We start from the raw sequence: 288,358 nt of genomic DNA, 5'->3' as shown, positions 1-288,358 counted from the left end.
CTCCATATGGACGACTTGAGTATAATTCTTCAGGGCTGAGAAGAAATAAATTTCAATTAATATACATTGCTAAAGCAAAGTCAAAAGTGGCACTTTTCAAAATTAAGTGATAGCATTAACAAACAGCAGTATTCACTGAATACAGTGGCTTGTACAAAATAAATGCAAAATTGAATAAGCATTCACTTTGACTTCACTTTTGATTCTTAGAATCCCAATTTTCCTTCAAAACTTTGCTCAAGTGTGATTTACTACGTGAGGCCTTTTCTGATGCCTCCAGCTATATATAAATGCCTTTTCTTTCATAAATTTACCTTGTATTTATTTTTTTTAAATTAATTCTTACAATAACAAAAATTAGCATTTCCATGTACAAAGTGGAATCTAAAAAGAGGATTGCAAATGAGAATATAAATCACCATTCCATGCCATTGGCTTTTTTAGAAGTATATAATAAATGCAACATATTTCATTTTTAAATAATACTTTATTTTTTCCAATTACATGTAAAACAATTTAAAACATTTTTTTAAAAACTGAGTTCCACATTCTCTTCTTTTTTCTTTTTTCCCCTCCCTGAGACAAAAAGCAATATAAGTTATACATGTGCAATTATGCAAAACATTTCCATATTAGTCATATTGTGAAAGAAAACACAGGACCCCTTCCTGCCCCCCCCCCAAAAAAAAACTATGAAAAAAATGAAGTGAAAACTGCTGTGCTTTGATTTGCTTTCAGACTCTTATTAGTTCTTGCCCTGGAGGTGGATAGCATTTTCCATCATAAGTCCTTCAGAATTGTCTTGGATCATTGGATCCATCATAAGGATTTTGTGCAAATAGGTTCTTTTCCCTTTTTTTTTTTAATCTCTTTGGGATACAGACCTAGTTGTAGTATTGTGTCCTTTGGGCACAGTTCCAAATTGCTCTCTAGAATGGTTGGCTTAGTTCACAATTCCACCAACAGCACATTAATGTCTTAATTTTCCCATATTCCCTCCAACACCTGCCATTTTCCTTTTCTGTAATGTTAGCCAATCAGGTGTTACCTGAGAGTTGTTTTAATTTGCATTTTTCTAACCGATAGTGATTTAGAACATTTTTTTCATATGACTACAGGTAGCTTTGATTTTTTTGCTGCAACATGCTTTGTTCAAAGCTATTCTGCTTCTCTCTACTTTCTTCTGTTCTCTTCTGGGAATAAAAAAAAATGCTCCAATGGCCTTTATTTCAGCTTTCTTGTTTGGCATTTACGTAATAACAACATTGTTAAGAAAAACAACTTTGAAGAACTTAAGCAGAGTTTAATGACCAATCATGTGGAGCTCTCCACAATACTTCTGTTATGAAGCATATTACTCACTTTCTTAAAGACAGGTGATAGGGTCATGGTGCAGAAAGAAAAGTACATTTTTACACATTGACACTGTGTGGATTTGTTGTATTCTCAAGGCTTATTTGTTATAAGAATTTCCTCCCCTGCCCCCATTTTTAATTGGGGTGGCACAGTATTTGTTGGGGAATGATGCCAAAAAAGAAAGCCAAAAAAAGACCATTGGAGTTCCACTTCACTGTGCATCATCGGTTCATAAGTCTTCTTCCCAAGAAAGTCCAAAATTGTCTTTTTCAGAACTTATGGTACAATAATACTCCATTACATTCACATACCACAGTCTGACTTAAGCCATTTACCAAGTGATGGGCATTCAGTTTCTACTTTTTTTCCTTTCAATTCTTCCTTGAGGATCAGTAAGTTTATTTAGCTTGAAACTCTTCTCGGGTATTAATCTCCCTTTTAACCACAAACCGCTCTTTTTTCTATATTAGTGTTTTCCTTTTATCTTCCTTTCTCTTTCTCCTCTTTAAAACCCTCTGAAAAGGTTTAGTCCACTTCCAGAATGTATTTTTCTTCTTTAACTTCCTAAGGCTCTGAAGGGATATTGTTTCTTTTTCCCCATTACAATGTCAGCATTTTATTATTATATAGCCCTTTCCAATTGCTCAAATAAACTTACCTTTCTAGGTTTTGCTTGACTGCTGTGTTTTCATTTCAGAGTTCCTATTCAATTCTGGTATTTTCACAAGTAATTTTTGAAGGTCCTCTGTTCCATTAAAAATGAACTTTTTCACTCTAGGATTACACTCAGGTTTGCAGGATAAATTCTTCTTGATTGTAAAACCTATAGCTTTTGCCTTCTGGAACATTATATTTCAAGATCTCCTGTCATTGTAGAAATGGCAAGGTCTTATATGATTTTGAATGTGGTATTTGAAACCTTTCTTTCTGACTGCTTGGAGTATTTTTTTCTTTGGCCTGGATAGAAGCTCTGAATTATGACTATGATATTCCTAGAAATTCTTCCTTTTGATATTCCCTTCAGCAGATGATTGGTGATTTTTTTTCTATTTTTACTTTGCCCTATGGCTTTAACAGAAACAGGCAGTTTTTCATTTATCATTTCTTGAAACATGGTATTCAAATTTTTGAAAAAAAATTATGGTTTTGAAGGAGTCCAATAATTCCTAAATTATTTTTCCTTGATCTATTTTCCAGGTAGGCTGTTTCTGGTAGCAGATACTTTACATTTCTTTTTCTTTTTTCAATATTTTGATTTTGTTCCAATATTTCTTGTTGCCTCATGACTCAATGATTTGGTTGGTCTACGCCAGTTTTCTGGGAATTCATTTTAATTTGTTGCTATCACTTTCTCTTCTGAACTGTTTATTCTCTTTCCAATTCTTTTCTCCAGGGCTCTTATTTCACTTTTTGTCTTTTGCTTCATTTTTTTTTTAGGTATTCATGTAGTTCAAGTAGAAAATCCTTTTTCCCCCTTTGAGTCTATGCATAAAATTGTGGAACTGGTCTTTTCTTCTAGGTTGGATTTTTGGGTATCTCTGGATTCACTCTAATTTTTCTGCAGTAGTCTGTGTTTTCTTCTTATATCTTCAGTCTCCGTTATGGAATCGAGGCTTTGTATTTGGGCCAGGCTCCATCTCACGCTTTATTTTTTCAGATGGAGTGGGGCAATCAGTCTGGCTGGGTCTTCATCTGGGTCAGCTGACCTCCATTTCTCAAGTTAAGTGCCAGCATATTTTAGGGTCCCCTAGATCTCTGAACTTCAGAGTACTATATATACAGCTATACATACAATATATCTATCTCTATATCTATATATATCTATATCTATATATCTCTCTCTATATATCTATATCTATATATCTATCTATATCTATCTATCTATCTATATATACATATCTTGAGCATCAGGATAAAGAGCTAGACACTTCAGAACCTCTGGCCCTGCAGGTCACAGTCAAGAACACTGCCATGCCTGGGCTGACTGCTGCAGCTCATAGTCACTTCCAAAGCTGATGCAGTAGATTCACAATCAGGGGGTCAATGTTTAATGACTGGCTCTCAAAAAAAATGTATGCATTAAACACTTTTTAGTTTAATCTGCACTATTAACACTGTCTCCAATACTTACATCTAGACAATCATCAACAACAAAAAATCACTTAAGCCCTAATTTGTAGTATGTGTTGCCTTCCAAGGTATAAACGCTCACATTGAAAATTTAACAATGAGCTCTTGGTATGAATCAGTTCTAGTACACCACTATTTGCAACCATCGTTGGGGCCTTTTTTGTGGGAGCTCCCTACTCCTATGTAGCAGCTAAGCCTCAGGTCATACTGTAATACAAGGAAAATTAGGAACCCCTGAGAAACCCCTAGCTACTGACAAGCACCCCCAGAAAGAATGGTCTCAGATATCTTTGGCATTTAGCAAACCCCCTGGGACTCCATGACTCCACCAAGGAATGTCAGTAGATAGGACCATCCCACTGAGAGATAACTTGACAGACCCTTCCTGGGAGATATCCCTGGGACTCCATGACTCCACCAAAGAATTGTAAATGAGATTATCCCACTAGTACAATAACCTGACTGAATCTTTTGATTAGCCAGGACCTTTGTTCCTGTTTTTCCCCCCACTCTGTACCCCCATATCCTATATAAGCCAAGCCATCACCCCAACACATTGGCCATTGATTTGTGGTGCCGTACCCCGATGGCCGCCGGCTAATAAATTCTCCACTTAAAACTTATACTCTGTGGTGTGTCTCGCTTGCTTCTGGTACAACAATATCAGCAAACTTCTATCTTGCCTGCCTTATACTGACACTGCCTTTTCTAGTGTGTACCCTTTACTACTGCTTATGGGCTTCTGGCTGGCTTTTTTTTCCTTTTTCTTAAATTCTGGGGTAGATGATGTCACAATATAGTTTCTCACAAGATTACTTAATACTTAGTCTAGTGCTATTTTCAGATTTTTATTGCAGGTATGTGAAAGCTGGGCTGTTTTCCTCCACTGAAGTAGATAACTTAGCAAGAAGTACTTATATTTATTTATTATATTTATATTAGAAAGTTAAGTGGCAGAGTGAATAGACTGCTAAGCCTGGAATCAGAAGACCTGAATTCAGATCTGGCCTCAGACACTTAGCTGTGTGACTCTAGGCATTTAATCTTATCAGTAAAATCTGGATAATAATACTGCCTACCTCCCACAGTGGTTGTGAGAACCAAATTTAATCAAATCATATTAAAGCATTTAGCACAGTACTTGGCACATAATAAGCATGATATAAATGTTAGCTATTATTATTTATTTTATATATATACATGTGTGTGTGTGTGTGTATGTATATATATATATATATATGTGATATAAGTACTTATGTAACTATATCCCCCAATGGAATGAGTGCAAAGACTTTGTCATTGTTTCAGCAGTGGCCGACATAGTTCTTGGTTCATAGTGGACACTTAATAAATGCTCACTGACTACTTCATTAAGTACTTGGAATTAGTAAAACATTCATACTAACATTATCAGATATTTTCAAATTGTAAACATGTACTTTCTCATCTACAGGGCAGCCTCAAATACAAATTTACAATATGAGATTTATTTCTTCACAAGCTGACCTTATTATTTAGTAAATCTGTTTGAACTGAACACTAAAATCTCTCAGTAAGGATAAGATCTGGAATTTCATTGGTTTAGGTAACTTCTAGATAAGGAAACTCCCTCTACTAATGAAGATCAGCACCTTCACCATAACTTATTACTACAGTCTTTGGGGAGCTGCCCTAAGCACAGACTGGTTAAGTGATTTGACTAGTGTCACAAAGCCAATATGTGTCAGAGGTGGGACTTGAACCTAGTTCTTACTGGCTTTGAGACCAGTCTTCTGGTAACTAAGCAGTGCTGCCTTTGTAATAAACAGTATTTTTTTTTTTGAGTGGAGGATGGCTAGAGAGAGAAGAATGAATTTTACATTAACTTTCTTTTGGTAGTGTACAGCAAGCAGTTTGGTCTTAGACAACTGTGTCATTTTCATGAGGACATAATAACATTCATGAAAAATACAAAAAATTTAAATTACTCCTTAAATTTCCTGAGGTAATAAAAAATATTAGTAAGTGTGACCAATATATCATTTGTGATTCTTTAATTTTAAAACAATTAGTGATTTTAAAAATCCTCTTCCTAATTTTTCTACCATAAAAGAGTAATAAAAATCTCCTTCCCTCATTTCTTTGTTAATGCATCAGTCTATTTCTAAAATAATTTTTCTAAAAAGTAACCTTGAAAGCAGGACCTTTTGTATTCTGTATATGCAATCAAGATGATGTCGGTTCTAAATGCTGATAAAAACATCAGTAAGAAAAAACCCTGAGAGTTGGCAAAGGTTTAAAAATAGCTACTTCTTCAAAATTTTCATACCAGCATATCTGTAACTGCAAAAAAAAAAAAAAACTACTAGAAGCAATTTAAATATCCAGCAACAGGGAAATATTCAAATATGTTGTGGTATATACAATTAAGATTGACAAGAATGAGAAATATAAAGTAATTTGGAAAGTTCACTCTGAAATACTGCGAAGCAGGGGAAAAAAATGGAACCAGAAAAATAGTACACATTAACCAGACACATGTATGTGAGAAAATGAAGGAGAGTAAGGGGATAAAGAAAGAATCCTGATGGAGACTTAGAGGCACGTGCTGAAGTTATGCCAGTGTATGTGTTGAATTTAGTTATTTAAATGTAAATACCATAAAATATTTAATTAGCTGCATTACTTTAAGCATATAATCTTTTAAACAAATAACCAAGAATTTACTTACTAGGTTTTTGAACACAAGCCCACAGAGCTTAAAATTGCCAATATGCATGAAAAGAGGAAAAGCCCTTTTTACTTTAAAACTTTACATTTGAAAAAGTTCATGTTCCTTTAAGCTGAGACTGGGACTACACAAATCAATAATGACTAACAGCAGTCCAATCAGTCAGCTGGTGATCCAATTGCATCAACAGTGACAACTGTTGGACACTCTAAAGATGGCAGGTGATAGTGACACAGTTGTGAAGCTGGCATCTGACACCCCAGGGAAGAAATATGATAGGCCCTTATCACTGAATGTTAAAAATGAATGGGGAGGGGGTGTGGAGTGGGAGGGAACAAAAATATAGGTATATTTGTAAGATGTTTGATATTTCAGAAAAAAAAGCAACTTATTACTTGTTCAAAAATAAAGCAAACCAAATACAACTTCATAATATTTACAACTTGGATAAACAAATCCTTAACTTTTAAGTCTAAATGGAAAATGTATTCATGTTTTCGTATGAAAGTGAAACTGCACGACAGAATACATAAAAATAACATGAACATTTTGTCAAATAGGTACGTAACCCAAAGGAATAAATACGGATTCTATTTTACTTATGCTCTACTGTTCTTGCTTAATAATTTGCTCAAGAAGCCATCCTTTGGGTGATTTTGAATTTAATTATTTTGAGATTGTGGAGTTCCAGAATTTGCCTAGTGGTGATTTAGAAACACAAGGAAAATACTGGGATTGTTTAAAGAGCTGTACCATTTCTTAAAAACAATCCATTCAATCTTCTTTCTTCTATTCAGTTTTGGTAAATTTATTATGTCTGTCCAAAATATATATATCCCCACGGACTAATTCCAGAAACCATCAAGCCAAATATATATCATAGTCATTCATTTGGCTTTATTTTGTAGATTGTTAGGTAGATACCTTTTCCAATGGCTGCAGATCTAATTAAAAAGACCGTAATATATTGAGGGATTTGACACAACCAATACAATGTCATTCACAAATAAAAGCTGCTACAGAATTTCACACTCTACAGGAAATCCTTTTCTTTATTTGAGCATTCTCCATGACAGTGAAAACAGCTTTGGCAGGAATCAGCCACTATATTTTATGCATCATTTAACACTGATTGTTGAGCAAAGTTACCCCTGCAACATTAAGAAAGCTTGGATGGTGGAAAGCAGTGACTTGCATGAGGTCCCCACCAGGTCCCTCCAAAAACCTATAAAAAATGGCTCTGAACAAATACTAGAACTGCAGAACCCACAAAATAGCAGAAGGAAGCAGGGCTCCAGTCCAGGACAGCCTGCATGGTCTCTGGGTAAGGTCTATTGCGCACGGAGCTGGGAGCGGAGCAGAGCAGAGCCCAGCGTGGGCAATGGCAGGACTAACCAGACCGGGAGCTGGGTGGAGTGGGCCCTAGCACCCTGAATCAGCGAGCTGTGGCAGTTACCAAACTTCTCAACCCACAAACGCCAAAGACAACAGAGAAGGTTAGTGGGAAAAGCTGCTGGGGACAGAGTGATAGGAGTTCGTGGTTTGGCCACCACCTTGAGAGGCAGCGGGGGAGATGCAGCTACAGAACTACAGCTGCAGTTGCTTCTGGCCCCAGGCCCACCTGGTGATAGGAATTAAGTGGTGGATCAGAGCAGGAGTGCAGAGCCAGCTTAAGATCTGGGTCAGGTCCTGGTTGGCGGTTCTTGGGGAAGGAGGAGTGCTGGTGTGGCGAAACTTGCTGTGTAGAAATAGCTCTCAAAACAACAGCACAGCCCCTCAAGCTTGGAACAAAGTACTCTTTACTCTACAAGCAGTCATACCCTGCTGAAAAACTCAAGCCAAGTAAGTTGGCTGGGAACATGGCCAGGCAGCAAAAACGCATTCAGATTCAGTCTCAGACTTTGGAATCTTTCTTTGGTGACAAAGATGACCAAAACATACAACCAGAAGAAGTCAACAAATTCAAAGAGCCTACATCAAAAGCCTCCAAGAAAAGCACGAACTGGTCTCGGGCCATGGAAGAGCTCAAAAAGGATTTGGAAAAGCAAGTTAGAGAAGTAGAGGAAAAACTGGGAAGAGAAATGAGAATGATGCAAGAAAACTGTGAAAAACAACTCAATGACTTGCTAAAGGAGACCCAAAAAATACTGAAAAAAATAATGAAGAAAACAACTTAAAAAACAGACTAACTCAAATGGCAAAAGAGCTCCAAAAAGCCAATGAGGAGAAGAATGCCTTGAAAGGCAGAATTAGCCAAATGGAAAAGGAGGTCCAAAAGACCACTGAAGAAAATACTACCTTAAAAATGAGACTGGAGCAAGTGGAAGCTAGTGACTTTATGAGAAATCAAGATATTATAAAACAGAACCAAAGGAATGAAAACATGGAAGACAATGTCAAATATCTCACTGGGAAAAACCACTGACCTGGAAAATATATCCAGGAGAGATAACTTAAAAATTATTGGACTACCTGAAAGCCATGATCAAAAAAAGAGCCTAGATATCATCTTTCAAGAAATCATCAAGGAGAACTGCCCTGATATTCTAGAGCCAGAGGGTAAAATAGAAATTGAAAGAATCCACCAATCACCTCCTCAAAAAGATCCCAAAAAGAAAACTCCTAGGAACATTGTAGCCAAAATCCAGAGCTCCCAGATCAAGGAGGAGATACTGCAAGCAGCCAGAAAGAAACAAATTGAGCATTGTAGAAACATAATCAGGATAACACAAGATCTGGCAGCTTCTACATTAACGGACTGAAGGGCTTGGAATACAATATTCCAGAGGTCAATGGAGCTAGGATTAAAACCAAGAATCACCTACCCAGCAAAACTGAGTATCATGCTCCAAGGCAAAATATGGACTTTCAATAAAATACAGGGCTTTCAAGCTTTCCCAGTGAAAAGACCAGAGCTGAACAGAAAATTTGACTTTCAAACACATGAATCAAGAGAAGCATGAAAAGGTAAATAAGAAAGAGAAATTATAAGGGACTTACTGAAGTGGAACTGTTTTGCTTACATTCCTACATGGAAAGATGATGTGCATAATTTATGAGACCTCAGTATTAGGGTAGCAGAAGGGAATATGTATATATGTATATATATATATGTATATATATATATGTATATATGTATGTGTGTGTGTGTATACAGATAGATAGATAGATAGATAGAGGGCACAGGGTGAGTTGAATATGAAGGGATGATATCTAAAAAAATAAAATCAAATTAAGGGATGAGAGAGGAATATACTGAGAGAGGGAGAAAGGGAGAGACAGAATGGGGTAAATTATATTGCATAAAAGTGGCAAGAAAAAGCAGTTCTGTAGGAATAGAAGAGGGGGCAGGTGATAGGGAATGAGTGAATCTTGCTCTCATAGGATTTGACCTGAGGAGGGAATACCATACACACTCAATTGGGTAACTTACCCCACAGGAAAGAAGGAGGAAGAAGATTAAAAAGGGGGGACAATGGAAGGGAGGACAGATAGGAGGAGGAGGTAATCGAAAACAAACACTTTTGAAAAGGGACAGGCTCAAGGGAGAAAATTGGATAAAGTGGGATAGGTTAGGAAGGAGCAAAATACAGTCTTTCACAACATGAGTATTGTGGAAGGGTTTTACATAATGATATGCATATGGCCTATGTTGAATTGCTTGCCTTCTTAGGGAGGGTGGGTGGGGAGGGAAGAGGGGAGAGAATTTGGAACTCAAAGTTTTAAAAACAGTTGTTCAAAAACAAAAAATAAAAGGTTTTGCATGCAAAAAAAAAAAAGAACAAAAGAAGAAAGCTTGGATGAATTGGAGGGGAACGGGTAGAGAGAAGTTAAACTTAGTTTGCAACTATGATCAGGACCTGATACGATGAACAAAAATAAGGAAGCCATGAAGAGGAACAAGTTTTAGAGAAAAGATGATGAATCTGTTTAAAGACTATTGAACTTGAAGTGACAATAGGTCATTCAAATTTGTATGTAAATAGGGCAAACACATTAATGTTACATAGCTTCAACTGGGCCTCACTGCTCCTAGGCAGTCCTACTAAACCGCACTTTCCTACTCTCCACAGTGACTCTTCCAAACCTTTTCATCCCTCCTCAAATCTCCCATGGCTCCCTCTCCCTCCCTCCCTCAACTGAGAACCCTACTTCATATTTTACATACAAAATTGAGGCCATTCCCTGTGAGTTCCCTCCTCCTCATGTCCTATCACTCAGATGCCTTCTGCAATTCTCTTCCTTTACCTCTGTATCACATGATGAGGTGGCCTTATTAAAGCTAACTCTTCCACCTGATCAAGCAATCCCATTCAATCTCATCTTCTCTTACTGACTGTCCCTCTCTATCATCTCTACTCTAATACTTAATTTTTTTTAATCACTTATTTTCAATCTCTGTCTACTGGTTCTCTCTCTATTGTCCATGCCTATGTTTATGTCTTCCTCATCCTGAAAAAAAAAAACCCTTACTGGATTCTTCCAGTACTTACTATCATCCTGTATCTCTTCTGTTCTTAATAGCTAAACTCCTAGAAAAAGCCATCTACAATAGGTGCCTCCGTTTTTTTCTCCTCTCACTCTTCTTAACCTCTTACAATCTGGCATCAAACCTCATCATTCCACCCAAAATGCCCTCTCCAAAGTTACCTACAATTTCTTAGCTGCCAAATTCAATAGTCTTTTCTCAATCCTCATTCTCCTTGACCTCTCTGCAGTCTTTGACACTGCTGATCACCCTCTCCTCTTAGGTCTTCAGGACACCATTCTCTCCTAGTTCTCCTACCTATATGACCATTCCATGTCTCCTTTGCTGGATCCTCATCCATATCACACCCTCTACAACAGGTATCCCTCAGGGTTCTATCCTGGGCCCTCTTTTTTTCCCCCTCCATATTACCCCTTGGTGATCTCATCAGCTCCCAAAGATCTCTATACTGATCCTACCTCTATACCGATGATTCTCAAATCTATTTATGCTGCCCCAATCTCTCTAATGATTTCCAATCTTGCATCTCCAAATGCATTGCAGACACCTTGAAATGATGTCCAGCAAACACCCCAAACTCAACATGTCCAAAATCATTAGCTTCTTCCCCCTTCCTACCTTCTCTATTATCATAAAGGGCAACACAATCCTCCCAGTCTCTCAAGATCACAACCTAGGAGTCATCCTTGACTTCTTACTGTCTCTCATCCTCTCAAATCCAATCTGTTGCCAAGGCTGAACAATTTCACCACTGCAATATCTCTTGAATATGCCCCCTTCTCTCTGACACTGCCACCACTCTCCTAAAGGTCACTCCTGGACTACTGGCAAAAGCTTATTTGTGGGCCTGCTGGCCTCAAGTCTCTCTCCACTCTAATTTATCTTCCATTCAGTCACAAAAGTGATTTTCCTAAAGCATACATCTGATCATGTCACTCCCCTATTCAATAATCTTCATTGGCTCCTTATTTTCTCTAGAATCAAATACAAATGCTCTCTTTGCTATTGAAAGACTTTTATACCTTATGCCTTTCTATCTTCCCAGTCTTATTCCTTATTCCCTGACATGAACTCTTTGTTACAATGACCATGGCCTGCTGGCTCTTCCAAGAATAAGACACTCCATCTCTTAGCTCTGGGAATTTTCTCTGGCTGTCCCTCATGCCTGGAATGCCCCCTTTCCTCAACTCCACCTGGCTTCCTTAACCCAACTAAAATTCCACCTTCTACAGGAAGTTTCTCCCAACTCCTCTTAATTTTAGTGTCCTGCCTCTGTTAATTATTTCTTATTTATCCTGAATATGGCTTGTTTGTATCCATATTTGTTGGCATACTGTCTCCCCCTTTAGAATGCAAGCTCCTTGAGGGTATGGACTGTCTTATGTTTCTTTTTGCATCTCCAGTACTTAGCACAGTGCCTGACACTTAAGAGGTGCTTAATAAATATTTCTTGGTTGACTGATTCAAGTGGAGGTGTCCAGCTGGAAACTTCAGATTCTAATCTGAAACTTGGAAGACAGGTCAGGTTGGAGAAAAGATCTGGTAAGCGTAAACAGGTCATACATAATTGAGGATGAGGGTACAAATGAGACAATCATGGGAGAGACTATATAAAGAAGACAGGGGAGGACAGAGAATGCCTATAGTAAGAGGATGGAAGGAATAAAAGATGCAGTAAAAACAGGAAAAGAATTTAACAGTAAGAACTACTAGTCAGGTGGCAAATCTTGTTGATTCTACTTCACAACATCTCCTGCATCCATTCCCTTCTCTCCACTCAAACCAAACCTCAACAAGCTTTTGCCTGTCCTACTGCAAAAGCTTCCTCATGTCTCCATTTTCCTCCATTTATCTTCCACATTGTAGCTAAACTGGAATTTCTAAAGTACGATACTTAGTATGTCACTTCACCGTTCACCACTGCTTCAAGATACAATAAAAAAATTTTTAAAAATAAATATTACAAGTTCTTTAAAGCATGTCATAATTTGGTTCCTACCTATCTTTCTTAACTGATCACAATACTACTCCCCTACCAAATGCACTCTACATCCCAGTAAATACAATGACTTTGTTTTTACTGGCTTACTTCTTGTTCCACACACACATCATTCTGCTTCTCACCTTTGTGCCTTTGCACAGCATGTCTCCCATGCCCGGAATGCTCCCCTTGACTGCTCCCCAAAATACATCACTTCCTTCAAAGCTCAAGTGCCACTTCCTAAAGAAGGCACCTTCTGGTCCCACCAGTTGTGAGTTTTCTTCTCCTCTCCCTGAAATTACTTTAAATTTACTCTACACATTTTGCATGCATGTATGTGTGTAAAAGCTATTTTTCTCTCAGTAGGACATAAGGAAGTTGAGGGCAAAAACTTGCATCTCTAGCCAGCACCTAAACAATGCCTATCTGATATCTGGGGCAGCTAGGTGGTGCAATGTATAGAGTGCTGGGCCTGGAGTCAGGAAGACTCCTCTTCCTGAGTTCAAATCCGGCCTCAGACACTTCCCAGCAGTGTGACCCTGGGCAAGTCACTTAACCCTGTTTCCCTCAGTTCCTCATCTGTAAAATGAACTGGAGAAGGAAATGGCAAACCACTGCAGTACCTTTGCCAATAAAACCCCAAATGGGGTCATGAAGACTCAAAAAGTAGGACATGACTGAAATGACTCGACAACAACATTTATACAGCATTTGAAGGTTTGCAAAGTGCTTCATATATGTTATCTCCGAGCTTAAACATCCCAAAAGGGTATTTCCATGCATACAACAGAATATTACAACAAAAGCAAAAAAAGATTGTATAACTCTACATGAAACAATGAATTTCAATCCCACCCTGCTCATTTTTTTTCAGTACAGAATAAATTCAGTATGTTCCTTTCAAAACTGTCCTGATCACATGTTTCCTTCTGAACTTCCTTTTGTTCTGTCCAATTAAAAAAAATGTTTTAGCAGCCCTCTTTTTTCACATCAACATTACTAACTTTCCTTCTTTTCTTCCCAATCTCTTTCCCCCAGTCAAAAACAGGGTAAAAAACCACCTTGCAACAAATAAGCAAAGCCAAGTAAAAAAAATACACAAAGTAGCCATGTCTGAACTGTAGGTCTCCACTGATACTTTAGGTCTATCACCTATCTCTGTCAGAAGGTGGGGAGGATGCTCTGGAGAAATGGTTGTTCATTGCTTTGATCACAGTCCTTAAGTTTTACCAAGTTGTTTCTCTTTGAAAGGTGTTATTCACCTATATACTGTTTGTCTGGTTCTGGTCATTTCACATTCTGTGTTCATATCGCTCAGCATTTTCTGAAGTCATAGTTTTCATGATTTTTTTTTGTGTTGTAAAAAATATTTCATTATATTCACATACCACAATTTGTTCAGCCGCTTTCCAATTGATGGGCACCTCCTATAATTTACAGCTCTTTGTAGTTTTTTTTTTCCTTTTAATTTCTGCTTCAGGATCAGAAAGCTTGTTTTGCATTATTTGCCTCTTGAATGCCTCCACTAGTGTGTGCCAAGTGCATGCTCAACCATCCTTTGTTCCATTTAGAGTGAGGTTCACCTGGTGTCAGTTGAGCGCTGGGCTTGGAGGATCTGAGTTCAACTCTAGCATTAAACACTTACTAATTGTGTGACTCTGGACAAGTCACTTAACCTCTGCCTCAGTTTCCCCATCTACAAAACAGGGATAATAATAGCAACTACCTGCTAGGTCGGTTGTGAGGATCAAATGAGATAATATTAGCATGGTATCTGCACATAGTAGGTGCTATGTAAAAGACAGCTACCATAATTATTATTTCTCTATGAATGTATAATGCTCTTCTCAGACATCCTAATTATGAGAAGTAACAAGTTTCACCTCCTGTTTCCTCCTTTAGATACTAGTATATTCCTTTTATTTCGCATACCCCCTTTTTCGTTCCCCCTCTTAAAACTCTCAGAAAAGAAGAAAACCACCTGTAGGTCCTCTCATTCTTATTTAACTCCCTTTGTTTGCATTTCAAAGTTCCCATTCAGCTCGTCTATTCATCAGAAATTCTTGGAAGCCCTATATTACATTTAGAGTCTATTGTTTTCCCTGGTAGAAAAGTTTTGAGGCTTTCTTGGAAGAGTCCTCCAAACTTGCAGAACTCAAGAACAGAGCCTTGCAGGCTACAAGTATTTCTGGTTGGACCCTGGTTATACTGAGAAGTTTCTGGCTTGATTTTCTGTGCCAGCTTTGTCGTCAGTCCTCTTTATTATAATGCCCATGGGCTTCTGGCTGACATTTTTGGTAAAGTTTTGGAATAGGCCACTTGACTGTGGCTCTTTGCACTTGAATTCTTTTGTTCTGGTGCCTGCTCACAGCAGTTTTTCTTTGACCTGGTAACTCGGGATATTCGCTACGATGTTCCTGAGAATTTTCATTTGGGGGTTTCTTTCAGGAAACGACCAGTTGGTTCTTTCCCTATCTACTTTGCCCTCAGGTTCTAAGAGGTCTGGGCAATTTTCTTCTAAGATTTCTTGAAAAAGGATGTCTAGACTCTTTTTGAGAGAGAGGGTTATAGTTCAGACAGTCCAATGATTCCTACATTTTTCCTCCTTCCAGTCTCAGACCCTGTCAAGTCACTTAACCCTGATTGCCTCCAAAATTTTTTTTCCCTTCTGTGATTTGTTTTCCTTGTCAGTTGTTTTACTATGAGATACCTTACATTTTCTTCTATTTTTTTCAGCCTCTGCACTTTGCAATCATTGGCTGCGATTTGGTCTACTCTAATTTTCAGATAGTTTGTAGCCTGGGCAATGTTTTATATCTCTTGTGTCAAGCTGCTAATTCCCTTTCCAATTTGTTCTTCCATAGCTCTCATTAATTTTCCAATTTTTTTCTTAAGTGCTCTCACTCCATTTATGAAAACATTTTTAAACTTTAAAAAAAATTCTTGCTTCACCTCTTCTAAGAATTCTTGTTGAATTTTTACTCAATCTGAGTTTTTCTCTCATACCCTTTTGGGACGTTTAAGTTCAGAACTCAAAAATGAAGAGATAACATATACGAAGCACTTTGCAAACCTTTAAATGCTGTATCTTGTAGATATTTTGAAGTCATTCTCTTCTGCATTTGTGTCTTTAGTGTCCCTGTCACTGTAACAATTCATTACTGGGGGAGGAGCAGGTGTTCTTTTTTGTTTGTCCATTCTTCTCAATTACTTCTTGACTTTGGCCTTGATGTTAAGGCTAGGTTCTGCAGCACTTTTGGAGTGAAGGTCTGGGCTGGTGCTACTGCTGCTTTCTTGAAGTACTGAGTATGGTGCTATTCAAGGATTTCAGGGATAGACTGAGGACCGGCAAACTTTCAGTGGTTCCAAGTGGTCTGATCAAGGGCAAAATTTTATTGCCATCCCCTGGGTCTGACCTCTGCAAATTCCTGACACGACTTTGGTTCTGAATAAGAGAAAATAGCTGTTGTACTCCAACTCTATCAATCAAGTAGAAAGCTCTGTCAGCTCAGAGGGGCAGAATCGTGGCTCCCTTTGGGTTTGGGATTCCCACTTTGGTTATTCCTTTGCAGACTAAGTTAGACATTGGAAGTGAGACCCTGATTTTCACCTAAAGTATGAGCCCCACTGCTGCTACTGATAGCTTCTAACCTTCCAGTTTTCTCTGTACCCTGACCAGGGATTCTACACAGGATGCTACTGTAGTGTGCACGTCCCCTTTTCACTTAGACCTGGATCTGTGACCCGAGACTGGGTAGTGTGTTAAAAAGGTGCCCATTGGCAAATGTCCACAGTGCAGTGCCTCAGTGTGGGTCTGGGTGTGCCCTGGAATGTGTCAGAGACCTCTTGTTGTTCTTGAGCACAGCCTCCACCTGGGCACTGGAATGCGCCATACAGAGCGTTTCTGGTCCTACCCATCTCCAAAGACTGCAGACTTCTGTCTCCCTATGTTAAGCTAGGCTGGACAAAGGACTCACTGTGACTTTTTCTGCATTTCCCTATCAGGATTTGGACTGGTAGTTTTTCTAGATTTATTAGAAGAAGTTCATGAAGAGGAGCTTGCTACATTGCTGCCTATCACTCTGCCATCTTGGTTCTGCCTCTCCCAATGTTTTGGTTTTATTCTGTTTGTTCCTGTTCTGTTTGTTTCATTCTAATGACAAGGAATTAAATTATATGTGTAAACTTCATAATTTTCTCTTCTAAGGTATTTATTCTCCTTCCAAATCTTTTCTCCAGAGCTTTTAGTTTATTTTTCTTGCTTTATTTCTTCTACGTATTGATGAAGTCTTCTGAAATCTTCATGGAGAATCCATTTTTTCCTTTGAATTTCTGTTTGTAGTTCTTTTGAAGTTATTAGGTTATTCTCCTCTTTTAAGATAGATACTCAAGTATCTCTACATCTATAGTAATTCTTCAAAATGGAGAGTCTTTTTTTGGTTTACTTACCTTTCCAGCTTTACTTTCTGAATTGGGACTTCATGCATTGGCCAAGTCCCTTTCCCCACCTTTTGCTGGGCTTCTGGGCAGGATTTGCTGGCCTGGCTTGTTCCTGACCTAGGTCACCAATGTAATGCCTCACTAGATCTTTGAGGTTCAGCACTTTGGCTCTTTAGAGCCTTCTATGAAATCTTTCTGATGGAGATTTTAGGGCCTTGGGTGTGGGAGTCCCAGTCTGAGTGCTGCCACTCCTAGATGTGACACTGCTACTTGTCACTTCCAGAGTCCAAACTGGGTTTCAGATCACCATGAGGCTTTTTCACAAGAGCTTTCCACTTTGGCTTACTTGTCTGCACGGGCTTTGCTGGTGCATTTTGCCTTTGCCAATGTTTATGGCCTTCTGACTAATTTTAAAAGTAAGTTCTGGGGTAGAAAAAGTCACTACCTCTAGTTTCTCACTGAGTTTCATGATTACCATCTGTCTGGATGCAGTTTTCAGGATTCTGATCTAGTAGGTATGAGGGGGCCTGGTGGCATCTCGGCAGCCGTCTTTGCTGGACGTCTCTACTTACGTTATCTCACAACAATCCTTAAAGGAGGTGCTATTATTATGCCCATTTCACAGCTGAGGACACTGAGACAGAGAGGTTGACTGACTTGCCAAGGGGCACGCAACTAGTTCATATCTGGGGTGGGATTTTAACTTCAGTCATCTTGATTCTACCCACTTTGCTCAGCTGTCTTGTTTGACTAGCAGAATGTGAAATCTTCAGATGGCACCAACGGATCCATTTTTGTCATTGTATCTCCATGTGTACCTTTCACATAGTGGGTGCTTAATAAATGATGTTTGAACTGAATTTCAAGCACCAAATTATACAGAAGTTAAGTGAAGATACAATATCAAGAAAGAAGAAGGAAGCTGAAGACTAAAGAGAAGATTTCCTTGTTGTTAACTATATGTCTGCGTATGTTTTATAAGTTCACAAATAAATTCCTGTCCTTAAAAAAAAAAAAGTATAGAGGTGAAAAAGGGGGAAAGATACGGCCAAAGGAGTAATAGGGTCAAAGAAGATAAGTATATTTTTCTTTTTTCAAGAGGCTATGATCTAGGAGAAATCTGAGCATATATGTAACAAAGAAGAGAAGCAGTAAAATGGTAGAGAATTAAGATGAAAAGAGAAAAGGATAAGACTTTATATCTGATAAGTCATAGTTTTTTTTGTCTTCTCCATAGTGGTCAGCTGCCACTTTTTGGTTTTGTCAGTGTAGCTTCCTCTAATAATTTCTTTTTTAAAAAAGTTTGATGCTACTGGTATACTTACATTGTCAGAACTGTATTTAAACACAGTATAAAAGCAAGCAGGCTCTAAGTAAAGGAATAAGGATCCCTCTTGCAAATTTAGTACAAGTGTCTTCTCAAGAGTTATTTTGGCTTCCTCACTAGTTTACTGAATTATTCCAGATATCTGGGGCTGTTGGATCAGTGACCTCCTGATAAATGACCAGTTCTCTTTGTACTACTTTGTAGCTGTCTTTGTTCAGTTCCCAGAACAGTCTGCATCCAACTGAACTTAAATGCTTTCTGATAAGGAGAGAGTTGAGGCAGGTTATCACCTGCAGTTACCAAGCTATTCAGTCTGTCTTTGTTTTAATTTTATTGCTACTAGATTTTTATCCAAGTTAGACAATCTAGGGAGTTGTGTTTAGTTTAGACACTTTAAAGAGGCAAAGGCAAAGTGTTTCAAGCCATATACAGTCTGATCTAATTTTTATTACTCTATAGTGAGAAGTGGTAGATCACAGGAAATAAAAGAAAAAACACTTACCAGGAGCCAAACCCTATAGGCCTCCTATCATAATCTGGCAGGTCTGGAGCAATCTTGCATGCTTGTATGTTCAGGTATTTAAATATGTGGATTTTGCCTTTTATACATATCTAGAGAAAGAGAAAGAACAACATGGTCATGTACCTATCCAAAGTACTGCTTTATTATAGTCATGCCTTATTTAAAACAAGTTGTGAAAAAAAAGTGGCATTTCTATATACTTAAGCTAGAAGAAAAACTATTTAAAAATTAATACAAGTGCTAAAACTATGAGACTATATTTGATTGGTGGTATGTTTTTTAATGGAAAACTGGTGTACATACATATATACATATATGTATGGGTATATATATGTATGTGTGTGTATATGTATGTGTATATATGTACTATATTCTCACATTGCGTGTTACTGTAATATCCAGTGCGTCTCAACAAGTAAGCAATTCTATCACCTTTGATTTATAAATGTAGAAAATGAGACAGTCATTAAAATACCTATCATTAGTGGCATTAGATTCTCTAGTTTCAAACTGGTATTCAGCTAATTGAACAATGTCTAATTTTTTAAGGTAGGTATTTTTTTTTGCCTTGGTAAGTCCATGGTGCTATACAGACTTACGTGGCCCAGACATTTTCACAAAGTAAATGATTTTTAAGTGTCTGTTCTTGCACTTACTTGTTTTCTATAGTCAGTGTATTAAACATTTCTTCCTAGGTTAGGCTTGCAGTTTTTTTTTTTTTTTACTCCAAAGGCACAGGTGGCAAGGTGGATAGAATGTCAAGAAGATCTGAGTTTAAATCTAGCCTCACACACAAGCTGTGGGCCAACAGATAAATCACAATCTTTGTCTCACTTTCCCCAAATCTAAACAGGGAAAATAATAACACCTATCTCCCATGGTTGTTCTGAGGATCAAGATATTTGTAAAGTGCTTAGCTCAGTATCTACCATGTAGTAGGCACTTAATAAATGCTTGATATCTTCTCTCCTCCCTTCCCACTCTCCATCCCCAAAGCTATTTTCAATTTCTCTCATATTAAGAGAGTTCCATGCCATCTTCAATCTTAATAATAAGAAGAAAATTAATTAGAGGACACAAAATAGTGTACACCATACTAACATCAAGAGCCACATGCTTCCAGAAGTGAAAATTTAAATTCTTTGGGGCTATTACACACATCTATATATTTCACAGAGGTTTATAGCTGCCAACCAACTAACAAATAACCAGAATTGTGTAAGAGCAGAGAGTAAATAGCAGATACAATTTCAATTCTGGAATTCTATTAACTATATTATAGCAAATACGATGACAGCTGATGGAACTCTATTAATAAATGCAAGATTATATCATAATTGTATTTTATTTGTAAATTATTGAATTATATTCAGTAACTATTGTTGAGCAAACAGCCAATGTTTTGCTCTGCTAAATGCTAAGTTGATGCTTTTAGAAACATAGTTACAAACATAATAGGCTAGATAGAATAAATGGACATTTTAATACAGAAAACTGAAGAGCATAATATTCTCTTCCTTCACAATATGTTTTATTATATCTCCAAGGAAGGAATTCTGATTGTAAAAAAGGAAAGAAAAAAAGAGAAGGAAAGAAGGAAGAAAGAAAGGAAGTTGGGAAAAGGGGAAGAGGAAAAGAGAGGGGAAGGGAAGAGGAAAGAAGAGTAAAATCAAGAGATCTTCTTCATCTTCCACCTCAGCTACTCAAAGCTTCTAAATAACACAACTTTTCTTAAAGACTTCATTTAAAAAAGAAACTTAAATGGAAAAAATCTAAATTTCAAATTGTATCCTCTACTCAAACAGTTTACAATGGTTCACCTGTGCAGGAGGAGACTGTAGGGGGTTGTTATCTAGGGTGATCATCTGTAGGTGCCTGAGGTTCCGATAACAAACAGGGATTGATGTAATTTTATTGCAGGAGAAGTCTAACCGAATTAAAGGCAAGTCGGCGAGCTCTGCGTGTATGGGGGGAAAATGGAAATGTTTAGTCAATTCAATCTAAAATCTCAAAAGAACTAAAAATCATATGACCACGAATAATACATTCTTATAACACTATACACATTTTTTACCCAAACTAGAACTGGCACTTTGAAAAGGCTTTAAGTCAATCAATATGTAGGATCAAAATTGCTTTATACAATAAGCTACTACTCTTTGAAGACTAAGCACTGCAGGAGAAGACTGCAAGGAAGGGATCACAGTTTCTGTTGAGCAAGGAACAAAGGACCACTAGGTCAGTACTACTGAGGGCTTTCAATATCTCTTGCTCCTAAGGTAATGGGTTAGTTAGTCCAAAGTCCCAGAGGAAGCAGGATGAAGAGAGAGGTTGGTGGGCAGGGAGAGAGAAAATAGAAAAGATACATAAATTTTGGATAGTCTAGTTAGGTTGTGTGTATTGGACATGTTGGGAGTTTTCTAGAATTTTGAATTAGGAAGCCCAAATGTCCATTTATATTCTGAACTACAGAAATTCTTCAATAGGTAAAATCATCAATAAAAGAACTAAGTTTTATACAGTATAAGGGTACAGATCAATCTATGACATCAGCCTCTAAGGATTAGAGATGTACCTCAATCATCCCTGGTTTCTTTCATGGGTCTATTTCAATTTTCATTTTATCTGTATTTAAATTTTTTTTTATAAACTTCAGTTAATACCCAATTAGCTTTTGTACTGTCCAAAACAAAAAAATTTATTTTCGAAATTCTAGTTTCTTTTCATCTATCATGACAAAGAGGGACCCCACCCCCATCACTTTTGCAAGTTATATACTTCTCTTCACTCCACCAGCTTAGGGCTAGGCACATCCATTCAAATAAATACACAGTGAAATGGAATTTGTAGCTCCTGAAAGAATTTTAGCACATTACTCTGTCAACTTTCTTTACCAAAAATAGTATTTGTTTCCTCCAAGTGTTTATATAACTTCAATGCTCAGGGATCATGCCCTTATTAAGTTCCACCAACTTTTGACCAGAGGTGAGTTTTACTAGTCTCTAACTCCTAGAATCTTCTCAGTAGTTCTTCTGGAAAATGAAGGAGGAGCATCACTTTGGCAAACCAAAACAAAGATGATGCAGTAGAAGAAACTATCAAATAACAAACTAACCAAAACAGGCTAAAGAGAGACCACGATTTTCAGATATAATGTATTTATATAATGTGTTACATGCTATAAATGTTTCCAAAAAATTCAAAACGATTAAACTTTTTTCTTCTCACCTTCAGGTAAACGCACTAAGTGATTTCTTCTGATGTTAAGGTCCCGCAAAGACTCCAGATTGCCAACTTGGGGAGGTAGTGTCTGAATTTCATTACAGCTTACGTCCTATGCCGAAAGGATAAAAAGTAAAGAAATGTTCTAGTATTAGCAATTTATTTATAACAAACTATATGAAAAATGAATTAGCATAAATGACCTCTAAAATCCTTAATATCCCTAAAAATTCTTGTTGCCATGATTGAAACTAATTTCCATAGGTTGCTCTGGTATTTACTTTTGATAATACCAACCATTACCATTACATTTAGTAATACTGGGGCAGCTAGGTGGCGCAATGAATAGAGCACCGGCCCTGGAGTCAGGAAGACCTGAGTTCAAATCTGACCTCAGATGATTGACACACTTACTAGCTCTTTGACCTTGGGCAAGTCACTTAACCCCAACTGCCCTGCCAAAAAACAAACAAAAAACAAAACAAAACAAACATTTAGTAATACTTTCAATTTTCATGACTGGTTTGGAAAAATCTGAAGATATATGCTTTAAATTTTATAGTTATGAACAAAATATTCACAGGATATAATTGCGAAGGAACTTCCAGAGGTTATCTAATATAAACCAACTAAGATGAAGTAAATGAGGCCCAGAGAGATTAAGTAACTCTCCCAAGGTTACAATGGTGGTTAAGAGGCAGAGCTGGGAACTTGTCCCAGGTCCTATGACTCCAAATGAATCTAGAGCTTTTTTCAATGAAGAGGTTTAAATATGGACAAAAAGCCAAAAAAAGCCGATCCTAGGAAGATAAAATGCTAACAGAAATGCATTCAAGATAAAGTTACAAAAAAGAATCTTACATAGAATTCTATATTAATGAGTTTGTTCTAATGATGAATAAAGAAAAACAGGTTAAAGGCCAAAGCAATAATGATAGTTTTTAAAGAAAAAAAGCCCATTTACTGATACAAATGTTCAACAAGTCAAACTGAAAAGTACATTGGAAAATAAAATGATGATTCATATGCAGAAAATACAACTGAAATTAAAAACAGGTTCTTGACAGATTAGTTAACAAAATATCAGAAACTTGCCACCAACATGAAGCTAGGGTACAGATTCATCACTTCTACAATAATCTGGGCAAATGGCATGGTTCCCAAGGTGCTAAAAATATCTTCATATGCAGATTCCAAGACTGATAAAGAATATCCATATTACTATCATTTTGAAAGTAGAACCACTGTCAGATCTATAATCGTATATACTATGTACAGCATGGGCAAGTTACTTGGGTGAATAAAACTTCAAACTGTCACAAAGAAATTCCAGAGAATATAAAAGTGAAATGATAACATGTAGATACTATTATATATACTATTTTTAAAATGCCTACTGTCAAGAAGTTCATTTACTTTAACTGAAATTAACTAATTAAAATTGGTTTTGTTTTAAAATGTCTAATACTATTCAGATCGGAGCTATTATCCTGACTTTTATGTAGAGATAATGGAGAAAAAAGAAGTCAAACGTGATCATACAACTAATAGAGATGGTCTAAATGGAACTTGGGCATTTTGATTTCTGCTTTAATACTTTAACCATCAAATTTAGTTTTTAAAAAGATACAGAATTCAAGTTGCTAGCAGTGTTCTACATAGGGCAGGCACTTCAGTGTTTACTGAAATTAACAAGACTTAACATCTTCATTTCAAGTAAGATATAACATCAAGAAATGATTTTTAACTGCAACATAAGGCAGTTAGCTATAAAGAATAATTTCATGTCAGTAAGGAAATGGTATAAAAATATAATGGACTACTAATGGGAGGTTTTGGAGGCTCTTTCCTTGAAGGTCTTTTAAAATAAGATTTGCCTAGAACAGTTTAGTTTTGTAAAATTCTGATGAAGTCAAAGATTTGGGCCACCTGAGCTCTAACGGTATTTTCATGCCCATCATTCATTGTATATGTCAACTTGGTGTCTTTAATATTTAGTGAACTTAAGTCTGTAAGTATATTTTTAAAGGGTAAGGTTTCATATTCTATGAGACAACTCATAAAAAATTATAGGAGTATATCATGCCTGACAGTCCTCTGAAACTAGTAAGATAAATTCAATATTTTCATTAACCTCATGGTAAGGCACAAAGCGGCTAATGGGTAATTAAAGTATACATAAATTGAAAAAAGTTGGGTAAGATATTTTAGTTTATCTGCAGAACATGTGAACAAAGTATAAATGTGGAACAAAAGACAGACACAGTTAACATGACCCAATCTTCTGCCAAGCTTGTATTTGTTTCAAGTATTTTCAGAAGTCAAGTAAATGGCAGAAACTACACAGAAAGTAAAAATACCAGAAATGTATATGATGCTGTAGTACAATGTACACTTTTAATGCCAGCATACACTGTCAAGCCAACTTCTGAAAAGATGTTTGCTAACTCTGTAACAAATTCTCTCATATAGAATCAGCCCTAAAAACACTGGGCTGAATTTCACATGGGTTACATTTTCTTTCCAATTTTACAAATGTGTTCACATTTTCTGAACCTAACTGAAAAATGTGAGCCAACTGTGATGTAACTATTATGTTGCTCATTATATTCAACATTTCTTTAAGTACAAGTGGACTCAATTTCATTCCAGCTTATGACTATAATGTCAGTTCAGGAATGTGTATAGATACTTTAAAAGGAACAGAGGTGGCAGAAAAAATGAGTGAAGACTCTTAAAAAAGCCAGCCGCAGTTCAACTGGGAAAAGCTCCAACTAGTGAAGGAAAAAAAAGCTCATATTTACAAAATGCTTCTTGCTGTTGTTGTTCAGTTGTTTCAGTCATGTCTGATTCTTCATTACTCCATTGGGAATTTTCTTGGCCAAGATACTGGAGTGGTTTGCTATTTCCTTCTGCAGCTCATTTTACCAATGAGGAAACTGAGGCAAACATGTTCAAGTGACTTGCTGAGGATCACACAGCTAGTAAATGTCTGAGGCTGGATTTGAACTCAAGTCCTCCTGACTCCAGGACTGGCGCTCTATCTAATGGGCCACCTCGATGCCTTTGTTTTTCGATGAGAAACATGTTTTTTGGTTTTTTCTACAACTATTGTGAAAGGGTTAACAGCTGTTATTTCTGTTGAGCTTGAAGGTTTGCAAAGCACTTTACATACATGACCTCATTTGATTCTCTTGACAGTCCTGTGAGGTAGATACAAATATTGTTATACCTGCTTTACAGATGATAAAACTGAGTCTCAGAATGGTTAAGTTACTTGCTTACAGTAAACTGCAGGGCTTATAAGCTACAGAGCTTGGTCAGAAACTAAAGTCTCCTGACCTTGGGCAGACAATAATTGTCCATTCTCTCATAACAGTGAGCCAAAATTCCTTATCTAAATTAGGGATTCTTAACCTAGGGTTTGATAACTGTATTTCAACATAATTGGTTTCCTTTGTATTCCTATGTTTTATGTGTTCAAAAACATTATTCTGAAGAGTCCACAGGCTTTACTAGCATACCATAGGCTAAAATGAGGACCCTTGAACTAAGTGATATTAATAGAACATATATGAAAAGAATTTTACATATTAGTGACAAGCTCAGTGTTTAAAAATGAAAACCTCTATTAAATTCACAAAACTCACAAAAATTCAAACCACTGGGTTAGAGCACAGATCTAATGAAGGAAAGACCCAAGAGTGGTGGATTTAGTTTCACATCCTGTCTCTGTTAGGTACTATCTGGCATGGCCTTGGAAACTTTTCCCAACCTCAGTTTCCTCCACTGTAAAATGAGCAGAATGGAAAAGATGACTTTTAAGATTCCCTTCCAGGTCTAAATCTATAAGTCTATGATCCTACCAATGAGCCAGTTAGCTTTTTGCTCTTTTGATGTCCTCATTCTAAGCCTATGATCTCAAAAAAAATCTATTTATTGGTCACAAGAAGAAAGAATAAAGAGGATAATGGTTAGATAGGTACAAATCTATCACCAATACTAAAAATGAAACTCAAAGGTACATGTTTTCCTGATGAATAATTTTCATATGTAAAGAACAGCATATGTAGATTGCACAATCAAAATGAGGTATTAACTTACAAGCTCTGTCAAGTTTCTGAGATGTCCAATTTCTTCAGGAAGAGAGACCAATTTATTGTTACTGGCAATTAAGACTTTCAGTGGGAGATTACACATATGTACTGGCAATGTTGAAAGCTGGTTCCGACTAAATGGGAAAGAAAAAGAGGAAGCGGTGAGAGAAGACCACTGAGGGAAAAAATATTTCGCATTCAGAATTCAATAATACATACTAAATATAAGATGTATAGTTCCCACATGGGCACTAATACTTAAAAAGTAAGTGCTTTATCAGTAAATATACATGCATTATCAGCTAAATGGCTTAAAGAGTTTTAATTTCTTTTCATATTCTCATCTTCAACATCTTTACTACTTCTACCCTGCTGCCTGCAAACATGGCCAGATTTTGAATTAAATCAATCAAATTTAAAATTAAATTGAACTTAATTTTTTAAATTTAAAATTAATCAATTTCTTTAAAAAAATCTATTAAGTATTTATTAAATATCAATTAAGTTTTTATTACATGACAAAACACTGTGTTAGGCTCTGAGGATACAAGTACAAAGAATGAAACAAGCCTCTATAACCCTCTCAGGCTATTGTTCTATAATCTCTCCTGCTTTTCAAAGCCAAGCCTCAAGTAAAAGCTATTAACTCCCACTCACTTCTAAAACCCTTGCAGTTTGGCTTCTTAGGAAACAAATTGCTCATTACCTGGATACTGGTGATCTCCTATCTTTTTATTCTTATGGTCTTTTTTTCAATATTCATAATACATGACTCCTCTTCAGTTTTTAACACTATTAACCACTCCCTTCCACCCAAACATTCTTTCTTCCTTGGGCTCTGGTGACACTGCTCTCTTCTGATTTTGCTTTCAAAGAGAGGACATTTCTTGCCCATCAAATGTGGATGTTCCTACATGCTCTGTTTTGGACTTTGTTATTTTCTCCCTATATGTAATCTCTTAGTGATCTCACCAATTCCTAATGGTTCAACTGCCTTCTATATGCGGAAAACTCACAAATCCATACATCTACTGCTTTTAAGCTTCAGCCCTCCATTGCCTAATACCTGCTGGACATCTCTTGGATGTTCCGTAAGCATCTCAGACTCAAGAAAACTCATTATTCTACCACTAAGAGAGGGAGGGAGGAAGGGAGGGAGGGGGAGAGAGAGAGAGAGAGAGAAAGAAACTGCTCATTCTCCTCCATTTCTATTGAGAGAAATAATGCCCTTTTAATGATACAGATTCACAACCTTAGAGTCATCCTCAACATTTTTATAATCTAAACTCCATGTCTTTTTCATCTACCCCCCTTTCTCTCTATTCCCATGGCTAGCAATCTAGTGGAGGTTCTCATTATAATAAATCCTTATTGAATGAATTCATTCAGCTCTTGCCCAGACCACTGTAATGGCATCCGAACTGGTCTCCACATAGCTGCCAAAATAATCATCCTTAAGGCAAAGGTCTGATGTCATTCCTCTGTTCAAGAATCTTCAATGGCTTTCTATTGCTTTCAAAATAAAATATAAACTCCTCAGTTTAAAATACTCTCAGCAAAAAGCCTGGCTCTAATGTACCTTTCTGGCCTTATTTACACTATATCCTCGTAAGGCACTCAACGTTCTAGTTAAACCAGCCTCTTAGCAGTTCTCCGAATTCATTATCCACCTTCCATTTCCATGCTTTCGCACAGGTTCCTCCCCTTTTCCATCACCCCCATGCCTGGTACACATTTGCTCTTCACATCTACCTCTTTGAATTCTTACCTTCCTTCAGGACTTAGTTCACATGTCATCTATCATGGAAAGCCTACCCTAATCCTCCTGGTTGTTGGTACATTGTCCCTCTTCAAAATATCTTGCATTTACTTATCTATATTCATGTCATATATTATCTCCCCTCACTAAAATAAGCACCCTGAGAGAAATGAGTATTAATAAAGATTTGGGGAGATCCAGAATTTCCCTCTTTTTCTACAGGGTGTTCCTAAAGTCTGGACACATAGGCAAAAATGCATAGTTTCAAGAAATGAAATTATTTAAATTTTCAACAACATTTTATTTAATTGGAATATTAATAAATAACATCTTTAACTTCAAATAACATCATATGATTTCATATTCATACTCCAAGAGTGAATGTGCTAAAATTGACAGCAATGCGGAGTTATTGAGTCATTGCATCGAGTTCACGTGAATCTTGCAAAGCTCATCAACCTTTGCATCACAAATGATGGAAATCATATTGAAGATGTTATTTGTTAGTATTCCAATTAAATAAAATGTTGTTGAAAATTTCCATCATTTCACTTCTTGAAAATATGCATTTTTGCCTATGTGTCCAGACTTTAGGAACACCATATATAGTCCTAATATTAAAAAGTTCAGTTTCTTGAAGGATGCAGTTGATAATGAGATTGGACTAACTTTCTTGGTAGAGTAGCCATTGTGTTCTGATTCAGGCTTAGGTGGTTTGAGTAGATTGCCCAAGGCTAGGGGTGTTCTGAGTATAGAGAGAGTCTCTCTTTCCAAGAGTGACATGATGTCACTCTCAGCTACTAATTATGATATGTGTTCTTTTATTAATCAAGGTTAAGTCCCACCCTGGGGAATACCTACTGTTTGAAGGGTATATAAACTGTGACCCCACTGCCATGATTGTCTTTGGTCTAAGAGAGAAGGCCAAATGAGTATCCTTTTATTAATAAATGTGCTGCCCTTATTAATAAAATGATTAAATTACCCACAATTTGTTTCTTTAACCTTTTTAATCAGCACACCCTAAAGGTAGGAATGCTCATTTTTTTGTCTTTATATTTCCAGAGCCTCAGTTCCATGCATAAGGGCACTTAAAAGATGCTTGATGAACTTACTGTATTGAATATCAATTTAATCTTTAAAAATTTTCCTTGGTTACTATGGTACCTTAAGGTTGTTCTCCGTGTTGCCTGCAAAAAACTTACTTGTATGGATAAAACTTACTAGCTATTTTCTTAACCTCTTCTGCTTTTACCCATACACCAAGAACAGCTGCCTAGCTAGCTCTATCTCCAAAAGCAAATTGACTATTTTTGAGCTTCTACCATTCTTTCATTCACTCATTCTAGTCATTCATTCCCTCAGATGTGGAAGAAATTGTTGAGTGCTATATGGAGTAAAGCTTTGTTGAGACAGTGACCCTGGCCTCCATCTCCCTGTTGACCAGGCATTTTCTTTTCTTTTTTTTTTTTGTAAAATTCTTTTTTTTAAATTTATTTATTTATTTTTAGTTTACCACACACGGTTCTACATAATTTTAAGTTCCAGATTTTCTCCCCTCCCTCCCCAAGACGGCCTGGAATCTCATATAACTACCATGTATAACTTCGCATTGAATTAATTTATACACTAGTCAAGTTGTGGAGAAGAATTATGACCAATGGAATGAATCATGAGAAAGAAGAGACAGAACCACAAAAAAAAAAAAAAAACAAACCCAAAAACAAAAACAAAAGAGAAGCAAAAAAGGGGAGCATGTAGTACGCCTCAATCTGTATTCAAACTTTACAGTTCTTTCTCTGGATGAAGATAGCATTCTCCATCGTGAGTCCCCTGGAGTTGTCCTTGCCCCTTACATTGCTGAGAAGAGCGAAGTATGTCAGGGTTGGTCCTCACAGAATCCATCCATATATCTGTGGTTGTGTACAATGTTCTCCTTGACCAGGCACTTTCACTGGCTCTTTCCCATGCCTAGACCTATCTCTCTCCTCATCTCCACCTCTCACTTTTCACCTCTTAGCTTCCCTGCCTTCCTTCAGTTCCATCTTCTGTAAGAAGCCTTTCCTAGGTCTCTTTAATCCCTAATGCCTTCCCTCTGAAATCATTCCCAAATTATCCTGTATAAACCTTCTTTGCATCTTGTCTTCCTCATTAGATTATCAGTTCATTGAGAGCAGGGACTGTTTTTTGCCTTTCCAGTTTGTATCCCTGGTGCTGAGCCAGTGCCTGGCACACACCAGGTAATTAATAAGTGTTTGTGAGCTTAGTTTGACAGATCTCTTCGGCTCTGGATTTCTGAGCTGCAGTAGGGGTGAAGCTGATTAAATGTCTACACTAAATGTGGCAATAATATGCTCAGCCTTCAGGAAAGAAGAGCCACCAGGCTGCCTAAGGAGGGGAAAACTAACCCAGGTTTGAAAAAAAGAGCAGATTAAAGCTTCTTTCTGTGTCAATGGAATCAGGCCCATGAGTGATACCTAGTGAGACAGGAAGACCCTTTTGTCTTAAAAAAATTTTTTTTAAAGAGAAGAGTCTCAGTCATAAAGCAGTATGGACACTGAGTGCACAGGAGTTCTAAGGTAGATTAGTAAACAAAGGCTTTAAAGTGGAGATGGATCTGGAGAGGGAGAGCATGGGGAAATAGACTGAGCTAAGCACAGGGATGGGAAAGCATAAAGTATGTTCTAGACACAGTGACCACATTAGTCTGGATGTACCATGGGATTTATATAGAACAGTTGTGGGAGATAGGGCTGTAAAGGTAGGAGAGGTTCTGAATGACAGCGGATGTTCGGCTAAGGAATATGAATTTTATCCTATAAATAGTAGGAAGCCATTAAGATTTCTGAACAAAGAGGTGGGACAAAGAAAGTAATGTTTTATGAAAGTTAATTTGGCACTGGTATGCTGGATAGACTAGAAAAGGCAAAAATATAGAGGTAGAAAGACTCCCCTCACTCCCTCTACAATTACTCCCAGACCTCTCCTTTTCTCCTCCTTCTCTCCATTCCCCCCTCCCCCACCCCCACTCTAAGCTAAAAGACCAGTTATGAGGAGATAAAGAGGGACTGGAAAAGGAAGGAATGGGTGTCACAGTAAGAGGTCACCTAGTCCAACACCTTCATTTTACAGATGAGGAAAATGACGCCCAAGAAGATTATACATAACATCCTCAAGGTCACAGAAAAGTACTAAGTAGTAAAATCAGGTATAGTCATTCCTACATCATTTACAGTAATTAACAAAATAATCTACATCCTGATACCTTTATCAGGTTTGAGAACACCTCTACTGGATCAAATAATCAATGAAAAGTATTAAAGTGGAGAAACCCTTAATTAATTTAGAAAGAGTGAAAGGCCACTAGATGAAATATACTATACACAATTAGGTTTAGCTGAAAAGCTGCAGTCATTCCCTGAAGGTCTTGAATGAAAGAGCAAGCCAGTTTGGAACCTGGATTGAGATTGGCAGGCCAGCCTAGTAGTGGAAGCAGTTCCAGCAAAGACCAAGGACTCTGTCAACGAGAATTTTCTTTCCTGGGTTTTTGATAGCTGCACCTATAGCAGCAGCTGCCAGGCTGTATCTTCACAGGAACTGCCTCGCACATTTACAAATATTATCTCACTTGATCCTCACAATACCTTACAAATGAATCCCCATTTTACAGTTAAGGAAAGTGAGGCAGACAAAAGTTAAGTGACTTGCCCTATGGTCACAGTATGTATCTTATGGACAGATTTGAATACAGGGCTTCCTGACTTCAGGCTCAGCACTCTATCTACTCTGCCACCTAGCTGCCTCTCAGGTTCCTGGTTTGTCTCCATGAGGGTCTGCGGGAAGATGGTGGTCAAGGTGCTAGTTGTGGTCTTTCCCTCAGGGTGCCTTAATGCTTTAGCTAGGCTGGGCTGTGTGCCCTATGAATGGTAGTTGGCAAGCATGACTAGCCCCTTCTTTTGCAACAGCTGCTTTCCCAGATGATGGCTGGGGGAGTTGAACTAGAAGTACCATCAGTGTTCTGGCAGATATTGCAACTTCCAGGGTTCTTGCACTCATCTGCCTGGGGATGGCATTTGGCTGGCATTTACTGCAAGTGATGATGAGAAAGGTGGGCCCTCTTCTCCCCAATGATTTCTCCTCTCAAAGAGGGCTATGGGGCCTGGGCTGGAAGCAGGTCTGGTGGTTTGGGAGACACTACTATTCCCAAGGCTGTTGGGTTTGAGGTCCTGACTGTCTTCATCAGGATTGGAGAGGAGATGGTGGTCAAGGCAGTGGTGGTAGGAGTCTGATTCTCTTGGCATATGCTGCCTCTTATCTCTTCCTCAGTGTGCCTTTGTTGCTTCAACTAGGTTGGCTTGTGGGCCGTATGAGAGGCAATTGGTATTTTTTCTGCATCTTAGTCTGACAATGAGAGGTTAGGTGACTCCAGCATGTATTAGAGGCAGGACTTGAACCCAAGGCTTCCTAAGTCTGTGATGAGCTCTCTATCCACTACACTATGTGGGCCAAGATATAGTACATCTTAATTAAGATGGATAAATTAGGAATATAAAGAAATTTGCAAGGACCTGTATGAAATAATGTAAAGTAAAAAAAAAGCAGCTCAGAAAAATTATATTTTATGCAATGAAATTCCTTTGTGCAAACAAATAATTGTCAAGCAAATTTAATTGGCCATATTGATATGTAGTGCTGCATACAGAGACAGGGCCTCAACTTATGATTTCATTGGGATAGGGAACCCCCAGCTAAGGAAATTCCTTTAGCCAATCCAGGCAAGCATTTTTCTGCAACTTATGGTCTTAGAGATTTGCCTAGAGCACTGAGAGGTTGACTTGCCTAAGGTCACACAGCTAGTACAAGTTAGAGGCAAGACATGAACCCAAATTTTCTTGGTTTTGAGGATGATTCTCTATCCATTGTTCCATGCTGTCTCTCTTATTATTTAAAAGAACAAAAAAAGAAATCTTCCACATTAAATATCTGTAATACTAACCCAAGTTAAAACTTCTAAGTTCAGAAGTTGAAAACTGGTTAATTTTAACTCCTTTCTATGTGCCTATCTTTCTTATTTTTATTTTTTTTGAGGGGGGAAGGCAGGGCAATTGGGGTTAAGTGAGTTGCCTAAGGTCACACAGCTAGTAAGTATGTCAAGTGTCTGAGGCCATATTTGAACTCAGGTCCTCCTGACTCCAGGGCCGGTGCTCTACTCACTGCGCCACCTAGTTGCCCCCCATATGCCTATCAATCATACAACAGGCACCATCTTAATTACTTTTATGTCCTTATTATCTAGCAAAATTTCTTGTATACATTAATCTTCACATAGGAAGGTAAATAAGAATCAAGCTACACATCTAGACAAGAGAGCTACAATCTAGGACATCTTTCTAGTTGATGAAATATATTTAAAAAAAAATTTGAGACCTAAGGCTATGATGACCATTTAAGAGTATTAAACCATTTGATTTCAATTGTGAGAAGAGAAAAATATCAAAATCTATGGCTTTTAAGCTGCCTGGACAAAAAGGGAAAACAGGAAAGATCAGGAAATACTGTTGGTACAGACGAGATGATGTACATACAGGTGATGTAAACCCAACATTCAATGTACTGTAAGTAGTGTTAAGTAAAGATACATTTATAAGATGAAAATATACAACAAAGGTATTAAGTGATACAACTGATAAAAAGTCTATTACTCTTACCTGATATTTAAAAATGTTAATGCTTGTAGATTCAGAATTGCCTCTGGGATATACCGAATACAGTTTTGATACAAATTGAGACTCTCAAGAGAAACAAAGTGGCATGCTTCTGCAGGAATTTCTGAGAGGCGATTCCTTGATAGATCTGAAAGTAAAATACATTTATCAATACTTAAAACCAATCTCTCAAGTCCTCATTTTGCTGAAATATTAATTACAAAATCAGGTCTTATATTAAAAAAAATCATTCACAGTACTTTAAACAGTGAAGGCACTCAATAAATATTTGTTAATTGATAGAATTTGCCAAAGCTTACAAAGTCTATACTAACTATAAAAAGAGCTTTAATCACTTTGACATAAATAACCCCACATGTTGCATTTTTTTTTTGCAACTACTAGTAAATTCACCAACAACCAACTTAACCATTACACATGTTTGAAAATGTACTAGGCTTGGTGGTACAGTCGATACAGAATGATGGACTTAGGAATGGGGGATTCAAATCCTGGCTCAGATACTTGTTAGGCTATGTTGTCCGAAGTTAAGTAAGACATTTGACTTCAGCTTCAGTTTCCCCATCTCTAAAATGGGGAAAACATAACAGTTGTGAGGAACAAATGAGATTTACAGACATAAATGCTCTTTTCATATCTTTAAACACTACATAAATGCTAGTTATTAGTGGCTGTTATCCTACTACTATAGTTCACCACCTCTCTCCCAAGAAGTGGTGGTTCCACTGAAGTTGAGATTAATCTCTGCCAAAGTTATCATTCAATTTTAGCGAGCTCTTGGAAAACAGTTTTCCCTGGTGTAAGGTTAAGCAGGGTGGGACTTTGTTTACCATTTTCCTTTTTGGAGCACTTGATGAGTCCGGCCTTTGTTTCTTTGATTAAATCCAGGAGTCTTTGATGACCTGCTTATTTCAAGGGAAAGCCTAGTTCACACAGTTTTGAGTCGCATGGTTGTGATGCCCTTTGACCCTGAACAGGGTATATAAACTCAGAGCAGTTTGCTTGGGGCTCTCACTCACTAGAAGAGTGTTGATATGGAGACTCAGGGCAGCTGCGCGAGCCCCTTGGCTTTGAAGAAAATCCAGATGTTGGTGCTTCTCTGTCTGGTAACTATGTATGTAATGTCTTGATCAGACAAAGCCTGTCTATTTAAATTATGTTACTTGATCTGTTGATATTTGCTGTTTGTAATTTCTATTTGTATTTGCTCTGAAGTTCAGGGTGCTGGTTTCCCCCCTGAACTAAGTAAATGATATATGTATGTTTAAATTGAGATTGTTAACACCTTAATGTTGCTTTCCTTAGAAAAGCAGATCAAAGAACTTGTGCTGGCAGCATTCCTGTGTGCTGGTGTTGTTGGTCTTACACAGCCACAGTAGGGGCAAGCCACATCATTGTTACACCTAGCCCACACACAAAAAAATGTGCTTTTCCAAAGTCTCCCAACCATTCAAAAAAATATTTAGACAAATGCCCTCTTCCCCACCAAATTTCTCCAGATATTTTGACAGACTTATGTTCTATCAAGAATAGTAATTATCTTGGAATTCATACCTACTCAATTTTTAAAAATGGTTTAATCATAAAAAAACACAAATATTCACACATACAAGAAGAAAAAAGAATGAAATTGTGAACTTCTGTTATATACAGTTTTACACCCGATTAGACTGACTTAGGCCAGTACCCTGGTAGTTTAGGTTCAATATTGGGATGAAATGGTATACTTGTAAGTCATTCAACAGTTTAAAAAAAGGAGATTTACTTAGCTATAGCAAGGGAAAGATATTCAATGAGAGGATACTCTGATTTGACTTAGCTAAGTGAAGCCCTTCTGTCTCTTAAGATGCTCGTTGTGGTCAGCAAGCCAGGTCTCCAAGTCAGGCAAGCATTCCTCATGATTGTTTTATACTAGTGCAACCAGGAAGTGATGTCAAAAGCCACAGCTGTTAGTCCCTTGAGACAAGCAAAAGAAAAACTAACTTAACTTACATGTAACAGGGCAGCAAAGTGAGCTGGAGAAGGAAACGGAAAACCACTCCAGTATCTTTGCTAAGAAAATCCCAAAATGGGGTCACAAAGAATCGGACACAACTGAAAACTGAACAACAACAAAACTTGCACGGGGGTAGGGGGAATTACGATATTGCTCCCACTATGCCCTAATTACAAGTTCTTCTAGAGCAATGTTGTCAAAATCAAACTGAAACACATCAGATCTTAGATCCCTGCACACAGCATGATTTAGAAAACCACAAATTAATGTCACTTATGTCTTACTGGTTTTTTAAAATTTATTTTGCTAAATATTTCTCAGTTATATTTGTACTTAGTTTGGGTTTCACTCAAGAGTATTGGGGACCATGAGTTTGACACCTTTGTTTTGGGAAGACCTACTATCACCTAAATGACTTTACAGTTATTACTAGTCAACCCTGAACTCACAGATTCAAAAAGTCTGATATAAGTAGCACTAAAGAAGGAAAAGAAAAACTCAGAAAAAAAGCTAAAGCAAAGCACAACAAAACAATTTAATAACCCCCTGAAGGGGTGACTGAATACAGGAGAAAGGACACCAAAAAACCAAGGCTTTGCCAGACCTTGGAAAAGTACTGAGTCTTAAATCTAAATGATCTGGTCTATGTGGTGGGTGATGCCAAACCTTTGTGTTCATAGTGGCTCTCTTAATGTAAAGATGTGAACTTGAGCCAGAAAGGTATCAAGAATAGCAGGGCTACATTATAGATGATCCTTCTTGTAAAGTCACTGATAGATTAGGAGAACTGCCCTTTACCCATTTAGTGTTGGCTCCCCTCTTGAAAGCCCACTGGGGATAAAAGGGGGGAAAGGAATAACAAGTCTTTTTCCCCTTTGAGGCTTTTAAGGGACCATCACCCTATTTTTGTGGAAACTGAGTAGACATTTGTTACCTTTTCCTTTTTGCCAGAGAGTAAGCCACCTCCCAAGAATGCCACCCTTTGGTCCTCTAACTGCTCTCTGGGGAGGAGCTGTCCAGTGACCGCTGGATGTCCTACAGGAAGCCATGTAGAAGGACTAAATAGTTCTAGATTACAGTAAACAGAGGGTTAGACTAAGTCTGCTATTGCCACTGCCCACACCAGTGTCTACTCTGCTGCGGTCCATAATTCTGCCCACTTTATTGCTGCTAAGGCCTGACTTATGAAATATTTCCATTAAAGCAAAACATACTAAAGTTTTCTGCTTCTGAAATTACTTTAAAAATAAATTATCTCTTCTTTTAAAAAAAGTTTACCACAGGAAGCAGCCATAGCTAAACATTTAACAAAAGATCAGATGGATATTAGATTGAAAGGTTAGAATTTTTTAAAATTAGAATGAGATGCTAAAGTAGAATATGATAGGATATAGCCTGAGAATTCTAAATCTTTTATTCTTTATATTAGAAAAAGTACTTATGCAACTCAAGCAATTCAAAACAAGCAAAAATTTTATTTTAATGTCCTCATATTAACTATATTAACATGAAATATGGCAAAAAGAATTATATTGCCAGTTGACAAAAAAATGACATCAATATAAAAAAAGGAAAGAAAGAAATCAATTTTAAAATGTAGTAAAACAGAGCAAACGTAGCTAAAAGATTAAAATAATCAGGGTACATTTTAAAATGACAAGGCACATTATCTACTCTGTTTCAAATATTGATATATCATACCAGTACAATTAAATCAGCTTTAAAGCACAGATAAATATGATTTATATCTTGAGGAAAAAAATTGATAATAAAATAATATGCTTAAAGACTCTTCTCTATACTTATTATTTTTCTTTTCCATATAACATTTTTGGAAATGAATTTCAAAATAACTAGTTATTTTAACAAGTGATCTAATCTTAAAAATAGGGTTTCTATTAGAAGGTTGGGATTTGTTTTTCAGATTAAGCTGTATTTTGACAGTAGTCAATTTTTCTTCTATTAATTATGTGAGCTTCAAGAACAGCATGAATTCATAAATCAACTGAATTCATTCATTAGATATCTGGATCACAAGTCATAGAGAAAATACTGAGGGAGATTGTGGGGCTTTTTCTCCATGCTTCTTGAAGGAGAAACTCGCTGGACACATCAAGAAAATTTTGATCAAATAGCATAATGAAAAATCTTCTGTGATTTAAAAGAGAAACCCAGAAAACACTCTAAATTTAACCCGAAAGCTAAATTTTTTTTAAAAAGTTTCACATCAATGAATGACTTCCTTGTTTTAAAGGAATTTTTTAGAAAGCCAAGTGAATAATTACACAAAAATTTTAAATAAAATAATAGCAACAAAGAGACTATAAAAACAAGAGAAAAAATTATACACTATAACCAGGGTGGATTTATACCAGGAATGGAAAGTTAGTTCAACATTAAAAATGATGAATATAACAGATTAGAATAATGAGAACAACAACAAAAAAAAAAACCTATAGGACTATCAATAAATTTAGAAATTTTTTTGACAAAATACAGCATCTATTTCTGCTAAAAATACTAAAAAATACAGGATAATAGACTTTTCAGTAATATGACGAGCAGTATCTAACTAAAATACAAATTCAGCATTATGCGGAATAGGGATAATCTAGTCCTTTCCAATAAGATCAGGGTAAAGCAAAGATGTTTACTATTTGACATACTTTTAGAAATGCTAGCTACGTAAATAAGACAAGAAAAAGAAATGGGGGAAATAATCATAGGTAAAGAACAAAGTTATAACTTTTGAAATGATATAATGGTTTATAGAGAGAACTCCTGAGTCCATTAAAACATTAACTGAAAAAAAAATTTCAGCCAAGTTGCAAGAAATAAAATAGAACCCACAGAATCCGTAGTTCTGATATTATCAACAAAACCTAGGAGGAAAAAAAATATAAAGAACAACTCCAAAGAAAACATCCACGGAATGCCTTGCTGACTATCACCTCTCTGTTAGGAGGAAAAGAGCAAGCTTCATCATCAGTCATCTGGAATCATGGCTGATCACTTTACTGATCAGAATTGGAAAGGGAAGTAAACAAGTACTCATTTAGTGTCTACTATTTAGCACCTATAACACGCGTAAAGTCGTTAGCACAGTGCATGACATTTAATAGCCATTTGATAAATGTTTATTGAATGACAATTATAAAACTACAATGGCTACAAACTACAAACTACAAAATAGAGGACCTAATCAAACTGGTTAATCATTTGACAAAGCTTGCTGTTTCTTTTTTTTAAATTTTTTTTTAATATATTTAGTTTTCAGCATTGATTTTCACAAGAGTTTGAATTACAAATTTTCTCCCCATTTCTACCCTCCCCCCCACTCTGAGATGGCGTATATTCTGGTCATCCTGTTCCCCAGCCAGCGCTCCCTTCTGTCACCCCACTCCCCTCCCATCCCCTTTTCCCTTCCTTTCTTGTAGGGCAAGATAAATTTCTATGCCCCATTGCCTGTGTATCTTATTTTCTAGTTGCATGTAAAAACTTTTTTTTGTTATTTTTGAACATCTGTTTTTAAAACTTTGAGTTCCAAATTCTCTCCCCTCTTCCCTTCCCACCCACCCGCTCTAAGAAGTCAAGCAATTCAACATAGGCCGCATGGGTATCATTATGTATAACCCTTCCACAATACTCATGTTGTGAAAGACTAACTATATTTTGCTCCTTCTCAACCTATCTCCTTGAATTTTCTCCCTTGACCCTGTCCCTTTTCGAAAGTGTTTGTTTTTGATGTCCTCCACCCCCATCTGCCCTCCCTTCTATCACCTCCCCTTTTTTTTAATCTTCTTCCTCCTTCTTTCCTGTGGGGTAAGATACCCAATTGAATATGTATGGCATTCCCTCCTCAGGTCAAATCTGATGAGAGCAAGATTCATCCATTCCCCCTCACCTGACTTCTCTTCTCTTCCTACAGAACTGCTTTTTCTTGCCACTTTTATGCGAGATAATTTAACCCATTCTATCTCTCCCTATCTCCCTCTCTCAATATATTCCTCTCTCATCCCTTAATTTGATTTTATTTCTTTTAGATATCTTCCCTTCATCTTCAACTCACCCTGTGCCCACACTCGCTCTCTCTCTCTCTCTCTCTCTCTCTATATATATATATATATATATATATATATATATATACACACACACATACATATATACATACATACACACTCACATATATATACATAAATGTATATATACATATATATGCATACTCCCTTCAGCTACCCTAATACTGAGGTCTCATGAATCATACACATCATCTTTCCATGTAGGAATGTAAACAAAATAGTTCAACTTTAGTAAGTCCCTTGCAATTTCTTTTTCTTGTTCTTTTTCTTGATTACTTTTTCATGCTTCTCTTGATTCTTGTGTTTGAAAGTCACATTTTCTATTCAGCTCTGGTCTTTTCACTGAGAAAGCTTGAAAGTCCTCTATTTTATTAAAAAAAAATCCATATTTTGCCTTGGAGTATGATACTCAGTTCCGCTGGGTAGGTGATTCTTGGTTTTAATCATAGCTCCATTGACCTCCAGAATATCGTATTCCAAGCCCTTCAATCTCTTAATGTAGAAGCTGCTAGATCTTAGGTTATTTTAATTGTGTTTCCACAATACTCAAATTGTTTCTTTCTGGCTGCTTGCAGTATTTTCTCCTTGATCTGGGAGCTCTGGAATTTGGCAACAATATTCCTAGGAGATTTCTTTTTGGGATCTATTTGAGGAGGCGATTGGTGGATTCTTTCAAATTCTATTTTACCCTCTGGCTCTAGAATATCAGGGCAGTTCTCCTTGATAATTTCTTGAAAGATGATATCTAGGCTCTTTTTTTGATCATGGCTTTCAGGTAGTCCAATAATTTTTAAATTATCTCTCCTGGATCTATTTTCTAGGTCAGTGGTTTTTCCAATGAGATATTTCACATTGTCTTCCATTTTTTCATGCCTTTGGTTCTGTTTTATAATATCTTGATTTCTCATAAAGTCACTAGCTTCCACTTGCTCCAATCTCATTTTTAAGGTAGTATTTTCTTCAGTGGTCTTTTGGACCTCCTTTTCCACTTGGCTAATTCTGCCTTTTAAGGCATTCTTCTCCTCATTGGCTTTTTGCAGCTCTTTTGCCATTTGAGTTAAATTTTTTAAGGTGTTGTTTTCTTCAGTATATTTTTCAGTATTTTTTTGGGTCTCCTTTAGAAAGTCATTGACTTGTTTTTCATGGTTTTCTCGCATCCTTCTCATTTCTCTTCCTAATTTTTCCTCTACTTCTCTAACTTGCTTTTCCAAATCCTTTTTGAGCTCTTCCATGGCCTGAGCCCAGTTCATGTTTTTCTTGGAGGCTTTTGTTGTAGGCTCTTTGACTTTGTTGACTTCTTCTGATTGTATGTTTTGGTCTTCTTTGTCACCAAAGAAAGATTCCAAAGTCTGAGACTGAATCTGGGTGCGTTTTTGCTGCCTGACCATGTTCCCAGACAACTAACTTGACCCTTGAGTTTTTCAGCAGGGTATGACTGCTTGTAGAGTAAAGAGTACTATGTTCTAAGCTTGGGGGGATGTGCCAACTCTGCCACACCAGCATTCCTCCTCCCCGAAGAACCCCCAACCCGGACTGGACTTAGATCTTCAGCAGGCTGTGCACTCCTGCTCTGATCCGCCACTTAATTCCTCCCACCAGGTGGGGCCTGGGGCCAGAAGCAACTGCAGCTGTAGTTCTGTAGCTGCCCCACCTCCACTGCCCCCGGGGCGGTGGCCGAACTGTGAACTCCTTGTTTCACTCTGTCCCAACAGCTTTTCCCACTAACCTTCTCTGTTGTCTTTGGTGTTTGTGGGTTGAGAAGTCTGGTAACTGCTGCAGCTCACTGATTCAGGGCGCTAGGGCACGCTCCGCCCAGCTCCTGATCTGGTTGGTCCACGCTGCCCACTCTGGGCTCTGCTCCGCTCCCAGCTCCGTGCGGGATAGACCTTACCCAGAGACCATCCAGGCTGCCCTGGGCTAGAGCCCTGCTTCCCTCTGCTATTTTGTGGGTTCTGCAGTTCTAGAATTGGTTCAGAGCCATTTTTTATAGGTTTTTGGAGGGACTTGGTGGGGAGCTCATGCTAGTCCCTGCTTTCCAGCTGCCATCTTGGCTCCACCCCCCACCAAAGCTTGCTGTTTTTACCCCTGTACACAGAACTACTACTACGCAGAATGGCTTTCAAAAGTAGTGTAAAAGCAAGGTTCTGACTACTGCTCTTCTTTCCGGTACAAGATAAAGAAGAAAGTATGCTGGTTCTTATGGGGATGGAACAATGTCTGGAAGGGACTTGTAAAAGTAGGGAATAGGATGTGGGAGTGTCAACTAGCCTCTCCATCATCTTTAGCATGCATCCATAGGTTATCATCAGCCCCCTGCAAGGGTTTGATGTCACTTTACAAATTAAATGTAGTCCTAAAAAGTCTCTTCATCAAACACAACATAATAAAAGTTGTAGCAAGCATAATGTAAGTACTCTTGAACTTGAATGACTCACTGGCACTTCTACATATTTACAATAAATGAAAATTAATGTTAATAATGATGACTTCTACACATTGCAATATCATCCAGTGCCTTTTCATTTAAAAAATAAATTATGTACAGTATTGTTTTAGGGTCAAGTATACATTATCATTCTCAGAAAAATGTACAGATTTTGTACAAATGATATATTTCACTGACCTTAATACTCATTCCTTGACGAGCAAGATGAATCTTAACTATATGATTTACTTTTTCCCAATTCCTATTTTAATTTCAACAACAACAAAATAATGTTTTTAAATGCATAAGATAAAATACACAGGATTACAAAAGAAAATATTTATATTAAAATACAGTTATCAGATTTTTTTTTTAAATTTCAAGACCCTAGGTTAAAAACCCCTGGATTAATTCATCGATTGATAAATGATCAAAGGATAAGAACAGGCAAGTTGCAGAGGAAGAAATCCAAGCTATCAATAACCATATTTTAAAAAATGGTCCAAATCAACAATAATTAGAGAAAGGAAATTAAAGCAACTCTAAGGTTTCACACCTCAAGTCTACCAGATTGGTAAAGTTGACAAAGAAGAAAATCACAAATGCTGGAGGGGTCTCAGGAAAACAGTCCCACTGATGCACTGTTGGTGGAACTATAATTTAACTGGTAGAACAATTTTGGAAATCAATTTGAAACTATGCTCCAAAAGTAACTAAGTTGTGTATACCCTTTGATGCAGTAATACCACTACTAGGTCTACACCTTAAAGTTCTATTTGTATAAAAATATTTAGAGTAGCTATCTTTCATAGTGGCAAGGAACTGGAAACTAAGGGGGTGTCTGTCAGTTGAGGAATGGCTGAGCAAATTATGGTTTATGAATGTAATGGAATATTATTGTACTGTAAGAAATGAAGAAATACATAATTTTAGAGAAATTGGGAAAGCCTTATGTAAACTGATGTAGTTAAGTGAGCAGAACCAGAAGAATAATTTATATTTTAACATCCACATTATAAAGATGAACAGTTTCAAAAGAGTTAAGAACTCTAATAGACTAAAGGGTCAATCATGATTCCAGTGGGCTTAAAATGAAGTATCCTACCTATTTCTGGAAAGCAATGTGAATAGGCTGAAAATGTAGAATGAGACACCTTTTTTAGACAGTCAATAAGGCAATATGTTTTTAGGGGACTTCAACATACACAGTGACTGTCTCAAACACCCTAACCACTCAGTTCCTCAACCTACTTGTTTCCTATGACCAATTTTCCACTTTACCTCAGCCACACACCAAGATGGTCATGCCCTTGATCTTGCTATCAGCCATAAATGCACCACCTCCACATTCAACAACAATTCTAAAATCCTCTTATCTAAACAATCTATTGGCTTTTTACCTTTCTGTTTACTTTCCCTTGCAAAATCCTACTATTTGTACATATTCAGACCTCCAATCCCTTGACCCCTCAATTCTCTCTCAAGTCATCTCCCATACACTGGCTACTCCTTCCTCTGCCTCTCTCCCATCTTGATCCCTTGGTGAAACAATTCAGCTCTACACTAGCCTCCCTTCTAGAATTTCTAGCTCCTGATCATATAGCTGAATACAACCCTGCCATGCCTAGGTATTGGATCACTCCCTCCATTTATCACTTTCACTCCTGAAGGAAGGTTGAGAAAAATCAAGCCACCCTTCTGAGTGAGTCCACTACAAATTTATGTTACACAACCTCAACTGGGCACTCACAGCTGCTAGAAAATCATTCTATATATTTGAGGGATTTTGCAATCATGCAAAAGCAACAGATTGGATATTGGGGGTGGGTAGAGAAGGGTGTGTGTGTGTGTGTGTGAGTGAGAGTGAGTGAGAGAAAGAGAGAGAGAGAGAGAAAGTCAAAAACTTATAAGTTGCAAACCTGAGAGACTGGGAGAACAGGGTTGTCCTCTACAGTAACAGAGAAGATGGGAGGGGGAAAGTTTTAAAGGGGAAGATAATGAGTTCGATTTTGAGCATGTTGAGTTTAAGGTATATATTGGACATCCAGTTTGAGATGTCTGAAAGGCAGCTGGAGATATGAGACTCGAGGTCAGCAGAGAGACTGGGTTGAGATAGGCTGGACTGATTACTTTGTTTGACTTTTATTTCTTACAAGAGTTTTGTTTTGTCCTTTTTTTGTGGGTGAGGGCACAAAGGAAGGGAAAATGAGACACTTTTAAAAAGATTTCTGGATGTTAGTAAGACAAAGGTGGCACAACTTCCAAGAGCAGGTGGTTAATGAGTAGTTAATACAATTTCCAAACCTTGTGTCTGGTCCACACATGCCTTGTCTCAGCTCTATTAACAGCCTAAATCCTTTTCCCTCTTCTCCTTTTAAGATCTTCAACTCTTTTTTCCTTTCCCGTTTCTGTGGTTTAGATACTTAAAATACTCTGTGTTAAGCACAACTCCCAGAAGATTAAGGTTTTCCTGTAACCTTTTTTTTTTCTCTTGAAAGGTCTAACTGCCCAAAGCTTTTTTGTAATACCAGAAGGAGTTATAGGGCACACTTTTAAACTCAGCTCTTTTCTTCTCCTTTTCCTTGCCTGAGGGAGAATCTGCTTTCTATTTTATATGGCTTGAAAAGTGCCACGAGAAAGAGCTTACAATCACCCACTGTGTGTGTATAGGTAGATTGTCATCAAAAGATGTCACAGTAGCTTTAATAACATTCTTGAGTTTCTTACTCCAGTCTTTGCTATTTACCTTGCATCTGGTGGAGTTTTTTTCACTTTGTTAAATCTTCTAGCAGGTTCTTAGATCATTTCCAAATCAGATTCTGGTTTATCAAGTTTTTACATAACACTTTTTAACCAGAATTTGTTTAAAAATATCCTACCTTTTTTTTTTTTAACAGAAGTATAACAGTGTTCTCTCCCGAGATAATAACTGGGTGGGCAGAGGCATCACATATAGAAATCAGACCACTGCTCTGGATCATAGCAAGATAAAGTTCATTTGTAAACATTATCATTTCAACTTTGAAGGAAATGAAGGAAAAGAAATGAAATTTGGCTATATGTAAACTGAATTTACAACTAGAACACATTATTATTTCCTATACATACACTTTTAATTCATTAACACTCAAATGATGATACAAGATGATACTATGATGATACAAGAAGAGTCTAAGTGGTTAACTCTCACTATAACTTAAATTTCCATTAACTATATAGACTTTAAACTCAGACCACTGTCTCCAAATTATTAAATTAAATATGATGTGAAGAAAACTTTTGGACAAAAGCTTTCAAGAAAAGGAACACTATCTACTAAACTACTATTTTAATGTTCAAAAAAAAAAAAGAGAGAGACCCCTCAGAATTTGCTGAAACACTGTGAAGGAACTCTTCTTGTAATCCTTTTTTTCTACAGTTGAATGGCAAATTCCTATCTTAATAAAGTTTCAAAAGGGAGGAAATCAGACTTTTTTCCCCTCATAATTCATTGTCTAGTGCTAGGAGGTCAAAATAGAATCTGCACAATACATCAGAATGTTTTCCTTTACACCCAAAGAGTGGGCTTGTCTCATTTCACATCATTAAAATTCGTGCCTGGAGGATTTCCTGATGTATGAAGGTTTGTTGAGGGATGGGGGTGGGGAGAAGCCAAGGAGGGGAGGTTAGGATTGTAGATTTTTGTTTTTTTCAACTATCCAGATTTATTCCCCATTCCTCTAACGTGGCATAGGTTGAGTCATTCTCTAAATTAATTTTCTTTACCAGGTATTAGCGGGTGCTTCCCAGTCCAGTTATAATTTTAGTTGAAATGGAAATTCACATTATTACATTTCTATGTTAATAAATGATTTTGCTATAACTGGATCAGGAAACTAAAAATTCTCCCTGAATTCTCATTAACCTTCTATTGTCCTATTCCACTCCTTTTAGTCACTTTCTCCACTAGTTTATAATACACTTCACATAATTTGCAAGTGTGGAATATAAAAACACATCACTGAATGACTAAGAATTATAAGGTAATAGAATGTAAATTCTGGAAGGGACGTTAGAGGTCTACCATCCTCATTTTACACATGTGGAAACTGAGGCTTACTTGTTCAGGTTACACAGTTAAATATGACAGAGCTGGATTAAAGTCCTGATTCTTGAGTTCCAAATGGATCAACAATTTAAATATTTTAAAAAGCCCTAGATTACAAAGGATTCTTTTTTAACAAGCTGTGTGATTTAAGGGAAATAAATGCCTGCATCCACCCTCCTCACAAAACTCTGATGTCCAAAATTAATAAGGAAATGACTCAAATTTATCAGAGTAAGAGGCATTCTTTAATTGATAAGTGGAAAAAGGTTGTGAACAGGCAATTCTCAAAAAAAGAAACAAAAGTTATCTGTTACCACATGAAGAAATGTCCATGATCTCTAATGATCAGAGAAATGAAGTTTAAACAACTCAGATTCCGTTTGACACTCATCAAACTGGCAAAATAAAAGATGACAAAATTTAATGCTGGAATGGATATAGTAAAACAAGTATATTTACTGGGTGGTTGGATTATGAGTTGATCCAACATTTTTGCAAAGCAAAATGGAAATATACAATAACAGATTGGAATAATAGTAAGAGCAACGTAAATATTCTTTGACGAGGGGCCTGAAACCTCTCTAAAGAGGTTAAGGGAAAGAAAAAAAGGCCCTATCTATACAAAAATATGACAGGCCACAGTATACAGGATAGCAAAGCCAGGCTCCCTCAATTATTATCCTAAATCTCTCTCATCCCTTTCACTGCCAAATCCTAGAAAAAGCAGTCTACTTTCACTGTCTCCACTTTTTCTCCTCTCATTCACTTCTTTAAATCTTGCAATTTTGTTTCCAACCTCATCACTCAAGTGAAACTACTTTCCCCCAAATTACCAAGGCTCTTTTCTCAGTCCTCTTGCTGCTTGACTTCTCTGCAGCTTCTGACACTAACCCCCCGTCCTAAATACTCTCCTCTGTGTCTTCTTGACAATTTTCTCTTGCTACCTATCTGATCACTCTTTTGTCACATCATCACCCAAATTCCACTCCATAATTGCAGGGGCACTCCAAAGTTCTGTCCTCAGCCTCTCTCTTTTCTCTCTCTACATTATTTCATCAGTTCCCACAAGTTTAATTATCTTCTCTACAAAGATGACTTAGGGATCTATCTTATCTATATCCAGCCCTAAACTTTTTTCTGAGTTCTGTCCTATATTATCTGTATTGGATTACTGGACATTTCAAATTGCGTATCTCTCAGGCATCTCAAACTTGACATCTACTTCTACAAAATTCCTCACATCCACCTCCCCACCCCTCTTTCTCCACTAACCACTAACAATTCAAGGCCTCAATTATTCTTTGCTCAAACTATTTTAATAGCCCCCTACTTGGTCTCTCCCCTTTCAAATCCATCTTTCATACAGCTGCCCAAGTGATAGTCCTAAAACAGAAGCCCATGTCATTCTCCTGCTCAGTAAATTCCAATGGCTCCCAAATATCTCTAGGATTTTTTTTTGGAAGGCAGGGCAACTGAGGTTAAGTGACTTGCCCAAGGTCACACAGCTAGTAAGTGTGTCAAGTGTCTGAGGCTGGATTTGAACTCAGGTCCTCCTGACTCCAGGGCCGGTGCTCTACTTACCGTGCCACCTAGCTGCCTCATACCTCCGGGATTAAACACAAACTAAGCTCTTCATAACTTAGCTCCAATCAGCTGCAACGTAAATACATCACTCTACCCTTTATGCACTGGATGTTCCAACCAAATGGACTTTTAGACTGTAATTTCACTAATATAAGGAACTCAAGGGAGAAAACTCCTACCAATGCAGATCAGCATCAGGTCTGTACCTTATTAACTAAGAGAATGGTCTGGGACCTTGAGAGGTTCAATGACTTTCCCAGGATCACAAAGCCAGTCAGTGTGAAAGGACTACTGGGATTAGAACCCAGGTTTTCCTGAATGAGGCTGATGGTCTATCCATTATCCCTATCTAAACTGGTCTTTTACTATTTTTTGTATCTTATATTCTCCCTCCCATCTCTGATTTTTAAAAATCAGACTAGCTAAAAAAAACAAACTATGGTATTAGGTTTTTTTAAAAATCAGTTTAGTTAACTTATTAATTCAATTTTTTCTTTCCATTTTGTTAAGCTCTACTTTCATTTTTAGTATTTCTATTTAGGTGCTTTTGAATTATGGAAGTTTTTGCTTTGTTGCTTTTCTAGTTTTATTTAAAAGTTGTACAACCCATTTGTTAATTTATTTTCTTTTGTTGAAGAGACATAAAAATTTCCCTAAGGACTACTTAATAAATTTTGGTATGTTGTTTCATTGTTGTCATTTTCTTTGATAACACTTTCTATTGTTTCTATGATTTGGTCTTTAAGACTGTTACTTAGTTTCAATTAATTTTTAACTTTTTCTTCAAAGGCCCTTTACTGAATATAATTTTATTGTACTGCAGTCAGTAAAGGCTGTGTTTAGTATTTATGCTTTTATAAGGTTTTTTAATGCTTCGATACATAAGTCAGTTTTTGTAAAAATGCCATGCAGAGCTGAGAATGTATAAACTTTTTTGTTTCCATTCAGTAGTCACCAGACATCTATCATCTCTCAATTTTTCTCAAGTTCTATTCAGATCTTTAACTTCTTTCTCTGTGCTAAGTTTAGAAAAAGCAATACATCGTAATTCTTGCCTAGAAACTTTGAATGCAAGGAGTCCTGGGTTTCAAGATACGGTTTTGTTACTTACTAGCTATGTTTCCTTAGGAGAGCCAGTTGACCTCCCAGGGCCTCAGATTTCTCATCTAAAAAATGAGGGGGTTGAATTAGATAATTTCCAAGATCTTTTCTAGCTCCAAATTTAATAAAAATATTAAAATTCCACAAAAAAATGGCAAGAATGTTATTGGACAGCATTCTACAGAATGAAACATTCCAACTGGATGAGTTTGATGACACGATCACCTGTACTTTCTTACTAATCTTTAGTCTTTCCCTATCTACTGATTCCTTCCTACAAATACATCTATGTTCCCTATCCTTAAAAACCCTCCATTAGATCCAACCATCCCACGCTTTTATCCTGTATCTCTCCTCCCTTTCTCCACCCAAATCCCTGAAAACTGTCTACATTTGCTACCTAACTCTTGTAAGCCCTCTTAATGACTTATGACACCAGTCATGGAAATCGCCCTTTTGAAAGTCACAAATAATCTCTTAATTGCCAAATCTGAAGGCCTTTCTCAATCCCTCTACTTGGACTCTTTGTGGTATTTCATACTACTAACTACAGAGTATTTCAAGCTGGGCATCTTAAAGTTCAAAACTGAATTCATTATCGAATTCCATCCATAATGATCTCTCTCCGAACTCTCTAATTTCTGTCAAGGTTGATAAACCATTCTTCCAGTCACCCAGGTTGACAACCCTGGTGGAATCTTCAACCTTTCACTTATCTCAAATATTCGCTAAATATTTTTACCCCCACAACCTCTCTTACCTTTCCTCTCTACTCAAACAGTCACCACCCTAATTCAGGCCTTCATCACCTCTTGCCTGGACTATCACCATAGATAACCTCATAGCTAGTCTTCCTGCTTCAAGTCTCTTCTTAATCCAATCAATGCTTCACACTGCTGCCATTGATTTTCTTAAAGCACAAATGTGACCATGTCAATCCCCTACCCAATAAACTCTAGTGTCTTTCCCATACCTGGAAGATAAAATGTAAACACTTTGCTTGGCATTTAAAGCCCTTAACTTGACCCCAGGTTACCTTTTTATACTTAACACATATTATTCCCCTCCATGCACAGTATTGTCAAACCAAACTGATCTTGCTATTCCTAAAAAACATGGTATTTAATTTCCTGCCTTCATGCATCAGCACTGGCTATTGTTCTCCATGCCTGTGCACAGTTGTCCTTCAGGTCCACAATTCATTCCTCTCCTTACCTGTGTATCTACCCGAAGCTTTTCCTGATGCCCACAGCTGCTAGAGCCACCCTTTAAAAAAAATCACCCATATCTATTTTGTGTTTGCCTATGTATGTATATTGTCTCCCCAGGCTAGATATAAGCTCCTCAAGGGCAGGGATTGTTTTCCATTCTATCTCTGTACCCCCAGCACCTAGCCCAACGCCTAGCACATAGTAGGTAATGAGTAAAAGGTTACTGACTGAATGATGTAAAGGAGATTCTATTGTAATATCGTTAGGAATGGGTTCAGAAATTCCCCAAAGTCCCTTTCAATTCAGATTTTATGATTCTATGAGATTTAGGCAGAGGTATAAATTGAGCTTTAGTGAGATCTTTTGGGGACAAACATGTTATTAGCTCCTAAAATGAGGGATTATTTAATTTTTGTGTTTTTACCCCCATCACTTAGCACACTATTGGTGCACAGAAGACACTTAACAAATTGCTTTTAGATTGATAAGGTTTTGTGTGATGCTCCGTGCGCTGGTCAACCTGTCATGTAGGCTCATATGTGTCCAAAATAACCATGATTTATTCCTGGAGAATTGTGCAAAGTCAGAAAAGTCTTAAGTTGGCTCCAACCACTCACACGATCTGTTTGTATTACAGGCTTCTTATTGTTACGGGGATTGTTTTACAACTAGGCCTTGTTTGATACGAAAAAAGTTTTTTTTCTTCTTTTTAACTTTCTTAGATGAAGAATCCTATTACTTAATAGGAGAACAAAAGCCTCTTCCTAAATCTTAAGTGAGTATAACTTCAATCATACCTCCTTTCAGGATAAGAGAATGGATTGGAGGAATAATGGATAAAAAAGGAAACTTTTTAAAGCTGTATCTTTACAGGAAATAGATCAACTTATTCCAAGTCTATTTTGACCTAAGCCAGTATAAATAAATTCCTAGAATCTTAAGTAATGTACCCCAGATGTGCCTCACCTCTAAAAACCTTAAAGAGAATAGGACTTCCTATCTTCATCTACATGTTCTGTCTCTCTCCAGCTCAAATTTTTCTTACATTTAATACTCTCCTAGTGGGCTATAACCCTGGTTCCTCTACACAATTAGTTGATTCTGGATATTCTTTCCAGAATCATTTCTTTACAGGGCCTCTTATCTCTTTATATGTAACTCCACTGCCAACCATCCTGCCTCACACTTTTACTAAGTTATCCTTTACCTACCAATAGCTTGAATTGCTCGCTCTATCATCTTTAAATGGATGACTTTAAAATCTTTACCTTTAGCTTCTAACCCAAGCAACATGAAGTAGTGGATAGTGAATAGAATGATAGACTTGCAGAAGGAAGACTTGGATTCAAATTCTGCCTCAGGTGCTTAAGTGGGCATACCTCTTAACTTCTATCAGCAGTTTGATTATCTGTAGAATGGGATAATGAGAGCACTTACCTCACAGTGTTGTGGTAAACAAGATACTGTACAAACAAGTATTTTGCAAAGCTTAAAACACTATATAAATGTGAGCTATTATATTTCCAAATGCTTCCCGGATACTTCCAGTTAGATGTACTATTCTTGACTCAAACCTAACAAAACCCAAACTGAAGTTATTATTTTTCTCATGAAAAATGGGTTCCCCCTTCCTGAACTGCTTATTTTTGCAGTGGTGCCATTACTTCAGTCACCTAGGCTCAAAATCTCAGTCATTTTTAATTTGTCCTCTCTCACCAAGGTCTGTCGGTCCTTCTTTTACAATAATTTTCATGCATCCATCCCTTTCCATTCATGCCGTTATCACCTCATGCCTAGGGCAGTGCAACATCTTCCTAAGTAAGTAGTCTATCCTTTTTCAGTCTCTTCTCCCTCTACTCCATCCTGCACTTTATTTACACTGACACAATGTCCCAAAACATTCTTTTCACAAGGTCAGTCTCTGGTCTGAAATTTCTCATTGGCTATCCCTTGCCTATAGATAAAATACAGAATGTTTTCCCTGGCATTCAAAAGTCTTTAGAATCAGGTCCTAACTTACCCTGCCACCTTAACTTCCCACTTCTCACCCCCAGGAATGAATATTCTACTTCAGGGGTTCTTAACTTTTTATGCGTGTCATGTGACCCTTTGGCAGTCTGATTAAGCCATAGACCCTTTCTCAGAATTAATTTTTAAATGCAAAATAATAATGATGATGATAATAAAATGCATACAAAAGAAATCCATTATAATGAAATATTATAAAAATATTTTTGAAAACAAGTTCATGCACACAAAGTTAAGAATGATTACTCCACAGCAACAAAATTGTTGCTCACTATCCCCAAAATATGCCTTATATTTTACTGCCTCTATGCTATTCTCCTCACCTAGAAAATGATCCTTCTTCCACCTATACAAATCCTACTCATCATTTAAGGCCCAGTTTGAATTTCTCCTGTTGCATGAGGCTCTACACTTGATATTCATTTGTCCTTCTTCTGCTCTTACATTGACTGTACAATTACCTTAGCACTTATTTTTACCTTGAATTTTTAATAATATTTTCATATATATAGATACTTTATTTGCCCAACTAGTAAGTTAAATGTTAAGATTCTTGAGGGAAGAGATTGTTTTATATTTCTTTGCATTCCTTATGATAACCTAACACATTGCACATAAAAACAGCTCAATAAATATTTAATAAACTTACTGATTTGAAAGACATTCATTATTATTAGACAGCTAGCCAGAGCTGGTGTGTAAGCCTTCTAATTTCATCACCACAGCACTCTTCCTTAATTCCTATGTATTTTTTCTTCTTCTCTTTTGTCTTTCTTTATTCCTTTCCTAAATACTTCTTCAGTGCTACCCTCCTTTCTTCTAGTAAGAAGAAATAGGGTTAAGAAGAATAAAATACAGCAGAGTGGGCACAGCAACATGACCCTATAATTTATTTTTCCAACCACATTTGATGTGGTTGGAGAATTCAGATATGCAGTTGTAGATGCATTCAGATATGCAAATATAGTCTCATGTCTCCTGGAAGAAAAACACAAACCCCTCAAGCCTACTTTTAAAGATGTTCAAGTGATGCAGACTCCCCAACCTTCTCCTGGTTCCCTAATTGACTGGACACCACTCTGAAATCTGAAAGTTTGTTTGGGAACTTGCCATCTATTAATGATGTGATCTGCATTAGAGATCACAAAGCAGACTAAAAAAAAATCAAGCATCTACACCAGGACAACAAAAGAACAATCCACTTTTCTAAAGGTTAGTTTGAAAGCAAAGAAAGTATGCATAATATTAAACTTTTTTTATACTCGAAGTGATTTAGAGTCTAAGCAAAATGTAGGAAAGAGGTATACTATCACAGTGTTCCCTGCTGATATTAAACCTCAATCATTTCTTAATCTCAAAATGGCTCTCTGTACCCACTCCTCTCTTTTTCTTCTGAGTTCCATGGCTTGCCATTTACTCTTGGCATCACTGTCAACACCCTTTATTCTACCTAGAATTCTCTCAGGTTGTCCTAAGGAAAAGCACTTAAATTTTGGGTTTGTTTTTCTTTCTTTTGGGGGTGTTTGGGGAGCAGAAGTTTGTTTCCCATGCCTAGATTGTTCTCCTTTTCACTTCTTGGAACTCCTAGATCTCTTTAAGGTTCAGGTCAAGTACCATGTTTAAAGAGACCTTTCCTGATTCTCCCTGTTATTAGTGTTGCTCCCCCTGCAATATTTATTTTGTATATAACACTTATCTTAAAACATACAATAGCTCCCTAATAGAAGATAAATTGCTCACGGGCAGCCAACTATCTCATTTTTATATCTGTAATCTCATTATCTACTAGAGTGCCTAACACAAAGTTTAATAAACCCTAGTTGATTTAAAGATAAGCTAAAAGGGTCAAGAACTTTTTTTGGATGGGAAGACCCGAGTATATTTACAGGCAGATGGGAAGGAACCAGTATAAAAGGAGAGACTGAAGATATATGACTGAGAAATGGTGACTACTGGAACAAGTTGTACAAGAGGGAATGAAATCAAAGGCACAAGTAGAGGAGTTAATTTTAATTAGTAATAGGCATTCCTCTTCTTCTATGACCAAGTAGTGAGACGCCAACAGATTTGAAGAATGAAGAAGGAAGGTCTGAGGGGTGTGTAGCTTCAATCTTCTTAGTGAAGTGAGGTGTGTGTATGTGTGTGCGCGCGCATGCGTGTGTGCATGCAATGGGGGGACATTGGGAGATATACATATTGATGAGGGGAGAGAAAAAAATACTTTGAACAGTCACAGTGGGGAATGAGATATGAAATGACATTTCAGTAGAAGGATTGCTGAGCAGGGAGTACCCAACTGCAGTTGTACACCATAAAGTTTTAGTAGGTGAAATCAGCTTTCACGATTTTCTTAGTAGTGATGCTTAGCAGCACAGAAGAGTTACATTCTGAGTCTAATCTTTCTCTGATTTTTCAGCATTCAAGCGTCTCCCAAGGTTTTCCAGTACATTGTTATTTCAATTTAATAGTAAAAAAAAAAAAAGAATCATTAACAATAATTTCCACCAATAATAAGTAAACAATGAGCTATTATGAAATAGAAGGAAAGAAAGATTACAAAATCTTGTATCCAATTAGTTATTTCTTCCTTTATATGAGCAAAAAATTTTTTTTTAGTTTTACTGATAAAGCAAAATAAGAGTTAGTTTGGTACAGTGGAATAAGCCTTGGCTCTAGCGCAGGACTTGGGTTCAAATCCAATCTTTGAAGCTTACTCCCTGGGTTATCCTGGACAAGTTACTCAAACTCCCTAGGCCTCAAATTCCTCATCTGTAAAATAAAAAGCTTGGACTAGATGGCCTTTGAAGTTCCTTCCAGTTCTAGGTCTCTGATTCTACGTTTGAATAATAATTGCCAGTTTTTATATAGTGCCTTAGGGTTTGAAAAGCAATTTACAAATATTATTTCATTTGATCCTCAAACAGCTCTGGAAGGTAGGTGCTATTTTCCTATTTTTACAAATGAGGAAACAGAGGATAACTGCTTTACAATATCACAGCTACTAAGAGTCTAAAGCTGGATTTGAATTCAGGTCTTCTGGACACCAAGTCCAGTACTCTATCTATTGTTCCAGGTCCACTTTCTCATTATGAGACACATAAAATATTGCTTTCTTGTTGTCTCTAATATATTAACTATAAAACTTAAAAAGTCTTACACTTCCTTCAGAAACTAAAATCAGAAAGCATCTTCCCTCCACTTTTGCTTTTCATCCTTAGGCCTCTTACAGCAACGTCAGAAGGATTCTGCTGTCTCCAATCTTTTGTTGTGCGACTGCTGCACAGAACAAGGCGAACCCGGCAGCCAGCTACTACAGAAGCGTCTTTTCTCCCCATGCTACTTTCCTTCTCGGGCTACTCAGCAACTAGAAAAGCAATTCAGCAGCAGACAACCACAACAACCCCTAGGCTGTCATTTTAGTTCTGGTCCCTCAGGAGGTAGGCAGAGTAATGAATGAGGCTCACAGAAGGCATAATGAGGATGCTAAGAAGGTAAAGGAAAGATTCCCCAAATCTCCCAAAAAAAAGACTCCCCCAAAAGTGTTTATTACAAAGATAAGTTCCCTTTTGAGACCTCCTGAAATCACAAAATAATTGATTTGTTTCCCGAAAGGTTGAATACCTATGAGAGTTCTGATAAAAGTTATATATAGACACAGATTTTATGTGGAAAACAACAGTCATAATGAAAAGTAAACTACTGCAAAAAGACAGTGGATAGACAAGTATTTGGTCTTTTGGACAAAATTTCTAAATCCTAGTTGTTACAGACTTACCAAACCATCTTTTAAAACTGACTCAAATGACTGTGTCTCTCTCTCTGAATGCAAATGAGTCTTCTAAAATCATGAGTGCAAATCCTGCTTTTCTGGATTCAACTAAAGCATATAAGATTTTATTCCAGCCCTTCTCTTTGATTAGTTCTTAGTTTGTAATAGCCAACAAATGACAATCAAATTTCTTTTATTTAATGAAATATGACCATTACAAGTCAAGGTTATAATTGTTAAGTTTGGTTTTCTCGCCATTACATCTTATTTTATTTTTTCCTTTTTTTAAAAAAAAATCACTAAGTAACATAGCTCTGTTTTTAAAGGCTGAATTTTTACTCCCTGCATTGACTATAATACAGCTCCACAAAGAGATAAAGCCTATCTTACTTTGTAACAACCCAATCTCAATCAACAATCTTCTGTCCTTCAAAGTCAACATCAAAGACAGAATTCCTAATTAATCCACTGCAGTGGCTCCATTTTGTACAATGGATAAAATATAAACTCTTTGGGGAATCTTTCCTCTCCGTTCTTAGCATCCTCATTATGCCTTCTGTGAGCCTCATTCATTACTCTGCCTACCTTCTGAGGGACCACAACTAAAATGACAGCTTAGGAGTTGTGGTTGTCTGCTGCTAAATTGCTTTTACAGCCTTCCATAACTTGGACCCAACCCATTTTTCCAGCCTCTCTGAGCATTACTCCCCCTCGGCATTCCATCACTCAACCAAACTCACCTTCTCTTTGTTGCTCACACAGGACACTCTTCCCCTTTTTATATCTCATCTTGTTGCTTTGGCACTGGCTCTCTCCCATGCCTGAAGTGAACTCCCTCCTTGCCTCTGCCTCGCTGAATAACTCTGTTTCTTTGGGGGTAGCTCAAGCACCACCTATTAAACCTTTCCTGATCTCCCCACCTCCTAGTGCCCTCCCTCTGAAACTACCTTGTATTTAACTATTTTGCATGTGTGTGTATGTATGTATAATTGTGTGTGTATATATACATATATGGTGTTTATATATCTTATTATTTTTATTCTGTAGGTACATACAAATATACATGCATATGCATATATATGCACACATATGTATAGTCCTTAATAGGAATTATTTCATTCATTGTAATTGTATCCCTAGTATCTAGTGTCTGGCCCACAGTAGGCATTTAGTAAATGTTCATTGATTGACTGATCCCAGAATTCTCTTTGTATTGATATAGTCTTTATCATTATTATTATTATTATTATTATTCTGAAAAGTAGCCAGGAAAGAACGTAGTTTAGGAATTGCTGCCTTACCCCTCTCCCAACCTCCACCTTCCATTCTGATTTACCTTCATTTGTGGAATCTTGATTCCAAGAAACATTTCACTTTTTTCCCTCCCGAGCCCTGTGCAACTTCATTTCTCCAGATAATGGATCTGTTCCCTTTCCTTTTCCTATATTTTAAAGATTTTCTTTTTTATTATGAACTTAAACATCATATGTGAAGTTGTGAATTTCTATCATATTCAGTTTTTTAAAGTATATATGGATTTTAACATGATAGTACCAAAACTATCCTATTTGTCACTTTTTTGTCCTATTTGTTCCTCCTGGGTATTTTAATACTTCCTAGATATTTATTTCTTCTTTAATATCACTACTACTACTTGCCCACTTCCCATCCCAAACTCTTTTCAACTTCCATCCCCCTGCCAAAATCCTTTTATGTAACAAATTAGCACAGTTCTTGTCACCTAGAAGGTGCTTAGTAAATGCTAGTAGACTAAGTAAGTATAGCCAAGAAAAATATATTCATACATTGTCTGTGTCTGAAAAATCTCATTCTGAACCTCTAGCCCATCACTACTAACAAGCAGGAAGCTTGGATTTTCATCAGTCTTCTGAAGAATTGGACATTGTATTACTGTGAGTTCCAAAGTCTTTCAAAATTCTTTTCCTTTTCATTATTGTAATTATTGTGTAAATTATTTATCTGGTTCTACTAATTTGACTGACCATCAATTTGTGATAAAATCAAGTCTTACTAGGTTTCTCTGAATCCATCCTGTCATTTGCTATGGTAGAATCATATTCCATAAAGTTCATTTCTCATAATTTATTTTGTTATTCCCCAACTGATGGCTACTTATTTTGTTTCCAAGTCTTTACTAAAACAAAAAAGTGCTACTTTTCTAAACAGGGGTCTTTTCCTTCGGTCTTTGGTACCTTTGGAGGGGAAGGGTATACATCATTTAATAGATTTTTATCTTCCTGCTTGATTTTGTTGGTAATATAGAAAAATACTGATAATTAACGTGGATTTATTTTATATCCTGCAACTTTGCTGAACTTAATCCTTTTAAGTTCTTTTAGTTGTTAGATTTCTCAAAGCACACCATCCTATCATTAGCAAAAAGCAATAATTTTGTTTCCTTTGCCTAAGCTTAGTCTCTCAATTTCTTTTTCTTATTATTATCCCTAGTGTTTCTTGGTTGGTTGTTGGCCTTTGTGCTTTGAAGAGGACCAAAATGACATATGCAAGGTACAGTGTGTTCAACTGTGGCTGATAAGACCAATATGAATTCAGAAGGTTGTACCACAGACTGGGTACAAATAGTACATATGAACATTTGGAAGGAGATGTCTCAATTTGTGCATCTCACATTTCTCTTGAGCTACTGCTATTCTGCTTTGCTCAGAGCACAGAGCCTTCTTTGATGTGGGCATGCCATGCTGGGCAGTCACTTTGCCAGCGTCTCCTATGTCATACAATTGATTCTAAAGTTCTTCAGAGAGACCTTGAGAGTGTCCTTCTTCTGACCATCATGTGAGCACTTGCCTTATTTGAGTTCTCTGTAAAATAGTCTTTTAGGTAAATGTACTTTTGGCATTCAAACAAGGTGGCCAGCCCATCAGTTGTACTCTCTGCAACAGAGTTTGAATGCCTGGGAGTTTAGTTTGAGAAAGGATCTCAGTTTCCAGTACCTTATCTTGCCAGGTGATCTTCAGAATCTTCCTAAAACAATTCAAATAGAAGCTATTCAGTTTCCTGGCATGGCACTGGTAGACTGTCTAGGTTTCACAGGCATACAACAATGAGGTTGGCACAACAGCTCTGTAGACTTTCAGTTTGTTAAGAAGTGTAATGCCTCTTCTCTCCCACACTTTCCCTTAGAGCCTCCCAAACACCTACCTAGCTCTGGCAATGCATATGTCAACCTCATCATCTATGTGTACATCTCTATAAAATATTACTACCAAGGTAAATGAACTTATCCACCATATTCAAAATTTATCCATCTGCTGTAATTGATGGCTCCATGAATGAATGGTGTGGTGTTGGCTGGTGGAGAACCTGTGTTTTCTTGGTGTTGTTAGGCCAAAATTAGCACAAGCAGCAGAGAATTGGTCCAGACTTTGTTGCATCTCATCTTCAGAGGCTACCATTGAGTACTCAATCATCTGCGAACAAAAATCATGCACAAGCCCTCTCGCCACTTTAATCTTGGCTTATAGCCTTTTCAAGTTAAACAGTTTACCATCAATGTGGTAGCTGTCCTTGACGTCATTTTTGTCCTCTCAGTAGTACCCTCTAAACATCGGAAGAACTTAAAGAAAGCCTTGTATGCTGGGTGAACTTCCTATGACAAAATTATAGGGAAACACAGCCAGGGCAGGTATGGGTGGGTTGTGATCTGAATCACTGGAAGGAATGTCTACATTGATGAGGTCACAAATTCAGGGTATTATTATTGTTATCAAAGTAGGACTGGGAGACAAGGAACTTTAAATCTCATCCTCAGTCTGTCACTAACCAGCTGTGTGACCTTGATCAAGTTACTTCTAGGTCTTTAGGGCTCATGTTCTTCAGCTGTAAATGACATGGTTGATGGAGAGTCAGAGCACCTTAGAGTTTGAATACTGGCTTTACTATTTACTACTAATAGTAAAGCCTTAGGAAAATTACCTAGTTCTGCTGTGCCTCTGTTCCTTCATCTATAAAATTAAAGGTTCCAGGCTTCAGGTGAGCTCTAGGGTCTAGTTCAAAAGCCCATGACTCCATGATAACTATGTCATAGCTCACAATGTAACGTACAGGTATCCTATAAGTGATTGAAGTTTATACATGGCAACCTCTTTCATGGAATATAAAATTCATTTGGAAAAAAAAAAACATCCTCCAATTCTCTTTATGATGGGAAACATGGTAGGTGAAGGGAGTTGCCAGGGTTGGTGTTCCCCAGACATTTTTTAAACCAATCAGTAAAGGCCATCAAAAACTGGCATTGTCTAAATCAACGGGAATGTACCCTTCCTCCCTGAGACAGTAAGCAATCAGATTATACATGTGCAATTACATAAAACATTTCCATATTAGTCATTTTTTACAAGAAAATTTGAAAGAAAATAAAAAATAGCATTCTTCAGTCTGTATTCAAACAATATCAGTTGTTTCTTTGGAGGGGGATAGCATGCTTCATCATTAGTCCTTTGGAATTGTCTTGCATCATTGTATTGCTGAGAAAAGCTAAATCATTCACAGTACTTCATCAAACAATACTGCTGTTACTGTGTACAACATTTTCCTGGTTCTGTTCACTTCGTTATGCATCAGTTGATGTAAGTCTTTCCAAGTTTTTCCTGAAATCATCCTGCTTGTCATTTCTTATAGCACAATAATATTCCATTACAATCATATCCCACAGCTTGTTTAGGCATTCTTCAATTATAGGCATCCCCTTAGTTTCCAATTCTTTGCCACCACAAAATAACTGCTATAAATATTTTTTGGACAAATAGGTCCTCCCCCCTACCTTTTTTTTGGATGTCTTTAGGATATAGACCTAGCAGTGGTATTGCTGGAATAAAGGGTATGCACAGTTTTATAGCCCTTTGGGCATAGTTCCAAATTGCTCTCCGGAATGGTTGGTTCAGTTCACAACTCCACCAACAGGGCATTAATGTCCCAGTTTCGCCACATCCCCTCCAATATCCAACATTTTCCTTTTTTGTCATATTAGCTAATCTGACAAGTATAAGGTGGTACCTCAGAGTTCTTTTAATTTGCATATCTGTAACCAATAGTGATTTACAGCAATTTTATATGACTATAGATAGCTTTGATTTCTTTGTTTGAAAACTGCTTGTTCATATCCTTTGACCATTTATCAATTGGGAAATGACTGTATTTTTATAAATCTGATTCAGTTCTTTATATATATATGAGAAATGAGGCTTTGTTGAGACGCTTGCTACAAAATCCTCCCCCCCAATTTTCTGCTTTCCTTATTATTTTGGTTGCATTAGTTTTGTTAGCGCAAAACCTTTTAAATTTCATATAATCGAAATAATGTTTTACATTTTGTAATGCTCTCTATATCTTCTTTGGTCCTAAATTCTTCCCTTATCCATAAATATGGCAGATAAATGATTCCATGCTCTCTTAATTTGCTTATGGTATCACCCTTTATGTGTAAATAATACACACATTTTAACCTTATCTTGATATATGGTGTGAAATATTGGTCTATACCTAGTTTCTGCCATATCATTTTCCAGTTTGTCAAATACTGAGTTTTTGTTCCAAAAGCTTAGATCTTTCGGTTTATCATATACTTGATTACTATGGTAATTTGCTATAATGTAATTTGTACCTAATCTGTTTAACTGATCCACCATCTATTTCTTTGTCAGTATCAAACTATTTCAATAATTACCATTTTATAATACAGTTTGAGACCTGGCTATGGCCTCTTGCGCATTTTTTTCATTGATTCCCTTGATATCGTTGAGCTTTTTTTCTTCTAGATGAATTTTATAATTTTCTCTAGCTCTATAAAATAATGTTTTGATAGTTTGATTGGTATGGCACTGTATAAATAGATTAATTTAGGTAGAATTGTCATTGTTATTATACTGGCTTAGCCTACGCATGAGCAATTAATATTTTTCCAATAGTTTAGATCTGACTTTATTTGTGTGAAAAGTTTTACAGTTGTGGTCATAAAGATGCTGAGTTTGTCTTGGCAGGTAGATACCCAAGTATTTTATATTGTCTATAGTTATTTTAAATCGAATTTCTTGCTGCTGGATTTTGCTGGCAATATATAGAAATGCGGGGTCATGTGGGTTTATTTTGTATCCTACAACTCAGCTAAAGTTGATAATAATTTCAAGTAGTTTTTTAGTTGATTCTCTAGGATTTTCTAAGTATAACATATCATCTGCATAGAGTGATAGGTTTGTTTCTTTAATTTATTTTTCTTCTCTCATTGCTGTAGCTAACATTTCTAATACAATCAAGGCTGTCATCCTTCATTCTCAAAGACGACCAATGACATCACTATGCTAGCAATGTGTCCAACTGTGGCTGATCAGATCAATATGAGCTCAGAATGCTCTACCACAGGTCAGGCACAAACAGTCTGTATGAACATTTGGAGTGGATACTCTTAAGTTTGTGCATCCTGCATTTCCTTTGAGTGGTTTCAATTCTGCTTTGCTTGTAGAGCACGACACCTTCTCTGATGTGGGCATGCCAAGCTGAGTGGTCCCTGTGCCAGTGTCTCCCATGTCACACAATTCCAAAGTTCTTAAGAGAGATCTTGAGAGTGTCTTTATACTGCTTCTTCTGACCACATATGAATGCTTGCCCCGTGAGAGTTCTCCATAAAATAGTCTCTTTGGCAAGTTTAAGTTTTGCATTTGAACAACAGTATTAAACAAAAGAGATGATAAGTGGGCATTCTTGCTTCACCACTGATTGTACTGGGAAGACTTCTAGCTTATCCCCATTACATATAATGCTTGCTGATGGTTTGAGATAAATATCACTTATTTTAAGGAATGCTCCCTTTATTCCTATGCTCTCTCACTGTTTAATAGGAATGAGTGTTGTATTTTGTCAGAGGCTTTTTCTGCATCTATTGACATAATTATATGATTTCTGTTGGATTTGTTATTGATATGGTCAATTATGCTGATAGTTTTCCTAATATTGAACCAGCAGTGCATTCCTGGTATAAATCTCCTCTGGTCATAGTGTATGATTCTTGTGATATATTGCTGTAATCTGTTTGCTAGTATTTTATTGAAATTTTTGCATCAATATTCACTGGGGAAATTGGTCTGTAATTTCCTTTCTATGTTTCAGCTCTTCCTGATTTAGGCATCGGCACGATATCTGCGTCATAAAATGAATTTGGTAAGACTGCTTCTTCACCTATTTTTCCAAATATTTTATTGGGATTAATTGTTCTTTAAATGTATGGTAGAATTTTTTTGTGGCTCCATCTGGTTCTGGGGCCTTTTTCTAAGGAAATTCACTGATGACTTGTTCAATTTCTTTTTCTAAGATTGGGTTAAGTATTTTATTTCTTCTTCTGTTAAACTGGGTAATTTATGTTTTTGTAGATATTCACATATTTCATTTAGAATGTCAGATTTATAGGCATATAATTGGGCAACATAGTTCCTAACAATTATTTTAACTTCCTCTTCATTGGCGGTAAATTCACCCCTTTCATTTTTGATACTAGTAATTTGGTTTTCTTCTTTCCTTTTAAAAATCAAATTAACTAATAGTTTATCTATTAGTTAAGAGTTCTTCTTAATTTCCATTTTATTAATCTCTCCTTTGACTTTCAGGATTTCCAATTTGATACTTAATTGAGAATGTTAAAATTTGTTCTTTTTCAATTTTTTTTTAGTTGTATGACCAATTCACTTATCTGCTTTTTCTCTAGTTTACTGATGTAAGCAATTAGAGATATAAATTTTCCCCTTAATGCCACTTTTGCTACATCTCATGAATTTTGGAAAGTTGTCTCATTGTTATGATTTTCTTTAATGGAATTATCAATTGTTTCTATGATTTGTTCTTTGACCCACTTATTTTTAAGATTAGATTATTTAATTTCCAATCAATTTTTAATATCTCTTTTCATTGTCCATTATTGTTTGTAATTTTTATTGCATTATGATTTGAAAAGGATGCATTTACTATTTCTGTTTTTCCTGTATTTGGTTGTGAGGTTTTTATGTCCTAATACATGGTCAATTTCTGTGTAGGTGTCATGTACTGCTGACAAAAAGATATATTCCTTTCTATTTCCATTCAATTTTCTGCAGAGATCTATCACATCTAACTCTTCCAGAATTTAATTCACTTCCTTAACTTCTTCTTGCTTATTTTGTGTTTATATTCATTTAATTCTGAGAGGGGAAAAGTTGAGGTCCCCCACTAGTATGGTTTTATTATCTATTTCCTTCTTCAAAAATTTAGATGCTATTCTATTTGGTGCATATATGTTTAGTATTGCTATGACTTCATTTTCTATGGAACCTTTCAGCAATATATAGTTTCCTTCTTTATTTCTTTTAATTAGATCTATTTTTGCTTTTGCTTTGTTTGGGATTGTGATTCCTACCCCTGCTTTCTTTGCTTCAGCAGAAGCATAATAATTCTGCTCCAGCCCTTTCCCTTTACCCTGTGGGTATCTCTGTTTCAAATGTGTTTCTTGCAAACAACATATTGTAGGATTCTGGTTTTTAATCCATCCTGCTATCTGCTTCTATTTTATGAGTGAGTTCATCCCACTCACATTTATGGTGATGATAACTATTTCCCTCCATGCTATTTTTCCCTTGTTCATCCCCCCCTCTCATACTCCTCTAGTATTTCCTGCTTCAAAGTGTTTTGCTTCTGATCACTGCCTTCCCCAATCCACCCTCCCTTTTATCAGTCCCTCCCACCTTTATTATCCCCATCCCTTTTTACTTCCTTATAGGGCAAAATAAATTTCTGTATCAAATGAGTATTTGTTATTCCCCTTTTTGAGCCAAATTTGATGAGAGTGAGGTTTAAGCTTTGCCTACCAATTACCCTATCCCCCCCCATCTTCTCCTCCAATATAATAGCTCTTTCATGCCTCTTTTATATGGGATAGTTTATCCCACTCAATCTCCCCCTCCTCCAGTGCACTTTTCTTTCTCACCCCTTTATTTTTTTGGGGGGGTATCATTCCACCAAAGTCACCTTATATCCATACCCTCTGTCTATATATACTGCTTCTAATTGCTCTTATAGTAATAAAGTTTTTAAGAGTTACAAGTACTATCTTGCCATATAGAAAACAGCTTAACCTTATTGAATTTCTTATGTATTCTCTTTCTTTTTTTTAAATCTTTTTATGTTTCTCTTGAGTCTTGTATTTGGAGGTCAAACTGTTTTAATTCAGCTCTGGTCTTTTAATTAGGAATACCTGAAAATCCTCTATTTCTTTGAATATCCATTTTTCTCCATGAAAGATTATAGTCAATTTTGCTGGGTGGGTGATTTTTGCACATCTTTTTCCATGCTATTGACTCTTTTTTTTTTTCATAATTCTCTTTCATTTCTTTTCTCAAGTTTTCTTCTACCTCTCTAATTTGCTTTTAAAAATCCTTTTTAAGCTCTTCTGGGAATTCGTTTTGGGCCTGAGACCAAATTACATTTTTCTTTGAGGTGTCACTTGTAGCTATTTTGACACTATTGTCCTCTTTTAAGTTTGTGCCTCAATCCTCTCTGTCACCACAGTCACTTTCTACAGTCAAGTTTTTTTTTTTTTGGCCCACTTTTTCTCCCTTTTTTGTGACTTGTGACTCACATTTTTATGTGAGATTTGGGCTCTGGACCTACAGAGTCCCAAATTTTTTGTGATAGGGCTCAGAGTCTTACTGCTGGCCTTCACTGGGTTTCAGGGCTTAGCCACTTGCTTTCACTGTGGGGGTGGGGGTGTTGGGAGGGCGGGGGAGGCTTCCCTTCCGGCTTGTAAATGGCTGGTGGGGTCTCCTTGTTGTTCTCCCCTGGCTGTGAAGGTTGCTCCCATGGTGGAGGCCTTGGTACTGGGTTGCTACGGTAACAGAGTCTTTTTGGTGGCTGGCCCTGGAGGAGGGCTCTTGTTGCTCATTGGCCCCAGGGGTGGGGCCCTGCTGCTGGGTTGGTATGGAAAAAGGGTCTTTCTATTAGCAGGCCCTAGAGCAGTAATCCTCTTGCTGGTCTGCCCCAGAGAAACAGGGTCTTTGCTGGCAGGCACAAGGGGTGACGTCTTGCTGTTGACCAGCCCTAGGCTGGGTCAGCAATGGGGTCAAGGCACCCTGGTGGCTTGGGGGCAGGGTTATGCTGCCCTGAAAGAGGGCTGGGCCTCACTGTTGGATTGCCCCAGGCTTGGAGCCTTGCTGCAGGTCCCCTGTTGTGAGGCTGGTTGCTGCTGCTCTTAGACATTGCTCCCTTCCCACCCCAGCGAGATGGACCTTTCCTGCTGCGCTGGCAAGCTGCTTCTCTGCTCCTAGATCAGTTCTGAGATTTTCAAGTTCTTTGGAGGGGAATTTGGGGGGGGAGGGGAAGTAATCCAAAAGTTTTAAAAGTTTTAAAACTTATTTTGAATTAAACAAATGGCACATAATTAGAAGAGGTAAGCAAATATAGATTTAAATTATAAATCATATCCACTGTAAGAAAGAAATTAAAGGCATAAAGACAGGTCAAAAGGAGATAAGACTATCCCTAGGGAACTGGTAGGTTCAGTAAAGTTACAGACTACAAAATAACCCTCAAAAATTGACAGCACTTTTATATAATAAGGATAAAATCAAAGGGAAAATAACAAAGAAATCTCACTTTAAATAACTACAAGGTAACTAAAATATCTGGGAATCAATCTACCAAAGCACACAAAGTCCTCGTATAGATTCAATTACAAAGTGTTCCTTAAAGAAATAAAGAACAACTTAAATAGCCAGGGGAACATTCAGTGCTCATGGTAGGGCTGTGCTACTATAATAAAAATGACATAGGAGCATAAAAAGATTTAGATGAAGCAATGCAATGTGAGGAAAGCAGAGCCAAGAAATATCTATGGCTACAACAATATAAAGGAAAAGAACCCTCCCCCCTCAAAAATCAAAACTCAGTGTTTCAAAATAATAAAGAATAAGCATGGCTCTAGTAAGACATAAAAAGATACCCTTATCCCATACCTGTGCAAAGGTGGGAGTTCCACAAGTGCTGCATACTGCCCATATTTTCATACTTTTTCAACATATCGATCATGTATGGTGATTTTATTGCTCTTTTTCTTTGTCTTGAAAAAAACAATTATTATATGAGATAGTCCTCTGGAAGGTGGAGGGGCAAGGATAGTGGAGGAAATTATGGACATCAATAACCACTTAATTTTTAAAAAGAAGAATGGTAAAAGTATACATCCCAGGAGACAGAGTATTACAAAAGCCAAGAAAGAATAGAATATTCAGGAAGAGAGGTTGGACAACTACATCAAATGCTGCAGAGAAGTGAAAGAGAATGAAGAATGAAAAAAGCAATTTTTAATACCTTTTATTGATTTTATAGTTAAGAAATCATTGATAACTTTGAAGAGAGTAGTGTTGGTTGAATGGTGTGATCTGAAACCAGAGGTCAAGGGCTTGAGAAGTGAATGGGAGGTGGAAAAGTAGAGGCAACAAGTTCAGAAGACTTTTTCTAAGGAAAGATAGAGGATAATGGGCATGTTTGTAGGAGGCAAAGGAGCTAGGCATAAGGTATGATTAAATTAAGAGAAGGAATTATCAAAGGAGCAAGTACCAGGAAATGGAGGAGGCTGGGATTAGGGGTACAAGTAGAAGAGCTAGCCTTGTCAAGAAAGAGGGTCATCTCTTCTTCAGAGAATGGAGCAGAGGAAAAAGTTGAAGATAGTATAGGATTTCAAGGTTTGAAATAGAGAAAAATATGTCAACATATGACTTTGATTACTTCGAACCAGGAATCAAGGTGCTTTGCTGAGCAGGGAAAAAGGAATGAGAAGTTGTTCTTAACTTTTTTGTGTGTCTTGGGACCCCTTTGGTAGTCTGGGGAAGGCTAAGGATCCCCTTCTTGGAAAAATGTTTTTAAATGCACAAAATATGTAAGATTACAAAAGGAAATAAATGATAATAAAGTATCATTATCAAAATATTTTAAAGCAAGGTTTTTGGTTTAGTGAGCTTGATGAGAGAAGTCTTTATTAGCTGATATGAGTGATATGAAAGAAAGTCAAATGGGGAAGAAGTAGAGTTATGCATCAGGAAGTTCCAAGTAGAGATTAGGTAACATATTTGTCATGGACAAAGTACAGTTAGATGCCTTTCTTCAGCATTCAGTAGCACAACAGTAGGAAAAAAGGCAGATTATGAGAGTAACCCAGAGTTATGATTTGGCCAGGTATAAGCAGCTATAGGGCAAGGGCAAAGGGAAAGAAATTAGAGGGTAGAAGACAGTATGTGGTGTAATGGTAATGTGAGTTTGAAGATCTTTCCCATCCATTAATAGGCCTATGTGACCTGCTTATGTCATAGGAAACCTAAGTCACATGTGGTGGGAGGAGCTTGCTGAACTAGTGGAACTGGAAGAGTGGAGCAGGAAACGCTCAGAGCAAGTTAAGACTGGTGGGAGGAGAAGGACATAAGCAAGGAGTGAGCTAGGATTTGTGAGTGTTTATGGGAAGGCCCCAGCAGCGGGGAAGGCTAATGGGATGGTGAGGCTCCATGCTGTAACATTATGTCTTAAGTACTTTGCCATTATGATGAAGTGGGCTTACTGGTTTTGGGATCTGGTTGCTGCTATGATGGACTGAACATACTGGTCTTGAGATTTGGTCCTCTGGTGTCTGAATAAATGTTTTACTTCTTCTACCTTCTATATGTAGAGTCTCTTATATTTTGCCATACAGAACGACACAGGTATATTCACAATTATTGTCGATGTTGTGATTATTGCCTTGCTGATATATTTGGCAATGAATAGGATGGGATCACAAGGTATAAAATCTCTATTTAGAGGCAGAAGGTCTTTAGAGGAAGAAATTAATATCCCAGGATGGGATGATGCACCTTATTCCTCCCTAGTAAGGGAATGGGCTAGAGGCACTGGACTCTGAAAGTTGGGAACAGGCTACAGAGGGGAGAACCTAGAGATCTGGAAAGATGTTTGCAAGAAATTAAAGTTAAGCCAGGGAGAGAACTGGCAGCAGTGTCTAGGAGGGGCTGGGTTTTGCTAACAGCTTATCGTATTATATATGAAAGCAGGGACAGACTGTTAAAAGAGAGAACTCAGATGGTTAGAGAATCAGCTAGCTCAAATACAAATATTGCTATGCCACAGCAAGATGGGGAATCTCAGGTGGCAGAAGAACAAATTTTTGTTCAAGAATCTACTGATTTGAATGGGAATTTTGCTGTTAATTTAGCTAAGAAAAAGCGAAAAGCAAAGAGGTCAAAAGTTCATATAAGTTCAGGACAGGTTGAGTCTAGTCCTAGTCTTGTTGCCATAGCGATGGGGAAAGAGAGTCAGAAGAAAATGATACTATGTTGCATGATGCTCCTGAGGTGCAATATAAGACAATGTCAGATTCTCAGACGGAAGCACATCCCATACTGCGAAGAAAACAAGAGACCCAAGGAGATTTTAATACAGTGTTCAGAGAGGTGCTTGAAGATTTTACACAGCAAGAAGCCACAGATATCTTGAGTTTTACCCAGAGAATAGGAGAATTGTTAATATCTTGGATGGTGAGAATCAGTGATGGAGGGGCCACAAGAGTATCAGTAAGTGTGGACTGTATGAAATTCGTAAGTATTAGTCAGAATCCTTTTGTACAGGGTAGAAGATAGTATGTGGCTACACTTGTCAACAATAGGGTTAAGATTATGAAAGGAAGAAAGTAAAGCTAACACAAGAACTACCATCTGACAGAACAAGAAGGTTTAAAGACCCTAAAGATTATGGTGAAAATGAAGAATAGATTTAAAAGGAGTAAGGAAGGAGCCGAGATGAAAGGATAGATGGTTATGATTAAAGAGAGGAATTTCAGCATTCCAGATTATGGGACTATCAGGGCAATAATGAAGAATTCTAGAGCATGACCATGATGATAGTTGGCTGGGGTAAAATGAAAATAACATGCAAAAGGAATTGAGAAGGTTGATGAATTGGGAAACCATGGACTTTCAGGAGACTGTGATACATATATATGGGACTAAAGTAGAGAAAAAAACTATGAGTCAAATGCTGAACATCTTAAGACTGAGAAGAAAATGACCCTAAGGCCAATAGATGATTGCAATGAGGATCTGAACATAATTATATGGAATAAATCTCAAAGGAAAGGCTGCAAGGAGAAAAAGGATTTTTCTGAAAGTGGCAGCGAGAAGACAAGTATTCCTATTCTTACTGCTGGCCCAGTGTTCTAGCATCAAGAGAGAAGTAACGCCTAGTGAGAGTGGCCAAGATATAACCTCCTGGAAGGAGCCAAGTTTCTATCTGTACTAGAAGATGGAAACAATGTAAAATGAAGAAATCTACAATAAAACACAGAGGACAAGAATTCCAAAACATACAATGGAACAGAAGGGCAAAAGATGGTGTGTACTGTAGAAGTACATCACAGAACGCTGGTGTCAAACTCAGATCTCTGCCAGAAGCATACTGACTTAGAAGATCACATATTAAGCAGCTCATTGGGCTCACGAGTTTTATACCTCTGCTGTAGAAAAAGAGGGTTGCGGTAGATATGGATGAAAATATGGCAGAGAAAAAATAGTTTTCACCTCAACTGTGGTCAACTCTGAATCAGAAGGATAAGTGAGCAGGAGCTAGGAGTTCGCCTTATAACACGAAGGAAGGACCAGTTAAGCAGTTTCTCCTTCCCCCCAACCCTCTTTCAAGGCCTTTTGCTAACTAAGTACACTGGGGAGGGAGAGTGCACAGTTTCTAAGGGTATCTACTCCAAACACAAGAGAGTTCAGTGTAGGTGGGAGAAAGCAGCAGAAAGTTCTGTCCAGGTGTCTGGGTCAACAGAATTCTTGTTGCTTAGACCAGACTGAATTCTCACTTGACATCAGCCTCATCTCAACATGCAGGAGATAAGTCATACCCAGAACACACCCTGCAGGCAGAGCAAGCACTCAGTTGTCAGAAATGATAGCTAATATTTATATAGTACTTTTAAGGTTTACAAAGCCCATATAGTACTCTTATTTGATCATCACAACCACACATGAAGTAGGGTGTTTTATCTTCATTTTACAGATGAGAAAACAGAAGCTGAGAGAAAAGTGCCTTGCCCAGGGTCACCTGGGTAGTAAGTATCTGAGGCAAGCTTTGATATCAAACATTCAACCACCCTAGTACCCCAAAATGCCATACTTTCCTTTTAATCTGCAGCTCCTACCCGACTATGCCATTTGTCACAACAATTCATCTAGCAGCTGCTGTGGAGGTGAAAGACCAACATAAGCCCAACAACAAGAATGCTGCCAGCACAGGTTCTTTTGATCTGCTTTAGTAAGGAAAGTAATGTTAGGGGGTTAACCATCTTATTTCAATCCAACATACAAATATATCATTCACTTAGTTCAGGGGGAAAAGCCAGCACCCTGAACTTCTGAGCAAATACAAACAAATTACAAACATATATTATAAGCAGACCAAATACAATTCATAGTTACCAAGAAGGCATCAACATCTGGGTTCACAAGCTAGAGGGCTCTTAACTACAGCTGCCCAGAGTCTCCACATCAGTACTCCTCCAAGAGTGATAGCCCCCTGCAAATAGCTCTGTTCTCTCTTTTTATACAGTCTTTAGCCATCATCAAACTTCATCTGAGCACCAGAACTTAGGCTCCCACTATTGGCTCTGGTTTTAACAACTCCCCTTGGGACTCTGAGGGCTTCACGCCCACATAGTAGTAGATAGAGGTTTGGGCCTGGGGCTTTGCACCTAGTAAGGCTCAATCAAAGACAATTAATTTATCATTCTAAAACAGTAAAAAAGGACCCAACTTAATTGATATTACACTCCACCCCTTCCAGAGCCCATGGCTTAACAAAAATCTAAATTAAATGGCCATGGATCCTGGAACAAATAGAAGCATTATACATTGTGATCCAATCAAACAGGAAACTAAAACATACCATTCACAACAAAACAAAACATATCATTCAGTGTCATTCCCAAATATTGTTTACAATACAAACATGATCTACCCCTAGGTCCCAGCAAGTTAATCTCTTCAATCAATCATTTCCAAAATACTTGTTTACAATTCAAATGTCCACCCCTAGGTCAAAGCTAATTAATCTCTTTAGTTAATACAGAGTGTCCAAACAAAGTACTTCTTGAGGGTGGGTCCTTCTCCTCACACTGCCATTGCAGGTTTTCTCTTGGCACCCAAAGTCCCAACTCAAAGAAAAAGTGCAAGCGAAATTCTGTTAGGGGTCTGTCCTATCCATTCTGTTCCAATCCCCACTTCCAAGTCCTGAGGAGCGGCTTTCCAAACTTCTCATGCAGACAGTTTTCCCTGTCATCGTCTTCTGCTTCTTCTTTCTCCTCACCAGCCAACGGTCTTGCTGATTTCACATGTGGTACACTCTCCACTGCTCCACCTAGGTGCCAACATCTGAGTGCTGAGAAACATGCCTTTGATGCTCTTAGGTTTGGAACATCTTATGGTTATGAGCCTCCTTTGGATCATTCTCTGATTTATCAGACTCTGGCTCCCTAATGATACGTGTGATCGTTTTTGTTCAGTTGTTTTCAATTGTGTTCAACTGTTCATTACCTCATTTGGGGTTTTTTTGGCAAAGATGCTGGAGTAGTTTGGCATTTCCTTCTCTAGCTCATTTTACAGATAAGGAATCCAAGGCAAAAAGAGTTAAATGACTTGCCCAGGGTCACAGAGTTAGGAAGTGTCTGAGGCTGGATTGAACTAGGACTTCCTGGCTACAGGCCCAGCACTCTATCCACTGTGCCACCTAGCTGTACTTACATTTTAAAAAAAGATAACTGATATTTATAGTAATAAAACCCTTATTAAATATCTATAACCAAGTAAAAAAGGAGGAAAAGATGGGAGGAAAACACAGTACAAAACACATAACTATTCTAGCCTTTTCTAGCTCATCCTATTCTCAGCTGTTTATTCAAACAAAGTACAAGCATTTAAATAAACTGTTAATATTACTATTCTATTTATTAAGTTACTAGGTACCACAATGTTTTTTAATTCATCTAGTCTGATTCTTAGTTCATAGAACACTTTCAGCTCTGTCCTTTACTTCTAAAGCATGACAGCTGGAAGGAACCAAAGAAATCATTAAATCTAATCCTTTCCTCACATCACTCCATAATCCTTACCTTGCAAATGAGGTAAGTCAAATCCAAAGAAACAGAACAAAACCTAATTTCTTTAAGAGCTCCTCCTATTTGCTCTTAGTGAAGCAAGCCTCTCTTTCCTTCACCTTCACCTTGTATTACTTTATAATAGAATGATACCTTTATGTTAATTTTTACTACATTTAATTAAAATATCTCTCCTATATGGCCTCCCCTTTGACCCCTCAAAAAAAGGGTACTTCCCAAACGAAGGATTCAACAACCTAATTAATTTAAAGGAGACAGACTACTGTGAGCAATATACGTAAAATATAGCTAAGCCAGCTAACAAAAAAAATATGACAAGTTTAAACATGCACTAAGTTCTTCAAACCCACAAGAAGTTAAGTTTGACTTCACCCTAAGCCATGTGAGGCTCTTCAAAGCTTCAAGAATGTTTATGAATGTGTTTCAGTGTCTCAGGAGCAACAAAAACAACCAAGAAATAATACCACTTCTCAGATACCACAACAATGAATAAATGCCCCAGATATTCTTCAGAGTTGCTCATTCTTATTTCATTGCAAAGCTCCAATTTCAGCAACATGAATTAAATTCAAATAGGATCTAAATGATTAATAATAAAAGAATTGCAAATTAAAACAACAAATTGGCCAAGGTGACAAAGAAAAAAGGAAATGGTCAATGCTGGAAGGGAAGGCATACTATGTGGAAAGGCAGGCATACTAACACCTTGTTGGAATTGTTAATTTATTCAACCATTTTGGAAAGTAATTTGCAAGTGTGTTAAGAAAGTTACTAAAATGTTCACATAATTTAACTCAGACAATCTACTATTAGGTATATGCCCCAATGAGATCAAAGATAGAAAGAAAGGTCTCATATGCACCAAAATATTTATAGCAGCATTTTTTTTGTGGTAGCAAAGAACTGGAAACTAAGCTGATATGCGTTGACTACACAATGGCTAAACAAACTGTAGTATATGAAGTTAATGAAATGTTACTGTACTGTAGAAATAATGAATATAAAGTATTCTGAGAGGCACAAAAAGACACATGAAGTAAGGTAAAGGGAAGTTAGCAGAATTAGGAAAAGAATATCCACAATGACAACAATGTAACTAGAAAGAACAAGAAAGAAAAAATACAACATAATTATAACAAAGCAAGCTTGTTTGTAAAGAAATCATTTATAAAATGCACCCCTCCCCTTCCTACTTGAGCCTATTAGTATGGAACTTTGTATATATATACTGTTAAAAGCAGCTATTGTGCTGATTAGTTTTTCTGATCTGTTTTCTTTTTTTCCATCTTCTTTCTTATTTTTTATTATAAGGCATAGAGTGGGAAGAAGGATACACGTGGAAATAGTGATATAAAAACAAAAGATATTCAAATAAAAGTGAGAATCACTTAGCATTAGGGGAAATATCTTTTTCTCTTTTGCTTGTGCCACATTTATTTAAAAATTATCTTAGAAATTTCTAAAAGGTCCTATATCCCAGAACTAAATAGATCACATCTGAAAGGCTTAAATATGCAAATTATAGAAACAAGAATGTAAAATTTCAAAAACTAGTCTCTCAGTATACACTAGAGTACGCTTATAAATTCCTTTCTTCTACTTATACCAATTGCTCTAACTGGGAGAAAAAAATTAGTTTTTAATTCTATTTTTCTATATGATTATGACAGCAAGACCTACTGCTAGCCACAAAGACTTTGTTTCATACCAGGGCAAACACAAAAGTGAATGTCATCAACAGTACAGTATTTATTAAGAAATGCTAGTACTCAAAAGTCTTATGTTCTTCTAAAGATTCCTTGAGGCCATCCTACACAATGACATCATCTTTATCAAATAAAGTCCATTATGTATTACTCATGGATACAGTACTTTCTATATGGGCAGTTATTTCTAGAATACTTTTTTTAAAAGTCTAGAATTTGTCAAGCCAGTACAGGAAACTTGAAAACAGAGGAATGGCAAAATTATGACTAAAAGAGTATTTATGGATAATATGCTCTATCACATGCAGATATTATTCAAAATAAATTATTAATTTCTAAAATATTCATTCCCAACAGGTAGCACATTTAAAAATTAGTAGTGCTCTATAAACCCATCAAATTATTATATATCTGTTTACATGCTTCATCCCTCAGTAGAACGTAAACTTAAAGATGGGTTCTGGGCCATTACTTCCCCAGTGCCTTGCATACAGGAGGCACTTAAATGAGCTGGAGAAGGAAATGGCAAACCACTCAAGTTTCTCTGCCAAGAAAACCCCAAATGGGGTCACAAAGAGTCAAAAACAACTGAAAAATGACTGAACAACAAAATATGTATTGAAATGAATGAAAAGCTAAAAATTTGAATAGCCAAGCTAATGCAGAAATAAAAATGTTGTTTTAAAATGTAATATTGGGATAACTTGTGATCCATAACAACCTGGGAGTCATGATTCAAGGCATGCAGAAAAGAATAGAGGCAGCAGGAATGGTTTATCAAATACAAGTACTGAAGAAATCCAAAGACAACTAAAATGAAAGGAAATGGTGCTAATCAATAGATTACGATGCATTCACTTTACATGAACCTTGTAAATAAATACTCTAAACCTCCACATTCGTGTTTATAAGCTTTTCCTTCACCTTGAAGATTATGTCATTAGGAAAAAAATTAATAACTTCTACTTATAATCTTAAGGTTTACAAAGCACTTTACACATATTATGTTATTTGACTTTGAAAACACTATGAAGGAAGTAGTATTATTTTTCCACTTTACAAATGGAGAAAATACAGTTCAGAGAAGTTAAATGATTTGTCATGGTCACTTGTAGCTACTAAGGGCAGAATTTGAATACGAATCTAGGTTCTTCTTTCTCCTCTACACACACACACACACACACACACACAGAGGCTCATTTTTGCCACAACTATTAGGAAATAATTTAAAGTTCCTTCATGTGCAAAAAGTACCCCTCACAGAAGTGCTCCAAACTTCTCTCGAGGGGGGTTCTGACTTAGATTTGAATTAGGCAAATGACTTTATTTCACCTCTTCCCCACCCCAAGTATCTATATTGTCACCTCATGTTGTGATTTTTCTGAGACTCAAGGACAAACACACTTAATCCATTTTATTGGTCCTTTTGAGTCCCTTCATGCCCTGTCATTCAAATAGTCTTGATGCTCTGATAAGGCTCAGAGAGGTGCCAAAATGCTGAGGGGAAGAGAAAGGAGGAGCACAAAGAGCTGTTAGCATTCCCGTTGTCACGGTGAAGTCCTTGTCCCCACTTAAAAGGTATATGGCTTCCTGAAAAGTAACTATTCATATAATTATAACATTACTTACTTGGAAAGTACACTTTTTAAAAATTTTAGTTTCTTATTCTCTGCATACCCTTAGGAGAGTAGGATGCTAAAAAATTAATATGGGCTGGGAGCTTTTTGGTATGCATCTCTAAAACTACCCTATATTTATAAGAAAGATTACAGAAATGGAGAATTAAATTAAATTCATAGCTGTAATCTGATTCAGAACTTCAAAAGTAATTTAGCTAAAGGAGAGAGTCCTACAGTAGCAATCAGGAGACTTGTATTCTAGGCTTGGCGCTGCCAGCAACTTATGCTGGAAACTGGAGCAAATTACATATGTTCCACGTACCTTCGATTCTAGTTGTAAATAACTACTTACCCTGAGACCCATCTTTACCCCTGCCCTGGAAAGTCTCTGAATGGAAAAATGCTAAGAGATTTTTGGAAGAAAGGTGATATATTTCATGGCAACAGATTGCAGTGGAAAGAATTTTGGGTTTAGAACTCGGAGACTTGGATCTGTATCCCAACTCTCCTTACAACCTGTATGACATTTGGCAATCTCTATGGTTGCCTCATCTAGAAAATGATGGGGTTGGATCAGATGGCCTTTAAAGTTTCTTCCAATTCAATATCTAAAATCCCATGATACAAATAGAAGATACTATTAAGAGAGACTGAGCAGAATTTTGTTCAAAGTAAAAACTTGGATCAATGTTAAATGAGAGTTGACTGTTAGGCTATTGCCCAAATGCTACCTTATAAAAAGACTTGTGTCACTACAACTCAAAATTCTTAATGAACCCTGAATTTTTTCTGGTAGTTCTCATTTTGATTAATGGTAACAAGTCAAAACCTAGTTCCTTTAAAAGCTGTAAAGCAAAAACTACAAAAATCATGATATAGGGTTAAAAATGTTCAAAATGAAACCCTGAATTATTAATGCAGATGGGAAGTGAATCAGGAATTATAAAATGACTTCAGAAAATAATTAATAGTAATATTTAAAACATACTAACTTTAACAGCAGTCATCACATACTCAGATCCTCCATCTTCTCCTTCAAGAGAAAAAAATGTTAACTCGAAATTATTGAAGAGCAAGATCTAACTGGCAAATGTAGTTCTACATATGTATCATTTCACAGTGAAATTTAAAATGAATAGCAGTTCAAAGTATTTTAAACAAGAAGTTATCTAGAACCAATCCAGTTTAATTCTAACTAACAAAAAGAACAAAAGTAATGTTAGTGGATGACACATAATGTACTCTGTTTTTCCTTCAAAATTTATGTTATTACTAAGAAATGCTGGAAAACAGGTATAGAATTAACCATTAGTTTAGTTATCTCAGTGTAATTAAAAGATTCTGGGACAAGCATGAATTAAATTTGTATGCTAATCATTATTTATTTATTTCTTCAAAGCAATAATATCATATAATCTCAGTTTGCACATTGATAGGAAAAAATTATTACTCATATGCTATGCCAAATTCCTAAATTATAGCAGGAACACAAACATCTGCTATGGCAATTTATTGGCAGGAATCTATTCTAAGACTCTGAGATGTAAAAGCCTAAGGGGAAAAAAAGAAAAATAATTAAAAAAAATATATTGTACTCCCCCCCCCCCGTTTTTCTCTTTTAGGAAAATTTTTCCTAAAAAAAATAAAAAAGGAAAAATACTGGGTTAATTTTTTTAAAGAATACAAAATAAAAGGCTTAAAATAATTATTAACTATTGCTATTCAGTTTTCCTTTCTACCAAATTATTTCTAAACATTCCAAAGTAGGGAGAGTTTTTATACTACTATCTATATCATCTGCTCATTATACTTTGTGCATATGGAAGTAGTGGTGGATTGCATTAATAGCAGACTGCATTAAATGACCATAGGCAAGTCACAGAATGAGAATTGCAAAATTGGAGAATCTAATTCAACTCATACTTGCATCAGGAATCAACTCTATAATCGCTCTAAGTGGTTAAACAGCCTTTGCTCAAAGACTTCCACAGATAGGAAACTTCTTAATCCTGAGGCAGCCGATTCCACCTTCAACTCTAATTTTCCTTATATAAAGTTGTAATCTGGCTCCCTGCAGAATACATCCACTATAGTCTTAGTTCTGTCCTCTAAGATCAACTGAAACAAGTCTAATTTCTCTTTCATATACTAATTCCTCTTCCTTAAGTATTTGAAGAAAACTATATCCCTATATATATGTATATATGCATGTGTGTGTATATACGTGTGCGCACACACACACACACACACACAGAGACAGATAATCTTCCTATATCTTCTCCAGAAGAAATATCCCTATTTCTTTCCACTGAAGTTCCCATGGCATGGCTTCTAGCTCCTTCAAAATCCTCCTCACTATCCTCTCTTCAATGTGTAACATAATACTTCAGAGTGGTATGGCAGTACTTAAACTTCCCTTATTATACACACAAAACTTCTTTTAGTGAGATTCAAAACTACTTGGGTTTTTTTTTGAGCTGCCATATCACAGTGTTTATTCATACTCAGGCTACTAAAACCTTGGGGTCCTTTTCATATTAACTGCTGCCTAGCCATATCTCCCATAAATCCATACCTGTGCAGTTTATTTTAAGCTCGGGTATAGAGTTTGCCATTTATCCTTTTTAAATTTCATCTTATTTGATTTGGCCCATTACTTCCAAGATTGTGTATTTCTGTGAAAATGGCAAGATTTTAAAAAGTGAAATTTATGAAAGTTATTTTATTTTAAAATGCTTATTTTATTTTTCAGAATAAAATAAAAAATAAGAAGGAAACAAAAAGTGAAATTTAGATTTACTCTAAATCTTACAAGTTAGGCATTTAGAATCATAACAATCATAATCTCCAAATTAAATGGAACTAAAAGCTTTCAAAGTAGATAAACATCAAGAAGAGCAAAATCACGGGGAAGAGAATGATACTCATTTGTTCCTGCTCCTGGAGTTGTACCAAGGATGCTTTCAGTGAGTCTACTCAGGATAAATTTACATGTTAATATTTTTATGCAACTATATAAAGCAGTGAATTTATCTATATGTACAATAGGACATACAACAATGAATATAAAATAATATTAGCAAGATGCCAGTTGAATCCCACTGAAAAAAATGGGAAAATAAGAATACAAATAATATCATTTATATGACAATAAAGTTTGTGAAGGACAAACAGTCAGTTAGCCAGGTAGCATGACTATTATTCTCCCCATTTTACAGATAAGACTAACGTTCTAAGAAGTTATGTGACTTGCCAATGTAGAGATTTCAAGTCCAGTGCTCTTTCCCCTAGATCTCCCAGGGAGATCTTCTATCAATCATTTAGAGAGAATAAGGACACAAAAGTGAAGGGTCTGGAGGAGATGGGAAGGGAGAGAATCAAGAGCAAATGTTAGCTTTGACATAGAAGAGACAAAAGCTAAAGTAGGGGGGCTTGAAGAAGATAGGTTTTGAGGTAAGAAGAAGGGGAAAAGAAGCAGTTCAGGTCAGAAAATAACAGGTGAGGACATCTGCTGAGAATTAAAGGGGATAGAATGGGTGCTTAAGGAGAAGAGTAATAGAAAGGGAAGGACAAATCTGAAAGATAGTTCAAAGGAAGAAAATACAAGATTTGGTGGTATAGCTCATAAGTAATAAATAGAACTGAACAAAGATGATTCCAAAATCTTTACCCTAGTAGACTAGAAGAATGGTAGTACCAACGTCTACAAATCAATTAAGAAACCTGGCAAGATTATAATGTAAAATCACAAAGCAGAAAATAGGTACTTTGAGAGAAAAAAAAAATCAGAGTGTTGCTCTAAGGGCAAAAACAAGTTAGATTCTAAAAACTGAATAATTTCATTACATATGATATAATTTTAACACAAAATAAATGACACCCTTTGAAATAAAGGCAAACTTGTGATTTCATTCAATTATCTGTCATGACTAAAAATTAAAGTGTTCAAGTTTGTAATTAGGTATTTTAGAGCTAAATACATCAGGACACCTCAACCAGCACCACCGACTATTAGAGCTCTCAACATATCACGAAGAGTATTCAATGACAAAAACAGGAAAGACAATAGTGAAGTTTTATATGAGAATGTGGTTAGTATAAAGAGGACAACGATTGAATTTAAAAATAAAGACATCTGAATGAATGCAAAGTAAAAATCCAGCTCATTTTAAAGAGAAGGAAAGTTCTGTTACCCTCTACAAGTAAGAAAATGGGCCTCTGATTTGGAGTGATCAGAAATATATATATATATATATATATATATGTATATATATATATATATATATGCCTTTAATAAAATCATTTAATCTCCTTTGGCTTAAGGTATTTCTTAGATGTTTTTTTACAGAAAAAAAATTACATTTTAGAAAAATTACTTGTGTTATTAGTAAGATTATTTTACTTTATGCAAGTAATTTCACCTTTCTCTTAAGTTGTCCTTAAGTTTCCTTATCTCACCAAATAAGGCGTTGGATGAAATCATACATTTAGACCTGGAAAGGAACTCAAAGGTCATATGACTAACGCAACTCAATTCCTTCATTTTACAGAAGAAACAGCTAAGATTTAAGGAGGATGATTTATCCAAGTTAATACAGGTAGTGGTAGAGCTGGAATTTAAATCCAGATCCTCCACTCCAAATCCATACTAGACTTTCTGCTTTCAGGCTATCGTTCTCCTCCTCCCCGCCCCCCTCACCCCCCCACTCACTGGAATCTAGGACTCCAACCCCAAGTCCCCCAGCTCTGATAGGAGACTTTCACCTTAACTTGCAGGGGGCCGGGTCTCTACACCAGTGGTGTCAAACTCAAATGGAAATGGGGTCAATAAATCATGTATACACAAGGATTCCTGCCTGCAGCATACTGACCTGGAAAACCGCAAATTAATATTAGCTATGTTCAATTGTATTTTTTATTTATTTTGTTAAATATTTCCCAATTACATTTTGATCTGTTTCAGCAGTACTCAGGAGTGTTGTCAGCCTGTCCTGTATTTGACACCTCTGCTCTCCAACATGTCTTTGACTCTCAGGCTACCATTCTCAACAGAAAATTGGTCTTGGAGCCAGGAAGACCTGTGTTGAAGTCCTGCTCTAAGATACTGGTTATGTGACCTGGGCAAATCACTTAACTCGTTGGTGCTCTATAAACAACTCTTTAGGCCTGTAAGTTTCAGAGACTTGCATTAACAGAGGGAGTTTTCCTCATCAGGGAAGGTGCCTCGGGAGAATGAGATCAGAGGTCCAGTCCTCTCTCTATCCATATATACTGTTGTTACGCCACATCATAAACTTTGATACACAAAAAGATCTGAGGATATATTTAACCCTCATTCCTCTCCAGGCTGCTTTCCAGATTTTCCCTAGCTCTTCACCCTAAAGCCTCACTCCAGCTCTGGAATTCACACATTGAAAGTACTCTCTGAACCTGCAGCTTCTTCCTCAGATTAGATGGCTCCTCCTAGAACCTCCTTTTAAGGAGGGCATCCAGGACAGCCAAGTCCATCCTCTCCAGGATACAATTCAGACGTTCTTTATCATGTCCCGGTGCTGGGTGGCTATTCCCTCCACGGGTCTTTCGGCTTCCTTTTATGTGACGTCTTTCTCAATAAGAATATAAGGTCCTTGAGGGCTCAGAGAAAGTACTTAATACATTTTAGCAGCTGCCTGTCTCATTTATTCAATGAGCACAATTTCTTGTACTAGAGAAACAAAGACAAAATGAAAAATAGTCTCATTTTACAGGGAGATGTAAACGGGATTTATTTAAACAAGTGCAGTATATACCAGAAAACTTGAGCAGGATGAGAACATTAATAACTAAGGTCAATCATAAAAAGTTTCCTTTAGGAGGTGGCCTGTGACTGCAGCCTCAAAGGAAGCTAAGAATTCTAAGAGGCAGGGGGGAGGAGGGAGTACATTCCAGGCATGTAAGACAGCCCATGCAAAGACAAAGAACTGGGAAACGGGGAATAACATATTGGCTAGAATGTAGTATGCATAAAAGAAATGTGAAATAACCTTGGAAGACCAGGCTGGAGACAGATTGTGAAAGGCTATAAATGCAAAGCCAAGAAATCTGCATTGCCTACAGGCAATAAGGAGCCAGGAATGATTTTTAACCATTTTTCTAAAGTCTCACTTATGTTTAATGAACTACGACAATCCAACAAAAAACAAAAAGTTCGATTTCAACACACACTCATGTATGGGAATCCTATGGAATAAAATTGTGGCCAAAATACTCAATACTCCATTAACATTCATTAAGCATCTACCACGTACTACAGACTGTGGTAGTAGCGACTGTGGATTTTTCTCCAGTTATTATTCCTATGCTTAAGTATGAAGGAAATTCAACAAGCTGACAACGTGTTAACAATAGATTAAATTTTAAAAAAGAAAGCACAACTTAACAAAGCGCAACTATAATTCAAATAGCCAACACTATAAAATGTGGTAAAGGTATATGGTCACAAAATTATAGATTTGTAGTGGCAAAGTCTCAACTTCTCAAGGTGCCAAACTTCACTAGTGGAAAAAGTTCCTTAAAAAAGCATTCTATACTAATGAAATCACAGCTACCACAAAGAGTAAAATTAAGAAGAAACTGATAATTTACTACTTCAGTTTAGAATGTGAATAAACATAGAACTATTAAATGACTATTTAAAGCCTCTTTATTTTTTAGATGAGGAAATTAAGGCCAAAAGAAAGTCACTTGCCCAAGGTCACATGATCTGTTGGCTGAGTCAGGTCTAGAACCCAGATTCTATTTCTAACATATAATGCTCCCTCTTAGATTCTCTAATTCCAGGTCTATGGAAGAAGTAAATAACAAACTGTTCTCTTTCAACTGTGCTGAGAGCATTACCCACAGGTATAGGGAAGTTTGGAGGGAGTAGCTGATTTTTAGGTGAAGATACTGAGTCTCGTTTGGCAGGTATTAAATTTGAGGTGAAAATGAGACATCTAAGTAAAAACATACAGTAGAGAGAGATAGGATCAGAAGAAAGGGCATAACAAATTTAAATCTAGAGATTTAAATGCACAAATCATTCACAAGAAATAAATGAACCTATGAGAATAGGTGAATGCTTCAAGGAAATGTAGAAACAGAACAGACTAAGGATGATTATGTCTTTAGGAATACTAATGGGACAGGATGAAGAGGAATGAATAAAAGAAATGAGAGAAGGATTTGTCAAAGACAAAAGGAGTAGAAGAACACAGAAGCACAGAAACCAAGAGAGAAGTTTTTCAAGGAAGTAACAGCTTCATAAATGTTTAGAAGGGGGCATACAGATGCTATGAAGGTAGAAACTAGAAGACTTGGCAAATGATTGGATTTGGGAGATTATTAGAATGGAGAGTTGAAGACAACATTCAAGTCTCAAACCTGGGTGACTGGGAAGATGATGCAATGGAGAAGAGAGGAAGACGAGAGGATCTGGTGAGAAAGATGATGAATTCAATTTTGGACACGATGAATTAAAGATGTCTATAAGACATACAGTTTGAGATGTCCAATAGGTAGAATCAGCCTTCAAAGTCCAGCAGAACTACTTCCTCTCTTAAAGCCTTTTTCTAAATAAAATAACTCTAGCTTAGTCAGATCTCTGTATTTTAAACTACTTACATGTCTCAACTACACAATTAAACAATAAAATTTCATTATGTACTGCTATAGCATTATATTTTTTCTAATTATCTTATGTAATTTTAAGATTATCCTAGGATCCACACCAAATCTTGTGGAGGAGTTTTTTCTACATCTCCCATGGCATGTTCCACAGTGCTGAAAGTTATCCTAAACACCTCCTCAATAACTATGTATTGGCTGACTGATTAAAAAGGAAAATTAAAATGTAGGATTTTTATCAATCCCAGCCAAACTTCTTTGTTAAGTGAAAGAAGAAAAAAAACCCAGTGAATTCTTGACCATACATGTGAATAGAAGACAGGTAAAAGAAGTCTTTTATAAGACCTTAATTGACTAATTTGAGTTTCTACTTCTATTTGCTGAGCCTTTCATAATCTGGTAAAAATAAGAAGTTACTAAGATAGGTAACAGAGAAAATGAAGAAACACATACCAAATCAGGAAAAGAGATACACAAAATCCAGGAAATAAGATCTAGGATAGCTAGATGGCACAGTGGACAGAGCACTGAGCCTGGAGTCAGGAACACCTAAATTCAAAGCCTCAAACTTACCAGTTGTATGGCCCTGGTCAAGTAACTTAATTTCTGTCTGCCTGAGTATTCTCAACTGTAAAATGGAGATAACGACACCACCTATCTCACAGGGTTATTATGAGGATCAAAAGAAATAAGGTGCTTAACACAGTACCTAGTAGAGGGTAAATGCTTAGTAGATGATTCTTTCTCTTTCTTTCTTCCTTCCTTCCTTTCTTCCTTTCTTTCTATCTATGAAGTATAAGTTTGTTTAGCAGACTAGCAAGAGAGAATCAGTCTTTGTACATGTCACTACACAATCCCTCACTGGATAACAGACTGGAAAGATTTTCATTATCAAACATTTGGTGAAGGAGCTATCATTTTCATGGCACTGTATAAGGAATTACCTTTAGAAAACTTGCTTTCTTAAGCCAGATTCTAAAATACGCAAGTTTGGCTAAAATAAAATTTGGCAGCTAACTTTTTAAAATTTTTACAAAGGTAAACAACTTAATGTTTATGTCAGATTTAAAAGCTCCCTTCATTGTAAGGACTATTTTATAAAATCAATAAATTTAAGTCAGAAATAGTCTGACTTGGATAGAGAATTTGTGAAACACTTCATCTAAAAATATAGGGTAGACAAAGTGTCTGTGTATTAGTTGTAATAATAATCACTGACCCAAGCCACCAAACTATATGAAACACCTGATCAGCCAGAAAGTGACCATGGCTTGAACCTAGATGAACAGCACAACTCCCTGCTCTGTAATAGCTTCCAGGAGAACTATCTATTTGACAATCTAGGTTTCACACCTTGGGGTGGTCTGAATAAAAGAGCCTATCCTAATCAGACTCTTGGAAGCCTCCATTCAATGCGCTGGAAGGCTCCTCTAAAGAGGGCCATTTTGCCCACCCTGCTGCAGGAAATAGAAGCTTATCCCTTTTTTTGTGAGAGCTGGGCAGCGGAAGAATAAAAATGGTTAAGGGGTATAGGGACCCCTAGGAGGTCATACCCAGACCACTAGAACCACAGGAAATATTATAGCTGGGAGAGAATTAAAGGGATCTCTGTAGCAGTCCTCTTAGAGTACCCTGGCCACAGAGTACAGCTACTTTCCTGTATTCACTGGGCTTTGTTCTGAGTATCCCCAAAAGGGCTGGAGCTCTTTTTGATCCTATGTTATCCTGATAGTTCCACAATTGTAACCCAAATGCTCCAAAGACTATACCCGGCATAGTCAGTAGGATTTTGAAGTTCCCAGGCATGAACTAGATTTGTTAGCAAAAAGAGGAAAGGAACAAAAGAGAACTCTATAAACTAAATATGAGGGAGGTGATATCAAAAGACATTTAACAATAGTGGCTGTCTGTGGGTAAAGACCTTTTGCATCACTGGGTGACTGATACATATCCTTGCGGTTGAAACGACCCCTGCTGTATGGCCCAAACTGCAGGAGTTAGGGCTGGAAACCAAGGCTGGGCAGAGGTGAAGATGAAAGAAGATCTGGGATGGGTCTTGCTTATTGTTCTCTATCACCTGAATGCTTATCCCAGACAACTTAAGTTGGAACTGGAAGGCAAAGGTCAGAGTGAGCAGAGAGAGATATGGCACCCATCCTGCTTGCTGTGCTGTGCCACCAGAATGAGTGTTCTGCCCTAAGTAGAAGTAAACTGTACATAGTAACAACCCACTATAGCCTAACCCTAAACTATATTCAAATGAAGCTGGATGACAGAAATGAAACCAAGCCGAAAGCAAAAGGGGAGCTGGGATGGATCCTGTTTACTGGACTCTTTCATGTGAATGAATGTCTGCCCTAGGCAGAGGCTGGGGCAGAGTTGTTCAAAGATATTAAGTTTGAAGGGACAAATATATGGAGAAGCAGTAGAGAACGCTGCAGGGAGAGCTGGGCAGCAGGAGGATAAAAATGGTTAAGGGGTGTAGGGGCCCCTACGAGGTCATACCCAGACCACTAGAAACACAGGAAATATTATAGCTGGGAGAGAATTAAAGGGATCTTTGTAGCAGTCCTCTTAGAGTGCCCTGGCCACAGAGTACAGCTGCTTTCCTGTATTTACTGGGCTTTGTTCTGAGTATCCCCAGAAGGGCTGGAGCTGGGACAGGGAAATGATGTTGTACTAATTTGAGAAGACCTTCCTATTTATTTCCCTCTCACTCAGGTTATCCCTCTAAGCCTCAGGTGGTTGCTATGATGGCAGACAGATGTTGGCTATGGCTGAAGTGACACTCTACAGAGCCATAATCAGAGGCCAGTAAAATCAACAGCAATGTCTGAAGCTCAGCTGGTTCCTACCTTACCAAAAAGGCTGCTCAGGTGCAAATGTCTACCCCATAGCATCTTTTTAAAAAAAAAAAAAGTATTTTATTTGTTTTAATCAGTCAAGATCTGCATTCTCACCCTCCCTACACCCCCTACCCACATGAGAAAACACATACACCACACAGTCATACATACACACACCCCCTTACAAACATATATAGTCGATCAATTTCCACATTGGCCACGCCCAAAACAAAATCTGTCTTATTCTGCATCCTGAGTCCTTCACTTCTCTATCAGAAGGTGGGCAGCATGTTTCTTCATTAGTCCTCTGGAATCCTGGCTTGTCATTATTCTGATAAAGAGTTCAATACTATAATCTATCACATTTATATACAATAACTTATTCATCCATTCCCCAATTTATGGGCACCCCCTTAGATTCTCATACCTTCTCATCTCAAAAGGAGTTACAAATATTTTTATACTTCCTTAGAGTTTGTTTTGTTTAGAATTAATCCATCCCTAAATCTATCTTCTAATTCTCCCTCCCTTCTCTTTCCTTCTTATTTCTCTGTTGAGTGAAATGTATTTCTGTACCCAACTGTGTCATTTCCCCATTTACCTCAGTTTCCTCATCTGTAAAATGAGTTGGAGAAGGAAATGGAAAACCACTCCATTATCTTGACCAAATGAGGTTACAAAGAGTCAGCCATGACTGAAACAATTGAACAACAACCCAATTGTGTGTGTATTCTTCCTTTTTATTCAGTTAAGAGTGAAGTTCAAGTGCCAGCTGTTCCTCTCCAACACCTCATTTGTACAGATGTCTACTTGTGCACCCCGATTATGAAATAACTTTCCCAAAAGGAAGGAAAGAGAATAAGCATTTATTAAGCACCTTCTAAGTGCCAGAAGCTTTACAATTATTATCTCATTTGATCCTCTCAACAACTTTGCAAGGTAGGTGCTATTATTATCGCCATTTTACAGATGAGGAAACTGAGGCAAAGAGAGGTTAAATGACTTAGCCAGGGTCACACAGCTAGTAAGTGTCTAAGGCCTAATTTAAAATTAGCTCTTCCTGACTCCAGGCCTGACACTCTATCCACTGTACCACCAGCTGGCAGGATTCAGAGGGAACACGTGTATCATCTTCCCATATTTGAATGTAAGCAGTTTATTCTTATTTATCATTGTTCTTTTATGCTTACCTTTTTATGTTTTGATTCACTCCTATGTTTGAGCTTCAAAGTTTCTCCCAAGCTCTGGCCTTTTCATTAGGAATGGTTGGAAGTCCTCTATTTCATTAAAGATCCATTTATTACTCTGTAGCATGCTGCTCAATTTTGCTAAGTTATTCTTAGCATAAGCCTCATATCCTTTGACCTCTGGAATATCATACTGGCAGCTAAACTGTGGGTAATTCTACGACTCCTTAGTACTTGAATGTTTTCTTTCTGACTTCTTGTAATATATATAGAAGATTTTATTATTTTACACACACACATACACACACACACACACACACACACACACACACACGACAAGGACATTCAGGATTTTGGCTATGATGTTCCTGGAAATTTTCATTTTGGGGTTTCTTTAAGGAAGTGACTGATAGATTTTTTCTATTTCTGCTTTGTTCTAAGAGATTTGGGTAATTTCCTTTTAAGATTTTTTTTGAAATAGGATGTCTAGGCTCTTATTTTTTTTTTTGGTTATGGTATCCAGATACCTTAAATTTTCTTTCATTTTTTCAGACTTTTGACTGTTTTAATATTTCTTGTTGCTTCATTGGCTTTTATTTGGTCCTTTCTAATATTCAGGGAGTTTGTCGCTTGGGCAAGGTTTTTTTTTTTTTTTACCTCTTGTGTCAAGCTGTTGCTTTCCAATTCATTCTTCTATAGCTCTTCATTTCTTTTCTAATTTTTATCTCAAACACTTATATTTAATTTATAAAAATATTTTTTAAACATTTAACTCTTGTTACACTTCTTCCAGGAACTCTATTTGAGGTTGTGCCCAAGCTGTATTTTTTTCTGAGGCACTGTTTGTAGATGTTTTGGGTCTTTCTCTTCTTCTATATTTATGTCTTGAGTATCCCTTGAACCATAATAGCTTATTATGATTGGGTTCATTTTTTTGTTTGCCCATTCTTCTAGCTTACTTCTTGACTTCAGACGATATTAGGGTTGGGCTTTGTTTACATTTCTGGAGGAAAGGTTTGAGCTGGTCCTGTTGTTACTTTCATTGGGTATTGAGTGTTGTCTTATTCCAAGAATTCAGTGCTCCCAAAGTGGTCTGATCCAGGGCAAAGTCTATTTGCTAGTCTGCCCCTAGTCTGAGCCCTGCAAGTTCCTGACCTTGGTTTGGGTCTGGTTCAAGAGTAGACTGTGGCTGGACTCCAATCCTACGTGGTCAGCTGGACAGCTCTGTTGGTTCAGTGACAGGATTGTAGGCTCCCCTTTGGTCTGGGACTCCTGCCTTGGTTACTCTTCTGCAGACTGGGCTAGATGCTGGCAGTGAGATCCTGCTTTGAGTCTAGGGTCTGAGTCAAACTGTTGCTGCTGCTTTCTGAACTTCCTCCTTTCTCAGTACACTGCCCAGGGCCTCCCTAACCAGTGGCCCTGGATCTGTGACCTAGAACTGGGTAGTGGGAGACAAAGCTAATAATCTGTACCTGACCCTGTGTTAGTGCCCCAGTATGCTCCTAGCCTCCCCAGTGTCTACAGATCTCTCTTTTCCCATATGCCGACCTGAGCTGGACAAAAGACTCACTGTAACTTTTTCGGGTTTTCCCCACCAGGATTCAGTCTGGTGCATCTTCTTGATCTGTTTAGAGGAATTTGTGGACAGGAATTCATCATGCTACTTCCTACCACTCGGGCATCTTAGTTTCATTCTCCCCTTTACCCCTCCAGACCTTTCCAGAAAATGGAAAACTATTAAAAAAAAAACTCTAAAGACTTCATCTGAAAGACAGGATGAACAAAAGGTTACTCTTAAGTCTTGGCTGAAATATTAACCAATATTTTAATCCAATCAGCAGAAATATACATAACACCAGCTAAGGGCCCCAGCTCAAACTAAATGGCAGGCCAGCAGGACCCTCTGATCTGCAATAACTTTCTGGAGACCTTATGATTCTTTAGGTTGCGTACCTTGGAGGTGATGTGAATAAAAGGGATCACCCTTACTAGAATCATGGAAGCCTCTCCCCCTTCTGGAGGAAGTAAATGTGAGCTTAACCCCTTCAATAAAAGTTATTTTTGTTATCATGTTATGGTTCTTGTTGGAATCACAATTGGAAACCAGGTACTTTATGGGCTATACTGACATACTGGAAAAAGTGCTGAACTTAGAATCATAAGACCTGGTTTCAAATTCTACCTCAGGCTCTTACTAGCTATGTGACCGTGGACAATCCTGTCTGCACCCCAGTTTCCTCATCTATAAAACAGGATGATAATTCTTCTATTTCAGATCTGTTATGGGGAATGCAGTATGTAAATCTTATAAAGTGTCAAGTGCTATTTAAATGTGAGTTATTATTACTAAGTGTAAAAGCCTCAATTTCTAAGAACAGTTTGAACAAACCAACTTTTGTGTATGCTTATGAAATTTGCTAGGCACTGTTAGGGTGTAACGAAAAAAGGGAGAGATTTGGGAGAGGTGAATAGGTTCCCAGCCCAGTTCTACCACTTATAGGAGGAAGACTAATACTTGTGCTAATACTTATTTCATAGAGCAATATCAAGATCAAATGAGATAAAGCACTTGAAAGTAAGCTACTATAAATGTCATTTTAGAATTTACCAGTGTCCATTTATATAGGTTTTAGAGTTTAAAACAAATCACTTCACTCCTTTCTTCCACATGATTTTCATACAACATAGGCAGGGAAGATCTTCTAAATCAGGGGTTGTTAACCTGGTCTCTATCAACTTAAAAAAATACTTTGATAACTCGATTTCAATGTAATTGGCGTCCTTTAAATCGCATCATTTCACTTTTATCATTTAATAGCAAAGGGATCCCAAGTTAAGTAACTTGTTACACGGGTAGTTAGTGGCAGAGATGTTGAGTTGAGGGAAAAGCAAGTGGGTCAGTTTGGATAGAATGTATAGTTTATGAAAGGCCATAATATACAAAAAACCAGGAAAAATAAGATGGATTCGGTTTGTGAGGAGCATTAAATACCAAGCTGGGGAGTTTATATTATCTTAAGGGTAATGATAAGGATCCACTGCTGGTTCCTGAGGGTGGAAATTAACATGGTCAGATTTGTGATTTAGAAGACTTCTGAAGCTCTGAAAAGTATATATTAGAGAAGAGAGAAACTCTAAGTAAGGAGTAAAATTAAAATGCTGCCGTAGACTTGGTTAGAAGTAATCAGGAGAGGAGAGGACAACTAGCGTGAGGGTCATGTAAGGAAGAGAAATGAGATGAGTTGTAGAAGTAGATTCAATAAGACTCATCAACTGACCGCAACTTGAGGATGAGAAAGAATGAGGAGTCAAGGACAACTCCAAGGTTTTGAATCTGGTTGACTGAAATGGTGATGGTGTTCTCAACAGAAACAGGAAGCTTTTAAGGAAGGGTAGGGAGATAAGAATTACATTTGGGATATGCTGAGCTTGATGCTTTATTAGGTGAAAGTGTTTAGAAATCCAAATATGAAGCTTGGGGAAAATGCTGGAGCTAGATCTATAGCTTTGGGAGTCACTGGTAAAGAGATGATGGTTGAAGTCATGGGAATGAAAAAGATTAGCAAAGGAAAAGAGAAAAAGAACACCAAGGAAAGATTTTTGGATCATGCCTATAATGAGGGGAAGGAGAAAGAAAAGTGAATAAAAAAGAAAAAGCAATCAGGAAGCTAAGAGAAGTTATTTTCACAGAAGTCAAAGAAGAGAGACGCTGTAAAGGTGAAGGTGAGTCAATGCCAAAAGCTATAGAGAACTCAAGGGAGATGAGGGTTAAATAGACTTTGACAATAGGATCTGACAATTCTGGGAGAATTTCAATAGAGGATGAGAAGATGGAATTGAGAAAATTAAATTAATTCTGTGTCATTTTTTATTGATCCTATTTACAATGAATTGATTTTGTCCAGTAACTGCCTAAGTCACGGTTCTTTGTCTCTGAACACAGTTCAGGAATTCAGCTGGCCTGTAATAAGTTAGGTTAAGAAATCCAATTCTCCTGCTAATCACTCTTCTATTCTTGGCTCAAGGAAATGTGCCATCCTTGAGGGATGTGGGTGGGCAATAGTGAGTCTGGTCCAGCATCTATACACCACTAAGCTATCCTTCAAGGATGTCTGATTTGCTATCCAAATAAATCTAGTCCATTTTCTCTGACCTTGCAGGTGGACTCAAATAATGAACATTTCTTAGTCACGGGAGGGAAGGAGAGAGTTGTTGCTAGCCCCTCATCCCCAATTTCCAACCAATTACATTGTCCTCCACACCTCAACTCTATAACCAATTGTACTGATTTCCATTCGTGCTATCAAGCTCTTGTAGCCAATCATAACTTGTTTCTGGCCTATGAAGTCCTGTTCTTTGTTCTGTACTCCATAAAAACTAAAAAAGGGAGCTGTCCTTCTGCTTGGGATCTTTTGGCTAATTGAGGCAGTCATTAGATCCACTTTATTATCAGGCTCACTCCCTGCTAATAAACTGTTATCTTGCCCCCAAAATATGTGCTTTGGTGTATCTTTGCTGAATTTCACTCCTGATAAAATGAAGATGGGTTAGGGTGCAAACTACTTACTTAGGGAAATGGAAGAAGAATATGCGATAGTAACTAGAATGGGCAGCAAGATCAGGGTACCTTTTTTTTTTGGATGAGAGGTATAGTTGGGAGAAAAGGAACTAAAAGAGAGTGAAACTAAAGATAAAAAGAGAGACAGGATAATTGATGGAATAAGATCAAGAGAAGCTAGGAGAGGGTAGAATCAAAGATACAGGTTAAAATATGTGTTAGTCTGGATCAGAAAGAAAGCCTTTCTCTGAGATAGGATGAATTTCCAGGTATTGAGTTCAATTTGTCAAATGTTTCTTAAGTATATACTATACACAAAGTCTTATATATTATGTGCAAGAGTAAAAAAGATGGAAAAACCTACAATTTTTACAATTCAGTAGAGAGATAAGACATGTATGCAAATAATTATAAACAAAAGATATAAGATAAACATGTAGGAGGGGTCAGACACATGTTGTATTAGGAAAAGGAAAAATCAGAATTATGAAGAAAGTGCTTTGTAAATTTTAAAACTTTACATAAATGTGAGTTATTACTAAAATCACCTCTAGCTAGAGGGATAAGGATAGGCTTCTGAGTTGGTTCTCTTTCACTAGATTGTAAACTTCTCTTTTACTTCTTTGTATGCCCTACACCTAGCACATAGGAGGGGGTACTTAATAAATGCCTGCTGATTGAGCCACATCAAAGTGGAGAATTTTAACAAATGTAGATGAAAAAAATCATTTTAGAATTGGGGAATTTGAACAAATACACAGAGACAAGAAGAGAAGTGGGGGATATCAGCAAATAGCCAAAAGAGGCTGGAAAGGGAGGCTGAAATCAGATTACAAAAATTCTTGAATGACGACATAATCTATATTCGATTCTATAGGCAATAGGAAGTCTGTAAAGGGGTTTGAGCATGGCAATGAAGTGATCAGTCTCATGCATTTGGAAGGTTACTATGAGAGCAGTATGAAGAATGGCTCTGGAATTGAGGACCTAAGTTTAAATCCCACCTCTGACAGTTAACCACCTGAGCAACTTGAACAAATCATTTAACTTCCCTAGGACTCGGTTTCCTCTTCTGCAAATAAAAAAAAAATTTTAAAAAATGAGGGAACTGGATTAGATGGCCTATAAGGTCCCTCCTACATCTGGAGATGTATAATTCTATAAAAGTAAGGAATTGGGAGGAAGAAGACTAGTGAAATAGGGTGGTAGAAGTAGGAGTACAAAGTGGTAACTGTGAACATAAGATTTAGCAAATGATGGCAAATGTACGGATAAAACAACCTATCAATTAAACTGAGGCTACTTGGAAAAGGGAAACGCTATCAACAGAAACAAAGAAGATGAGAGGAAGGTGGAGGGAGAGAGGAGAGAGCTGGTAGAGACTAAGAATCCAAAATCTCAGAATTCCTATACTTGAACAGGAATCTCCCACAAATGATCTTCCACTAAGAAACCTGTAATAAGGGAGAACTCATCTCCAGAAGTAGTCCATTAAACTTTTGAATGTTCCAAAAAGCACTTCCTGGGAACACCTCAAAATCTTCCTCTGTAACTCCCAACTAGTACTGCTCTTTGAGGTCAATAAAAACAATTCTACTCTGTCTTCCATATGATAGCTCTTCAAATACTTGAAAACTATCATGTATCCTACAGGGTGTTCCTAAAGTCTGGGTACATAGGCAAAAATGCATATTTTCAAGAAATGAAATGACTGAAATTTTCGACAACATTTTATTTAATTGGAATATTAACAAATAACATCTTCAACTTCAAATAACATCATATGATTTCATATTTATATTCCAAGAGTGAACGCGCTAAAATTGATGGCAATGTGGAGTTATTGAGTTATTGCATAAAGTTCACATGAATCTTTCAAGGTGCATCAACCTTTGCATCAAAAATGATGGAAATCATATTGAAGATGTTATTTGAAAATTTCAATCATTTCATTTCTTGAAAATATGCATTTCTGTCTATGTGTCCAGACTTCTGGAACACCCTGTATATATCCCCAAGCTCTCTCCAAGCTAAATATCCCCAGTTCCTTCAACCAATCCTTTTATGGTATGATTTCAGTTCTCACACTGACACAAAAGCCCATTTCTTTCCTCATGTATTTGCTGAAAAGCCTACCCTCCTCTTCATATAGTCCAATTTGTCGATGTCATTTCAAAAATGTAGGGCTCAGACTGAATGCATTATTCTGTTATGGGATGACAGAGGACAACAAGGCTTACTTCTCTCTGTTATTACTTCTTACACATTACTCTACATTCTGGACAATGAGCTTCTATTGATGTAACCGGCTACTACACTGGCTTTTCTTGGCTGTCATGTTATACTGTCTATTTGTATTAAGTTTGCAGTCCACTAAAATCCTCTGGATCTGTTGTAGAGTCACACCTGCCCCATCCTTTGTTTGTGCAGTTGAAATGTCAAACCCAACTACAGTGTAGAACTACACTTATCTCTATTAAATTTCAACCTGGCCCATCACCCTCGGGTGTCAGGAGCCTGATGTCTGAGGTATTAGCTGATTCTTCCAGCTTTGTGTCATTTGCAAACTTAAGAACCACACCATTTAAGCACTAGAGTTATTAAAATGTTTGACTCAACAGGCCATCTACCCACAGACCTTTGCAGTAATGTCAGTCTCTCTAGAAGCACAATGAAATAGGACTAAGATCCTGATTTTATATACATGTACATGCACATATATGGACATAATCATTTAACCAGTCAATACACATTTATCAAGCCCTTACTATATACACCAGACATTGTACTTAATGCTGGGTTCAGAACACAAACATAAAAACAATGCTCCCTCTTTAAGGAGTTTGCATTCCCGTGGGGATGACAAGTACATCAACTGGAACACATGAGATACATAAAGTGGATGGAAGGAAGCCTTAGAGAGAAAGGCAGTATAGTAGCAGCTGAGGCAACTGGGAAAAGCCACTAGCAGAAATTGAGTCCTAAAGGAAGCCAGGGAAACTAAGAGGCCAAAATGAGTCAAGAGAGCATTTCTAGTGTGGAGGATAGCCAGTAAATGGCATGGAGATGGGAGACAGAAGTCAGCAATGTAAGGAACAACAAGGAAGCTAATATGACTAAACAGTAAAGTGTGTAGAGGAGAGTAATGTGTAAGAAGACTGAAAGGAATAGAAGGGCCCAGGTTGTGAAAATGTTTAAATGCTCAAAAGAGAAAGTAATATTTAGAAGTGACTGGGGAACCACTGGAAACTGTTGAGAAGGGAGTGACCTGACCAGACCTATGTTTTTAGAAAATCATTTTGGCAGCTGTGGGGAGGACAGATTGCAGGGGGGAAAGACTAGAGACAGGGAGGCCAATTAGAAGGCCATTATAATAGTCTAGGCCAGAGATAACGAAGGCCTGAAATAAGATTATGGCTGTGTGTGAATGGAAATGAAATAGATGTAAGAGATGTTGTGGAGAAAGAAATTTTTAGATGCGGCAACTCATTGGAAATGTATGATGAGTGAGAGTAAGGAATTGAAGATGACACTAATTTTGCAAATCTGGGTGACTGAAAAGATGATAGTGTCCTTAATAGTAATTAGGAAATTCAAAATAGGGATGAGTTTAGAGATAAAGTAGTGATTTTGAAATCAGATAACCTAGGTTTAGATCTTGCCTCTGTCACATTTACTACATATAGTTGGCTCATGAGTAAAATGAGGGGGCTGCACTACAATTTCTAGTTTCTTTCAAGACTGATCTTAGGTTCAACCTCCTAAATAAGGATTATCCTGATCCTCCGCACCCCCCAGAAGCTAGTGGTCTCTCCACCAAAAAAACTTACTTTGTACTTTTTTGTATATATTTTGCATTTACCCATCTGTGTGCATGTCATTGCCCAATAAATGTGTAAACCATTTCCACCCAATAGAGTGTAAACTCCTTTAAGGCAGCTGTTCCCTTTTTATTTTTGCCTTGCACACAATAGGGGGCTTCATAAATGCTTGCTTGCTGAATGAAGATGGCCAGAATCACTACTCAGTCAATTCAACAAATTCAACAAATATTTATTAAGAACTTATTGTAAGGCACTAGACACAAGATGAAGAACTACAGCAAGCAGTCCTTACTCTTACAATGTAATTGATACAATCAACATATTCAATTAAGAAGAGTATCTGAAAGGGCACCTAGGTGGCACAATGCATAGAGCACGGGACCAGAGTCACAAGGACCTGAGTTCAAATCCAGCCTCAGACACTTGCCACGTACTAACTGTGTGACCCTGGGCAAGTCACTTAACCCTGAGTGCCTTAAAAAACAAACAAACAGAATAGTATCTGAAGTAGGCTGCAAAAGTATACTTGTTTGATTTCAGCATGGACCTGTACTAGAACCCAATTCTAATGTTAAATTGGAAGTAGTGGGTTGGGGAGTTGGGAAGGCACTCTAATACTACATCATTTTGTTTAATATCAACAGGCTCCAATGTTTCTCTGAAATCCTTTTAGTCATAGCCTGTTGAGTGCCAAATTCTCAGTGGTTTACAGCATCATCTGTAAAACCCATTTCCTTCAAAATTTGGATTATCAAAAACCTTAAGCCTTCTGGATACCAGACTTTTTGACGTATCCCTTTAATTAAGAGGAAGGTCTATGTCTCCTCATATAATCTCAGAACTGGAAAGGCCTGTGGAATATGTCTAGTCCAATGTACTTATTTTACAGATGAAGAAATGAAGACTCAGAGAGATTAAATGATTTTGGTCATGGTCACACAACTTATTAGTGTAACAGCAATAACTCTTCCCACTATGTCATGCTGTCTTCTATGTAATCCCAAATGACCTAAATTGACCTAAGATTAATAAACCTGGTTGCTGATTTTTTCAAAATCTGAAGCAATCTTCTCTGTTCATTGTTGTGATCATGTCACTTATCTCTCAAGTTGAGTGTTTCCCCATTATGTCTTACATATTAGAATTGGAAATATAACTTCCACACTTTGTTTTTACCCCTCTGATTGTTTTAAATGTTCCCAGTAGATAATCATGCTCTATGTATCCACGGATCAAAGTTTCTAGAATGTGAAACTCCTACATTATGTATTCTGTACAATGTAATAGACTGTGAAGCTAGGATTCACGTAACACTTCCAAATTTTGTATAGTTTAAGCAAAAACTAGGATAATTTTGGTATGGCTTATGGCAAACATGGCTCTAGAATATACGATTTTTGTACCGAAAGAGGCAGAACAACCAGATGTACTCTGAAATGATAAAATGTTTCTTTTAAAAAACCAATTTGAGTAAAAATAAAAACATTAACCCTTAGAAGGTTGGGTTTTTTTTTGTATATGTTAGATTAAAAGTGTCAACAACAGGGCCCACACATAGAAAAACATTTTTGTGAATTTAAAACGTAATAAACTAAATTTGATTATGAATGTGCTTCTATAAGAGAAAACTTTTACTGAAGCAGTGTCCTATCAACAGAGGACTTGAAGTCGACTTTCACCGAGTGAATACATTTCCTAAAACTTCCAGGAGGATCTCCAAAAACTGCTTCAAAGTAGTAAAGACAATGAATTAGGTATATTTTTTTTAAGGAACATGTTCCTTAGGTTCAGGATCAATGAAGTAATACTGAAATGATAAGATCATGTTCACTACTACCTCAGGAAGTTACTTTTGTAACAAAATGCAGAAATTGTAGCTACCAGTTACAGATTTAGATGCTGTCTTTCAATAAGCAGGCATAACGCCAGTGACTGCTCAGGTTTAGCAGGGCAAGCAACTTTCATTTTTAAGACTGATCATTTACAAAATGCAAATTACATACAAAATGCTGATTAGAGAAGTGTACAGTTCCTACCAAAATAGTGGTACAGGGTGAAGCAGAAATAAGAGTTACATATATTACGTGAGATATTCAAATTATAAAATAAAAAGGAAAAGCAAATGCACAACATAATTCTTTATCACTGACACAGCCACCACCAAGATTCAGAATTACACATGAGTATCATATAACAAACTGAGTCTGTGTTTAAAACTTTCCTCTAATTTCCATGGACACAAACTAAGTTATATCAGTCTTGTTTTGCTCACTTTTCTAATATTGGTGTTAGAACACTGGTAGTTCATATTTGTGAACCTTCAATGAGTTGGTACCAAATATAGAATTTGCACAAAACCTAACAACGTGTAAGTTATTCAGATATAAGTGAATATAAATAAGCAGACCATCAGGCTCTTCATTAATAAATGATGCATACTATTGTTTCCATTTTGAATTAAGAAGCCAAGCGTTATTTCTTTTGTGGCCAAAAACACCTTACAAAAAATAAAGCGTATTTAATTTCCTCAAACACAGCTGTGCAGGGAATTCATAAGAAGTCCAAATTAGAGACCAAGTTTTCTGTTTGTTTAAACTCATGAATGGATACGGTTTTTTTTTTAATCTACTCTAGGAGGGTGCTGTATCTTAAACAAGGTGTTTAACTTGCCATCACCAGACACATTTGGCTTCTAAGAAACTGCGCAAGACATCTACAAAAGAAAAATAATGCATAATTTCTAACAGAGAAAATACAGGATCCAGATCCTAAATGGAACTACGCCTCAAGCTCCACCACCTCACTGTAATTACAGTAACGATACAGTAACAAACTGTATTACAAGAGTTCCTAACAACAGTCTACCACGGGTTCTTAACCTGGGGTCCTTGAAGTTTTGTTTTCGAACTGTAGTTCAATATAATTGGTTTCTTTTATGCCTTAAAAAACATTACACTGAGAAGGGATCCATAGAATTCAGCAGACTGCCAGGAATTGAAACATGTTAAGAACTCCTGATCTAAAGCAATTTACTTAATGGTGGGGTGTGTGTGTGTGTGTGTGTGTGTGTGTGTGTGTGTGTGAGTGTGTGTGTTTAAACAATGCAGGTACCCCATCCCCACAGTCGGGCCATTACCAACAAAAAGCCGGCGCCCCAGGTGTTAATCAAAACTTCCCCCAAAGCGGACTGTCTCAGCAGCCACCCAACGGCGTGGGACCCCCCTCAAAACAGACCTCGGGGAGTGGCAGTAAGGAAGCAACTTTCTAAGAGAAGATAGGAAACCACTAATCCCCGCCCCGTCCCGTCCTACATTTACACACCCAGTCATCCTTCTGTCACCCAGAAGGATGCTGTCCGGTCCCTAGTTCCCTCGGGGCTGGGAGGACGGGCTTGCGGCCGCCGCCCCTTTAGGGCAGGAAGGGAGCCGGGAGTTGGGCCGGGGATCCGTTATCCAAGCCCCCATCCCGGGAACCCTGGGGTCTCCCCTCCCCTCCCTTCCTCCCGGCGGGCGCTCGCCCCCCTCCTCTCCGGTCCTCTCCGGCCCCGCCCGCACCGTCCCGTCCCATCCCGTCACCCCCCGCGCGGTGGCGATGCGCCCCCCACCCCCTTCCCCGACCCCCCTGCCCCAGCTCACCGGCCCGGGTGGTGTCCGTCAGGTCGTGGTTGGCCGCTCCCCGGGGAAACTCCCTCAGTTTCCGGCCGCTCAGGCTCAGCGTTCCCGTTACTGCCGCCTCTTCTAAGGCCCGGTCGAGGGAACGGCTCCACGAGGCCGGACCCGGGCCCGTCCCGGGACTTGGGCCGCAGTTTACCCCGCAGAAACTGTTGCTCGACGCCGCTAGCCCCGAGTTCTCGGCAGCGGCAGTAACTGCCACTATGCCCGCGGCCGCCATTTCCCAGCCGACTCCTCTCCGGCTGCGGAGAGGGCGCATGCGTCGAGAGGCTCAAGGGTGGGAGGGAGAAGAGGTAGAAGGCTTGGGCCCCCGCACCGCTAGGCCGGCGCCTGCGCCTGCGCGCGAGGCCGGGAAGCGGAGAGCTGGGGGAGGTTGGCGATTTCGAGTTCCCCACTCCAGCCTGCGACTGTGCAGCGCAGGTTTGTTTGTTTTTCTGAGCGAAGCGCTTGGGTCTGCAGGCCCTCTGGGCTAGACCGAACAGCCGAGGTCAAGACGTGACTAAGCGAATATTTCACTGAAATGATTATTAAGGGGCAGAAGGGGAAAGGTTAAACCGCGCCCTAAACCCACGAATAAATACAAACAGCAACCCCGAAGTTGGCTCCAGCTCTTACAAGGCATGCACCTTGTATTGCAGTGAACGCCGTGGATGCCGCTTAGGTTCCTACCGGGGCAGACCAGGGACGCCTGCCTAATCAAGTCTTAAATCTAATCTAAATCTAATCTAATCTAAACAACTAATCGCTGCTGCCCTTCGTTCCTTCTCTGGATCTGCAGCGATTGCCAGAGGGACGCGAGGGCTTCGGGCAGCCGCAAAGCTTGTATTGGTGGGCCTTACCCTAGGCAAGGCTTGACAATCGAGTCCCCGTGTTAGTCCATCTGAGGTTTTGAACCATGACGTGGGGCCACAAAATAAATGCCGATGTGACGTAGACAACGGAATTTTCTGTAATTAAAAATAGGTAGTTTAAAAAAAAAGTACTATCAAAAAGTTGCTGTTCATCTGCTCGCCCCGTTGTTTATTTATGACTACTGTCCTGCTTTTAGATAGCTGTATTCTCTCTATTCAGCCTTGAAGCTACTTTCAGCCCCACCCCACTTCGATCAAAAATTTAAGAACCCACACCTCCACTCCTCCCACCTCAAGACTTCAGGGAATCAAAAGCACCTTTTCCTTGCAAAAATAACTGGGGACCCTTTTTCTTGACAAATATGTTTCTTGGCGGTCCTCACTCAAGTCTGTCAGAGGAATGAAGCTTAGAAAGTTACTTCTTTGGAATCAAGTTCCGAGAAGGCAGGCGGGGCACCTCAGCAATGACCGTTGCTTAGTGAAGGAGAAGGCGCTGAGGGATGGTAGATCAAAGAGGCTTTGCGTATTTATTATCTGTTGCTTGAGGCATATCAGAAGCGAGAAGTTGGCTTCTACACGCACTTTTCAGTGGGAGGTGCCGGAGGTTTCAGATTTAAAAAAAAAAACAGAAACAAAACTGCTCTCCCGCCCTCTGTTGGAAAATAGTCATTCTGGCACTTGTTCCTCAGGCACACTTTTTACCCATCGGATCGCTCTAAATATTACTGATTTCTCTAGTCTTACCATAAACGCATCCTCATTTGTCCTCTAAGTGGGATTTTTTGGTTTTACTAAATGGGACAGCACTGTGACATCTAGCCTCCCTCTCCACATTCCCTAATCTCTACCTTGGATGGTACGCTTGTCTGCGTTCGTCCTTCCCCACTACTGCTACACCAGCCTTGTTCCTCACACGTAGGGACTAGGTGTGATTTATACTTGTTGAGTTTATTGGTTATTCAAATCCAAATAAGTCTAGATTTTGGATCTGGAGCTCTTTAAAATTGAGCATGGGAGAAACTACAGGGCAAGCTGGGCCAAAAATGAAATCATTCAAGAGAAATGACCAGTTGTGTTTCTTCCAAATAACCCTCACCGCTATTTTATAATATGCTTTGTCAATTTAGCGCCACCTGCTGCTATACGGAGTAAATTGATTTTAAGGAAAACCAGTATGGGCAGTCCATGAGACACCGGTGTGGCGGACCCCAGGCCCTATACACATGAAGTGTTAAGAGCTGGGGCTGGAAGTTTATTTTTGGGGGGAGGGAGAGGGAGCATGTAGTTAGAAATTACTGTTAAATATGGGGGTAATTAAACCTCCCAAGAGGCTGACCTGAATGGCGCGTGGTGTTCTAAAATAAATTTAAGCTCATCTTGACTCTTCCAGGAGACTGAGGGAAAAATAAATGAAGAGGTGATGTAAAACTTTTGCTATATGAGTGAAGAGCAAGGTCAATTCTGTTTTTGCCTTTATATTGCCACTGCCTAACAGAGTCATTGGAAAATACTAGATCCTTAATAAATGCTGAGTTGACTTGCAAATGGCGTCAATGACTTCCATAAAAGAGATGGTGGTCATCTTCTGGGAATGGGTCGGGTAGGATCAGTAGGCGGGGAGTGAGTGAAAGAATAAAAGGTCTGCTTCCCCTTTCATTATGTGCACTAAAGAGTTAATGAAAGACAATGAAAAGGTTTATGAATAGCTCCATGAATCAAGTTGAAAATAGTCATAATTTGTAATGGTTCAGTTCTACAATTGTCTACATCTTTCCCAAATGATGTTCTGTTGCCCGGAAGCAGGAACAGGAAAAAAAAAAAAAGGACAATTTAGGGTTGGAATTGGTGCCATGGACTTTTCAATTTGTTCTTAGCCATCCAACTTCAGTAAGCAGTAAGAGGAACACAACAACTAACCATTGTTCTCATCCCTGCACTAGAATAGGAACCACTATGGCCACCTTTGTGATTTAACCAAAAGCTAAGAAATTAAGATCACAATCCAAATTGATCCCACTCTCTTTATTAGAATTCCTAATAATCAATCCTCATATTTACTTTATAGGAGAGCATGATATTTGAAAGTTATTTTCTTCTCAGATTATTATACCACATTCTGGTCAAATACTCTTAATGCATCATTACCTCAGCATTGGGACTTTCCCTCCCTAAGAGGTATTACAGCTGCCAAGGGGTGAATTCAACCAAGCCTATTTTTGCTGTAGCAACACTTTTATTCAGCTTTAGATTCAAAATAATTTAACAGAATGCTTACGAACATAGGTATTGCAGATTTGGGTATCTTATGGTATTTCAAATTCTGAGGTCTATTGTTAAAGTTTAAATCTCCATGAACTGTATTACAGACTTGAGCAGGAGAGGAAATAAGGGAAAAGGGGATTTCCAGAGTGACCTAAATGGGAACTTCCCTTGGGAGGTGGAGGGGGGGGAGAGAGAGATTAAACCAGACTTGACTTTTTATAACAGAAAAGAGCAGAACGTGTTACTTAATGGATAGCTATACAAATTTGGAGCAAGACAAAAAGGAGTATCCCATTCTAGAATTATGAAATTGACGTAGAACCTTTCTGGCCTTAGACATCTTAATTTCCTCAAAATTTTATTTTTCCTCAGAAAATTGCTAGTAAAAACTAGATAATGTATTGGACTTCAACAAAAATCAGACCTGCTGGGAAAAATATCACTTGAATATTCATGTAATTTCCAGAACTAGTTTTCTCTGATGCTCTGCTTTACTCAAATGAAGTCTAAGCTATCAGTATAAAATGGTCTTTTTGAGGTTCTTTCCAGTTCTAAAATGATTCCAGGATAGATTCTAGGGGAGGTGGGGAAGACTAGAGGCAGGAAGTTCAATTAGGTTTTGTAATTTTTGTAATAGGCCAGACACGCTGTAATAAAAACCTGGAATAAGAGTGGCCCTAGGAATGGAAAAAGAATGGAGAGACAAGATGCATTCACGTGGGGAACCTTAAGCCAAGGCCACATGTGGCCCTCTAGGTCCTCAAGTGCAGCCCTTTGACTAAATCCAAATTTCATAGAACAAATCCCTAAAAAAATTCACAGGTTCCCTACCCCTGGTAGGGATTGAGGTAGAGGAAAGAGATCAAGATGATTCTGGAAGCTTTAAGCCATAGTGGTTTGGAGGATGCATGATATTGATATAAATAACAAAATTAGTAGGGGGAGCTGATGTTGGATGAAAAAATAGGTCTTATGGGGCAGCTAGGGGGCGCAGGGAGTAAAGCACCAGCTCTGGAGTCAGGAGGACCTGACTTCAAATGCAGCCTCAGACACTCGACACATTTACTGGCTGTGTGACCTTGGGCAAGTCACTTAACCCCAATTGCCCTGCCTTCCCCCCTCCAAAAAAAGTTTTATTTTGAACCATTCTGAGGCTAAGGTGTTAAGAGGCATACGTGTATCAAAACCTAACGGTACAGAGTTGAAAATATAGATCAAAAACTGAAGACTGGGGCTGGAGATTAAATATTTGGGAGTAATCCAAATAAAATGGGTCAGTCTATGAGATCTTGAAGGCTTACACGGGGAGGGCTTAGGGAAAAAAGAGCAGAAAGATCGAAACAGAGCTTTAGATGCATATTCATAAGTAGATAATTTGAGAAAGAGGAGCAGACAAAATAAGATGTGAAAAAGAGAAGTTAAGAAAAAAATCGTGATTGCATATCAATGGCTTCAAATGGAGCTAAAAAGTCAAAGATAAGAATTAAATTAACAAAATAGGGATAAGCAGCACTAAAAAGGATGTTTAATTTGATAAGGTCACTGGTAACTTTCCTGAGGTAGTTTCATAAGAAAGGTGGGAACAAAAGAAAGACTTCTAGGATTAGGGACTTATTGAATAGTTTCTGACTGTGACAAAGAAACTGGAATGGTTTGCTATTTCCTTCTCCAGTGGATTAAGGCAAACAGAGGTTAAATCACTTGTTCAGGGTCATACAGGTAGTAAGTGTCTGAGGCTGGATTTGAACTCAAAAGTCTTCTGACTCCAGCCCCAGCACTCTATCCACTAAGCCACCTAGCTAGCTGCCTCCTAAGATTAGGGACAGAATGGATTAATGCAATCAAGGAAACAAATGTACACTTTCAGGAATTTAGCAGTGAGTGGAAGGATAAATAGGATGAAACCATGAAGATCAAAATGAATCTAATGTAAAAATAAAAGTTATCCATTAAAATGTATTTTCTAAAAGGTGCAGAGATTATGAAACTTACCTACCTCCCTTCTTCCAATTGGGGCAACTCGAATTAAAAAGTTTAAATAATTCAATTAATATTTTATATTAATTTTATATAAATTATATTTTATAATTTTTAATTATGTATACATAAATTTATATATAATTAAAATTATATTTAGTTTAATAATTTAACTAAATTAAAAATAAAAAATTAAAACAAAATGTTTTATATATTATCAAATATTTTGTGTTCTTGCATTAGTTTTTTCTATGATTCAAGGAAGGGTTCAATTTAGAGGGGAGGAGGGAGAAATATTTCTAGAAATGATAGGTGTAAAAAATATTTTAACTTAAAAAACATCAAAGTTTTTCAGGGCAGGGGGGAATCTGTTTTTCTTTAAAGTTAGTGTGAGGATCAGAGAAATATACAGAAGGGAAAATTGAGGAAGGAAGATCCTGAAAAAGGTAAAGGATGATGGGGATGGTAGGAGAGTTAATGTGGTATATCAGAAAGAGTGCTACATTTGTGGCTTAGAGGATCTGGTTTTGAATCCTGACTGCTACATTTGTCACAAGTCACAAGTTCTTTGAGTTTCAAGTTCCATTTCTGTAAAATCACTTGGACTAAAGGATCTTTAAAGGTTCTTTCCAGTCCTAAATCTAAAGTTTTTTCAATAATGATGAACAGTTAATAGTATCTTTTGGATGTTTGCCATGCTATACCATCGAGATGTAATTTGAAGATCAAAAGAGAAGGTTCCCTGATTGCTTTGCTGCAGTAAGACATTTCATTCTATCAATGAAGATTCCAACTCATACATCCCTTGGTAGTCTTCATGAGTTGCTATTGGGCAAAGAAGGAGTGTTTCCAGTTTAGGTAGGCTGATCCTCAGATGCCAGGCACCAGGTCAAACTTTCCTGTTGGCAGAACCTGATAGTGCTTGTGTTATGGTAAAACAACCTCCAGGGTCACCTTCATACCTCAGTGAGGCACTAGAATAGTATTTTACACATTTTGTTTTATGCGTCGTTTGAAATTTATATAATTTTTCAGTTACAGTAACTTTTATGCCTATTATCTTATTTGATTCAAACAAGAATCTGTTAAGGCAGATTTTGTTTAAATAAAGCCTGGGACTGCTTCATTTTTTGTCATTGAACTCTCAGAACTCAGTACAGGGTGGGATGCCTAATACTTTTGATGGATTTTTAAAGGATAGTGTGAGATTCAGAGACATTAAGTGACTTTCATAAAGTCACATAACTGGTGAATCAGGACTCCTAATTCAGGTATTTTTATCTTGTCTCATGTAGCCTAAAAGTACAGACATCATGTAATCCTCTCCCTAGACTATTCATTCTATTAATCATATATTACTTTGCATGACTTGTTTCTTGCTTACCACCTAAAATGTAAGCTCTTTAAAGACTGCCATGTTACCTGTACCTCACATATTCTTTATATTCCTCTGGGCGCCTAATACAGTTGTACAAACATAGGTGTTTAATGACTGTTAGGTAATGAACTCTCTATAGTTCTCACTCTGCTCTCCCTCCTCCACCACCACCATGTTCAGCTGTTTTACAAAATATCTACGTAGAGGGGGTATGGAGAGGGAGATCTGGGTCTAGTCCTGTGACTTCCTTGGTGTGCAGCACCTTTCGCTGAGGAAACTGCCATTATCAAGGCAGAGCAACAAGGATTCTGAAACTTGTTTTCTAAATATGGCCTGGGAGCTCTGAGATTAAGTGATTTGCTTAGCATTACAAAGTGTGAAAGCTAGACCCAGAGGGTTACTCACTATTCAATAAACTACGCTGGGTTTAAATTCTTAAATAGGTTTAAAAATCACCTTAGAAATGGTATACCAGTCCTAAATAGGAACGTGGCTTCTTTCGAAGTGAAGAAATGTTGGGGCAGCTAGGTGGCGCAGCGCGTAAAGCACTGGTCCTGGAGTCAGGAGGACCTGAGTTCAAATGTGGCCTCAGACACCTGACACATGTACTAGCTGTGTGACCTTGGGCAAGTCACTTAACCCCAATTGCCCTGCCTTCCCTCCTCCAAAAAAGAGGAAAAAAAAAAAAAAAGAAAGGAAGTGGAGAAATATTACCATTAACAGATGCTACTATGTCACTATGAAAATTTACTTCAAGGTGTCCAGCTCACGTGTGGACCTCTGTCTGGGTGCACAGGTTGATTTAGTGTAATATCAAAATTTTATTTTTAAGTACTCCTAAGTAAATATTTAAAGCAACCTTGATACTCCACCCATTTAAAAAAATAGTCACCCTTTTCCTTTTCATGAAAACCCTATTTAAACCCACAAAATCTTTTACCTTAGGTTACCATTTCAGGCTTTATAACTAGGAATAGACCATATGAAACCTGCAACATTTTATTTTTAAAAAAAATTAACAGCTTCAGAATAGTTCCAAATGTAGTAACTTTTCCAAAAAATACCAAAAAGTACAGTGTAAAGCACCTTCTCATTAAATACAAACTTTCTTTTCATGATGCATTGCATCAATGTTTTGCATCGATCTTGATGCAAAAAGATTTTTATATTGCATCCTGGAACATAGAAATTGTATACACTGGAACAGGATGACTAACACCAATTAGCTGCTTAAACTCCAATAGAGGGACTTTATTCCCCTTAACAAAACTGACCATTTTTTATGTTTGTTAAAAGTCAATACTCAGGAATTCCAACTTGGTTATAGCAAATGCAAATTTGTATTTTTAAAAGGAAAACTTTAGGTTGAATAATGTTATGGAAGCATTAAGACAAGAAGCTTGAGAAACCAAAACCAGTCCTGTTGCTTGATGTACTTAATGTAAACATTCAATAAGGGATTTCAAAATAAAACATCACTTACATTACTTTTGTAGAATCATTTCCAAGACTAATGCAATAGGAAAACAAAAATAATTTTTACTCCCCTTTCAATCTTTTTCCACAAAAGATTATGGTAGCAAACTTGTATTCAGATTTTGGTTATTTCTTTTTTAAAATAATCAATTGAGCTGGATCACCCTCAGTTTAAATCCCATTATTCTTGGATTGACTATAAGCTTTGTATCTATGAAAATGATTTGAAATGGGTCCCTGGTCTCTATTAGAAACAGAAATGCCCTAAGAGCAATTTTAATTTACTTTTGGATTCCGTGGCTAACTCCTTATAATTCTTTATCAGTATAGACCAGGAAGTTACTCTCATATAGACTTGACTTCTTTGGTATATGCACATAAATGGCATTGACAGCTTTCTATCACTAGCTTCTTAAGAGACCAAGATAAAACCCAGAAGGGGCAAGAGATGGGGGGAGGACAAACTGAGGAGATGGGATGGAGGAATTTTTCTTTTTATAGGAAAATAAAATCAGAAGTCAATGTGATCTAAAATTCCTATCACCCATTTAAAAAAAATGATGTGGCACATCAAAAAAAGTCAGGTTTAGAAATGACAAGACCTGGAGATGAAATGTTCCCTCTGTATTTTGGCATCATACTACTCATGGTACACAACTATCTAAGGATTCCTCAAGCACATTCTTGGCACAACAGACCCCTTAAAACCTGAATAAAATTACCATTTCTGAGTCTCAACATCACTCCATTAACATGAAGTTGGTCACAAGTATAAAGCAAGGTGACAGCTCACCATCTGCTTACTATCTCTTCTTTTTTTTTTCTATTTGACAAATTAAAGTTTACAAAATGGTTTTTTTTAAGGGGTCACTTACAACATTTTTTCCAGTGTGTTTAATGAATGTAAAATTTAACATCCCAGATGGGGGAGCTCAGTACTTTAGGATGCTAACCTAACAAGGCAGATTCAATTTATGCCAACTATTTTAAAATGATTTGAACACCTGGTCATGGGTACATGTCCCAGGCCTATGGCTAGTCTAGACAATACTTATATGACCTAGATGTGATGCTTCAAGTCCCATCATTCACTTCTTTGACTAGCCATTCCATGAATTATTTCCCTTTTCATTTCCTTCATTTGATAAAAACTTAAAAGTCAGATTTTTATAGTAGATATTCTCCCCCAAGGTCACTATAGGTTAATTATGCAAACATGCATTTACAACCCTTAAACACACTGAGACTAATGCCTGGAGTCAAATCTCTTGCTAAAATTCAGTCACTACAGATTTATTCTAGAAAAGTAAAAAGGTATACTGGGAAATTTACCTTCTGTTACGGACCTATGGCCTAAAAAACCTCCAATTGAGAAGAAAATAAGTTTCAGGTACACACATGCAAACAATGAAATTCTGAATTTCTTGATGGACTTCTTTGTACCCCTGCTGATGAAATCCATTCCATGTTAAATGCCAATCAGAAAAGAAATACAATGATACAGACTCATACCTCTTTAAAAAGAGTTACAATGGACATGTCTATGTAATCTGAATGGGTAAAGAAAAGATACTAAACAGCACTATCACAAAAATAATTCACTTCTACAGGTCTGTTGCACATATGTTGCATGAGGAACCAAAGAAGAATGCTACCCATTTATCATCCAATTAAGTCCATGTAGAATTTTCGGTCAGACCAAAAAGGACACCTTTAAGAATAGATCAGGATTTCTCTGGTGTTCTCTCAGGGGATTACTTCATACATTTAAAAAAAATACTATTCCAAAGTAAAAGCAGTAAGAGTTATTTAGATTTGTCAGTATCGAAACAAAGTTCCATGGAATTTCTGGGACACACTTTCTTCTGTCAACTCAACTTTTCAAACAAGTAGTTGTCACTCAAATGTCCCTTTGACGAAGGATCTATCCCACAGTCACAAAGCGACTTCCTTTGTTCTGAGCGAGAGCAATTCTTTGTTCCTTCAGGATTCCAAATCGCTCATTCAAAGTCATCCCAGTCTAAAAGAGAGGGGGAAAAAAGTTTAACAACTAGACTTCAAGCCATTCAACTAAAATTTGACTTGGGACTAAGAGGATGTAATTGCAAATAAATTTGTAGTTACAAATTTATAGTGACAACATTATTGTCACTAAATCTTTTCTCCCCCCATAACTTGTCTTTTTCCCTTTCCTATTTGCTGTAAATGGTAGGTTAATTCTACACGTCAACCACATTTCCCACTAGACCATTTCAATATGATCACAGTAACGCTTATATCTGTTCCCTCTTTACCATTCCCACTGTTAACTACCAAATGTAGGGGTTTTTTAAATTATTTCTTGCTTAGAATACTGTGAAAGGCAACTCCATTTTCCTTGATTCCCATTAATAGCACCTCAAATCCATCGTACATATTATACCCAGACCAGATCTACTACCTGATTTTTGAAGTAATTCAACTGAGAGTAAAGTTCCAGCTATGATCACCCACAGGATTTGCTTAACTCTTATGCACTCATATTTTCTATTCTAATTGTTTAGAGGAAGAGAGGGAAGAAGCACCACAATTCACAAGGAAATCTACATCTAAAGAGAGTGTCACTGGAGAACTAATAAACTGTGGAACAAATACTGGTGAAGAAAGGGGAAAGTATAAGACCTGAAATCACATTGTGAAGAGAACATGGGCACAAGGGAGTGAAATACAAGTATAATAATAGCCTAAGGGGTTCTACTAGTGTTTCATTAACCCAAGAAGATAAATTTCCTGAAGTGGAAAGAACCCCTTTCTTCTTCTAACAAGAACAGATGGGAAAATTTGAAGGCAATCTTGCAGACATCAGATTTCTTATACTATATGGCATAGTAAGGTTAAAATAAATACACAACTTAAGTATTAAAGGTCAAAGCATAAAAAAAATTAAATTAGTACCAGATCATGTATTATTCACAGATACGGATGTGAAAGAATTCTTTCTGTTGTTTTTTTTTTTTAAATTGAAAGTCCATATTAGCCCTGTTGCAATTCCCTATGCGCCCCCCCCCACCTGCCCCCGACCCCCATACACAATAAAGAAAGTTTTATAAGTATGCCTCAATCTGCACTGCGAGTTCATCAGATTTCTTTCTGGACATGAATATCATTTTCATCATACATTCTTTGGAATTGTCTTGATCAGAATTAAGAATTTCACAGTTGATCATCGTGTTACAATATTCTCCTGGTTCTGCTCATGATGCTTTGCATTAGTTCAGACACAGCTTCCCAGGTTTTCCTGAAACCATCTTGCTCATCATTTCTTACAGCACAATAGAATTCCATCACATTCATACCACCATATGTTCAGCCATTCCCCAATTCATGGGCATCCCTTCCATTTCCAATTCTTTACTACCACAAAAACAGCTGCTATAAATATTCTGTACAAATAGGTCCTTTTCCTTTTTCCTTGATCTCTTTAACATGCAAACCTAGTAATGGTATTACTGGATCAAAGGGTTTGCAGATTTACAGCCCTTTGGGCACAGGTCAAAACAGTTCCCCAAAAAGGCTGGATTAGTTCAAAACTCCAACGCACCAACAGTGCGTTAGTGTCCCAATTTTCCCACATCCCCTCCAGCATTTGTCATCTTCCTTTTCTGCCATGTTAGCCATTATAACAGGTGTGAGGTGGTATTTCAAAGTTGTTCTAATTTGAATTTCTCTAATCAATAGATTTAGAGCATTTTTTCACATGATTATTGACAACTTTGATTTCTTCCTCTGAAAACTGCCTGCTCATATATTTTGGCCTTTTATCAACTGAGGAATGGCTCATATTTCTATAAATTTGACTCAGTTCCCTAAAGATTAGAGAAATGAGCTCTATGAGAAATTTGCTCTAATCTTCCCCCTCCCCCACCTTTCCTTCTAATTTTGGCTGCTTTGGTTTTGTCTAAAAACTTTTAAATTTCACATAAACAAAATTATTGGTTTTACTTCCTGTGACCCTCTCTATCTCATTTGGTTATCAACTCTCCCCCATCCATGCATCTGGCAGGTATATTTTTCCATCCTTCCCAGTTGACCTTATATTGATATAAGGTGTGAGGTGTTGATCTAATCCTATTTCTTCCTAAAAATGCTTTTGAATTTTTCCAGCAATTGTGGAAGAATTCTTAATAAGTGATAGAAATGATAATAAAACAGGTGATTTCAATTACATGAAACTGAAAAGCTTTTGCATGAACAAAATATAAGAATAGGGAAAGAAAAGAAGATGTCAGTGGGGCGAAATCTGCATCAAATATCTGTTAAGTCTGATATCCAAGACTTTTAAAGAACTTGTACAATTTAACACTAAGAACCATTCTCCAATGGATAAATGGTCAAAGGATATCAAACAGTTTTCCAAAGAACTGCATCTAAAAGTCATTAACAGAGACATGTAAATTGAGAGGGCGGAGCCAAGGTAGCAGAGTAAAAGCAGGGACTCACCTGAGCTCTCCCCCAAAACCCCTCCAAATACCTGTAAAAAATGACTCTAAACAAATTCTAGAAGAATAGAACCCACAAAATGATGGAGCGAAACAAATCTCCAGCCCAAGGTAAGCACTGGGCTGGGAGAGGAACACAGTCCGGCACGGGCTTTACCAGCACAGACAGGGCTGGAGCAGACCTCAGGGACTGAATCAGAGGCAGCTGTGGCAGTTTCCAGACTTCTCAACCCACAAATGCTAAAGACAACTTAGAAGAGTCAGCAGGAAAGGTCTGTTGGACCTGGGTGAGAGAGGAGTGTGGTCCAGCCCCAACATGGCAGCAGTGGCTGCTTCCAGAGCTCTTGGCCCACAGGTAGTGGGGGGATCGAACAGCTGATCAGAGGGGGATTGCAGGAATCTCTTGGCTGGCACTGAGGCAGAACTGTCTTGCTTTGCTGGTGCTTGGATGTGGGTCACAGTCCTGGGGTGGTCCAGGGGAGAGGAAGGGCGCTGGTGTGGTGGAGCTTGTGGCAGGGGTGAAGAGAGAATTATCCTCACAGTCCCAAGGCAGAAAAGAGTGTTTTGTGGTCACTCACAGACGACAGCACAGACCAGGAGAGTAAACACCTCTCTCTCCTTTGAATGTACAACTTTGGAAGAGCTGTAAATTTACAGGTCCCTAGAAATAACTCTGAAAACAGCTGTACAAAACCCCTGAAGCTTGGGAAAATTTGCCCTCCACCCTGGAAGCAGAGCCCTATCTTAACAAAGAGTTCAAAAGCCAAGTAACTGGCTGGGGAAATGAACAACCAGTGGGGTAAAAAAAAAAAATCAGACTACAGAATCTTATTTTTGTGACAAGGAAGATCAAAACATACAACCAACAGAAGATAACAAAGTCAAAGTTCCTACACCAAAGCCTCCAAAAACAATATGAATTGGTCACAGGCCATGGAAGAGCTCAAGAAGGATTTTGAAAATCAAGTAAGTAGAGGAAAAATTGGGAAGAGAAATGAGAGAGATGCAAGAAAACCATGAAAAACAAGCCAACTTGCTAAAGGAGACCCAAAAAAATACTGAAGAAAATAACACCTTAAAAAATAGACTAACTCAAATCGCAAAAGAGCTCCAAAAAGCCAATGAGGAGAATGCCTTGAAAGACAGAATTAGCCAAATGGAAAAGGAGGTCCAAAAGACCACTGAAGAAAATACCACCTTAAAAATTAGATGAGAGCAAGTGGAAGCTAGTGACTTTATGAGAATTCAAGATATTATAAAACAGAACCAAAGGAACAAAAAAGTGGAAGACAATGTGAAATATCTCACTGGAAAAACCACTGACTTGGGAAATAGATCCAAGAGAGAAAATTTAAAAATTATTGGACTACCTGAAAGCCATCATCAAAAAAAGAGCTTGGACATCATCTTTCAAGAAATTATCAAGGAAAACAGCCCTGATATTCTAGAGCCAGAGGGTAAAATAAAAATTGAAAGAATCTACCGAGCACCTCCTGAAAAGGATCCCCAAAAGAAAACTCCTTGGAATACTGTTGCCAAATTCCAGAGCTCCCAGATGAGGAGAAAATACTGCAAGCAGTCAGAAAGAAACAATTTCAGTATTGTGGAAACACAATCAGAATAACACAAGATCTAGCAGCTTCTACATTGAGGGATTGAAGGGCTTGGAATGATATTCTGGAGGTCAAAGGAGCTAGGATTAAAACCAAGAATCACCTACCCAGCAAAACTGAGTATAACGCTCCAAGGCAAAATACAGACTTTCAATAAATTAGAGAACTTTCAAGCTTTTTCAATGAAAAAAACCAGAGCTGAATAGAAAATTTGACTTTCAAACACAAGAATCAAGAGAAGCATGAAAAGGTAAACAAGAAAGAGAAATCATAAGGGACTTACTAAATTTGAACTGTTTTGTTTACATTCCTACAAGGAAAGATGATGTTTATAATTCATGAGACCTTTCTCAGTATTAGGGTAGTTGAAGGGAATATATATATATATATATATATATATATATATATATATATATAGAGAGAGAGAGAGAGAGAGAGAGAGAGAGAGACAGGCGTAAGTTGAATACGAAGGGATATCTAAAAAATAAAATAAAATTAAGGGGTGAGAGGAATATATTGAGAGAGGGAGAAATGGAGAGACAGAATGGAGTAAATTATCTCACATAAAAGGGGCAAGAAAAAGCAGTTCTGTAGGAAGGGAAGAGGGGGCAGGTGAGGGGGAATGAATGAATGAATCTTGCTTTCATCAGATTTGACCTGAGGAGAGAATAACATAAACACTCAATTGGGTATCTTGCCCCACAGGAAAGTAGGGGGAAGGGGATAAGAAAGGGGGGGATGACAAGAAGGGAGGGCAGATGGGGGAGGAGGTAATCAAAAGCAAACACTTTTGAAAAGGGACATGGTCAAGGGAGAGAACTGAATAAAGGGGGATAAGATGGAGGGAAATATAGTTAGTCTTTCACAACATGATTATTGTGGAAGTGTTTTGCATATTGATACATGTGTGGCCTATGTTGAATTGCTTGCCTTCTTAAGGAGGGTGGGTTGGGAGGGAAGAGGGGAGAGAATTTGGAACTAAGATGCTCAAAAGAAAAAGTTGTTTTTACATGCAACTGGTAAATAAGATATACAGGGAATGGGGCACGGAAATCTATCCTGTCCTACAAGAAAGTAAGGGGAAAAGGGATGGCAGGGGGAGACTGGGGTGACAGAACAGAGGGCTGACTGGGGAATGGGGCAATCAGAATATATGCCCTCTTGGAGTGGGGGGGAGGGTAGAAATGGGGAGAAAATTTGTAACTCAAAATCTTGTGGAAATCAATGTTGAAAACTAAAAATATTAAATATTATCTAGGCTGATGACCAGCCTAGCCATTTAAAAAAAAAAAGAAAAAAAGAAATATTGCTGCAATGCAATAAATGATGGAATAGTAATAATACAAAGAAGCATGGGAAAACTTATATGAAATGATGTAAAGGGAAGTAAGCAGAACCAGGAAATCAACATACACAGTGACCACAGCAATATAAAAAGAAAAGAACAAAGTGAGGACCGGGCAATTAATTATAATTATCAAGGGTGAAGAAAATGCACCTCCTTCCTTCTTTGCAAAGATGGGGAGTTATGGGTATAAACATGCATATACTGTTAAAATTTGGTTGATGTTTAGTTTGATTTTAATATTTTAGTTTTATCTATTTTTCTTTTTATTTTTTGTTATGAGAACAATTCTCTAGGAAGAAGAGAGAGAAAGGATATATTTAGGAATGAATGTGATGAAAAAAAAATAAAAAACTTTTTTTAAAGAAAGAATAGTTCCCAAAATCTATAAAGGAAAAAGAGCTACCAACACAAAATACATTAAATACCTACTACTGGTAAGGTATTGTACTTTGTAAATGCTGCTGTTATTTTGTTAAATTAAAATGAACCAGTGAAACTGCTAAGTTCTAGAAAGAAAATAAAATTTACCTGTTTTCCAACACTGTTTATGTCGAATTGTAAGGGAACACCTTTAGGAATCTTCTTCTCTTCAGGGTGATCCCTTTTCATCAGAAATGATGGTATAGGAGTACGAGTTAAACGGGGTCTCTGACCTCTATTAAAACAAATTTTTCAATGTGAAAATTAAATTGGTCCAACAACACTAAAAACTAAAAGAAAAATTTTGTATATGTCTCTACCAGCATACAAATCCTAATATACTCACAGTATTTTTTGGTTAATGAAATTAAAAATTTAAGATATTGTCTGTAATGTACTCATTACAACACTGATTGGTTACTATTTCTAAATATTTAATATGTAGCTTCTATAATATTTCTGTTTGAGAAAGAAAATATTTTGAGAAATAAAGCATTCTGAAGAAACACTTAAATTCACCTGACTTCTCCCCAGTAACTGTCTGATAAGGAGGAGTGTGAAATAGCAGAAAGAGGGCAGGTCTTTGAGTCATAAAGACCAAGGTTCAAGTCTCTCAATACACCAAAGTTATGTAACTATGAGCAAGTCACTTAGCCTGGCAGTTTCCCAGGTAGGTCTCTACAAGTTACAATAGAGTTGCCAATATTCAATGATGAAGACAGTTTCCAAACCAGTGAAGTCACCCTGGCAAAAATGTAAATATCCTGATCAAATGTTCTGAAGATTAAATTGGTGAGGATTCACTCATAAAAGGACCAATAAATAGAAAAACAAAGCTTTCTGTTTATCCTTGCCTCCCTTAGGGAGAACAAACTGTCAATCAGGAACTCATGCCTATGTCAGTTTGCTTTATTTCTTATTTCTGTGCTAAGAGGCAGATATAAGAAGAAGTTCCATCTCTTAGTAATCCTAAAATATGATGCATTTTAATTGATTTGTTTCAAACTATCAAACTGAGTATCTCTTATGTCATAGGTTCCTTAAGTCTTTTTTATTTGGGGGTGGGGAGGGGTGTAGGTGCAAGGAGAGAAGGCTTATATGGCCTTACATCCCTAAATAAGGAGAAAAGAATATTTTAATTATTTTCTTAATGGAGTCAGTAAGTTACTCTCATTGACCAGAAAGCTGCCCAAGCTTTGAAGCTCATAAGACTAAGTACCCTTCAAGGCCATAAAGAATTTCATACTGTGCTGAAGTAGTTCAGCAGAAATGACAATGTGCTCTGCGGACTGAAGAGCCAACATACCTGAAATGAGTCATTCACTTCAAATCATGAAGGTGAACAGATCAAAAACAAAAGAACCCCAGCTAAAAGCTTTCCTAATCTTTAGCTCCATTTGTGAAGACAAAAGGATGAAGAACTAACTATTCAAGGTGATACATGGGTTAGAATGTATGACTACTATTCTATACCAATCTAAGTCTCCCAGATCACTCTGCTGAAACCTAAATATAAATTGAGAAAGCTGAATCTCTAAAATAACTTACTAAAAAGTGAAGTGAAATGATTATGCAAACTAATTAACTGGCAAAATTCCATTTTTAAAAGCATTTCATTTTCTATAGGCTAAAATATGAAGACCTTATTAGCAAAAAAATTTACTTACACTGAAGGATGAATTGCTCCAGGATTGTCAATAGATACGGTCAAAATCCCTCCATTTGTGGTAGAAGTTCGCCATCTAGTTAGAATACATGAAAATACCATATTGAAACTATGGAGTCCACACGAAAATCAACATTTTCTTATCACTTTAATTTTGCAAATTTCGGAAAGTTTGGAAGAGATTTAAACCTAGAACATCATTATCTTTTAAGAATGCTGATTCAAAATGATTTTATTTTAAATTTGATAAAAAGCACATCTTGTTCTATTTAATCACGTTTCTATGTAAATCCATTTGTCAACGGCACAAGTTTTCCCAGCCACCCAAAATAGACAATTGAGGTTCTCCATTTTTATCTCTCCACCATCCCCTATGTACTATCTATCACTAAATCCTACCAATTCTTCCTTTCTATTTACATTATCATCATCTTAGTCTAGGCTTTGACACATGGACTACACACAAAGGCTTCCTATTTAATCTATCTTCAACCTCCATTGCACCCCTATTCACAGAGCATACTGCCACCACACTAATGTTCCTAAAATAGCATTTGTATCAAAAGTGTCCCACTTTTAAAAAGCTACAACTCCCTACTACTTACTGGATCGGTATAAATCTCATTTTACCTCTGCAACTTCTCACTCCCCTCTCTCCCCAATGTTCTAGACATCTTGGTCTTTCCATAACTCCTTAACTAAGTATGCTTTAAAAACACCACCTTAATTTTCTTTCACAGACTATTTGCAATTCCCCTTCTTTCATGATGTACCTTCCCCCTTATTCCACCTAACAATGATATCCTCTCCCTACTTAACACAAAGGGTACTCATTAAACCAGCATGCACTTTTACAGTTATCATCTTCAAATTTTTTGGAAGGGACTTTAGTAAAAATAATTTAATATAGTATATCCCAATCAGCAAATAATACTTTTGAAGACTAAGGACCTAAGACTATAATCTACGCTATATTGCCCAAATGATACAGTAATATTTAATTATGTGACAATAGCATTATGTGATAACAGCATTAGTTTGCTATTTTATGGATACGCATACACACAATTAGAATGTATTGCCATTTCATCACACTAATTATAATCTGGATTACCTTAATATTCCCATACTGCTTCCAATTTTACAAACTTGATTACATTTAACTGCGTGTATACATTCATATACATACGCATGTATATATGGATAACCTATTATTATTTAAATGTATAAATCTGTTTCTGTTTTATCCCCCAGCTATATATGTTAGGAAATGACACATCATCCATTCATTTAATAGTTGATACAAAACTGTTATTTTAATAAAGTAGCTATGCAATTAAGTAAAAAAATTAACCATGCAAGAGTTAATTTTTACTATCTTAAAAACAAATTCATTTCTTTAATACAAATTGCTTCATACACTCTCATTTTCCCTGGCCAAGAGAGAAACGATGCTTTACTGAGGTTTAGTTGAAAGCAAGACACCCACCAGCAACGTTAAAAATCCCATTGCACCATGTCAGATCATCTCAGAACCCTCAGAACCAGCTCAAGATGAAATGAGAATGAGAGACCATACAATGGGAATCAGCTGGCACTTCTTTGGAAGAACCCACTTTAAAAACAGGACAAGTACTGTTTTCATTCCTATTTTATAGACAAGGAATCAGACAAAAAGAGGTTAAATGACTTGTTTAAAGTCATATTGCTAGTCAGAGTGAGTACTGATATTAGAATCCAAGTGTCCCCCTTTATAGTCCACTGTCTACTACTATGCCATCAAACGGATATATAAACCATCACAATCCTTATTTTGAAGACCAAAAGCTCTCTCTCAAATATGTAATAATGGTAATAAAAAACATGAAAAATGTTCCAAGTACTAGAATTGTTAATACAAGCAGAATTAAGTCTTTTTTGAGCACAGACATGTTGGTGCAGCCCTATTGGTAACTAAAAATAGGCTTACTTATAAATTCTGCATCAGTTCCATGGACATACATGCTATCATTTTACAGCCTACAATCTGTAAAGTTTCTTTTCCAAGTGAATACTCTTTTAAAACCCAAGGATGGGGTGAAGAAGAAGAACAAAAAACTAAGCAGGTGCTATCAGTTTTAGGCCCACTATCCAATTTTCTTTCATTTCATTTTAATTTCTTTCAGTACTACAACACATGCTCATTTTGGTAGCTGAGTTGATGTGTTTTTAAAATGACATTCTAAAAAAAATAAATTTAAACTTACTGCCGAGTTCTCTTTGCTGTTGGTTTGTCTAATAGTTGTCCTGGGTGCACCTGGGCCTGAACCTGAAAAAATAAGCAAAGCAACTGTTCTTGTAGAAAACACAGGATTTTAGCATGATAAAACTTTGGCAAGGAACTACTTTATTCTTTAACTGAAGTGCAGTGATGGAATAAACACAGAATTGAGGGAAAAGCATCATTAACAAGCCAAACAAGTTCAGCTATTTCAGGCAATGTAGAGTCTTAGCATGTCCCCATGACCAACTGGCTGAGGACTCATGTATTACACCCTTAGCAAACACATGCAACAAATTAAAATGAAATAAAGGTTTTCAGAAGAAGCAATTTTTCAGGAAAGTCAAGCAAGCAGAGCAGATAAGAACAAATGTTCATGGATGGTGCTTCTCTCCCACTCCCAGAGCACTTCTTTTTCACTGTTCCATCTACACCATAAAATCGCACCCCCAAATGACAACTGGCGTAACTGGTGGCTCATGGTCTTCTTTTCTGATTGACAAGCTTTTTCCATACCTTGAGGCCTCTTCTGAAAAGAAAGGTTGCCTGGCGTGTGTCTTTTTGCTGATTTAATTTAGTCCCATTTCTGGCGAAATTGACTGGAACATTATTCCTGTAACATTTGTTAAAAAAACAACAACATATTACCATGAAGATCTTAAGATACTTCAACAAATCATGTTCAGAAAAGAAGGACTAAGACTCTGAAATAGTTCTCAATGAAGAGGAACGTGAATTATTTCTGTATATACTTCAAGACAAGTTTCAATAGTCCAAACTGTGGGAGTCAAAAGCTGTTACTTCAATGTAGAAGAACTCTGCCATAACATTTGCCAAGTCAGAAATAACATTAGACTTATTTTCCACCCCCCCCCCACCAATAAAAAAGTTAAAAAACAATTGACAAGCATGGAACATTAATATGCATGTGGATAACTTAATTCTCTTTTTAGCTTTCCATGCATTTAGAAAGCTACATGCCTGATTCAACTCATTCTCCAGTAACCTTCGTATATCCAAGGTAAATCTCCAGATCACACATTTGTAAATTGAGATTGTCCCTGTCTCAAAAAGGCCATACCTGAATTTCATGAAACAAACAAAAACATGCTGATGGACAGAATAGTACAATAGCAAACAATCTGGGGCCCCAGAATTCTAAAGTTCCCAACTCCACTGGCCTGACAACTCACTTAACCGTTCCCAATTTAAGCATCTGTGTCACAGAAATAATATAAGCATGAGATACTACATATGGAAGTGCTCTGAGAAATATTAAATCCTAAGCACATGCAATGACTCAATATTTATACTGGGGACAATGGCTGAGTGATTGTAAAGTATAAACCTAGGGCTCTTCCTAGAGTTCAACAAGGCTGCTGATAAGAATTGACTTGAGAGAGCTCCATCTGGGCAAATATCAATGACCCAGCTAGTGCTTTTCAAAGGACAACCAAGTCCAGGCAAATTAATCCTGCTCTTAACTTCTCTTTGGCTTCCCTTCACTCTGCATCTGTTTTACAGGTTTCTAACCTGGCCATTTACTACTATCTTACCTATTATTCAAGACTTGGCTCAAGACCTTTTCCATGAAACTTTCCCGACTGCCTGAACTCACAATGATTTTTTTTGTCATCGACATCCTAAGCCACATAAACTAGCACTTGATTATTGTTCTCTAGTTTCATTTAAGCACACAAATAACAGAATATATATATAAGGCACAGTATTCTGACTACAAAATTAAATGTGAACTACTGTTATTGTTACAATTTGACTTTCTGACAGAGAATGTAAGCATCTCAGGGAAGGCTTCCTGATGCTTTACTACTGTTCACAGTAGCCAAGTTCACTCTTGGGCATGAAGGAGGTGCTCAATACATATCTCCTGAATTAACTATCCCCAGATTTCACCATTTTGGATTCTAAAATTAGATGAGGGTTCTACATGAAAAGCCATTGTCAATGCCAATAATTAGTGCATGGCTCTGTGTTAGGTGCTAGAGATAACAAAGACAAAACAAAAACCTTGGAGGTGAGTACCCACCCAAAAGAAGTCATCCTATCTTCATATAATCTTATTAATAAATGTTATCTTTGAAATATGTGGTCACAGGGAAAAGGAAATAAGAGAGGTAACATGGAAACAGTTCTGGAATTGGGAAGCAGAAAACTAGAATTTGCACACCGAATTGCAGGTTTGCACCCCAACTTTGCTACCCTACATGACATTGGGCAGGTCATTTAACCTCTCTAACACTCAAATTTCCTTAGCTATAAAAGGAGGATAAAAAATATTTTTACTATGCTTCAATGATGAAATGAGGAAAAAAAACACACAAACATAATCCTGTGTCAATGCTTAGATGCTATATAAATTTAAGTTATTACTTTTTCTGACAATTTCGTATTTCAGAAGTTTCTCTTTTGCAACAATAATTTCAACTTGCTGGTAGACTATAGGTGAGCATGGAATACCATTAGCTGAATATTTTACAATAAGGGCTCCTTTCTTGCATAGGTAGAACTAGATGGCCATCAAATTCCCTTACAATTTCCTGTAATGCTGCATCCACTGCTTTTGCTCAACTGTTTTACTTTGTTGTATGGGAGGGGAGAGGATATATCCAGAAACTACTGTGATGTGAAAACAAAAGGTATGAAGTGCAAGCTATCAGCAACCACATAAAAGAATTCTTCAAGAGAGATGCAAATAAAAACTCTTTGGTAAAGCTGACAAAAGATGAAACAGTCAATGCTAGAGGGCCTATGGAAGGCCAAGCATACAAGTAATGTACTGTTGATGGAACTGTGGATTACCTAATCTAGAAATTTGGGATTATACTAAAAAAAAGTTACGGAATGAATAGAGATATAAGGTATAGCAGGCATATAGCTAAAGGATATCAAGGTCTCATATATACAAAAATGATAGCAGTACTTTTGGTAATAAAGAATTAGAAAGTAGGTTACCCATCGATAAAGGAATAGCTCAACAAATTGTGGTACATAAACACAACAGGATGCTACTGTGCTATAAGAAGCCACGAATAAGAAGAATTCAGAAAAACTTATAAAGACTTGTATGAAGTAATGCACAGCAAAAAAAAAAGAAAGAAAGAAAGAAAAAAGCAGAAGCAAAATAATTTACACAAAGACCATAATAATGTAAATGAAAACAATACTAAAAAATGTATACGTCTGTTTAAAACATTATCCAATCTTGATTTCAGAGGACTGATGAAGCATGCCTCCTACCTCTCTGCTGAAAGATGATGACTATAGGTGTAGAGTTTTTTTTGACTGTCCTTATTTGTTAAAATAGAGGGGGGCAGGGGAGGGTTGATAGAGTCCCTGGGAGGTGACTGATATAAAAACAAGAGCATCAATAAAACGTTGTTTTTTAACCATTTAAAGGCATCAATATAATCTATTTAAAAAAAAAAAAGGCTTGTTTCCAAAGAGATTTGGCATTATAAAACCTCCATCCTGATGAACGTGTTCAAGTGCACAAAAGGACAGGATTCCATATACAGGTCCAGCAGCAATGTATTAAAACAAAATTATAAAATCCAGGGTATTCTAGTTAAATTCTACAAAGACTCAGTAGACACTATTTGCAAAAAAGTGAACAGTTCACCTTGTCTTTAGAGAGAACAAATGGCCAAAGGGACAAATTACAACTAAATGTAAAGCTGCTACTGGGGTCAAGTGGAAAGAAAGCTAGATTTGGAGTCCCAGGGCCTAGGTTCAAATTCAGACTATGCCTCTAATCTTTGTGAACTTTAGCAGCTTTAGTTTTCTCATCTATAAAACAGGGGGCTGATTTAGATCTCTAAGGTTTCTGACAGGTATAAATCTATGAGTAAATGATGATTAAGTCAACTAATACAGCTTCAGGTCAACCAGACTTCATGAAGAGTGTCTGGTTTGTCACTCCAGCCTAAGGCAACCCTCACATTCCATTTCTGGGTAATAGCTTTTGTGATTGTAGTTTTAAGTGGCAAGAAACTTAGGGAAGGTGAGTCATACTTTAAAACACAAATTTCAGGAGATTAAATTCATCAGAGCTAATGAATGATGTAGTTTAGATAAAAGAACCTCATTACGGACTATCTGCTTGCTTAGCACTCATATTTTAGGGATCCCAGCTAGTGGTCTTGGAAAGACATGCGCTCAGTCATTAGGTAGAGTGTGGACAGATTAACACAAATCTATCATCACTCCTGAAAAAAAAATCACAACAAAAACACATGCACACTGACGGTAGGTCAGTGGCACTATCTTACTTTATGAAGGAGAGCATATTATAATGGTCTACTTCAAACCTCTCACCTTCTGCTTAACTGGTTAGGCCTCCTGAGAACTGGGATTGGTTTCCTCTGCATGTCATTTTGCCTCTGAAGGTTTGTCTTCCTTTTTAACATTGGATAATATCGCTGTATGTTCTTTAAAGACAATAACAACAACAATCTGATTAACATGGTTTCCTACCTGTAGATAGAAGGTGTTCTTCATGGGGCGGGGGGGGGGGGAGGTAATAAAAAGAGCATAAGATTTAGCATCAGAAACATGGGTTCAAGCCCCAGCTCTGACATAATAACTACATGAATAGTGAATATTATTAACTCCTGAGTTGTTTCCTTGTCTGTAAACTAGGGAGAATACTTAAACTCTCTCTATCCCCTAGAAGGTACTGAGGTAAGCATTTTCTAAATCATAAGATGAGACAATTATTTATATTTCTGTGTTTTTTCTCTAGAGAGAGCTCCCTGTGGGGGCCCTAATTCATCTAACCTTTGTATTTTTCCCAGGGCCTTGGACAAGATACTGCCCAAAGGTGCCTTTAATAAATGTTGAATGAGTGAAATGATATGAATAGAAATGTGAGCTATTGCTGAAAAAAGTTTAACTGAAGGTAGGATGCAGCAATTCTATAACATTAGCTGAAACCAACAGTCTTAGCAAAAACAAAAAATACAAACATGTCCTGAAAAGTGAAAATACTGTATATAAAAGTAGTTCCTCTTCATGTAGAAATCTAACTTTTTAATAAGTCTACAATATACTTAAGGATAAGCCTAAAAACCATCAGAAAGAAAATGTTTAATTCCCATAGTATAAATAAAATAAGTAGTATTAACTCTAAGTCCATATATTTTAAATCCAGATCTATGCAGTATGCTTAACACCCTCTACTTGATTTTTTATCTCAAAAGTTTACTTCTTTATGTCTTTCTTATTTGTACTATGCATTCCCTAGAGGACAGATTCTTAACCATTTTTTGTGTTATGAAGTCCCTTTTGACAGTCTGGTAAAGCCCATGGGGCCCATCTTACAATAATGTTTTTAAATGCAAAAAATAAAAATTCATAGGATCACAAGGGAAATTAGTTATACTGAAAGAGTTATCAAAACACCAAAACTTCAAACAAACAAACAATAACAACAAAACAAGTTCATGGACCCCAGGTGAAGAACCTCTACTTGAGAGCAATGCATTTGTTCTAACATATCACAGGTATCAACTGGACCAATACTTCCATTTGTTTGACTAATTTTATACTTATGATTCTTAAATACACTTAGTTTCTAAAAACGGAATACTTCTCAAGTCTAGCTATTATACTTAAATAAGAATAAACACAAATTTATATACATATATGAAATAAAGTGAGAAATCATGCATAAAAAAGCAAAATATCGAAAGAGTACTTCTAAGTTAAAAATAATATAATTTACAGTTTCTCGAGAAGTTGCCCTTAATTCCTGACTCTCAACACTCTGATCCATCCTTAACACTGCTGCCAAGCTAGACTTCCTTAAAATATGCTTTCACATCAGGTCACTCCTATTAAAAAACTTCCAGCCCTTCACTATAGATTGCATTATCAAATTTTAACACCCCCTTCTCATTCCCAAGGCTCTCCACAAATTTGTCTCAATTGATCTGAAGCCCAACTTCGCTACTTATTAAATCTGTGACCATGAGCAAAATCACCTAATTTCTCTAGGCATGTTTTCTCATCTGGAAAATGAGGAGAGTGTACCGCCTAGTCCATCGTATTTCACAACACATGCTATGTGACTAGTCTCTCTCATCCTCCTATTAACACACCATACTCATGCAGGCTTCCATGTTTCCTCTGATGAGGATATTTCCCTCTCCACCTACACAAACCCAACCTACTAGGTTGGGCATTTAAAAACATCAGGGCCCAGTTCAATCACCTAGCATACATTAAGAGCTATTATGTGCTAGGCAGTAAGTTAAGAACAGTAAATACAAGGAAAATTTGAAGGTGCTTACATTATAACAGGGAATACAGCATATCAAATAGATGTATTCAAGATTCACATCAAGTGAATATGAGTTAACTTCAGAAGGGAAAACACTAGACAAATGGGGGAAGCCAGAAAGAAGACTCTTGCTGAAGGAGGCGCTTTAGATGAGTCTTCAAAGTCACGATACCTAAAAGGTGAAAGTGCAAAGCAGCAGTATTTCAAGCAAAAGGAACCATCAGTGCAAAGGTACCGCAATGGATGATGGAGCCTTCCATGTAGGTAAGAGCCAGTGTGCCCATATGACTAGACTGGCAAGTGCATGGAGGAGAGTGATGTGTAAGAAGACGCATAAGATAGCAAGAGGCCAGGCTGTAAAAAGCTTTGAATGCCAAAGACAGGTGTATACAGTTGATCCTAGATTTAACAGGAAGCCAATGGAATTTACTGAATGAGAGGAGTACGAGTGACATGGTCAGAGCTGTATTGTAGGAAAATCATTTTGGTAGCTGTGTGCAAGATGGATTGGAGTAGGGAAGAACCTGAGGGAGGAAGACCAATCAGAAGGCTGATGTACCAGTCCTCTCAAGCTGGAAGTAGGGTGGTAGCTTTGTGAGTGGAGACAAGAAGACACCTACATGGGATGTTACGGATAGAATGGCAAAGTTTGACATCTGATTGGATATGTAAGGACAGCAAGAGTGAAGACACAAAAAACTGCACAAGTTTATAAGCCTGGGTGACTGGAAAGATTGTGATGGGTTTAGGGAAAAAGAGAATGAGTTCAGTTTTGGGCATGCTAAGTTTGAAATGTCTATGGGACATGCAGTTTAAAATGTCAAATAAGTTACTCATGATGTGAAATTAAAAAGCAGGGTTGGAGATGTAGAACTGAGAGTTATTGGCAAAAAGATAATTGAAACCACAGGAGCTAATAAAATCAACAAATGACAAGTAAAAAATAGAGATGAGGAGGCTAGGAAGAGAACCTTGGCTAATGACCAAGATATGGATGAAGGGCCAGCAATGGAAACTGAGGAGTCAAGATGGATAGGAGAAATGAGAAAGCAGAGTCAACCCAAAGAAAAGAGACAGCATCTAGGACAAAATGGTCAAGAGTGTAAAATTCTTAACAGAAATCAGAGATGAAAATTGAGAAGAAGCCATTAAGATCTGGTAATTAAGAGATTGCTGATAATTTTGGAGAGAACAGTTTAAGTTGAATGAATTCAGAAGCTAGACTGCAGAGGGTTTAGAAGTAAGAGGAGAGGATGCAGATATATTTTTCAAGGCATTTAGCCAACAAGAGGAAGAGACATAGGATGACAGGATCTAGTAAGCATTTTTTAAGGCTATGGGAGACTTGGATATTTTTATATGTAGCAGGAAAGGAATCAGCAGATAGAAACTCGAAGACTGGAGAGGGACAGGATGGTAGTGTGGCAATTTACTGCAAAAGACAGGAGGCGTTGGAACCAACAGTACATATAAATGAGTCAAGGAGATAATATAAATTGTCAAGGAGAAAGGCCAATTCTTCACCACAGATTAAAGGAAGAGACAGTGGGGGATATGAAGGAAATGTCAGATGAAGAGTGAAGAAACCAAGAGCTTGAAGTGAATGGCATTATCTGGTTAAGTATAAGTTCGGAGTGTAGAGGAAAGGGGAAGTATGGGAGGTTTGGAGAGAGAAGAGAAAGTGTGGAAGTGCTATGGTGAAGGAGAGAATCAGCTGGGGAGGAGGACTGTCTTGCTGCACTAAAGGCCCACTTGAAATCAGATTAACATTTGCAGTGGAACCAATCAGCATGACTGTGTGACTTATTCCAGCAACATGTGAATAGAAACAGAATGTTCTAGTAGTAATCCAGGGCTAGGGTTTGGTGATCTATAACTGATAACATGACACAGGATCAAAGGATTCAAGACTACAACAAGGAGTGAAGATTCAGGAGGGCAAGAGTATATAGGCATAAGGAGAAACTGAATGATAAAAGAATATGACAAGACAAAAGAATTACAGATTCCTGAGAGTGATAAGTGGACACTAAGGAGTGATGGTAAGATCAAAGGAATTAAGAGAATTTCACTGATCTCTTCCAGTACTTCTAGTAGATCATATTACACAATTCATTACTTGATTTTACCCTCCTTGAGTAAAATGACTATCTTACATATTTCTCACAATGCCTAGGCAAAGATTTTTTTGACTGACTCAAATAGAGAATTTCTCTATTTCCTGACCAGTCTTTGTCTTCAAAACAAGAGTTTTCAATTAGATAACCTCGCTTTTGTTACTATGGCAAATAATAAATGATAAAAAGCATTCCTTCATAAGAAATGCATGTTTAATTAATCGATACCAAAAAATCCATGATTCAAAATCTTAGGATTACAAAAGTCTTTATATACATACATCAATCAGGTAAAGTAAAATATTAAAGGTTAAGAAAAATACAACATTCACATCAGAGAAAAATTAAAAGATAAACAATACATAGACTGTGTCTACATTTCATAAAGGATTTTTTTTTAAAAGCTGAAAAAAATGGACAGGACCTCTAAGGTTCCTTCTTATTCTAAATCTATGATCTTAAGTTACCCCAAACTCATACAAAAACTTTAGACATTCTGTCAATACAAATTCTAACCTCTATATTGATTAGTCTGCTAAAGTCCCTTCTAGCTCTATGGAGCAGATAAATAATATAAGAATTTTACTTTTACTAAGGTCTAAAGTAAGACTGTCTTAATAGAGATGCAGATGTGCACTTTACCTTTTTGACAGTTTTAAATTGACTATAAACAAAGCAAAAATCTGAATAAAAGTACTCAACAGAGCCATTTGCCCAGTTACTCAGAGTGAGGAACAAATTAGGTTGATCAAATAGGGTATATTAATTTTATTATTCATTTAATTCATGGATGAATTAAATCTTGTTCATTTTTATAGCAGTAAAACTGCACTAGAGTTAACACTAATTGGGAGAGTTGAAGTGAATTCAGCAAAAAAGTCTAAGCAAGATTTTTTTTTTTAGAAGTATGCATTTCACTGCCTTCGGGGAAACAATACTTGATAAGAAAATGTCTAATGGGTCCTTCAGGCACTTATTTTAATAAACATATAACAGTCATTTGTAATTAGCACTTGAACTGTTCTATGTGAATACTAACTTATTTTGAGCATTCCTATAATCCTTTTTTAAAAATCCATTGTAATCACTTTGAAGAATAGACTTTAAAGGGCAAATGTAAAAAAAAATTAGTGTAGTCTGAATTTAAAAGATATTTCTAGTTTTTAAGATTGCTGGATAGTTTCTCATTTAGCATTTATCATACTGTTTATATACACAGATGTGCATGTAGCAACAATACTGTAAAAACAAAAAATTAAAATTTATTATGTTTCGGTAACTGATCCTGCCCTGAAATGCCTCATCCAGGAAAGGATGTGAGCTCGAGTTCTTGAACCTATGTCATGTCATTGAAGTGCAAGCTCTGTCAGGTTCTCCTAAGCTGAAAAAACTGAAATATAGCCCCAGATGTGAACTGTCCTCTAAGGATTAAGCTTGGTCAAGTTCAAAAGACTCCTCACCAAAAGGCTAGTCACCAGATAATGAAAGTTTTGACCATGGTTCACTGAATTATCCCCAAAGGTTATCCACAATCAGTGTAGAGTACCAGCATTAATAAAATAGCAGTTCTTTTGAAGTACTTTAATATAAACTAAGATATTACTCTTGTATACATCAATTCTAATTCAAATGGGGGGGGGTGGATGTGGAAGAGAGATGTTATTATTATTTTCATGATAGTGCCATCCTCCTACCTTCTCACTTAAAGGTGGTCGGTTGATAGGGCTGACTCCTTTACGAATTCCATTTGCTTTCCGAGCTGCCAGGCCAGTGATAACTCCATATGAACGTCTCTTTCCAGGACCCATTCTTCCTCTTCGGCCCAAACCATTTTTACCAAAACCTTGTGAGATGAAATGAGAGCAAGATAATCAACTACACTGGAAAAAATATACTGGAGGCTGCTAAGGCCTAGAATATAAAAAGTCACTGAAGGAGAGCATTGCTAGGTTCCCTTCTCTTTTTTTTCTAAAGGACTTCTAAAATTCAAATACCTATTTAGAATTCTCTCAGAACCTTGAGAAATTTCATAATCACCCTACTCTGTGTTCATGGGTTACCTCTCACCTTAAGCTGGAGTTGTGTAAGATGTTCTTTCTTGTAGCCACTACTGTTATCCCTACTACATCGCAGGGGTAAGGGGCATGGCTCCCCCATGATCTGGAAAATCTATGTAAAATTTTTTTGGCCCTCCCTTTGTACCAGAGAAGAAGTTTGATTATTATGGTATGAAAAGATAAAATATGTAAGTATTACACAATACTATATATATTTTATGCATTTCTAAGTAAACTTTTTCTGTGTTACCTGCTGGCCTTCACGTGTCATCTGAGGCTTCCATAACCCCCTCCCCCCAAAAAATTCCCATTTAATTTCTTATGCTGACCTGTGATACATCAAAACCACAATGGGGAAAGTCACAATGTGGAAGGGATAACTATACTTAGCTGCATCAGGGAAATTAGGGTACAGTATTTAAAAGGCACATTTATGGAGAATAAAGTCTCTGAAATTTCTTTCTTAGACTGCTTCATTCTGTTAGGCTAATCAAGTCTCCTAATCATCTTGCCCAAGTCTTATTTCTACCACAGGGCTGCTATCTATTTCAAAGTGAATATGAAAAGAGCACTGAGACACTTACTACCATCCCCAAACTAGGCAGCTTAGTCTTTCCCTCTCTCTTTTTATCCCTCTGCACAGCCTATATAGCTAAACTTGGCCAAACCTCAGATGTCACATTATTATTGCACTTAGCAATTTCATCTTGGCACACTTTATTTTTAGTTCAATTTTACCCCAAAGAACAAAAAACATGCCCCACTGTTCCTACTTGTACACGTTCATCAATCTGTTACTGCCAAGATATTCTTTAAAATATTAATCTGCAGTACAGAACAGTCATGTAGTACAAGCAGTAGTGAAGACACACCTCAAGGGTTCCCTGGACACTTCAGTCACTACATCCTTCATTTGGCTACATAAACTGGCCCACTTTTCTGTTCACACATTTCCAATGTGGAATATAAATAAATGAATGAAAAAGCATGTAAGCCTTTGAGACATGCCAATCACTGGGCTAAGGGTTGTGGATATGAATACAAAGGACACTGTTACCTACACTCAAGCTCATGTTCTAATGGGGGAAGAGAACACAGAGAGAGAGGTTCAACTGCAGGGTAGACAGAAAAGTCCAGGTTGTCCATAAAGTACAACAACCTGGCAGAGCAAGGGCCCTTCTGGTTCTAAATCCCAAGATTCTGACTTTTTTATTTACACAAGTCTTTAGGGTACATGACAGCGTGGATGGCAATGTCTGGGCATCTGGAGTGGGCAGGCAGGGAAGATGGCAAGCCCCAGGTCTTACTGCAAAGACTATAGCTAATGACTTCCTGCTAATCCAAACAATACAGCACCACAGCCAGGGAGGCAGGAGGGGTCAAGCCCACAACTTTTGTGAAGTGGGAAATCTAGGTTCTCTCCCACTGACAAAAGCACTATCTAATGATAGAGGGTCAGGAAGATCTGGGCTTAAGCGCCGTTTTTCATCCACTGGCTACGTAATCCTTAATGTGTGAATGAACCTTCTGAGTGCAGCAGGCACTTTTCAGTCACTGTAAGTTGCAAAGTGGTACTGATCTACGTTAGAAGAGAGGGCTTTCCTCATTAGGCGCTCCCTACAGCCATGGAATCATAGGTCTAGCTAAAAACACAACAACTCTGTGAGGGGAGTGCTACTATTATCCCCATTTTATAGTCAAGGAAAATGGGACAGATATTAAATAACTTGCCCAGTATGTAAAGCGAGTGAATTTGAACCCAGGCCTTTCTGACTTGAGGCCACCTTTCTATTCACTATGCTGTTATGACAAAGCCTTGTCAATAAATATATACAATAAATACATGGGCATTTTATATAACACAAAGTACCATTTTGCTATTTCAAAGGACTTTAGAAATTTATTAATTTATGATTTTTGCTTTTAAAACACATTCTTGGTCTTATTTTTTATCTGATGGCAACTTCTTGAACAAGGACACACACACTTCGAATGGTTAAGGGGGAAACTTGTTTTTACATGTGGCTCAGCAAAAAGGGAAATTGTCCACATTTTGTCAGACATTGTAGGCAACTCATACGTACAAAAAAGGTTTCTTCCATGAATGAGCCCCTAACATACATCAGTTAGTCAACTTGTGTACAACCTTTTTAGGAATACACCTTTTACAGAAGGTACATCCACCAGTTTGTACAATTAGCAAGCCAGTCACACATTTACTGGCTGCACTTCATACTAAAAATGTAAGCAGTCACAAGCGAAATGAGCCCAAAGTTATGTAGGCCTCATGAACTATCACTAGAACAGTTACAAAACAGGTATCTGACTTACTGCCTTATGCTAAAAAGGAGAGGAAGTTAAATTTCTAAATCAGAAATTATTTTATAGGTACTCGTTTCATAGGTACTAATTGTTAAGATAAAGATTTAATCAAATAAAGATGACTAATAAAATCCCAGCAAGAAAAGCTAAGTTAGCTCTCAGAAAAACAAAAAAATGAAAAAGTTTTTAATCAGTTTATGGCTAAATTGTGAAACTTTCCACAAACATCTTTTATCTGTCTACTAAAATGAGTACTATTACTTAATAAATCAATTTTACAAAATATTTAGTGGTTCTAATAAAACTTTTTCCTGACTTTTAGAATTATTAAAAACACAAGTATTTAAAAAGGAAATATTACTGTCCAGAAAGGTTTCATTTTCTCCTCTCACTGCCTTTAATTAGTACATAAGAACTCCTGTGCTGAAAGTGAACCTCCAGCAGAAAGCAACTGTAAATAAAGTAAATGCCTATCAATTAAGGAATAGCTAAACAAATTGAAGTACATAAATGCGATGAAATAATTACTGCACTATGAAAAATGACAAACAAAATGAACTCAGTGGAGCACAGGAAGAAACATGAATTGATGCAATTAAGGGGGGAGAGAACAAGACAAAACTAAACACTTTCTTTATAAAGATTAAGCATGGTCCCCAACAAGGAGGAAGGGGGGAGGCCCACTTTGTAATACTGTACATGTTGCCAAAAACAGTTTATGTCTTCGTGAGTTCACTCAACTAGTTCTTATCCTCTTTAAAAAAAAAAAAAAAAAAAAAAAAAGCTTTTTTACTCTTAAAGAAAAAAAAAAGCCAAGGGATGGCTCACTGAGTAAAAGGAGAGGGAGATATATTCAGAAATGAATGTCATGTGAAAACAAAAGATATTAATCATTTTTAAATAAAAAAAATAAGTTCAAGAAAAAAAGCTACCTAAAAGAACAAATCTGCCTTTAGTTCTAGCAACACATAATAGAATAAAACCAGAAAACACTGCTTTTCTTTTTGTGACCACAAAAAATTAGATAGAAAGTGGATGCAGCATGTATAATCGTTGGAAGGACAGCTGAGTGAATTATCTATATCAACCTAACAAAACACTAACAGCAACATAACATTTCAGGGTAAGCATAGTAGTATTGCTCAATGGACCAAACACCCATCATATATGGACACGGAATGCAAAACACACACACACAGTCATCTTGTCTGTTGATTTTGTAATGTTTTCTTTGTTACAAGCGAAGATTTGATTGAGGATAAGAGGAACAAGGTCCCTTTTCAATTCCAATCCAAGATCATCCAATCTATGATACTATGGTTTTTAAAAAAAAAAAAGCATTAATAAAACTTAACTTTGCTGAGATCCCTTTCCTGAATTTTTTTGGTAAATATTTACTTTTCCCTCAAATTTAATAGCTACAATCTCAATTGTCTTCCAAGACACAATATTATTACATATATGAAGCACTATACCATTTTCAAATTGCACTTATATCAGACCATATTTACAACAATCCAAAATGGTAGACATTAATCTTTCATTCTACAGATCTGAGAGAAGTGGAGCCCAAACAAATTAAATGCTTGCCTAAAATGGCTGAAGAGAGAGAGAGAGTGTGTGTGTGTGTGTCTGTGAGAGAGAGAGAGAGAGAGAGAGAGAGAGAGAGAGAGAGAGAGGGAGGGAGGGAGGGAGGGGAGAGAGAGGGAGAGAAAATAGTGAAGAGTACTGGGTTTCCCTTAGGAAAAAAAAATCATGACTTTTTAAACAGTAAAAGCTAAGAACTGTAACTCAGAAGAAATCATCATTGCAATTGAGAGTTTCCTGAAAATATGACACTGAATTAGGCTGTTTAAAATTATAAGAAAAATATTTCAAATTTTAAGAGACCTTAGAGGTTACTTAGTGGAAACAACTTCTTTCATAGATGAGAAAACTGAAAGTTAGGTGATAGTGGCAGGATTTGAACTCAATCCTCTAACTCCAGGTGCAGTACAATTTCCACAATATGCTGCCTTCAGTGCATTTCAACATTTCAAAATGAATTTCAAAGAAGGATAAAAATGTAAAATTTCTGAAAAATTTAAAGTCATAAGGGTGTAATTTGAGGCAAATTCAGGCAAATGCAATACCTTTTAAAATCTAGTTATAGATGAAATAATGTGGATCTGCTCAGTAATACAGAATTGTTATATAGCATGAAGTTATAACAGAGTCCAATAATCATTCTAAAGAACAACATGAAATGATATCATCAAGTCAGTAAACCTTTCATAGCTTTTGGCCCAAAAATAATGGGCACATACCCCAAGGAGATCAAAGACAGAAATACACTGCTTCCCTCAATATTAACAGCAGCACTCTTTAATAACAAAACTAAAGGCAGAGAGCTGTGAATTGGGGAATTAATTGAATTCATTGTGGTGTATTAACAAAATGGAACATTATTGCGCCATGAGAAACAAAAAAAGAATTAAAAGAAATACAAAAGACTTGTACAAAATGATTCTTAGTGAAATAAGCAGTACCAGGAAAACAATATGCATACTTGAAGACGATAATGTAAATGAAAACAAAGCACTGGATATGGAGTCAGAAGACTTGGATTCAAATCCCAGCTCTGCTACTTACTTCCTGTGTGACTCTGGGCAAGTCACTTCCCCTCTCTGGGCCTTAGTTTCCTCATTTGTCAAATGAGGGGGTTAGACTATCTGGCCTTTAAAGTCCTTTCCAGTTCGAATGAGCCTATGGACTAAGTCAAGGCCTATTTCACTGTAATGACTACTGGTATGGAGTTTTACACATGATGTTAGATATGGTAATAGAGTCAATTAACTGGTTTTAATTGGGGGGAAGAGAATAAGCATTTATGAAGTGCCTACTACATGCCACTGTGCTATGCGCTTTACAAATATCTCATTTGATCCTCAACAACCCTGGGAGGTAGGTGTTCTTATGATGCCCATTTTACAGATGAGGAAACTAAGGCAGACAATGATTTACGTGACTTGCCCAGGGTCACACAACTATTAAGTGTCTGAGGTCAAATATAAACTCATGTTCTCCTGACTCCAGGCCCAGAACTCTAACCACTGCAACACCCAGCTGTTTTTCTTCGTTACAAGCAGGAATAGCATATGTATCCAGAAATAAGTGATACAAAAACAAAAGGAATCCACAAGACCTTTTAAAAACATAAGCTAAGGAATATAGCATGTCAAATACACACCTGGTTCTATAAACTCTATGCTATCAAAAATCACTACACGACAAGCTTATCCGTTTATAAAAAATCCTTAGAACATAAATCACTGGGATTAAGTATTCAAATGTTACAGCTTTATTATCAGGCTCAGTCTGACACATGGTTTTGGAGTTTCCAAGACAGAATTGCAAGCCTCACTAATTTAAGCAATCTTTTAGGAATAATTGTACATAAAATCATCAACCAGTAACAATTCCATTTCCAACACTTAATCATCAAGATATTTATTGGATGTAGTATGTAGCACTTTTTAACCTAATTGTAGACCCCAGCCTGTTCGATCCATCAATCATGAGGATTAATTTTTTTCTAAATTGTATATAATTTGAGAATTTTAAATTCTTTTTAAAATTTTCTGTTAAGTATGGAAAAGGTGTGTGGGTTTTCAAAAGCTTAATATGTCAATATTGTGATGAAGCTGATAAATAAGTTAATGCATTAAAACCAGTAGTTTGAGAAAATGAAGGAAATCTGCAGTGGGCTTCTTCCATCCAAGACAGCACAAAAGCTCTCTACATTATCATCTACCCCTGACTCCTTTGTTTTTCCTTAAGCATGCATCTGACCATACCATTCTCCTAACTCCAGTAGCTCTACATTGCCTCTAGGATCAAATATAAACAGCTTGATTTGGTTTTTAAAGTCCTGCTCAATCTGGCCCCAGTCTTGCTTGCCATCCCCAATATATACCATTCCCCTTTCAGGATTCCCTGGAGCCCTCTCCAGCCTTCTCTTTGTTCCTCCCATTCCATGTTGGATATCCATGACTTTGCACCAGCTATCCTCCATAGCTGGAATGCTTTGCTTCAATGCCACTGCCTCAGACTCCCATCTCTTTCTTCAAAAAGCAGCTTAAGAGTCACCTTCTACATAAAAGCTTTCCCAATCCCCTCAAATTGCTAGTGCCACTCCTCACTACTTTGTATTTACTTACATATGTACATGTGCCTTATCCTGGATGAAGCTAACTTTCATGAAAAGAAGGATTGTTTCATTCTTTGTCATTTTTTCATGAGGACAGAGTATAGTGCCTGGCACACAGTGGATCCTTAATAAAAGCTTGGTGATTGATTCAATTTCTGACTGTGTGACAATAGAAAGCAGAGTGGCTAGGAAGTCACAGGACCTGGTTTTTGGCTTTGCTACTTACCAGCTCTGTAATTTTGAACAAATCACTTAACCTTACCTTGTTCTCAATTTCCTTTCCCGTAAAATAATGGAACTAGATGGCCCTTGGAATTCATTCCAGTTCTAACTCTATAATTCTATGATTAGTAGACCCTCTACTTGCCCAGGCTAACTCACACCCTTGATCCCATCCCCTTCAGTGGCTTTTAGGAATTTGTCATATAGAACAAATTCCCTCTAAACCTTAAAAAACAAACGAAACAACCAAACCTGTTAAACACCCTCTACCAAGTGATTATCAGCTCTTCTCCCTTCATTTTCACTAATCAACTCCTATAAAGAGCCTATATTCACTGCCCACTTCCTTATCACACACTCAAATTTGCCTCAATTCTCTTGCAATCTGACTTCAACATACCAAAAAATTAAAAATTTTTCTTTCCCTCCCCAAGTCTGTGACTCCTCCATTCTCTAATTTCTGTTGAATATTGCCACTATCCTACCAGTTGTGCGGGTTCACAGACCCAAAATCATCTCCAACTCCCCTCTCAAATCTAATCAGGTGCCAAGACCCAAGGATTCTGTCTCCATAGCCACTCACAGCTGAACTGTTCCTTCCTCTTCTCATACTACCCTCACCCTTGGTTGAGGCCCTCACTGCCTCTCATCTAGACTACTGTAATCACCTTCAAATTGGTCTCCTTATCTCTTGTCCAATTTATGCTTCACACTGCTAACAAAATGATTTTCCTAAAGCATAGGTCTGACTGTATCACTTCCCTGCTCAAAACTCTTCAGGACCTTCTTACAAGGCAAAATACGGTGGTGCTAATGTGATCAAAGATCTTCCCCGCCCATTCAATAGGCCTCAGGTGGAGCTAGTTAAGGGAAGCTTGATTAGGAGAGGCTTGCTTGTATACAGGCCCACACCCTTTTGCTATTAGGTACTAAGCCCCAGGCCTACATAGGGTATATATACCCTGTGGGTAGCCATTAAGCTCAGACCAGAGAGCTGCAAGAAGGAGATGAAGAGGAGGAAGAAGAAAAGAGAACTGGAAGGGATGGAGAACTAGAAGGGCTCTGAGAATTGCAAGGACTTTCAGAACTGTGAGAGGAGAGGATGCAGGCAAGCAGACAGTTAGGTTTCATGAGTGAGTATTTACCGGAAGACCCTAGCAGAAGGGAAGGTTACAGGATGGCTTGGCTCTTGTGATACTGTGTTTTAATCTCCTTGCTGTTACATTGAGGTCAGCTTTCTAGTTTTGGAATACAATTATTGCTATGTCAAACTGGGGTTATTGGTTCTGGGATTTGATCCTCTGGTGTCTGAATAAATGTTTTACTACTTCTGCCTTCTATACAGAGTCTCTTATACTCTGCAATTCCGAACTGTACAGGCATATTCATGGTCACCATCGATATCATGAATCTTGCGTTAGTCATATAAATATAGATTTCTTAGTCTAGCATTTAAGGCCCTTTACAAACTGCTGCAAATTGTCTTTCCAGCCTTCTTTTACATTAGTCTATGCTCTAGAGTGTCATATACTCTATATTCCAACCAAACTAGCTGCTTCCCAGCCTCAACATTTCATTTGATATCCTGTCATCATCTAAGACTAAGTTTAAGGACCACTTCTTCCACACAACCTTCCCTGATTACCTCAGCTGAAAGCATTCTTTTCCTCCTCAAATTTTTTTAACATACAGTGATTGGACCTCTCCATTCCAATACAATATTATTGCCTCTCATGATTAAGGTTTTCTATTGTGAAGAGGAAATGTCAAAAAAAAAAAGGGGGGGGGGGGAGTGCCTGCCCTTAAGGCCCTCACACTTCCTTTTGCCACCATAATTTCCTACCTTTCACTATACTCACTGATGTACATGTCACAACAACCTCAAGAGAATATTATATCCTTAAGGACTGAGGGTGGTATTATTTCTTATTGGGGCTATCCCTAACGCCTAACCCCAGGTATTTTGAATGAAGGAGGTATTTGACATATATTTGTTCAATGTAGAGTATACAGATCATAGAAGTTATTTCATTCTAGTACTGATCAGGCCACAGACAGTATCATTTCCAGTTCAAGGCTCTACTTAAGAATTACACTAACAAAATGACCAGTGAAATGCCTAGAAACAGCATTAATTGAAGAATGATAATAAAAAACTAGGTTTATCAGAAAGGTACAAACCTAATTTACTATTGGTGGACCTATAAATTGATCTAACTACTGTCTAAAACATTTTGGAGCTATCCTCCCCAAAACTAAATTATGAACACCCTTTGACCCAGCCATACCACTACTAGGGCTATATCTCAAAACGAGAAGAGGGGAAAACAGCTATACATCTCAAAAAATTATAGCATTTTTTGTGTGGAAACAAAGTACCTAAATACTGAATAATGGCTGTCTAAATTATGGTATATTAATGAAGGAAAAACAAGAACAATATTAACATAATAGAATTATTGTTCCACAAGAAACGTCGAAAAAGAGAGATCACGAGAAAACTAGAAAAATTTATATAAATTGATGCCAAATAAATAAGCAAAACCAGAAAAACATTGTATATGATAACTACAATATTGTTAAGGAAAGTAATTTTTGAAAGATTTAAAAGAATGATGATAAATGCAATAAACCACCATGACTCTGTAAGACTGATGATTCAGCATTATCTCCCATTTCTTGAAAGGGAGGTGATGAGCAAAAGATGTAGAATGAAAGATGTGTTTTCTGACAGCCAATGTGTAGATCTGGTTTGCTTATCCATATTTATGTTACAAGGGAAGGCATTAAATTTTTTTTTTCTATTATGGGGGAAGAACAGTAATGCTTTAAAATTTAAAAAGTTAATAAATGATAAAGCATTTATGAAACAGAGGCAAGAGGAAGTTCAGAAAGACACACAGGACAAAATTTAAATATTTAGCATGTCACATACTTTTATAAAGTTACATATACTTGAGATTCAGTTTCTTTTGTAATTCTCTTTTTCTGTTCTTAGTTTATGAGAATGATGTTTGTTGATGGCTGTCAAATTCTTATTTTAAAAATAAAACAGGAGAAAAAGGAAAGAACTCAGTATGTTTAGCCTGGAGACAAGATTAAGAGGAGCCATAAATAGGGCTATTACAAAGAAAATGTTTCAGGCTAGACTAGAAAAACTGGTGAAAGTTAAAGAGATTTCACCTTAAACAATGAAAGAATGTTCTAATCCATAGTGAAGCAGACTGCCCTGGCCAAGTAGTGAGCTCTCTCTGCCTCAATGAAGATCATGGAAATAGGCTCAGAGATTATCTAGTTCAACCCCTTCTTTTTACAGAAGAATAAATGAAGGTCTAGAGAGGTTTAAGTGACTTATGCAGGAGCATATTTAGCCAATAAGTGACCTCAAGGCCAGCCTGGCTGCCTTTCTGAGAGACTGCTGCCTCTTCAAGTACTAAAGCAGGCTTATTATCTATCAGGAAAGCTACATAAATGGAATTTTTTCATTAAACAAGAGTTGGAACCAAATGACTTCTAGCATTCCTTCCAGTTCTGAAATTCTGTCATTTTAAACATGGTTTATTCAGAAAATAATTATGATCATACTGAGTTGGTCTGCAGATTGGTTTTGGGTGGGCTGTTTTCCCTCGGATTCGGTTAATTCATTGCTAGGTTTCAATAAAAATTGTTTTCATATAGAGTGGTAGATCAGTGGAATAGATTAGCACACAATACACAGCAGTAAATGACCATAGTAATCTAGTATTCGATAAACCCAAAGATCCAAACTTTTGGGACAAGAACTCACTATCTGACAAAAATTGCCAGGAAAACTGGAAAGTAGTTTGACAAAAACTAGGTATAGACCAACATCTCACACCATTTACCAAGATGGGTACATGATTTAGACATAAAAGGCTGATAGCAAGTAATTAGGGGAGAAGGGATTATTTTATCTGTCAGATCTATGGATAAGGGAAGAATTTATGCCAGAAAATAAAATCAATAATTTTGATTACATTAAAATTTTTAAAATTTTGCAAAAACAAAACCAATGCAGCCAAGATTAGAAGGAAGGGAGAAAACGGGGGGAAAATTTTTTTACATAAAGTTTCTCGGATAAAAGCCTCATCTCTCAAATATATAGAGAACGGAGTCTCTATTTAAAAGAATATAGTTCATTCCCCAACTGATAAATGGTCAAAGGATATGCACAGGCAGTTTTGACAGGAAGAAATCAAAGCCACCTATAGTTATATGAAAAAAATGTTCTAAATTATTCTTGATTAGAGAAATGCAAATTAAAATAACTCTGAGGTACCACCTTACACCTAGGCTAATATGACAGAGAAGGAAAATGACATATGTTGGAGGGGATGTGGAAAAAACTTGGACATTAACGCATTATTGGTGGAGCTGCAAACTGATCCAGCAATTCTGCAAAGCAATTTAGAACTATGCCTAAGGGGCTATAAAATTGTGCATACCCCTTGCCAGCAATACTACTACTAGGTCTGTATCCCAAAAAGATTTTTAAAAAAGGAAAAAGAAAAAGGACCTATATATACAAAAATATTTATAGCAGCTTTCTTGTGATAACCAAGAACTGGAAATGGAAGGGATGCCCATCAGCTGGATAACGGCTGGACAAGTTATGGTATATGATTGTGATGGAATACTATTGTGCTATGAGAAATGACAAGGAGGATGGCTTCAGAAAAATATGGGAAGACATACTAACTGATGCAAAGTGAAGTGAGCAGAACCAGGAGCAAACTGTACTATAGGAAGAGCAATATCGTACAACAATCAACTCTGAAAAACTTAGCTATTCTCAGCAATACAATGATCCAAGACAATTTAAGAAGGACTTATGAAGAAAAATGCTTTCCACCTCTAAGAGAACTGATAAAGAGTCTGAATACGGATCAAAATATATTTTAAAAATAAAACCTTTATTTTTCTTGTGCTGTTGTTTTAGTCTGTGTTTTCTTTTGCCAAATGGCTAATACAAAAATATGTTTTGCATCAATGAAAAGTGATTTACTGAAGGCAGATGGGTGGTGTAGTGGATAGAGCATGAACCCCGGATACAGGAGGATCTGAGTTCAAATCCAGCTTCAGACACTTGACACTTATTAGTTGTGTGACCCTGGGCAAATCGCTTAACCCCAATTACCTCATGCACAAAAAAGTTATTTACTGTATATGGAAACTGAACTCTTAGACTTAAGATAGCAGGCTTCTTTTAATTAAGGTGTTTTAATAATAGAACTGATTTTCTGAACCTGTAACTTTTAAGATGAACTTAAAGATAAAAAAAAATCAGTTAAACAGATTGATGATAAAGAATCAATTATTCAATTTTAATTACATTAAATTTAAAAGTTTTTGCACAAAGCCAATGCAACCAAGATTAGGAGAGAAGCAGAAAACTCGTAAAGAATTTTTACAATCACTGTCTCTGATAAAGACCTCATTTCTAAACTAGAAAACTGAGTAAAATTTATCAGTATACAAATCATTCCCCAATTGATAAATGGTCAAAGGATATGAACAGGAAGTCTTCAGAGGAAGAAATTAAAGCTATCAAATGAAAAAAAATGCTCCAAATCACTACTGATTAGTAAAATACAAAGCAAAACAACTCTGAGGCACCACATCACACCTATCAGATCGGCTAACATGACAAAACAGGAAAATGATAAATGATAGAGAAGATGTGGGAAAATTGGAACACTAATGCATTGCTAGTGGAGTTGTGAACTGATCCAGCCATTCTGGAAAGAAATTTGGACCTATGCTCAAAGGGCTATAAAAATGTACATATCCTTGGACCCAGCAATACCACTTGTAGGGCTGTATCCCAAAGACAGCATACAAATGGGAAAAGAACCCACACATATGAAAATATTTATAGCAGTTCTTTTTGTAGTGGCAAAGAATTGGAAATTGAAGCCATGTCCATGAGTTGGAGAATGGCTGAATATGTTGTGGTATATGAGTGCAATGGAATACTATTGTGCTATTAGAAATGATGAGCAGGCGAACTTCAGAAAAACCTGGAAAGGCTTGAATGAATTGATGTTGAGTGAAATGAGCAGAATCAGGAGAACATTGTATACAGTAACAGACACAATGTGTGATGACTAACTTTGATAGATTTATCTCTTTTTAGCAATGCAAGGATCCAAGACAACTCCAAAAGACTCATGATGGAAAATGCTGCCCACATCCAGGAAAAAAAAAAAAGGACTATAGAGTCTGAATGCAGATTGAAGCATAATATTTGCTCTTTTTTTTCTTCTTTCTCATGGTTTCTTCCACTGGTTCTAACCGTTCTTCACAACATGACTAATGTGAAAATAGGTTCAATATGAATATATATGTATGGCCTATATCAAATTACATGCCATCTTGGGGTAGGGGAAGGAGAGAGAGACGGAGAAAATTTGGAACTCAAAATCTTATGGAAGTGAATGTTGAAAACCAAAAATAAGTAAAGATAATAAAAAAGCTTTAAAAATAAGTTAATTATCAAATAAAATAAATATATCAATTTGATTTTCTCAATTTTCTCAAACTTGACAACTTAAAAAAAAGAGGAAATGAATGAACATTCATCAACCCAGATTATAACAATTTCCTATTTTTTTTTAAACAAATAGAAATCGATTTTCCAAAAGGAGACCAAATGAGCCTAGTACCTTAGCAAATAACTGATTTCCTTGACAAACAGAGAGAGAATGAAGGACAACATTGATTTAGAATATAAATTCATTCTTAACTTTTTACAGAAGATGCCTTAAGTTTTATGGGCAGTATCACCTCACAAAACACTGAAAAGCAGTAGAAGAAAATCATGTTTATTATGTTCATCATTCATATGTGAGAGTATGTATCTGAAAATTTCTGCACCATAAGAAACAATGACTTAATTTAAGAGATGCTTAAGAAGACTTGCACAAACTGATTGGGAGGGAGGGGAGAGAGATATGTGGCTGAATCAAGAACACCACATTTAACAACCACAGTAATGTAAAGAAGAAAACAATAAAAAAAATCAAGATCAATGCAATGACCTGTTCTGGAAGACTCTTGACTTACTGAGTCACTACTACAGACAGAAGTGGTAGCGGTAGTAGATACTTAAGTACTATAGAATTAGGCACTGGAAGGGTGAATTCTATAGATTTTTTTTTCATTTAATTGTACTTCTTTGCTATAAGTGAGGATGGGAAGAGAGAGGTAGGGAGAATACAATATTTTTAAACCATGTTTAAAAGAATTTTTTAAATTGTACCATGAAGTGCCTATCTCTCTCTGTTATTTGTATCCTCAGTTCCTAGCATGGTGTATCCATTCATTGAAAAAAGATCTTTTAAAAAATCAGTTTAAGGAAAGCTTGGCAAGAGACTCAATCATTCTTAGGTCATTCAAGGATGAAACTAAAAGATAATAAACAGATTAAAAAAATGGAAAAGATTTGCAAAAATTTTTATAACAAACTTCTGGTCATCCAGGACAGTGGAACCAATACATTTGTACTCTTAACATGCAGTCTTAAATATGCTACATGAGGAAGCAGAAACAGCCCTGCAGAAATCAAAGATGGGCAGAGTGGGTATATGAGATCAAATGTACATAGAGGAAAGTCCATGCTTGAAAACTGAGGGGAGAAGGTGAAAGTTGCAGGAAAAAACCTTGGGTCTTATTATCAAAAGCAAATAAAAGCAACAACAAAACAATAAAATAAGGTAAAAGCAAGAGATTAAGAAAAACTACTGACCCATGTGCCAAATTTTCCCACTTCTACAAATTTTTTGTAAACTATCCTTGTCAATGCTTTTTGTCCTTATATCACAGCCAACTCTTCCTAGGCCCCCTCCAAAACCCTCCTGTGTGAAAAAGACCAGTAAGGAAAAGTATCTGACACCAAGACCATAGCTAACAATATTTGCTATCTGGTGAACGAATAGCGCCTCCAGCTCTGCGCTATGAGAAAGAGAACTCTGGCTGCTTTTTTCATCATTCAGAGATCAACTATCTTTTAGTGATCTGTTCTTTTTGTGTCTATTGTTCTTGTGATTGTTTATTTTGCTCTATATTCCTCATCCCATCTTTGTTTGAATTCCTCCTTTCTTACTGCACAATCATGTTCCATTAGATTCATATATCACAATTCTATTTAAATACTAATTTCATGAGAACAATTTACACACACACACACACTGACATGCCCCAATGGTACTTTTGAGGAAGCTGGAAGGAGAGAACACACTTCTGCAAATGTTATTTCACAGCAAACTACCCAAATGATGACTACATGCTCCTGTTTGGAACAAAAACCTATACTTTTAACACCAATATTCTTCTAGGGATGTTGCACAGTGGAAAGTCATGGAATGCCAGCATTCATAAAAAGAAAGGGTTACTCAAAAGGCAAGAGAGAGGGCACGAGAGGCAAGAAGCAGCTCTAACTTATTACAAATATGGAAACTATACAGGAATATCTATGTAAAGGATGTGATTAAAAATATACAATTTGAAACAAATAATGGGTCAATCATATAATGAAAGCAAAAGAAAACTGGACAGTCCATGTGTTCCACTGGCATCCACAAACACCAAAGGATAGTAAAAAGTAGAGTATATAGTAAAAAGTCTATAGTATATAGCTAAAAAGCCTCCCAGGCCACTGGGTAGAGTCCCTAAGGAAGATTTACAAAAGGACTTTTACAGAATGGACAAGTGGCAAAGTCATAGATGGATCTCAACATACATCACATAGAGCATACCCATAGCAAAAAGGTAATAGATTCACTGGCATTTGCTGCTATTCAGCCTTTACTTCAATGTTCCATGGGCAAGACAGCCAACATATAAACACCTTATGTCAAACACTGAAGTCATTGTAAAACACAATTATAATCTAAAATACACCCATTTTTCAGGGCAAAAAGCCTTAATTAATTTTAAAAAATTCATCACTACTAATTTCTACTGGAAATAATTATCAGCTAGATAGATATTATCTCTTTCTCTCTCAAAAGTAATATAAAACTTTACAGCAGGGGTGGGGAACCTTCGGCCTCAAGGCCACATGTGGCTGTCCAGGTCCTCCAGTGTGGCCCTTTGACTGAATCCAAACTTCACAAAACAAATCCTTTTATTAAGGGGATTTGTTCTGTGAAGTTTAGTTTAAGTCAAAGGGCCATACTGGAGGACCTAGATCAGGCTTACACAATAGGCCTCTGGCAGGAAGGATTCCAGGTGGCCCATTGAAAAATGTAGAGTATGTAAAATAGGCCCCCACAAAATACCGCCTGAGGGCCGCATGTTGTACAGGCCTGACCTAGAGGCAGCAGGTTCCCCACCCCTGCTTTTATACCATTTCACTTTTTAAAACGCTACTAACAAGGTTTTTGTTGTTTTTTTACAGATTCATTCCTATTATACCTGCTATTTCCTATTTCCCCTTTCTTGCCTATTGATATATCCCATAAATCATCAAGTTACTGTTAATCCAAACTCAAAGGTTCAATCTGCAAATCTCATAGTGCAAAATATGAAAAGCTCACTCTTTCAAGTTAACAGCCACCACACCATTATAAAGGAAAATTTTCAAGTACATGAACACCGTCTAAACATGTAGGCTAGGAGGTAAGAGTGCATGATTCTTTTTAAAGATAATAGGAAGTCAAAACAACAAAACCTACATTTTTATAATTGCTCATCCAGTCTAAAAGGAATTTTCTGTTGCCCAGCAACCTTTGAAGTATGTGATCTCCTTAGTGATTTCTCAACTCTAGGTTCAGAGCTAAACCCTTAAGGGACAAATAAGGTGGCTCCAGCAACGCCATTGCTTTAGCTAAGCACCACATTAGAAACTTCTTCGGGTAATTTTAATTAGTATCCACTCCCAATTACGTTTTAATCTGGTTCCAGCTTCATTGGGAGCTTTGCAGGCCTTGAGCTTAACTCATCTGACCTACGTGACTTTTTGACCAATAGGCTTTCTATGTGCAATGGTCAAAAATAACGTGCTAACATACTCATACATCTGGAATAACTCCAAAGTGTTACCTAGTCACATGCCCCAAATACTCTAATTCATCCTGTTTTTATCTTTACAGTTTTACATGCACACTGTAACTACTTTTTCCCTCTAAGTTTTGCAATTGCTTTTGATTATAAATGGAAGGGAAGAAGCATTTATTAACTACTTATGTGCTGGGCACTATACTAAGCACTTTACAAATTCTATCTTATTTAAAAGCAGTAAAACTCTTATCAGGAGATTTTCCCTTCTCACATGTGTGATATAGTGGAAAGATATTGTGCTTGAGACTGTGTCCTAGCTATGACAATTACTAGCTACGTGACCTTGGAAAGATAATCACTCTTCCTTTCCAGGCCACAATTTCTTCACTTACAAAATGAGGTGGTTAGACTAGATGATCTTTAAGATCCTTTCTGGCACTAAATTCTGTTATTTGGATATTATTCTCTTCTCCCAATAATTTTAAGGAATGAACTCCAGTTAATCACTATATCCTCTAGAAAAGCTGTTGTCATTTTCTTTGCTGTGCAGAAGAACTTTTTGTATAATAACTGACAATTTCAATTAATTTTTTTTTTGCATCATATTCATCTCCTACAAATACATCCCCCTCTCTGGTCTCTACCAAAGTTTCCAAGTCTTTTTATAGAAAAAATGAAAAAAGCAGTTGAACAACATATCAACTGAACCTGATAATGTTATGCTCCACACCCCATAATTATACCACCATTTGCAGAGAGCAAAGTGTATTTTCTGACTTTTTGAGTCTGATAATTATGATTAAAGTATTCAAATAAATTTTTATTTTATTTCATTATTTACTATATTTATATTATTTATCTTATTAAATCTTTATTTACTTTATTAAAGTTTTAGGGTTTTTTTTTGTTCTTTCCATATACATAGTTGTAGACATGTATACTGTTTTCCTGGTCCTACTTACTTCACTCTGCATCTGTTTCTAAATCTTCCCATGATTTTACAATTTCTTTATATTCACAGTTTCTTATAGAACAATACCATATATATGTCTTAAATCAGTTTCTTCTCAGGACTTACCAGTCTGCTGTTGAAGTCCCCATCTGGCTACTCTCATCCTGAATTGACGGGCACCAGTCTGTTTAAGTCTTCTATTTAATTTCGGAAAATTCTGCTTTCTTTCTTCCTTCTTATTCAATTTGATGATATCATCTGTGTGAGAGGGGAATAGAAATCACGTAAGTTTTCATTTATGGGTTAATTACTTAAAGATCACTAGCTAGGTCTTAGGTAAAACTACTCTCTTTCCTTCTATCACTCATCTGAGATGAGTAAGGTAAGGGAAAAGGAGTCAAGACTCAAAATTCATCTACTGCATTCCTTTCTTACAGTTCAGAAAAAACTTGGTAGGCAAAGGATACTGAAATCAATGACTGAATGGTTTACTGATAATCTGTAAATTCCTATTATACATAATGTATCCCTTTCTTATATCCGCCTTACATTAGAGCTAGTAATTAGGACAGTTACCTTCCAAATATTGCCTTCATTTCCTCTATCTTATCACTGTAACTGCTCACCTAGGCAACTAAGTGGTACAGTAGAGTGGATGGAGCAAAGGGCCTGGAATCAGAAACACCAGAGTTCAGATACGGCCTCAGACACTTAAATGGGTGTGTGACCCTGTGCAATTCACTTAACCTCTGTCTGCATCATTGCTTCAACTGAAAAATGGGGATAAATAAGAGCACCTACCTCCCAAGAGAGTTGTAGGATCAAATGAGATATTTGCAAAACACTTAGCACATTGTCTAGCATATAGTAGGTGCTTAATAAATGCCTGTTTCCTTCCTTTCCCCCTGGTTAAGATGAACATTTTTTAATAGAACCTTAAGTAGCTAACATGGTTTGTTTCATGAAAATGGGTGTTTAAAAAAATTGAATTAAACTCTAGTTTACAAAATTCAAGTGAAGTATATGGTCCCTAATTCCAAGCAATTACAAATGCTAGGAATAACTATCCTACAAATCTCATCATCCATATTATCTTGCAAATTTAAGCTCAACAGTGATCTCAAATTCTTTTACCCAGAAGAATGTTGGTATAAACTATGTCTTAAAGTTAATCAGTTCCCTACCCAAACTTAACTGTTTAGACTTAAAAGATCATTAGATTATACTTTAAGATTAACATACTCAATTTAAGGGTAAGAAACACACAAATATAAGGGAAACAGGTGTTTCCTTGAAACAGTTTTATGGTTTCAAAGCTCAGTCCTTCAGAAATTCTTGGGAAATGACTGTTTAAAATCCATTTCTACAACACTCTTAAGTCTGACTCCTAAAAAGCCATTTCTAGCTGCTGCTTGCATGGAAAATCATAACCAGTTATTCTAGTAGTAGCATAATGCCATAATAAATCCATTTGATGGAAGAAAAAAAAACTTTACTAACTATACCCCTTTTCTTCTTTATTTACAGCTGTGGAAGATTGTTACCAAGTAACTATAAATTAGTAAGATTCATTAAATCTCCACATACTTTCCAATGTCAAATTACTAGCTTCATGTAACAAAACAACAAAACCAATGAAATTTAAAATATTTTGTATGAAAAAACGTTTTACAATGTGAAAACTGGATTACTCTTCGTCCACTGACACTCACTTTAAGATTCTGCCTGTTCCCTGTGACTAGATTATGATGCCTCTGCCTCAAGAGTTGAAAAGGATTTTTGAAGGCTGTCTTGACCAAACCATACCTAAAGAAGAATTCTCTCTATAATATCCAACCTTTACCTAAAGAGCCCCACTACCTTTGTGAACAGCTCATCAGAACTCTGGAATAGCTCTAATTGTTAGAAGCTTCCCTTTAAATCAGATATAAATGCCTCCCTTTTGCAACTTCTGCCCAGCGCTCCTAGTACTGCTCTCTAAGGCCCAGAAGAACAAGTATGATTCCTCCATTTTGCATAGAGCAGTATGTGTTCTTTTAAGCCTTTTCTTCCCTAAGGTAAAGGTCTGCAGCTCTTGCATAAGATCCTATTAAATCATGGGAATCTCAAAGCCCTCTACAATACTGGCTACCCTCTTAGATTCCCTCCAGCTTTTCTATTTCCTTACTAACATGTGGTGCCCCCAAATTGAGGGGAAAATACTTCATATGAGTTTACCAGGAGGGAATACAGGACTCCTCCCCTCCTGGTCTTTGACAACAGCCTTTTCTCTCAATTCGACCTAAGACCACATTAGTCTTTTCTCCTCACAGTATTTACACTGCTGATTCATAGCGAGCTTCCAATAAACTATATGACTCTCCCATCTTATATAGTTGTTTTTTTAAACCCATGTGTAAAACTTTACGTTTATCCCAATTATTATTAGATTGGAGAGTCTTGAACTTTGCCTCATCTGTGAATTTAATTTTGTTGTTGTTCAGTCCTGCCCCGCTCTTTGTGACCCCATGAATCATACTGTCCAGAGGGTTTTCTTGGCAAAGGTAGTGGAGTGGTTTGCTATTTCCCTCATGAGTAGATTAAGGCCAACAGAGGTTAAGTGACTTACTTGCCCAGAGTCACACAGTTAGTTAAGCATCTGAGGCTGGATTTGAACTCAGTTCTTCCTGACTCCAGGCCCAGCTCTCTATGGAGCACCTAGCTGCCTCCATGAATGTGACTAGCAAATTATTGTTATTATTAATGACTTTTCCTCAAGGTACCAGTATTTTTGGAAGGGTTCCATAAGAGAAACCCACAAAAACATAAGAGGAGGTAGATGGTTTGTATTCTCTCAGCTAATACATTCTCAATAAGGTACAGAAAAATAAAGTAGAGGAAAGGATAACATTTTTTAATTATCACAAGGTCAAGGACAGATCCCTGAAGCATTCTACAGGACACATTCCGAGTATACTAGGAACAATTAAAGACTACTTTTTGGATCTCATCATAAAATTATCTAGTGCACATTTTGCTACAATGTCCCCAGAATATAAGGAAAGCTATTGTCAATTATTTTGCTAAAATCTAGGCTTACTATCCAGTCAAAAAAGAAATTGCATCAGAGGACCAAGACTTTAACCCTAGTTTCTGTCATGTACTCACTTCGGTAGTCACTAAAATGGAAACAGTTTCCTCGGATGTAAAAGGAGGGAAATAATATTTGAACTGCCTGCTCTGAGGATTGTTATCAAGAAAGCAAACCATATTCTGAGACAACTCCAAAAGGCTCATGATGGAAAATGCTACCCACATCCAGAGAAAGAATTATGGAGTCTGCATGCAGACCGAAGCACACTATTGGCGCTCTCTCTCTTGTGTTGTTTCTCCTTTCTTTCTTGTAGTTCATTCCACTGGTTCTAATTCTTCTTTTCAACATGACTAATGTGAAAATATAATGTGAATGTTTAAGTGGAGCCTATATCGGATTGCATGCCATCTTGGGAGGGAAGGGGGGAGAAGAGGGAGGAGAAAATTTGGAATTCAAAAGTTTGTGGAACTGAATGTTGTAAACTAAAAACAAATATTTAAAAAAATAAAATGAAAGCAAACCATAAAGAGCTGCACAAATGTGAGTTATGAGATTACCAAATAATTACATCAAGAGAAAACTTTCAATTTAATCAGAGACTATGAGTTTCTCATCTGGGTAGGTTTTGAAGCCTGGATGACTGCATCAAAGGATGTTTTAGATTATTGCTGTAGTCAGGGTTAGCCTAGACAGCCTCAAATCTTGTCCTACTCAGATTTTAGGATTCCAATTCATAAAGAGTATAGTTAGGAGACTACTGCTACTGAAGCACTGGTTTCCCTTCACAAAATACTATTTATTCTCTGTTAGTAAGCAGTCTGAATTCTGAGTCATAAGTTTAGACTTCAGAAACAGAGACACTAGGTTTGATTAAATAACCAAAACTCTAGGAAGTAACTTTTACTAATCAAATTGCTTTTGGGTTGCACCAATCCTATTATTTCAGCACAGGGGTAAAAAATTTAATGAAGTGCAGAACAAGATAAAACAATAACATTTAAAATTTTGACCACTTTTTGTCAGTCACCTGAGTCCTCAAACCAACTTAACTCCTCCACAACATAAAAAACGTTTTTTCCTTCCAAAACAGGTATACAAAGAAAGTTTAAAAAAATTACACTGAATCATTATAATAGAAAGAATCTGTATCCTCTACAGGTCCAAAATAGTAACACTTTTGTGCTTTGGTAAAATAAATTCTTTACGAAAAATAATTCTGTACAATAAATACCTTCTCATGACCTAGTCCTACAACAAAAATGAGGGAGTGAGACTAAGCTATAGCTCACCTTCATAGCTCTGTGCTGGATCAAAGAGCAATTACTTTCAACTTTTCTTTGGTGAATGTCCTAAACCATTCACCAAAAAAATCCCAAACTCCAAAATAACACAGAAATATCCAGGAAGCAAGGAATGATTGCAAAGACGTGTCATATATTCACCTTACTTTGCCAAACCAAACTTAATTCCAGATTGCCAGTGTTTAGAAGCTATGGCATATCTTATGAGATTTAAATAATCAGAAAAAATGTGACTACTTTGTGAAGTTCATCATACCATCTGACTTGGACCAGTTATTAAAAGCTTGTCCTTAAAACTGTAGGTGAGCTAGATGAATACCAGCAAAAAAAAGTTTTTATTTCAATAAATATTTTCATTATAACGAAAACTCTGCAGAATTATTCTTAGATGAGATATCCTGAGTTATGAGTATTATTTATGGATCCCTACTTTCAAAAGAGCACATCTAAGCACCCTACAGAATAAAACAAATCATATATAAAGGTCTTTCCTCACCACAACCGCCACTGTGAGGCACAGGACATATCAAAGCAGTGACAGCATGTACCAAAAGCAGTGCATGCAAAGAGCACACTGTGAGAGAACCTAGATTCACATTTTGTATCTCTGTTTTAAGTCCCTTAAGTTCTCTTCATATGTGAAGTGAGGAGTTTCTGAGGAAAACCCTTTTCGGGATCCCCCTTCCCACAACTGAAAAATCATCTCCTCTCTGTACCTTGTCGGCACACAGTTGTTTTCACGTGGTCAGTCTCTCTCTCATTAGACCTGGCAGGCTGTCTTTTGCTTTTATTTCCTTAGGGTGTGGTACACAGTAGGTACTTAATAAATGCTTGCAGACAGGCGGTAAAGCGAAGATAATGTAATCATAAACTTATAGTAGAAGTCTTTGAATGTAAGAGTCAAATCAAACATATATTAAGCACTTACTACGTGCCAAGCACTGGCGATACAAAGATAGCCCAAAAAAAAAAAGTCCCTGCTATAAAAGAACTCAGGCTAACCAGGAACAGAACATCCAAACAACCAAATAGAAACAATATACTTTACAGGACAAATCAGAGATAATCAACGGAGGGAAGGCACTAAGGGAGATGGAAAGGCTTCCTGTACAAGTTGGGATTTTTTGCATCTGAGGAAACAGGCTGAGATGTTTAACTGACTGAGAGTCGAAGCGCTACACTCCCTTCGCAAAATACTACTGTATATTTTCTATCAGCAGTCCAAACTCTCAGCCATCAACTTATGAGATAGTTTACTTGGATCAAATGACCAAAACGTTTAAAAAACGGAATTAACTTTTATTGACCCAATTACTTTTGAGCTACAACAATCCTATCATCTCAACATATGAGTAAAAGATATACACGTCAAGACTCATTAACAGAATTAAGATTCCAACTCGAGTCTCTTGGTACTCCACAAGCACCACTACGCTCTGCAGCAGCCTCCCCTAGTAACGCCAGCACGGCTCACATCCACTCCTCCCCTCCCCCCCCCCCAGCCCCGTCCGACTACCGGCCCTGCGCCCTCACAATCGAGTCTCCGTAACGACTCTCCTCCAACCATTCAACTCAACACAACCAAGTTTTTGGTATCCCGCCTCCGTCTGGGGTCCGAGACTTCTCAGTCTCCCAGATCCCAGCAGCTCCGGCTCCGGCTTGGGGCGGAAAAGAGCAAGAACTCCATCCGGACTTGTGGAGTCAAAACGCCGGGCCAGGAGAAAGGCTCCGCCGAGGCATGAGCTCCCGCTCCGCTTGGACCCACGGCTCCTAGGGACCCCCCTCCAACTGCCCCCCCCGCCAGCAACTGCCCCTCGGTTTGGATAAAAACCACCCGGTTGCCCCCACAAAACAAAGTGGGAGAGGGAGAAGAGGGGCGGGGGGGGGAATCTTCCCTGGAGGTTGGGGGCGGTCCACCCCGTGAGTGGCCCCTCCCCTCCCAAACCTCAGGTTCAGCTGCGTTTCCAGCGTCTTCTCCCCAACTCCCCGTACCTCTCCGGGGGGGATCCCAGTCCACACACCTCGACCCGCACTTGGTATCATCCCCGACCCACTCCGTTCCCCCCTTCTAACCCCACGTTTGGTCCGGCCCGCCGGCTCTCGACAATCCCAGTACTTGGTTCGACCCGGGAAGCCAACCGCCCCTTCCCCCATAAACTGGGGCACTTGGTTCCACCCACTCACTACCCGCCTCCCCCCCGGCCCCTCGATTTGGTCCGGCCCGACCCCTCACCCAGAGACATATCAATCTTATCGAGGTTTTCGTGGCTGCTGGTCTTCAACGGCGGCGGAGTCGCCACCGCGGCCGCCATCCCGACGCCGAACCCGTTCATCGCTCTAAGTGTCTTCACAGGAACTTGCCACTGGGGAAGGCCTGCGTCTCGACCCGGCCACCTCCCACAGACTGACTGAAACAAGTAAAGCAGAAGAAGCGCGCAAGCGCGGTGGCGTCCTTACCCTCCCACTCGGCGCAGGGGAGTGGTGGCGGGGAGGGGTGGGGAAGTGGGAGGGGTTGTAAGGGGGGCAACCATCGAGAGGAGACTGCGGCAAGAGAGGCTCCGCTTCCGGGTTTCTTTTCTGGCGTCCCCCGCAGGCCGGTAGGAAACACAGCAACGCTTCTGTCGCGGGTGGTATCCCAGGAGTCGTATCGGCTTATAGGGGTCGTTCCTTAGCTAAAATTAATTGCGCTCTGAGCTTCTCCGGAGGGGAGGGGAGCGTCTATCCATCCACCCAGAACTGCATGCATTACAAGATATGATGTTGCTTCGATCTCCTTTTAGTACCTCCAACTGCAGCAAGACCTCCCTAGACTATGGTACCTGCAGCCAGACTCCTGCACCTCTGCACTGCATTGCAGCCGCTTCCAGGTGCAAAGGGGGACCACGGTGGGGTCCGGGTTTAAGCTAGCCCCGAGTCAAAGCCTTCCAACTGAGAGAAAGACCTGTGGCCAACGCAGCTCTCCACTCCATTCTCGCTCCTTTCAGGGTTGTTTGTTTCCCCTGCAATAATTTAACGTCTCCGAGTCTGTTGTAGTGACAGCTCATGCATCACCTTCGTATTTCTTGACCATTCTTCATCTGGTCATTTCATAGCATGTCGCATAGTGACTTATAAAGACCTCATCCTCTCTTGGGAGAAAGGTAGGTAAATTCTAATGTTTTATGTTCGGCTTTCCTCTAATTACCTTTCGGATTTGGATTCCAAGGGTTTCCCTTTGATTTCTAGGAAGCCCATAATTAAAATAATGATGATGATCCTAATTATTAATGAGGATAAATTGAAGGAATTTTATAACACTTTACAAAGGCGCATTTTAAATTAATTAAAAAATAAATTTTTTAACATCTGATGGACTTTTGTATGCTCAAATTTTCCCTCAATTGAAAATGTGGTTGGTATTAACTGTTCCAGAGGACTAATGATGAGACATGCCACCCACCTCCTGATAGAAAGGCAAAAGACTCAGAGTGCTAAATGAGACATTTTTTTTGACATGGCAGTGTAGAAATTTATTTTGTTTGATTGTACATGTTTGTAACAGATTTTGTTTTTCTTTTTCTCAAGGTGGTGGGAGGGAGAGAAGGCAGACTTTTGCTGTTTAAAAAATATATAAATTAAATTCAAGCAAATGAAATTGTAATTGGAGTAAAAACGTTAAGAAAAGACAATCTCAAACATTTGCATCTGAGGTAGAGGGGAGGGGGGAGGTGACATGCATTTTGTTCGTACAGAAATCTCTTTCACCTTCCTCACTCCCATTGTTCACACCTACAATAAACTGGTTCTGCAGTAACTGGCAGATGTACTTATACACTACACAGAGATATCTGAAAATCCCAATAGCGTCACTGAAGATGGCTAGATTTAGTAGTATCAGAGTGTCACCAGGGCATATGTTAGCTACGCCCGTGTTATTTTCCGTATTCTCAACAGTATATTATCCATCATTGGGGATTTTGTTTGAAAAATTACAACATAAAGTTTCCTACAATGTCAATTCCCTTTTGGCTAAGGAATAAATGTGGATAAAGTGGTGAATCTGGAATGCAGCTATAGCCCATCACCACCGTTCTCATATTATGGCTGTAGCATAGGACATTTTGGTGGGGAAAAGTCTAAATATTGAAAGCATCAGCAATATTATTCCATATGTCCAGGATGACTGGAGTTAAGGTGAGTGTACGCTGGTTTATAGCTAACAAACGGTAGTCTGCAGAGAGAGTTTGGCTTGCCTGTTGAGGTTGAATGGTTTATACTCTGTTAGGGTCGTCTTAGCTTCAAGGGTCTAGTCCTCAATTCCAGAGGCTGGCTTTTATTAGCCCATGAAGTGGTGCTTAAGCTCTGTGTGATTGGTTCACACTAACCCAATTCACAAGAGACCAATTCATAAAAATCAGAATGACATTTTATAAATTTACAAGGAAAAATATAATTGCCAAGTGGACCAGATGCTTACTGATTTCATCGGATCGGAGCATTATTTTTTTCTCATTAAAAAAGCCAAAATAAAATAGTAGATTACTTTGTGAGAGTAGTGTTTGTTATGATTCACATTTATGTGGTTCTTTAAGGTTCATAAAGACTTCCTCATATATAGAGATCCAAACAAAGAGTTGGAGGAACTTAAGGATAATGTGTTATACGTTCAGTCCATAATGACTTAATATATCTTGCCTGTGTGGTAGTAAGACGGTAGAGCACTCTTGTCGATCAAACAGTCATTCTTGTCTAAGCAGTTCTAGACAAACATTGACAAATTCTTTGTAGATACTCATGCAGAACCAGGCCCCACGTCTGTTCTATCAGTATTATCCTAGATTGTTACATTAGATTGATTATTACATTTTAATCTTTTGCCAAGTTCTGTTTGAAAGCAAAATTTTGGTCTCATCAATCAAAATATATTTATCATTTAATAAGCACCTACTGTATGCCAGGCACTGTGTGAGGTACTAGAGATCCTACCTAGAGATCCTAGGACAAAAACAAGGAAGAATTCCCTGCCCCCAGGGAATTTATATTCTGCCAGACAAGATAATTACTAAATGAGAGTGAAGGAAAACAAGTTTTGAGGTAAAAAGAAGTGAGAGAGCCACAGTGTATTACAGGAGGACAGAAAGGCGTCATGAGAGTGACAAGGCTTGGTCTGGACCTTGAAGAATACGTATGATTTGTATAGGTGGGGAGCATTTGGGAATGGGAGGGATAGAAGGCTTTGCAGCCATAAGAACACACTGGTTCTTATGCTTTTTTTTTAAACTTATGGCACCATAATCTTTACCATGAAGGATTGTGACACATTAAGCGTTTCAGTTGGCAACACCTTGGGAGACACTTTTATGCAATTTCTCTTCCACAAGAGCTACTATTTTTTTGAAGTTCTTTGCATGTTCAAGGTGTGTCATGTTTTGAGGATAGCGCATACATAGAACAGGCAAGTTTTATTAATTTTGTGAATGTATGCTTACCATCCAAAATATGCCAGGTTAAATTAAATTCATATCAAACAAAATTATTATAAATTTTCTTTAATCTTAAGTAATATACCATCCCAAATTCCAAAGTACACTTTTTGATAGGCAACAAAAAGAGCATTAAAAAAAACATAGTGGGGACAGCTAGGTGGTGCAGTGGGTAGAGCACTGGCCCTGGAGTCAGGAGGACCTGAGTTCAAATCCAGCCTCAGACACTTGACACATGTACTAGCTGTGTGACCTTGGGCAAGTCACTTAACCCCAATTGCCCTACCTTCCCCCCTCAAAAAAAAACATAGCAGGAGAAGACTATAAGACACCTTCGTTGTTGTTATTGTTCAGATATTTCCAACTCTTTGTGATGCCATTTTGGGTTTTCTTGGCAAAGATACTGGGATGGTTTGCCATTTCTTTAGCTCATTTTACAGATGAGGAAACTGAGGCACACAGGGTTAAGTGACTTGCCCAGGGTCACACAGCTAGGCAGTATCAGGCCAGATTTGAACTCAGGATAATGATTCTTCCCAACTTCAGGCTGAGTACTCTGTCATACACTAAGCCACCTGGCTGCCTGAGGCATCTTTAAGGAACAGTGAATATAAGACTTTGAGAGCTAATGGTAGAAAGGTAGATTAGAAATAGATCATGGAAGGGGATTTTGAGTTCAGTGGCATAGGAAATACTTAGCTAATTGAAGCTATTAGGATGCTCAGAGCAGGGCAGATACTGAAGGCGAGGAAGCCATCGAGGAGGTTGGTGTATTAGTCTACAAGATGTTATATGATAGTGTTCAAAATGGAAAGAGACATTAGAAAGGAAGTATCAACAGGACTTGGGTGACCGAGGGCCCATGAAGGGGAACTCCCCTGAGCTTCCTCTGAAATCTATAAGCAGATGTTTACAAAAACCCTGACACCCCAGGGAGAACAGGCTGACTTCCTCCATCTCAGCAATCAAGTAGGGACCCTATTATCACAAGTAGCTGTGACCAGACAGGCAGTGACTAGGGTAGCTGGGTTTAAAAAATTTTGATGCATGAAACCCACATTAAACTGAATAGAGAGGGAACGTGAATAAGGCAAAGCAAATCCTTTATCTCCTTTTAAGTAGCACCTCCATGATCTCCAGCCTAGAAGGTACGCAGATGCAAAAATCAACTTCAGTTGCAACATACATTTCTAAAACCTAAAACACATTTTCAAAACAGAAGGAATGGGAAAGAACACTTTATTTTAAAAACAACCTTTTAAAAAGAATTAACAGACAAGAGGCTTTCTCTTTAATCCAAGGAGGACAGGACAATGGTTTATTTGGTTAATCGTGGCAATATTAATCTCTAGATTTGCAGAAAAGATGTCTTTAGCTTTAGCTTTGATGCAAGTTACTTTTGGTACCAAAGATTTGTATTCCTAAAGCTAATTCTAGATCCTCCTCTCTCAAAATATCTCACTCCCTTCACCTTCTTCCATGTTATGGTAGACATAATACTCAATACTTCCACAGGTGGTCAGCTTTTATAATGATTTCTCATATCTTCAGTTTCCAAAAGTGACCTTTACTAACTTTATCTCCCAGTTTTGACTGTATTCCTTTGGTTGAGGGGTGGGGTTGCAATCCCCCATACATTGCCTATATACACCAAAGTAATTTAATTTGCTTTACTTTGAAGCTTATAGGACCATGCAGTTATTTACTAGCACTTGTGGGAATCTACAAATAACACCAACAGAACGTATTCAATGAATATGGATTGTTGTACAACTTAATTTATCCTACTATGATACTATGAATTGTGGGTCACCACAATTACTAACTAATCAAAATTGCAGGTAACCCAAAGAACCGTGAAGAGAAATGATGTAAAAACAATTATAGTAGTAATACCTAACATTTAAGAGCATTAAAGTTTGTAATAGCTCTTTGTATATTATTTAATTTCTCAAACTCCGGATCACTCTTCTCATAAGAAAAGATTGACTAATATGATCCTGAACTCTGAAATTCCCTGATCTGATCCTATCCTCCTGTCCATCCATCTTTCCATCTCATAATTCCTAAACCTATTCTTTGTCAACCTGTGGAACTCCTTACACCTTTTTGTTCTCCCAATCCATCAATTCAGCTCTGGCATCTGTACAGGCTCTCTTGGTGATATCATCAGCTCCCATATGTTCAGATATCATTTCTTTGTTTTTGTTTTTGAGGGGGTAGGTATCATTTCTATGCAGATATTTCCCAGATATACATATCCAGCTCTATGCTCTCACTTGAGCTCCTATCTCCATCCCCATCTACCTTTTGGACATCTCAGACAGGACATCTCATAGGTATCTCAAACTCAATGTGTCTAAAACAGAATTCATTATCTTTTCCCCAAAACACTCTCCTCTTCCCAATTTTTTTATTCTGCCGCTCACCCAAGCTCATACTTTTCCTTTATTGATTTTTACTTTCTAAAATGGAGTTAAAATGTCTATTTCATGTTTTGTTTATTTGAGTTTTTATATTTATATTTTACCCATTTCCTTTGAATTCTTGGTTTTGCTAGCTTATGACTGTATAGAACATATTCAAATCTTTTTTTTTTTCTCTGTTGCACATTCACTTTGTTAATTTTTTTTTTACTTTGGTAATTTGATTTTCCCCTCTTTAAAAATCAGGTTACTTAAAGGTTTATTGATTTAGCTCTCCTTCAACTTTTCCTTTCTGTATTTATTTACTTATATTTTATTTATTGCTTTGTTTTTGGTGAGGACTTATGTTGCACATTTAGAAATATCAATTTATTTTTACTTTGCACTAAGAAATGACCAATACGATAGATAGATAGAGAAGCACAGAAAGATTTACTTGAACTGATAAAGAATGAACAGAGCCAAGAATATTTATATATGTGCAATGACTACAACAAGGTAAATGGAAAAAACAGCTATAATCAATCAATCAATATTTATTAATCATCTTCTCAGCTACAATCAATCAATATTTATTAATCATCTTCTCTGTGCCAGGCACCCTGCTAAACAATTGAAGGTGAATGTTGCAGAATTATAAAGAACAAACATAGCCCTAAAGAAGAGATATGAGAAGATACCTCCCCCAACTCCTTTGAGGAGATAGGGGGTCCATAGGTGTGGAACACTGATTATATTTTCAGACTTTTTCAGTGTTTTGCTATTTTTTTCCTCTTCTTTTGAGTGAATGAGTGAATTGGGTTTAAGGCTTGGTTTTTGAAAGAGAAATCTAGCCAGTAAACCAGAAGTTAAGCAGGCAGCCTTCAGCTATGGAAATGGAGCACAGAGGCAGAGGCAGCAGGTACTCACAGGTTTTGTTTGTCCTTCCTTCTGGAAGAGGACCATGACATCAGGAAAATGATGACATGACTTTCACTTGACTTTGGTTTGAGTGAGGGAGAACACGTAGATTGGTGAACGGAACCCTGAGGGTCTTCCCCTCCCAGTTTGATTTTTTTTTTTTTGATTAAAGGGTCCATCCCTTGATCAACTTCTTAAAGAGGCCTACTCACTGAATGGGCATTACCTTACTCAGAGTGAGAACCTGAAAAGACTTTAGCCTGAAATGGCCAGGGCCTGGGCCATCTCCAGTCGTCCTGATGAATATATGGTCACTGGACCCAGATGGCTACATATATATATATGTGTGTGTATATATATATATATATATAGAGAGAGAGAGAGAGAGAGAGAGAGAGAGAGTGTGTGTGTGTGTGTGTGTATTAAGATTAACAAGGTCAAAAATTATGTCTAGTTTAATGACTTTGGGAGAATAGAGTTGCCTGTTTATATCCTTTGACATTTTATCTATTGGGGAATGCCTCTGTTCATATACGTACATATATACATGCATGCATTTATGCATGTATATCAATTTCGTATGTATCTTGAATATCAGACTTTCATCAGAGAAATTTGCTGCAAAGATTTTTCCCCCAATTAACTGTTTTCCTTCCTAATTTTAATAGTAATTGCATTACAATGGCTTTTCAATTATGTAATCAAAATTGATTTTTATTTCCTGTGCTTCTATCCCTTCTTTTAGTCAAGAAGACTTCCCCTTTCCTTAGCTATGAAAGATATCTCCTTCCACCCTCCTCTCATTTGTTTAGAATATGACCTTTTGTGTTAGGTCATATATCCATTTGGAGTTTATTATAGTATATTATATAATATATTGATATAAACCTAATTTTTTTCATACTGCTTTCCAATTTTCCCAATATATTGTGTTGAATAGTGAATCCTTACCTTGATTTCTGTCCTTGGATACATTAAACTCTGTGCTACTGTTCCGTTGCTTCTGAAACTTACATACCTAAGCTGTTTCATTGATGAACTGTTCTGTTTTTTAACCTGGTACCAAAATACCTTGATTACTGTTTTTAAGTATAGTTTGACACCTGGTATGTCTACCTAGTTCCTATTTTTCATACTTTTCCTTGAGAATGTTGAACTTTGCTTCCTCCAAGTGAGTTTTGTTATTCTTTGGTCTAGTGCTATTGGTAACCCTTTGGTGATTTGATTGGTATAGCACTAAATCTGTAGATTATCATCATTTTAAAGATTTTGGCAATAAATATATCTTTAACTACTTGTTTTCCTTTATTTCTTTAAAGTATTTTGTAGTTTTATTTATATAGGTCTTGTATGAATTAGTAATTCAACTTCTAGATATTTTATATACGTTCTATAGTTATTCTGAATATAATTTTTTTCCCTAGCTCTTCCTGCAGGGCTTTGTTAGTACTATACAGAAAAGCTAATGATTTTGTGAGTTTATTTTATATCCAGTTACTTTCCTGAAGTTATTAGTTGTTTTGATTAATTTTTAGTTGAATCTCTAGGGCTCCCTAAGCAAATCATCATATTATCTACGAATAGTAATAATTTTGTTTCCTTCTTACCTATGATTATTTTCTCAATTTCCTTTTGCTGTTTTATTACTTGGTATAGCTAATAATTCTAAAACTATTATATTAAGGAATAGTGACAATCTATGTTTCTAGAGTTTCTCTGTGACAGTTAATGCTTTTTCTTGGTTTTCCATAGAGATTGTTTAACACAGGAAAGAAAGACCTGTTTATTATGTTTTCATGTGTGTGTTTTAATACAAATGCTCTTATATTTTGTCAAAAAGCCTTTTCTGTGTATGTTGATATAATCATGTGATTATTATTGTTAGTAATATAGTCTATTATGTTTCTGGTTGTCTTAATGTTGAACCAACCCTGTATTTTGGGTGTAAATCCAACCTGACCATAATGAATGATCTTTAGCCTCTTTGTTAATATTTTTTTCATTATTTTTGCATCAATATTCATTAGAGGTATTAGTCTAAGTTTTCTATCTCAATTTGTATTTCTCTGATTTGTGTATCAGGGCCATTTTTTTTTGTATAAGGAGTGTATTAAGGTGCCTTTTATATGTATTTTTGCAAATGAGTTCCATCTGAGGGAACTGTTCTTTTATTTTTTGTAGATTTCACCTGTATCTGAATCCATTTGTGGAGTTTTTTCATTGAGAGTTCATTTATGGCTAGTTCTTCAATTGTTTTTTCAGTTCTTTACTTCTTGTTCCGGGTCTTTTATGCCATGCGTTTAAAAATCTTCATCTACTTTGTTTAAATTTTTAGTTTTGTTCACATATAATTGGACAAAATAGTTTCTAACAATATCTTTTATGTCTTTGTCATTTGTGATTCTTCCATATTCATTATTTATTTCAGTTTATTTCATTATTGGATTTCGTTCATTGTTTAAATCAAATTAGCTTATGGTTTGTATAATTAATTAGTCATTAAAAACAACTATTTATTAGTCTAGCGGATTTTTTTCAATTTTATCTATTTAGTTTTCAGAATTTCTATTTTATAAAGGTGTTTTAAATTGATGCTTTTCTAGTTTTTTTAAAGCTTGTATGAACAATTCATTGATCCTTTTTGCCTTAATAGCCCACTATATTTAGGCTTTGCTTTAGCCATGGTTTTATTCACTGTCTGCTTATCTTTTTACCAGACACCTGGCTGCTTAGACCAGAATCCATACCCCTGAGGACTTAACCATTTTATTCTCAGAACTCTGGACCTGAGGGCCTTGTTTGTAATTGGTATTCCTACTATCTCTTAACCAGTCAAAGAGGGACCCTATCCCTGCCACCTTGCCCCAACCCCTTTATATTTCTGGAATCATAATCAAATCAATTCTGTCGTTGTTACTGGAAAGAGTGTGTCACTGTACCCGTTCCCTTATGGCTTCACCCAATATCCCAGTAGCTTTCCTATCCAATTGGACATACCATCATTTCTTCTCTATGTGCGATCTTCACCTATTTGGAATGCCTATTAGCTTCTTGAGAGTAGGTACTATCTGCATTTATAGTTTCTATTTGTATCCCTAGTGCTTAGCATAGTTTGTGGCAAATAGTAAGTGCTTAAACAATGCTTTTCAGTCCTGTTTGAATTTGTTACTTCAAAGTTGAAGGTCTCTTCTTGCAGCTTACAAAATTTGTTGTTTGGTATTCATTAATAAATATCAACATTTTCTTAAACAAAGAAGGCTAGAAGTTGCACATGAAACTTGTGAATCTGCTACATACTTCTTGCTCCTTTTAATATGTACTATACTTGGTACAGAAATATTTTGTTATTCACTCATTCATTCCTTTCTATCAATTCCACATATATATCATGGATATCAGAACATATACAATAAATTTGCTACGAAGGTTTTCTCCCAGTCTTTACCCTCTAATTGCATGCTTTTAATTTTGCAAAAATAAAGATTTATATAATTTGATTTATGTAATCAAAATTGACTATTTTATTGCCTGTTATTCTCTCTATCCCTATTATAGTTAAGAATACTTCCCTTATCCATCCCCTGCCCAAGTACTACTTAATGGTTATTTTTTGGGCCCTGAGGGCTTAGAGTGAATGTAAATAGTACTTGTTTCTCTTTCAGTCAGCAACCCTGAGGGTCTTCCCCTCCCAGTTAGATTTTTTAAAAATTTTATTAAAGGGGCCATCCCTTTGATGTTGATTTCAATCTAATTCCTTCCAGATTGCTTTCCAATTTTTCCATCAATCTTTGTCGAATAGTGATTCTTAGTAGTTTGTGCACTTGAATGGATCAAAAACCTGCTACTATGTTTAGTTTTTTTCTGGATCTTCTGTACTTAATCTGTTTCACTGAGGAAATAACATTTTTGTTTTGTTTTTAGCCAGTACCAAATTGTTTAAATATTATTGCTTTTAAGTATAATTTGAGCTCTGTACTAGTATGTCTATTTAATTCCTACTTTTTTCATGTTTTCCCTTGAGAACCTTGGCCTTTTGCTCCTCCAGATGATTTGTTACACTTTTTTTTTCTATTTCTATAAAGTAATTTTTTGACAGGTTGGCATGGCACTAAATCTGTAAATTAATTTATGTAAGTATTATCATTTGTATTATGATAGTGTGGCTCAACCATAAATAATTCTTCTCCCATTATTTAAATTTTCTTTTATTTCTGTAAAGAATGTTTTATAATTATGTTTATATAATTCCTTTCTGTGTGTCTTTGTAATTGGACTACTAGGTATTTTATATGTTGTTGTTCAGTCAAAGAGTGACTGCATTTGGGTTTTTCTTGGCAGATACTGGAGCGTTTTGCCATTTGCTTTTCCAGCTCATTTTGCAGATGAGAAACTAAGGCAGACAGGGTTAAATGACTTGCCTAGGGTTACAGAGCTAGTAAGTGCCTGAGGCCACATTTTTTATGTATTCTGTAGTAACTTGTAATGAATTTCTTTTTTTGTGTCTGCTGGGGTTTGTTGATAATATGTAGAAAGGCTGATGATTTGGGTAGTTTTATTTTATATCCTGTTGTTAAAGGAAAATTCTTTGTTCAATCTTTTGCCCTAATTAATGAGGTGAAACTTAGGAGAAAGAGAATTAAAAGGAGTTTGTTAAAAAAAAAAACAAAACAAAACATGTCAAGGTAGCAACATATTGAAGAGCTGATCACTAGAGATTAGCAAGGGATTCAAGATGGAATCAGCTTTTATTGATAACTTTCATAATGAAATAAAGACAATTTGATAGGTCCACCTCAGTAAAAGGGGATGGGCCATTGCATTTCAGCTCCTCCCCAATTGCTGGTATATGCCAGGTAACAGGTGGGGGGATGACCAACAGGTAGAGTGTGACCAGGTACTTCCTGAATAGCAGGTAGTACAAAAGCTGCAGACTGGGTGACATCTCCCCTAATAGAGACTCCCTTAACACTGATTGACAAGCAGGACTGGGAACCATGGAGTCACTGAGTCAACATAACTTTCAATACTGTTACTTTATTGAAGTTATTCATTTCTTCCGTTCATTTTAATTGAATCTCTAATGATCTCTAAGTAACCATATCACCTGCAAAAAAGGATCATTTTATTTCCTTTTTGCCTATGCTTATTCCCTTACATTCTTTTGTTGCTATAGAACTATATCAAATCTTATCTTAGAACTATATCAAATCAAAGTTTTAGCAATATACATCTTTGTTGTATTCTTCATCTTATTGGAAAGGCCTCTAGTATTTCTCCATTACATATGGTATTTATTCTTAGTTTTAGATGTAGACATTACCATATTAAAGAAAGTTCCATTTATTGCTAGTCTTGGTAGTGTTTTTAACAAAAGTTGGTGTTGAATTTTTATCAAATTATTTTCTATTTTCTATTCATCTAATCATGTGATTTTTATTTTTTATTATCAATATGGTTTGATGTGTTTATAGTTTTCCTAATATTGAACCAATCCTCCATTCCTGGTATAAATCCAACCTGATCAAAGTATATAATCTTCTTAATATTTCACTAAAGCCTCTTTTCTAATAATTTATTTAATATTTTATATCAAACTTCATTAGGGATATTGGCCTATAGTTTGCTTCTCTGATTCATCTCTCCTTAATTCATGCATCAAGACCATATTTGTAATATTAACGAAATTTGGTAGGATCTCTTCCTTTCTTATTTTTGCAAACCGTTTATTTAATATTGCAACTAATAATTCTTGAATGCTTGGTAGAATTTACTTGTAAATCCATCTAGTCATGGGGATGTTTTTCTTTAGGAGTTTATTCATGAATAAAGGTTCAATTTCTTTTTCTGAGATTGAGTTATTTAAATTCTCAATTTTTGTTCACATAAGTTAAGTATTTTGTACTTTTGTAAGTATTCATTTATTTAATTTTTTTTGTTGGAATACAATTAAGGAAATAGTTTCTAATAAATTCCTTTACTTTCTCTTTATCTGTGATGAGTTCTCCTTTTTCATTTTTGATATTGGTAATTTTGTTTATCTCTTTGAATTTTAGAATTCCTATTTTGGTATTTAGTTGACGTGTTTTGATTTGTTGTTTTTTCTAGTTGTTTTATTTGCATGTCTAATTCATTGATCTGTTTTTATTTTTTCTCTCTTTTGTTAATAAAAGTGTTTGTAGATGTAAATTTTCCCCTTCAGATTCTTTGGCTGCATCCCAAAAGTTTTAGTGTGGAGATTTATTGTTGTCATTTTCCTCATTGAATTTATCATTTTTATGCTTTGTTCTTTGATCCACCAGCTTTTAGGATTGTTTAGTTTCCCTTTATGTATCCTTTCTTTAGAGGCATTTTGTTGACTGTTATTTTGATTTTGTTGTGATCAGTAAAGGAAGTCCTTAATATAGTTGTTTTTGTACATTTATTTATGATGTTTTTATGCCCCAGCACATAATCCATTTTTGGAAAGACATCATATACAGCTGAGATATATATCATCTTTATTTCCAGGTAGTAATTGACAAAGATCTAACTTTTCTAAAATTGTTTTCAGGTCCTTAACTTCTTATTTACCTTTTATATAGATTTGTCTAGGTCTGAATGGGGCACATTGAAACTCCCAACTCTTATAGTTTTACCATCTCTTTCTCCCTATAATTCAATTAACTTCTCCTTCAGATATGTAAATATGATATCATTTGGCACGTAAATATGTTAAGTATTGATATTTTCAGTATCTTTGGTACTTTAAAGCACAATGCAGTTTCCCCGCTTATCTTCTTAAACCATGTGCAAGATTATGATTGGTATATCTGCTTTTTTTAATTAGCCTGAAAAAAATTCTATATCAACCTCTCATCTTAACTTTTTAGTTAATCTTACTTAACTTTAACTTAATCTTTATTTCCTTATATCTAGAGTTAATAATTATTCCTTAATTGCCAAAATATGATGGTCCTACTCTTGGTTCTAGTTCTTCTTAACCTATCTGCTGCATTTGAAATGGAGACCACCCTCTTTTCTTGAATACTCTGGGTTTTTCTGAGACTACTCTTTCTGGTTTACCCACACTACCTGCCTACTCTTTTATTAGTCTCTTTTGCTGGTAAATCATCTACATCATACCCTCTAACTGTGAGTGTTCCCCAAAGTTCTGTCCTTGGCCCTCTTCTCTTCTCCTTTTACTTTTTCTTGGTAATCTCAAAAGCTCTCCTGGGTTTAATAAAACACAAATAACCAATAAGCTTGGATGTCCAGAGAAAGAGAATATATTTTGATGGAATAAAAAACTGATGACTATGTGCCTGACTTAGTGGTAGGACATCAGAATAATGATAACTGACAAGAGGAATTGAGATTTGAGTTTTTCGTTTTAAGCATTTGACAGACACCTGGAGGAAAACAGAATAGCCCCAAAGCAGCTACTCAACCACAGAAAAGAGAAGTAAAACGGTCAGAAGTCATCCGTGGCCTCTCTTTAACTAGTTCCCAGGCTAGCACATTAAGAATGGATTTTGGAATGGAAACTAAAAGTCCTGACAACCAAATCCGTACATGGACTTATACAATTAGGGGGCTTCTAGGTACTTACATGAGCTATTAAGCTTAAAATTGTAATAAAGACATTTCGGACACTACCGGAGAGTAATTTTTTTTTTTTGAAACATCAAGAAGCACAACATACCTCTTTCCCTACAGAGATTTTTTTTCTCTTCTAGGGAGATGAATTGGTCCAGATCTATATGTCCAGCCCCAGTTTCTTCCCTGATCTTCAGTTCTGTATCCCTAATTGCTTGTTAAATTTTTCAAAATTGTTGTCCCAGAAACATCTTAAACTCAACATGTCTAAAACCGAATTCATTACCTTTCCCCCTAAACTCTTCCTTCCACCAAACTTTCCTCTTTCTGCTGAACACATATCCTTTCAGTGTCTCAGGTTTATAATCTAGGCATAATCTTGGACCTCTCACTCTCCCTCACTTCACACATATCCCCTTTTGTGGTGGAAGCAATATCTGCTGAGACTGGAAAGTCCTTTTTGTTTAGGCTAGGATAGTTTTTCCCTTAAAAAGCAATGAAACAATCCTCAAGACATTCCGGAGTATCTTAAGCCTCAGTGGATGAAGACAGGACAACCTGAGTTCAAATCTGGCCTCAGCTACTGAGTAGTTGGGCATGTCATTTAACCTGTCTGCCTCAGTTTCCCCATCTATAAAATGGAGATGATAATAGCCTCTACCTCTCAGGGTCATGATGAGGACAAAAATGGATAATATTTGTAAGGTGCTTTACAAACTTCAAAGGACTATATAAATGCTAGTATTATCGTTATTATCAATAAAATAGTTAACATGAGCCATGTAACCCATCAAGCCCTGTGAAGAAGCTGTTGGAACTCCTCAGACTCCATGCGCTCCATGCTGCCCTGAGTCAACAGAGCTGATCAGGCTCTCCTTCCTATGGAGGGAGCTGCATCCAAATGATTCAGAGCTTCATCTTTGCTGCATATCCTTCCCATCCTGTTGTTAACTAGACTTCCTCTTGTAAAATGATACGCGTTCTACAAGTGACTTATTTGGCTCCATGGGCAAGTCTAAAGCACTGGACCGGTCAGAATCCATAGGCCTGGCCACCAAATGACCGTTACTTCACTGAGACTGCAGTGACCTTGGTTTGCTCAGCCCTCATCCTGCTTGACTTCTCTGCAGCTTCTGTCCACCTGCCTCCTCCTAGACATTTTGTCCTCTCTCAGCTTTAGGGACATTCCTTTCCTTTTCAGTCACCTTTGTCGAATCGGTCAACTCACAACCAACAAGCATTTCTTAAGCACCTACTATGAGCCAGACTCTATGTTGAGCCCTTGGGATACAAATATAAAGAATGAGTAATCCCTACTCAAGAGGAGTTTGTATTTTTATGTATCTACTATCATCGGCCTGCTGAACCCTGCCATTTGGAAGATCCAGTGGCATCTCATGTCCAAAACATGTCCAAAATAGAATTCATTAGCTTCCCCCCAAAGCTGCTCCTCCTCCACATGTCCTTATTTCTGTGGAGAACTCCACCATTCTTCTCGTCCCTCAGTTTCACAACTTTACTTCCCACATTTAGTCAGTTGCTAAGGCTACACAACCTCTCCTGTACACAGTCATAATTCAGGCCCTCATCATTTCTTGCCCAGACTAAAGCCTTATAATTACTATTCCTGCCTCTAATTTCTTCCTTCTCCAAACATCCCCTCACGAAGCTGCAAAATTATATCCTTCAAAATACAGCAATGACCATGTTAATCCTATACTCAGAATCTTCAGTGATTTGCTTCCGGAATAAAACATAAACTCCCCAGCCTGGCCTTTAGAGCCCCCCCATAAATGGGGGCTCTAAAGTTCCAGCCTAACTTTCCTGCCTTGTTTCACGAGTCTCCTCTTCGTGTATTAGGTGTTCTAGCCAAACTGGCTTCCTCTAGCCAATCTCAAACCGGTTGGCCTCTCCCCTAGCCTCTCTCCTATATTTGTGCCTTCACACAAACTGACTCTTACTCCTCATTTTCCACCTTTTAAAGTCTCTAGTCTCCAAATTCAGTTTAGGTACTAAATCCTTTGGAAATCTTTCTGCCCTTCCTCCCTTGATTGGATTATGGTTCCAACTTTGGAAGGGGTGGGGAGGGGAGAAGAACACACCTGTCAGGTGGCAGATATTAAGATGGCTGTGATGTAGAGTGAATTTTGACTGAAGCCAGTCCAGATAGAGTGAACCATTACAGGCACTCATCAGTCAAGGTGCTGGGGGTTTCAGCAGGGGAGTAGTTCTTCAGATGAAGGGGTTAAATCTTCTAAAGGATAGTCACTGGACCAGAGGGGGGAGGGGCAGTGAGGATGGCTAGAATGATGTAATTTTTTTTTTAAATCACTGATTAAGTTTAACTCAAAGAGGAAAGCAGTACTGCCAATATTCCTGAAAAGTGTATCAATCTCCCTGCTTCTCGCAGGGGCTTCATTCACTAACTGAGACTTGTCAAACAAAATCCCTCTGGATGCTAATCCCTAATTAAAATGTAAGCTTCTTAAGGGCAGGGGTTATATTTCTGTAGTATTTGTATTTACAGATCTTACCATTTTTGTTGAATGCTTTTTCAGTCTTATGGGACTTCATGAACCTTTTTGGGGTTTTCTTGGACTTGAGTGGTTTGCCATTTCCTTCTCCAGCTCATTTTACAGTCGAGGAAGGTGAGGCAGAGAGGGTTAAATGACTCCCCAGGGTCACACAGCTAGGAAGTGCCTGAGGCCAGATTTGAATTCAGGAACATGAGTCTTCCTGGCACTCTACCCACTGTGGCACCGAGCTCCCCTGGCTCTTAGCATAGTGCTTTGTATTTAATAAAGGTTTTTTCTTTCATTCCTATTGTTCTCTTAATTCTGCTTATTAAGCTCTGCTTCAGTTCACACAAATCTTCCTAGGTTGCTGATTCCCACTGCTGTGGTGTTTCAGCCTTCTGCTTTTGCTTTTAATATAATATCTGTGGACTTGTATCTACCCTGACCTTTGGTAAGCTTCTAGATGACTGTGTATGGGACAGCAACTTCACCCAAAATTAAAAACTCAGAGGCTTCTCAAGTAGAAAGTAGAAATGAATTTTATTACGATCCGAGGGAAAGGGCAGTCTCTGAACCTGTAGGGAGAGGCAGCGCCCAGATGGCAGAACTCAGCTTTATACCCTAACGGGAAACAACCCTCACCCGGCCACTAACCTTTTACTCTCATTGGTGGAGTTCAGGCTCACAATCTAAACGTGGAAATCTACTACCCCAAGTACAATTTAGCCAATGCCAACTCTTAAAAACACTTTTATCCTTATTTAGCGAGGCTGGGCAGGGGGGTTGGTGGAGGGAGGGGAGTCAGGCTGCTCTAAGTTTCGGATTCCTACAGGTGGTAACTCGAAACTTAGGCCTAGCTGACGATCAGAAGCCCTGAGCCACGCTGAAAAGTCCCCACCTCCATTTATCCCACTCAACTAACAGAAAGGCCGAGAACCAGATTCCATGAGAGGGCTTCACCATCCCACTCAACTGTGACTGCTTTTGTCTTTGTATTCCCTGTGCCTAACACAGTGCCTAGCCTTTAGCTTGAATTGAACCTTTCTCAGCCTTTGTGATGTGTCTTTGTAACAAGTCTACAGGTTTTACTGAAGGTAAGAAACCCAGGCCTACAGAGATCCAGTGACTCATTCTGATGCACACTACAGGTCAGTTTTAATGGTGGGTGGGATTTAAACTGCTCCCTCTTCCTTGCAAGTCCAGTGCTCTTCATACCTCCAAAAATCCTTCATTTTCTGCCTCTTCTGTGCTAGAGCCCTCTGCCTTCTCACAAGATACTGCTCAGCTTTCTGAGGTGGGAAGAGGAGGCAGCCATGTTATGCCTTGGAGTTACAGCCCCTTGATGGTAATGATGAGGTTCAGACTGTGGGAACCCCCTTGGACTCCACCCTGAATCTTCCCACTTGATCTGGCTTTTCATGGCCAAATAGCCTAGCCTGGCCTTCCATTGTCTGACTACCTCTGGATTGCCTTCTGGCTGTTTCCCACCCTGGATCCTGATCAAAGTATCTATACCCTAGCTAGCTCTCTTTTTGTCTGTCATCTCCGGGTAGCCTTCAGCTATTTGCCACCCTGGAGTCTGACCCCACCCCAGTCTGCTCTAAACTCCTCCCCTGGTCATCCCAGACTACTTAAGACCACTCCTTAATCCCTCCCGCAATCTTTCTGTATGTAAGTCTCATCTTACTTCCGTGAAGGCGCTCAGATTCAGTCTAGCTCAGTAGATTGTCTGGCCCACTTGTGAAAACAAGAGTCATAAATGGTGAGATTTCTAATGACAACCCAGTATGGCAAGTCCTTAATAAACTTTGTTTTTCAAACTTGGCTGAGAAGGCTTCAGTTGAATTCATTGGGCAGGACCCCGTAGTGTCTGGAGCACCCCCTCAACCCCAAACCTCATCAGTAACAGAACTGGAGGAAACTCTCCTCTAAGGGGCATGCCTGGGGTGGACCTCAGTTGCACAGAATGAGGAGGCCAGCTTGGACTGCGCTTTGCACTGTTGGAGGAGGGATACACAAATCAGTGAGACAGCAGATCCACCCCAGGTACAGAAGCATAGACAATGTGGACAGTCTAAATCTAGGTGTATAGAGAGAAGGGTGTCAGTGTGGTGCGGGCTGTGGATTTGTAACTGAAGGTTTCTTCTACTTCCAAGCACCGTGGGAGGCAGAGCTGGCGCTCCCCCTGGAGCTCAGGGGACTAAGGTCGTGGGGGGGCGGGGCGGAGGGAGTGGGTAGCAATGAGGCCACGGCCTGGGGCCAGAGTCGTTACCCGGAGTGCATGCCGGGAGTGGTAGTTTTTTCAGCGTGGTGTGCTGGGAGTTGTAGTCCTCGGTGACGAAGAGGGGGCCCCGGAGCCAGAGGAGCGGGAGGAGCCAGAGCCTCCCTGGCAGTGTCAGCGGCACCCTGGCCCGCTGGACGCTCGCCCCGACGCCCGGCCTCCGGCTTTCTCGGAGCTATTGTATCCCCAGAGTTCGGCTAGGCGAGGCGACGGGAGCGAAAGGGGCCACGCCTTACCCCGATGCGGCCCGAGGGCCCAGGAATGGAGATCGGCTGCTGCGGAGAGAGACTGCAGGATGAGAGCAGGTGGGAGGGGGAGGAGAAGGGAGGCTGGGCCGGGCCGGGCTGACGGGCGAAGGGCAAGGATCGATGCCGGAGAGCAGGGACTGGCGGGGCTGGGGGCTTGCCGAGGGGGGTGGGCGGGGCTGAGCAAGGGGGTGTGGGGGCTGGGGGGTGGAGGGAAAGTGTGATGGGTGCGGGGGGTGGGGTGGGGCGGAAGGTGGTTCGGTGGAGAGTCCGAGAAAAAGCATCCCTCCTGAGCTTTGGCTGTCTCACCTGATCCATGGCAGCAGGAGCTGGGCCGCATCTTCGGGGCCGCCGAAACCCTGCACCAAGCACGCCTACCCGAGCTATAGACAGGGTTGGGGATGAAGGAATTTCTGGGTGCAAAGGGCAGGACTCTTCGGGGAGGTAACTAGAGGAATGTGCAGCAGGGAGTGAAGAGGCCGAGGAAAGGGAAGAGGGGAGGGGGCTGTGCAAGAAAGGGGTGGTGATTTTGGAGAAGTCCTGGGTGGCAAGGGCTGCAGTTAATTGACTGAGACACACTGCTGGTGTCCGTGGTGTGTGCTTGGGTTCCCGGCCTGGCCGCTTCTCCGTGCGTGCCGGCAACCTGCTTTTCAGGATCACTGTTGACACGCTTCCTTGAATATAGGGTAAATTGTCATCGTATTTACCTGTGGAAGTAGTTTAGGAAGCAAATCAGCGTTTGGATTCCAGTAACCACAACGAATAAAACCATCAAACCAGCCCCTTTATTTTATGTGTAAGGCAGAAGAAGCCCGGAGAGATGAAGAGACTTGCCCAGGGTCACACAGCTGCACAAGGGCCTGAGGTGGGGCGCTGGAGCCCAGGTTTTCCTGCCTCCTAAGGCGGGGGCTCCATCCTCTACTGCCATTCCCCGTGCAAGGGTGTCAGCATTTTTAATGTGGCTAATGACTCATTAAGAACTTTCATTCCCAATGAGAATTAAGTATTTGAAATGTCATGGGGGCTAAATAGAAATAGAGACCATTAAAGTCTTTTGTTGCCGTTTAAAAACCAGGTTTCTATTAGTAATGGTACTTAACTCTGTCAGGGCTAGAAGGGGGAAGTGTATTTCTTTGTGTGAGGAAAAAAAAATCTCTGCAGGGGAAGGGGCATTTTGTGCTTCTGTGGAGTCTTGATGTTCCAATAAAAAAACAAATTAAACTTTCAGTCCAGGTACAGCTTGTCCCAAATGTCTTAATACAGTTTAACCAGAAGCCACATAGTTGTAGTTTGGTCATGCAGGAATTTGGTTGTCAGAACTTTCAGTTTCCATTCTAAAAAGCTATTCTTAATGTGTTAGCCTGGAGGTATTACATCTCTGACGTGTCTTCCTCAGGAGGCCATATGGGCTCACTGCCGGGCACCTTTGTCCCCATGGTTCTCTGCCCATGTTGCTTTGCTCCTAGCCAAGAAGCTCCAATACTGATTTCAGCAGAGTAGTTGTCACAATAAAGTATGAAGATCCCACTGAAATCATTGCTACGTGACTTTTCAGGGTTATTTCTTTAGAATGAAGTGATCAAGGTTTGATCCATTCACTTAGCTCTATTTTATGAGGGTTATCAAGTATGACCCAGGACCTCCCCCTTGGCCCCCCCACCCCTAAGGTGGGGGTCTCCCTGAGATTCTTTTTAGGAGATCTTTGAAGTCAAAACTATTTTAATAAAAATGCTAAGATGTTTAATTTCTAATAGGTAAATATTTCTAGATATAACCCACATTAAGAAAAGCTAGTAATTTTTGAGAGTATTAGAGGTGGTTCAGAGACCAAAAAGATTGAGAACTACCTTGTATCCTGGCCATAGACTGCCTCTCTAGTTTCATGCATGCCATCTTGCAAGTGCATACCCATGGTCACAAGGGGAAACTGACTTTAAAAAGGGTATGGATGAGTCAGGGCAAATCTAATACAACCAGGGCAAAAGCAAAACAAAAAACAGCTCGTTCACTCGTATGGTGGGTTAGCAGCTTTTTATTTTTGTGTGTGAAAGACAATTCATTTTTGACAAAATTTCCTGTTAGAACCACAAGATTCCTAGTATCAGGGAGGAGTTTGGCATTGCAGGGTTCTGCTAGGAAGATGACTCATTCCGCCCTTCTTCCCGTTCATATCTTTACTGCCTGTCTTTTCTGAATCTGGGTCCTTGAGATGATGACTTATTCCATCGCAAGCCTAACACGTTAGCCTAACTTTTAACTCTTGAGTGCTGTTAATGATAGATTTCTCTCTTCTATTGTGTTAGATTCCTTTGTCATTTCTAATCTGGGTAGTTATCATTCAGTCCGAATTCTGGGATAAATGATACCCAACAATTGTCTCTAGGGGAGTTCCTGAACACTGGTAGAATTGTTTAAAACTATAATCTTGATCTCTTTGGCCACATAACCTCTGAGGGTCCTTCTCGAAACTCCCACTCTCACAGATAAGTCTTGTTTCCCCAGAACAAGGCTACATCTTCCCTTTAGGTGTATCCATTGAGGAGTTAGGGAAGTAATTCTCTTAATTCAGTCAGGTCAGTCCCCTGACCAGTGTGCTTCTCACCAAGATTATCAATTGGAAATCATTTTATTCAGCCAGCCATAAGTAGCTTTTAGAAACAAGTATTTACCAAAGTGGTACAATAAATACAGTTGGTACAAAATATCCCCCAAAAGTCTGTGATGCTTTCCTATAAATCCATATAGACTTAAGGGAAAGTAGGCTCAGGCTTAGGAAACACATGTGGCAAAGGAAATAGCTCATAATTTCTGGCTCCTGGAAATCTTTTCTTCCTTTTGTGGGTGCTCAAAAAAATCACTGTTAGGCATGGTGTGGTTTCTTTGCTGGGCATCTTGTGAAATTGTGAATCTAGGTTCAGTCTGTTCTTGGCTTCAGACATAGCTGTAGGCTGATCTGAGGGTGACACTAGGATACCAATGGGAAAATGGGAAGGCCAATATAGTCAAAACCCTTTGAAGCTTGCAAGGTCAAGGTCCTTGACCAGGTAAGGGGATGGGAAAGAGACCCTAGACCATGACTACTCTTCGCCTCCCTTCCTCTGGCTGCCCTCCTTAGGATTGCCAAACTTACTCCAATATCCATTTCTATACTTGTTTGATAATTTGTGGAAGATCCTTAGTGTGCGACCAGATTTCCTCCAAATATCCGAACATCATTCCTGTGTAATGTCATTTCATTCCAAGGACTTCACACTTAGTCTAAAGCGTATATATGATTCTGATTATTTGGCGATCTTACCACTGTGTGTGACCAGTTAAAATAAGGAACTTTTCAAAAAATCTCTCATATAATTTAAGATGAAAGAAACTGAGAAGGGTTGCCATTTCCTTCACATCCTGGCCTGTGCTTGCCTGCACCAGCCCCCCAGTGTGATTGAGGTGATGATGCAACAGGGTTTGGATCTGCTGGAGGAAATGCCTGAAATCATACATCTATAACAAATCTTGAAGAGTTGAAGAGACTGTCCCTGGTATCTGCAATTGGAAGAAAGGGACATAAAGGACATGGAGATGGTCAGACTTTTAACTATTTAAGTGGTTGCCAATTTGAGAGGAATTAACTTGAATTAACAGTAAAACATAAAAATAGTTTGTGGAGAATACAGTTTGATTCTAGTTGCCCAGAGAGAGTTGTTCATCTGTTGTGAATATAAAAAGCCGGAGTAGTGCCCCTTGACCTGGACTTGTCATTATCACTGAGAATATTTCAATCATAAATAATTCACGTCGTTTAAAGAGCAACTTGCTAGAAGGAAATAAAGTTGGGGGTGCTGCTAAGTAGTCATCTCCAAACCACAGACCAGCAAGGGATATTTCTAGCTAGTGTATTACCTTGGTAGTGTACAGTTGTTTTTGACTCTTGGTGACCCCATTTGGAGTTTGCTTGGGAAGATACTGGAATGGTTTGCCGTTTCCTTCTCCAGTTCACTTTACAGATGAGGAAACTGAGGCAAACAGGGTTAAGTGACTTGCCCAGGGTCACACAGCTAAGAGGTATCTGAGGCCAGATTTGAACTTAGGAAGATGAGTCTTCCTGAATCCAGGCCCAGCACTCTACACCACATAGTTGCCTGTGTTTGTTACCTTATTGGGTAATTATTCAGGAACTGAAACTATCTACACAAACTTACATAGTTCTTGATTTTAAACCACAATTCACGAAATCTCTTGAGTTGGCAGGCACCTCAGTACCTGTTCCTCTCACAAGACATTCCATCCCCTGACTGTGTTTTTACTAGCTATTGCCCATCTCTAGAATTCTCTCCTGACTTCCCTGGCTTCCTTCAAGTCCCAACTAAAAATCCCAGGTTGTACAAGAAGCCTTTCCAAGCTCCTTTAATTGCTAGTACTTTCTGTTGATTATCTCTGATTTATCCTGCATTTTATCTGGTTTGTATATAGTTGTTTGCATGTTGTCTCCCATTAGACTGTGAGAGTGGGGATTGCCTTTCTATCCCCATTGCTTAGCACAGTGCCTATTACTTGGTAGGAGTTTAATAAATGATTATTGACCGAATGATTGATTGAAATGGAATAGAGTGACTTGATTGAGTAAATAAAAAACCCTACCCTTCCATTCTAAAGCAGATGTTCTTTTAAACCTGGGTATGTGGATCCCCAAAAGGTCTGTGGACAGATTTTAAGGGATCTGTGAATTTAGTTGGGAAAAAAATTATATCTTTATTTCCACAAACCTCTCTAAAATGTAGCATTTCCTTTATTTAAAACCATTATTCTAAGAAAGAGTCCATCAGCTTCATCTGACTGCCAAAGGGCTCCCTAACACAAAAAAGGTAAGAACCCCTCCCTGCTCTAAGGAATCACCCACCCACTTGTAGACAGCTGAGTGAACTGTCTTTCTGCTCTTCCACATTCCTTTCTTATCTTTAAAAGACTTGAACTATATAATACAATCTAAAGTCTCATTCAGCAAGCATTTATTAAGAGCCTGCTAAGTGCCAAGCACTTGTGCTAAACTCTGGAGATACCAACAGAGGCAAGAGACTTCGCCTGCTCTCTAGGAGCTCGCAGTCTCATTAATTATGTCATTATGATGTAATTGAACCCTTGGGAGCTGATGAGATCACCAGGTAAAATACTAAAGAGGGCCTAGGGCAGAACTTTGAGGGGCACCCATGATTAGTGGGCATGACCTGGATGATAGGTCAGACTGATAAGAACCAGGAGAGAGCAGTGTCAAGAAATCCTAGAGGGAAGAGACTATCAAGGAGAAGAGGGTGATAAAGAGTGCCAGGCTGCAGAGAGATCCAGAAGAAGGAGGATAGAGGAAAAGTCGTATGTGGTGACTCAAGAAATCATTGCTAACTGGAGAGAGCAGTTCCAGTTGATGATGTAGTCTGAAGTCAGCTTGTAGAGAGTGAAGAAGAGGGTGAGAGGAAAGGAAGTGGAAGTACCTATTGTAGATGGCCTTCTCAAGGAATTTAGCCTACAAAAAGGAGGAGAGCTATGGGACCCTATGGCGAAAGTGGACATTCTGCTTAGTTTTTCTGGTGTAGTGCCCTACATCCCTGTATAGTTAATGAATGGTGACATTGCTGTTTAGTATACTCAGTGAAATTACTATTCCTTTCCATGTTCATCTCTTTCTTACCCCAATCCATTCTCTTACCTATCTTTTTTCAGCTCTCACCTGTTCAATTCCCCTGCCTATTCCAGTGTTCAGCAGCCTAAAGAGGCATACTAGATGTCTGGCCAATATTTATGCTGCTAATCTTTTTTTTAGTAGCATAAAAACAGCTGCAAACTATAAGCTTCCGAGTAATAAAGAACATTGGAGAATGACCCAAGGAACCAGGTCATAGAGGAGGGTGGAAGAAAATTTCTTTGCCATTTTCTGGGTGTCTGCATAGGGGTTCAGTTCCCCTAAGCTGTTTTTGCTTCTTATGGTTTCATCCCTATTTCTCCTTCCAAAACTATAGTTTCTTTAAGAAGCACAGGACTTCCCCACTACAATTCTACATCTTCTCCCACCCTCCCCCCACCAAAGCAACATCCATATACTTAAATAGCATAGAAATATCTTCGTTTTCTGGATCTTTTCTAGACAAGCTCTAGTATATCTACAACTCAAGTTTATGTTCTCCAACTGATTTGAAGGGTCTTAATCCATAGTGACTTTGGGGAGAGAGGAGGAGGGATATCTTTATATGTTCCTTCTGAATAGCCGCTGGGCTATTTATAATAATAGTAATAATAGCTAGTATTTTTATAGTGCCTTACAAATGGTGTCTCATTTGCCTACATCCTGATTGTAGAATACATGGGTGTATCATTTACCACTACTGATATAATTTGAGACTAAAATAAATGAATTCCCAAAGAAAAAAACTCCAAGACCAGATGGATTTGCAAGTGAATTGTAGAAAACATTTGAATTCTGTTCAAAGAACAATTAATTCTAGTATCACATAAGCTGTTTGAAATATTAGGAAAAGAAGGGAACCTTCCAGTCTCTTCCAATGATACAAATATGATCTTGATACATCAGCTAAACCAGGGAAAGACAAAGCAGAGAATGAAAACTACAAACCAATATGCTTTGCAAACATTAGTATAAAAATTTTAAATAAAAAATTAGCAAAAAGGCTAAATAAAACAGCATATTAGAATGATTATACACTATGACCAGTTTGGACTTATGCCTGGAATCCAGGGTTAATTTAACGTAGGGAAAACTATAAATATAATAAACCATGTTGACATAAATAATAAAACCACATGATTATGCCAGTAGATTCTGAAAAGGTTTTTGACAAATTCAATATCCATTTGTTTTTTTTTTAGAACACTAGAAAGCATAGAAACACATAGAAAGATAAGTGTATCTTTCCATAATATGTTAAATACTATCTACCTAAAATTAAGAGCAAACATATGTAATGGAGAAAAGTTAGAGCTTCCCTCCAGGAATATTAGGTGTAAAGCCAGGATGCCCATTATCATCACTATTTGATATAGTTCTAGAAATGCTAAGCTATGGCAAAAAGGCAAGAAAGAGAAATTGAAGGAATAAAGATAAGCAAAGAGGAAACAAAATTATTGCCTTTTGTAGGTATGGCAATTTACTTAGAAAAACAGTCAACTAAAAATGGAAACATTAAATTGAACAATGTTGTAGGATATGAAGTAAATCACATAAATTATGAGCAATTATTTATATTGCCAATAAAACCCAGCAGATATACTTAGAGTAATTGTATTCAAAATATCTACAGAAGCTTTAAAATATTTGGGAGGCAGTCTACTAAGGTATATTCAGGAACTGTATAAGCCACTCTGCAAAAAATATAGATCTAAAAATAGGAGAAATATTAATTGCTCATGGGTAGGTCGAAACATTAGGTGTAGGGGTGTTCAGGGAGGACTCGCACCTTTGGTGTGAGGGCTTGCTGAGCCCTGTTCAGGGCTGCTCATCCACCTTTGGTATCCACCTGTGGCTCCAAGAAATTGTAGGATTCTCAGCAGGCACACCCTGGTAAAACCATCTCAGCAGACAGGCTAAATCAGGTTGAGGGTAACTGACAGGACTCAAACCTATCAGTGAATTGGGGGGATGTCTACCCTAAGCGTATGAAGACTTCCCCCACAGAATGGGCAGATGAGAACATTTTGTTCCAGTGGCCATGAAGATACCTGAAGCAGGTGCTGTGGAGCACTTTGAGCATGGTCAGGTATCAAAGACACCAAGGTCATCCACTGCATCCTGGACCATCACCAGCTGTTCTGACTTTCATCTTACCACTGGCCTTCAATAACTGGTAGAGCAAGTAAAGCTGATGACTTTGTCCAACTCTGCCTCACTTAAATCCAATTTATGTGCAAGTCAAGACATCATCCTATCATGTCAGTGGTCATCTTCAAAAAATAAAGGACAAACAACAGATAAATGGTCAAAGGGCAGGAACAAACTTTTTTCAAAGGAATATGTCCGAGCTATCAACATCCGTATGAAAAAATGCTCTACATCAGTAATAATTTGAGAAACAAATATTTAATGCACTTTTGAGATTTCAGATGACAAAAATGGAAAATGACAAATGTTGGAGGAACTGGGAAAACCGACACTTTAATATCCTATTGGTGGACCTGTGAATTGGCCTAGCCGTTCTGGAAAGCAATTTGGAACTGTACCCAAAAAGTTACTGGACTGTGTGTGCCCTTTGACCAAACCATTGATATATGTGTTACTGTACGTATAGCCCGTAGAGATCAGAGAAAGAGGAAGAGGTCCTCTATGTATATTTACAGTATCTCTTTCTGTAGCCAAAACAAGGAAACTAAGGATGCACTCACCTATTGGAGAATGGCTGAACAGATTGTTGTATATGAATGTAATTGAATATTAATGTGCCATAAGAAATGAATAAGTGGAAAGTTTCAGGGGAAACTGTGAAGGATTCTATCAGTGGATTGAGAATGAAGTGTTTAGAACTGGAACAGTTTATACAACGATAACCAAAATTACAATGATGAACCACAAGTGCAGAGGACCAGGGCTATAAACATGCTGCCCATCTCTCGTACAGAACAGAGATGGGTTCAAAAGGCAGAATCAGACATTCTTGGACAGCATCAGAGTTGGAAATTGTTTTTGTTGGACTATGCAAATTTATTATGAGGATTTTTTTCTTTTTTTAAGTTGCTCAGTGGGGGGAGAAAAAATAAATTAAAAAAAAAATTGGGGGCTAAAGAGATTATTGGCCCTTGGGATGTGGGCTTATCAGCATTTATCAAATCGTTTCTTCAGACTGCTTTCCTATTTAGGTGCTTTTGGGACAGAAATCAAAAAAGGGTTTGCCCAATCCTCCCTGTGACACTTTTTTCTCCCTTCTGTACATGCTGTGCATCGTGGTGTTGCTTCTATGTGAATGTTACATTTCATGTCAAACACCTGCGAATCCAGATGCAGTATGGCTATAAAAATTTTTATATAGAACTTTTTATATAGAACTTACAAAGTGTTTTACGTGTATTTTATTTGACAAATAAGACAAATAAGTTGTAGAATAATAAGACTATTTTTGTATGGCTTAAGGCAGCCAGCTTCATGATTTTGTAGTTTTATACATAAATCAACAGATTGAGTATCCAGTCAGTGCTGGTTGCACTTTGTATATTGAGAAAGTTTCTTTTCCCTCTCAGGCCTCTTGGCAACCACAGTGTTAAAAAGGGCTCTGGAATCATTATTCTTTGAGGAAAAGTTTTATACCTGTTTAAGGTCTAAATGCAGTCGAGAAACTTCTTGCACATACAATATGAGACATTGCTGCCTCTTTTGGTTTTGTTTTTTAATTTTGTTGATATCCTTTGCTTTTATATTACCTTCATTTACAAATAGATCCCTCATTTCTCGTAATAAAGAATAAAAAAAGAAGGGGGGGGCAATTCAGAAGACCTGATCCAGCAGACTAACCAAGTCAGACTGTATGGGCAGTTGTCCTCCACCACTGCAAAGAAATGCATTTTCTCACCACTGGAGCCAAGCTTAGTCATAATTACATAGCATTCACTTGTTTGTTTTTTCTTACATTACTCTTCATCAGGTCATACAAGTCTTCTCATCCAGGCTTCTCTGTATGTGTCATTTCTTAGGACACAATAATATTTCATTATATTCATATGCTACAGTTTGTTTAGCCATTCCCCAATTGATGGCCTACTTAAGTGACAGACTTTGTTCTCATCAGAAAGTTAATATTCGTAAAAATCATTTAACACAGTACGTGGCACGTAAGAGGCTCCACATAAATGATTATTTCCTTTCCCCTTCTCCCATTTGTTCTACTCTGGACATATATTTGTGTCAGTTCTTGGAATATTTTGGAGGACAAACTTGTATTGTGACATTTGCTGCAGATATTTTCACCATTCTGTCATTTCCCTTATTGCTTTCATTGATTTGATTCTTGCAAAAGCTTTTAAATTTTGTGTAGTGAGGACTTTTTATCTTTTATGATCTCTGCTCTTTGCTTTTTTTTTGGTTAAGAATTTCCTACCTAGCCATTCCTTTATATGGGTTTTTTTTTTTTTTTGGTGATTTGGCCTTTTTCTGCTTTACATGACAGTCATTTCCCCACATAATGGCTCCCACAGAGCTATCCTTTGTAACAATGGAAAATTTCAACAAAACAACAGCGTCAGTTAGACAATATATACAATTATGTACATTCCTAATCTACCACCTCTCTTGAGAGGAAAGAGATATGTTTTATATCTTGATATCTGGCATTTAATTTGAATTCAATTGCTTTTTCCTATTGTTTTCATTTACATTACTTTATATATTTATATTATTTGTTATGTTATTTTAATTTTGTATATTATTCTTAGTTCTTCCATCTTTACATTAATTCATATAAGTTTTTACATTTTTCTCTAAATTCCTCATATCCTTTTTTACAGTGTAGTAATAATCCATTATGTTCATAGGCCCTAATTTGTTTAGTCATTTCCCAGTATATTTCCAGTTTTTTACTACCAGAAGGCACATTGACTGAGTTGATATATCCAGAGTTAGAGAAGATCAGGCAGGATGGGATGGTGAGAGAACCATCAAACAGAAGTCTTGACCTGTGATTAGCAGTTGAAATTATCTGGACTTGTTTAGGCTGAAGAAGAGAATGGGGAAGGGAAACACAGTAGGTGAACATGATCACTGACTTCAAACATTTCGAGAATTTTCTGGAAGAGGAATTATTCTTGAACAGCTCCAGATGAGATTTGTAAAGCAGGGCCAGTAGAATGGAAGTTAATCTGTTGGCTAGATTTTCATAACAGTTAAAATTCATAATAAATCAGGTAATCCCTAGAAGTGCTCCTGTCTTAGAACCAAACTTATTGGGGAAACGTAACCTATTTAACTGTGGATTTGGGTAATTTTTAACTTAATTGATTGTAGGTAAAGATCACAATCAGAAGAGGCACTTAGAGAAGCAAATAGAGGAGACACATAAAGAAGCAAGTAGATGTAAATCCTTGCAGACTGCAGGGGCATGCCATGGAAAAGACCCTAAGGATTAGAGGCTGGAAGTTGCTATCCTATCACCCCTATTCTTTGGACTGTGACCCAGAAGTACACACTTTTTTGTGTGGATTAGACCTGCAAAACTAGTCTCCATGATCATTTAAAATGTTTTAGAAAGAGCTCAGGATCACTCGATTAACATGAGGATGGATAAGACTGATATATCTTAGTCTGATTGTAACAAGAGCAGCAGCACTTCTTGGGGGCTTCTCTGCTTCTGGGCAAAATGGCCTTGGTAACATGGGGCTGGAACAGGAGAGCAGACAAGGGGATAATTCCAGTGGGAATGTCAGTGGAAAGTCTTTGCCTGGCAGCTTGAATGTCATGAAACTGGAAAGGGGTAAGGAGATAGAAGTGGCAAATGGTGTTAGTCCTGCTATAGCGAAGAGATTCGCTTGGGCTTCTCTGACCTGGCACCTAGGCTGAGGCTTCAGGTCCTTACTTGATAATCATTGTCCCTTCTTCCAGCTCTCTCTGAATGCAGAAGAACCTGCCATCCAAGTTTTCTCAGCGTATAGCACTCAGATTTAACAAATATTGAAGTCGTGGTGTGGCTGTGTCACCAGTCAGAATGAACACATCTTCCAGATGCCACAAAGGAGGAAGTGAGAGTCGCTTTAAGAACAGATGTAATCATTCTCCCTTTGTCCCATATGTCTCCTCTCTTTGTCTGCCCTTCCTTTCGAGAGAGATTATGCTGTTCATTTTGAGGATCTCACATTTCTACTCTCTTTTTCTTGGGAAATCTACTTTTTGGAAACAGGTTTTTTCTTTCTTTTCACTGTTTCAGACTTGATCTTTAGTTCTTGTACACAATTTTTTCTTGCTGGAATAGAGGCTCAGCACCAACCTGTGGACTCACACTGAGTTTCCAGAGTCCAAATGTCATGAAACAATTCATGGACGAGATGGGGAGGTATTTTACTGGAAAGAAGTTGTGTTCTACGATGAGATGAGATGAGAGAGAGCCAGGGGTGGGGGGAGAGGGAGAGGGAGAAAGAGAAAGAATGAGAATGTTTGATATGTGACTTTTAGGCAGAAGTCTAGACTAACATTTAAGAGATCATATGTTCTTAAAATGTGCATACCCTTTGACCTTGTAATACCACTTCTAGGGCTGTGTCCCAAAGAGATCATACAAGTGGGAAATGGACCTGTACATACAAAAATATTTATAGCAGCTCTTCAAATGGGGAATGGCTGAACAAATTGTGGTATATGAATGTAATGGAGTACTATTGCGCAATAAGAAATGAGGAACAGACGGACTTCAATATAACCTGGAATGACATATACGAACTCATGCTGAGTGAGGGGAGCAGAACTGGAGAACATAATACATGGTTAAAGACACACAATATCTGTGAGGACTAACTTTGATAGACTTGACCCTTCTCACCAATACAAGGTTCAAAGACAGCTCCAAAAGACTCATGATGGAAAAACCTATCTATGCACATCCAGAGAAGGAATTATGGCGTCTGAATGCAGATCGAGGCAAACTATTTGCTCTTTTTTTTTCCTTCTTTCTTCTTTCTCATGATTCATTATATTGGTTATAATTCTTCTTTACAACTGGACTATCATGTAAATAAGTCCAATGTGAAGGTAAATGTGGAACCTGCATTGGATTATATGCCGTCTTGGGGGGTTGGGGGAAGGAAAGGGAGGGAGAGAAAATGTGGAACCCAAAAACTTGTGGAACTGAATGTCATAAACCAAAAATAAAAAATAAATTTATTAAAAAAATAAAGTGGCACTGAAAGAAAACTTATTAAAAAAAATCATATGCTCTTTCTTAAGTAACTTTGTATGGTTCAGTTGAAGAGGAAGGAATTCAATAGGCATTTATGGAGTACCACTGTTGTGCTAGAAGTGATCCAGATTTCTCTTTTATTGTCAGAGGGCATCTCTTTGCTGAAATAAATTGCATAAGAAAGACCTTGAGTTGATCTGTCTTACCTCACACAGCCTCACAGTACTTAAATTTATAACAGTATACAAACCACTGGAGGATCACACATATACTGAGTATACATGTACTTAGCTTCATCAGGCTTCCCAAATCTGAGTCGGTTCCAGTCTCTGAAAAGAATTCATTAGAAACATGGTGGTCCTGGGAAAACCTGTCCTTCTTAGACCTGGAGGCTGGATCCAAGGGGCCCCAATGTTTAGGGTTAACACTATACTTAAAAGGGTAAAGGGAACCAATGTAGGGTAAGAAGACCCCATGTACCTTTCTTAAAAAATACTTTTTTTCAGTGAACAAAAATTTATTTTCTTTCCCTTCCCATTCCCCCATATGAATCAGGTTGCGGGTGGGGAACAGAACTCTTGTAATAAATATGAATGATAGGCAAAACAAACAGTCACATTGGTCATGTCCAAAAATATGTCTCAGTCCACATCTTGACTCCATCACTTCTGTCAGGAGGGAGGTCCTGATAGATTCCCTGGAATCTGGTTGCTCATTACTTTGATCAGAGTTCTTAATTCCTTTGTAGTTGTTTTTCTCTTATATATAATATTGCTTTTCTATAAATTATTCTGTTTCTGCTCATTTTATTCTGCATCATTTTATGCAAGTCTTTTGAGATTCCTCAAAAAACACCCTTTTCATTTCTTACAGGATAATATTCCATTATATTCATAAACCATAATTTGTTCGTCCGTTGCCTAATTTATAAGTACCCCCCTAGTTTCTAGTTCTTTGCTTCTGTAGAAGGAACTGCTTTAAATATATGTAAATATTGCATATTTATGCACATATATTCATATGTGTATGTATACACACATATGTATGTATGCATATATGTCATTTTCTTCTTTCTTTGATCTCTTTGGGGTATAAACCCAGTAGTTGTATTGCTGGGTCAGGGAATATACAGTTAGTGACTTTTTGGCTATGGTTTCCTGCACTTTTTGAATATCCCAGTTATGAGTAAACTAGATGGAAATGTACACAGAAATTAGGAGAATTCCTTTGGTGAAGACTAAATTTCTTATTCCAGCAGCCATTCTCTTGTGCTCATTTGTTTTGTCTTGAAATTCATCTTTCTTCTTCTGGGGAAAGAGGCCTAATTTGCCCAGACCAGCCTTGCTGCTTTTGGTTTAACTCCTTGAGAAAAATTATCTACATTGGGTGCTTACTCACTCTCCTGTCATTCACCTCTAAACCTTCTATAATCTGGCTTCCAACCTTATCATTTAACTCAAACTGCCCTCTCCAGAGTTACTAATGATTTCTTAATCACCAAATCTAATGATTTGGTCTCAGTCCTCATCCTCCACTTCTTTGCAGCATTCTACAGTTGACCACTTTTTCCTGGATGCTCTCTCCCCTCTAGGTTTTTGTGACTGCTTTCTTCTGGTTTTCTTCCACCCTGTCTGATTCAGATTCCTTTGCAGGGTCTTCAATGTTATAGTCAGCTCCATGTTAATGGCTTTTTTTTCCCTTCCTCTGTACTGTCTCATTTGGTGACGTCCCATGGATCAGCTCCTGTGGATTCAATTGTCATCTCAGTGAAGATGATTTCCGGGCCTACATATCCAGCTCTCCTCTCTCCCTTCAGCTATTGGCATATCCAGCTGCTTTCTGGGTATCTTGAATTGGATATCCCGTAGGCATCTCAGATTCCACACGTCCAAAAAGAACTCATTATCTTTCCCCTTCCCCAGTAATCACTTCTTCCCAACTTCCCTGTAACTTTTAGGGGTCCATGTTTCTCCTAGTCACCTCAGCTTGGAATCTCACTTTCCTCCTCAACATCTCACTCTCACCACACATCCAGTCTGCTGACAAATCTTGTCATCGATATCTTCTCAATGTCTCTCAGATGTTTCCTTCTCTCTCCTTGTAGCCACCACCCTAGTTCAGGCCTTTCCTCTGGACTATTGTAATAGCCTTCAGACTGGCCTGTTTGTTTCCCAGGTTCTAGCCTCTAGCCATGTCACAGTCCTGCTTAATGAACTCCAGTAATTCCCTTTTTTCTCTAGAATCAAATTTTAAGCCCGGTGTTTAGCTTATTTAAAGCTTCTTCATACCGTGGCCCCTTCCTCCCTGCCCAGCCTTCTCACACTTTCTCCCCTCTGTATCCTCTTAAGATCCAGCTTAGGCCTGCTTGCTGTTCCTCACATAGGATTCCCCAGTTCCTGTCTGCCTTTTCACAGACTGTCCTCTGTGAGGGAATGTTCTCCTGCCTTCCCTTGTTTCTTGACTTCCTTCAACAGTTAGCTCAAATCTTACCTTCTTTAGAAGGCCTTTCCAAGTTTCTTTAGCTGCTAGTGCCCTCCATCTCAGATCTTCATTTACTCTATATATTTTTTATGTACTTAGTTATTTACATTTTTCCCACTTTAAAATATGAACTTCTTGGGGAGAGGGGCTGTTTTTGGGCTTTTTCTTTTTTGTACCCTCAGTACTAAGTGTAAGTGCTTAATAAATGTTTATTGACACACACATGCTTCCTCCTCCTTCCTAACCACAGAGGACTAGCAAGGGCATTGGTTTCTGATTTTGGTAAAAAGAAGAAAACTTGATGCCCACTAGAACACCTAGACAGCCACTGCAGCCTATAATAGTAGCACAGTCTTTGAGCAGTCCTAAATAAAGGATGTGTTTGAATGCAAGGTAACTCCACGTAAAGAGGATTCCTTAACCTTTCAGATGTCATGGATTGACCTTTTCAGTGACCCCTTCTCAGAATGATGTTTTTAAAGCATAAAATACATAGAATTACAAAGGAGCCTAATTATAGTGAAAAACAGTGTTCAAGATATTTTTTAAAAAACATGTTTACAGACCCCAAGCTAAGGACTCCTGATCTGAATTATTATCATCACCCACTCACTGGAAGCTCTGTGAACAGATTTAACCTGGAAAAGACTGGCCTTACCTGCTGAAACTGGCTGCATACTGAGGTTGGTTGAGTGAATAAGGAGGATATTTGATGATCTCATCTTGTGGTCATCAGTTTACTTGGAGCTAGACATCAGTGGATTTTCTTTTCTTCACTGTAAGGTTAGATGTAGCTTGCCAACAAGAAATTGGAAATTGCCCTAGGCATATGTGGCAGAAGGGATGACAGAGGGGACTAAGAGAAGGTTACCTTGCAATTTTAGCCTCTGCACTTTCTTTTCAAGTTCTAGAACTTTCTTTACCCACCTTTACTGTTTTTCCTTGCTTCAAGGATCCCATTTCTTTTTTTTTGTTGTTGTTCAGTTTTTTTTTTTTACATTTTATCATTTTTATTTAATATTTTAGTTTTCAACATTGATTTCCACAAGATTTCGAGTTACAAATTTTCTCCCCATTTCTACCCTCCCCCTCAATTCCAAGATGGCATGTATTCTGATTGCCTCATTCCGCAGTCAGCCCTCCCTTCTGTCACCCCACTCCCCCCCCGCCCCAGTCCCCTTTCCCCTTACTTTCTTGTAGGGCAGAATAGATTTCTATGCCCCATTCCCTATATATCTTGTTTCCCAGATGCATGCAAAAAATGACTCTTTTTTTTTTTTGAGCATCTGCTTTTAAGACTTTGAGTTCCAAATACTCTCCCCTCTTCCCTCCCCACCCACCCTCCCTAAGAAGGCAGGCAATTCAACATAGGCTACATGCGTGTCATTATGTAAAACCCTTCCACAATACTCATGTTGTAAAAGACTAACTATATTTTGCTCCTTCCAATCCTATCCCTCTTTATTCAATTTTCTCCCTTGACCCCATCCCTTTTCAAATGTTTGTTTTTTATTACCTCCTCCCCCTATCTACCCTCCCTTCTATTGTCCCCCTTTTTTATCTCCTTCCTCCTTCTTTCCTGTGGGGTAAGATACCCAATTGAGTGTGTATATTATTCCCTCCTCAGGTCAAATCTGATAAGAGCAAGATTCACTCATTCCCCCTCACCTGCCCCCTCTTCCCTTCCTACAGAACTGCTTTTTCTTGCCACTTTTATGTGAGATAATTTACCCCATTTTGTCTCTCCCTCTCTCAATATATTCCTCTCTCACCCCTTAAATTAATTTCTTTTTTTTTAGATATCATCCCTTCATATTCAAGTCACCCTGTACTCTCTGTCTATATATATATATATGTATATTCCCTTCAACTACCCTAATACTGAGAAAGGTGTTATGAATTACACACATCTTCTTTCCATGTAGGAATGTAAACAAAACAGTTCAACTTTAGTAAGTCCCTTATGATTTCTCTTTCTTGTTTACCTTTTCATGATTCTCTTGATTCTTGTGTTTGAAAGTCAGATTTTCTATTCAGCTCTGATCTTTCTATTGAGAAAGCTTGAAAGTCCTCTATTTTATTGAAAGTCCATATTTTGCTTTGGAGCATGATACTCAGTTTTGCTGGGTAGGTGATTCTTGGTTTTAATCCTGGCTCCTTTGACCTCCAGAATATCATATTCCAAGCCCTTCGATCCCTTAATGTAGAAGCTGTTAGATCTTGTATTATTCTGATTGTGTTTCCACAATACTCAAATTGTTTCTTTCTGGCTACTTGCAGTATTTTCTCCTTAACCTGGAAACTCTGGAATTTGGCAACAATATTCATATTCAGTTTTCTTTTTGGGATCTTTTTCCAGAGGCTATCGGTGGATTCTTTCAATTTCTATTTTACCCTCTGCCCTAGAATATCAGGGCAGTTTTCCTTGATGATTTCTTGAAAAATGATGTCTAGGCTCTTTTTTTGATCGTGGCTTTCAGGTGGTCCAGTAATTTTTAAATTATCTCTCCTGGATCTATTCTCCAGGTCAGTGGTTTTTTCCAATGAGATATTTCTCATTGTCTTCCATTTTCTCATTCCTTTGGTTCTGTTTTATAATATCTTGATTTCTCATAAAGTCACTAGCTTCCACTTGCTCCAATCTAATTTTTAAGGTAGTATTTTCTTCAGTGGTCTTTTGGACCTCCTTTTCCATTTGGCTAATTCTGCCTTTCAAGGCATTCTTCTCCTCATTGGCTTTTTGGAGCTCTTTTGCCATTTGGGTTAGTCTATTTTTTAAGGTGTTATTTTCTTCAGTATTTTTTTGGGTCTCCTTTAGCAAGTTGTTGACTTGTTTTTCATGGTTTTCTTACATCACTCTCATTTCTCTTCCCAATTTTTCCCCTACTTCTCTTACTTGATTTTCCAAATCCTTTTTGAGCTCTTCCATGGCCTGAGACCAATTCACATTTTTCTTGGAGGCTTTTGATGTAGGCTCTTTGACTTTGTTGACTTCTTCTGGCTGTATGTTTTGATCTTCTTTGTCATCAAAAAAGGAATCTAGAGTTTGAGTTTGAGTCTGAGGAGTTCATTTTCACTGCCTGTTCATGTTCCCAGCAACTGCTTGACCCTTGAGCTTTTTGTCAGTATATGACTGCTTGTAGAGTAGAGAGTACTTTGTCCCAAGCTTTAGGGTCCAAGTGCTGCTGTTTTCAGAGCTACTTCTACTCCACTGTCAGCCCAGGCTCTGTCAGAGCAGCACTCCTCCTCCCCCCAGAACCGCCACCCAGGACTGCAATCCAGATCCAAGCAAGGCTAAGCAAGAGAACCTGCCTTTGTGCCCACAGAGTGCTCCTTGCACTCCCACTCTGATCCGCTGCTAGGTTCCTCCCACCGTGTGAGCCAGGAACTTGGGAAGCAGCTGACGCTGGAGCTCTGGAAGCAGCCTCAGGAGTTTCCTACTACTGCCATGCCACCACTGCACTACCTCCGCCACCCCCAGGGCTGGTGATTGGACTGCTCTGAACTCAATTCTGCAGTTTCCCACTAACCTGCTCTTTGGCGTTTGTGGGTTGAGAAGTCTGGTAACTGCCATAGCTCAATGATTCATTGCCCTAAGGCCTGTTTCGTCGGCTGACTCCCGGTCTGGTTTGTCCTGGTGTGTCCCACGCTGGGCTGCACTCCACTCTCAGCACTGTGTGGTAGACCCTTCCTGGCAACCATTCAAGCTCTCCTGGGCTGGAGACCTGTTTCTCTCTGGTATTTCGTGGGTTCCGCAGCTCTAGAATTTGTTCAGAGCCATTTTTTCAGGTGTTTGGAGGGATTTGGGGGAGAGCTTAAGCAAGTCCCTGCTTTCCAGCTGCCATCTTGGCTCTGCCCTCAAGGAACTCATTTCTTATCTTTGTTATTGATTGCATTGAATTTCAAGAGTCAGGATGACCCAGGTTCAAGTTCTGGCCTGTTTTCCAGTCCCATCTCTCACATGTTATGTTTTTGTGACCCTGAACAACTCATTTAACCTTTCAGTGCCCCTGGTAACTTTCAAAGACTAAACTACAAGACTTCTCTGCTTGGGCAGAGGAAGCTGCTTCACTAGGAGCTCCCCATGTCAAGTTAGTCACACAAAAAATGTTTCTCAAACACCACTCCTTATCACGTTGCTGTCCTGCTCAAAAAACATTACAATGGCTCACCATTGCCAGATGAGACTCAGCGCCTCTGCCTGACCTCCCAGAGTCTGGCCTTAGTCAGCAAGCCTTCATTAGGTGCCTGAGCTGAGAGCAAAGTGCAACGCTCCTAGATCTTACATTCTATCAGGAAAGGCAACGTTTGTATACAGAAAAATGTATGCATAATAAATACAAGATAAATATCACATCAATAAGGAGGGCACTAGCATTTGGAGGAACTGGTACTTGAGCTGTCTCTTGAGGGAAGTTAGGGGTTCTGTGAGGTAAAGGTGAGGAGTTAGTGCATACTGGGCAAATGTGCAGAGATGGGGGCATCATGGCTGAGGAACAGGGAAAAGTCCAATTTGGCTGGACTGTGTTACAGGAAGAGTGGTAATGTGTAGTGAATCTGGAAATAGAGGTTGAGACCAAGTTTTGAAAAGCTTTAAAAGCCAATCAGAAGAGTTTATACTTTATCCTGGAGCCTGTGGAGAGCCTCTGGAGATAATTGAATAGAGGAGTGATGCTGTCACTTAAGGAAAATCACTTTGGCAGCCGTATGGAGGCTGGCTTGGAGTGGGGAGAGACTTAAGTCGGGAAGACCAGTTGGGAGGTCAGTGCAATAGTCTAAGTGAAAAGTGATGATGGTCTGAACTAAAGTGGTAGCTAGAGCAAAGGGGTTGGTGTCAGAGGTAGCGTAGTGGTAGAAACCCAAAGATTTGGCAGCTGATTGGATATGTAATATGAGAGTAAAAAGTGGAGAATGAAGTCGAGGTTATGAACCTGAGAGACTGGAAGAATAGTGGTACCCTCACAGAAATAGAGAAATTCAGTATAAGGAGAGGGTTTGAGGGGAAAGATGAATTCTGTTTTAGACAGGTTGAGTTTGAGATGTCTTTGGGACATCCAGTTTGAAATTCTCCAAAGGCAGCTGGTGATGTGGGAAGCCAGAGAGAGACTTGGGCTAGCTATACGGATCTGTGCATCACCTGCCTAGAGGTGATAAATAAATCCATGAGAGCTAAAGAGATCACTAAGAAAGAGAGTATAAAGAAGGAAGAGGACTCGGGACAATTAGAGTTTAACAGAGTTAGATGCAACAGAGAGAGGTCAAGAAAGATGAAGACCAAGCCGGGAACAAAGGTAAGATTTGGCTTTTAGAAATCACGGGTAACTTTAGACAGAACAGTTTTAGTGGAGTGATTAGACAGCAGATTGTAAAGGGGGAGGAACTCGTGAAGGCAATGAGTATAGACAGCTTTCTCTATGAGCTTGGTGAGAAAGAAGAGAAATATAGGACAATAGCTTGTGGAGACAGTAGGTCTAGTGAACATTTTTGCCTTCCATTGTTGGTACCCACTCTTCCCCAGCTTGGTGCAGCTAGGCCAGTCTTCCCCATGCTTCCACCAGGTCCTTATACAAGTGTAATATCTGAGGCTTAGATATCTATGCCTCTGGGCCTTTTTTCACTATTGGACTGTGCTAGTATCAATATAGTGACTGCTACCTGAAATGTCCTCCCCCTTCCCTTCTGCTTATTTTGATCTGTCTACTTATCACTTAAAGGTCAAGCTTCAGTTGTGCTTTTCCACTGGGTTTTCCCTGAAGCCTTGGTTTTGGGTTGTTTTTTTTTTGGTTTTTGTTTTTAGAGGGGGAAAGGCAGGGCAATTGGGGGTTAAGTGACTTGCCCAAGGTCACACAGTAAGTGTGTCAAGTGTCTGAGTCTGGATTTGAACTTAGTTCCTCCTGACTTCAGGGCCGGTGTTCTACTACCTGCGCCACCTAGCTGACCCCCGAAGCCTTGTAATGGCAAGAAAACATTGCTCTTTCTTTTTCCCAGAATTCCTTTAGTGCTTAAAGTATGCTAATAGGCCTTAATAAATGCTTTTTGACTAATTCTTAATTATATTCCATCCTTGCCTGTGTTTTAATGAGGTCCCACTTTATTTATTATATGTTAATTACAAAAAGGCATTTGACTCGATAAAGGGAAATACTCTCAAAGGCCTCCTTCCTGTAACAAGCAATCTCTCAGTTTCTTAGACAAGTCCAACCATGGAGAGAATTCTGTTCAGGGACCTCTGATTGTTAGCACCAGGTGAGGAATAAAACAGGTGTTTGTCACTGTCATGGAACATGTCTTGCTCAAGGTCCAAATCAGAGGTGTCAGCTATGTTGGGCTGGATCATGCCTGAACCAGATTAAACTGTAATATTTTTACAAAATAAATAAAATTGCTTAATGGAGGAGAGTTTTGTGGGTGGTATAGATTAACAAAGAAAAAAAGAGAGCGTAGGTTAAAAAAAGAAACCATCTAGGTATTTTTAGTGGTCCTAACTCTGCCCCAGGAGAACAACCACCAAAGGCATTCTTTTGAAGATGCTCCCTGATTATAGATCTGTCCTTAAAAATTCATAATATCTAAGGAGTTTTAAGTTATAGCTTGTAGGTGGCTTGGTGGGCTTATGTAAGCTGAAGCATATATCTATTGATGACTTCTAGAAGTAGTAATAATTATAGATCTCATTGAGGAAGCATTAGAAAAGGAGGTGTGGCATCAAGGGATCACCACTGGGTAGTCTGCTTCTTCAGCTCATTGGGAGGATCCTCTGGAGAATCTACTGAAGAGTCACTCTGGACAAGCAGGCATAGATGGGGTACAGTCTGTACCAATGGAAGGTATCAACATCACAGAGGGGTTGAAGTATATTACCCCAACTACCTTGTAAGCTCCTTGAGAATAGAGAGCTATCATTATACTCTTACAAGTCTAACCAAGCTAAGTGTACACTGGCATAAATAAGCATTTGCCCAATTTTTGTGTCCCCTACTGTACATTAGCACAGCACTGGAAACATTGGTTGTTTTAGTCGTGTCCAATTTTTGGTGACCCCATCTGGGGTTTTCTTGGCATAGGTACTGGAGTGGTTTGCCATTTCCTTCTCCAGCTCATTTTACAGATGAGGAAACTGAGGAAAACAATTAAGTAATTGGCCCAAGGTCACACAGCTAGTAAGTGTCTGCGGCCTGACTTGAACTCAGTAAGATAAGTCTTCCTGACTCCAGGCCTGGCACTCTATCCACTGCGCCACCTAGCAGCCCTGACTGGAAACATAGTAGGTGTTCAATTATTTTGTCTGAGCCTGAGGAAATGTATGTGACCCTAATTATTTCCAATCATGTATATTTGCTAGTCTTGTCTACAAGGGGATTTTTTGTGGTTGAATTCCAAGACCTAATATTGATATAGGATTATACCTTATTGAATAAAGTATAACCTCCTGATCCTGGCATTCAAGGCTCTCTACAACCTATCCCAGTCAGCCTTTATAAACCATCACATACCCTACATGTGAGCCACATTAAACTATTCTTTCTATTATAGTCCTGCCCTCTCCATTCCTGGCATTCTGCCCTCCTGTCTCATCTATATCTCTGTTTATTAAAGTCCCTCCCAAGGCCTATCACTGGTACTGTGTTTTCCCTGAAGCCTCTTGATGGCAAGCAGGGTGGGACTTTTTGCTGTTTTTTTCTTTTGGAGTGCTTCTCAGCACTAAGGTAAACAAGTGCCTTTGATTGAATCAAGAATCTTTGATGACCTGCTTGAGTCACAAGAAAGCCTAAGTCATGAGTTTGAGTTGCATGGTTGTGATGCCCCTTGACCCTGAAGAAGTGTATATATACTCTGAGGTTAGCATTTTGCTTTGGGGGCTCATTTCATTGGAAGAGTGTTCCTGTGACTTGGCCAGACGAGACTCTGGGTAGCCATTAAGGAGCCTCCTCGGCTTTGAAAACCCAGATGTTGGTGCTTCTCTGTCTCTGGTAACTATGTATGTAATGTCTTGGTCAGACAGCTAGAACCCCTGTCTGTTGATTTGTGTTTGTTCCATTTATATAATTTCTGCTTGTAATTTCTATTTGTGTTTTCTCTGAAGTTCAGGGTGCTGACTTTTTCCCCTGAACTAAGTGAATGATATATGTATGCTTAATTAAAGTGAGATTGTAAACCTCTTAAAGTTTCTTTCCTTAGAAAAGCAGAGCAAAGAATCTGTGCTAGCAGCCCTTCTGTGTGCTGGTGTCATTGGCCTTACTTGTTACAAGTCTGTCTTGGCCTTCAAGGTGAAAGTGGGCTGTTCCTCTTCACATTTTTTTCTGTTATCAGTACTTAGGACCTCTCCTTTATACTCTTTTCTCATTCCCTGTCATCACAATTTTTGTGTACATGTATTTTTATCCTATTAAGCTCCTTGAGAGCAAGAGCTATAGTATCTGTCTTTGTATCTCCAGTGTCTTGCATCTAACAGGTGCCTGGTAAATGTTCATTTTTTGAATGACCTACCTTGTTAGATTGGATCAAATTAATCAAGATCAAATTAAATAATTGATATGAATACTTTTTATAAAGCTTAAAGCCCCATTCAGATACATGGCATTTATTATCAACATCATCATTATTAACAATCACCTAGGGTTGGATACAAACCTGACCATGTTGGAGTATGGCCTTAACAAGTTAATGGCAGAGATAGTGGCAGGTTGTGGGGCAGGATGAGGCACTCTGGTCTGTTGCTGGGCTTGAAGTAATCAGCATTTGGTATAAGGAAGCTTACCTATGGCATGTTTGATGTCATTACAGGAGGGAACACTGGAAGTTACTGAGTAATTTGAAGACTACCGTGGAGGGTTTGGTGTCAGCCAACAATCCCAACGTGTGGTCCAAATATGGAGGCTTGGAGCGACTTTGCAGAGACATGAAGGGCATCCTTTATCATGGGCTCATCCATGACCAGGTATGCCAAGACCCTTCTTGTTTACCAGCTACACAGAAACACTCATTGGGAAGAAGGGAAAATGAGTTACAATACAGGTGAGTTGGGTAGTATATATAGAGAAAATAGCCATGTAGGTCAATGAATCTGAGTACCAGGAAGTTAGTGAATTATGTTCAAGAGATCCTTTAGTTCAAAACTATGATTTTTTTGCTTCAAACCACAGCAATGAGGTTGCTATAATGAAAATACAAGACAAAAATATGGTAGAGTTGGCCCTTGACTTTGACAGAGTCCTGATTACTCTAGACTATGTTTGTATCTAATTTGGGGAAATTTCCCCTTTTTTGCCCTGGGACCAATCTAATTGAACTGAATGATGAACAGATTTAAATATTATTTGAGAGTACTTTCTCATCTCAGAATTTTAGATTCTCTCCTTGACTCTTTTTTTTCCCTCACTTCATAGTATTTTTTTCCAGTTACATGTAAAGATAGTTTTCAGCGTTCACTTTTATAAGATTTCGAGTTTCAAATATTTCTCCCTCCCCCTCCCTAAGACAGCAAGTAATCTGATATAGGCTATACATCATTTTAATCATATTAATATACACCACATTATTTCTACATTAATTATACTGTGAAAGAAGAATCAGAACAAAAATCTCCTTGACTCTTAGTGAATTAGAATCTTGAGTTTCTGACCCAAATCATTGTCTTCAAGTTAGTAAAGGGAAAAATTAGCCAGTAAACTGTTGGCATTTCCCTTGCCGAAGCAAGCGGAGTACAGACTAAAAATGCATTTCCAGAGCAGAAGGATGTGGCGAGGGGAGAATCAACATTCTTAGGTCTTGATGTCAGCCAGTTGCTCTGGAGACCAGCCTAGCAGAGTTCTTAGAGATGTTATTGGGCCCTTTGGCATAGTCACATATAGTTTAACTTTCTAAGGAACTTTTCTCCAAGTTATCAATTGAAAATTGATAAAGTGATAGAGAAAAGTTTTCAGTTCTGCTTTTTTCCCCTAAGGATAAACTGTCATTGGGTTAATTTTCTTTTATTCACACCTTAAATTTTGAAGTTAGATAATACATGGTGGCTACTCTACAATTCTTGGCAATAAGCCTTGTTACACTATGCTTCTTGGGGGGACCATTCCTAGGTAAAATTTGTGAAGTAAGTGAAAGGCCCCAAGATGAAGTGGATGGAAATCTGTTGGGAAGACCTGTGTTCAAACCACTGAATCTCTTAGGGCCCAAGCAACTCTGCAAAACTTTGAAGCTGTAGAGCAGCTATAAATTTCCATTGGTAGAGAGAGAACCTCTTCACTTTCCTTTCTGGGAAATCCCTATCATGAAATCCCAAGTCTATATCTGAGCACACCCAATTCCTCCCGCTATACACATACCCCCATATCCTTCTAAGAAATTGAAAGTTGTCTTTGATGTCCTCTAATTTCTTCATATTCGTCTTTCTCTTTTTCTCTCCTGTTCTCCACCTTTACTCTAGAATAGCCCTGCACAGCATATGGCCCACCAAAGGATTTTGAGTGGCTTGCACAAAATTTAGAGGATGTAAAACAGGCCCGCACAACATATTGCCCACAGGCCTCTTTGGCAGACTGCAAGTGGCCCATGGGATGTGTTGTGCAGGCCTGCTCTAGAACCCAGTGGATTTATATTGCTACCGGAGAGGTGCAGTGAGGCCTGCCCTTTTCTCTATTAAAACCTGTTCTTAACTATCATTTTTTAAAAGGTCTGATGAAATAATTTGCATTTAGGTCTCAATTTCCTAGGGTTCTTTGTATTTCAGTTGGTAGCAGAGCTTTGGAAACAGATGGGTGGATTTCTAAGGGTTGAGTTTCAGAGAACAGTATCAGTTGATAAGTGAAATATTTAGGGGTAGAGAGCAAAGTGAAGTGCTATGTGTGTCCCCCTCAGAACATATTACTGCAGTTAGGCTAGTTGTTAACTCCTCAGTACCGTCACATGAAAGCAGAATGTTTATCTCCTAACTTCACAGATAGACAGATAGAGGCAAGAGAAAGAAGAGTCTTAGAGATTTCGTTCATTTCTCTGCTGTTCCTGAACCAGACAACTTCCTTAGGTTCTATAAGCTCTCTCTATAAATTATCTCACCAAAAAACTCTAAAAGTGATTGCTGTGATTGTCATGAAATCTTAGAATATACCATTCTGCCTTCCATGTCACAATTTTATGTAGGACAGATCCTCTTTAGGAACAGGGAGCACTAGATCACATAGCACAGGTCCAACTCTGGAATGTCCAGACTTCAGAAATGATCTATTCCATTCATTTTGCAGGTAAGGAAACTGAGGCTCAGGGAGATTAAGTGACTTGTCCAAGGTCACACAGTGAGTGGTAGAGCCAGAGTTGGTATTTGACCCAGGTCTTTTGATTCCAGAATCTGTGTTTCACTGTTGAGAGTCAGTAATATAAATCCAGACTCTCTCAGTGAATACTTGTTAGATCAACGATGTAGATATCTCCCTCCCCATTTCTCCTCCCTTTGCCTTTCTCTTCCAAGTAGTGACATGATACCTAGTTCCCCTTCCTTTTGGATTCAGAGCCTCATTTTAAAAGCCTTACTCTCAGAATAGGATCTAGAAGTTGGTAGTTGATTTACAGTGAGAACAATACATAGATGTCTCCGGAAAGAAGAGGTCCAAAAACTACAATTCATCAGCAGGTTGTCACAAGGCTTTAATAATACAGAGTTTAGGCTAAGGCAGCAGTTCTCAAAGTGTGCTCTTAGGGACCCTTTCAGAGGGTCGATGAGTCCAAAAGTATTTTCATATTAATACTTGGACTTTATTTGCTTATTAAAATATTCCTTCCTTTTACATCTGTGTATCTGTGGGGGGGGCAGATTTTCTTTGTAAACTTCAACTAAAACAGCATTTATTACAATAGATTAGATGCAGAAGAAGATATGGAACTCTAGCTATCTTCTGTGTTTTCTAGCTTGGCAGACATTAAAGAAATCTGCTAAAATATGTAAAATAGTGTCATTCTTCTCAATGGTTTTTTTTAATACAGTTATTTTTCATGAAAATGTTATTTTTATTGATTTCAATTTCTGATGTGGTAAATGTCAATAGATATAGCAACACATCTGGAGTGGTTTGCCATTTCCTTCTTTAGCATCATTTTACAGATGAAGAACTGAGGCAGAGAGGGCTAGTGACTTGAGTATCTTGAGACTGGATTTGAACTCATGAAGATGTCTTCCTCATTCCAAGCCCTGTGCTCCAGCCACCATGCCACCTGCTTGCCCTATAGCTAAATAGATAGCAACAAAACCTCTTCAGGGTCTTCAGTAATTTTTTAAAATGTAAAGAAGTCCTGAGACCAAAAAGTTATTGAATCACTACTGGGCTGAGAGTTGCTTTAGATCAGATTAACCTTATGTTAATCAGTCAGTAAACATTACTGACTGGTATCTAGTATGTGTCAGACACTGTGCTAAAGTGCTGGACACACAAAGACAGCTAAGAAACAGTGCTCTCTTCAAGGAACTCACAACATACCAGCAACTATGTACAATGAGCTTAGACAAGATAAATTGGAGATAATCAACAGAGAAGATACTGGGTTAAAGGGTTTTGTCTCTTCTGTTTCAGGCTTATTTGAAGCTAGAAAAAGTAAGTCTTACATATCAGTTATTCAGGAGGATTTTTACCTTTGCACACTTGCCAAAGATATCAATTCTTCATCTTTATCATCTTCAGAAAGCCTGGATTTCTCCGCATGGCACTGTATAGAAAACTTACTTTGAGAAATTCTTTTTAATAAAATCAGGAATTCATGTACCACCAAGATTAGAGGATAATTCACATTATAAAATCATTTCATTTTACAAAATTGTTTCCATCAGGTGTTTTTTAATGACTTGCCCCAATTTACAAATTATTTTAAAATAAGTAAATGTGGTATAGTATACCTATAGACACATTCTCTCTGGGAATTGAAAGACTATTAATGATATCATTAACAAAGATGCCAGGGAAATCATTGGGTGGAGATTAAAAAAAAAATAAGACCATTTCCATGGAAATTGTATGTCTGGTTTGGTCCGGGGGAAGCACTCGGTTCTCTTCTCTAGGGAAGCTTCATGAAAGAAATGTGAGGAATGGAAGAAATGCTGGGTCTGGAGAATGAAGATTTAGGTTTTGAATCTTAGCTGTCATTTATTACTTGTGTGACTTTTGGCACGACAGTTGACCTCTCTGAGTTGCAATTTCCTTATCCGTAAAATAAGAGGGTTTGGATTTAATATATGTTTGATCCCTATCATCTAAAAATCCCATGATTCTTGAGGCTATGGTGGAAGTAATCATGTTTGTCCTGCTAGTTGGAAGCAGGACCTATGAGGTTCAAGAAATTGCTATAGAGGAGGCTCTGTGGCAGGTGGGATAAACAACGTGGGGTAGGTGCATTCTGGGCTCAGTAGAATAATGGGGCTAAATCTAAGAAGCCAGGTAAGTGTAGTCCGGGATATTCAGGTGAAGGAATTTGTTCATCCTGCTGTAGTTGTGACTGATGGATAGTGGGACCAAGCAAGTGATGTCACAGGCCCAGAGGCCAGCTGCTGACTCACTCTCAGTTCAGTCTAATAAAAACAGTGTGGGTGTTTCCCAAGGAAATAATCGAAATACCCAGCAAGTCTGTGAGTGGCACCACATTGAGTGAGTGGCACAACTGCAGTGGATACCCAAAAGAAGATCCCTTCTCTCTCTACCTCAGATTTCACCATTTGAAACACAGGGAGGAGACATGCCATGCGGTTAATGTTTATTAGTAAATACACTGAAAATATTCAGTGAAAATGACGTGGTTAATGCAAAACATTAGTATTATTTTTACTGTTGTTAATAATATCTTTGAAGTCACTTTGTCTACATGTTGAGAAATATATATATCATTTCATGTAAAAAAATTCCTAAAATCAGTGCTAACTGTAAACTGAGCAAAACTATCTTACCCTTCATCTCTAGACACAAAACTTAAGTACAGTCCAAGAAGGGAAACTTCTAAAAGATATAGGCCAACTCGTTGCTGCTCCATATTTCTGTCCAAGTTCTCTGTCAAGAGTTTTGTTTCCCCTTTCATTTCCTCGCTAAAGACTAAGATTTTCAAACTTCTTCAAGTTGCTGTATCATCAGAAAACTATTCTGGCCATCAGGCTTTTAGGATGCAGAGGGAAGGGAAACAGTCATACATCCTACTTAGACTTCCATTGTGCTCTCAAGTAGCCTTTCCAGAGAAGCACTAAGAGCTTAAGGAAAGCTGTGGCCTCAGGGGTCCTTCCTGGGAGCCTCCCTCCCTTCTTTCCCTTTCCCTACTTCCGAAGAAAGAAAACTTTCTCAGTAACACAGGCGGGAAGTATCCTAGGTCAGGGGTATCAGAGGAGATTAGTCAAGATAGAACAGGATTTCCTAACCTAAATTTTTCCTCTTCCTTACAAGAAGAAGCCAGCACAGAGGAGCCAAGTTATTTCCTCAAGGTCATCTAGTAGCAGTGCAGGGAAGGGAACAAATTCCCAGGGCAGGTCTCTGCCTGTGTGGCTTCTGGCCTGGGATGAATGCCAGAAACTTGACTGTACTTGGGTGTGATTCTGTGCTGCTTTGCTGTATCCTGCCAAGTAGGCAGAAGAGACCAGTGTCAACATATTTGGAGGCCTTTCCCATTGCAAGACTGTTAGATCTTGGACTGCTAATCCATAAAAGCAATCCTCCCAAACTCAAGGTGACAAGGGCAAATGTGGTTCTGCCTTTGGTGGCTTAGATCTGAAGTGCGGACCAGTTGAAGCTTTCTCTCTGGTTTTCAGTTGGTGTTGCCCACCACCTCTGAGAATAAACTTTTTATAAGCCAGCAGGCACGTATGCACCTAAGGTATAATGTAAGATGTCCTTGGTGGTACAAATGAAGGTTATGCCTCTTGTTCTCTCCTGGTACATCAACACTGTAGCTGGCATGGAGCCAAGATGGTATCTCACTGTATGTGTTCCCTGGACAGGTCTGCTGCCAGCAGAACGATTACTGGCAATTTGTGAAGGACATTCGGTGGCTCAGCCCTCACTCAGCCCTTCACGTAGAGAAGGTAAGATGTGAATTTGAGGAGACGTTTGGGCATGCTAGAGGTAAAATTTTATCATTCAAGTGCCTACTTATTCTTTGGCCTAAGCCGTGGAGTGAGTGTGTATGTGTTTATATATGGAGGAGGTCTTGGGGGTGGAGAGTTCTTATTAACTAAGTAGGGTAAGACTGTCCTATTTCCTAGAGAAGAACTGGGCTTGGGGGAGGGGGAGAGTGTCTCTTTTATTTTGAGCAGTAGAAGTGAAAGGTTTGGCATATGTGACCTCCAGGTTTTCTGACAGCTCTAAACTTGTGGACCTAGGAGCCACATTTATGTGGCTCATTTATGGGCCCTCACAGAGAGCTATGGGAAAGGAAGGGAAAGTTTCCTTTTCTCTTTAGTGAGGAGTGGGATTAATGATCCCTAAGGTTTCCTTTTAGCTTGAAAGCTATGATCCTGTGACCTAAGGAATGCCTCTGACTTGTTAGAATGGAGTTTGTGCGTAGAGGAGAACAGTGAGGGATTGCAGAATCCAGGGCTGTTGGCAGCAGGTTGTCTCTGAAACAACATCAGGAAAGAAGGGCAGGAAAAGCATTAGAGCATAATTTTGGTAACTGTTTAAGGCAAAGTAGCACCGGGAAGAGAGGAAATGGCAGGTTTCCAGAAGCTCCCTCTGCCTGGTACCAGGTTAGGCTACACATTTGGCTGTGACTGTGCCATTGCCTGCCTCCTCCTGCCTGTTTTTGAGCATAAGCTGCTGATTGCTGCAGTAGAATAATGGCAGAGAAGGTGAAATCCCCAAGATTTTCCTCGGACTGAAGTTAAAATGTGGCCCTAGTCCTCTCGAAGAGAAGACGCCAGTCCTGCTTGCTCTTACCTGGTGCTCTTGTCCAGAGTCCCTTTATCTGTTCCCTCCAGCATTTCTGAAACATCCTGCTGGGGAGTCCTTAACTCTGCAGGGACTAGCTAGCAATGTTGACTATGTGAATTAGTCCACTGGCTTAGACTTTCCTTGCGGGTAAGATAGGAGGGGGGAATATCTCCAAAGTGTGTAGGTACATCATGAACTTTTTCCTCTTCTGGAACTGTTTATGTAGTTTTGACTGCTTCTTCCCTCCCTGGTAGTTTCTGCTGACTCTAATCTGTCATTTGTCTGAGATGTTCCTCCCTGCTCCACCCATCAAAGCCTTAAATTCAGCCCATTCTTCTAGCCTCTTAAGATTTCTCTGGGTTTTGCTGTTGGCTGTCACTCCCAGATCCATGGCATTGGCAAGTCAATCAATGCAAATGAACAGACTTTTTTTTCCAGCACCTGTTAGGTGCAAGAAAAGAGGCACTGTGGAGACAGAGCTGATCTCAGAATCACGAAGGTCTGGGTTCAAATTTTACCCCAGATGTGTTCTGGCTGTGCAGTCCTGGACAAGTCACTTAACCTCTGAGTGCTCCCAGGCAACTCTCTTGAGACTAAAAATTGCAGAGCAAGTGACAGCTCTCTACTGGTAGAGGGGCTTCCTCGTTAGAAGACCCCTGTGCCATTGAAATTGAAAACGAAAAATGGTAGAGCTGGAAGGACCTTTAGAAGCCCTCTTCACTGTCTCCCTGTTCATTGATTGCCCCAGGGACTTTTAGAGGCCGTGCCTTTTCTCCTTCCATTCAGTTCTGAGGGTTCTGACAGCCCTTGGACTTTACATGATGCTAGATGAGGCTTTTAGCCCTAACGCACGACTTGCCTGCTGTCTGTCTCTCAGTTCATCAGCTTGTATGAGGACGGTCAGCGGAGCCCGGACGGCGTGAGGGACCAGGCCATTGCGGAGCTGTGGTTGCAGCACAGTCTGCAGTTCCACTGCCTCTCTGCCCAGCTGCGGCCCTTGCTGGGAGACAGAGAGTACATCAGGAAATTCTACACAGGTGGGCAGAGCCTGTGAGCCTTTCCTTCCTCCGCCCCACACCGTGCTTTGCCAAGTGCTCTTCGTGATTTCCAGGACAGTGGTTCCCTTATCTCCATGTCAGATAAAGGGCATTTCTTGGCAGAGCAGTGTTGCCAGCTCTCCCTCCTTTCCTTGCCTCTCATCTTATATAATAGGACTAGTGTTTTGCCATTGCAGTGCCCCCCCTCCCCTTCTTGCTCTCTCACTCTTGCTCTCTCTTGCTCTTCCTCTCTTGCTCTCACTCTTGCTTTTTCTAGCTCTCTCTCTCTTTCTCTCTCTCACACACAATCTCATACACACTCTGTCTCTTGCTTTTCTCTTTCTCTCTCTCTCTCTCACACACACACACACACACACACACAAACACACATTCTCACACTCTCACACGCCTCTGATTGCCAGCCTTTTATGCATATGTTCCTGATTCCCCTTCTCCCTTCACAAATTGACTTTGTTCCTTCGAGGCCCATACTCCCTAGTCTTCTCTTGGCTAGAGAACTGTTTCCTGTCCCCCTCTCTTCTCCAGTAAGTCAATGGGGAGGCCATGGATGGTTCCTGAAGCCCCTCCTGGGTTGCCTTTCTCTTTGTAGATGCTGCTTTCCTGCTGAGCAGTGCTCACGTCACAGCCATGCTGCAGTGCCTGGAAGCAGTGGAGCAGAACAACCCCCGGCTCCTGGCTCAGATCGATGCCTCCATGGTAAAGAGGCCAAAGAGGTGTTAGACACCTCATCCTGTTGCAACGTGCTTTCATTTAGGGGTTGAGGAGCTGGAGTGGAAGGGGAAAACCCCATTTCCCTCCCCCACTCTGTTTTTGGAAAGTAGAAATGTTAAGAGGTGGGCCCTAGGGGTGAAGAGTCTGGGGACAGGATTGGTTTGGGGTCTGCTTTCTATTTTGAAGGATAGAGTTCCATTTAAGAAGAAACATTGGGATTCTGCAAAGGTCTCCCATCTGAACAGACCCTTCCCCAGGGAACAGACTTTCCTAAAGTCTAGGTGGAATAAGTAATGTATCCATCGTATGAATGAAAGATGTGAGTTACAGGGTCTGTACTGGTTTCCCTAAATCTATCATATGACCTAGTGTTACATGTGATCAGTTTTATCCTTCAGGTATTGAGAACATTAGGTTCACTCTTGTTAATCAGGGCCTCCTGGCCCTCCTACTTGGTCAGATGCTCCTGAACTGACCAGTTAGAAAGATTCTGACAATGAAGGTCAAGGTTCCCCAGATTGCTAATTGGAGAGGAGGTTGTACTGCATTATTTGATGACAAGCTCAGTCTGCAACAGAATCCTGAAGCCAGAAGTCAGCTTTCTTTAGGAGACCCCAAAACTGCTGGGTCTGTATGCAGAGCTCTTCCTTTAGGGGCACCGTCCGTGGCTTCAACCTTGTCTTTTCAGTTTGCCAGGAAGCATGAGACCCCGGTGCTGATGACCAAAAGCCAGAGTCTGACAGCACTGCCTGGCTCGTCCAATACCCCTCCTGCCAAGTACACCCAGCATTGTTATGTTGGCTCCTTCTCTGGCCCCTACCAATCTACCCCCATTCCCATCACAGGTAAGGAGGTTGGGGAGGGGCGCCAGTGATTTCATACTCCCCCTCACTCTGGTGGGTGGAAAATATGGGGGGGGGGGTGTGTGTGTGTGTAATCTTCCAGAGCAGCCCAGGATAAGTAGGACAGAGAAAAACAGTGAAAAGAGAAATGTCTTTTAGAATTTTCCTGGCTTTATTGCCCACATACCCAAGAAGGATTTGTAAAAAATGATTTTCATTCCACAAACCTTTTCTCTTCCAAAAAAGCTCTGGACTCAGAGTCAGAATCAGTGAATTCTGATTCTGCCATTTATGATGTATGTAGCATTGGGCAAATGATTTAACCATTCTGGGCTTCTGATTCCCCTATAAAATGAGGGGTTGGACTAGATGACCTCTGTGATCTATTCCAGTTCCATAACTTTACTGCGATCTACCTTCTCTAGGCTTCCATGTCTAGCCACAGGGTTGGGCATATACTACAGCTTATATAAATACAAGTGGATTGCCGGTTCCTTTGGTTGTATGAGCGTTCTACTATGTAATACCAAATTACTCTCTGCTTCTTTTCTTTGTACCCTAGACAAAAGACCCACTTCATTCTCCCTCTCTGGCCCTCCACGGAAACCTCAAGAAAGCAAAGAGCCTATTGCACTGGCAGGGGACCAATCCTTCCGGGGCTCCTTACCTTCTCCTTCTGCCGTCTCAGCATTGGCCAGGGATTCACCACCCTCCCCAAACGATATGAGCTCTAGCGCCCTGACCAGCCCCAGTGAAGAGCCTTGGACCAGCAGCCAGGATGACCCCCAAAGTGATGCCAACGATGGGCCTGAGTATCTAGCCATTGGCAACTTGGGTAGTCGAGCCCGAACTGCCAGCCGTCAGGGTAATGGCGGCAGCACCAAGAGTAGCAGCTCTAACTTATTCTCTTCCAGCAGCTCCCAGAAAGCCCATTCTCCTGCTTCCTCCGTAGGAGAGCAAGAGGAAAGTGGTCAGAGCCAAGTGCCTGGGGTCCTTCGTAGGTCCAGCTTTTCAGAGGGCCAGACGCTGGCCGTTTCTGGCGGAGCCAAGAAGAGCCACACCCGTTCACATTCTGACACCAACATAGCTTCTAGGGAAGTTCAAGGTAACGAATGGTTAATTCTCAGTCTTGTTAAATTGACATAGCCAGGAATCTCTAGATTACACTATTGCTGATGGTCTCATAAGCATAGTCTGGGGAAAGGAATGTTTTCTGGTCTACCCGATTCTACAGGTCTTTGAAAATTATTATTCTCTTCCTTTATCATTGTTTCTAAATGGATTAAAAAGCCTTTCATGGGTTCTCTTCCCTTGATCTTGAGCTATATAATATATATATATATATATAATACATATAATATAAGCTAGAGCTCCTGGCTATTGGAGTTAAAGAATTTTAAGCCTCCCAACCTCTTAAAATCGGAGAAACTACCTCCGTGAACTTTAAGAAAAATTTCACTGAATTCTTTCTTCCAGTATTTCCTTTGCTCAGGCTAGTTTAGCACAGAATGCTGTCTTGAAAACAATCCAATGAGACATTGGGGTTTGTTGCTGGAGAACAGAGAGTAGAGAGGTTAGGAGTAGGGGAAACCTTTGTGACCTAGTAAATGGAACTGAGGGGGCCGGCTCCTCCATTATTAGTTCTGTTTGGGTGGCCGTGGGGCAAAAGGGTCCTGACTTCCTGTACCTTCCTCATGTAGAGGCCATATGGCACTGGGAAAATGGAGTTTGCCATTGCCCCATCATCATCATCCTCCATGGGCCATATGGATGTCTAGCGGCCCTGTAGTGGGTTTCCATTGCAATGGCATTCTCACATACTCAGAAAGCTAACATGAACCTTTTGTGCTTGAAACCACCCTTGGGTGGGGAAGGTCCCTATTTAGAAAAGAAAGGACAGGAGAAGAGCCCTGACCGACAGCCGGGGCTAGCTTTGGTTTCTGGTGATATTCTTACAGATGCTAAAGGTTTGTTTCGTGGAGGTTAAGAGATGGGGACTTCATCCTCAGCTGCCCACATACACAGTGATTCCTTTGACCATGTTGTTAATTTGGCTGATCCGGAGATGTCTAAGAAAAACTCTGAAAACAGTCTTTGTCCTGCTTACCCCCGGTGACAGCCCCAGGAGTAGCTGGGCTGTTCCTCTGTTCCAGAATTCTTGCTAGTCCCTGGTACCTGCCCTGCTCTTGCTCACTGGCCTGTGGCCATATACTATCCTCTGCCTCCTATTCCTGAATCCAGAAGGATGCAGAGAGAATCACAAAATTCCAGAAACAGTATTAGAAAAGGGAGCCAGGGAGGGCTTCACCAGCAGGGTAGAATGTTCCCCTGGGATGGTGAAAGATGGTATGTGGTAAGTAAAAGGGGCTCTCTGTCTCTCTCACTGTTATCTCTGTATTCTTTCTGCCTTCCTTTCTCTCCACCTACAGAAGGCCTCAGGAATATCACCATTATAGTTGAAGATCCTATTGCAGGTTTGGGAACCAGTCTTGCTCTCTTCCATCTTCTCACCTGCACCCATTTCTTTGGCCTGACTCAGAGCCTCCCTTCACATTCTGGTGTTAAATCAAGTCTGGTTATTTTGGAGACATCTTTGCCCTTCTCTTCTGTTAAAGTCTTTATGGGCCTAAGTGCTGGGGATACACGGAAAGGCAAAAAACATTCCCTGCCCTCAGAGAGCCCACACTATCTAATGGTGGCTAGACACTGTGCAAACAGCGATATATACACACAAGGCAGGCAGCCTCAGAGGGTAAGGAAAGACCTCCTGCAAAAGGCTGGCTTGGAGCTGAGTCTCGAGAGAAGAGGGAAACCGGGAGGCTTGACACCAAAATCAGCCTGACTGACCTTTAAGGCATCTCTGCCCAAGTTAAGTGCTTCAGTCTCTTGGCAGCCTCTAGGAGGAGTCAAAAATTATCCACACTATTTTTCCCATGGAAATTGAGAGATGTGAATCATCCAGAGATTTCACAGTGGGTTGGGTGGTACAATTTCTCAGAGACTTACACCAAACCATAGTGCTTCTCTTGAGTTAACACCAATGTGCATTCTCCTTCCTCTGACCCAGAAGCAGGTGCTGCATGTTCTTTACCATCCCCACTTCTCTTTGCCCTTTTATCCATTTTCCACCACTGTCTAGTCTGTGGAGTTGGTTTTTTTTTCCATTTCAGCCACCGCTCAGGATTTTCTCAGTGAAATAAGTCTTGTTCACGTGGTCTTTACTATGGTTGTTGAACAAACATTAGAATTGTGTCCAGTGGCTTCTACTCAAGTTTAGATGCCACATTTTAAAGGGGGCACTGGCAAAACAGATAGAAAAGATTCTGAAAACCATGTCCTTAAAAAGAATCATTGGAAAAAAATAGGTATACCTAGCCTGGGAAGAAAGTCTAGGTGGAGATGTGATAGTTGTCTTCAGCAGTGGAGTTTTTAATATATTTGAAGAAGCCATTCCCTTTGTTGTGTGTTGCTCTGTAAGACAAAATTAAGAATGGAAATTACAAGAAGGCAAATTTTTAGCTCAACTTAGAAGAGAAACTCTTAACTGTAACAGTTTATTGGAATGGATTACTAGTAATAAGGTCCCCATTTCCCAGATAGTAAAAATTACCATCTGCCAACAATATCGGAGAGGGACTTTTTCTACTACATTGTAGGTTGATACTTTCCAGCTGAAAATTCTGTGATTTCTGGGTCACTGGGCATTCCATTCCATGACTGCCTGGGCACAACAGACTAACAAGTACTTATCTAGTACTGACCTCAGCAACATGTCTTTGTTACATACTCCTGGCCTTGCCATTCTCTCCTTACTCTGGTGTCTGATGGCCAGGGACACGCACAGCCTGACCAATGTGATCCTTTAGCGCTCAGAGCTGAAACAGTACACCAAGGCCTCACCCAACCATGTGATAGATAGCAGGCCCTAAGTAGAACAGCTGACAAGTTGGTGTCCGTTGTCAAAGAGGAGAGTTGGATATCACTTACCCTTACTCCCCTGCCTGGAACAGCCTCCTTTTCTCTTGGCAGCTGTGGCAGGTGAAAGATGAAATGACTGAGGAAACAAAAGTTTGAGCTTCTGAGCATATTGATTTATTAAGCAGTGCATGGCAGTTGCCCAATAAATTGGGACCAATAGCCTCCTCAGCTTTAGCACTGTACCCTGAATACAGGGGGAGACAGATGTTTTTATACATTTAAAAACAATTAATCAAATAAAACCAATTAATTAAAAGAAAACAGTGAACCAGAATACAAAATTAGATAATCTGATTTCTAATTGGAGAAAAGCTTAGGGACTTTACAAGTTGGGAGAGGGAGATTGAACATGTGCAATTCCCTGAAATCAGGAAAGGAGGTGTCCCACCTGACAAAGTGTCTGTATTTAATCAAAGGAACATGGAAATGATAACTGATTGATCAGTATGGGGCCAGTTTTCAGATAAGACACATGGGTTGCTTGAGATGTATAATGGCGAGAAAACTTCTTGCATCAGTCTTAGGATCTGACTGCGTGTTTGGTCAGCATAGCCTAGGTCTTTAGCTAAGGGTCTCTAAGCAGTGGGTAGAGGTGGTCCCAGCCATGTAGGGATAGGTACAGACAATTAAAATAAGGTTTTCTCCTAATCCCCAGAATTGAATAAACTTTTCTCATAGGACAGAAGTTGAACTAGACCCACAATTGAATAGAAAGGGAACTGAACAAGCTCTAGAATTGAGTCACAAGATGGAGTTGGTGTGGTTCACTGAATTCCCACAACGAACCACTTGCTGTCCTGATCTCCATGATTCCTCACAATCACAGGGCACACTCTTTTCCTTTTCTGGCAGAGAGCTGGCCATGACAACCTCTCTAGAGCACCAGAACCTCCTTTCTTGCATCCACTCCCATTGCTCCCCATAGCCCTTTTATGCCAGGACAACAAGTGACCAGCTTTTGTCACAATTCTGATAAGGCTGGGTACAACCAGTCCTGTTTCTTTCACTTGGTATTTACAGCCATAGCTTTTTTTTTTTTTGACTTGAGTACTTGGTGATATTGCCTTTAAGGCCACTGCTTGATTTCTTTAACGTAGTCCAGGAATGGTTTTAATTTGCACGTGTTAAACTTTCAGTCCAGTATAAAATAAAATTGAGTGATCATTGCAGACCTCCTTGTAACTTTGCAATCTCACATTCAGGAAAGATAAGAAATTTGAATATGTTTGCCTTCCTTTGGCAGTAAAGATAACTTCTGAAGGCAAATGCGCCCTAAATTGAGGATGTTATGAGGGTGGGTAGTCCTTATTGGAAGACAGGTGAAATAAGTTGAGATTTGGGTAAAAAAAATTTGCTTTGTTTTTTCTTCCTGCATGTACTGAGACAGTCTAGTGGCTCTCTGGGTATTCCATTTCTGACGTCTTAGTGAGGAGAAAATGATTTTGTCAATACTGGTCCTTAGCAAGAAATCTCCTAGAAACAAACAAACCAAAAAAAATTGGGTAAGGAAGAAAAAGACAGTGGGATAGTAGATTCATAAACCCCTTTTGATTTGCTTGTTTCTCGCATTCTTATCCACTCTTGCTACCTTCTCTTCTTACTGTTGGAGACCACTTGACTTGGCTTCGTTTCTCATTTCCCTATGTTCCTGGATTGTTCCCTGTATCAAGAGAAGTAGGGATGGATATATCTTAAAGACTTAAATTCTAAATGTGAAAGGGGATATTTCTTCGCTGTTCACCCCTTTTTTCTGTCTTTTCTCCCCTTTCTGGTATGCTGACTGATATCAGAATCCAGAAATGATAGCTCAAAGTTGAAAGCACCTATCTCCTCCTCTGGCCGAAACAGTGAAGTCAGCATTCCCAGCTCTCTGGACATGGAGCCTGGTGAGTGAGTGTGCAGGGTGTCAGGAAAGCCAGGACTGAGGGGACAAGTGGGGTATGTCTTGTTTGTTTCTCTCTTCATCTTCTTGCTTTTGCACCGAACCCCCTGCACTCTGGAATAACTAAGCTCTGTAGAAAGTACATATTATACGGGCTAACTTTCGCTTTTGCCTCTCCTGATTCTGGTGCTATAAGTCATACTTTTCTATTACTTTTCTTTCCTGCTGCTCCTTCTCGGTAATTCCCTCCTCTCCCTCTGTTGGCCCTTGTGTTGCTATCTGATGGTCTAGATGGGATGGCTGACATCTCCTGCAGAGTCAGTGGGACCTTGAAGATGTCCTTGTGGAGGCCTTGGTGAGGTGACTAGAGGCTCCTAGTGACAGCAGGGGTAGGACCATATCCTTTCCTGATTCTTAGCAGAGGAATTTGGGGTCGGGGGTGGAGTTCCTATGTTTCAGGTATAGTCAGTGAACTGATCAGGCTCCATCTGTGGGGCTCCCTGAGGGCTGGCTGTCTGCAGTGACCTCACCAAACTTTCCTACTGAGAGTTTCAGTGAACTGGACTTCCTTAGGTTTAGAGGTACTCCCACAGGAGATAGAGACTTGTTCCCTCCAACTTGGTTCTGTTGCCCAAAGAAGGCTGGGAGCATCTTTGCTGTTCCAGATACTTCATTCTTTGACAAGCTGGCTCCAGTGATTTGTGTCCCCGTTCAGAGCTGACCACACTTCTCCATTGTTCTTTCCCAGATGGTAATCAGTACCTATGCTCAGGGGAAGGCATGTTCCGAAGGCCTTCAGAAGGACAATCCCTCATCAGTTACTTGTCTGAACAGGATTTTGGTAGCTGTGCGGACCTGGAGAAGGTAAAGAGGCTCAGGGGTTGAAGAGGAGGTGAAAAAGGCTGGCTTTGGAGGCCGTGGTCCTCACATGAGTCTCCCTGTTTTACCCCACACAAACAGAAGCTAGCTCAGATCCATCCCTGGGCAACTCCAGGGAGCCTTTCTCTCTGAATCTGAATAGTTCACCCCTGATCTTTTGCCAGAGAATGGACAGTGAGGAGTTGGGTGTGTCATCTGGTCCCTTGATTCATCACTTAAAAATGCTCTTTTCAGACTCCCTTCCTAATTGCTTTGATACAAGTCATAGAACAACAATATTCACTCTTGTTTGTGTAAGTCTATAGGAAGGACACTGCTGTGTAGGCCCTAGATTCCCAGGAAGGGTGCTCAGGCCACTGCCATGACTTTGGTTTCTGCTGGAGTTGGTGCAGGAAGAGGTGGGCTTTATAGAACCAGAGGGAAGGGAACTGCTTTCAGCTGAGGTGGAGCATAGCTGCCCCGTGATGAGGGCAGAGAGAACTTAGGAAAGAGTTTTTCTACTGGTCAGCTCTTTCTCTGGTAGCTTCTACAGTGTGATAAGCCAAAGCAGCGAGTGTCTGGGGACGCTAGTTTTCAAACGTTTAATCAGTGGGACCTTTAACATCCCTGGCTCTTCACCAAGTAACCTTCTTTTGGTACCTTCCCTGTCCTAGGAGAATGCCCACTTTAGCATCTCAGAGTCCTTGATTGCTGCCATTGAACTAATGAAGTGCAATATGATGAACCAGCACCTGGACGAGGAAGAAGATGACAGTGATAAGGAGATCCAGGAACTGAAACAGAAAATCCGTCTTCGGCGGCAGCAGATCCGCACCAAGAACCTTCTCCCTGCCTACCAGGAGACGGAGCATGGAAGTGAGTCTCTGTGGTCCAGTCCCAGGTTGCCCTTGCCTTTTCTTGCCCTGCCCTGGTTTAGTCTAGTCCGTTGGGGACCTGCTGAGTTGGTTTGGAACATCATACTCCCACCAGGGGCTATTATGTTCCTATATGGTATTCCTCTCCATCATCTCATCCCCCTACAAGATGCAGGATGTTAGGCTTGACTTAACAGGGTCTAGCCTGTTTCTCATCAAAGGAACTACTACTCTTGTCTTAAGTTGTTTACTGTGTTCCCATGGGTGATTTTTCTTTTCTGCTCTAAAATATGCTAGGGTAACCCTCTTGGAAGCCGAGGTTACAAGGCCTAACTTACATTGTTTACACAATAGATTCTCTGTGGATTCTGAGATGACAAACCAGTAAAATATTTTCATTTTTTTATCCTGTTTACCAGTTAGGGTTTTGCTTGATGCCTCTTTTTGAGTTCCTACTGTGTCCTATCACTTAGGGTCTTAGCCTTACCTCTTCTTCTTTGATTGCTGAGTCATAATGGCACGTGGAAGTCTTGTTAACTACCTCCTCTCACCCTGAAAACAGGCCTTCTGGTCACTTCCAGTGGCTCCCAGTTCAGCTCACGTGATTCAGCACGACTTTCTGACTCTGGCTCCACTGATGAAGTTGATGAATTTGAGATCCAAGGTAAAAGATGCCGCGCTTTTTGTTACACACAAATTTCCATTGTTTTCTCCCTTTAGCCTTGGTTTCAGCCTCAGGAACCTATCCTAGGTAGGCACTTACTTTAAAATGAAACACATTCCCTTATAGCAAACTGGCTGTGTCTATAATTATTCACAGTAGCTTGCTTGCTGGAATAGATCTTTCAGTCTCAGAGACTCTGGGTTCCTGTTCATATCAGTCTAGGGAACTCATTTGCTTATGTAGCTTTTCAGATGTAGTAACTGGATCTTTGCTCCATTTGAAATTTGGCTTATTGCTCAAAATCCCGAGATAACTTGGAAGTTACTCTTCATAGAAGTGTACAAGCCGCTTCTGAGTTCTTTTCATGAAAGATGCTTAAAGATCCTTCCAGTTTTCCTTCAAGCCCATGAAACCAGGAGGGAGGGATCTTCTGAGTCATTTAAATTTCATGGGCTGTCATTGCTAAGAAGTGAAACCTTCACCAAAGGTGACTTTCTGACCTAGTATTTCTCCCACTGTGTACAGATGAATGTAGCTTTATGAACCTGAATCTGCCTGCAGACACCAAAGCTTAAGGACCATAGAAAGAGAGTTGTCCATCTTATTTATGAACGCTGAAGTGACCTGGTGCACTTGCCCAGGGGCTGTTACTAGTCAGGCTCAGTTTTTTCAACTGGCAAGAAATAGAGCGTGCATTTGTGGACCAGCTGGGGCTATGATTGTTACCTTGCCATAGGGAGCATGCCTTCAGATGGGTTTGGAGAGGCGGAATAAAAATATCCTTTGAGCTCTGATAGATACCTGCTTGCTGAACTTGTCCTCAGTTTCCCAAGGAAGGCCAGAGTTTGATTTGGGGATGTAAAAGCGAAGGGTTAAGTCCTGGCACCCAGAAGGAGGTAGTGGGCTCCAGTCTTATTCCTGCCCTGTTACTTCCTCTTCCTGTGACCTGAGCACTGAAGTGCACCATTTTGTTACCATTATCACACAGATGGTAGTGATGGGTCTAACCTGATCCACTCGTCAAAGAACGGATTGTCAGTGTCCATGGCTTCATTGTTTTCAGGTAGCCTGTGTTAAGAGTGTTCTCTGTGTGTGTTTACGTATGTCTCTAGCATGTGTGTGTGCCCTATGATAAATGTAGCTCAATGTTAGTGTTCTAGAGAATGACAAGGCTTCTTGGGGAACTAGGCAGAAACCTGAAAATGGAAGCCACATATATGGGAGGAGCCTTATTGAACTCCCTGCCTCCACAGTCCCTGCCACTCATCTTTGGTTCTCTGATTCTCTCTTGCTCTGAAAATTCCAAGATCAATGGTGAACATAGGAGGTAAATTAGGGATGAGAAATCAGATTTACAATTTAGCCGCTGGTGCTGTCTAGGTAGAAAGATATGATAGAGTGGTATGACAGGAAGTTTGTGGAGTCCAAATTCAAGAGCCTGTGCTTAGGATTGGCTCTTACCGGGTGGATAATGAAGCCTCATGAGCCAAACACTAGTTCTTCCAGGAGCTAACCACTCAAAGGTAGAACACATTCTTCCGTGGAGTTATAATTAAAAGCAAAATGTTTTATTAAATAACTAAGAATACATGTTCAGTAATATTACTAATTACTCTTATATAAATTAGTATCAAAGCAGTATAGAAATGCAGTAGTTTAGGTACCTTTCACATTCATCCTTAACTGTTATCTGTCATTATTTAATTAGTCATTCTTGAATAGTAGAATAGAACTAACTTACCCCAGATCTAACAGATCTCAAGCCATTTTAGTATCAGAAGTCTTTACTGAACTGTCAGATTTTCCCATTATAATTATAATCTCTTTACTTTGGTTAGGTGTCAGGTCTAATGAGGAATGGGGCCTTATTTGGCCTTTGTGACATGTCTGTTCCGCTAAGACGCTTTACACATCCTTGCATCCCCTCCTAGCTGCATTTATTCCCTTGACTATTCAGTAAAGAAATTTCTTTCTAAAGATCGAATTTCTTTTAGGATTAAAATCCTAAATCCTTGAGGAGTTTTTGTGTTTTTTTTAAGCCTGCTCAGGGTCTCCCAATTCAGTAAGCTACATATCAAGAGTATCTCTTCTTCGAAGCTAATGTTGCAGTTTGTTCTGTGGAGTTATCTTCTGTGAATGCAGAGGTAGTTGTGACTTCTGTTTGGTTTTCTTCTTTATTCCATCTGACTTGGCAGAAAATAGGAGGTTTGGAGGAGATGGAAATAGTTATCCCCAAAGTTCCTGAGCGGTCTTGACTTTCATTGCCTGAGAAGCGTCAGAGTGGGTTTTATGATGTAATTTCCATCTCCTAGAAATACTAGAAATGGAGACCTGGACCAAACTATGTAGGGGCTTAAATGCTGGAGCCAGACTTTTGTACTGGAGGAATCACAGCCCTCCACAGTAAGGCTTTTGAGCACTCACAGAGAGTCATCAAAGTTTAACAGATATAACATGTTGTGACTGAGGACATTTGAAATGTTAGATGCCTTTCCTACCTGTCCTGTCACATTTTCTCCTTACCTTGAAGAGAACTAGTTACCTGAGGGTTTTCTTTTGCTCTTTTAAATATGGCAGCTTCTTCCATTTCTGGGAAACATGCCTCCTAACCTCCCTTCCTTTCTTATACCTTGGGGACCTAAGAACTTTAAAGCTCAGCCAACTCTTTATGGTACAAAAGAGTGTATATACTTCATTCAATCTGATGTGCAGGGGAAAGAGCACTGATTTGGGTTCAGAGGGCTTGAATTTGAGTCCCAGCTCTTTTTCTTAATTGCCTCTTTGACTTTGGGCAAGACAGCTATTACTGTAAAATATCAAGATCAGACTAGATCATCCCTTAAGGTCTCTTCCGACTTAGAATCCTCTGATCCTGTGAATTTGCTGGGAAATCACTTGATTAAAAATGATCCAGCTCACGTAAGCAAAGGACGTATTCTCCAATGTCCATCTGCTTCTGGACTTCTTGCCAGAGATCCATAACTTGAACAAGGCTACCTGCACACACACATTTAGGCACCATGTCAGTAAGCATAAAATTCATCAGGTTACATTAGTGCTAAGGGAATAGAGAACAGGGGAGTAGTCAAGAGTTTGGGATGAAATTCATCAAGGATGGTAAATTTTGAGCTGACTTTTGAAGGAGTGAACTAGACTGGTCAGAGCATTTGGGTCATCCTGACCTCGGTAGAGGCTGCTGGGCAGCCTACCTCAGCAGCCTTTGCTTGCTCCCCCTTTCCTCTCCTCCAGGTCTCAAGTAAATATAGGGAGTGGTTGACAATACTAGAAACTTACTCCCAAAAATCTTGATAAGAAGGTAAAAAAATGTACCAGCTTCTCACTAATTTAACCCAAAGAGCTCTAGGAAAGAGTACATACAGTTATTTAGTGTATCTCCTTCCAGGTCTGTGTTTTACTCAATTTTTTTTTTCTTTGGGGATTTATTGAACCATGGAGAAATGTCTGTGCTCCCTACTTCATAGGATGATGAAGCCTGTTTGGCTAAGCCGTTCATCTTTGAGGACCTTCCCCCTCCCTCTCCAAAGTCCAGAGGTCTCTCCCACTGTGGCCCTTATGAGATGTTTCAGTATTTGTTGGGGCAGTACCACAGTGGCGATGGGGCAAGGACATGTCAGAACAGAGTTTGGCTGGGTTTGGTTGTTTCTTGTTGCTTTTGACCTGGCAGTGGTGTGACACCATCCCTGTTAGGATCCTTCCTTAGCTTACCCTTTAGTCTTATCCCACCAGATTTTTGTATGTGTTTGTGTGAGTCCATAACCACTCTGTCCCCCTTGGTGCTGTGCATAGTATCACTGACTCAGCCTAATCCTCACCTGGTGGTGTCGCCCATGACCACTGACCTATGGGTTATGCCTAGGGAGTCACTGATGCTCTCTCCCACCTGTGACCCTGCTTCTCATCCTCCATAGAAGACAGCACGTAGTTGTCCCCTGCAGAGTGCCTCGCTGGCAGTAGCATAGAATGATTGCTTACTTCATGGTCATTCACCCTTTTTTCTGTTCCTCCAACATTTTGTTTGCATTCAGATGCTGACATCAGGAGGAGCACAAGCTCCAGCAGCAGATCCCACCTTTCTTCAGAGTCCTTGTAAGTATTTCCCTGGTAAAACCTCCTTCCCGTAGTATAAGGAGAAACGTCAGGTCTCTTGGGGGACTGGGGGTAAAAGGCCTTGGGTGCCTCCAGAGCTGGGCTACAGGTCCAGTAATGGTGAGCATGGAGGCATGAAAAAGTTACCTGTCCAGGGGTGTTGGGAGAGGATTCCTGTATTGGGAGAAAGGAAGGGAGGGAGGGAGGACTTTCTCTAGGCTCCAATGACATAGTATTTGTTGAGGGCTTAGCACCATGCTGGCACATAATAGGCACCATATAAATGCTTATCCCACTCCTTACCTTTCCCTCTAAGATTCTAGGATTCTATTCTGAGAAGCATTAAGCCGTAGTACAACACATACTTGAAGTGAGGGGTAGCCCCTCTTAAGTGTTAAGTGGTTACGTGGTAAGGAAGCTGGGACTTGAACTCAAGGCCAGTTCACTTTCTTCTGCACCATAAATCAGATTCCAGCCGAGGAAGCAGGGGATCTTAGTTTCTGAATATGAAAATAAAAGAATTCAAGAAAATCAGATCCTAGGGCAGCTAGGTGGTACACTGGTTAGACCACTGGCCCTGGAGTGAGGAGGACCTGAATTCAAATCTGGGCTCCGATGCTTGCCACTTTCTAACTGTGCAACCCTGGGCAAGTCACTTAACCCCAAGTGCCTCATCTAAAAAAAGAAAAGAAGCCCCCCTAAGCAACTCCTGCCTCCAATTAGGGTAAAAAGAGAAGGAAACAAAACCAGTTGACACAAACTGTGGCCTACAATCCACACTTCCCTTCTTCCCACAGCCTGGGTAAGAGGTGGGGGTCCCCTGGCTGGCCCTATAGCCCTCCCTCCTTCCCAACGCTCAGCCTAAATGCTCTCTTTCCCATCTTGTTCTCACTACCAGCTCCCACTGTTTTCTGCATTCCACATCGGCCGAGGCCGTGGCCATGGGACTTCTGAAGCAGTTTGAGGGGATGCAGCTCCCAGCCGCCTCAGAGCTAGAGTGGCTGGTTCCTGAGCATGATGCCCCACAGAAGGTAAAGGCCCCCCTCCTGCTTCTTTCACCCTCTTCCATCCAGCTTCAAGCCTTTGCCCCAAGGCTGCCTCTCATGGCATTTCTCCTTTCTCCTCCCAGGTCCTTTGCACACATGACACCTGGGTTGAAGAGGCATGCTTCCTGCCCAGGGTTTTCCCATCAGGGAAAAGGGTGGCTTGTGTATCCACTACTTTGGTACTCATAGGCCACACGTTAGACTAAGCAATGAACTCCTGCTTCTATCTCTTTATCACCCGGCTCTGTCTGTGAGGGAGCCAGAGACAGGCTTACTGGGATAGACAACTTGCCTCTTCACCCCAGAATAGACTTTTTCTCTTTTTGTTTTGCTTTGGGGGTTTTAGATAGCTTTCCACATGGTGAAACTTGACCCTAATCCTAGTCTCCTCTCATCCATAGGAAGAAAAGCAGAGTGTCAATAAAATGCAGGACATTTTGTCAGATTCATTCAGAGAGAGGCCAGCTGAGTTTGGGGTCAGTCTCAGGCTTTTTGTTAATTCCATAGCAAATCCAGGGACCCAGTCCTATCCCTGTTCCCCCTCATATCCCTAGGGATCAGAAGGATTGACCCACCATCCTTCCCAACATCCTCCAGACCAGGGTTTTTTAACTTTGTATCTATAAACTTCTTTTAAAATATTTTGATAACTGTTTCAGCAAAATTTATTCTCTTTGTAATCTCATATATTTTATTTTATGCATTTAAAAACATTATTCTGAGGAAGAGGCCATAAATTTCAACAGACCACTAAAGGAGTCACCTTTGACAGTGACAGTCAAAATAAAAAAGATTAATACCTCCTGATCCTAGACTAAAGCTACGTCTGGCCCCAAACCAGACATGGGATTCTGGGTTGGCACCCTAATGATCTCCTCCCATTGAGCCATGGTTCCCAATCGAAGACAGCGACAGAATTTTAATAGCAGAGAGGAGTTCTTGGGAGATTGTTGGAAAATTGTGCCTGAGAACTATGTACTTTGGCTCAGATGGAGCAGCTAGGATAGAGTCCAGGGAAGATAGGGCAGGGACAGAACTGACTCAGAGAGAAAGCTAAGGTTGCTACTGAGGTGTCTTTCAGTCACAGCATTTGTTCACCCGCAAAATATATGGGATAGATCATGAGCTTCTGGAGGGCAGGGACAGTTTCATTTTTGTCTTTGTATGCCCTAGCACAGTATCTTGCAAGTAGTAGGGGCCTAATAAATTCTTGTTGATTAATCAACAAGGGAGGGCTGGATTTCTTGTGCTGCTGCCCTCCAGGTCACTCTTGTCTCTCTCTTCCAGCTCCTTCCCATCCCTGATTCATTGCCCATCTCGCCAGATGATGGGCAGCATGCCGACATCTACAAGCTACGCATCAGAGTTCGAGGGAACCTGGAGTGGGCCCCACCCCGTCCCCAGATAATCTTTAATGTCCATCCTGCCCCCACGTAAGCAACCACTGACCACATTTGTTTCATAAGGTGCCAGTGATTGCTTGGCCAGAGAAATCTTTTCACCCTTTCCCAGTATGTGACCTCATCAACTATAGGACCTTACCATCTCATCTAATTCCCCATAATTGGGAGAAGATTATGGCCTCTCCTGAATCTTATTCTTTCAAGGGGTTGATTAGTGACACTAGTCACTAGCTCTGGTACCCACCCAGAGTTATTCTTTTAACAAGATCACTAGCTACTGGCATTCCTTGATCTTCATCCTCTTTTCAATGGTTTTGAGGGGTTTCTGCTGTTTTTACAATGTTTGGTATTGAGTCATTTCCTTCTATTCTATTATTGCCCTTCCTTCTCTGCTTTTTGATCCTGTATTCTGATGTGAAGGCTGTCTACTGTAGGCATCCATTACTTAAATTACAGCCTTATTCCCCCAGGGTCAGTTATGGTCCTTATGAGGTCCTGCTGGTAAATGGGTCACAAAAGCCAGATGGCCCAACCTGCAAAAAGCAAATTCTCTTCTCTTCATAATCTACTCTTGGGAAGTGAAAGCCCAATATTAGTATCTCCCAGCCTCTTGTGAAGGCACGCAAGATACACTAGCCAAGTGTCTGCCAATCTTTGACTCACGCCCTCTTCCCACAGGAGAAAAATTGCTGTGGCAAAGCAGAATTACCGCTGTGCAGGGTGTGGCATTAGAACAGACCCTGGTGAGTACCTCCTTCTTCCCACCTTGCTCCATGGGTTCCTCTTCCCCCATGATCCACACTTGAGAGACAAGGAGGGATGTTCAGAGAAGAGATGAAAAAAGAACGATGGACAGTATCAAGGGGAGGGAGAAAGAGACCAAGAGAGGGAAGGGTGAAGTTGGGAGAACCCTAGCAGTCTGCGTGAACATCATTGGTTGTCTTAGATTGTGTCCCTGGGATTGTGATGAAGGCGAAAGCTAGGTGTTTCAGTCAGGTCCCTAAGGCTAGATCCCTAGCAGCCTTCAGGGGAGATTCTGTTATTCCTGTGCCCTCCTTCCCTCCAAAGACACCACCTATTCCCCACTCTTAGATTATAGGACCCTAGCTTTACTATCACTGTCTACCTTGGCCTTCCTGCCCCCCAGACTACATCAAGCGGCTTCGTTACTGTGAATATCTGGGCAAGTACTTCTGCCAGTGCTGCCATGGGAATGCCCAGGTAGTCATCCCTAGCCGCATTCTGCGCAAATGGGACTTCAGCAAGTACTATGTCAGCAACTTCTCTAAGGACCTGCTTACCAAGATTTGGAACGATCCTCTCTTCAATGTGCAGGACATCAACAGTGCCCTCTATAGGAAGGTCAAACTGCTTAATCAAATCCGGGTAAGGTCCTGGGAAGGGATCCATCCTAGACTCTTGTCTTTCTCTTCGCCTCCTGTCTTTTGTGCATCACTCAGGCTCTCCTTATAGCTTCCTCCTTTTCATCCTCTTGGCCTTGGGCTTTTAAGTTAGGTTCTCTTCCTGATTTTTCTTCCCCCTTCCCAGATGTTTAGCCTGAGGCAGAATCCCAAACCTGAGAATGGTCCTGACTACCTGCTCCAGAGAAGCAGATTTAATGCCCTGTGGATCTGAAATAAATCTGTGGACATGAGTCACTCAAAAGTATTGTTACTGGTAGATTCCGTATTAAGTGTCTGAGGGCTGGGCTTTCTGAGTTATTTTCCCAGCTCAGCCATCAGCATTGTGAATTTGAGCAGGCCACCCGGGTAACTTGGACGGCCCGGGTTCCCCAGGTCTGTCAAAACTTGGACTGCCTTTGGGAGCAGGCTGTCCTGGCATACTGGGTCTTCTTAAATTCATGGCCTGCTGCATTTCTGAGGAGCCTTCCAGTATAGTTTCCTCAGGAGTAGGCGTCTCAGGTGCAGAGCAGTCGGCCTCTTCTGAAGCCCTAACTTCCCCTTTTTTCCCCTTGTTCTCTTCCCCTTCCCTCACGTCTCTTCACTCAGCTGTTGCGGATCCAGCTGTACCACATGAAGAACATGTTCAAGACTTGCCGGCTAGCAAAAGAGTGAGTCTTCCATGGGCTGTACAACCCTGGGATCCCTTTCTAGGAGCCACTGTCAGACTTTTGGGTGTCGGGACTTCTTCACGCAATTCAAAATCATTGAGTTGTTCAGTACTGATATTTACTGTATTAGAAATGAAAACTGACAGATTTTTAAAATATCAGTTTATTTTAAAATAAATCTATTACATCTTAACATCAGTAACATTTTTATGAAAAAACTATTTTCTGAAACAAAATTCAGTGAGAAGAGTGCCGGTGTTTTACATATTAATACAGATTTATTTAATTTCTAGCTTAATAGAAAACAGATTCTCACACCTGTGTCAGCATTCAATCTGTTGTGATGCTGTTTTGATTGATATATACGTGAAGAAAATCCAGCCTTACGCAAATAGTTAGAAAAGAGAGGAGTTCTTTTAATTGGCAAATAACATCTTACTATTACTAGGAAAATAGTTTTGGCCTTGTAACCCCCACATTCCCTTCCTCATAAGACCCCCAGGGGTCTATGGACCACCCTTTGAGAACCACTGCTTTATGGTTTCTATGTTTCTAAGTTTCACCTAAGTAAAGCCCAGACCATCGGCTCTTGGGAGAGCTAAAAATGGCAACGTGAAGACTCCATTGCCAGTTTTGCCTTGGTCACCTTCATCTCATGTGGTGGTGAATGGCAGTATGAAGGAAGGCTGTCATCTGTCTCCCATTTAATTGAAAAGGGTCACTTTTCAGGAGCCTACTCACTGTCAGGGTGGGGGGAGTGGGTTGGGCTAGAGAAGGTAGGCAGATCAGGGGCATACTCGGGCTAGGTGCGAGGCTCTGTGGCTGCCCACGCTGTGGTCTGATGTAGAGGGCTCCCACAGAGCCTCATCCCCACTGTATCTTCCTCCTGTGTCCTCACAGCCTCCTGGATGCCTTTGACACAGTGCCAGGCCACTTGACGGAAGATCTCCACCTGTACTCCCTCAGTGACTTGACTGCCACCAAGAAGGGGGAGCTGGCGCCTCAGCTTGCGGAGCTCGCCAGGGCAGGCACCGCACATGTGCAGCACTGCATGGTGGGAATTTCTTGCTTTTTGATTCATGTGAATGCTTTGATTGACAGTTCAGTTCTGAGTAAACAGTGAAGGAAACAGCACAGGATTGCTTTCTACTGGATTGTTCTTGAATCTATGCAGATAACGAGAAGGGAAGCCTTCTCTTTCTGGAGGAGCAAGTACTAGGAGACTTCAGTCCTGGCAGTGTCCTTCAGTCACCTGGCACAAGTTCTTGGTGTTCCGAGTGCCTGAAATCCAGATCCCTTCCTTCAGTGCTCAGACAATTTCCATTTTGAGCTCTTAGGGTCTCCCCTGTTGAGGAGCTTGGAGCAAGGGACAGGCAGAGAATCTTGCTCGTGGTTAGGAGGAGGACAAAAGTTTCCGCTTCCCTGGTGGAGAGATGACTTTTACATTTAGTGTCTGTTGTGTACTTAGGACATTTTGTTGTTAAATGATAACCCAAACTGGAGCGGTGCATTTAAGATGCCCTAGATACAGAGAATTTTGCTAACTGGCCTTGAGGACACTGCCTTCTCTTCTTTCCCCTCATTGAGATTCAGCTGCATGGCCAAGAGCATCAGGAATCCAGTCTTGCTCTTGGCCTTTCTCTCCAGAGCTTCTGCCCAACATTTTTTTTTTTGGGAGGGAGGGAGGGCAATTGAGGTTATAAGTGACTTGTCCAAGGTCACATAGCTAATAAGTGAGTCAAGTGTCTGAGGCTGGATTTGAACTCAGGTCCTCGTGACTCCAGGGCCAGTACTCTGCTCACTGCACCACCTAGCTGCCCCTCTGCCCAACATTCTTGACCTATGTTGCTAGGCTTAACTCTGCCCTCTTTTTCCACTGTGGGGCTTTAGAGTTTGTAGTACGTGGAAGGAAGGGAATCAGATCTCATGGCCACAAGAAGAAGCCATGCAGACTTTACAGCTGGGCCCTGTGTGTCCTGACTCCCTAGGTCCCACTCCCTGTTCACACTGCCCTCCAGTGTCACAGCCCCTTCATGCTGGCCCTTGGTATTCTGCCCTTCATCTCTTTCCTGTCTGCTTTCTTCTTCAGCTCTGCCAAGCCAAGGGCTTTATCTGTGAGTTCTGTCAGAATGAGGATGATATCATTTTTCCATTTGAACTTCATAAGTGCCGGACCTGTGAAGGTGAGGCCAAAGGGAAAGGGGAGAGAACAAAAGTAAGCCATGTCGTGCTGTCTTCTTGGTTGTCAAGAGTTACCTTTTGGAATCCTGACAAGGATAACAGTGAGGGTCAGGAGGGCTGGATGTTAGTCCTAGATGGGCCACTGGCTACCAAGTGACTGGAACCAAGTCTTATAACTTTGGGGGCCTCAGTTTTCTTAATCTAAAATAAAATATGTAAAATAAAGGCATGAACCAGATGATCTCAGAGCTTCCAGCTCTGGAATTGCAAATGTGTTCTTGTTTGTTTTAATGAACAACCACCTGTGTTATTCTGGTAGTGCTAGGCTTCACTTTGTGGGTGAGTAGTAATTAATCCAAGCCTGGAATAACAGAGACTTGTTCTCTTTGTTTCTCTCCTTGTTCTCACCCTGCCCCCTGCCTCTAATCCTGTGTAGAGTGTAAAGCTTGTTACCACAAAGCCTGCTTCAAGTCTGGAAGCTGCCCCAAGTGCACACGGTTGCAAGCCCGGAGAGAATTGCTGGCCAAGCAGAGCCTGGAGTCCTGTGTGTCTGATTACGAGGACGAGACGGCCGAGGTGGTGGCTCTGGAGGCCACCTGAAGAATGGTGTGTGTCACAAGACACTCAACACGGAGCCGTCCTGTGGACTCCCCCCACCCACCCATCCGCCACCCTGAGGGTTTTTTATTTTGTTTTTATAACTAATATGAGCCCCTCATCTAGGCACCTTACCTGATATGTGCCAGGTTACTGGGCTCCTTGCTTTCCAGTCTGCTGTAGAAGAGGATTTGTTGGGAGCCAGGCATTTCCACCAGGACTGGCAGTGGTCAAGGACTGCAGGACCTGACTTCCTGTGCCACCTTCTGGTCCTTCAGGGCCAGCCTGCCCTTCATGTCCTTAGCACATATCCCACTCTTTTCCAGTTGGTACTAGAGTTTCTGAACCAAGGCTCTCCCAAGTCCCTAGCAGAACTCCCTTGCTTCTCCTTTCCTACTAAAACAGGAAATGGTTTTTTTCTGTATCTCTCCAACCCTGGAATTGAGTTAAACTAAACCCCGAGGAGGAGCAGCATAAAGCAGAAATAGCATCCTGGGCACACTGCACCTACTCTCATTTCCCAGGCAAACACAATGTCCACAGAGCCTGTTCTGGTGGGGTTGACATAAGGTACAGGAACAGAACAGCCCTCTGACAGTGGCCCCCATAGCCATCCATCCAAAGCAGGTGTAACTGAGGCAGCAGCTCATTGCCTGCTTTAAAGGGGATTCTACATGTAGGTGGGGTTGACGCGTGTCTCTCCTGTTCTGTCAGCCCTTGTTGCATGTTAAAATTCTAACACTTAGCCATTTCAGCATCGTGGTACAGGGAGGATCTTTGGCAATCAGGCCGGTTCCCTAATATCACCATAAACTGAGTGCAGAAATCCTACTGCCTTGCTTAAGGGTTGTCCCACTGCTTGGGCCTCTGGTCATTGGTGACTGTAGGTAAAGCCTGGCTCTCTTTCCTCTTTGTGTCCAGCAGTGAACCCAATGCCACCCTTGGTGCCCAGTCTTTGTTGTCATGCCTTTTGTGGTAGGTACTCTCCACTAGGGGAGGCATAGCTAAGCTGTCACTGTAAGTGTCTGTGTCCCTGTGGGCAAGTGACTTATGTTCCCCCTTTCTCTAGACACGAGTCCACTGTTGCCAGTTATACACTTAAAAACTCTTGACCTGGCCTGGAGACACTTAGGTATCCAATTGTCCTTTTAGTTTTAAATTATTTTTCTCATTTTATGTACTTTGGGGAAAAATTTTCAGTTTGGAAATGTATGCATTTGTGGAGGGTTTTTTGGTCACTTTCCTGTTGATGTCTGTGTCCTTGTCTACCACGAGTAAAACCAATATCCCCATACTGAGGATTGCTGCTATATGGACTGCTGTTGGGCATGTTTGTCTGCATGTTCCTGTCTTCCTGCTGTTGTGTGTGTCTAATGTGGGTAGTCTTGCCCACGTGCTGTCTCAGGGAGGGAAACTGAAAGTCGTTCAGTGGAGGCTGTTAGAATGAATGAGGCTTAAGCACAATAGAAGTGTCTGTCAGTGGAAGAAAAGGTGTGGTCCAAGCATGGCCGAGGTAGGTAAGTAGTGCAACTCCTTTGGAGGATCCTCAGTGTGGCTGTAAAGACCCGAGTGCTGGCCTCTGGTCATTGCAGCTTGAGCCTCCAGAAAGCCTAATGTCCAGCCTTGCCCATGCTCTCTCCACCTTTAGGCCTGGAAGCCCATTTGCCAGCTCCCAGAACCTGGAGATGAGCCTTGAAAAGCTGTTGTGATGGCACCTCAGGCCTGCTGGTGATCTCTGCCTCCAGTTTTGACATAGGCCACCAGGCCACGCTTCCTTAATCTCAGTCCCTCACTGAGGGAGAAATGTGCGGTCTAGCTTCCCTGCCTGTTTGCCATTAGCTAAGGTTTACTACTAGAAACGCTGCTGTTAGCTCCTCAGCCCAGCTGGGGAATCTTGCAGTTTTCTGGTTCTTTCATTTCCTTCATTTCATTCCAAGTTGTTAATCTGGTTCAGTAACTGTCACATCCCTATCACCATCCAAAGGGCCCTTGGTTTTGAGTTTTGTTTTTTGGGGGGTGGGGGTGAGGAGCAGGGAGGGCAGAAAAAGGGAGAAGGATATTGTATGTGTGTGTGTGGGGGTGGAACATGAGAATGTTTTAAAAGCAGTTTTCCAACTTTTCAGTATCTGAAAACCCAGTGTTCTGTATGAAGAGGGATTTCTCTATGCACTGATTTAATTTGGGAGTGGGGTAAAGGAGCCACTGAAGAAAGTTGCTTCTCCTGTATGGAGTGAGTGGAACCAAGTATATATTTTCTGTAAGTGAAAGAAAAGGCAGCTGTGTATAAAAGTGGGGATAAGATTCAAGACACGGCAGAGGGGTGGAAAGTAAATATTCTACACCAATGAGGCTGTTCTTGACTCTCTCCACCAAGACATTCAAGTCTCTTGTAATAAATAATGTTATTAATGTGTTGAGTATAAATAGAGATGGTCCGTCTGTATGTCATAAAGTACATTGTATTCTGAGCTGGATTTTTGCTTGCCGTATTGTACTTCCTACACAGCCTAACAGTCCAGTGTCACCTTTAATAAACTAAGGAAATGAAATTCTTCCTGTTGTCTCCTGTCCTTACTGATAGGGGCCCACCGGGAGCCGAGCGTGTCCAAGAATGGGCAGGTTTCCCAGTAGGGGCCATAATGCATGCAGACAAAAGGATCTTTTAGACGTCGTATTAGTTTGGCTAGAACATAAGTGACTTATTAAACATCCACCTCTTTTGGTTCAGCAGCTTCACCCATCAGCTCTGTTCATCTATAGCCCCAGCCTAGGCTTCTCTCTTAGTCTCTCCTCTTAAAATTCCAGATGGTTCTTTGACATTTCCTTGTGGGTATTCAAACCCACATCGAAAACAAATTCATCTTCTAAAGTTGGTTCCTGATCATACCTAACCTATTTCTGCTAGAGAGACTGAAAAAAAAAACTATGGTATTCCAAGTTGTAGGTAAAAGTCTCCTGACTGCAGGGCCGTGCTCTACTCACTCCACCACCTCGCTGCCTCATCTTAATGATTGATTATTCTTATCCCTTCAGGGCTTTTGGAAAGAGGCTTCTGCTATATGGTGGTTCTGTGGAAGACCCCTTTGCCCTTGTCCCTCCTTGATGGTCGTTACTCCAGCTGCTTCCAGAGAACATGTACCCAGGCTAGTCTGAGAGAGGGGAGCAGGACATTTTTTCAGTATTGATAGGGGAAGACTGATGAGAGAACGTAAGATATGTATGTGAGTTGTCTGAATATGTAGGCACCAGTTGCGTGGGTAGATGATTTGAGGTTTGGCCTGCCTATGTGGAGAGGAAAGGAGGGAAAGCCTGCCATCACCAGCATGCTTTATACTCACTATCACTGTCCCTCCCCAGCAGGCGTTACACAAGAGACCGTCACAGAGAAGAGTATCAAAGAAACAAATTGGAGAAGTTCTTCTACAGGTTAGAACATACCAGGAAATATATAAGAATAAATGAGCTTGGGAGCGCGAAAATATCTCAGCTCAAACCTCAATGAGGCTGGCTCCCGTACTGTGCCCACCTTACCAGGCTTACAGTTAGCCATTGAAGGTTGTCATTGCTTCTCAGGAGGTCATTGCTCCCGTAGACAGGCATTTGTCAAACGCCTGCCATTTGCCAGTCACTGTGCACTAGGGATACAAAAAGAGGCAAAAGACAATCTAATGGGGGAAAACATGCGAACACATAGATACCAAAGCAAGCCGTATACAGGATAAAAAGGAAACAATGGACTGAGGGAAGGCCCTGAAATTAAGAGGGATTGAGAAAGGCTTCCTGTAAAAAATAGGATTTTCGTTGGGGCTTAAAGGAGGCCGGGGAAGTTGATAGGTGGAGTTGAGGGGGGAGAGCATTCTAGACAGCCAGAGAAAATGCCCAGAGGCAAGAAAGAGATCTGTCTTGTCCGAGGAACTGCCTGGAAGCCAATGCTAGAAGATCAAAGAGTACATGTTGGGAGTAAAGCATACGGAGACTGGAAAGGTAGGAGGGGCTTTGAATACCAAACAGTGTTTTGTATTTGGTTCGCCAGGCAGTAGAGGACCATTGGGGTTTAACAAGTAGAGTGACGTGGTCTGACCTGCACTTCAGGAAAATCACTTTTGGTGGCTGAATGATGGTTGGGGGTGGGGGTGCCTTGAGGTAGGTGGTTGCAATAATCCAGATGTGGAGTGGTAGTGCCCTGCTCTAGACTGAGGTCAGCGTCACAGAAGGGGGACAGACATGAGATGAAATCAGCAGGCTTTGGCAACAGACTAGATATTGGGGGTGGGATGGGAGAGGCCGGGATGATGGTGTGCCTGAGGGCCTGGGAGGATGGTACTGCCCTCTATAGTAAAAGGGAAAGTGGAATGGGGGGAGGAGGTTTGAGTTGGGAAAGAATGCGTTGTTCTGAATATGTTTAAGATGTCTACTGGGTATCCAGTTAGAGATGCCTGAAAGGCAGTTGGATATACAAGATTGCAGGTCGGCAGAGAGGCTGGGGAGGGACAGAGAGATTTGAGTAGCATTAGCATAGAGATAATTAAATCCATGGAAACTGATGAGATCACCACATGAAGTAGTGTAAAGGGCGAAGAGATGGCCCAGCACAGAACCCTTATAGTTAAGGGTATGATCTGGAAGAGGAAAAGGAGACTGAGAAGGAGCAGCCCGAAAGGTAGGAGAACCAGCAGAGTAGTGCCCCAAAAAAGCCAGAGAGAAGAGAGCGTCTGGGAGGAGACGGTGGTTGACAGGGTCGAAAGCTGCCGAGAGGACTGAGGAGAGGCCTTTGGATTTGGCCACTTTGGAAAGAGCAGTTTGGGTGGAATGGTGAAGTCAGAAGCCAATTGTAGCTACTTTAGAGAGTCAGAGGACAGAAAGTGGAGGCACCTATCGGAGACGTCCTTTTGGGGGAGTTTAGGCACAAAGGGCAGAAGAGATAGAGGACGGTTGTGGGAATGGAAGGATCAAGGGAGTTTTTCTGGTTGGGGGAGACAAAGGGCTATAGTTGACCACTGAAAGTCTTTCCCCACTGCTTCCCAGGAGGTCCATTCTCCATATGGGAAGGTCTAAGAACCTCTAGAACCATCTGAAGTCTTTTACAGCAGGTACACAGCATCCCCTCAGCCACTCAGGAGTCATCTTCCTCTGTGTAAGCAGTGACACAGTACCCACTGTCCCTTTGCAAAACTGCCTGAGGCTCTGGAGCAATCTGCAGAGAATTGCTATTTCAGATTAGTCCACAGGCTTTAGAATGGAAAAAATTTTAATGCTCTTTTAATAGTCCCAAGGAAGGGAGCAGGGTCTGCTTCCAAGTACCATTATTCCCCAGTCACCAGCATCTATCATAAGTTATGTTTGGCTACTATGTCTGCGACTCAGGTGCTGTAACAAGCACAACCTTGGACTCATAGCTCATGGGTCACTGAGTCCTATAGATTCTTCTGCTGTATCTCCTCCATCCATCCCTTCCTTTACATTCCCACTGATATCACCTTTGTTCAGGTCCTTGTTCCTTTGCATCGAACTACTGGAGAGGCCTTCCAGTCCATCCGGCCCACTGCCACCAGATGATACAGTCATCAGAGTTGGAAGGGACCTTAGAATTCTATCATCTGGTCCAACTCCCTCCTTTTATAGTTGAGGAAAATGAGCCTCCACCCCCACGTCTTCACAGTCTTCTAAGTAGCCCCTGATTTTCTGCAGTAAAGCCAAATTCCTTAATTGAATGGCAATCTGGTCTCAAGTAGATGATTGTATCCTGTAAGGCAAGGTGCTGTGATGAAAGAGCAGCCTTGGTTCTGGAACCAGAGAACTAGAGTTCAAATCCTGCCCCTGATGACCTTAGAAAAAAGTTAGCTTCCCTGGGCCTCAGTTTACCCATCTATAAAACAAGAGGGTCAGATGACTTAGCCTATGCCAATTCTACTAGTTGGTCCTTTTCAGCTCTAGATCTGAGCTCCCCAGAAGGAATAGGTTTGGGGTTTTGCTTATTAATTTCCCTAACATTTAAGCAAACTAGGATCTTGCTTTTCTCATCCAACAATGGAAAAAAAAATAGAATGAGCTCTGTAAATGAGTCCACAAATTCAATTCTATCACATGGAGTCAAAGGTAGTTGAAAAGGCTCCCATCCCCCATGGGCTAAAGTCACAACGGATGTGTATGTACACAGCTTGTGAGAAGACAACAAAGGCTTTCTAAAGGTTGGTTTGACTTGGTAATTAATAATTTGCTGGAAATACCCTAAGGAGAGGATGAATTATGCACTGCTACCACCCCATCCCCCACAACCCAACACCTGATTTGAGTGATTGAAAACTACATAATTCTGAATCAGACACATTCTCACAGAGGTATAGACAAAAGCTGCATTTCAATGGATTTTATAAAGTCAAGAGAGATTTAACGAAGAAAGACTGAATACTCCCATCAACAGAAAGTGCGGGTTCTAGGTTCCCCAGATACAGAAACCAAATTCCAGAGAAGGTATGAACAAAACTCTCAAGATGTATATCTGAACATTTCAGGGACACATCTATAAAGCTTTAGGCTATTGTAAAAAATAAATTTTATTGATATCTTTTGTTTATACGCCTCCTATATTTCCTACCATATTCATCCCCCACCACTTCCTGGAGAACATTCCTTATAATTAAGTTGCACAAAACTGAACATTTCAAAAAAACATCTGATGATACATGTAATGTCTCACAACCTTGTTCGCCACTTCTACAAAAGAACACAAGAAGGTGTCTCCTCTCTCTTCTTTGGGGCCAAGACTGGTCTTTCTAATTTCCCAGCATTCGGTTTTGATTGTTTTGAGGTTGTTCTTTATATCACTGTACCCACTGTGTCTGCTTATTTCATTCTGCATCAGTTCAGTCTTTCCATCCTTCTGTCTTCATTTCTTACAGCACAGTAATTATTTCATTATTCAGGTACCGCCATCTGTTAAACCACTTCCCCAAATGAAGGACATCTATTTTGTTGCCAGTAACCATCACCAAGGCAACAAACAAACCTCAAGCTGTAAATGGTTCTCCTGGGCAGCCTAGCAACCTCAGGACCAAGGTTCAGTTCACATCAAAGATCACCTGCCCCATTCTGCCCATCCTTCCAACAGCAGTATATCTAGATAAATACCTAGGCCGCCTAAAACAGGAATTCTTAACCTTTTTGAGTACTGGACCTAGGAAAACAGAAAGCAAGGAAAGCTGGATTCTAGTTTGACATAAATTTCCAAGTAACACCTCTGGAACTCTTAGAAACAGACAACCAAAAACCCTTGTTAAGTCGGAGGGAGATTCTGTGTCACATAAAACAAAGCGTTGATGCTTGGAAGGAGGTGAGAAACAAGAAAGAACAGGAGCCAGCAAAGCCATTTAAACAAAAGAGCTGGAGCCTGGGCGCAGGCTCTCCCTGCCACTGCCCTCTGGACAGAGGGCTTTGTGCAGGAAAGAAACCGGACTCGAGAAGAGAAGTTGCAGGTGGAAAGACTGGAGAGGTGGGCGCGGGGCCCTGGTGCTCCCTTAATCTGCAGGGCTGTATTTCCGCTCAAACTCTGCCACATCAAACTTCCTCTTACAGCCGGCGTAATTCATATAGCGGATCTTTCCAAAGATCTCGCGTTCCGCCCAGCCCTGGTCATGGATGCCGCAGATGGACCACATGCAGCCTGCATCACAGGAAGGAAACAGAGGGAATAAATTAAAGGCTGTGAGATGGCACAAGCCCGGAGTCAGGAAGACCCGAGTTCAAATCCAACCTCAGACTAGCTTTGTGATGATGTTTGGTAAGTTGTAGCCTCAGTTTCTTCATCTGTAAAATGAGGGTGGGTAATGATAACACTTACTTTCCAGGGTTGTTGTGAGGACCAAATAAGATCACTGTAAGCAGTTAACACACTGCCTGACCCAGAGGAAGTGCTATGTAAATGCTAGCTATTATGATTAATAATACTAGCTGTGTGACCCTGGGCAAGTCACCGCTGTTTGCCTCAATTTCTTCATCTGTTAAATGGAGTTCATCATAGCACCTACCTCCCAGGATTGCTATGAGGGCCGAATGATATAATAATTGTAGAGCACTTAGCACAGTGCCTGGCACATGGTAAACACTATAGTTATGTGTGTGTATGGCAATATATATATATGTTAGTTATTATTATTAATACTAGTTGTGTGATCCTGGGCAAGTAATGCAACATTTCTCAGCCTTCTGAAGCCATCTGAAGACTAGGAATAAATGGCATCTACTTCCCAGGTTGTTGTGAGGATCAAATGGGAGAATATTTATAAAGCGCTTTCCAAACCTTAAAAGTGCTACATAAACGCTATTAATTACGGTTGTGGTTGTTTTTAAAGACAGGAAGTCGTTCGTTCCATCCTCAACAGCTGTCAGCATCCTGCCCTGTACTTTCCCCTCACTCACTGGGCAAACAGCAGAACCAGAGAGAAGGCTACATTTCCTTTTCTGAAGGTGTTTCAAGAGGAGGAAAGTCCCCCCTACCCCAGGGACCAAAAGCAGGGTTTGAAGTGTTGGTTTGACTGCACTTGATGGTAATTTCTTACAGGAGCCAATTCTGAACATCAGATTCCAATGAATTTCTGAAGGAAATCAACCCAAGGCTATCCTGGACAATGGCAACAGTAACATCGTCACCCGTATAACTGATTTAAGGTTTGCAAAGTGCTTTACAAACAGATTCACGATAACCCTGGGGAGGGGTGTTATTACCCCAATTTTACACAAAGAAGCAGGGTCACATAGCTACTGTCTGAGGCAGGATTTGAACTCTGTTCTTTCAACCTAACGGTCTAGCATTCTTATAGACTGAGCCAATCTGAGGGTCTAAGGGCTGCCACAAGCTTTCTAAAAGCATAAATTTAGAGCGGAAAGGACTTTAGCAGTCACTTAATTCAACCTGTTCCTTTTACAGATGACAAACCTGCGGCCCAGAGAAGTCGTCAGCACATAGCAGGGTTAAGATTTGAATTCATTTCCTCTAAGTACAACTCTAATGAGTGCTCCCTCCACTACGGCATGCTGTATATTGAGGAAGAGGCAGGGATTCTAAGGGTATAGATTAGAAGAAGTCTCTTAACCCTCTGTGCCTCAGTTTCCTCATCTGTAAAATGACCTGAAAAAGGAAATAGTAAACCACTCCACTATCCTTGCCAAGAAAACCCCAAATGGGGTCATGAAGAGTTGGACATGACTGAAAAACAACACACTGGCCTTGGTTTCCTCATTTGTGAAATGAAGTGGTTGGTCCAGAAGGTCTTTCAGGTCTTCTAGCTCTAACTCTATGAGCCTATACTTAACTGTCCTATACCTTTGTGCTCTTGGGCATTTTTCCTCTCAGAGAACTGGGGCTGGAGTCAGGAAGATCCGAGTTCAAATCCAGCCTCAGACACTGACTAGCTATTTGATCCTGGGCAAGTGACTTAAGCTCCATCATCCCCCATTTCCTCAACTGTAAAATCGTGATAATGATAGCACCTACTTCTCAGGGACACTGTGAGGATAAAGTGAGATCTCTGTGAACTGCTTAGCACATAACAGACACTTAAGAAATGCTTCCTTCCTCCCTCTCTTCCCTCCTCCCTTCCTTCCCCCTTCCTTCATTTCCTCCTCCCTTTCTTCCTCCTCTCTCCCTCCCTTTTCTTTCCTTCTCTCTCCTTCCCTCCCTTTCCCATTCTTTCCTTCCCTCTCTCCTTCCCTCCCTTTCCCATTCTTTCCTTCTCTCCCTTTCCCCTTTTTTCCTTCCCTCTCTCCATCCCTTCCACTCCCCTTCTTTTCCTCCTTTCCTTCCTTCTCTCCTCCCTTCCTTCCTTTTCCCTTCCCTTCCCTCCTTTTGTTCCTTCCTTTCTACCCTCCCTTCTTCCCTCCCTGACCTAATAAATAGTTCCTCTGTCGTCTATCACTTAAGATCCATACTTTTTCCGAATGAAGCAGTGCTCATCTTTGGTCAAGCAGGAGACCGCAAAAGGAGGGGCCTTCAGGACCTCTGGGGCCTGCTCGGTACAATCTCTTCCTAGCTAACTGATAACCATCCTCACCTACGTAGCCGTTGGGATCCCTGCCATCCAGCTGGAACCGGTCATTGAGATAGATAGCAAACTCTAGGGCTTCCTCAGGGGAGCGGGTCCACTCCAGAATCTTCTTGGCCCAGTACATTCGGAGGAATCCATGCATCTTTCCTTCCTTCACCATCTGCATCTTCAGGGAGAAAAACAAATACTGTAAAATAGCTGTGCATGCTAGGCAGGCCTCAGCCAGCAGTCCTGACCTCAACTGGACAATCCCTTTGGGACAAGAGAGAGCCGTGTCTTCGCACTCTGGGTAAATGGGTCTGAAGAAAATCAAAGGTGAAAGTTAGGATAGAGGTACAGACTTCCTTGAGTACAGATAGAAGCCTCTCAATAAGTTTTGATGAGTTTGTTATCTTTGGTAAAGATGAAAACGAAGGAAATGCTTGTGTCCCCCGGGTCCGTTTCCTGTCTCTCAGAAGGGACATTTGTGCCTGACAAGAGCCACTGGAAAGCAATCAGGACTGGAGGAATGGGGGCACATTGACTGTAGACCCCTCTATGGTATCCCTGTCAGCGCAGTCTGGGAGTTGTCACTATATGCTGTGCCTCACCCAGGTTTGGGAAGAGGGGAGGTGTAGACAGTGAGAAGGGAATGTTTATGTGACCATGGGCGGGCAGAGTACCTGCGCAGCGTTCCAGAGTGGGTCGTGTGTCTTCCCAGACTCCAGCTGTTCCAAGGAGTACAGATGGGGTCTCTTGTCCTTGGCATGGAGCCTCAGAGTGGTCTGGGCCCAATCATAAGCACCTGGAGATGAACAATACTCCCATATTAGCTCTCCTTCCCTTTCCCTCCCTTAAGCCTTGGCCACCTACTCTCCAATGGGTGTCTGTGGGAGGAGGAGGAAGGGCCATCTTACTGTGAAATGCCAAGAATTTACCAGCCCAAAGACACTTTTCATCGGTTCTCTCCCCATCACGTACACGATCAACCTTCAATGATTCACATGAATGGAAGGGAGAAAAGCAAATCCTCAAGCCCCAACATTTATGGATATCTTTTATTTTCACAACTTCATCTCCAAAGGTATCCCTCCCCACTTCTTTCCCTATCCAGGGAACTATCCCTTTTAAAAGAATAAATAAAGTTGGTGGGGGGAGAGAGAGAAAGCAGTTTAGCAAAACTAAGCAACATATCAACTGAGTCTGACAGTGTATCTAATGTTCCATATCCACGGGCCCCCACCTGTGCACAGATGGGTGGGAAGTACATTTTAAAAATCTCTTCTTCATAGACAAGTTTGGTCATTATAATTACTGAGCATTCAACTATCCATTTTACTCTACCTTCCTGAAAGCCCCATAAGCACAATGTCCTATTTCTCTGACCACACTCTATGCTTCTGGGCGCTGAAACGGCCAACTGGTGAAAGAACCAACAAAGGGACTTGGCAATGCGGAAACCGTATAATCGAGAGGTGCTATTTCTCATCTGATCAATCTGGTTGAAATGTCACCGTGGCTGTGTTTCAGTCATGTCCAACTTTTCATGAGCCCATCTGGGGTTTTCTTGGCAAAGGTACTGAGATGGTTTTCCATCTCCTTTTCCAGTTCATTTTATAGATGAGGAAACTGAGGCAAACGGGGTTAAGTGACTTGCCCAGGGTCACACAAGTAGTAAGTGTCTGAGGGCAGATTTGATCTTATGAAGTTGAGTCTTCCTGACTCCAGGCCTGGCACTCTAGCCAGTGCACCCCTTGGGTTGGCCACTGAGCCACCCAGCTGCCTCAAAAATGAGTGTATATACACGTATGATACAATGTTATTCCTATAAAACATTACATATATACACAGAATACATATGTATTATATATACTCACATATATGTATTATACACGTATACACACACATTGAGAGAGGGAGGGAAGAAGAGAGAAGTAGAGAGAGAGAAACCATAGAATTAGAATGTTAGGACACGTTATGATCCCCCCAAAAGTGGGTACAGGAAAGTACAGAATGTGTTCTAGAAAGAGTAGTAGTATGTGTCTGGAGCCTGGGGTACTTGTAAGAGGAATACTGAGATTAGAAATGGGGCAGCTAGGTGGCGCCATGGTGCACAGGATGCTGGACTTGGAATCAGGATAGACTCATCTTCCTGAGTTCCAATCTGACCTCAGATACTTACTAGCTTGTGTGACCCTGGGCATGTCATTTAACCCTGTCTGCCTCAGTTTCCTCATCTGCAAAACAAGCTGGAGAAGGAAATGGCAAACCACCCTAGTCACAAAGCACTGGACACACCTGAAAAACGACTGAACGACAGGCTAGAAATACAAGATGAGATCACGGCATGGACCCCTTTGAATGCCTTGATGGATGCAGAGCCAAAAATGTTGAGGAGCTGTCTCCCAGGTGACTGAGAGAATCAAGCCAAGTTCATGTGCAAGGAGGAAGAAGAGGGTTGACAGGGAGGCTTTGGGAGGACGGAAAGTTTGGAATGGCTGTTATTACAAATGCACTATTAAGTCAATTTGAAATAACAAGGAGATGTGCATTACAGCTTTTAAAGTGAACTCCGAGCCTTCTGGGCTATAAATAAGGAGCTGTCCCAGACTGGGATGGGTCACCTCAGGAAGTTGTGGGTCTCTGGAAGTCTTCAAAAGGAGTCTGGATGACGACTGGACTGGTTGAGGAATCCTGGCTGACATTTCCTGGCTGCGTTACCCTGGGCAAGGGGCTCTGCCTCTCTCAGCCTCAGTATAGAAAAGGGACAGTAATAACCCACAGTGCCTACCTCACAGGGTTGGTGTAAGGCGCAGATGAGATAATGTGTCAAAGCTCTGCAAACCCCAAAGTGCCATAGGAATGCCAGTTGTTTCTGTTTCTATTAGACCTGTGATTTCACAGGGGTAGGAAATTCCCTCTACCAATGCAGGTCAAAAGCTACTGAGACGTTAAATGACTTGGCCTGGTTCATACGACCAATGTGACTCTGAGGGGGGACTTAAACCAGGTCTTCCTGGCTTTGAGGCCGGCCCTCTATCCGCACAGCTTACAAATGTCACATCATCATTATGAGAAACAGTGTGGTAGCCTTGTCAGAGAGAGCTGGGTTCAAGTCCAATGTCTGATACTAGCTATGTGACCTTGGCAGACCTCTCAGTGCTCTAGACAATCCTCTAAGACTACAGCTGCAGAGAAGATGCTATTAGCATTAGAAGAGGGAGTTTCTTTATATGGGAATTCTTATAGAGGGGTTTCTAGATCAAGTTTCATTTAGACTAGATAACCTTCAACCTTGAGAGTCAATGATTTTTGTCAACAATTTTTGAGAATGTGTGGTCAATGAAGAAATACAGATCTTACAGGCAGCAGGGAGGACTGTGGGACATCCCCCTCCAACCCCCCACAGGGGCTTAGAGATGCACCACTCTCCTACGCAATAGAAAGAATCACCTCTATGCTCCACTGAGTCTTACACAGATCTTGGGATTGACAAACTGGGTGGGCTGAGGGCTCCTGGAGCAGTTCCAGCATCCTGTGCCTGAGTTCTCAAGAGGCTGAACCCAGCTAAACCTTTCCTAAAGTGGGGGCTGACAGGCTGCCTGAGCCTAGCTCAAGAGGGAGCAGCCTCAAGGCATTTTGGATCCAGCCCAGTACTCCCCAAAAACAGAGCCTGGGGCTGCGTGGGTCCCAGTAGAGCTCCAACCTAGCCCTACCTAAGCAGAGAGAGCAGCCTCAGGGAACTCCAGGCAGGGTCCCGCAGGGCATCAGTGACGTGAGATAAGCTGTGGGAGAAAGTCCTTGGGCAAAATCCAGTCTGAGTAGTCTCTAAAGCCTATGGTGGGTGTCCAGCACAGGAGTAACTTGTGATTCTAGTACCAGAGGGAAGTGCCCCAGGAGCATCCTGTAAGGGAGAAGTCCTGGAGGCCCATGGTAACAGGGAGCCCCCAGGCACAGCACAACACAGAATCAGTCCCTTGAAAAAGGGGCCTGGTCAGGCCTTGTATGCCCCATTCTGTTGCAGAGCTTGATCAAGTGTCTTCCCATAAAACAAACCAAGGAAAACTGAACACCATGAAGAAATAACTTGTTTCGAGAGACACTTTTCAGGTAAACCCTGAAGTGGAGATCAAGCCCGCAAACTCAAGTAATAATACCGAAAGAAAATGAAACAAGAGCTACAGAATTGAAAAGGTAGGGAGGAAAGACTGGTAAGGAAACAGATGGTCAGAAAACTCCCAAAAGAACTGAATGCCCTGAAAATTAGAATAGGCCAGACAGAAAACAAAGACTCAATAATACAACAAGAAATATCCAAGCAAAACCAAAATAATGAAGAAGAAAAAAGTCAGAAGAAAATTTAAGAAATACAGTATTAAAAACGAGTGGCCTGGAAAGCAGGTCAAAGAGAGAGACAGTGTAGAATTATCAGACTATCTGAAAATTATGATCAGAAAAAAGTCCATATGCTTTCATGAAGTTATAAATGAAAATTGCCCAGAATTCTTAGGAATAGAAAGCAAAGTGAAAAGAGATTCCAGCAATTGCTTCCAAAAAAGATATCCTCAAATGAAATCTCCCTGGAACATCATAACAAAAATCCTGAGCTTCCAGGCCAGAGAAAAATATACTCCAAGTAGCCAAAAGGGAGGAATTCAAATACAAGGAGCCACAATAAAGATTACATAAGACTTAACAGTTGACATTATAAAAGAGAGCAGGGTTTGGAATATGATATTCTAAAAGGCAAGAGATAAACATTTACAACCAAGGAAAACCTATCTAGCAAAAAATTAAGCATATTACAGCAAGAGAAAAATAGCCCTTTAATGGAATAAAATATTTCCAAGTATTCCTGATGAAAAAGACCAGAATTGAGTGGATATTAGAAATAGAAATGAAGGTGCCCAGAGAAACACAGAAATGTATGCACCATTGTATAAATGAAAGGGAATATGTGGGGATGAACTGTTTACATGTCAACAGATGAGAAAAAAATTGTCTTCTTAGAACTCCAATACATTTAAGGGTCATAGAGAAAAATTAAAATGAGGTGGTCTATGGCTATTCTTGTTCTAGTTTTGTGGTCTCAGAAGACAAAAATAGGAGGAACAGGAGACTATACTGGGGAAGAAAGGAGGAAGAAGGGGAAAGAGAATGCTATTGCATAACAGAATTGCTTAAGATGAGAGTATACAGCCATGGCTGAAGGGGTGAAGGGAACAGGCATCCCATGAACTTCATTTTCATCTGGACTGGATAAAGGAAGATTAAATACAATTAACTCCCCCACCTCCCGAAACAAAGAAACCTCTGTATAGAAATACATTGAAAAGGAAATTGGAAAGAACAAGGACAAGTAGGATAGCCAAACAAAACAATCTCAAATGTTGGAAGGAGGGAAGATTAAAATAAAAGGATGAAAGAGTAAAAACTTGGGATTGAGAATGAGGGAAGAAGATCTATAACAGAAGAAACAGACTCACAGATCACAAATAAATTCCTGCTCTTCTAGCACCTTCTTAATTATAAAGAGAGATGGGAACAAAGAGAGGAAAATTTATAGGAGGACAGGATGGAGGGAAATACACAACTGACAAATTTATGAATGGGATGAATTTACCCAAAAGATAAGCAGAATCTGACTATGTTGGTCACAAGAAACACATGCAAAACAAAAAAGATTCACGGTTAATTGAGTTAAAAATGAGAGGCTGGAGCAAAATCAGATGGAACTCAAAAAAGCAGGAGTAGAAATCATGATTTCAGACAAAGCTATAGTGAATGTAAAAAAGGATAAAAAGAGATAAACAGAGAAATTATATTATGATTACAGGCACTGAAGATGATGAATCAATATCAACATTTAACATATAGATATATGCCTAACAACAAAGTACCTAATACTTAAAGGAAAGTTTAATCAAATTGGAGGGAGAAATAGATAAGAAAAGTATAACTGTGGAGGAACCTAATGTACCCCTTTCAGATCTAGATAAAACTAACCAAAAGATAAACAACAAAGAAGTTAAGGATCTGAATATTAGAAAAATTATAGATGATTGATTTCAGGCAATTACTGAATGGAAACAGAATAGAATTTATATTTTCAGTCAAACATTGCACCTTTACAAAAACTGACCATATGTTGGGGCATAAAGATTGTTTTATATTGAGTCCTCTCTTATGGTCTGCTGTATACATGGCAATGTTTTTTTTTCTCATTCTGTATTTAAGTTTAAAATTTAAAAATTTACCAAAAAAGGAGAAAAGAACAAATCAGTGAATTTAGCATGTAATTTAAAAAAAACTTGAACCACAACAAATAAAAAAAAATCCCCAACTAAGTAACAAACTAGAAATTCTGAAAATTAAAGAAGGGATTATTAACAAAATTGAAAGCAAAAAAACCCCCAGTGAACTGATAAATAAAAAGGAGCTGGTTTAAAAAAAAAAACTAATGAAAGAGATAAACAGCAAATCTAGTTTAAAAAAACTAATAAGGAAAAACAATGTTCATATCAAAATGAAAAAGCAGAATTTACAGCAACTGAATTGGAAGTAAAGGAATCATTAGAAACTATTTTCCCTAATTATATGCTAACAAAACTGATAACTTAGAGATACAGTTTAATAATAACCAGATTAACAAAAGAAGAAATAGACTATTTAAATAGCACAATATCAGAAAAAGAAATTGAACAAGCCATAAATTAACTCCTAAAGAAAAAAACTCCGGGACTATATGGAATCACAAGTGAATTCTATTAAACATTCCAAGAACAATTAATTCCAATACTATACAAACTGCAATAATAAGAAAAGAAAATAGTCTTAATGCCTAAACCAGGAGAGACAAAGCAGAGAAACCTACCCAACAATATCTCTAGTCAACATTAATGCAAACATTTTTAGTACAAAATTAGAAAGTAGGCTAAAAAATATGTTAAAGACTATACGCTATGACCAGGCTGGGTTTATATCAGGAATATAGAGTTAGTTCAACATAAGTAAGATTATAAATATGATAAAACCATATGAATAGTATAAATAATAAAAATCCTATGATTTATATCACTAGATGCCAAAAAGTCTTTTGACAAAATCCAACACTCATTTCTACTAAAAGCTCTAGAAGTTATAAGAATAAACAGACCTTTACTTAATATAGTAAATAGCATTTATCTAAATTCAAGAGCAAACATTATATGTAATGGAGGAAAGTTAAGAAGCCTTTCCAATAAAAGCAGATAAAGCAAGAATGCTCATTATCACAACTACTATTTAACAGTCCTAAAAATGTTAGGTATAGCAAAAAAAAAATTAAGAAAAAGAAATTAAGAGACTAAGCATAGGCAAAGAGAAAAAAGTATTGCTTTTTACAGATGACATGACTAAAAATTAATTGAAATAACTAATTCCAGCAAAGTTGCAGATGATAAAATAAATCCATATAAATCATCAGCTTGTATATAACCAACAAAGAAAAGCCAGAAACTACTAAGAAAAGCCAGAAAGAGAAATTCAATTCAAAATAACTACAGAACTATAAAATATGAGGAATGTATATTCAGAGATTTACAGAGGGACTCTGAATCTAATTACAAAACTTTCTGCAGAATTAAAGACAGACCTAAATAAGGAAATATTAATTGCTCATGATTAGGTTGAGTCATTCAGTGATGTACCAATTAAATTCCCAAAAGAACAATTCACAGAGCTATAAAAATAGTAATGAAATTCAAATGAAAAAAAGTGGGAAATGGGAGTGGTCCTATGATGCTAGATCTCAAACTATATTACAAAACAGTAATCATTAAAATGATTTGCTACATGTTAAAAAAAGAGAGAGAGAAGTCAAATAGAGAAGCAAAAAACCCCCACAATAATATTTGTTAAATTTTAAAACCTTAGTTACTGGGGAAAGAACCCACTATTTGGGGAAAAATACTGCTGGGAAAACTGGGGCACAATTTGGCAGAAATCAGGTTTAGCCCAACACCTCACACCATACACCAAGATAAACTCCAATGGATATATGACTTAGTTTTAAAATCATATCATAAATTAGAGGACAGCGAGGAAGAAATTAGCTTTCAGATCTACAGATGGGGAAGAGTTCATGACTCGACAAGTGAGAGAGACAGCCTCTAAGCACACGGTAGGTTCTTAATGTTCACTGACTATTGATTATATAAAATTAAAATTTCTTTACATAAACATGGAAATCAGAAGAGAAACAGCTAACTGGGAAAAATCTTTGAAACAAGTTTCTTTGATAAAGGTCTCATTTTTAAGATATATAAGGAACTGATTAAATTTATAAGACGAAAACTCATGCCCCAGCAGCTTTGACCACTAGCTTAGTCAAAGGGAATGAAGAGATAGTTCTCAAAGGAAGAAATTCAAGCTATAAGCTACCATGTGAAAAAAATACTTTAAATCACTTAATAATGAGAGACATGCAAATTAAAGCAACTTTAATTTGAAGTTCCAACTCACATGTATCAGATTGGAAAAGATGGCAAAACAGAAAAATGAAAAATGTTTGACAGGCTCTGGGAAAACAGCTGCATTAGTGTACTCTTATGGAGCTGTGAATAGGTCCAATCATTCTGGAAAGCAACTTGGAACTTTGCCAGGAAATTTACTAAATTGTGCCATACATTTTGACCCTACTACTGGGATTACACCCCTAAAGAAATGAAAAAAGAAAAAAAAACCTCATGTACAAAAGTATTTAAAGCCATTCTTTTTACAGTAGCCAAAAATCGGAATATAAAGAGGTATCTTTCTACTGGGGAATGATAAACAAATGTGGTATATGAATTTAATGGAACATTATTATGCCATTTGAAATGAGAAAAAACAATTTTAGAGGAAACTGGGAGGCTCTTTATGAACTGATATAAATCAAAATGATTAGAACTACAGGCACAATTTATACAATAACATCATGAGAAAAATAAGTTTGAAAATTTTCAGAGCTCCAATCAATGTAATGATTAAACCAAGAGTCCAAAAGACTGAAGAAGCGTGCCATTCACCTCCTGATACAGAGGTGATGAACTTTAAATGCAATAGACATATGTTTTGGGATATGGCTAATGTGGGAAATTGTTTTGCCAGACTAGGTAGGTATGTGTAAGGGATTTTTACAAAAATTTGTTTGAAATTAAAGGGGGAGGGGAGGAGACGGACGGATTTTTTTTTTTTTTTAGAAGAAGAAGAAGAAGAAGAAGAAGAAGAAGAAGAAGAAGAAGAAGAAGAAGAAGAAGAAGAAGAAGAAAGAGAGAGAGAGAGAAAGAGAGAGAGAGAGAGAGAGAGAGAATGAGAATCATGGATAGCAAGACAAATGTCCAAAGACCAGAAATAAATGATGGCCCAATTTTTAAAAGGGGAGAGGAATAATCAAAACATGAAAACAGATTATTAAGCAGATATTTTATGAGCTCTTAGAAAAGAAAGTATCAAACACAAGGAGTTAGGACAAGCTCACTAAGAACAATTTGGGCCAAGTTCTTAATTTCCTTTTTTTTTTATAAAGGGTTACTAGATCAAGGCAGTGTCATAAATACATCTTAATTTCATCAAGGCATTTGACAAAGTTTTTATTTCCTGTACACAAAATAAAGTGTTAGTACAATTTAGTACCTTTGTAACTATCTGAACAGCTGTACCCAGAGCTGATTAATGAACCCATGCCAATCTGGAGGCTTAATGGAATGCTTCTGTCCTTGGACCTATCCCGTTCAAATTTTTTGCCAACTTAGAAGATAACCTACATAGCACACTTACTAAATGTACAGATGATGCAAAGCTAGAAGCAATGATGAATACTTGAATCACAAAAATCAAAATTCAGAACAACCAAAAGGTTACAATAATTGGCTGAAACTAAAAGCAATAAATGAAAAGTCCCATGGTTAGGTTCAAAAAATAAATGGCACTGGGACACAGTGGCAGAGATCTGACTCAAGAATAGTTCATGTGAAAAAAAAAACCCTGAGAACTTTATTTGTCTGCAAGTTCTTCACTAAGGCCCTGCTAAATAACGCAATTAACCTAATCTTAGGCTGAATTATTAAAAGTCTGGATCTAGATCAAAAGAGATAAACTGAACAAATGGAGAAAGAAGATATGAAGGTGATCATGAGTTGCTGGGTATGACCACAGGAGAAGGCAAAGGGGAGTAATATATGGCACTTGGGGGTGGGGGAGGAGGAAACAGCAGTTATTAAGCACCTACTATGTGCCAGGTACTGTGCAAAGCCTTTTAAAAATATTATTATCTCATTTGATTAGGCAGTATTGACTTCCTGAACTCCCCCATTCCCATATAATGGTATGAGGGGTGGTATTTACCTTCTAACTTGTCATAGTTCTTATTGTAGAAGCAAAAATTGTCTGCCAGCTCCCTCCTCACCACAGCCTCTTCCACAAAGTTAGTCACAGAATCTGGGTACCGGCTTCGATGTTTCTGCACTTCCAGAATGGCCCGCTGAACTGAGACTTGCCCTGGTGGGACAGGAGAAGGGAGTTAGGACGCCAGAGTTAGGAGAAAACAGAAAAAAAGAGAAAAATAATCTGGGAAATTAGGCTGGCCCCATCAGGGCACGGGAAGCATCCTAGCTCCCTGCCACCCTAGAGACCCCCAGCACACACAGGCAGGTCAGTCCTTGACTCCCCATGTCTCTCTACAAAGATGTCACTAAACACAGGGCTACTAAACAGTTTTAAATTCAATTCAGTCTCTCCTCACATATCTCTCCCCCCTCTCTGAGCCACCTTATCTATAAATTGGTTCTTAAATACTTGGCTGTCCACCATGACAGAAACTCATGGATTTAGAGCATGTTGGGATCTTAAGAGTCGTTTTACAGATAAGGAAGCTGAGGGCCACAGAGGTTAACTGAACTGCCAGGGTCACACAGCTGGTATCTGAGGCAGGATTTAAATGAGGGTCTTCCTGACTCCAAGCCCATCTCTCTATGCATCATCTGCATCAGCGGCATCATCAATCATCATCATCATCGTCACCACCACCACCACAGCTAACACTTATATAATGTTTACTATGTGCCAGGTACTGTGCTAAACACTTAACAGTTATCATCTCATTTTATCCTCATAACTCTGGGAGGTATGTGCTATTATTATCCCTATTTTACAGATGAGGAAACTGAGGCAGAGGTTTAGTGATGTGCCCAGGGTCACACAGTTAGTATCTGAGGCAGGATTCAAATGCAGGTCCCCCTGGCTCCAAGTCCAATACTCTGTCCCATAAAAGCGAAGCTGGCAGAGGGCCAACTGTACAACAGCTGTTTTATAAACACAGGTGCCAAGAAAGTAGATGGAGTCTTGGGGAGCAACACTGTATTATGGATAAAACAATGGACTTGGAACCAGGAAGTCCTGGGTTCTAATCCTGTCTCACTAGCAGTGTGGTCTTGGGCATGTAACCTCTTTAGATCTCAGTTTTGTCACCTGTCAAAAGAAGGGCTGGACTTGATGACATCCAACATCACTTCCAGCCTTAAATCTATGTTCCTATGGAGTCATTTAACCTTTTTCACCCTCAGTTTCCTCATATGTAAAATGAAAGGGTTAGACTCAATCTTTAAGGTCCCTTCCAGCTCTGAATTGATGACCTTAGGAGCCTACAACAGAGATCATAGTCATATACAGAAAATAACAGAAAGGATATTCAAATGTCTTCATTATTCCTTTGTGGTCCTCTCTACCCCCATCTTCTAGAACAAGGGTTCATAAACTCTTCTGTGTCCTGGGTCCCCCTGGTAGTCTGGGGAAGCCTATGAAATCTCAGAACAATGTTTTTATTTTTAACAGCTATAACTGTTAATACATTACATATTACATATTTAAAATTATACAGCTAGCAAGTTTGAAACTAATCAAACAAATAATTAACATAACTTTAACATTCTTTTTTTTTAATTTTGAAGAACCATGGGTTTAGTTTTTAAATTTTTTAACAGTTGTAATTGTGCACATATCATATATTACATATATAATTATGTAGCTAACAAGTTTGAAACTAATCAAATAGAAATCATAAATGTAATATTCATTTTTTTAACTCTGAAGAACCATGGTTTCATTTTTAATTTTTTTAAACAATTATAATTATTCATGTATTATATATTATATATAGGTAGTAAGATTGAAACTAATCAAATAGAAATCATAACTATAATTTATTCTTTTTTAATTTTGAAGAATGTTTTTAAGTTATAATTGTTAATATATATCACATATGTAACATATGTATTATGTAGCTAGCAAGTTTGAAACTAATCAAATAGAAATCATAAATGTAACATTTATTTTTTATTTCAAAGAACAATTTTTATATATTTTAATAGTTAAGCTATTAATATAATTATATAGCTAGCAAGTTTGAAATATTAAATAAAAATCATAAACATAACTAATATTTTTTAATTTTGAAGAATAGTACTTTAACGCTTTATTTTTAACAGTTATAATTGCTTATATATTTTGCATATATAATTATATAGCTAGCAAGTTTGAAACTAATCAAATAGAAATCACAAATACAACTTTAGTATTCTTTTTTTTAAATTTTGAAGAGCAATGTTTTCAAATGCCCAAAATAAAATACATAGGATTACCAAGAAAACCAATTATACTGAAATATGGTTATCAAAAACAATTTCAAAAAAGTTTACAGACTCAGTTTAAGAAACCCTGTTCTAGAGCCAGTCAAGTGATGAGAGAATGAAACTGTGGGGTTCTAATGAGGTGATACAGGAAGAAAAGAAGGTTAAGTGAAGGCTCACCAAAGTGGAACCAGGGGGAGAGGTTGCTGAGCGCATCCTTGTTGGGGTTATTTCGGTCAGACCCAAAGTACGGGAGCCTCTCAGCAATGAAGGACTGTAACATGGTCAGCCCTGAGGCAGTGCCCGGCTTGGCCCAGGACACCTCCTTCACGGATCGATCCACCTGCAGCCCCGCCCGGCAGCCATTCCAGTCCACAGGCTGTGCTCAGGAAGGGGAACGAGAAACAGTGATTACAGTTATATCCTTCCCATCTACACCACGCAGACCTTAGGCACATCATCTGGCCTACTAACACAGCCTAAGGAGTTCCGGGGCCTTGCCATCTGCCCTTCTGATGCACCCTCAGGACTCAGGGGCTTTTCCATCCTCTCCACAGCTGACTTTCTCTATGGGTTGTCTTCCTCAGTTAGACTGTGAGATCCTTGAAAGCCGGAATTATCTTTAAAAAATGTATTTAAATTTTAATTCCTTTTTTAATTCAATTTTTTTAATGAACAAAAATCTATTTTCTCTCTTTCTCACCTCCTTCTCACACTGCCCCTCCTTATCCCATGACTGTCTTATTTTTCCCTTTTGAATTTCTAGGATCTAGCACAGTGTTTGGCAGATAATAAATGCTTGATAAATACATTTTTATTTATTTATTCATTCAAAAGATGGACCCTCCCCTGCTAGGAGAGAATCATGAAATCTCAGATTTGGAAGGGACCTCAGAGGCCCATCCTGTTCAACCTGAGCAGAAACCACCCTGACCGGTGGCCATCCAGCCTCCCTTGAAGACTTCTAGAAGTAAGGTATTTAAGTTATCCCATGGTAGTCCACTTCACTTTGGGACAGCTATAAATGTTAAAAAGACTTTACTTAGACTGACTTAAATTTACCTTGGTGCAATTTAGGGTCACAGGCCTAGAGCTAGAAGGGACCACAGCAGTTATTTGTTTGTTTATTTATTTATCCAGCTCCCTCATTTGACAGGTGAGGAAACTGGAAGTAACTTGCCCAAGGCCACACAGGTAGGAAGTAACTGGACCAGGTTTAGAACCCAAGCCCCTGACTCTAAATCCTGCCTTCTTTGTACTAAGTCATTCTGAAGAACGAGTCTAATCCTTCTCCCATATGACAGCCTTTCAAATATCTTAAGACAGATGCCGTGTTTTCCCCCTTCCCCAAACCTCAAATTGTTCTCCTAGATAGCCTCATGTCCTTCAAATGGCCCTGACTTGAAGCCTCCTCACTATCCTGCCGACCAGCCTCTGGGCACTCTCTAGCTTCTCCAAGCTGCTCCTAAAAGGTGCACTAAGACCTGAATATCATGTTCTGATACCTCCATTCTTCCAGGTCTCCCAAGCTTGTGAGCATCAGTCTCGACTTCTCACTCTCCCCCACAACCTACATAATCCAATCAGCTGCCATAACACCTTTCAAGGCCAACTCCTTCTCTCTATTCACAGCTATCACCTTAATTCGAGCCCTCATCACCCCTTGCCTAAACTACTACAGCAATGTCCTTGTTGGTCTCCCTGCTTTGAATTTGTCCTCATTTCAAGTACATCCTATAACACTGCAGCCAAAATGATTTTCCTTAAGCTGAGGTCTGACTGTGTCACTCCCTTGCTCATTCAACTCCTATGGCTCCCTAGTGCCTTAAGGAAAAAGCAGAAACTTCTCTTTGACTTTTAAAATACTTTGCAACCTGGTCCCAACCTCTCTTTCCAGCCTCATTTATTTATTTTAATGTCTTTATATTAATTTTTATTAAAATTTATATTTACATCAATTATAAACCTTATATATAAAATTTTATATTAATATTTATTACTGCACTTTCTGCACTCTGCAATCCAGGAAACTCGGTATTTCTCTAATCTTCACACATTGCACTTCCTCTCCCACATCTCTGCTATTTAGCTGGTCATCCCTCATGCCTAGAATAACTCCTTCACCTCTCTTCCTTCTAAGATTCAGCTTAATCACCTCTTCTTATTTTTCTAAAAAAATTTTATGTTTTTTTCCAATTACAGGTAAAAACAAAAATTCTGAGTTCCAAATTCTCTCCCTCTCCTCCTCCATCATTGAGAAGGAAAGCAATTTGATATAGATTACACATATGCAGTCATGTAAAGCATATTTCCATACCAGCCATGTTGCAAAGGAAAACACAGACATAAAAACCCCAAGAAAAATAAAGTAAAAAAAAAGTATGCTTCGATCTGCATTCATACTCTTATCAATTCTTTCTCTAGAGTTGGATAGCATTTTTTCATTCTAAGTCCTTCAGAATTGTCGTGGCTCATTGTGTTGCTGAGAAGAGCCAAGTCTATCATAGCTGATCATCGCATGGTGTTGCTGTCACTGTGTACAATGTTCTCCTGGTCCTGCTCGCTTCATTTTAAGCACCCCCTTCTACACAAACCCTTCCCCAAACATCTCTATACCATGCTAACCCTCAGCTTCATTCTCCAAGTTTCCTTATCTTGCTGAGAAGGACTCCACACCACTTCCCAACCACCACAGTGGCTTCCCCCTTTCTCCAACTCTCCTTCATGAGTTGCCTTTTTCCCATTAGAATGTACACTCCTAGAGAGTGAAGACTGATTGCTTGCTTGTATTTAAAACCCTAGTACTTAAGCTCAATACCTGGAACACGTACTAATCCATGCATTTTCTGTCTTTCTCACTCTCTTCCTTTCTCTCTTATTCTCTTTTCTCTCTCTTCCTTCCTCTCACTTTCTTTTCTCACTTTCTCTTTTCTCATTCTCTTCCTCTTTCTCACTCTTCCTCCCTTCCTCCCTCCCTCTCTCTCTCTCTCTCTCTCTCTCTCTCTGTCTCTCTCTCTCTCTCTCACTCACTACTAGTACCCTCCCTCCCAAACTATCTTGAATTTCCTTGTATGGACTCCCTGTATATTTATTCCCTCATTAGACTGTGAGTTCCTTGCCAATAAAGATGGTTTCATTTTTTGGTGAACAGTATCCCCAGTGCCTAGCACAGTGCTTGTCACATAGTGGGTATTTAAGAATTAAGATACTGATTAACTGAGGTCGTCTGACCTGAACCGGGGGTAGTGGGACTTCAGAGAAGCAGGCAGAGAAATCCCAGTCCTGTGACAGTACTCTGGGCAAACACATCACAAGGCTGTATAAAACAGTCACTTGCGAGACTAACTCCGGGGTTTTGCCGCTAGCTTTCCCTAGTGCCCATTAGGTCAATTCCCTGGTGCCTCAGTTTCTCATCTTGTCTTTAAGAAATAATTTACAAAAGGGGTCTGTGAATCCTTCACTAGACCCTCCTCAGCCCAAGTCCAGCCCTCCCTGAAGGCGTGGGCCCATCTTACCTCGGCCTGAATGTTTGAAGGATATGGATGACATATAACTGGGGGAAACTCAGTGAGAAAATGAGGAAGCCGGTCATGGATCTTGTGTCGGATGGTTCGAGCACCATATTCCTGCTTGTCAGAGGCTACCCAACATGGGACTATGTTGTGAGCATCTACCTAAGGAAGAACCAATTGGATTATAAACTCCCTGTGGGCAGAAACCAGATCTCCTATACACCCCACAAGGCCTAGTATAGCCTTCATACACACTGGCTAGTCAGCAAACACCTATTGCTGAGTTCGTGTTCAAGAGCCCAAAAAGAATCATAGTTTCCTCCTGGATGAAGTTGTTGCCTTCTAGTTTCTGTTAGCCTGTGGAAATCTCAGAGAAAACTCTTACTTTTATCTTATATCTTACTTTTGATAACTTTTGCTTTTACATCATCTTCATTTCTGAATCCCTCCCCTCATCCTGTATGCAGTAAACCATGCTTGGTAACAAAGATTTAAGAAGAAATGAGGAAAAAAAAAGCATTTTGGCAAAACCAACAAACACATAAAACTCAGGATGTGCTGGAGCCTGATAATACCGGAGCCAATTGTTAAATTTTCAGTGGGAGCATTTACATCTTGGAAATCAGCAAATGATACAAACCAGGGCTTGATAAATTGTTTTGTTTATTGTTTAGACTTAATAAAGTGGTGGAGTCCAATGCAACCAAGATTAGGAGGGAAGCAGAAATCTGGGAAAGAATTTTTACAACCAGTGTTTCTGATAAAGGCCTCATTTCTAAAATATAGAGAGAACTGACTAAAATCTACAAGAATACAAATCATTCCCCAGTTGATAAATGGTCAAAGGATATGAACAGGCAGTTTTCAGAGGAAGAAATTAAAGATATCTATATTCATATGAAAAAATGCTCTAAATCAGTACTGATTAGAGAAATGGAAATCAAAACAACTCTTAGGTACTACATCAGATTGGCTAATGTGACAAAACAGGAAAATTATAAATGCTGGAGAAATGTGGGAAAATTGGAACACTAATTCATTATTGGTAGAGTTGTGAACTGATCCAACCATTCTGGAGAGCAATTTGGAACTATACCCATAGGGCTATAAAAATGTGCATACCCTTTGACCCTGCAATACCACTTCTAGGGCTGTATCCCAAAGAGATCATACAAATGGGAAAAGAACCCACAGGTACAAAAATATTTATACCAGCTTTTTGTGGTAGCAAAGAACTGGAAATTGAGGGGATGCCCATCAACTAGGGAATGGCTGAACAAGTTGTGATATATGAATTTAATGGAATACTACTGTGCTATAAGAAATGATGATCAGACTTCAGAAAAACCTGGGAAGACATATATGAACTGATGCTGAGTGAGGGGAGCAGAACCAGGAGAACATTGTACACAGTTATAGCCACATTGTGCAATGACTAACTTTGATAGACTTGGCTCTTCTCAGCAACGGAAGGTTCTAAGACAACTCCAAAAGGCTCATGACAGAAAATGTATCCACATCCAGAGAAAGAATTATGGAGTCTGAAAGCAGATTGAAGCATGCTATTTGCTCTCTCTCTGTTTGTTTTGTTTCTTCTTTTTTGTGCTTCATTGCATTGGTTATAATTCTTCTTTGCAGCATGACTAATGTGAAAATATGTTTAATGTATATGTATAATGCATATATAGAGCCTATATCACATTGCATGCTGTCTTGGGGAGGGGGGAGGGTAAGGTGGGGGAGAAAACGTGGAATGCAAAAAGCTTGTGGAACTGAATGTTGTAAAGTAAAAATAAATAAATAAATTAAAAAAATAAAGTGGTGAAGAAAATGTTAATAATGCAGATTAAATCTAGAAGTATGTCACGTGTACGTTTTTTCCTCTGGAGGGTCAGTTGTTAAATATTTGCTAGCACATCTGTTCAGTTGCATCCAACTCTTTCTGACCCCATGTGGGGTTTTCTTGACAAAGATAATGGAGTGATTTGCCATTTCCTTCTCCAGCTCATTTTACAGATGAGGAAACTGAGGCAAACAGAAGTTAAGTAACTTCCCCAGGGTCACACAGCTAGAAAGTGTCTGAGGCCAGATTTGAACTCAGGAAGATGAGTCTTCCTGACTCCAGGCCCGGCATTCTATCCTAGTAACCCATAAACAATCCATACAATTCTGCCCCCTTTATGATTAGTCCTACAATGTTCCCCAGCATCATCTAATCCTCAAGATTCACAACATAGCACTGTGGCTTGGAGTGTTCTCTCCCCTGCCAAAGGAAAACAAACTTGGAGTCACTGGACTGGCAAATCCCCGCCACTCTGGTGATTTCTCACTTTTAACTCAGAGACTAACATAATCATCCAGACTTATGGTACTTGACCTCCTCCAAGAAGGGAAACTCCCTTGTCGCTGCTGGACAAGCAACCTCCCCTCCACCCCAATCTCCTACCCCTTTAGACCTAAACATTATGAATAACCAAAGATCATGACGGAGGGCAAAATTCAGGTCTCTGCCCTGCCTTAGTGCACATAAGCCCAACTCAGCATTTTATTGATGTTAAGAAAGACAGGTCAAATGGACCCTTCCAAGTGACACTACTTTATTTTAGGCACCTACCTGTACAAAGGGCACCTGCTTCGGCAGTGCATCCTGGACATCTTTTACCCACTGGGTATGGTGGAGCAGAGGGGAGAAGTCAGTCACTATGCCACCGATGCTATGTGTCTGCACGAAGGCAGGAAGGACATCCTTTGGCAGGCCTAGAAGGAGGTGGAAGGGGATGCACAGCTTCTCACATTCCTGCAACAAAGAGATGAAAGGGCCCCCTTCCAGACAAAGTCGGGACAAGATTTCTCCACAATCCTCCCTCTCTTGCACGCTCAAACTCCTTAGCCTGGCATTTGCTCCAACACCTGGCACCTCCCTCCCTTTCCAGGAATCATCTCAGACTGTTACTCTCCATGGGCACTGGGGCTAGAGCCAGAGGGGACTAATCGCTATCCAGATGTTTCCTGCTTTATGCCTTTACTCAGAATGCCCATATCTCCCATCTCCACCTCCCCAAATCCCACCTGGCCTCTAACACCTCGTACAAATGCCACCCCCTCCAGGTAGCCTTCTTTTGATCCTTCTGAGTTTTTCTTCAAACTCATATAACAATTTCTTCCTATCTTATCTTTATTCTATTCAGCTCTGTGCTTTAAAATTAAAATTTTAAGATTACTGTGTGTACTGTGTATGTAACTTACTAAATGGGAGCATGGATCATGTGTAAGAATCACAGAGGCCTAGCTTTAGAGCTGGAAGGACACAGCTAGTCCAATGGAAAATGAAGCCCAAACAAGTTAAGTGACTTGCCCGGGGACACACAGGTAGGTAGGATTTGAACCCAGGTTCTCTCATTCTACGGTTAATAGTGCTCTTTCTACTCTGTTGTCGTCGTTCAATTGTTCTAGCCATCTGTGACTTTTCATGACTCCATATTTGGGGGATGTTTTTGGCAAAGACACTGGAGTGGTTTGTCATTTCTTTCTCCAGCTCATTTTACAGATGAGGAAACTGAGGCAAACAGGGCTAAGTGACTTGCCCAGGGTCACACAGTTAGTGTCTGAGGCCACATTTGAACTCAGGAAGATGAGTCTTCCCAACGGCAGGCCCGGTGCTCTGTGCCTTGTGCCACCTAGCTGCCCCTTTCTACTCTATGCTTAATAACTTTTGTATTCCAATCTACACACTCCTTACCCCCAAAACACACACACACACACACACACAATGTGGGCAGCTAGTGTCACACTGGCGTCTGCAATCAGGAAGACCTGAATCCAAATCCAGCCTCTGATGTTACCTGTATAACCCCAGGTAAGTAACTCAACCTTTTCCTGCCTGTTTCTGCGATTATAAAGTGGAGATAATAATACCTACCTTCTACGGTATTTGGGTAGGGTTAAATGAGATGATACTTGCAAAGTGTTTAGCACAGTACTGGGCACATAGTAGGCAGTTAATAAATACTTATTCCCTCCCCCGCTTTCTCCTATGTGCAGAGCTCTGCACATAGTAGGCACTTTATAGATATCAAATGAATGAAAATCAGCTACTGCACCCATAAAGGACCTACAGACATGGCCAATTTCTTCTCCAGTTACCCCATGATGTCCTTTCCCATTTACCTCCGCTACTTCTTCCAGGCCACGAAGCATGAAGTCATAATGGCGGATGGTGGCACCCAGGAAGCAGGGGGCAAGGCAGAAGCAGACGTGCAGGGGCAGCTTTTGTTTCAGGGCCAGTCTCTGGGCATAAAGAAATGCCCAATTATCTGCAAAAAAAGGGTAAAGGAGGGAGGGAAATTGAGGCCAAAGAATTCAGATGCCCGTGAAGGCAGAGGCCAATCCCAAAGAAGCACCCGCCAAGGGTCCCCCCCGACCCATCTCCGTCTGCCCAGACCTTGCACTCTCTGGTCCCGAGACATCCAGTACACAAAGGCCTGGGACCGGTCCTGCAGGTGGCAGTCCTGGGAGATGAGTCTCACTCGCTGCTTGTTAAAGCGAAATTCCAGCACAGAGGGGGCCGTCTGGAGCCTGGACTGCCTCACTGCTTCCTGCAGACCCTCGGCTCCTCCTCTCTTCTCCCCCTCTCTCTTGTCCTCCTCTTTCTGAACCATGTTGCTCTTGCTGAACTGGTGCCTCTGGAGCGGCTTCCTCTTGGCTTTACTCTCCTGGCTTTCCATCTTCTCCGGCTCCCCGCTGGCACTGTGGGTCCTCTTTTTGGGGGCCATGGTGGGTCTTATGCCTTTTATTCTGGGACTAAAAATATGCAGGAGTTGGATTAGACAGAGAAAAAGGGAATTTGTGATAATGAGTGTGAAATCTATGGAACTGTCTCCTCAGCTAGTGGCCGGGTGGATGCGTATCATCACCTGAGCTATAAATCCCAATTCTCCAGACAAATCCAATTTAGCTAATGTGGGTGCCTCTCTGCCAGCTCCCCTCTTGAAATATGGTGTATACATGGTCATGACATTTCCCTAGGTGGTTTGGAAGAATAGCCAGTGTCCTTAGTCTGCAAGAGAAGAAGTATACAGCAAGCCATATTGAGAGGAGTTTCAAATCTAGGAAGACAGTACACAAACCCTTGCTTATCACTGCCTCCAAGACCAATGATAGTTCTCCTCATTCTAAACAATCAATCAACCAAGAACACTTATAAATATATGCCAGGTACTCTGCTAAACTTGGGCATACAAAGAAAAAGCAAAGATAGTCCTTGCCTTAAGAAGCTTACATTATAATCATGAAGACCATTCATCCATCCATCCATCCATCCACATATGTGTGTACGCATATGTGTGCATATATACATACATATATGTACACACACAATTTGGTTAATTTGAAATAAATAAGTAGATGGAAAGTAGCCTGAGAACAGAAAGAACTACCACCTGAGAGACCAGGAAAAATCACCTGGAAGAGGTGGTATTTGTACTATGTCTTTAGAGGAAGCCCAGGGGCAGTTAGGTGACACAGTGGATAGAGCTCTGGGCCTAGCATCAGGAAGACCGAAGTTCAAATCCAGCCTGAGACACTAGCTGTGAGACACTTAACCCCATTTGCCTCAGTTTCCTCATCTGTCGAATGAGCTAGGGAAGGAAACGGCAAACCACTCCAGTATCTTTGCCAAATGGGGTTAAGAGCCAGAAATGACCCGACAACAAATTTAAAGGAAGTCAGCAATTCTAAGACTGAGAGGTTAGGAGGGAGAGGCTTTCAGGTATAGGGAACAGCACATGCAACCCCCTTCCAGGCCAATCCAGGTTTCTGGCATTCTGTAACCAAGGAGATGTCTCAAGGTAATCTCTAGTCTTCTTTTCATGACATCTAATCTAAGTGTTTAGCAACTGTTTTATCAATTGAACAATTAAAAAATACATTAATTTTTCTTCTTAAGCAGAGATAAGAAAGATATTTCTTTTCTTTCTTTTGAGGGAGGGAGGTGTAATTATTCAAAAGTCACACAAAGGTGAAAAAAAAGTAGCTCCAATCTGAATTTGGAGTCAAAAGAACCGGGTACAAACCTAGCCTCACATACTTATTCACCTGAGCATAAATGAAGGCTCATTATCTGTAGAGGGTTAGAGCAGGGAGGGAAACTGGAGCCAAAAAATTCAGATGCTCATGAAGGCAGGCACAAGGCACAAAGAACCAGTCACTGAAGGACCTTTACTCCAACTACCCAGGCCAGATGTGGTTCTTTGGTCCAGAGACATCCAGAACCCAAAGTCCCTCTCAGAGAAGCCTCCATTTCTCCATTTATAAAATGGGAATAAAGGATATTTGCACTGCCTACTTCAGTGTAAGGAAAATATTTTGGAAATTTTAGAGTGCTTTAGAAATGAAAAGCAGAATGGTAAAGTCAAGAGGGACCCGATTTTGAATCCTGCCTTTGCTACGTACTAGCTCTGTGGTTACAGGCACATGACTAGCCCTCTAAGCCTCAGTATTCTCATTCTTACAATAGGTATAATAATACAGCACCTATGTCATTGGGTTGGTGTAAGGATCAAAGAAGATAATGTCTATAACATGCTATGTGGAGGTTAGCTATTAATATTATAATTTTTATAATTTGTTTATTTTATTTTTATTATTATAAATTTTATTATTTATTTTATATAATTTATTATTATATTTTATAATTAATTATTCATTTATTTTCAAATTAATTTTATTATTTTTTTTAGATAAGTATAAAACATTTACCTGCTTTCAAAATTGAAAAAGAGCAAAGAAATGATTGCTCAGAAAAGGATCTGGTTGATCATATATCAAGACCCAGGAAAAACAGGTGGGCAGAAAAGAACAGTTTTGGTACCCAGAAAATGTTAAAAGACAGACCTAGAGGAAGGATGTTTGGCAGATATTCTCTGTAGCATTTACCAGTGACAAGGACAAAAATCTCACAGCGTAAGAAGGAAAGAGGCAGTAATCTGTCCCAGGAGAAGTGCCCACATTACTGAGATCACAGATCCATCAAGGTATCCAAAGGTTTCATATGAGGCTGGGACAGAAGTTAAAAAAAAAAGGAAATGACAAAAGACAAAAAAGTAGGTATGGGAAAGGGGAATGAGAGGAAAAGGGAGCAAAGGAAATGTTGGGAAAGGAGGAGAAGAGGCTCAGGATGTTTCTTTAGGTGTTAATCTCTGATGCAAAGTATTCTTTATTAGACTCAGTTATAACATGGAGTTTAACTTTAAACCTAAGAGAATTCTGTAGTGAAGGTCCATTTGTTGCAAGGGTTGTTTCGCCTTCCAAATAGCATGGGGGTGTTGTGTGGCTCAAACAAAGACAGAAGAGACATCTCTAATCTCCTCTCCCTCCAACCCTTCCCTAAGGAAGACTTTTAATTCCTGCCAGGAGGTGAAGCAGAAGCTTGGCTACTCTCCCCTCCTCAGAGAGGGGTGGTACTGGGTTAGAATTTGATGTATCTACTCTCCTTCAAATATTATTAGTCTAGGAGATGCGATTTCCAGGTTCAGTCTAATTTCTAATTGCAGTTGCTTATGGGGGTAAGCAGGACCCCAAGTTTTATATCCAAGGCTTGATTCCTTTCCCAGCAAACACCAGTTCCGCAACAAACACACATAGAAATTATCAGAGACCCAACTATCCAATTCGATAACCAAACAAATCAGAAAAAAAACTGGAGACTACATGCCAGACAATATTGAATGAAGATCCTCTCTCATTGGAAATGAGGTAACTCAGCTCAGTTAATGGAGTCCTAGATCTCATTCAAAAGGGAGGTCCCTGAAGTCTCTAGTGTAGCAAGGTGGGGATAGGGACACGATGGATACTGCCAGTCCCCCTTACGGCTTCCCAGAATCTCTTACATCAGCAACCCGAAGTGGGGCTGGCCTCTTCCCTCTTCTTTCTCAAAGCTGGAAGCCAGAAGTGTCCTTAGTCCAAAGAGACTCAGTGACACCGGAAGCTTGATGAAAACTCCTTTCTCCCTCCCTCATCAATTCCACACAGGGCATTGATCTCCAACAAGAAAAGAGTCCCAAACCAATGGGTTTTGTTACTGGGGTTACAACGCTGTGTTGATTTTAAATAACTACAGGATTGCTATATTTTGCTGAGAAAGTGTAATGCATAACAAAATATATGTGAAGAAACTTCCCATGTTTTTTATCCCTTTTCCAATAGATATTTCTTTGCTTCAGTGTATTATCTATACCATATAGAGTATCCCCTAAGTCTTAGTGCAGTTTTAAACTTTAATAACTTCAGAATCATGAACACTACAAATTTACTTAAAAATGACGGTTTAAATTTATTTTAAACTTAGTTTTGCGAATTTTGAATAATAAATTTTGAGTTTTAATTTTAACACAAGATGGGGCACCCTGTCACTATGCATTGCTATGTACCATTTTCTAGATGACACTGTATCAGACCCATACATTAGTAGAGGAGACCCCCTTGCTTCCATACCTCAAATGTATTAGACTTTATCTTGTGGGGTCACATCAAAACTGTCCTTCATGTATCAAAACCACTTTCTTTGGAGGATCTTAATATTAGGATTGCAAATACAATCCTTTTGGTCACTGAGCAGCAGCTGAAAGTTTTTTTTTCCAGGTCTGAAAATCAGTGATTTATTAGCACAACGCTGATTTATGCTGATTTTCCTAAGAAGCATCAAAATTTTCAAATTTAAATAATTCACTTTTCCAATGTGGCTTTTTAGAAAGTATGTAGCACTTATAGCTCTGAAATCATTAAAGCTTTAAACTGCACTAAGGCTTTTGGGACACCCTGTATCTCACCTATATCTTGCTGGTGCAGATGCCTCCTTAGCTGCAGCTCTACACTATATCAATTATACCTTTTTTAAGGTAGACATTTCTCAACTACTTGTTTTTCCATTTATTCCCGTACTTGATTAATGTAGCCAACCAGATTATACATTTCCTTTGATTCTGCCCTTTAGAAAAATGGAGGTTTTCGTTTTACTATTTCTAACTAGTATCTTTTTCTATACGTCTCCATTGCATTGCAAGTGTAAAATCTGCTGACTAGCGACTGTCTCAGCTATTTTTCCTTTCAGGTACCACAAAATTACTAGTCACCATTGGCACATTTTATTGCACATATAGACAAAATTGGGGTCTCCGCTCAATTGCTGGAGCTAACAGCTAGAAGGGGGAGGGTGGTCCAGAAAGGAGAGAGCATCATTTCCCTGGCTTGCTCTACATGATCGACTACTATTCTTTTGTCCAGTCCCAATTCCAAAGCCATTCCAGGATATTTTAGATGAAGATAAGATCACAGGATTCCAGCACCCTGGAAGAGCATCCAACTCCTTCCCTTTACATAAGAATAAATTGAAGGCTAGAGAAGTGAACCAACTCTCCCCAAATGCAGAATCAGGATTTGAAACCGGGTCCTCCGCCTCCAAATGCAAAGTTCCTTCCCTGGCACCCCGGCTCCCTGCTCCCCCCAGGGCTCCAAGGGCTGCGGGGGGGAGGTTTGCGCGCGTGCAGGGCATGCTTTGCGCGCGTGCGGGACATGCTTTGCGCGCATGCAGAACATGCTTTGTAAAGGCTCGGGGAGGCCCGGGGCCAAACAGGGAGGGGTGGGTGAGAAGCAGGACCGGGTGCCCCAGCTCCCCTCGCCCTGCCCGAGGGGCGCTCCGGCTTCTGCTCACCTGGGGGCGGCTGCAAACGGAGCCCGAAGCCCGAGGCCCCCAGCGTCCGCGGGAGCTCGCAGCAAGCTAGGCCAAGCACACAGTGTCCGCGCTTTACGCAGCAGCAGCTCGAGGTCTGGGCAGGAGGCGGTGCCACCCCCCGCGCTTATACAACCAACCCCGCGACCTGGCGCGCGCGCGCCCGCGCGCCCCTCCTCTCGCCTATAGGGCCCCGCGCAGAGTTCAAGAGCAGACACAGCCCAGAGCTCGGGGCTGGGCTGCGCTGGCCTGGGCTGGGCTGAGCTGAGCTGAGCTGGAGAAGGGCTCTGGCCACGTGATCCCGCTGGTGGGGGCAGGGCCTGGCTGCGTGCGTGCGTGCGCAGCTCTGTTGGAGAGGTTGGGTCTAGGGGTGCCGCTCCAGCCCGGACCCCGAATACTTTCTGGAGTGGGTGCACGCTCGGGGCGAAGGTCCCCCTCTTTTATTATTGTTCTTTTAAAAAATGCTGCATTTCACCAATTTTGCGTTGCTGATAATAATAGCTAGTCTATAGAATGCTTTAAAGTTTGCAAAGCGCTTTAAATGGGTATCTCATAGATAAGATGATCTGGTTTGACTGTCACCGCGGCCCTGGAACGCAGGAGCCCACGGGCTTCTTTCGTGGGCTGCCTTCTGCAAGAACCCTCTCCCAGTCCTACTTAATTAATCTTGGCGCCTTCCCTCGGAGGTTACCTCTCACTTCTCTACATCTTGTTTGCATGTTTTCTCCCCCAATTTATCCCGCTCATATCTTGTTCGTGCATAGCTGCTTGTTGTCTCCATCATGAGACTGAGCTTCTTGAGAACAGGGACTGGGTTTTTGCCTTCATATTCCCAAGCGTTTAGCACAGTGCTTGGCACGTAGTAGTTGTTCAGGGGTGTCCGACTCTTTGGGACCCCATTTGGGGTTTTCTTGGCAAAGATACCGGATTGGTTTGCCATTTCCTTCTCCAGCTCATTTGACAGATAAGGAAACTAAAGCAAACAGGGTTAGGTTAAGTGATTTGCCCAGGGTCACATAGCTACTAAGTGTCTGAGGCTGTATTTGAACTCAGGACTTCCTAACTCCAGGCCCAGAACTCTAACTGTGCCTCCGGCTGCCTAAATAGCCGCACATAGCAGACCCTTGATAAATTCTAGCTGCCTGACTCTGTAGTAGTTGTGATCCCCATTTTACAGGTGGGGAAACTGAGTCTGAGAAAGGTTAAAGTGTCTTGCTGAAGATCACACAGCCAGAAAAAGTAAGAGGTACAGTTCAAATATTCAGACTCAGGTCTAACTGACTTCCTAGTCCAGCCCTGTATCCACTACGGCTACAAGCTAAGCAAACAAGCAAGAAAAGTAGCATTTGAGCAGAGAAGAGAGGGATGACCTTGAAGTCTAGAAGACTTGGACCCTAGTGGCCCTTCCTCTCCGCCACCCACCCCTTTCCCCAAGAACCATAAAACTGTGTGACCCTCCCCCCCCCCCCAAGTCAGTTTCCGCAAGTAACTCTACCGTGCAAAGCTGTTGCCTCGATTAGAATCTCTGTGGGCCTAGGCACCTCTCTGATTTGCAGAGTGGGTGTGTCTCTATGCATCAGTGGCTCTCAAGCGTCAGCAGAGGGAGTACCTCACACAAATCTCCTTACACAATACAATCCCAAGTGAAGTTAAACCAAAAAATAAAGCGTATTTTACTTCGTTGAGGGGGAAGGGGAGAGGAGAGGGTGAAATCCCCTGTTGGAGGAGATCAGTGGATCCGTTTGAGTGTTCAATATACAGGCATCATGGCAATTTACCAATTACTCATTCTATAACCCTGGAGAACTACATGTGTATGTGTGTAGATAGACAGGCTGGAGGAAGCTGCAAATACTAGAATTTGGAATACTGACCTGGGGTCAAGAAATATGGGGTTGAATTTCCTCTCAGATACTTAAACCTTAATAATTATGGGCAAAGAATTATTTTTAAAAATAATTTTTATTTTTAAATGTATTTTATTATTTATTTATTGTTTCCTATTTTAATCCTATTTTGCTGTTAAAATTTTAATATTTCTCTATTGTGTTTATTTTATTTTCATCTTATTTTGTTTTTATCTCTGTACATGTATAAATATAATGAAAAGTAACATTTCTACAGGACTTACTGTGCGCCAGCCACTATGCCAAGTGATTTACAATTAGTATTTCATATGATCCTTACAACAACCCTGGGAGGTAGTTGCTGTTGCTGTCCCCATTTTACAGATGAGGAAACTGAGGTGAAGTGTCTTGCTCAGGGTCACACATCTAGGAAGCATGTGAGGTCAAATTTGAACTCAGGTCTTCCTGATTCCAGACCCAGCACTCAGGAACTGGAGCTGCGATGGCATCCATATAGGGAACTCCCTCTGCTAATATAGGTCTTAAGATAGTTGGCTGGAGCATGGAGGGGTCAAGAGACTTGCTCACATTGGGGTCACATAATCAGCGTGTATCAGAGACAGGATTTGAACTCAGATCTCCCTGGCTCTAAAGCCAGCTTTCTCTCTGCTACTCCAAGTTGCCCCTCAAATGACATCTATACATAATGGAGAAGGTGAAAGGGGGAAGGTGAGAGGGTGATTTCATCACCATAGGGAGTTCCCTATGTGGAAACTCCTTCCACCATAGCAGATTGATGACTAGTTTTTAATTTATAGCCTTAGACTCTAATCCAGAGGTGGGGAACCTGCAGTCCCAAGGCCACATGGCCTCGAGGCCACAGGCTCCCCACCCCTGCCTTAGAGAGTTATCTAGGGGGTGAAAAGATGAGAGAGAGAGAGAGAGAGAGAGAGAGAGAGAGAGAGAGAGAGAGAGGAAGAGAGAGAGAGAGAAAGAAAGAGAGAGAGAGAGAGAATGAGAAAATGTATTAAACACTTACTATGTTTCATAGGTACTGATTACAGACCTTAGCCTAAAAGGGCCAGGATCTCCCAATGCATCCTGGGCCATCTCCAGTTGTCCTGATGAATATCTGGCCACTGGACCCAGATGGCTCTGGAGGAGAAAGTGAGGCTGGTGACCTTGCACAGCCCTCCCTCACTCAAATCAGTCAACCGTAAGTCATGTCCCCATTTCCCTGATGTCATGGTCCTCTTTGAGAACGAAGGACAAACACAACAACAACAATTCCAGGAATACAAAGATAAGCAAGCAAGAAGGGCATTCCCTATCCTCAAGAAGCTTACATTCTAATAGGAGAAGAAAAAGCATGAAAGGGAACTAGAAATGAGGAGTAAAGTAGAGATAGGTCTACTCACGTTTCAATATACAGTATTGCAATAGTCTGCTGGTGGGTCTGCCTGCCTCAAGTCTGTTCCTATTCCATTTCATTCTACATTTAGCCACTAAAGTAATTTTTCTAAAGCACACTTCCAACCATATCATCCCCTATCCAATAAATTCCAGTGGCTCCCTATCACCTGTAGGATCAAATAAAAATTCTGTTTGGCATTCAAAACCTTTCATAACCTAGACCCCTTCTATCTTTCCAGTCTTCTTATACCTTATTACCAGCCATATACTCTTCAGTTCAGTGACACTGGCCTCCTGGCTGTTCCAGGCACAAGAGACTCCATCTCTTGGCTCTGGACATTTTCTCTGTTTGTCCCCCTTGCCTGGAATGTGCTCCCTTCTTGACTATGCCTACTGACTTCCCTGGCTTCCCGTAAGTTCAAACTAAAATCTCATCCTTTATAGAAAGCCTTTCCTTCCTTCAGTTATTTCCTGTTTATCCTGTATATAGTTTTTCTGTATATATTTCCCTACATGTTGTCTCCCGCATTAGATTGTGAGCTCCTTGAGGGCAGGGATTGTTCTTTGTCTCAGCATGTTTTATCATTAGCCCTCTAGAATCATGATTGGTCATTACATTGATGAGAGTCTCTAATGCCTTCAAAATTGTTTGTCTTTACCATATTATTGTCATTGTATAAATTGTTCTCCTGGTTCTGCCTCTCCTCCCCCTCCATGTGCATCAGTTCACTCAAGTCTTCTCAGGTTTTTCTGAAACCATCCCGATGCTTCATCATTTCTTATAGGACAATAAGTATTCTGTCATATTCATATACTATAACTTATTCAACAATTCCTTAATTGATAGATGCTCCTACAGATTCTCATTCTTTGCCACTTCAAAAAGAGTTATAAATATTTTTGTACCTGCTTAGTTTGTTTTGTTCAGGACCAATCCCTCTCTTAACCTATCCTCTCTCTACCTTTCTCCTTTCTTCCTTTTCCTTCCTATTTCCCCATTTAGGGGTGTGTATTTCTGCACCCAACTCTGTGTGTGTGTGTGTGTGTGTGTGTGTGTATTCTTTCCTCCTTTGACCAGTTCAGATGAGAGTAAGCGTCAAATCTTCCCCTTCATCCTTGTTTGTATAGATGTCTACTTAAACATCCTTATGTGAAATAATTTTCCTTATGCTACCTTTCCCTTTTCCTCCCTACTTCCACTCTCAGTACATTCTTCTTTCCCTCTCATTCCAATTTTCTCTTAAGATCATAAAGACACAAGAGAATCCCTCCCAGGTCTTGTCTAATTGGGCTCATTCTATGACTCTTGTTGATGATGGGGTTCAGAGGGGACAAGTGTACCATCTCCCCAGATTTGAATGTAAGCAATTTATCTTTATTTAGTCCTTTATGATTTTTAAAATATTTATTTTAAAAATATTTATTTCTCTTAACTTCCACTTGTCTTGGGACTTCATCACTATCCACTATCCTTTCTATTGGAGTGTGGAGCCATGAACTCCAAATATTCTGTTTAAGGAAGGAGCTCAGATCAGAATATCTCCTATTTTCTCACTTGTCTGCACTACTTTGGGACTTCCATGACTTTTCTACCCTCCCTTCTTATTGGGTACCAACTCCCCCTCCCACCACTCACCCTCCTGTGCTTTTCAATTCTTTTCGTATGTTGTCTTCCTCCCATTAGACTGTAAGCTTCTTGAGGGCAGGGACTGTTTTTTTCTTTTTTCATATTTTTATCCCCAGGGCTTAGCACAGGGCCTGGCACATAGTAGACACTTATTAAATATTTATTTACTATTGGCTGACTAACACCTATATTTAAATTTCAAAGTTTCTATGCAGCTCTAAGCTTTTCATCAGAAATACTTGGAAATCCTCTATTTCATTAAAGATCCATTCTTCCCTATAGGATTACATTCAGCTTTGCTGAGCAAGTTATTCTTTTCTTTAAGCCTTGCTTTTTGGAATATTGCATTCCAATCTCACCACTTCTTCATAGTGGTGGCTGCTAAGTCATGTGTAATCTTAACTGTGGTTCCTCAGTACTTGAATTCTTTTTCTGATTGCTTGAAGCATTTTTTCTTTGACCTAGAAACTCTGGGTTTTGGCTATAATATTCTTGGGAGTTTTCATTTAGCAGTTTATTTCAGGAGATTACTGGTAGATTCTTTCCATTTCCAGTTTGTCCTCTGGTTCTAAGAGACCTGGGTAATTTTCTTTTAAGATTTCTTGAAATATGATGTCTAGACTCTTTTTTTGTCATGGTATTGAAGTAGTACAATAATCCTTAAATTTTTCTCTTCAATTTGTTTTTCAAGTCGCTTCTTTTTGCTATGAGATACCTTGCATTTCTTTCTATTTTTTCAGTCTTTTGACTTTGTTGTTAATAGTTCATGTTGTCTCATGGAGTAATTGGCTTCTATTTGGTCCATTCTAATTTTCAGGGAGTTCATCACTTGGGCCAGGTTTGGTTCTCTTGTGCCAAGCTGTATATTTCCTTTCCAACTCTTCTTTCTATAACTATCTTTTTTTCTTTAGTGCACTCATTTCATTTATAGAAACATTTTTAACTAATATTTTAAAACTTTTGCTTCATCTCCTCTAGAAATTCTATTTGAGTTTGTGTCCAAGCTATGTTTGGCTTTGATGCTTTGCTTGTAGATGTTTTAAAGTCATTCTCTTCTTCTGGATCTATGTCTTCAGCTTCCCTGTCACCATAAAAGCTTTTTATAGTGAGAGTTTTTGTTTGTTTCTTAGCTCAATCTTCCAAACTGCTTCCTGACTTTGGACTTATTGTTATGGCCAGGCTCTGAGCACTTCTGGTGGGAAGGTTTGGACTTTCTTGGGGAATTGAGTATTGTGTTATTCTAGTGTATTAGGGACAACTCAGGCTAGGGACCTTCAACTTTCAGTGTTCCTAAGGTAGTCTGATCCAGGGCAAAGTCTGATTGTTTCCCATCCAGGTCTGAGCTCTGCAAGTCCCTGACCTCGGTTAGGGTTGGGGCAACAGTAGATTGCTGCTGGCCTCAGCTACTATTAGCCAGCTGGGAAGCTCTGCTAGCTCAGAGAGACTAATCTATAGGCTCCCCTTTGGTCTGCAATTCCTGCCCTGGTTATTTCTCTGTAGGCTTCAGAATGGGCTAGAACTGAGACCCTTCTCTGCTTCTGGGAGCCACTCCACTGCTGCTTGCTTCTGAATTTGCTTCTTGCTTAGTATGTAGCCATGGACCCAGGCTGCTCCCTATACCAGAACAGCAACCGTGTGTACAGGATCCCTTCTCAGACCACCCTGAATCTGTGGCCTGGAGCGGGGTAATGACTGACAAAGCTGCCAATTGGCACCTCATCTGGTACCTTGCACTTGGATCACTCCAAGTGGCCCTGAGCTCCTGGCCAGACCCTATCCCTAGTATCCTCTGATCTGTCTCCCTATTCTGACTTGGACTGGAAAAATGACACGCTGTGACTTTTTTCATGGGTTTCCCCATCAGGATTCTGTCTGGTGCATTTTCTAGATCTGTTTGGAGGAGTTTGGGGCTGGGGACAGGGGAAGGAGCTTCCTGGATGGCTTCCTATTAGTCTGCCATCTTCTTGTCTTGACTGCCGCTCACTTTTCAACCCCTGGAAATCTTACTTCCCACTCCACTACTCTGCTCAAACTATTCTCTCCAGGGTTACCAACTCTCTCTTAACTGCTAAATCCAACGGCCTTTCCTCACTCTTCATTCTACTTGAACACTCTAGGGCTTTTGACATTTACAGCAATCCTCTCCTGTTGGACACTCTATAATACTTCTATACTCTATAATACTTCTATCTCTCTTGGTTTTCTTCCAGCTTGCCTGACCACTCATTCTCTTTTATTGGATCATCTTTCCTGCTCCCTCTTACTAAATGTGGATGTGCCCCCAAAGCTCTGTACTTGGCCCTCTTCTCCTCTCCCTCGGAAATATCATTAGCTTCCAGGGTTTCAATTATCTCCATGTAGATGACTCACAAACCTACATGCCAACCATAATCTGTCTCCTGAATTCCAATTCTGCATTAGCAATTGTTTACTGAACATCTTCCCACTGGCATCTCAACTTGACGTGTCCAAAAAGAAACATACTCTATTTCTCCCAAAATACATCCACCCTTCAGACTTTCTGGTTTCTGTTGAAAGTGCTACTAGTTATTCAAGTTCTGAGCTCATATAAAATTGTTCTTAAAATGAAAAAAAAGAGAATTGACCAGGTTTTCCAAACCATTTTAACACCTGAATTTAGTAGCAAATTCCCTGCCAAATGAGTGATTCTGTGGCAAATCAGGAACCACACTGGGAGAGGGTAAAGGAGAGAGGGCCCACATATAAAACTTTCATATCCAAATGAAGTTATTAAAGATCTTTTTTAATGCCATACATTTTTATTTTTAAAATAATACTTTATTTTTCCCCAGTAACATGTAAAGGTTATTTTTAACATTCATCCAAAATTTTTTTGAGTTCCAAATTTTCTCTTTCTCTATCCCTCATATCTCCCCTTTCTCAGACAGAAAGCAATTTGATATAGGCTATACATGTTCAATCATGCAAAATATATTACTGTATTATTCATGTTGTGAAAGACACAGACCCAAAGGGAAAAAAAAAGAAGGAAAAAATAGAGAAAGTGAAAAAAGTACATTTCAATGTGCATTCAAACTCTATCACTTCTCTCTCTGGAGGTGGATAACATTTTTCTTCATGAGTAAAAGATTTTTTTTGTATACATCTTTCATTTATTTTACTTTTCCCCTCACTTAATAGTATTTAATTTTTTCCAATTATGTGTAAAGATAGTTTTCAACATTCACTTTTGTAAGATTTTGAGTTCCAAATTATTCCTCCTCCCCTACCTTCCTTCCCCTCTCCAAGACAGCAAGCAATCTGATACAGGTTATACATATTGTAGTCATGTTAAACATCTTTCCACATTAGTAATGTTCTGAAAGAAGAATCAGAATGAAAGGAAAAAAAACCATGAGAGAAAAAACAAAGAAACAACCAAAAATGTGAAAATAGTCTGCTTCAATCTGCATTCAGACTCCATAGTTCTTTCTCTGGATGTGGACAGCATTTTCCATCATGACTCTTTTAGAATTGTCTTTGATCATTGCATTTCTGAGAAGAGCCAAGTCTAACAAAGTTGGTCATCGTACAACGTGGCTGATATTGTGTATACTGTTCTCCTGGTTCTGCTCAAGGATATTCTTCATAGTCTGCTAAGAGCTCAGTAAGAAGGGGATAAGGGATACTATAACTGACCAAGTCAGTCTTGTAGGAGAAGGGGAAAGACAACTTCAGAGATGGCTTCCTAACTTTTCCCTTTTGGGGAGGAAAAGTCTTATCTCTAATGAGTGATAGTTTTCCTCATTTCACAGTCAGTTAGTAGCTGTGTGACACTGGGCAAGTCACTTAACCCTGTTTGCCTCATTTTCCCCATCTGTCAAACAAGCTGGAGAAGGAAATGGCAAACCAGTCCAGTATTTTTGCCAAGAAAATGCCAAATGGGGTCATGAAGAGTCAGACATGACTGAAAAAAATATAGTGGGAAGAGCACTGGCTCTTACTATGTGACCCTGGGCAAGTCACATGAATCCCCTGAGCCTCAGATGTCTTATCTGCAAAATGAGGGGGTTGGACTAGATGGACTTAAAGGTCCCTTCCAGTTCTAGATTTATGATCTGGTGATGGTGAATTTATTTGGGAAAACTTGAAAGCATGAACTACAATATTTCCTGAGGAAATAATTTTTAAAATATATCTATTTTATTTTTTCCAATTATGTGTCAAAAAATTTTAACACTCATTTTTAAAAAAAATTTTGAGTTCCAAATTCCCTCCCTCCTTTCCTCCCTTTCCCTCCCTCCTCCTTGAGAAGGCAAACAATTTGATATAGGTTATACATGTACAATCGTGCAAAGCATATATAGTCATGCCATGAAAGAAAATAGACAAAAAAAAGTAAAATAAAGAAAGTAAAAAAATGCTTGCATCTGTATTTAAACTCCATCAGTTATTTCTCTGGAGGTGCATAACATTGGAAATAACTTTTAAAAATTATTTAAATTAAGATATGTCATTTGAATGAAGACTATATGTAGTAGCTTAAAAGTGCCAATAACCCAGATGTCCAGAAGTTGAGGAAAGACTAAACAGACTAAAGGGCAGGGTAGTATTGTGTCACCATGAAGAAGGACAGAAATGGTGGCGAAACTGAAATATGTTGTTTTTCTCCTGCCTCCATGCTCGAGGATTTCGAAATCCATTTCTACTACATGTCTAATAACAGTGCTACATAATTCCTCAGCCTCCTCGAGGCCAGCGACCTCTTCCTTTGCTCCACACTAGTCACAAGTGAGCATGGCCATATTATTTTAGAATTTTACTACTTCAAAGGTCCTGATTGGTCACAACCTCCCCGCCTTCCATCTCTCCCATCCTCTCACACAAAACCTATTCTAACCTTAGCCCCGCTCCAGAGGAAGCTAGGTGGGGCAGGAGATAGAGTTTTGGCCTGGTCAGGAACACCTGAGTTCAAATCTAGCTTTAGGCACTTAATAGCTGTGTGACACTGGACATGTTACTTAATCCCTGTCTGTTTTCTCAACTGTAAAATGGGTATCATTATAGCACCTATATGTCAAAGAATTATTGTGGGGATCAAATGAGATAGCTATGAAGTACTTAGCACTTAAGGACATAGAAATGAATGAAATTTTCTTCCCCTCCCTTTTTTCTTTTATTAATTAATTTTTATTTTTCAACATTCACTTTCACAAGATTTTGAGTTTTAAATTTTCTCCCCATCTTTCCCATCTTCCACCCCAAGACAGTGTGCATTCTGATTACCCCTTCCCTGAATCTGCCCTCCCTTCTATCACCCCTCCCCCTTCTCTTATCCCCTTCCCTTATATTTTCCTGTAGGGCAAGATAGAGTTCTATAGTCCATTGCCTGTATATCTCATTTCCCAGCTGCATGTAAAACAATTTTTAACATTCATTTTTAAAACTTTGAGTTCTACATTCTCTCCCTTCCTCACTCCCCACCCACCCTCATTGAGAAGGCAAGCAATTTGATATAGGTTATTCACGTGTAGTCATGTAAAACACTTTGTAACAGTCATGTTGTGAAAGACTAACTATATTCCCCTCCGTCCTATCCTGTCTCCATTTATTCTATCCTCTCCTTTGACCCTGTCCCTCCTCAAAAGTGTTTGCTTCTGATTACCCCCTCCTCCCTTTTGCCCTCCCTTCTATCATCTCCACCCATTCCCTTCCCCCTACTTTCCTGTAGGGTAAGATAGATTTTCATACCCAATTGAGTATGTATCTTATTCCCTCATTAAACCAAATCCTATGAGAATAAGGTTCACTTATTCCCTCTCACCTCCCCCTTTTTTCCCTTCACTGTAAAAGTTTTTTCTTGCCTCTTTTATGTGAGATAATTTACCCCATTCTACCTCTCCCTTTCTCCTTCTCCCTATACATCCCTCTCTCACCCCTTGATTTTATTTTTTAGATATCAAAATGAATGAAATCTTCAAGGAACAGAGATGGAAGGCAAAGGAGGGGAGAGAGAGAAAGAGAGAGAGGGAGGGAGAGAGGAAGGTAAGAAGAGAGGAAGGGGAAGGGGAGAGAGAGAGAGACAGAGAGAGAGAGATAGAGACAGAGAGAGGGAGAGAGAGACAGAGAGAGAGACACAGAGAGATAGAGACAGAGAGAGACAGAAAGGGAGGCAGCATCAACGGGCCAGCTGAATTTACTCACTATAAATGTGTAGTATAGCTGCTCTATGTTTCTTGGAACCACACCCTTCTAGGAACTGTGTTGCCTCTGGCAGTCCAGGTGTCAAAGTTACCCTTCAGCAATGGCACTCTTGCCAGGTGAGCTTAACTGGCAGCCCCTCCCCACCAAGCCGAGTGGGTATTAAAGCTTTGGCTCTAGTCCCTGAGGGCACATCTGCTGCTGGCCCTATCCCTGCAGCCATGTACCTCACTTTGCTGTTTCTGCTATTGCTGTGCCCTATGACCCTGCTCCAGGAGACAGGTGAGAAGATTTGGGGACATCAAACCAGGAATGAATTACCTGTGTGATCTTAGATACAAAAAATGTTTGTTGAATTGAGCAAGAAATTTAACCTCTCCAAGCCTCGGTTCCCTAATCTGTAAAGTGAGTGGGTCTCTCTAGCCCTAAAATGATCCTGTGATCTGGCTGGGCAGAGGATGTCCCTAGCCTGGCTATCACCCACCCTGTGCATGACTTAGGCCTGTTCTCGGCATGATTACCCTAACCCTAGACAGAATGAGAGCCTGAGAACTTATGCATGCTCCTCCTTCGCTTCTAAAACGTAATAGTAATAGCTTATGTTTATATAGTGGTTTAAGCGTGCTTTCCTTATAGCAACTCTGTGTAAGCAGTGAAAACATTTTTGGTGCGCATTTTACAGACCAAGAAACAGGCTCAGAAAGTCACCCACCTAGTAAGTGTCAGAGCCAGGATCGGAACCGATGTCTCCTGGGTTCAAATAGTTGCAGAGTGAACTACCTCTTCATAACCCCCTCCTCTTTTGCCATCTTTACTTTCTGGATGTAAGGTCATTATTTCAAAGAATGGTGATGGCTATTTCTGTTTCAAATATCGAACTCTTAACTTTAACCAAGGTAGATTCAAATACACCAGCCTGCCTGTCATCTCGAGGTTTGCCATTGATTAAATAAAAAACAACCCATTTTAGGGTTTTTATGTTTCAAAGGAATGCCCACTGTCCTCTCTTCTACATTAGGTTCACCTGTGGAGCAATCAACAAGGTGAAACTTTTTCTTAGTGAGTGAAACTGTGGAAGTCGATTGGGCCCTGTTTCTGGAAAGCCCTTTATGTAAGGGTGGAAGCGTGAACTCAGGGAAATTAGCCAAGGAATTCTATTCTATGCACAATCTGAAGCAACAGGCCAGTGTTGTAAGAGGTCAGCCCAAAGTTAGCTCTGCAGAGACTCCACCTCTCTTTACCGGTGACAGAAGTATGGCATTCTAGAGAATGTGGGGCACGGAGGGAAGGGATGCAAACGGGAGCCAGCCCAAATGCCCTGCATATTATCTCTAGCTGTGTTACCAAGATCTTGGTGACCTTGGGGTAAGAGTCCTTTCCCCTTAAAGCTTGGCTTTGTTTTATCAATCAACTGACATTTATTAAGTGCCTGCTACGTGCCAGGCACCATGCTAATGGATAGGGATACAAAAGGAGGCAAAAGGCAATCCCTGCCCTCCAGAAGCTCAGGATCTAATAGTGCCTTTAGGGGCACCACTCAGGGAATGAATTGGGATGACTTCAGTGCGTGTATACAGATGTTCAGGTGTGCTCATCTGTACTCCTTGAGCTCAGGATTGTCTGTGTAAGTGTGTGATCCGGCACAAGAAAGGCTTAGAGATCTTCTAGTGTACTCTGACTCATTCTACAGATGAGGAAAATGGGACCCAGAAGGTGACTTGCCCAATGTCATATGGCTTATCAGTAGCTGTTCTGCTGCTAACAGGCATAAAGCCACTGACTACGCCATGTTCTCTGCATGATTCCTTGTGGGGGAACTTGGCAGTGGAACAAGACACCAAAGGATAAAAGCAAAGCTGAGTCAGGAATAGTAGCTCATTTTTATATACCTCTTAAAATCTGCAAAGCCCTTTCCAGACATTACCTCATTCCATCCTCACAATAACCCTGCCAGGTGGGTAGGTAGGTAGGTAGGTATTGCCTCTATTTTGCAGCTGAGGAAACTGAGGCTAAGACTTGCCCAAGGTTAAACAGTTAGGCTGAAACAGAATTCAAACCCAGGTCATGGTATATGAGACTCGAAGTAAGAAGACCTGGATTTGACTTCTGCGTCAGACTCTTACTAGCTTTGTGACTCTGGGTAAATCACTTCCTAAGCATCACTTCCTTCATTTGTAAAATGAAAGAGTTGGACTTAATGGTCCCTTCCAACTCTAAATCTAAAACCCAAATGCTGTCTACTGGAATGATGCTGCAGGAGACTGCAGAGTGTGAGAATAAATCTCCAAAGACAAGCAGAAGACACTCGGGCCTCATCAGGTACATGTTTCTCCTTCCCTATCTCCATGGCTCACCTCTGTTTTCATAACAAAGTACCCAAAGCACAGTTTTCACCTCATCTCCACACACCTCATCTCCACCTTTCAACAAGTCTTGTCTTTGAAATTCTATCTTTGTTGATCCTGTCAATCTAGGGAGCGAAGCTTTGTGTTTCTTCTAAATAAACCTCCAGGACAGGTGCTAGCAGAGGACAATGGGAAAGGCATTGGAAAAGAGGGAGAATGAACCTTGGGACGGGGCTCAGAACACCTGGGTCTCATTTCCAAGTCCACTCCAGCTTAAGTCCAAAGGTCACAACCCTCTGCTCAGTGCCCCAGTTTCCATATTTGTAAAGTGATAAAGGAAAAGCAGCCCAGGTTTGAATGGATGATGTTTGTGTTGAGCAGGTTGGAGAAGGTGACCAACGGCAGAGGCAAAGGAAAATGATTTAATGAATAGAAATTCACATTGATTTCTCCCCTTAGAATGTAAACTCCTTGGGGGTAAGGATCATTTGATTTCTGTCTTTATCTCCCATGGACCTAGCAGGGTGTCTTGCATCAATAAATGTTAAATTTTTGTTCTCTCTATCTAGTTGTCCACTGAGATTCTCTCTTCTTCCTCCCTCTCCAGGAAGCTGCTCCCAACACTCTCTCCTTTGCTGCTCAGGAGCAAACAACCATTGCAAACGAGGAGGCTGCTATTGTGGTGAGTTCTGCCACCTTGTGACTGACTGTGCCATGATTATGTTGACACCTGCAGGCCTGGTAGACAGCCCATGGCTTGGTGACCAAAGACCCCATAGTCCCTGTTAACACCTCATAGCATCCCTCAAAAAAAAAAGAGGGAGTTCCATTTGCCAACCTCTTAGCCTATCACTTCTAAGCTCTCCATTTAATGACAAAATCCACAAGATTCCCTTGGACCCTGTTGCTTTCTCCCAGCATTCCTCAGTCCCTTCCATGGCTACTTTGCCAAAGCCAATGATATCAGAACTGGCAGTTCTAAAAATTGCAGGTGGGGCTATATCTACCTGCACTCAACTCCTATTGTTGGGTTGACAAACCCAGACCCAATCTTAATCAGGTGTCTAGGGGCTGGTAAGGGGACCATGCAGAGAAACTCAGAGAATATGAAAATTTGGGAGTGCTAGGTTCTGGGTGAATGGCAGAGATTTGGGGCAAGGACTCTTTCCACCTTTTTCTTGCAGCTCCCCAGGCAACCAAACTCATAGCACAGGTGGTGGTGAGGATGTGGCCCCTTGCTAGCACAACCCCAGGAAACCGGGCCTGGATTCAGACTATGGTGAGTTCAACTAAAGTTTCCTCCAAGAAAATTGGGACACTAATGCATTGTTGGAGGAGTTGTGAATTGAACCAACCATTCTGGATAGTAATTTGGAACTATGCCCAAAGGGCTATAAAACTACACATATGTAACCTATATTAAATAGCTTAACATCTTAAGGAGGAGGAAGGGGAGGGAAGGAAGGAGAAAATTTGAAACTCAAATTTTTATTTAAAAATGAATATTAAAAAGTATCTTTGCATGGAAATGGAAAAATTAATACTATTTAAAAGGAAAAAAATAAAGTTCCCAAAGAGGACTATGGTAGATCTAACAAAGCAGGGGGTCTCCCTTCCCTCTCCCTGACAGCCATTGCTATGTGGACAAGCTTGTACTATAAAGACTGTTCAGCCAGCTACGTTAGTGAGCAAAATTCAATTCAATCAATTCAGCTTTTCTTCCATTTTCCAAAAGGAGAGGGCTGACGCCTGAGCAAGGATAGAAACCAAAACAGTGATGGACCCAAGAGCTTTGACCCTACTGACCTTCTCTCTACCGTACGAGAAGGGAGACAAAGAGACACAGTGAGAGACAGAAAAAGAAAGAGACAGAGAGGACAGAGAGAGACAGAGTGAGAGAGAAAGAGAGACAGAGAGAGACACATACAGAAAAAGACAAAGGAGAGAGACAGAGACAGACAGACAGACAGACAGACAGACACACACACGCAGCATTTATTAATTGCTTACTATGTGCCAGGCACTGTATTAATCCCTGAGCATATAAATACAAACAAGCAAATTAGTTCCTACCTTAAGGAACTTCAGTTCTCTCTGATTATATCCCTTAATTTGCTCAAAAGGCAGCCTCTTCCAGTCCAGTTCATGGAGGGTGAAATCTAAACATTTGTGATACATATGATACTACAGCTACTCAGAAGTAACTTCATTTTCTCCTCCTTACATCCACTTTCAAGATTTGGGGAAAAGAGAGAGCCTGCAGCAGGCATTGCAGTAGTTAAAAGTGGAGAGACTGGGATGCTAGACATGGTAAATGTGACTAGTCCTCTTTCACTGATAAACTGTCTCTATTAGACCCTCATCCCTCATAGTCTGGGTTCTATTTCAATGTTCTCAGCCCCCTGTAGGACAGAACTTGGGAACCCCACGAATCAATTCAGCTCCTGATTCCAGTACCTTATTGCTCTGGACAAAGTGTATGATACCCCAAACTTTCTTTTGTTGTCAAATACAGGTCCAGCATCTTCTTGACACTGGCTTCCCAGGCCTGTCCCTGTCCAGCACAGTGAAGGGAGCCAAGAAGAAAGCATGACATTTCCATGTGATCTGCCTCCCTCTGGACCCTTCCCAAGCAGGACCAGTAGCTATGGTCAAGAGGTCGACTTGGCTTGGCGCTAGCACATTCTGGGATATTGGCCCAGAATATTCTTTCAGCATTTTGTCTAGATTTCTCCCTTTGCTCCCATCTCTTAATGACCTTGTATTGTACTTATCTGTACATCTTTAACCCCAACTCCCAGTAGACTATAAGTTCCTCGAGAGCAAAGACTATAATTTTTATCCTTGTATTCCTAGCACCTGGCCCAGTGCCCTGCACATTTGGGGATCACTTAATATGTTGACTGAGAGAAAGAGCCAGGAGGAAAGATGAATACCATTTAGCCCAACTTCTCATTTCAAAGATGAAGAAACTAAAGTCTCAAGGAGCAAAATAATTTTTCCAAGGTCACATAGCAATTTAACAGCAAAGCTGGGACTAGAACCCAGATGTGGTAGGAGCAGTAGCCTAGTTTTTCCTCAAGATTTAATTGTAAAATGAGGGGGTTGGATTAAATAATATCTAAAGTCCCTTCCAGTAGCTTTTTTTTTTAACACCCTACGCAACCTGACCCCCTTCTTTCCTCTGCTACCATCCTGGGGTAGGCCTTCATTACCTCCTGCTTCCACCATTGCAATAATCTGCCTCAGGTCTCTCCCCAGTCCACTCCATCTTCATTCAGCGACAGAAGTGATTTTTCTAAAGCCCAGGTCTGACCGTGTCACCCTCCTCCTCAGGGGCTCCCTATCGCCTTCAGGATCAAATACAAAATCTTCTGTTGGTCTTTCAAAGCCCTTTAAAACCTAGCCTCCTCCTACCTTTCCAGTCTCATTATACCTTACTCCCAGTCATGTACTCTTTGATCCAGTGACATCAGCCTCCTGGCCGTTCCATGCGCAAGATGCTCCATCTCTTGGTTCCAGGTATTTTCTCTGGCTGTTCCCCATGTCTGGAATGTTCCCCCTCCTCATCACTTCCCTGGCTTCCTTCAAGTCCCAACTAAAATACCACCTTCTACAGGAAGCCTTTCCCATCCTCTCTTAATTCTGGTACCTTCTCTCTGTTAATTATGTGCTATTTATCCTATGTATAGTTTTTTTATATGTATATTTATATAGTTTGTATATGAACTATATATTTATACTATATATAATAGTTTATATAGTATATATAACTAGATATAGTTTATTTACACACACAAATATGTGTATATATGTACATAAATATTTACATATACATATGTGTTATGCAATGTGCATATATACATACATACATACATGTACATATATGTGTGTGTGTTTGCTTGTGGTCTCTCCTTCATTAAATTGAGGGCCAGGACTGTCTTTTGCCTTTCTTTGTGCTCAGCCCAGTGACTGGCATACAGTCGGTGCTTCCTAAATGCTTATTCACTGACTGACTGGACTGAACCTAGCCTTTTAGCCTAACTGGAAATTACTTCCCCCGGACACTCCCACTCGGCTCCAGCCAAACTGGCTGCCTCTCCCCTTCCTCCACTTGGGACACTCCATCTCCTTCCTGTCCTGGTACATTTGTGCAGGCCATTCCATATGCCTGGAATACATTCCCTCCTTACCTCTGCGTCCTAGAGTCATTTTTTTTCCTTTAAGAGGCAGTTCAGGTAACATTTTCTGTATGAAAATGTTGATCCCTCCACTGCTAGTGTCCTTGCTCCTTCCCAAACCGCCTTGTATTTAATTTTATAATCATGCTGTATTCAATTTTATGTGTACTTTTTGTTCCACTTAGAATGCAGGCCCCTTACATTAGTAGGGACTGTTTCAATGATTGGCACATAATAGGTACTTAATAAATACTTGTTGGTTGATTAGTTAATTGATGATCCTCCTGTTGTGCTGGACGGCCAGGTGGCACAGGGGATAGGGTGCCGAGCCTTGGGATCAGGAAGACTCATCTTCCTGAGCTTAAATCTGGCCTCAGACACCTACTAGCTGTTTGGATAAGTCACTGAACCTGTTTGCCTCAGTTTCCTCATCTGTCAAGTGAGCTGCAGAAGGAACTGGCAAACTACTTCAGTATCTCTGCCAAGAAAACCCCCAAAAAGGGGTCCCAAAGAATCCGATATGACTGAAAAGTAACTGAACAAACAATACTTGTGCATAAAGCTTTCCTAGTACCCCAACTCCTGTAGGGGAGTAGGATCATAGCTCTCCAGCTGGAAAGGATTTCAGAGGCTGCCTGGTTTAAACTTTTTTTTTTTTTTTTACAGATGAGGAAAGTAAGGCCCAGGATCACACAGGCACTTGCCAGAGAGGCCTGTGTTTGGCTTAATAAATAAGTAATATACTGCCTGTGAGTCTCCGCCAATGTAAAGTCTAAATTCTGTCTAATCAGTGCTCTGCTGCTGCTGCTAAAACATCACTGTCCTTCTGTCACAAGACTCAGAAGGAAGAGCCTGAAAGTGTTGACTGATTTGGTTCCCCTCTAGGGGGCAGTGCTGCTCAGTGGTTGATCCTGCTCCAAACCTGCCAAGTCTTCAAGATTTCCTCTCTATGAGACCCCACCCACAGCACAAAGAAGTACTACTCTGACCAGGCTCATGTGGGAAATGACCTCCGTGATCCGGGATGATTTTTGTTGTTCCATCATGTCCAACTCTTTGTGACTCCACTTCCAGTTTTCTTGCCAAAGATACTGGAGTGGTTTGCCATTTCCTTCTCCAGTTCATTTTACAAATGAGGAACCTGAGGCAAACAGGGTTAAGTGACTTGCCCAGGGTCACACTGCTAGTAAGTACCTAAGGCCAGATTTGAACTCAGGAAGATGAGTCTTCCTGACTTTAGAGCCGGCACTCTATCCACTGAGCCACCTAACTGCCCTTGACCAGTATGTGGTGTGTGTTATAAACCTGTGATCATTCTTCTGTCCTGGAGACAATTGGGGTTAATTGACTTGCCCAGGGTCACACAGCCAGTAAGTGCCTGAGGCTAGATCTGAATTCAGGTCATCCTGACTCCAGGCTTGGTACTCTATTCTGGGATGATATTCCTGACTTATTTTAAAGAATGTTTGAGCTCATACATTAGAATAGTGGATTGAGAGTTGGATTTGGAGTCAGGAAAACCTGGGTACAAATCCTGCCTCGTACACTTATTAGCCGTATGACCTGGGCTAGTCATAGGTTCATGGATGTAGAGCTGAACTGACCTTAGAGGCTGACGAGTCCAACACCTTCATTTTAAAGGTGAGAAAGCTGAGGGTCACAGGTGGAGTGACTTGCTCAGGGTCGAACAACTAGTAAGCGTCTAAGCATCACAACCTCCCCAGGCCTCAGGTTTCTCATCTAAAACATGGGAATGATAATAGCACCCACCCGCTAAGATTGTTATGAGAAGTGAATGAATGAGAAGCACTCTGCAGACCTTAAAGCACTATCTAAATCCAAGCCCTTATCAGCACTAGGGGATTCCAGGACCTCAACCAGGAAGGGGCCTTGGAGGTTGTGTCAAGTTCAATGTAGCAAGAATATCACATGAAGAGTCAGCAGGCCTGAGTTCCAGTCCTCCCTCTAACATTTACAAGCTCTGTGACCCTGGCCACGTCCCTTAACCTCTTGGTGCCTCAATTTTCTCATCTGCAAAATGGGGTGTTCAGGACCTGATGGCCTCTAGGCCCTTTCTAGTTTTAAATCTATGATCTTATGATTCTGCTTGCTAGTTGTACGTTTCACTAGCTAGTAACCTGGTCCTATTCACCAGGAAGGATCCTGGCTGGGCGAGTCCCCACTCACAGAGCCCTGTCCTGGAAAAGTGTTGGGTTCTCTACAGTTCTAGGAGGGGGAACAACCTTCTTCCTTCCCCCCTTTCTGCCCCTTTCTGGGGGGCGGGGTGTGAGTCAACTTGCTCTCTAGGGGGTGTGGATTGGTGGATTTACCCAATCAGAGCCAACTTTGGAGCCTCCTCCTCCTCCTCCTCTTCCCTAAACCATCTATATTTCAATAATCCCTCGTCCAGTGACCTTGGCATAATGCAATCAACTCCCCATAGGAACGGAGGAAACGTCCTTGGCCGTACTATTCTCCTGGCATGGAAACAATAAAATATTTAATAATAAATACTTAATAGAACATCTGCCACAGATATCTGGCCATCTTCAAGGCTCTCACCCAGAACAGGTGCTCAGGTTACACGCTTGGGTCCGTCTGTCTCTTCTAGGGGAGGGCCTTTAGGGGAATTCCTCGGGCCTTTCCAGGCAGGGCCAGCCCTGGTCTGTCCTATCTCATGCCCCAGGCCAGAAATTGCCCACAATACAGCAGCCACTCAAGGCAGCCCTTCCTCCAGTGTCCTCAGAGACGTGGGCTGTAGGGAAAATAAAATCGCAGGGTCTACTTTTTAAATAATTTGAAAACACTAATAATTATTAGTTATTGTTATAATAATAGACATTGTATTTTTTATAGCTCTTTAAGGTTTGCAAAGCACTCTGAAGACTTTATCTCATTCGATTCTCATAACAATGCCAGGGAAGGAGGTGCTATTATCATCCCCACCTGCAGATGGGAGGAGAAGGAATAAGAATTTATATAATAGAGCAGCTAGGTGGCACAATGAGTAGAGCACCCGCCCTGGAGTCAGGGGGACCTGAGTTCAAATCTGGCCTCGGACACTTGACACTAGCTGTGTGACCTTGGGCAAGTCACTTAACCCCTATTGCCCTGCCTTCCTCTCCCCCCCCCCAAAATTATATAGTTCCAGGCACTGTACCAAACCCTTTACAAACATTTCATTTGATCCTCACAACAACCTGGGGAGATGGGCACTATCATCATCCCCAGTTTACAATTGAGGAAACTGAGGCACGCAGCAGCCAAGTGACTTGTCCAAGGTCACACACAGTCTGAGGTCAGATTCAGGTCTTCCTGACTCCAGGCCCAATGGTCTCTAATAGGCCGTAATTCTAGTTTTCATTTACAAGTCTAGAGTTGTTGCTTCCCCAATGCTTGCTTAGCGTCAGATTCATTCCCTCAGCTGGCCCTACCCAGAAAGGCTCTACAGGCTACTTACCTTAGGATCTTTCCTACATTTTTGGACACAGGAGACGTAGACCCAAGCTGGCATCCCCAGGGCCTGTTCTGGATAACAGTCTTGTCCGAAAGGGACCAGGAATCTTGGTTACCAAAAGAGTGAGGAAAACACAGGATTCAGCCCTTAGGACTCCCAAGTCATCTCTCTAGGGCTGGAAATTCTCCAGGTGACAATAAAGGTACCTTCAGAAAGAGTTAACAGAGGGTGGGGAAGCATTAGAGCCAGACTTTTCTTGGCCTAGTTCCATAATGCCTTATCTACAGGTGACTTGCAGGTGTCAGGTCTATTTGTGGTTTATGTGATTAAAGAAAAAAGGAAGTAGGGGAATGTGGAGAAAGAAAACTGAGCAGGGAGAGGCTGAGGTTAGCGTGAGGAAGAGGTCTTAGTTGTTCACAGCTCATAGATTAAGTATTGGTCCCGGGACCCACCTGCGAGTGGAATGAGGAAGCCCCCTCCCAGCTCTGGGTTGGGCACGGCAGAGCTCATAGGCCAGGTCTCCCCTGTTTGCAAACCGGTGTTTTCCCATTGTATAAAGGAGAAAATTGAAAATGGGACTTGGTCTCACAAGAAATAAGGGGCAGAGGCAGAGACAAAATAAAATCCAGGTGCCTGATGGAGTCTCAGGACTCTCTCAAATTTTTGGCCTGTCAAAGGAGAATTTATTTTCTCCATTTCATAGAGAGAATATTTGACACAAAATGAAGAAGCCCAGTTTTCTGGATACCCCACCCCTGCCCCATCTGGGTGTCACAGTGCATAGACAGGTGCCCGGAGTTAGGAAGGCCTGAGTTCAAATCCTATCTTAGATAACTTACTACCTTAGTGATGCTGGGTAGGTCACTTTCTTCATCTATAAAATATTGGGGCAGGGAGTGGAGCCAAGACGGCAGCTGGAAAGCAGGAACTTGCGTGAGCTCCCTACCAGGTCCCTCCAAACACCTATAAAAATGGCTCTGAACAAATTCTAGAACTGCAGAGCCCACAAAATAGCAGAGGGAAGCAGGGCTCCAGCCCAGGACAGCCTGGATGGTCGCTGGATGAGGTCTATCCCGCACAGAGCTGGGAGCGGAGGGAGCAGAGCCCAGCATGAGCCACGCCTGGACCAACCAGACCAGGAGCTGGGCAGAACAGGGCCTAGCACCCTGAATCAATGAGCTGTGGCAGTTACCAGACTTCTCAACCCACAAACACCAAAGACAACAGAGAAGGTTAGCATGAAAAGCTGCAGGGGACAGAGTGAAAAGAGTTTGTGGTTCAACCACCACCCCAGGGGCAGCAGAGGAGGTGCAGCTACAGAATTACAGCTGCAGTTGCTTCCGGCCCCAGGCCCACCTGGTGGGAGGAATTAAGTGTCAGATCAGAGGGGGAGTGCAGAGCCAGCTTAGATCTGAGTCCAGTCCAGGTTGGTGGTTTTTCGGGGAGGAGTAGCACTGGTGAGGCAGAGTTTGCTGTGTAGAAAAAGCTCTGAAAACAACAGCACAGCCCCTCAAGCTTGGGACAAAGTACTCTATACTCTACAAGCAGTCATACCCCGATGAACAACTCAAGGGTCAAGTAAGTTGGCTGGGAACATGGCCAGGCAGCAAAAACGGACTTAGATTCAGACTCAGACTTTGGAATCTTTCTTTGGTGACAAAGAAGACCAAAACATACAGCCAGAAGATGTCAACAAAGTCAAAGAACTTACATCAAAAGCCTCCAAGAAAAACATGAACTGGTCTCAGGCCATGGAAGAGTTCAAAAAGGATTTGGAAAAGCAAGTTAGAGAAGTAGAGGAAAAATTGGAAAGAGAAATGAGAAGGATGCGATAAATCCATGAAAAACAAATCAATGACTTGCTAAAGGAGACCCAAAAAATACTGAAGAAAATAACACCTTAAAAAATAGACTAACTCAAATGGCAAAAGAGCTCCAAAAAGCCAATGAGGAGAAGAATGCCTTGAAAGGCAGAAGTAGCCAAATGGAAAAGGAGGTCCAAAAGACCACTGAAGAAAATACTACCTTAAAAATTAGATTGGAGCAAGTGTAAGCTAGTGACTTTATGAGAAATCAAGATATTATAAAACAGAACCAAAGGCAATGAAAAAGTGGAAGACAATGTGAAATATCTCATTGGAAAAACCACTGACCTGGAGAATAGATCCAGGAGAGATAATTTTAAAATTATTGGACTACCTGAAAGCCATGATCAAAAAAAGAGCCTAGATATCATCTTTCAAGAAATTATCAAGGAGAACTGCCCTGATATTCTAGAGCCAGAGGGTAAAATAAAAATTGAAAGAATTCAACAATCACCTCCTGAAAAAGATCCCAAAAAGAAAACTCCTAGGAATATTGTTGTCAAGTTCCAGAGTTCCCAGATCAAGGAGAAAATACTGCAAGCAGCCAGAAAGAAACAATTTGGGTATTGTGGAAACCCAATCAGGATAATACAAGATCTAGCAGCTTCTACATTAAGGGATCAAAGGGCTTGGAATATGATATTCTGGAGGTCAATGGAGCTAGGATTAAAACTAAGAATCACCTACCCAGCAAAACTGAGTATCATGCTCTAAGGCAAAATATGGATTTTCAACAAAGTAGAGGACTTTCAAGCTCTCTCAGTGAAAAGACCAGAGCTGAATAGAAACATTTGACTTTCAAACACAGGAATTAAGAGAAGCATGAAAAGGTAAACAAGAAAGAGAAATCATAAGGGACTTACTAAAGAGGAACTGTTTTGTTTATATTCCTACATGGAAAGATGATGTGCATAATTCATGAGACCTCAGTATTAGGGTAGCTGAAGGGAATATACATACATATATAATATATAGACAGAGGGCACAGGGTGAGTTGAATATGAAGGGATGATATCTAAAAAAATAAAATCAAATTAAGGGATGAGAGAGGAATATATTGAGAGAGGGAGAAAGGGAGAGATAGAATGGGGTAAATTATCTCACATAAAAGTGGCAAGAAAAAGCAGTTCTGTAGGAAGGGAAGAGAGGGCAGGTGACAGGGAATGAGTGAATCTTGCTCTCATTGGATTTGACCTAAGGAGGGAATACCGTACATACTTAATTGGGTATCTTACCCCACAGGAAAGAAGGAGGAAGGAGATAAAAAAGGGGGGATGATAGAAGGGAGGGCAGATAGGGGGAGGAGGTAATAAAAAACAAACACTTTCGAAATGGGACAGGGTCAAGGGAGAAAATTGAATAAAGGGGGATAGGAAGGAGCAAAATATAGTTAGTCTTTCACAACATGAGCATTGTGGAAGGGTTTTACACAATGATATGCATGTGGCCTATGTTGACTTGCCTTCCTTCTTAGGGAGTTTGGGTTGGGAGGCAAGAGGGGAGAGAATTTGGAACTCAAAGTTTTAAAAACAGATGTTCAAAAAAAAGTTTTTGCATGCAACTACGAAATAAGATATACAGGCAATGGGGCATAGGAAGCTATCTTGCCCTACAAGAAAGTAAGGTAAAAGGGGATGGGGGGAGTGGGGTGACAGAGGGGAGAGCTGGCTGGGGAACAGGGCAACCAGAATATATGCCATCTTGGAGTGGGGTAAGGGTAGAAATTGGGAGAAAATTTGTAATTCAAACTCTTGTGAAAATCAAAGCTGAAAACTAAAAATATTAAATAAATTAAATAAATAAATTATAAAATAGTACCTACCTCTCAGGGTTGTTGTGAGGATCAAACATGTTAATATTTATAAAGTACTTTGCACAGAGTCTGACATATAGTGGGGACTTAATAAATGCATATTCCTTCTCCCTTTCGCATGTCAGCAGTGAAGCTAGGAACTATATCATGGCAAGAGACCAAGAGGAACATCCCAAGCTTTCTGAGGAGACCCTTGTGGGAAGGACATGGCCAGGAGTCCCACAGGATGAGAAAATGTGGATAGGTTGGCTATTCACCACTG

General features: G+C 39.4%; 4 protein-coding genes across 18 annotated transcripts in view; 1 reads left to right on the top strand and 3 right to left on the bottom strand.

The window, feature by feature from the left end:
* LRCH3 (leucine rich repeats and calponin homology domain containing 3) overlaps positions 1 to 101,185 on the bottom strand; it is a 158,832-nt gene extending 57,647 nt beyond the window's left edge. For 3 of the 6 annotated variants that reach the window (XM_036743307.1, XM_036743309.1, XM_036743311.1), the window contains exons 1-7: positions 100,263 to 100,563; positions 33,743 to 33,887; positions 26,283 to 26,409; positions 22,185 to 22,290; positions 20,777 to 20,913; positions 18,936 to 19,045; positions 1 to 35 (exon numbers count right to left, since the gene is read on the bottom strand). The exon at positions 1 to 35 is cut by the window's left edge and continues 59 nt beyond it. In XM_036743307.1, coding sequence (XP_036599202.1) covers positions 1 to 35; positions 18,936 to 19,045; positions 20,777 to 20,913; positions 22,185 to 22,290; positions 26,283 to 26,409; positions 33,743 to 33,887; positions 100,263 to 100,557 — 955 coding nt within the window. In that variant the 5' untranslated portion in view covers positions 100,558 to 100,563. Of the gene's footprint in view, positions 36 to 18,935; positions 19,046 to 20,776; positions 20,914 to 22,184; positions 22,291 to 26,282; positions 26,410 to 33,742; positions 33,888 to 100,262 lie in introns of all 6 variants that reach the window. The other 3 variants (XM_036743308.1, XM_036743312.1, XM_036743310.1) reach the window with 3 other exon arrangements.
* A 6,811-nt stretch (positions 101,186 to 107,996) lies between these two features.
* On the bottom strand, positions 107,997 to 155,051 carry FYTTD1 (forty-two-three domain containing 1). 2 transcript variants are annotated; one of them, XM_036745571.1, is made up of 9 exons: positions 154,818 to 155,051; positions 148,337 to 148,468; positions 130,140 to 130,288; positions 124,363 to 124,475; positions 120,544 to 120,640; positions 120,014 to 120,075; positions 117,769 to 117,843; positions 116,210 to 116,336; positions 107,997 to 110,262 (listed from the first exon to the last, which is right to left on the bottom strand). In XM_036745571.1, the coding sequence occupies exons 1-9, from the start codon at positions 154,915 to 154,917 to the stop codon at positions 110,167 to 110,169; spliced, it is 951 nt and encodes a 316-aa protein (XP_036601466.1). In that variant the 5' UTR covers positions 154,918 to 155,051; the 3' UTR covers positions 107,997 to 110,166. The 2 variants fall into 2 exon arrangements, with proteins under 2 accessions (XP_036601466.1, XP_036601465.1); XM_036745570.1 differs by having other exon boundaries at positions 120,014 to 120,069; positions 154,818 to 155,008.
* A 147-nt stretch (positions 155,052 to 155,198) lies between these two features.
* Positions 155,199 to 230,039, top strand: RUBCN (rubicon autophagy regulator). 8 transcript variants are annotated; one of them, XM_036744670.1, is made up of 23 exons: positions 155,199 to 155,724; positions 198,115 to 198,268; positions 204,284 to 204,367; positions 206,092 to 206,251; positions 206,862 to 206,968; positions 207,672 to 207,828; positions 208,388 to 208,690; positions 208,778 to 208,930; positions 210,255 to 210,299; positions 213,594 to 213,689; positions 214,434 to 214,549; positions 215,218 to 215,419; positions 215,981 to 216,082; positions 217,071 to 217,145; positions 220,129 to 220,189; positions 221,088 to 221,220; positions 222,523 to 222,668; positions 223,317 to 223,381; positions 223,786 to 224,024; positions 224,648 to 224,709; positions 225,610 to 225,763; positions 226,799 to 226,892; positions 227,327 to 230,039. In XM_036744670.1, the coding sequence occupies exons 2-23, from the start codon at positions 198,230 to 198,232 to the stop codon at positions 227,488 to 227,490; spliced, it is 2,757 nt and encodes a 918-aa protein (XP_036600565.1). In that variant the 5' UTR covers positions 155,199 to 155,724; positions 198,115 to 198,229; the 3' UTR covers positions 227,491 to 230,039. The 8 variants fall into 8 exon arrangements, with proteins under 8 accessions (XP_036600565.1, XP_036600561.1, XP_036600558.1 ...); XM_036744666.1 differs by lacking the exon at positions 155,199 to 155,724 and adding an exon at positions 173,803 to 174,049; XM_036744663.1 differs by lacking the exon at positions 155,199 to 155,724 and adding an exon at positions 173,803 to 174,049 and having other exon boundaries at positions 208,388 to 208,930.
* A 3,800-nt stretch (positions 230,040 to 233,839) lies between these two features.
* LOC118840215 (deoxyribodipyrimidine photo-lyase) lies at positions 233,840 to 263,677 on the bottom strand. Of its 2 annotated transcripts, XM_036747714.1 has the most exons (11): positions 263,369 to 263,528; positions 258,576 to 258,718; positions 258,104 to 258,462; positions 257,830 to 257,975; positions 256,277 to 256,459; positions 253,666 to 253,824; positions 250,331 to 250,529; positions 247,872 to 248,024; positions 238,190 to 238,311; positions 237,534 to 237,693; positions 233,840 to 235,147 (listed from the first exon to the last, which is right to left on the bottom strand). In XM_036747714.1, exons 3-11 carry the CDS (start codon positions 258,432 to 258,434, stop codon positions 235,002 to 235,004), a joined length of 1,599 nt encoding a protein of 532 aa, XP_036603609.1. In that variant the 5' UTR covers positions 258,435 to 258,462; positions 258,576 to 258,718; positions 263,369 to 263,528; the 3' UTR covers positions 233,840 to 235,001. The 2 variants fall into 2 exon arrangements, with proteins under 2 accessions (XP_036603609.1, XP_036603607.1); XM_036747712.1 differs by lacking the exon at positions 258,576 to 258,718 and having other exon boundaries at positions 263,369 to 263,677.
* Positions 263,678 to 288,358: the final 24,681 nt, after the last annotated feature.

Source organism: Trichosurus vulpecula, chromosome 2, assembly GCF_011100635.1.
Source record: "Trichosurus vulpecula isolate mTriVul1 chromosome 2, mTriVul1.pri, whole genome shotgun sequence".
Taxonomy (NCBI): domain Eukaryota; kingdom Metazoa; phylum Chordata; class Mammalia; order Diprotodontia; family Phalangeridae; genus Trichosurus; species Trichosurus vulpecula.
Note: the sequence above shows the minus strand (reverse complement) of the source record. Positions and strands in the feature narration are given on the sequence as shown.

Coding starts and splice junctions, on each gene's coding strand:
- FYTTD1 (XM_036745571.1), bottom strand. CDS start 154,917: ATGAACGGGTTCGGCGTCGGGATGGCGGCCGCGGTGGCGACTCCGCCG. Junction 130,289..148,336: donor GGGACTTCAACAGCAGACTG/GTAAGTCCTGAG, acceptor TCATCTCACAAG/GTTTTGGTAAAAATGGTTTG. Junction 120,076..120,543: donor TTTTCAGAAGAGGCCTCAAG/GTATGGAAAAAG, acceptor TTATTTTTTCAG/GTTCAGGCCCAGGTGCACCC.
- RUBCN (XM_036744663.1), top strand. CDS start 173,985: ATGCGGCCCGAGGGCCCAGGAATGGAGATCGGCTGCTGCGGAGAGAGA. Junction 213,690..214,433: donor CTCTCTGGACATGGAGCCTG/GTGAGTGAGTGT, acceptor GTTCTTTCCCAG/ATGGTAATCAGTACCTATGC. Junction 223,382..223,785: donor TGGCATTAGAACAGACCCTG/GTGAGTACCTCC, acceptor CCTGCCCCCCAG/ACTACATCAAGCGGCTTCGT.
- LOC118840215 (XM_036747712.1), bottom strand. CDS start 258,434: ATGGCCCCCAAAAAGAGGACCCACAGTGCCAGCGGGGAGCCGGAGAAG. Junction 257,976..258,103: donor TCGGGACCAGAGAGTGCAAG/GTCTGGGCAGAC, acceptor CTTTTTTTGCAG/ATAATTGGGCATTTCTTTAT. Junction 235,148..237,533: donor GGATCCCAACGGCTACGTAG/GTGAGGATGGTT, acceptor CCTGTGATGCAG/GCTGCATGTGGTCCATCTGC.